Source organism: Spea bombifrons, chromosome 5, assembly GCF_027358695.1.
Source record: "Spea bombifrons isolate aSpeBom1 chromosome 5, aSpeBom1.2.pri, whole genome shotgun sequence".
Taxonomy (NCBI): domain Eukaryota; kingdom Metazoa; phylum Chordata; class Amphibia; order Anura; family Pelobatidae; genus Spea; species Spea bombifrons.
The window spans coordinates 19,393,711-19,655,926 of NC_071091.1; the positions used below are offsets into that span (position 1 = coordinate 19,393,711).

General features: G+C 37.1%; 1 protein-coding gene across 1 annotated transcript; it reads right to left on the minus strand.

The window, feature by feature from the left end:
• Positions 1 to 26,333: 26,333 nt before the first annotated feature.
• On the minus strand, positions 26,334 to 234,448 carry DGKB (diacylglycerol kinase beta). The gene is made up of 25 exons (XM_053466113.1): positions 233,915 to 234,448; positions 187,330 to 187,562; positions 179,066 to 179,142; positions 177,501 to 177,521; positions 176,496 to 176,649; positions 175,258 to 175,401; positions 172,493 to 172,542; positions 171,238 to 171,312; positions 170,868 to 170,987; positions 166,145 to 166,262; positions 163,946 to 164,034; positions 163,750 to 163,866; positions 159,471 to 159,569; positions 152,230 to 152,346; positions 144,383 to 144,456; positions 142,919 to 142,993; positions 142,043 to 142,128; positions 141,724 to 141,813; positions 140,667 to 140,827; positions 128,233 to 128,297; positions 90,196 to 90,286; positions 83,231 to 83,426; positions 45,201 to 45,321; positions 44,012 to 44,072; positions 26,334 to 26,459 (listed from the first exon to the last, which is right to left on the minus strand). The coding sequence occupies exons 2-25, from the start codon at positions 187,406 to 187,408 to the stop codon at positions 26,352 to 26,354; spliced, it is 2,388 nt and encodes a 795-aa protein (XP_053322088.1). The 5' UTR covers positions 187,409 to 187,562; positions 233,915 to 234,448; the 3' UTR covers positions 26,334 to 26,351.
• Positions 234,449 to 262,216: the final 27,768 nt, after the last annotated feature.

Below are 262,216 nucleotides of genomic sequence, written 5' to 3' on the forward strand. Positions count from 1 at the left end.
ATTTCTGATATTGGAGATTCATTCATCTGAGTTGACAGTTAATAGTGCCCCCCCCCTAGTGGTAGGGTTTAACAGTACCAGACTTATAACGCACAGGAAGGGTGGGAGAGCCTGTTTAAAAAGAAAACACATTTTATAAATGATAATAACTGTTTCTTTAAGTCCAGAGAAAGCAATTGTTTGATTTGTCCAGGAAGACCCCTTATGTTGTTCACACTAAAAATAATGTCTCTCGGCTTTGTAACAGAGCTTGTAATATCTTCCCCAACAAGCGCAAACGCATAAAGAGTAATATCAGGTTTCTTTCCGCTTTAACAATCAGTCATCAATCATAAACCATTAAATACCTGTGCAGATAGGGACACGCCACTGTCATAGTGCATGAATCACACACACTACCTGTGTCACATCGGGGTCTGTAACACAACGCTGATGCTGACATTGGAGGAAAATATTCTCTTTATTATATTAATTTTAAAATTACAATCACTGATTTCTTCTGATTTGGATGTTTACCCATGTTTTCTGATCTATTATTCTGTAAAATGCATAATATAAAAAGTAGTAGAGTATTTGGTGTGTTTATGTCCATGGCCACTCATCCGGGTTTTAATTTTAAGTAAAGAACTAACAAGAAAACTCCTGAACATTAGGTGCAAAGAGCCTAACAAAAAAACCTTTGCTTTTACCACCACATGTTTGCCTAACCCCCTTCATGGCCAGGAGTAATGGTTATCTTGTACCAGACCAGAACTTTTTGACCTTTTCATTAGGTATTTGTTCAACCATAATTTTGCCTCTTTCTTAGGAGGCTTCGGTGTTTTCATCATTGAAGGGAAATTGCTGGTGCTGTAAAACCATCCCTACCTGGGAACTCTCCGGGTTTGACCAGGAGATCTCTGGGTGAAGCACCGCTTCTCCGGGTAGCTGGAGTGAAGAAGTTCCCAGGTATGCCAGTATGCAGTACATGGCTGAGGCCTTGTCCCCTCTGGCTACAGTTTGCAGAGCCACCTCCAAGTCAATCTTATTTTTGATCCGGGGCTCCAAAATGGATAAGGTAAAACATACAGTGATGGACAAGGATTCTTCATGTCAGAGGCCTGTGCAGATATAGACGCTGCCCACGGTACATCGTGGAGACATCTCTTCATCTCTCATGTACTTTATCGAGAGAAAAATGTTTTGTACTGATGATGCTTTTGCTTCCATGCTGCATCACAGGACATTTCTTTTTTTTCTCACATTGTTTAGATGTTGATTTAAATAAATAGTCAATAAAAAATGTTTTGCCTCTTTCCAATTTACTTACCCATAATTACATACCCATACATATTATGTATGTATTCATTTCCACATTATGAGGCAAAACATTTATGTTTTTTTATGCACAATTAGCGATGTTGCTGTGGATTACTTGCGCAGGGTATGTGCAACAAACAATTTGGATTTAGAGAGGGAGAAAAAAAACAGAGTAAGAGAAAAGGGAAGCAGAGGCAGAAGAAAGATGGTGAGAGAGAAGAAAGAAAGGGGAGAGATAAGAAAAGAAGAGGCAAAGAGACAGAGACTGAAGATAGAAATTGAGGGGGGGGGGTCTTATTTCTACAAACAGACTGTTAGAGAAGACATTGCCTCTCTTCATCATCATCAACAAGACAGGGATAAAACCAGATTGATAGACAAAGCTTATAAGGCATTGGTTATAACGGTGACCGCATGACATAAATGATTTGCCCAAAGTGGCTACATTTTGAAATCTTTGTTTTGCAAATTCCTATACATTTATCGTCCTAATTAGCCTAGTATGCCATGTACCTCACTGACATACTCGGTCACATGTTTGTTAAATTGTATCCCTCCAAAGCCTTTCCTTTACCTTTGCATGGTGGCCTTTCGATTATCATTGTATGCAGAATAACACTAAAGAAATGCCCTTGTGCGCACATTTTTAGATTTTAAAAACCTTCACTTGAATTCCATAGTATATTTCTGGTATTTTTCTCTTTCGTCATATAAACATTTTCTTTCTAGAGTAGTACATTTGAAATTCTTTTCCTTTCATAGCACACACAATCATACCCACACAGCCAGAAGTTCTTGGTTTCTCCCTTGTTCTTCTATAACGAAATCAAGCGATCAAAAGGACAGATGCCCCAGCATGCCGTGAAAGAGAAATAGTTACGTGAGCACTTAATTATATTTATTTCATCCCATCTGTGGGCAGGCAACTACATTTTCTTCTTCATGATTGCTTGTTAAAAGCCACAGAAGGGAAACCAGGGAAGCTTCGTTGTAATTAATATGCATATTAACAGTGTTAATGCAGTAAATAGGGCTGTTAACCATTTCATAGATCAAGAAAAAGAATGGCTACGTTTTTAGATAATTGAGATTGGATTTTTTTTTTTAACTCAGACGTGAAGAAAAAAATGGCAGGTCAAGAATAATAGAAAACCGGCTTTCAGTCGCTAAATAGGTCATCTTGATCTGGGTTTGATTTTTATTTATTTAGAATTCAGATTGTATTCTGCTTTTCTAGAACAATTAAACCCCCAGTCTTTGAAGACATAATAAATGTATTCATTTTTCATATTGTTTAGGATACCACAGGGGAGCTAAACGAGTTCATGCAGCTCTTTGCTGAAGTTCTCAAAATGTTGCCTTATGATTAAGTGTTTCGCATTTACCCTCTTCTGACATGTTCTTAATACAATCTGTTAATTCTTTGTCTCCGTATTTTACCCCTCAGAGCCAGATATTAATATTCTGGTTTTGCTTAGACAGAGTAGCAAATCAGGCCTTCCCATGCTTGTATACTTAGAGTTAACTAACCATATTATTATTATTATACTTTATTTATTAAGCGCCGACAGATTCCGCAGCGCTGTACACAGAAAATGATACAGATAACGAGAAGTAAAACACAGCAGTTGACATAGAGATACAAGAGGAATGAAGGGCCCTGTTCCCGCAGGAACTTACAATTTAGGTATGGGGAATATGATCAGCATACGTAACCCTGTAACACTTGCTGTTATACCCCGGAAGCACCTCTACTTGGCATAAGGCCCTAGGCAGAAGCCTGATTTGCCTTTTAAAATATATTCTGTGTTTGTTCATCTGTCTTGCATTGTCTCCCAGTATCCCTCTCTTATGTCCCAGGCATCAGCCAGATTATCCAGAGTGCAGGCTGATCTGTATATTCAGTGCTCAGGGTTTACTTTTTCACACTATCAAACACATATTAATATGCTATTTAATTATTTTAATAAGGTGGTAATTAAGAGATTTTGCAAGAGGTGTGTAATTCTTCTTTACTATCTCAAATCTAATAGCAACAAAGAAAAATACATACATGATTTTTTGAAACATAATAGTTAATAACAATACATCAGAAGTGACCCTCTTAACCACCAATTAGGTAGCCCATTAAGTAACCAATGTATCGCTTCTCTGCCTTTTTGGCTAAGATCAAATAAGTAGCTGTGAAAGAGGCAGGAGGCTCCTATTAAGCTATTTTAAAGCTAAGATAATTTTAAGGCTTAGCATAATAACACAAACATGTCTACATAGAGGGTCCCCCATGAGCTGAAAATCAGTTGGAAAAATAATTTATGGCATTTTGAGTCACTAGAGTTGTTTAGATGTCTAGTATTCCAGTCTGCTACTGCGTTGGAAAGACCAGTAATACATTCTGCTGGAGTATATTAATAATAATATTAATGAAAATAAAATAATACTGCAAAAAAATCTTTCTCTAAGTCTGCCTGAACTTATCTGATCTTATGCCGCCTCCTGAAATGCTGTACATCCTTTGAACAATTTCCAGGCATCTTGTACTTCAATACGAATGGGCAAAAAAATCCATTTGACATGCGAGTCTGATCCTGCTCGCAAGGGCAGTCCAGAACTGAAATGCGGGGCAAATTCCCTCCGCACAAGGGAATTAACAACCCAAGACATACATTTTGGCCTTCATTGGCCTCATCAGTAAGGTGCAGGGATATGAAACTTGGGACGCACCTTAGGCCAGGCTATTAATCGTCCTCAGTTGAGTTGTTCTCAAATTTTCTTGTATGTGATCTTACCCTTTGGGAATCTCTTGGGGTTCATCCCAAGTGTAAAAGTGAGTCCAGATGTGGACCTCCTTGCTCACATCTGATTGGATACTATCTGCACCCTACCGACAGACTAACATGTTGATGGAGTTTTTCCCCTCTATAATGTAAGTGAGCTAAGACTCGAGATGGGGATCCACTGTAGGGCAGGCTATTAAATGACTGTTTTGAAACTTTTTTGTATGGGATTCATTAATTGTGTTAAACTGAATTAATAGATAAAGCCAGTAAAATAAATTAATAAAATGAACACAGTAAATGCAGTCAGACGAGACAAAGGGTGCATTGGTTGTAAAGCTGTCACATGTGAAAGAAGCAAACAAAGCAGGCTGTTACTGGGGAACATGTAACGTATTACCCAGTGTGCTACCTGATTGGTACATTAAGCTAGATCACTTGCTGTATTAAATATAAAATCAGGCAATGGCGGACATCTATACTTTATGGGTCTACGAAGACTTGACTTTGTACAAATTAAGGGTAAAGTAAAACGACCAAGATTTTACGTCCATTTTTATTCCAATAAATAATACATCTAGTGATTGGCAGATAAAGTGAATAATCAGTTAGTTTCAGTTTAAACAGACCAACTTTAATTCACAATGCATTCTTTAAATGGGAGAATACAGTCATTTCTGTAATAGAAGTACAATATCAAATGTCTACAGTGAGACATTGCATTGATAATATCTTCTTGAAATAATGAAACACTGCAGCTGTATTGGCCAGGTAATTAAGTTCAATATAGTGCAGTATATTTTAGCTATATATGTGTAATTGAAAAAGCTCACAGACTTCAACCAGAACTGCAATTCATGAAATACATCAATAATATTTTTTTTACAAGTGGAAAGATGAGTCCAGACGTGGACCTCCTTGCTTTCTTTTGTGTAGAGGGATACCAACTGGATCCTGCTGAGGAGGCCCATGAAGGCTGAAATGTATGTTTGGGGTTGTTTGTCTGCTACCCTTGCACAGTAGAACTTTGCCTTGCATTCCAGTTCTAGATTGCCCTTGTAGCAAGATTAAACTGACGTGCTGATAAAGATTTTTTCACTATAATGACACAGAGCTGAAACTTGAGGTGCTCCTGTAGGATAGGCTACTAAGCAACTGTCCATCCTCGTGAGTTAATCTCCAAATTTTTTTGTATAGGATTCTATGTACTCTTACCAGTTTTTTTTTTTTTAATTCTAGGATATCCATAAATGTTGGCTTGTATTGCAGCTCTCAGGGACACTGTTTCTTCTTTAGTTGATCTTCACATACTAACCAGTACAAGGATATCTAATATTGGGTGACAATTATGCGGAGAAGATCTGTGAGAGTGGGAGGGTAAAAAGAAGGAAAAAGAAAGACCAAAAGAAAAACAGTTGGGGTTCACCTAATATATAAAAAAGCAAATGATGACACACCCCAAGTGTTGCGGTGTCTTGTTGCTCCCAATCAGATCAGTTGTGTAAGCAAAAAGATCCTCTAGTTATGTGTGACTAATAATGAGAAAATATCATGGTTTGGGGTTTTTAAGCCATGGAGTCCAAACAAAAACATTGATAGACAATAGGTTTCTAGATAATAAGAATGTGTGAAATGCCCCATGGATGTGAAAGTGTCTGGGGGAGTCTGCATCTTTCATGTCTATGTAAGTACCATCAAATAGAAGCACACATATGCAGCGATGTATCCTGGCCTAGATCAACAGATCCCCCTCCCCAAAAAGATCCTACAAGACATTGACTACTTTTAAGAACATATGGTAATGGTAATATAAACACAAATGGTGTTAAGCAAAGTCCTTTAGGAGACCAAGTATGTTAATTAATTTCTAGTGGCAAACTTATTAAGATAAACACTGCATAGTAATATTTCTAATCTATTCACACCTACTGTAATTAACTTATGTATTCCTTGTGCATCTTGTATGACTAAAATTGTGTTACCATATTTCATATTTATCTATTTTCCTGCCATCTGTGTTTGATGATTCACCAATTATACCTCTGTAATTAGATTTATTGCATGTGAATGTCTTATTTTCAATCAGCCTTAATTATGAAACATTAGTAAAGCATCAAACCTGATCTGCGGATTAACTTAACCTCTTATTGGAAGTACTTTCCCTTTTTTTGTTCTTAGTGCAAAGGCATTTTGTTGTGAAGAAGAAAAATATTTAAACCTAAACATACAGAAACATCAGTGCCACCCCTCCTATGTCTTGTGCAGCCATGTAAAGACGTAGGTGCGTTCTTCTTCCCTGGTATTGTTCGGTTGTTTGGTTCCACATGCATCCGGTACTTAATATGTATGTACAAGTCATGAAAGAATTGCACTGTGGATAGAAGCTTCAGATACTACAGTATCGCATGTAATGTTGTCTGCTTCCACCCATGCTTAAAATAGGATTTCTTGAACCAGACATAGAGGTGGTTGACAGTATAGACTTTTTTGGATGTACATATCAGGGTAATATCAGGAACAGCACTGTAAGTGGTCCATGTAGGACTTAATCAAAGGAAAAGTAAATGACATGTAAGACTAATGAGTCAGTGGGTAGTCAAGCATAGCACCTTGTTACCCCTCGCTGTGTAGATTAAAACTAATTCCCACTTTATCTTCCTACTTTAATACAGTTTATCTCTTATAGGAAATTGACTAACAGCACACAATTAAACATGTGCACTCAGACAAAATGGGGCCTGTGTAGAACAGTCCTCTTCTCTCTCTTTGGCCCCTAGGAGCTTTTCAGAATGTATTCAATTAACTTGAATTGTCCTTGATTTGCTTCATTATTTCTGCTCTTTTGTATGCACACAGGTTTGATTTTTTTGTTATTTTGTCATAGTTTTTGTAAAACAAGCTGATATCTCCTTAGTAAATTTAGCTGTATGCTACTTTTTGTGAACATTGACACAAGCTGCATAGATGGAGAAACAAACGTCATTACCATTGCCATAAAGAATCAGCTTGGTGTGTTGTTTAGGCAAGGAAGGTAACCAACAATATCACTCCTGACAACAATGGCAGTTGACAGGTTTGAAAGCTTATTAAAGCAACATGAGATAAAATATGTCTTGTAAAACTAACCCACAATTGTCTTTTCATACCCTGACCAGTTCTGCTCGAGTCTGGTGACAGGTGGCATCATCTAGAGGCTTGTCAGGAGGACAGGAGAGCTAGCAAGAGGAATGCCAGCTGATATGTCTCCCCCTTTTGTGTTTGGGTTGACACATACCTCATTGGAGGATGGCCCTGGACTCTGACAATTAACTATATTGCGTTGTTTTAACTTATTTTTCAATTGTCTGAAAGCTACGTATCATAGATCCCTTAAAGCACATAATATATATGGTAAGGAAAACCAATGTAAGCATCTAGAGATAGTATTTTCCAGGAGCTACAGTACACAAAGCCCTGGAATTCTTTTTTGGCTCTAGAGTATATGCACTGATGTCATGTTCTTGGACAGGTGACAGCTCAGAGGGTGGAGAAGATATCCTCTCTTCTGTGTCTGAGGAAATTTGATGCATGTGGAAGTGTGATTTTTCTGAGCTGCAGAATTGGTAAGGTGGTTCAATTTGAGGTTATTAACACTAAATGATCATAAGTGCGTTCATTTTTCATTCTTTGTTATCCACAGCCCAAGCTTTCTCTGCCAACATTGTAAGATAAAAGTATCCATGAATGACAGAACTCGACTAGTAATATTCTCAATAGATTCTGTACAGTGGGTCCTAACATGTGTTAATTTTATATCAAATTCAAACGGCCTTTGTTAAATACTTTGCTCTAATAAATCTTATAGAAATGTAAGTACTTTTGTGTGCATATTTAAGCATTTTGAACATTTCCTCTCCATTTTTACAATATTTACCCTATTTTTCTCACGTTTGTCAGTTGTTTTAATTATGTTTCATAAATAAAATATGTTCTGGGAAAACATAAAAGGAAAACATAGAATAAACATACGTGAACCTACAGAAATACAAGTTGACCAGGTGAATGAGAAGTGATAAAAAATGCCCGATGAAGGACCCATTCTTGTAGGCTCTTCTCCATGAAAGGCGTCTTGGACTTGTATAAAACATAGTTAAATAACTTATTTTTGTAAAATGTTTTTTTTTTAAGTCAGGAGGCCGACTTGGCTATCTTGATTGGGTTGGTCGTTCGTAATGTATGAAGTGAGATGGAATCTGCAAACCCAGGTTAGTTAATAAGACATACACACATTTCTAGTCATTGTTGGAAATGTACTTTTGAAATGATATCACCAGTCCTTCTATTTAAGAGAATCACATTCAAATAAAAGTAGTTAAAAAAACTGCTAACTTGATTTTTAGTTGTATTACGTAAACTATATAAAAATTATTTATCTTTCCTAAGGTATGTGAAAGGCATATATCAATTTTAAAATGGGGTCTATTAAAAAACACAGCAATTTATTCTCCCTGATACCCAGTATTAAAGTACTCAAAGTACTAAAGTAAAAAAAAACCTCGCTAGAAGTCACAGCCCCGAAGCAGCCCATCAGTTGGATCAAAGGGTTTCCATTCAATTCAATGGAAGCTGTTGCCACGCATGCAAATGTTGGGGGGGGGGTCTGAACAGACATATATTTCTGAAATAGTTATTGAGACATTTTATTTAATAAGTACCACTTATGATATTACACTTGACTCAATGCTAAAGTTTTATTTTTGCTGTTGAAATATTTTCGAGTACACATTATGCTAAGCAGAAATTTTCCATTTGGTTGGATTGCTCAACCCTTTTTTTTTTTTTTTTTTTAAACTCATTACACGACAAAATAATGGAAACTTTGTGGTACGCATGCTGTTCCTCTGCCCGGATTTTCTGAGCAGCTGTTGCAGAATCTTTATTATTACGCAATCACACCGTTACTATTGCTCTGAGCAACATGCATTCAAAAATTATGCATTGCTTTATATTTATATATGTAAAATGGTATTTTTTTAACAAAGTAAACTTTAAATTGTAACACTAGTTACAAATTAGTTGTACAGGTTGTTTTTTGAATCAGGCGTAGGTATTTGTAACTATTTATACTATTTAAGACGTTTTTCGCCACTGGTGACTTGTGAAAATGATGTATGGCTAAAAAGCACTATGTTTCTGATTTGTAGTGGATTATGGAATATATAAGTAAATTGTATTAAATCCCTAAATACCATTACGAGATCTGCAGTTTTTTTTTTTTTTAATATTACTACTTAAATAGGATACACTTGAAAATATTATATATATTTTATTATGTTTTATATATTTTCCCCAAAAATATCCTTTGCATTTTCTCCAAAGGGGGTTGAAGGCAATAACCGGGGCCGTCATGACTGAAGCAGTGGCCTGTTTGCATTGTAAACCTACTTTCCCACATATTGTTAATCTGTGGTTGATCATTATCAACTTGCTAAAGGCAATTACTATTGTTCCTCATATCTTTCAGATCTTCTCCAGATAAACACTGCTCTTGTTTATTTATCCCCATGTCACTGGCCATTGATTAAAAGCCATATATAACCTACAATTACAACTCATGAGATTCAATAACGTATACACGATCTGTGTTATTATAATTTATTCTAACTTGAGCCAAGGTACCAAGTTAAGAAAAATAAACCCATAGGCAAGAACACTAAATATGAATACATGTGTCTCCTTATTAAATAGATATAGGAAACTTAATATTATATGTTGTCTATTAACAAAGTGTTGTTTAGTAGACAGCAATAACTGATTCACAACTATTTGAACAGATGAGAGTGAAATATTGCGCAAGTTTTCCACCCACCTTGGGAAGTCCCTGATAGAAAATCTCTCTTTTCCAAAATAATACATTCAATATTCTATAGAGCATTACAAAAATAATATAAAATATATAAAAATAATATAAAATACAATTTTAAGATAGTTTTCCACTTCCAATAAGATTTTTCATTTTCTATAGCAACAACCTATCCATGTCTGCGTCAAATGACAATTAAGATGTGGTATAGGATACTATGTAGATTTAAAACCTTTGGTTGACACAATGGATTGTATTTGCACATACGTATTAATTAGAATGCGGTGGTGTGGCACATGCTAATTATGTGAAAAACTACTTTTTACAGCCTCAAGCTGTTTGCATTTCCTGTACATAAACACATGCAATGCCTATGTCTAGACACAAAGGTCTTAAAACAAAGCATCTATGTATGCAAATCCATTATAAGGAAGACAAAGGGACATTTTGTGTATATATATATATATATATATATATGTATCTGTGTTAAATATTAAGTCAATGATGACCATTTATATATCAGATAGTTCAAAGGGTAGATCTTTATATGCTTCTGAGTTTCATGCATTTAGTATTTAAATTGTCAAAGACAACTTAAAAAAATAACTTTACTTTACTTTGTTATACTTTACTGTATAGAAGACAACCCAGGTATTTCACAAGTATTTGGTAATTCCCCAGGATTTGTTTTTTTTTCACATACATTGCTATGTTTGTTTGTATTCAGCAACATCCACTGAAGATAGCAAGTACTTTGTGGGGTGTTTTGTTGAAGCTAGAAGGCCAAAACTGGAACGTCCACATTTACGTTTTCAAATATGGAGTTTTCAGAGATCGATTTACTGAGCCCATTTGGGAGAGTTTTACAGACCCTCGTATGAAATTACACCCATTAAAGTATAAGCTCCTAAAAAGAAGACAATTCAGGGTATTCAACTAGGGTCATTTTGACACGTTTCATACAGTCAGTTCGTCAGTAATCTGTCCCAATGTGGCCACATTGCTGTTTGCACGCATACATTGCATAGGAAACTACAGACAAAACGCTCTTTTGTTATGTTCAGCAATATGCCCCGAGTACAGAAATGGTAATGTAGAGTTTATGGTGCCATCTGAGTGCCAGATCTGAGTGCCAGAATTTGCTTTCTTGAAACCTCCTAAATCATTCCGTGTTTATGGTTTTTCAAATGCATTTTTTGTGTGTTTTGGAAATGAGTTGTGCATTTGCGTTAGTCTGTTCATCCTAAAAACATGTTTGTGTCTTGCAGGTTTATACTATAACTTAACCGAATAAGGAACCTGACTGTTACCTGAGACTAGTAAACCAAAAACTTTATCTTTAAGAATCAGTTTTATTACAAATGGTCTCAATGGCCATTGAGCAACAATCTAAAGCACTTTCATGAGCAAGACATTGGAAACCTGACATAGAGAACAGTAAAGCGTCATCAGCCACATTAAACCACTAAAATGCTTTTTCCCCCCCAGAAAAAATAAACTCACTTATTTCAGTTTCCAAGCATCGTCGAAGGCCTGTGAATCACTGGACTATTTACTGTCATAGGTTATTAATCATCACATTTTACTTAAATGCGAAGGCTGCATTGATCAAGGACACATTATTCAGAACATCACCAACAGGGAAGATTTTTTTTAAAATATTATTTATCAAGGATAAGTGAAGGGCCACTGGGTCTACAATGCATGATGTATCACAGGATACACACGCATACAAAAACTTTGTCATTCTTCTGTAGCGGCAGGGTTTAGAAAACTTGCTGGGACTCATCTTCATCAATTCAGAGGAGGCTCCTGTATAAAAGTGATAGGTTGAGATAAGTGATAGGTTGAGAAGCTAAAGTACAAAGGGGCAATCTACAAAATCCAAACACAAGATGAAGGTCTGGGTCAAGGGCAACACCAGCAAAATACAAGGAACCAGCCAAAGTTATATAAGCTGAAGAACCATCCACCACATCAAAAGCAGCGAAGTAAGCACCATGTAACTTCTTTCAGTGGCCTTTATTAGGAAAGTGTGGTGCCATTCAAATGTGCGCATATCACGTCAACCTGTATCATGCTGCATACTACTTCACCAATAGCAACACTTTATTAGGTCCATAGTTTTAGTGATCCATAGTTTTAGAAATTGCATATCAATCTCCTCTAGAAGTTGGCAAAGCAAATAATCTTTGTATTGCCTTGTTTCTCTATAGAGAAACAAAACCAGAATTTTTTTACATGTCTTTTTAAAAGCCAATGTTTATCCAGTGACTTGAAAAGTCCATACGGCATAATTACATGCTTAAAAATGATTATAGTAGGTAAGAAAGGCTGTTTCTCATTCATTACCCTTCCACACACAAACCAAATTGTATGTCCTCTCCTCAAGTGTAATTTAATAAGTAATTTACCTGTATGAAGTTGCTCCAAAAACTCAGAGATTAAAGGAAGTTGATACTTATTTTGTTATAAGTAACACCCTTCAAATACATAAGGCCATGGTTGTACAAAAATGTTTGCCAGTTTCTCATCAATAGACTTCTACAGGACTTTTTATTCAGGTCTATATATATATATATATAATCAATGGAGGATCCTTAAACCTGGTAGCGAGTCTGTAGGATAGTCATAAATTCTATAATTCTATGAGCTACATGAATTCTTAAATACATCAACACATTTGCTACAGGACATTGGTACTTGTGGTGTTTGTGTCTCTGGATATTTCCCCTTGGAATATTGTAAAAAAGAAGCAAAGCAATGGATCAAGCAAAATCAGAGGCAAATGATAAGGAAGAGGTGGTCCAATTTATTCTGGAGTATGTACCATATACTGTATATATATATACTGGACACATATGGCTGTATTGTTTTGTTTGCAGTACCGACTCTACACAGAGCTGTACATGGACACTGGCTGCAAATTTGTGTTACTTTTAAAGTTTGTAACTGCATGACGTTAATGCTCATAATATAATTGAAGACATATTTCCTGATATGATTTCTCTTTTTGTTTTTTTTTTCCTCGTTACTGGGAGTTGGATGTCCAGCCTTGAAGCCCCTAAAATATTTGCAAACATGATTTGTATAAGCTGTCCTTTAATAAAAAAAGGTTACCCTTAAAGGTGTAAATCACCCAATAAACTTTTAATTTAAATTAGAAATTTTATTTTACCACTCCATTTCTGGACCCTAAGAGAGAAGTTACAGAAATGGATTGGCAAAATAAAATTTCAAATTTAAATGAAAAGTCTATTGGATCTTCCTACTCACCATTCCTTGTTTTTTAATGTTTTTGAATTTATTATAGTTGCTGATTTGGGTGGGATCTATGCACAATGTCGATGGAGCATAATGATCGTAATGCTGCCGTTAAATGTGAGTGAAGAATCTCATAGCATCGTAGCAAGCTTATAATTTGCATTATTCAAAACAACACTTACAACATGCCAGACATTATAAGAAAATATTTTAATTTAAAACATTACAAAATGTATAGTGATACATGTACGTATTTTGTGTTTAGGCACATCTATCTGTACAAATATTATTAGGTGATGAATAACACAGCTTCAAGGCAACTCTTCACCCAAAAAGGTTGCAGTCTAAATGGCTGTAGACCATATAAGTGTAGACGATATCACCATATATTACATATTGGAAAGTTGCAGTCAGCTTTTTTATGTGCTAATACATGTTCAGTGCCTTAGAGAGCAATAGCCTTACCTAGATGTTTTTATTGTCAACCTCATCCTGAAACCACATGGTGGAAGAAGAGCCATTACTAAAATTTGAATTATGAATAATTGGTCTGTCTGTACGTTCCTCAGCATTATTTTTTTTCTAGTCTCTCTATGCTATTGCACATTCCAAATCTTAAGAGACTTACTTTTTGGATTGATGAAGCCATTGAAAGCCAAAACATACCACAAGGACAGGAAATGTAATATGTGGTCACTTTCTAGAACCTTTTATGAAACAACATTGCTTGGCATTTTTTTTGTGTTATTGATGTGAAATACAAAACCTCAGACTAACAAACAAAAGCATTTTTATGGATCCTCTGAACAGTAATGATGACACCACTGTTTCATCATTATCTACTGGTAAGTATGAAACCTGCAATGTTTTCTGGCTTTGGCGTACTAGACACTTTCTAATTAATTACTTTTAACAATGATTTATGCATTTTATGCATAAGAGTGCATAATATTTTAGGTGTATATACACACACTCACGAATACATCATTTTGACATTATATTTTTATAAATTAATTATATACTGTAGAAATCAAACCTTTATATTAAAGGTTTGTTAAACCAGTGTTAGGATGTCTAACTCATTCCTTCTCCTCGTGACATGGCTAGGTCCAGTTTGATTTCAAGGGGCAGGCAGTAGGCACAGAATAGGTTGGAGTGTGTGTGGAAACTGCGGGTTAAACCTGGTATCTTCTCAAGTATGGAGATCTCCCAAGCATTTTACTCAGATTTACTCGGTGTTTACTTGCTAAGTGTTATTTATGTATTTGTCTGCATTGCACAGCATGAATTACCCATGTTTCTGGGTAATGTGGGAGACCAGATGAGGGCCGACATCTTCTGCAAAGACGGTCTCCATGATTTCAGAGTGAGCTACCTACTTCCGGCCATGTTACAGAATCTGACAGTGAGAAGCTCCTTTTCCGGTCACATACTGTAGTAAGAGTGGAAGATGCATGGCTCTCTGCTTGAAAGGAAAAATAAAGTTAGAATCCCCAAGGCAGGAAGCTGCAGCAACAGGAAAAGAGATACTGTGCAGGTAGGCGCTTGGGTCCATGTTTATAAAAGTCAGCGTGTATTCATGTATGTACATTATGCTTTTGTATCTGATGTGTTATATTCAGTTTTATGGGCTGCACGCCAACCATTCACCCTACGAATCCAATGGCAAGCCCGCCTTTACATGACTGGGCGGGCGACCAGGACTCGCGGCACCTCCTTCAATCGCCCGAAAATCGCATCAGACAAAGTCCAAGTCTCACACTAAAAGATACGTGATTTATAATATAATTTATTGTAGTCAATAAAGTTCTGATGAATCAAGCGGGTACAGGAAGAAAACAAACTAAACAGCTATTTTTCTTTCTGTACCCTGCACTTAATCAACTACAATAAATTATATTATACATCACTTACCTTGGCGTGCAAGACTTGGACTTTGTCTGATGAATATTCAGGTAGCTGGCTAAGCTTCATGCAGTTTTGTGGGAACAAAACCTTGCTTTGCATGATGCCCCACCCGGCTTTGTCTGTGGCTTCCTTCCTGTTCCCTTAAATATAATTCCTGGCCATGACACTGTCTGGAGTTTTCCAACCCCAAGTTGAATTGTGTTGTAAATGAATTTGGTAAATAAAAAACATACCAAAGGGAAACAAGTAGAAAGTACATGTAGAACAGAAAAGCATTGTCTTGCATTGTGAGTGAGTGTATTTATTCCTTGTTACAGTGTTACCCCAGGTTCCCAACTGACCTTGATCCACCCCAATAGTCAGGTCTTCTGCATATTCATGTGGTTCTTACAAGCACTCCCCTCTTCCACTAAATGTCGGTGCCAATATTATCCTACTAGACTGGCATGCCATTAAAGTAATGGGGCTGAACGTCTTGCAGGGCACTTCAGATAGAAATGTTCTGCAGAACATGGGTCTGCACAATTCATTTCTTTTTTTTTTGTGAAATAAATATTTTGTATCTTAAAGATGAAGATTCTCGGGCCATGTTGAAGATGGAAGCATTTTTAACACTTTACATCTTTGTTCAACTTTATTTCCTATATCTCTATAGCCAAGCAAGTGATATATTGTTTTTCAGTAGGGATTTCATTTAAATAGCTTGTGCAAAGCGAAAAATATATAAATACGTTTAAGATAAAAATGTAATATTCTAGTATTTGAACGTCTTTTATGCCTACTATTTTAACCTTGGTAATTACAAGCAAATGAAAGGAAAAATGTGCGTCTCTGTTTCCAAAACATAGTTATGAGTTATTTCATACAGATCATTCTTCTGCTTTTCATGCAGCCATTTCCTCAGCAACCTCTTACAAACTATGTGGCAAAAAATAAAACTGCATTTTTCACATGGCCGCTGCAATTTATCTTAGAATTTCTCCCACAGGAAAAGTACAGCTCTGAAAAGAAAAAGAATTTAAGTAACATCCACGAGTAGAGTAATACCCCACATCAGGGGTGTAGTATGATGAATTGGCCCGGGTGAGGTAAGTGTGGCAAATGGGGCATCATTGGCCAGCTGCCCTCCAGACAAAGGTATGTGAAATGGCCTATCTGGGCCTTCCCCACATACATGTTTTAAAGAATAAATCTTATAGGTGTACCTGGGAACTTTATGGAGCCCCCCTCGCGGTATGTGGGCAGGCAGTCCTCCTGACGTCAGTGGGAGGTCCCTTTGATGTTGCAGGTGGTCCTGCCGACATCGCGGGACACACGGCTGTTAAAGGGGGAAATGGGCAGGGGTGGGGTGTGTCAGAACGCTGATTTTGTGATGTATATAGGCGTCACTTGTCCTTAAGGTATTAAACAGGTCTTCCACTTTCCCAAAGCCCTATATTTTACAGACTTTTTCCCTTAAGCCATTTTCACCATTTTAATTCTGGTAAATTACACTGACTTGTGTTAAATCTAAAGTGTCATTATTTAATATCTTAAAAAAAATAAACGTGGTTGGGATACATAACAAAAAAGGCAATACCAATTAATGTTTGAGCGCTTACAGTAGGTAGCAAAAACAGGCAGACTGGATTGGCCTTTAAGTTTTAGATTTCTATGTCTATTTCTTATTTTATAACTATTTCCCATCGTTTGGAGACTGTCTGCATTTGGGAATGTTCTTTGGGTTTAGCTAGGGTTTTTACATGGACAAAGATTTGGTGTCCTAGACATTATAATCTCCAAATCTTAATCCAACTGAGCATTTGTGGTTTGACCTCAATAAAGTGGTTAACAAATGCATTCTAAAATTTAATTTTTTTTCCAAAACATGATATTGTTCTGTGTATCTGTATAAAAAAAGCCTGTTTTAATTTTATATGCACAAAATGAGTATTTCATGTTTTCTTCATTTTATTGTTAACTATTATTGTTAGAAATACCAGGAATTCTCTGTATCCCAATCTTAAAACGAGAAGGTTTAGTAATTTTTAATTGAGATGCCTGTGCCTAGGCTGAGATATCCAAAACCTGTGGCCTGGAGTTCTACACCACTACTTCAGTGGTAAGGTTGCAATAAGGGGCAGCTATGACAAATGGCTCCTTAGGTAAGCAAGTTGTATCCTTATGGTAATGGCAAACTATGTTTAACATATCTTTAATCTCCTGTATTTTAGCAGTGATTTCAACTACTATCCTACAAAGTAACATCAACATTCTCTGGTTCTATAATCCCTTCTGGTGGGGCCGCATATTCATATTTTCAAAAAATAAGATTTTGACCCTGAAGCTCATGAGTTTGCAGATCTGACATTTTTTTTATATAAACCTACATTGTTCTAGACAGCAGAAGGGTAGCATCTTCTAGCCCTGGGGGGCATGTAAAGCCAAGTGAGCCCCACCTCCCACATAGCTAACACAGACAATACCACTATGGTTTCCACCCATGCTGGTTTCACTGGGACAGTCCTGGAATAAAGAGGTATGTCAGTCCTGGCCTTACCTCTTTATGTCTGTAAAACCATTGGGATGATGACAAGTGGTATCCTATTCTAGACAGAAGTTCACCAAGGTCACACAACATGACGTGACCCTGACGTAGTAGTAGTTGAAGGTAGACTGAGGCTTTCGCTTAGCGCAAGTGAGTTCCATGAGGGTGTGAGTTTCTGAGTGTGTTAGTGTGTGTGTGACTGTATGTGTATCTTAGTATAAGTGTCTATGTGTATTTTAGTGTGAGTGTCTGGGTGTGTTTGTGTGTCCGGGTATGCTAGTGTGTGTTTTTGGGTGTGTTGGTGTGTATGCGTGTTAGTGTGAGTGTCTGGGTGTGTTAGTGTGAGTGTCTGGTATGTTGATGTGTCCTGATATGTTAGTGTGTATGTGTCTGGGTGTGTGCTAGTGTAAGTGTCTGAGTGTGTTTCTGTGTATAGGTATGTAAGTGCGCACTCTATCAGAAAAATATATAAACCTAATATCCCAGAGGAATGAAGTCAAACACCACAGATCTCCACAGGATGGTAGAAACAGATGGAAGATAATGCTACCGACAGACAAGTATCCAGTGAATAAAGCAATTTTGCAGGGAAATGTAAAAGACTCCTCCTCCAAACACACATGCATAACGTATCTTACACGTTTCATCCTTCTGGACTAAGCAATGGCATATACCTTTTATAGAGTGCCAAGTTAGCCCCCCATGGGTTATTAGCCCAAATATAACTTTATTTGGGCTAATAACCCATGGGGGCTAACTTGGCACTCTATAAGAGTTCCCAAACTCCCAAAAAAGTGGTTTAAGAGGGGGGCAAACTGTCATTCTCCTTTTTCCCTTATCTCCTTCTTTTCTCTTGTTCCTCTGCTTTTCTTTCTCTCTTCTCTCCTTCCCCTTTATCTCCTCTTCTTTCTTTTACCTTACCTTACCGAAAAATATTATATGTATATGTAAAGTGTAAGCTGTGTATAGGATTTTCACCTAAATATAACTATTACTTAACTCTGAAAAGTACTGACAGGCTGACAGTAGATAAATATGTATAAAATATTATTTTAAATGAGAGAAATAATTTTCCGGAAACAGAAATAATTGTTTTGTTTTGTAATAATGAAGCATTTTATTGTAACATAAGTGAATGGTGGTAATTTGCACTAAAAGCAAAATTGTCATTTAAAAAAAAAAGTAGGTAATTATTTATTAATTAATTAATTTTCATAACTTTTCTAAAGAAAGCCCTACTTGTCCTCAACAAAACAACATAGGTTTAGGGTATGGAAAAACCGCCGTTCCTGATGGGCTTAATACTTGTGCTTGCATAGGTCGTATCTAGGGAAAGAGCCATTGTCAACCCATAGTTCTGGTATTGCCTTGAGTTAGAAATAACCCTACTAGCATTTTAACCAAGAGTATCCCTTATTGGAGACTTTCTGAAGCAAACATGTTTTCCTTCACTAGGGCTCGAAGATGATAAGTTTCAGGCTCAGCTGGAACTCATTAGCTGTCAATTCAGTGTTAACTGCTTCCTCACAAGCTGTTTTTAATGAGTTTGCTGTTTGAATGAATACATCACTTTGCTTACAGGGCATTTGGGAATATTTAATAGAGTCAAAGTTTTAAAAATGTAACTACTTTCTTTAAAATTGCCTTCTCTTGGAAACAATGAAATTAACAGGCAAATGCAAAACACTCAAATTAAACATTTACCGTTTTAAAAGATATTTGACCATAAATGCATATATATATATATATATATATATATATATATATATATATATATATATATAACAGAGTTTTTTCTAGAAAAAATGAAAAATTTTGACAATTTAATGGGTAACTCCAACAATGTGTAATATATCATAGCCTGACTACACTAGTATTTATGCACGTTTTTTAAATACAAATATATACCCACAATAGTTAGATACTAAAAAAGAATCACATTTCCATGTAAATAATTTACAATATGAAAGGTTAAAAGGGAACGTATTATTTAAGCAAGTTCCGTAAAGTTGACCTCTCATTTGCGTTTCTAAAAGTATCATTGAATATGTCATTTTTTTCTTGGTTGCTCTAATTATTTAGAGAGGAAAGCTAATAAGGGAGACAGGGGTGGCCAGACCCTCTGGGTTAGTCTGATTTAAACATTTTGGGCTACTACCTGAAGCTTTTTTGAGTGTTTTAGAGTTATCCTACACATAGTTACCTGGAATTAGTGTTTAGCGCATGAATGGATGGTACGCATGGAGCATGTTTATAATAATCATGGCTATAATAGCATAAAGAGGCACTTTTTTTTCATGCAGCTGTATGTTAACAATTTTTATGTGTTCTAGTTCTGTTATACTATATAAACACTTTGACTCCGAAACACTACGACTAATGAAACTGAGAAATTATGGAGAAACAGACTTCATTAGCTTTACTTTGTGAATCCCTTTGTGCATTCACATGCAAAACAAAAAAAAAACATTAGTTATAAGGAAACATTCAACATTAAAATGCATGTAATGGCTGGAGTGTACCTTTAACCGCAAATCTAACCAATCCTTAGGTCACAGAGTTTGGTTGTTAAAATTAAGATATCTAATGCAATTAGTGACATTAGCTCTGCACAGTATCCAAAGCAGAGCCAGTTCCAGATGATTCCGATTATTTACTTGATACTGAAGTATGTATGGACTGTTTTTTTCATTTTCTGGAGTCATTTCCTGAAATTTATACATAAAATGATAAAGTGTGTGAAATAAATTGAGTTGTCAAAAGACCAAAACAGAGACCTTTCTTAAGCAGATGTTGAATAAATGAGAATTTCATGTCCTTTCTATCACAGGACACCAAAGTATACTATACTAATAATAATAATGTGTGAAATAAAGTTCTATATACAGAATTGTATTATATGTAAAAATGATGATATATTTTATATATATTTTATAGTACTATTTCAGTCTGATTTGTAAATGGAATATGGAAAATTTTCCAAATATCGATAAACTACTACTAGGGTCGTCATTGACTTTCACAGACATACTAAGCAGCATTTTTTCTAAATAAAATAAGTCAACTTCATTTATATCAGTTAAATTTTAAAGGAAAACATGTAGCATGTCACACAGTGTGTTACATGCGGAAGTTACTCTCTTAAATGCTGATTTTCTGATCTGGAATCCTTGCAGGAATGTGTTTTGTCTTAGAAAAGGGAATTTGTCTGACCTCTCTCATTGACCCCGTTCCTGAAAACACTCCAAAGTACTGTTAAGTGCTAGCATTAGCTAAAACTGTAGCTATTTTGACCCTGCCACCACAGACGCAGCTATATTGGGACTCTGAATGATAATTTTTCTTAAAAAATACTCCAGAGAAATGTAGGAAAATGTTAAAATGTAATCAGTATTGTGATATTTTTTGTAAAATTTAAGACTTTTGAATATCACTGATTTTTGTTTAATTTGATATGGATATAATTACTGTTAAATCTACTTAAGAGACAGAAGCTTTGCCCGGCAACACAGCGGTGTGATAATACCTGGGAACTCTCTAGGTGTTTGGCCATGCCCTCATCCCACCTTCTTCCTTCTGTTTTTGTGGATAAGGAAGAGCTCTGGAAAGCCTGCAGTGGAAAAGACTCCCAGGAATAAGTGTGATGGTCAAGAAATATAATTGGTTTATATGGATAAACCTCACAGAGACTTAATTTACATTGGCCCATCCATGAGTGAAACATGCTGATACTTAGCAAAAGTTTCTTAGGATTTCTTAGTCTGTAGAATAAAGGTGTCCAACTTGATACTAGAGAACACCTGTTAGAGTTTTAGGACCTCATTGATTAAATAGTATTTTATCAATAACATGTTTATAAACATTGTGCATCACAACCCAGATTGCTTTGCCGAGACCATGGAGCTCTGGAATATAATGAATTCTAGCTGACATCACCTAGATGCCCCAAACATTTTAAAAGCAAATACTTCAGTCGATGACACCATTTATCAAAGCTAGTAGGATATGTAAATAAAAGGTTGACAAAACATGAACACGTTTTCTAGAGTACTTCATCAAAAGGGATAAAGGGAAATCCCATAATAACTTATTGAAAACTGATTAAATCATTTGTTTGATAAAAGTTTCTGGAGAGGGGATTGGAGTACCAAAGCATCAAACTCAATTAAGTTTGGAAACAAGTTATAATAGTTCAAACAAATTATATTTCCTTCACTTGTTACAAAGGGTATTCAATAGACATATTCCACGGGGACAGTCTGCCCCTTTGCGGTAGTGCTCAGAGAGGCCTGGCCCCAGGAGAAGCAGGCAAAGAAAGAAGACATGGGGAGAAGCTGAAGACAGAAGAACAAGAAGAGGCAAGTGAAGTGAAGCTGCAGGAAAAGAGACAGGGACATGGAAGCGGTCTCTGGAGAAGGTACAGAGACATTGAAAGAGAGAATTTTCAGGAGACCTTGGACCTCTGTGTGCAAGTGTGGCACCCCTAAGTATGCAACTGGTGCCAAAGTGGGCAAGCATACACATGATTGATATCACTTATTTTCTGTGTATAATTGCCATTTATTTGCTCTTTACTATAACTGACATTTAGCTATTGAGTTTGAGAACAAGGGTAGGAGAGGGCTTTCAAAGAGGCCCAACATCATGTGTTACTCCACTGATGGGAATGGCACAAGGCTATACTAACCAAGACAAGACCTAAGACCAAGTAAGGATTGAGGCTCGGGTGAACAATGCTAGTCATCAATGGCCTCAAATGGTTTTCAGATATGCTAACTTGACCATTGCAATTAAAAGTTCATCAAAGGACTGGAGTTGTGCATCCCTGGTTTTTGGTCTTTCAACAGGCAAAAAATATGTGCAGTCCAAATGGGTCTTATAACTTATCAAATTCCATTTCTAGTACAGGAAAAACCACAAGTGCACAAATAAGAAATTTATTTCGTTTATCATTTTCACTTTCAGTTCTTAAACAATCACATGTACTAATTACACAGAAAACTCTTGTTTTCTAAGCATAGATATATTGCATATTAAAAAGACAAGGCATAACAAACATTACATACACCTACGTTAAGATGTACATTAGAAATGAGACCATTACAATAACACATAGCTTATTACAGAACACAGCAAAATAATAGGTAAAAAAGCTCTCAATGTGTTAAATAATCTGCTTTGTAAGCACTAAATTTAAAACATATTTATATAACATTAAAAAGGTAACAATGTTGTTTGTGACTCATGAAGTCAGTTACTTTAAGTGGACCCATCATAGAAACAATATACACATATTGCACATTAATCAATCTATAACCATATACTTTTTGGAGTTATGTATTTAAGTATATTTTAACTGGTTTTAATTTTTTTTGTAATCAATTTAAACTTAATTGCTCTGTCGCTAACCCTTCTCGGTAATTCTTCAAGTATAATTTAAGCAAATATGTTTGGCTAATCACCATGGGAGCATGATTTACATAAAAACCTGTTGGTTGCACTGAACTTGAAAGATGATCTAAGCTGACTTCTTCTCTAGGGCAGGCAAGTAGGCTGGCACCTTCTGGCCCAGGGCAGGTAATCGGCCCCTTATGCCCATCTACCCGGTAACTCATGTACACACCGGTACACTTATTTATACACTTACATTAACACGCACACTTACACTAACACACAATTACACATACTCACTAACACACACTCCCTCTTACACACTTAAACATACACGTTTATGCTAACATACACTTATACATAAACATTCATGCCAACACACATTCATGCTCCCAAACACAAAAACACTTACACATACGCATTCATGCTAACACACAAACACACATTCATGCTCCCACTTACACATACACATTCATGCTAACACACATACATAGACATGCTAACACACACACTTATACATTCAAACTCACTCTACCTTATATACACACATACTCTCTTCTTATCTGCTTACTTCACACACAGCCTTGCTTATCTTTCTGGCTCCTTGCACAAGCAGCCTTGCTTTTACTGCTGTGCTCCTGCCACTCTAGGCCACTCTAGTTTTTTATAAGCCCACCACTGCAAGTAGAAACAAATTTTTATAGCTTAGTATTAAGCACTGTTTAGGAGTGAGATCCATTTTAACGTATCCAAAGAGTCCACCAACATATTTAAAGTATATAAAAATTTTAAAATAGTTTTGTTGACATGTTTTGACATGTTTTAATGTGTAATTTGTCAGATGTTTCTAATATAAATGTTTAGCCTATCTGCTGTAAACCTTAGTTTTCTTTGGGCATATTTGTACATATGTCATTATTTTCTCCAGCACTAGAAACATAAGCATGAGTTAACAACAGATAAGACCCATTTGACCCATGTGATCTGCCCATTTTTCGTGTTGCGAGGACTGAAACCTTAATCAGTCTTTGGTTTTGTGTTAGATTCCTATTCCATACATTTTTAAACTCCCTCACTGTACCGCCCTCAATGTACCATTTCTGCTGGGAGACTGTTCCGCTTATCTACCAATCTCACAGTAAAGTAAAATACCAGATATAAAACATGTTTCAAAGCTATGAAAAAGTGAACTGCATAATTAAGATTAAGAAGAGTTGTGACCTCAAAAATGACTCTTATTCTTTACGCCATGTGTTTGAAAATTAAAATACTATGCTACACAGATAACAAGCTTTGCGGCAAACTAAGCAACAATATTTAAATTTAAATCATTCATGTATATTTCTAGAAGTAGATTCTCTTAAGTAAGTTTCATATTTATAACAAGAGGAGCCATTCTTACAAAAAAGTGCAGTATTTTTTCCGTTTAGCAATATTATATTTAATATTCAGTGTGTTAAAAGAATAAATGATAAGCATAGATTTCAAAAAATAGTAGCGTCAATGTAACATTACACGGATAAATGGAGAACTGATATATCGACTTGCACAGTTAACAGATCAGACATTTTTAAAAACAGATTTTTGGGTATTTTCTTTAAAGGCCTATACAGTAATGATCCAGGTAACTTCTTACCAGCAATAGCATTTTAATGTACGCAATTTATCTTGATAGAATCTACTGACTGTTTACCGTACTCGGTATACAAATTAAATATTTATATATTTTAAATTTCATGAATTGTATTTTGGACAATTTACAACTTTTCATGGTCATAATGATACATGCACACACACTCTTCCACAAGGAGGTTGTGCATCCTTGTGATAATTTGACAACACACACTCATTATTGTGTTTTTTGTTTTGTTTTCTATGGTCTTATGCATATACTGTGATGCCTTTGATGTGTTAGCCAGCAACACTGCCAACGTTAAGTAAGAGTTTTGTTTGCCTAATGCACTAGTTTCTAATCTCAGCACTTGGCAAGGTAATCCAATGTGCTGTAAATTTTCAGCTGTGAATTTCATTCAGTGTCCTTGATTAATTATGCATTAACCCATTACTTTAAAGCCTTACTCAGTAAATCTTTGGCGGGAAACGGTTTATTAGGCAAGTGGTTTATAATGATCAGTTTGGTTATTTGTGCACCTGTATAGATTTACAGGAATAATTAATGTTTAAGATCCTTTAATAGAGGAAATAAAGCAAAATAAAAAAAAAATAATAAAAAAAAAATCTCCCAGTGAGTACAACATAATATAGCCCAGGTAAATGTAGTTTATCTGCAGCCAAATGAGATGTAATCAATGTTAACCATTAATTGAATGTAATTATTGGACTATTTACATGAGTCCAGATCAGTTAAAATATATGGCAGTCCAATTAAAGTGAACCTGTCACGGACAAAGTTTTAAAATCATTAAATGTATTAAATAACACCACCTTGTGCTTTTTTGTAGGTGTGAATGGTTTACAGATTTCATTTTGTCTTAGTGGTATTTTGCCTTGTAGAGATGCACATGGGGGAAAAAATGATAACTATGACAGCCAATCACCTTAGGCTAAAGGGAAAGAGTAAATTATAAGAAGCTGCAGCTCTGGAGCACCACCCCTCTGGATTTTCTTGCCATTCTTGACTTGTTATAGCAGCCAATCAGTGGCAAGAAAGGATTCCCATTGAAATTTGCTTTCCGTGCATGTGTGTTGGTGTTCTCGTTAGGCACCCTGGAACTCATAAGCCAGCTCTAGATTTGTCTGACAATGAGTATACTACTGAAAAATAAATCTCCTGTAAGCCAAAGAGCCGAGGTAGGGGAAAAGGAAAATGAATAGGGGGTATTCTGTTGAATCCCTGCATTCATTTGCAAGGGGAAGAAGTTATAATATAAAGGGGGCACACAGCTAGCATATGCACTAAAGCGCATACAATGGCTTGGAACGTCCCTTTCAGCATCCTGAAGCAGGAACTGTAAGAGTTAAAAAATGACAGGTCCACTTTAAGTGTTGTTAAGAATTCCTTTTGTCCATCTATTGGATGCCATGATCGTTAAATCTGGTGCTAAAGACAGGGTTTGCAAACATCGGATATGATTTTAGTTCCCTTGTATGTTAAGTACTAAATAAAATGCATGCAAGTAATATTTGTTGACATGTCATGTTGCCATATATAAATAAATACTGACATGCAAAGTAACTTAGAAAACCTATTACAATAAATTAACCAAAATTATATTACAATAAACTTCAAAAACTGTAAATCTCATTATTCAAAGTGCTGCTATTAAACAAATCCATAAACATGTAATAAAGACCAATTCTGTTTCAGTTTGTGATCTTGAGACACTTATTCCTTGTTTCTGTTTTTTGTTCCTTTGATGAGAGACGTAAAGAGGCCATTTTTTGGAGGAGGTCCAAGCAGCATGGGCGCTTGGTTCTTGTGAGTAATCTTGATCTAGGAAAGAGAGAGAAGGAAAGAAAGCATAAATAAACCAAGTAAATACATTTCATTATGTTAGGATTGAATAAATACCTTTAAATGATTTGCATTCACATCCCAAATTATAATATAGTATTTCATTGAGTAAATTGTTTTTTCTTCACACTTGTTTTTTCATGACTTTTCATGATATTACCCTAACAGTTTGAATTTATATGTATGAATAGTTTCGATTAGGATGCAGTGGGTACCAACAAGTTAAGTAATTATTTTACATTACATTATATGTTTTCAATATTTAATTAATTACTCATTATCTTGATACTCTAATTTGCTTTATAACAGTGACATCATTTTAGGGAAGACCACGATTAAGAGCTGGAGAAACAACACTCACAAGTGCCCTGATTTAAAATATTTTCTAAAACTGATGAACCAAATTAGGAGATTTTTTTAAAAAAAGTCTGAGAAATCCATAGACATAGGAGTTAAAAAATAATGATATGTGATACTTTTGTCTTTTATTGTTTTATTTTTTGAGAATGAACCATTTTAATTATGGCTTAAATGAAGGATATTAACAATGCTATATCCAAGGTCAATATAAGGGCATGCTCTTCATTGGAATCATAGGAATATTTATAATTCTTTAAAAAAATGAATGTAAAATGTTATTATTCATTAATGTCCGGAGTCTTCTGGGAAGGGGGAGGTGGATTAAAAAAAATGGAAAAACCATATTGGATAAATCTAATCTAGTCTGCCTATTTTTCCTGATGTAAAGTCTCAGTCCTTGGTATTTTCGTAGATTCAAGACAGGCTAATCCCTATCCAAAGCATGTTTAAATTCACTCACTGTATTCACTGTATTAGCCTTTACCAGTTCCAATGGGAGGCGATTCCATTTATCTACAACCTTCACTTCATATACTTCTCTTTATATAGACATCCTACTTAAAATGCACTTAAATGTCCCAAATAAAGAAAACTATCAAACTATAGCCTTTGCCTAGACTGCTCACTAAATACTAACCCAGATTTCAGGAGACACACAATATATTTCTATATACACCCACTGAAATGGAAAAAAAAAAGTATCAATATCTATTGAGAATATTTTTCCTTGAGAAGCCGCATTACATTTACAACTTCCTAATGTGTAGCTGACATATGCACAGAAATGTGATCCATATTTATTATATACTTTACTCAACCTGTTTGCACAAAGTAAATAGTCATAAGGGACTAGGTATTATTTTCTTTGGACAGCTAGGATTACATAGTTGAGTAATAAACCTCGTTGTCTAGTAAAGTATAAAGAAAAACAGAACAGTTGTTTTTTTGTCATTGGGTCAGTTGGCTATAATATGAAACGTGATAGAATATTAGTTTCATGTATACTGTATTCATGCACAAGTTTTCTGTCTTGGATTTAAATTACCTTTTGTCTCAAAAGAATGTTTCCCTCTCAAACAAATGTTGCCTTTTCAATATCAGGATTACATTATACTTTGATGTACTCTAATCAGGTGTCAACTTCTTCTATTCTTGCCATAATCATTTTTAACTGGTATGACATTATTTAGCTTATATTAATAGTGTATACTATATTATTATATTAATAGTAGGGAAAATGCCCAGTGAGCCAGTGCCCAAAGATGCCACCCATTCACCAACAAAGACTGAAACATTGGGCTTGTCCAGGAGATTGACTTAAATAAGATAACTAGAACTATTATGTTGCTGTTCAAATCATATTATGTGAAAATAGAAAACAATACAGTCTATTTAAAAGTATGTTTTTAATGTACAGATTTACTTTGGTACCTGATTCATAGTAACTGTGTGTAACGTGTTATATACTCAGTGGTCAATTTATTAGATACACATGCTCATTAACACAAAATAGCCAAACAGTGAATCACGTGGCTACCATTACATATAAAAAGCATGCAGACATTGTCCAGAGGTTTAGTTGTTCTTTGACCAAACATAACAACACGGGCGTCCAACCTGCGGCCCTCCAGCTACATCTCCCATAATGCTCTTTCAGCTAAGGGACTGGCTGAGGAGGATGGGAGATGTAGTCCTGCAGCAGCTGGAGGGCCGCCGTTGGACGCCCCTGCATTACAACATCAAGTTGGTGGAAATTTTGTTGGTGGAAATACCATACAGAAGAGAATGTTTAATCTGACAGGTCACACATCCTCAAATAACCACTCCTTGTGCCCATGGGCCATACGTGAATGCACAATCCAGCAAACTATAAAGCGGATGGCCTAAAGCAGAAGAGGACCGCTTTTTAAAATGTCAACTGAGTATATTCAGCAGGTTACATATCGATATTATAAGAATGAAAAGAGTTTTAAAACTGTTAAACCCTCACAATATAATAAAATACAAGCACTTCTCCTTTACTCTATTGGGAATCAGCTGGGGCAGTGCTCTTCATTTTATAACAGAGATGCTTGATAAGATGTCCCAACAGCCATAATTTTATTATTCTTCAACAATAATTCAGCATAATTTCTTTATTTGGCCATATAACTATTAAGCATAAAGACTGAGAACTAAAGTTCAACATCGGCAAAGGCCATCAAGCATGAAGTAATATTCTATTTTGCTAACGAGCAGGCAATAAAATCTGAAAGTCATTGTATGGATTAGCACAATTATACTATTTTTGATTTATTTCAACACAAACTACCTTAATTTATACATACTCTAGATGATTAAGTCTACGTTGTTTCCTAATTCAAAATTAAAGAAGGAAGGCATTTTATGAGTGCATGGTTCGCTCAGAGCTAATTGAAAGCGATTATGAAACTGGCATTTTCCCTATGACTTTAAGATACATTGTTGCAAGATAACAGATATCCCTAATTATGTAATAAAAAGGTTACAGCTTGCCTTCGGGCCAGTGATAGTAAAAGTTTTTCAAAAGTACTTAGACACATTTTTCTTGGGAAATCTAGTGCTAATATGAGGTTCATCATTTATTAAATATCAGTTGTCACCTTCAGATTGGCCGTATCAGAAAAAAGTATTTCTCCAGTGAAAAAAAAGCACCACTTCATTAAAACCTGCTAAATATATTTCTTTTAAAGTACATACCTGACATTTGCAGGCAAAATGAATATCTTTTTTTGCCATATATTCACAGTATTGAATAAGAAACTTTGTCATGCATAGCATAGTCATTAATGTGTAAAATTGGGCATTTTTTACGTTTGCAATTTTCTTGACAAGAAGATTAAAACAAAGAATGTCAAGTCTTTCATGTTCTGTTCAGCACTAACATTTCTAATGTTTTGGATCTTGTGTTACACATACCATAGATTTCTTTCAATAGATCATCATAACACTATATATTAAAATAACTATATATTAAAATATTTTTTAACATTTACTTCTTAATTAACTGCATTATAAATAAATAATATATTAACAATAGAAAGTATTGTTTTTCAGCTATTTTTTCTTCTGAAGTCCCCATGTTCAGTGCCTCAATGTGAAGAAAAAAGGAGAACTATCCCAAAGTGTCTATTTAAGGGCCACGAAGGGCACCAGATCCCCCAATGTTCTTCTTCTAAGGTCACACTCCTGGAAGGAATATGCAACCCCTTCCTTGCCTCCATGGCACAAAGGAGATCTTCTTGGTCCTTCTCCACAGAGAAGGACCACTGGAGTTGTTTGAGAAAGGGGGCCTCCATAAGGGGTACCTTGCCTCCCTCATCATAATAGCTGAATCTTTCAAATAAAAGGGTCCTGAGTTGCATAGTACACTTACCAGCAGCGTCAAAACCAAAAAGCACACTAATTAAACAACTGAATCCACCTGTTTTACTTAAAAAATAACAGATCACACCACAATTCTGTATTCCGTGCTTCCCTTTTATGATACTAGGTTGTGATTATATTGCTTTTAATTTTACATAATCTACTTGTAATTAGGTGATAATAAGTTATCCATATCTATGCAATTTTAATAATTAGTGAAATAAAAAATCTTTACATTACCTGAATCAATTAATTAAGGCGAGTATGACTGTATGTGTGGTACTTAATTAGGGACATGATTTGTGCAGACATTAATCGAAAAATGCACCTATAATTCCCACAAAACTTATCACCAATATTGGTGTTGTGATATAGATACTTTATCTACTCTTGTCCTAAGCATGCCCTGCGTTCCTAGGCATAAGTAGCTTAGGTACGCCACACAAGTTTAAAAACATAAAACTAAATTTGTAGGTAGAACATCGGCAGAATAGGGTGAAGCATTACAAAAGGGTCGCAGTAAGGTGAAAAACTAGAAATTGGTGAAATTTGCATGATTCACTCTACTTCATTCATGGTAACTCCAACGGGAATCCAGACATCCGAGGACTCTATTAACTTTTTGAAACATGGCATTTATCTTGACATAAACTACTCAATATAAATATCACGAGCCATGTGCAAATGCAGACGAAAACTTTAGTTGGGAACACAACTCTTTCTGCTGATGAAAGTTCTGGTTTACTCCTAGAATATGTTCACTAAACTCTATGCACCTGCTATGTGATATACTTACTGCCAACCGCGGATGGGGGTCTAACAAAACCCTGACATGCATGTCCCGAAACGCTTCCAATTGGTTTTAATAGGACAGTTTTCAGGTCACTGATTGGTGAGAATCCCTGGACCACATAGAGGCTGGGAATCTGCAGCTTCTCCATAAGGCAAATATATATATTTTTTCAACTTTGAACAATGCATATGAATGTGTTTACAAAGTACTTTTATATGCATTGCTTGTTTAGCCCCCCAAAAACACTGGAAAGTCCCTATAAGTAAGTCATTTGCATTGAGAAGCTAAGTATAGAATATAACATGCTGAGATTTTTTCCATGTTGGTCATCTATGATATAAGATTTACATTATTAAGCGTCGGCTCACATGCTCTCACTGGTAAGCTGGAAAGATGCTGAATCATAAAATCCTTACTTGACACATAATGTATACTTCTTTTAAGCACAGAGTAAGAACTTGTAAGGATTCCCAAACTGACAATAAACAGAATCCAGCCTTTACCTCTAATAACCAGGGGCATAGCAATAACATAGGAACGCCAATTTCATCCAGCGCAAGGCCCTAGTTTATATGCTGTGCCTGATTATGATTTAATAGAATACATTAATTAAAAGAGAATGTCATCTGACTAAGCCCTAGATTAATCGACTGTGATCCTGTGCCTCGTATGGAAATTGAGAAAAATCTCCCATTGACATCAAAGGATGTTATCACGTCACATTTCTATAATTCATAACATCATAATTAGACCTATTGGTAAATTCATTAATAGTCATTTTACCACCTACTATATACTAAAAAGACTATTAATTTGGTAATCTCTTAAGTGGCAATTGCTTGATTCATTTTGTGATGAACACCTGCAATGAAGTATAAAAAGTTAATCCACGAGGCTTGTTCCTCAATCAACATATTCATTTTTTGAGCAGGCAACATAGTACTTTTGACACTTATGCTATTGCAGTGGTATTCCGAATAAGCGTAGTATACCGTAATAAAATCTGGTTTGGAAAAAGCAAAATAATGAATAGCGCCTTTAAGAAACACATATGCAGACATTCGAAAAGTTAAGGAACCTGAGTTCATTTTATTGGCTATTTAACAAAATATATGCCTGTGTGATGATGTTTTCTCAGAATATTAAGGGGTTCTTTAATTTTTTTTTATGCATACATTTTGGGATTTTGACAAAAATAGCATTTTCTTTCTAAACAAAATTTAATGAGAAGAAATTCAAGTGTGAAAGGTTATTTTGGCAGTTCTCCTGGGTACCAACACCTCTAAACGGTTGTGCAAATGTGGTTATGGATAGATTTGGTATTTGGTATTGCAGAATATTATTTTATATACATGCTCATATAATATATAATATATGTAGCTTTACTTTGCTAAAATATATTTTTTACTCCGAAGAGCGATTTTATACCAAAAATGTTGTTTTTTTTTTAGGGTAGTGTTTTCTATAATCAGTATTTCAAATAATTGTATACAAAATGTATTATATAATATATAATGTATGTGTGTATCTATCGCTTACTATATCCAATCTCATCCAATAGACTATCACTTCTGGCAAAGAATATTATCTCCTGGCATATCCATAGCTTTGTTGGGTTTGGAAAATTATTTTTTAGGTGCTGTAAGACCTCCATCCTATCTGCATCTCCATCATATCTGCCCTGAGATTATTCCATGGGTTCATAAACTTTTTTTGTTTTAATATATAGAAAGCTTCTCTCTTTAACACAATTTCACAAATCTAACATTTCTTTCCCCGGATCATATTTCCCACTTAAAGGGGATACACATTTAATTTTATGTGAATGTTTCTATCGTTTTACCTTTCTTTTTCTTAAACTTTTTGTAAAGTTATTTCATTATCTAGTTAGATGTTGGTTCAAACTAATGAAGATCTGAAAACTTTTAACATGTAAAAGGATCAGTAAAAAAAGTGTCCTGTTTCCGCTCCATCACACTCCTTTGTTATTCCATCTTTCCTTGAAGATGCAAGCTCAGAAGAGTGGCATCATTATGCCCAAACAAAAAGTGAAGGTGGCAGAACTGGAAATTTTATGTAAATGATTAATAGTATTTTTTTTGCAATTTGTTCTAATAGGTATCACTGAGCCCTTACATTAATAAAGCTGTCAGGCTGTAGTCTGTTACAGCTCAGTGTCAAACTAGAATGGAAATAATATATTCCACAGATACCAAAGAATGACAGTTTAGATTATTTTAAGCTTAATTAATATGTGCAATTTTTTTTCCTTAATTAGCCCACATTAATTAGAAATTACTCACAGGTAATCTTGGCTCCTACCAGTAACAGATTTAAAGACTTAACGCATTATATTTTAGTTGCACAATTTACAGCACAGAAAGCATGCATGCAGTAAATTGCATTGTCAGAAAAAAATATTGACGCTTGTAAAATCAGATAGAATTATGCATAAGTAAACACATATAATTAATGTTTGAAAAGGGGGCTGATCTCCAAATAATCAATTATGTTTTAACTCCTGAAATACTAAATACTCTAATGCTTAAAATTTTAGAATATTTTAATATAATATGAATATATATATAGATATCTATCTATCTATCTATATATATATATATATATATATATATATATATATAGATAGATAGATAGATAGATAGATAGATAGATAGATAGATATGTGTATATATATCTATATATCTATATATATATATATATATATATATATATATATGTGTGTGTGTGTGTGTGTATATATCTCTACATCTATCTATCTATCTATCTATCTATCTATCTATCTATCTATCTATCTAGATAGATAGATATTGATAGATATATAGTGTTCTTCTTTTGTCAATATAGTTATAATGTTGTCAGATGATTGATTACCCAAATGCTTGAGGTTATATACTCAAATACTCGAATAGCTGAAAACCCAGGAAGGACATTTTTTTGAATAATCATTTCTCTTAGTATTTTACTAATGAAAGAAATGTACACATCTGTGAGTGTAACACAATTAGTGCTAACTCCTGTTCCAAAAAAGTATAATATTAACCCCATCCTTATATTATCCTTTTATTATTTTTATATTTTATTTATATAGCAACAACAATGTATTGATAATAAATAAATACATTCAATGGGAATGTCAAAACTAGATTGACAGAATAAGACAAATCAATACACTAGTTAAAGAGGGCCTGATCGCAAGCTTATGATCTAGAGGATGTGGCATTCTTTTAGCAAATGCTATTTTAAATACATTGGAACGTTAAACTGGTGAATCCTTTTTTAAGTATGTCCTTACATAGTTAAGGTTTGAAGTCAGAAGTTTACCAGGTTTAGATGAGATACTTTGAAGATTCATTACTATTAATATCCTGCTTGGATATCAGGTGAGACCATAAATATCTTTCATGTCAGTACACATCTCTGGATGAAATGTGAAAGAATTCCCTCTACAACTAATTAATATGATCCTGATCCTATTAAACAGAAGTCTATCTCCAATGATGAAAAAGGGTATAAAGGAAAAACTACATCTCTGTGCATTTATATGAATAAAATAAAATCATTTAGTTTAGCTGAATTTCAGGATATTTTGTGAAAACCTTTTTATAGAACCCCTGTTTGGGTAGAGAGCAAATAATGGCCATACAATGTGATCTAGAAGGGCAGAGCTTGTACCAAAACTGTTGGCTATAAACATTAAATACAATTCCTACTATATGAAGACTGCATGACCTACTATATGAAATTATTGCATGTGGTCTTTTTCAGTTATTCAGAGATTGTTTACAAATGATTTGAAATTTCATTTTTATTACAATACCAATAAAACAGGGTCCAATGTCCATCCATCTTTAATGTGGGCAAATTGTATTCTATACATTTATGTTAGTGATATCACAACTGTAATTTTGTGCAAGAGCACACCAAGTCCCTCTTAGCATTTGTCTGCCCAAATATAATTATAGCTTGGTGATACACATAGATCTCTGCATAGATTACCTGACTGCACTCAAACCCTATGATTGTGTATACATGGTAGATAACTTGTATCTTGGTAAATTAGTACAGAAACAATGTAATATTAAGTCCAGAGCAGCCAACTGGTGGCTCTCCAGCTGTTCTGGAATTATCATCCGCTCTCCTAGAAGAGAATGTTCATATTGATGGCTGACTGGGCATTCCGGTTCCACAACAGCTTGATAGCTACTATCTAGTAGGGTACTTTATTTGGTCATATGTAACTTATATATGTTTCTTATATTATTGCACACAGAACTGAAATTATTTAAGAAGAACAAATTTGAGAAAAAAAAGAATGAAAGGATACTTTTACAAATTGTAATATAATGCTAGCTACAATGTCCCTTTAAGGCACATAAATGATCCCTTCAAGTCCTACGGGTTGGAAAACATATAGCTTTTCAATGTTTTGCACATGCACACGACGCAGGAAAACCAATGATTAATATTTACTATTTCTTGCTTGGTAGCCCCATCAGTTTCTAAGCCTGGCTTCAACTTTCAAGAAACCAGTTGTAAAAAGCATGTTTTAAAAACCAGACAGTTCAATTTAATTACAAGCAGTTCTTAGCAGCGAACCTGTAATGAAATTGCTGTGTTTGGTGATTAAAATCTTTTGCTTTCTCAAGAAGTGCTGCATTAAAAATGACTCAATGCCCATTTATGTTTCTAGAGTAAGCAGTGCTATGTGGTTCCCCCAACCTAAAGGCACAAATAAACATCTATACTGCACACCACAAAGTCATATCTGCAGCTGGCATTGTACAGATGACATTTTGTGTAATACATATTGTTGTATTTATGATACAACACTCATCTTCATCAAATAGCAGCAGAATGAAGGGGTGACACATTGCCAGTCATGTGTATAAACAAAGAATTAGCAGAAGGGCGATAGGGTATTAAAAGAGCGTACATTTAGTGATACTGTTTTGTAAAGTCATGTCCTTTATTATGACTTTGGTAATAAATTTGGTAATAAATTACTTATCTTAACTACATAGGAACATTGCCATAAGTATACAGGACTTAGCTACAGTCAAAAACCAAATCACTTTTATGGCCCCATAGCCGCCTCTAGACCACTGACTTTTTGGACAGATAACCCTGCAAGGAACATCGAGTAATTATGGTCCTAGTTCTTTTTACATGGTTAAACTAGGGTGTTATCTGGCTAAATGCTTTGAATTTTATTTTCTGGGGACTCTCATTTAAGTACAAGAAACAGGGGAAAAGGTTATAAATTCTATGATACATGCTGCTGCCAAGACAGAGTGAACTTCGCCAATGAATGGGTTACCTTGATGCTGGTTGATCTAATGTGTTTTTTGGCTAAAACCCCAACTTACATGAAGAGTGAAAAGGGAAATAAATTATGTGAGTGGTATGAATACATTGCATTTAAATGCACCAGAAGGCACTCATAGCAGTTTAGAAATGAATGCAGATGTACTTATGATGCATATAGAATACATTCAGGGACAACAACATCGCTAAACACAGGAGTATATTGAAATGGAGAAGAACGTCCTAAAGTGTCCTTAATAAATGAAAGAACGGTGCACATTAAAATGAATCTATCATTAAACAAACTATTTTTATCTTATATATGCCTGTACACTTTGTGTCCTCTCCTATCCCTTTACATCACTTTTAAAACATATTCCCAAAAAAATGTCAGTTTCCAGAGCCACCAGTTAAGTGATTTCAAGCTATTTTTACGACTGGCAACTGCCAAGACAAACAAAACACTAAATGTTTAAATAAAGAACAAGGTGTATAGGTAGAAGATTAGCATTCCTCCAATTCCCCCTGAAAATACGTACAACAAAAAAACAAAGTTCCATGGATGCTGCATTCCTTAAAATAAAGTGATTGCTTTTTGTAACATTTTTCCACTGTAGGTAAGGAGTGCTGCATACATGTAGTTTTATATTACACAAGAAAAGGGGAGTCTGATTGTTAGCAATGGCATCTAATACTTTAAAACCTTTAAAGCCAATTGTTTATATCCTGTGGAAACATACTCTTAGTTTCTACACACCTGATTTAATGCAATTTTGCTATAGTATGTGTCCCTCCAACCCCTATGTTATCTATACCTGATAAGTTTTGTTCTGCTGCAGGTTGTCCCAGCCATTGTCTCGAAAGGCTACCACTGTGGCTACAACTTTGGGCACTACCACAAGCCTGTGCATTATAAGTGGGGATTACCAATATAAACATGCCAAAATCACTGTATATTGATTACAGAACGTTTTCTGTTCCAAAACAACTGCGACAGTGTTGGCAAATCTCACTATATTGTTACAGTATTATAGGGTTCTCAAAATTGAAATTGCTTGGTCTTTTATAGGTTTGCATTTTAGGGAATGGTCAAATGTGGTAAATCAAATTTAATTAATACACACTTTGCTTGAGTGTTTTTATCTCTAAATATTCTATAACTAACTACACAACCATTACATCATAATAAACTGCACCAAGCTCTGGTGTGGAAGACAGAGGCAGCGAGAGAGAGAGGTGGAAGAAGGCTGCAATGGTTGAGAGCTTTCGGAAGACTTATGCATGCGATCTGTCATGTCTTACACATTTTCACACATACAACTCACACTACATTCACATCAATTACATCCACACACTACTCTACATGTACTGGATATTTTTTTTAACTAAGTGTAACAGATTGTTAGAGGTTTGCCATTGGGAATCAGTGTTATTAAGTTAGCATCAGAATGTAATTAATTATGGTGGTACCATGACGGTTAGGTCATGGCAGGGAGATAGCTGAGTAATGGGATAAGGGTGGCAGGGGAAGTGGGCCAGACAGGATCGAGGGGAGCAGTGTGATCCCGTTTTGATATACCAGCCAAGATGGAGACCCAAAGGGCATTTTCTTCTTTCTGCAAGATGGAACCTAAAGTGATAAACACTCTTTTTACCCACTGTATTCATGGGATTTCATCTCATATTATTATTTGTACATTGTGATTAAGTCTCCCCTAAGTCACCACCTCTCAATCCAATTTAGTGAAATGCTACTATTAGCTAAAATCTTCCATTTTCTATTATTAATTTTGTAGCACATCTTTGTACTCTTTCCAATTCAATCACATATTTCTTAATGAATTGGTGCTTGAAATTGAAAAACATATTCCAAATGTAGCCTAACTAGTGTTATATAGAAAGGCATAATTACATTTTCAGATGTTTCTTTGATACCCTCTTTAATGCATGCTAGAGATTTATGAGCCTTAGCATCTTATCATTACTTATTGTTACTGAGTTTGGAGTCCACTAGTAGCCCAAATATTGTGATGATTTTTCCTATCCCCTTTTAGTTTATAATTAGCATGTGTATTGTTACTACCTAAATGTATTACTTAACATTAATCAATATTGAATCTCATCTAACATTTCTCTTAGCATTTTCTCAATTTAACATCATTGGCTAAATTTACACTGATCAGTCATAACATTATGACCACCTGCCTAATTTTGCCACCAACAGCCCTGACTCATTGAGGCATGGACTCCACTAGACCTCTGAAAGTGTGCTGTGGTATCATACTTGTTTGTCCAGCACTTCACATAGATGCTGTATTGGATTGAGATCTGGGGATTTGGAAGCAAAGTCAACACCTTGAACTTGTTGTGTTCCTCAAACCATTCCTGAACCATTTTTGCTTTCTGGCAGGAGGCATTATCCTGCTGAAAGAGGCCAATGCCATCACGGAACACCGTGTCCATGAAACGGTTGTACATGGTCTGCAACAATGTTTAGGTAGATGGTACGTGTCACAGTAACACTCACATGAATGGCAGGACTAAAGTTTCCCAGCAGAACATTGCCCAAAGCATCACACTGCTTCCCATAGTGCATCCTAGTGCCATGTATTTTCATGGTACACGCACCCAGCCATCCACGTGATGTAAAAGAAAACGTGATTCATCAAACCTGGCAAAATTCTTCATTTTGTCCGCTGTCCAGTTCTTATGCTTATGTGCCAATTGTAAGTGCTTCTGGCGTCTGTGGCTACACAACCCCATTTGCAACAAACTGCGATGCACTGTGTGTTCTGACAACTTTCTATCGGAACCAGCATTAACTTTTTCAGCAATTTGAGCTACAGTAGCTTGTTTGTTAGAGTTGGCCACACTGGTTATCCTTCGACCCCACATGCATCAATGGGCCGTGGCACCAATTACCCTGTCGCCGGTTCACCGCTTTTCCTTCCTTGGACCACTTTTGATAGGTACTGACCACTGCAGACCTGGAACACCCCACAAGAGCTCCCTTTTTGGAGATGCTCTGATCTAGTCATCTAGCCGTCACAATTGTCAGATCCTTACGCTTGCCCATTTCTAACACATTAACATTGAGGACAAAATGTTCAGTTGCTGCCTAATATATTCTGCCCACTCACAGGGGTTACCAAGATTATCAGTGTTATTCACTTCACCTGTCAGTGGTCATAATGTTATGGCTGTGTACAACCCTATGTACAACCCTACTTAATTCAATGTCATCTGCAAAATATTTTACTATTTTACTGAGCTGATCAGCAGTCATCTTCCTCCTCCCTTCTTTAAATAGAAACCCCCTGTGGTTGCAGTTAAATAGAGAGGTGCCCTCTAAAAGTGGAAAGAATGCTGCATGTGGATTATGAGATGGATGAGTAGCTTTCCTGTATAAAAAAATGAATAGTAATCAAAGAACCATCCAACTGCTGTAGATATTGATTGCTTACTATCTTGACAGGTAGGTAGTTGTGGCTTGTATTCTATTTTATTAAATGTCATTGCTCTATATGTGAGGAGAAGCATGCAATCCTGTATTTATCCTACCTGAGGGCGTCACCAGCAGTTACTCTTAGTGCCTCCATCTGTCTTCTGAGCACCAGGAAATGAGGTGGCACAGCCCTCTAGTGGTAAAGGTTTGGGAGATCAGTGATCTCCTGTTTACCTGGCTTAATGAGCAGTGGCACTCCAGGCAACCTAATCGACAGTATGCCAATAGGCAAAGCACGGCATAAAGTAGAAGGTGCAGCTGGTACACACTGAGTCCAGAAAAAGTTGACTCAAAAGGGTGAGAAGAAGAGTAGAGTCAGATGGCCAGGGCCAGGATCAGTAACAGACCAACTAGTCGGTACACAAGTAGCAGTCCAAAAGAGTAGTACAAGGTAAGCCAGAAGTCAGCAATGGTAAACACACAGGCAGAAGAACTCTTGTCCAAAAGGCAAACCAGAGGTCAGCAAAGGATGACACCCAGATTTGAGGGGTAGGAGGGGTAGGGAGGGAAACAGGAGATAGAGCAAGACTCTGGGAGCACAGGTAAAACCGCTAAATAGCAGAATCAGAGTCAGTAACAACAACAAAGCATCATATCAAAGGTTAGAGAGGTTTAAATAGTTTGTAGGCATCATGGCACATGTTTGCAGTTTATTGGGTGCAGGGGCGTACCTGGAGTATTTGGTAAACTTTTGCTAGTGGTTTTGATTCTGGTCCATTCCTTTTCAGACAATGAATTTAATTTCCTGCTCTTTTGGTATGCACAAACATCAGAATGCATTTTACATTCAGATCTGAAATTTGTTGTCACCCTTGTTCACTCTTCTTATGGTCTTTCACACTCTCACTCACACTCTCTCACACTCATACTCTCAGTCACCTTCTCTTACACTTTCATTTACTCTCTCTGAATGTCTCGCATCAAGCGCTTCAGTGTATCTGTCTCCTTGCTGCGCAGCTCCTTTTCTTCTCTTGTGAATTCAGATATGTAGGAATTTACATTTCTTCAAGTATTTGCCTCCCTGGTCTGGTCTAAAATTGTTCACAAAGGGCTGGTCTGACCTAGACCAGTCCCCAAGTACACCACTAATTGCGTGTAGAGACTATAAGATGGCTTCAAACCTAATAGTCTGACCTAAACCAGGATCTAACTCCGCATGATGGCAAAACCTTGATAGGTGCGGGGGAAGGAGGAACATAGCTTGACGGGGACGCTAAATTGTTCATTTAAGACCCCTGCTACTTTGGGCTGCTATTGGTTTAGATTGCCTTTTAAGGGTGTGGTGAGGAGATAGCAGAGGTCCACCATACAAGATACTAATTGTTATGTTAGTTCTGCCACAGATTTCATTGTAACCGAATCCAGACAAAATACCTTACAATAAACCACACATTTGTTAAAAGCTGTGAAGGTGACAGTTTCATTTTAAGCAATTTGCAAGTTAGCATTGAATTTTGGTGCTTTATTTTCAGTTAACTATGCGATACAAAATTGTGCTTTTGTATTGAGTCAACAACAGCAATTACAATAAAGTATTATTGTTGCTCATAGTCGTCCTTTAACAGGCATAGATAAATGCATCCCAAAGGAGTAAGCTAAATGATGGTAATATTCTACATAACTATTTCCCATTAATGACTGTTTGCTACCTGTTCCATTAGCAGATCAACTCAATATAAAATTCCCGGTATCAAGATCAGTCCATGCGCTGCCAACAACATATTAAAAATCTTTAATGTTGACCTTGTTTTCCTATTTTAACAATAAACAAACTGATTTTTATCTAAACTAATAGCAGATACTAAGTGGTGTATTATTTCATGGGATGACTATGCCTAGGGAGGTGGTTCCAGGGTGGCAGCAGCCCCACTTAACTGGGGTCAAATCACCCTATCCCTTTCCAGTTGGAGAGATCTGATATCTACTAGTAACCGGTTCACATACACTAGCACAGCCTCCATAGCAAATGTACTCAGTGCTGTGCATGTTTAAAATGCAGCTATTCTATCATATCCCTGAGCTTAACATAAAATATGGCAGCTGCGGTGGTTAGTGGTTGGTGGCCTGTCCTGGGCCAGGTCTAGAGCAGTGCCCAGTTAAATATGCCACTGCAGATACTCATCCTCTCTTCTGAGGACCAGCATATGACATCATATCCCAGGTCCAACCTCATAAGGGTGTGCAGTGCTAGATAAGATTACTATGGAGACTGTGCCAGTTAGGTACAGACCTCTAGCAGCTGGATCCAGCCCATTCTTTCTCTCATGTTTACACCTCACATTTCACCTTTTCCTCTCCGTTTTCACATTCTATTCTCCTTTTTATCCAATCACCCTCTCCTTTTTAACCCATTCTTCTTTTAATACCCCTTTTAATACCCTTTGAACTTTATATCCTTTTTGTAAACGGATGAGCGGGACATCTTTTTAACCCATTTAAACCATCTTCTTTTTCTAATCCATCATTTTTTTTCTACCCTTTCCCATTTTGGGCACCAGGAAAATGCTTTAATTGGGTTACTTAATTAGCTTTAACCTCCATCAGTGCCAGTTCTTCTAAAGCTCAATGTGTTATTGGTTGATCATCTGTAAGGGTTAAAGATACTGCTCTCCCTGACGAATCATGGGCTGAAACCAGGTTCTCCAGTTCCCTGCTTAATTTTTCAAGTGTTTAAGTCTGGGGTGTTAATTAGAATCGGACCTATCTATTTTTCGTTTTGTTCCCAGATCTTTCTGCCCATGTGGCTGTACTGTATGTGGCTGTATATGACTGTTTTGCTGACAGTGAGCTCCCTCGGCTTATCACTGCGGTTTCATACCACCTCATTGCTGTTTGTGCAGGAATAGGAAGATAGAAATACGGTATGGCTATAATTTATAGTTTTGCTATCTAACTCTGTCTTGGAATTAGCCTCTGCTGGAAGTTAAGTGGTAGAGAATAGAGAAGTGACTATGACATACTGTAATTATCGAATCACCGTTCAGTAATGAAAGACAGGGAATACAGCTGGATCTGGTTTAGAGTTTAAGATTCTCTAGATTGATAATAGAAAAAAATAACACTTGTCAATTATCTAAGAAAATAGCCCAAAATCCTTTGTAAATTGCAAAATGAATATTCCACTGGAGATTTGTAATAATTAGCTCTTAAGCTTTTAGAAATGTGTATCTTATATTTTCATATAGAGAAAAGTTGACCTGGCAACTTCCTGAGTAGGCCTGAAAATGTATACACCACAATGAAAATGTGGTGCAACAAGGAGACCACTGCAAGCTCTGTAACGGGTTTATTATAGGAAGAGAAAGAAGGTTCTGTCTCTAAAAAAGTTTTAAAAAAATGCTCTATGAACACTGCGCACTTTACTGGCTGAGAAAACCTCACAAGGTTTTCCCCTTTTTCAAAGAATACTGGGGTCTAAAATACTGCACATGGGATCTCTAATAAAAAAAATATTAAAAACATAATCACCTATATTACCTCAAATCCAAAGTATCATTACAAAGTTAATTTTACCGCTAACATTGGATGTGATTGGATGCACAAAATGTGATTGGCGGGAATGCCCCCGAAATCAGCGGGAATGCCCCCAACATCAGCAGGAACTCCCATTAACGTCAGCGGGAAAAAACAATATATCGTTTGTGCACTGAGAAAGAGGGAAATTACTACAGACCAGGCACATTGAAACAGGAAATATTGAAAATGCCTTCTTCAAGAAGGGGTTCAGCAAATAAACGTTGACTCTAGATGTATTCCTTCTTTTGAAGGGTTAATCGAATACAAAAAAATCTCACACAAATGTTGCCTTTCCAGTTTGAACAACCTATATTAACTATATAAATGAGATATTAAGATTGAGACAAGATTTCACATGATTATCTGGGAATGTTTTGGGCATGCTGGTGTAACGGGGATGGTGTTTATATTGCTGGCTTGACTTGCTAAAGCGATGTAATATAAAGAAGGTTTTTTTAAATGTAAAGTGCTAGGATGGTTCTTCTCCTACACTGTATGTAAAGTGTAAACCCAAATATATTCTTATATAACACAGACGCTATAATTAGCCATACATGCTCACTTTAACCTTCTTTTATATGTAGCCCGTTTGTAAATATAGCCAATAAATTAATTTTGAGGACATGGATAGTTTCAAACTATACTTACAGTACATGGAGTTTGCATCCATGGTTCTCCATCAATCTGCATTGGCAGTGACTTGCTGGTCCTGTTAAATATATTTTTTAAATAAATAAAATGGTTGTAGCATACAGGATTTCACATGCAGATTATAAATGTGCGTTATCAGATGCATTATAATTATGATCAGATATCAGATAATGTACATTAAAGTTTCATTTTCTGTGTGCCAGCAATCAGATATGGGCTGGCCTGGGGGTAGGGGGGCTGTTCCAAAAAACAGACTGGTCCAACTTAGATGAAGATCCTCAGACAGTATGCGCACGCACCTAGAAAGAAGACTAAGAGAGTAATGGGATAATAAGGTAAGGGAGTGATGGAGGCAGGGAGTCAGAGGGTGAGAGGGTAAGGGAGTTAGGGAGGGTGTGTATATATGTGTTTGCAGTAGCACAAGTATACGTAAGTCTGTGTTAGCATGAATGTTAATTTGTACGTGTGTATTAGAGAGAGTGTGCATTAGCATAAGTGTGTATGTTAGCATGAGTGTGTAAGTGTGGTTAGAGTGTGTGTTAGTTTGAGTGCGTATGTGTGTGTGTAAATATGTTTGCCAGTGCCAGTTATCGAGGGAGCAAGGTATCTCCCCTGCCAGCAATATATACCATATGTCCAAAAGTATGAGGACACCTGACCATCACCTACATGAGCTTGTTGGAATCCCATTCCAAAACCATAGGAACTAATATGGAGTTGTCCTCCCTCTTCTGTGGCTATAACAGCACCTGCTCATCTGGGAAGGCTTTTCACAAGAATTTATATGTGCAGCATTCAGCAGCTCCACTCTGTGAGTGTGCCAGGTCTATCACTTCATGGCTGACGGTTCCAATTCAAATGGCAAAGGTGGCATCCTATGATAGTGCCCATTTAAAGACACTTCAGCACAACTCATTCTACTGTCAATGTTTGTCTATGGAGATTACATGTCTATGTGCTTGAGTTTATATTAGCAATGGTTGTGGCAAAAAAGACAGAGCAAAAATACAGATGAAACAAGATGATGAAGTATATGACTCTCTGTTGTGGTCTTAAGTGTCTGGTTAGACAAGGTGCATGCAACTTATGTTGGAAGTCACCCCACAAGAACATGTAGTAATCTTTGGGAATGTTTTCTCCAATATGCCATTGTCCATATTCCTTCTACATGATAATATGTAATTACCTTATCACAACAGATGAGCATTGTGCAAGACGTCTCCCAGCACTCTTAAGACCTGTGTAAATCTGCCCCATTTCCATGGCTCCTTCAAGTCCAACCACTTCCATTAGCTGGTCACTTATATCTGAAAAAAGTAATACAAATCCATTTTCAATGAAAATCATAGCATTATCAATACACTGAATACCAATAAATTCAATTAACGTAGTTTGAATAATATACAAAAGATGTACAGGCTTTGGTGATGTCATTTACATTTTTTGTTACTAAATATTATTAAATATAAAATGTTCTTAGTAGTGATGCCACATATATTCTGATATTTAGGTTATATGTTGAATTCAATAGTGTTATCATTAATGCCTAATATTCCAATATTAGAATAAGGACTATAACAAGTGACCGACCACCCTTGACAGCCTATTATGCTGAAAGATTGGGGATCTCATGTGTGCTGCCACTCCCCTGCCACCATTTTTTGTGACTGAGCATACTTGTAAGTGCTTCTTTTGCTTTTTAATACTATGCTGATATACCCATCTACAATGTTTATGTATATGTATTGTATTAATAAAAGTATTTCTTTTGTCTTATAATTTGTATATTCTTGCATTTTCTTGTGTGCGTTTCCTATATATTGATTATTGTTTGTTTGCACCTATTTCAATATATTTGCATTTATATTTATATTTGCATTTTTTTGCTTTTATTTCTTTGGTGTGCCATCTTTCACATTTTTATTATAATCCAGATCTTGCAAACAGGAAGTGGTATATACACAAGATTGGTTACTAATACATATGTACTTTTCTTTTTCTAAGGCACTATTCCTCTCATCTATTTTTTATCGTACCATTTTGTACCATAAATTTATTAGATCAAAAGATCTATTATTTGCCTGAAGTGACACAATTGATAATAAATACCAGTTTACTTGTCACAATGAGCGATTTAATCAATGGGGAAGCAATATTTTACAGGTAGGATGAATCAAATCCTAATTTTATGTGGTTTCCATTGGCACCTGTAAGCCAAAGATGATCAGAAAACATACTCTCCTACTGAAAACAAAGTTTGCATCTGCAAATCTCACTACTTGCAGTCTTTTATGTTCACAGAAGGACATTTATCAAATAAGAAATATAATTCAGTTAGCCAATAAACAAAATTTACACCGCATCAAATTGTTCCTAATTTTTCTATAGGGTTTTCCGACAGTATATTTGCTTTACCCACTTTAATCACATTTACCATGTGGATTGGAAAAAGGACACCTCAGTCAGTGATGATCATCTGTATTTTGTCTGAGACAACATGTAATGTGCAAAAGCTTTTCATGTAAAAGTCAAACTAAACATTTGCCTGAACCTCTCTATCAAAAGCTTAATTCCACAGGACCCGCAAAACCAACAAAATATATAATACAGTATGTTGTACAAAAGGATCCTTTGCTAGTAAATCTCTGTTAATGTTTTCGTGTGATCAAATACCATTCTGATTTTCTTTTAAAGACCACACTTGTTACTGTTCTGTTGCAGCAGCGCTTGACTGAATGTAAAAATGTACATATTTATTCCCAGGGCTAAATGTACAATGTTGCAGGGATGCACCAAGGACGCTTGTTAAATGTTATTAAATGTCAGTTAACGCCTGATAGGAGAGTGATGCAAGTCGACCTTAGCTATTAGTGAATCAATGTCTAAATCTTAACTATTTGCCAGCACTTAATATATGACTAATTACAGTTAAATACATATACCCTAGCTCATATCCTACAGAATATTGTGGCCCTTCATAAATTTGTAAAAAATAGTAATAGGTGCAGATAAGACAGACATTGGCAGGACACTCCCTACAACTGGGTTTATGTCCTACCTGTCCTGGTAAATCTCACCATTATTGACATGAAGTGGCAGATACTGGCTGGACTGGAAATTAAAAGCAGCCCTGAAAATAGTTGAGTACCAGCCCGGTATTTCATGGTGCCATTTTTTTATAACACTGCAGATGTCAGTTCTGGCCCCAATATTTTTGGTTTGGAACACATAGTTCCTAGTTTTACTGTTGCCAATGACATCATATAATGGGATGGGACTGAGAAAGCACCAGTATAATGGTGTATATGTGTTAGTGGCTATGTGTATGTATGGATAAGTGCATGGTGCTGGAGGGGCTGTGTGTGTATGTTTGACGTTAGAGTGATGTGTGTATGTATATTTAAGTGTATGGTGTTAGCTATTAGTGTGAATGTGTCTGTAATGAGTGTTTGTATCCACGTATGTGTAAAGTGTTAGCGGGTACATGTATATGTATGTATGTTTATGGTGTTAGAGTGGCTGTATGTATTTGTTAGTGTAGAGATGCCCCGGACCATCATCATACCCCTAACATCCTAGTTCATTCCAAAACTCAACCACAATCATTATCCCCCACCACCATTTTCATACCCCCATTATCAAATTGCTTCCCATCATCATTTCCATCCTGTAAAATTATCACCCCATATTGCATCACAATCATCCCCTGCCTCTTAATATCCTTGCCTAAGCATGCCCCCTTCATTTTCATACATTTTTCAACAATAATTGTCACACTTGTACATGGGACACTTGTAATTACATGGCAGCCTACTGGAAACTCTGAGGCCTGTCCTGCCCTGTGAAGTGGCCGATGTTGGTGATAATTCATGACTGCAGTTGCCTACTTATTACCTAAATTGAACAGAACAAAAACATGATTCACGTGTCTATAGGAATTAGGATTGGGGATAATCTGAATTATTTTTTCTACGGTCTAAGAACTTCTTCAACATTCACTTTTTTTTAAAGCAGTGTCTGGTTAATTTACATGTTTATATTAATATTAAACATTTAACACAAGAGTAACAAACTTTCAAATGTATCTCTACCAACACATAAAAAGGTTTACAACACACTGTAACTAAACCCCTTTTTAAAAAAACTGAATGTAATGTGAGATCAGTAAAGGAGACAGAAGTAGGCTTTGTGAGCCTCCGTTTACAGACTATTTTTTTAAGTAAACGCTTTGTGGAGTTTTGTGAATGATGGTTTTGCCTGTTTTCACAGTCAATGAGTGGTGACACTGTGTGGGAATGTTTTCACAGTACAGTGTCTCTTCTGCCCTCTTCCATAAACGAAGCAACTTCACGTGTCTCCTCCTATTAGCAGTATCTGTAAACAAAGCTCGCTCTCATGAATGAGTACTGATGTCAGCAGATTGTGAATGGCATACATTGAACATCTGACCTTGTGCACTCATTCTTGATGGTCGGATAAAATTCACTAGGGAGATGGCCAACCCACTTCCTCCTATCACTTCAGCTGCTCATGCAGTTAAAGCGGCTGCTCCTGCATTTTTTTTCTTCGGCTATTATGTACAATTTGCAACAGGGGTTGAATAAAACAAAAATTATATATATATATATATATATATATATATATATATATACTGTATATACGGTGTATTGCATGCAGTTTCCATACATGATATTGATTCTTAATAGAATACAACAAATGATTCCATCCAGTCAGCTGTGATACACTGATTTTCGATTAAGAAGAGAATTATGGATGGGTAACTAATTAGAGATCTTTGGATAGACTTAAAATATAGAAAAAAACCTTGGTGTAATGTAGTAAACAATGAATATTATAACAATTTCTAAGTGAACAATCCAAACCCAATTTGATATAATACAAATATGTGACGTTCTACTCATACATTCACATAGGCACATCTGTCAAGTACAATGCATGCGTATTCCCAGCTGGACAGTTTCATAATGAAATGAGTCAATTTGTCTAAATTTTATGCAGATTAAAGTATCTGAAGTGGAGGCTTGCATAAATATTTTTTTTCTGTATGCAACTGTACAAATCTTGCTCTACTTACAATTTACATGCAAATTAAGATTGTGCTGGACTGTATGAAAGTAATAAGAACCCAACAAAGTTGCAAACTATAAAATATCTTAAGACAATCCTTAACTTGGAAACAAGTATCTTGATGGAATGCTAAATTTACTGATCCATGAAATGCAAAACCTTTGTGTATTAGCTACCACTGTACAACTGTGATACTGTCTGTCAGGCTCTATCATAGCCCTAGTGTTTCAGATGCCCAAGGTCATTGGTTGCATGATTATAGGCAACTGGGGCAGGCGACGCTGGAGGCAGAAACATGTACCCGCCTTACCATTTTATGACATTAAAACAGAACATTGGGATATGACATAATATGATTGTGATTGAGGTCTGTGCTGAAAAAGCTTGTTGAGTTGGTAGGGGCAAATGTCTCTAACTGGCCCATAATCCCCACTGCCTGCAAAGAAAGGAGAGTGGGTTAGGATGACAAGACCGTGCTAAAAATCGGGACTGTCCTACTTAAATTGGGATGGTTAGGAAGTATGCTTTATTGTGGAGTCTTGTTCAGTTCCATGTAACCATAATATGTTTGGTTCTCCATAACAACAAGTTGGTTTTGAGGGGTATTTAAAAAGTTACAGAAGCAAAATGACCTTCAATATAATAGGCTCTACTTCCAAATGTCACTCTGCTCTATTTTTCCAGAAATTGTATTCTAGTAAGAGTAATGTACATGTGAGAACTACAAAGTTTGCCTGGCTCAAATCCCTGAAGTCAACATATTCTTAAATATTGCCACATCTTGTCATTTGTTTTTAAATTATGATAATCACGCTAAACACAGATTCCAAACTTCCATACATTTTTCTCAGGAGTTTTCAGCATTCCCATTCTCTGAAAAAATTGTCTACAGTGTGTTCTCTTGTTTCTCTCTCTCTGCCATTGTCTATTTGAATACAAACCTCTCTAATGTATTGACTAGAAATATGGCACTCAAATGCAAATCATGATTTATATTTCAATACTTGTCACAATATCCAGTCATTAAAACCAGGTAAGGTATTTGCAAAATTCCTGACCCTACTTGGAATTGAATAACGGACAATAAACTAGTGTGTTAAATGTCTGTCATGATATGTATGTAAATATACTCTTTATTAGTTGTACATAATTTTTGATGGGTATGCATGCATTGCATTGCTCTACAGAGCTAAAAATCATTTTATTTCATAGCGCTATTACAATAATTGGACAGTTACTACTCAGAATATACAAATGGAGAATAAAACAAAAAATAGTAAGGCTGGGTCTTGCTGAGGGGTAATTAGACATAAGGTGAGGGGCTTCTGTGATGGTGATGATTTAATTGTGGTGAGGGCCATAGTAACAGGGCTACTAGCTGCAGCACGGTTAAATCCTAGGTATAACAAAGTTAAATTAATGAGCTTCTACAGCTCATTAACCAACTATAACTAGCAGGAGACTATGGTGGTGTAAGGGCTATGATGTGTGCTAGCTATACTTTTTGTTTATCAACCTGGCTCCCAGTCTTCAGCTCTGGCGAGATCCCTTACAGTCATGTGGAGAATGTAGTAAGGAGATCTCAAAGTTCGGGAGAAAAGATGGTGAGAAATAGGAGAGTTAATGAGGAGTAGAAAGAAGGGGACAGATAAAGAGAAGTGGAGAAGACAGAGAGAAGGGGGAATGAGAAAAAGGAGAGATGGTGAATAGGGAGTGATAAAGAAAAATAAGATAGGTGGCAAGAACAGGGAGAGATAATGAGAAAGATAAGGGATTGGGAAAAGGTGGAGAGATAAATAAGTGAAGATATATGAAGAAATGAGAGAGATAATGAAAACGATGAAAGATGAGAAGAAAGAGGAGAGGTATAGAAAAAAAGAGGTAAGGATAAAGTGGAGTAGAGATAGAAAAGGAGAAAGACGAGGAGAAAGGAGAGAGATTGGGAAAGTTAATGAGAAGTAGGACAGCTAATGAGAAAAGGGGGAGACAATGAGAGATGGGGGACAGGGTGAAAGGGGACAGATAAAGTGAAATAGGAGAAGAGATAAAGAGAATGGGAAAGATAAGATAAAGAAAAAGAAGATAAATAATGAGAAATGTGTATCAAAGAAAAGGGGAGAGATAAAAGATAAAAAGAGATAAAAAGTAAGGGGAGGAGAGCTAGAGAGAAAGAGGAGGGGAGATATAGAGAAATTGGAGAGATAGGGAAAAATGGTGAGGTAAAGAGAAAGAGGGGGGAGATAAAAAGAGAGAGAGAGCAGAAAAAGGAGCTATAGAAAGAGAGGAGGAGGATAGATAAAGCGAAAGGGACAAAATGGTGAGTTCAAGAGAAAGTGGAGAGAGAAAGAGGAGAGATAAAGAAAAAAGATGGGAAGATAAAAATAACAAAGAGAGCTAAAAAGAAATATGAGTGATACAAATAAAATGGAAAGATAGAAAGAAGAAATAAAGAAAAAAAGAGGAGAGATAATGAGAAGAGGGTTAAAGAGAAAAGGGAGAGAAAGTGGAGACAGAGACATGGGAGAGATAATGAGAAAGGGAAGGATAAAAGAGAAGGGGGAAGGGGTTAGGAGAATGGGAAGACATGGGCAGAAAGGGGGAAATAAAGAGAGGAGAGCTAAGATAAGATAAAAGAGGAGGTAGAGAGAAGGGGGAGATGTAGAGATAAAAAGAAGAAATAAAGTGCAATAGCAGGAGAGATAATGTGAAATGGGAGAGATGAGATACAAAAAAAGAGGCAAGATCATGAGAAAGGGGTCAAAGAAAAAGGGTGAGGTAAAAATGAAGAGGATGAGAGATTAACAGAAAAGCGAGAAAACGGAGAGATAAGGAGAAAATGAAGAGATAGAAAGGCAAGATAATGAGAAGGGGTTTAAAGAGAAGGAGAGAGATGAAGATAAACAGGTGAGATAGAGAAAAGGGAGGATCAAATAGAAGGGGAGAGATTAATAGAAAGGGTAGAGAAAATGAGAAAAAGAAGAGATAACGAGATAGAGGAGAAATTATGTTTATGTTTATCCTTGATGTCCCCAACTGGCCTATTTACAGTATGGATGCTGTGCTAGCTCAGTATAGCCTCCACAGACTTCATTAAAAAGAGCTGCATGCCTTTAAGAACACTCTAGTTCTTAAAGGTGAGTAGAACCTGACCTTGGAAGTAGAAGATGCTGACCTTGGAGATGGAGAGGACTAGGGGCACTACCCTAGGTAAATACAGAACTGATGGGGAGCCAGTTGAGTTACTATAATAGCACAATGTGTGTTTCTAAAAACAAATATCCCTTAGGTTGTTTCAAATGTAGGAAGGTATGCAGGAGACAGCACACCTGGAAAGTTCTCAATAGCAGGTCTTGAGAGCTTTAAAACTATTTGACATGAATCATTGAAAGGTCCCAGACCTGCTGTCACCAGATTTAGGTCTATGAATCCCTGAACATGAAGTAAGACGATATTAAATATTTTGAATTTTATGTAAAGTTCTGCTGAATCTTCCTGGTTCCCATACAGAAGCAACAAATGAAAGCTGTCTCTATGAGCATAGTACTTTTGTCTCTTGAAAGAACTGCGTGATTTACCATGCTGACTACAAACACATATACTTGGGCATGTAATGCTCCTAATGTCTGAATATTTTGTTTGTGAACACATCACATTCACCTCATAATTCTTAATTATGTATAATTCATTATGTGGTGACAAGTCTCATAACATTAACCATGAGACCAAACAAAATTCTTTTACATGGCTTTATTTTTACTGTGAGTTTTAAATGTACATAAAATGGTGCTGTAAAAACATTTCTTGCATGTGTTAATAGTATGTCATCATATATTTGGGAAAGAACTGTAAGAGTGATTCCACTGTGGGTTTTTTTCCAGGACAAATGCTTGATTAATTATCAGGACAGACAAAATGGCTTTGGTTTTCATCACCCGTACAGAGATCAGGAAACACTTATTGTATATCAACTTTAAGACTTCCATCCATAAAAAATAATGTACGGTTCTCATGTTCCATTTTACTTCTTGTAGTAACATGTATATAAGAAATGCAATATTTTAGATTTTTCCTAAAATCATAGCCTTAAGCCCTAAAAAAGTCTGTTTATTCTTTTCTTTAAAATATGTTTCATTTAAGTTGACTTTTGTGATCACATATTTATTGAAGAAAAGCTGTCCTGTAAGAGAAAAAGTTAAACTTTGACAAACCAGGAAAAACAGAAATATAAGTTCTTCTCTGTTTTATCAAATTTGATTGCCACAGCTGTTCCCAGTTTCTGTTTTGTTTTTTTTGGTTTTTTTTACAAATAGCCTTATTCAGTGACTTATTGGCTTAAGGCCAGTCCACCACTAGAACATGATGTACGAAAAACCTATATTCAGTTACTGATACTGAAATATGTTTCATAGTCTTCTACAACTACAATTATATGAAATGCTTGGAGATAATTTAGAATACACATACACCCTTTACACATGTACTTCTATACCGAAAGTAGTAACAACCAACAAGTTGAATTAATTGAGCACTGCTACTGGATGGTTAATGTTAATGGCAGGTTGAATTGAGACAGTTGGAAGAGGTGGCTTCATAAATTAAATTTCAGAAGGGCAAACTTTGATGGCCTAAGGTCAACTATGAAATGTATAGACTGGGATGGATTGTTCTCTGAACTAAACACAGGAAAAATGGAATACCTTTAAGCACACATTGCAAAATTACACATCTATATATATATATATATATATATATATATATATATATATATATATATATATATATCAATATATACCTACGGGAAACAAATACAAAAGAAACAAATCAAAACCGATGTGGCTTACCTGGGAAGTAAAATAAGAAATAAACAAATGGCGAGGGATCAGTAGTATCATTTATTGCATACAAAGATGCCAACACAACTTGCAAAAATGCGATTAAATGGCTAAATTGGAAAATGAGGAACTAATTGCCAAGGGAGAAAGGGGAGGAGAGTAAAACTAATCCCAAGAAATGTTTTAAGTATGTAAATGGAAAAAAGTTAAAGGTAGACAATGTTGGTCCTTTATTATCTGAAACCAGAAACTTGGTTAGTGAGGACAGAGAGAAAGCCGACATCTTAAATACTTTTTTTCTCCTGTTTATACCAAGGAAGAACCAATGACGGAGCCCCAGATGGCTAATTTAAAGGAACCATTACAGCAAACATGGGATTGGCTCAAGTAATTAAATAAATTTAAGGTAGACAAGGCCCCTGGACCAGATAGTATACACCCAAGGATACTTAAGGAGCTAAGCCTAATTTCTGGCCCAACCATTATTACTGATCTTTAGGGATTGCTTCAGTTCAGGCATAGTTCCATTAGATGTTGTGCCCATATTTAAAAAGGAATCAAGATCTCAACCCGGCAATTACAGGCCAGTAAACTTAACATCGGTAGTGGGGAAATTATTTGAAGGGTTGCTAAAGGTATACATTCAAGAACATATCTTAATCCAGAATCCAATTAGTAGAAGTCAACGTGGATTTGTAAAAGACAGATCTTGTCAAACCAACCTACTGGCATTCTATGAAGAAGTAAGTACAAATATAGATCTGGGTGTGGCTGTAGATGTGATTTATCTGGATTTTGCGAAGATATTTGATACGGTTCCACATAAGAGGATAGGAATAAGGGTTGAAGGAAGAGTAGGAAGGTTAGGTAGAAGGGTTGAACTTGATGGACTTAGATCTTTTTTCAACCTTATGTACTATATAACTATGTAAAAAGTATCCCAATCAAAGCCGCCTTTAATATTGATTGGACCCTGGGTAATTGCTTGACCTCCATGTGGTGCACCCCTCCCCCGATATCACCCCCAGAGTCTTTTGAATCCCCCCATCACTGTGTCACTATGCCAAACCTCTCTTTTCCTCTTGTATATAGTTCAAAGATAGATCAAATAAACAACACGTGGAAATACAGCATTGCAGGTATAGATCAACTGAATAAGACATAGAAACCCTCTATTTGCAGGTATTAATAAATAAGACATGAAACATAGCGTTGCAGGTACAGAGCAACTAAATAACACAAAAACACAGGTTTGATGGTATAGATCAACAGAAAATCACATGCAAACTCAGCATTAGAGGTATAGATCAAATAAAAAATGCATTGAAACCCTAAATTGCAGACATAGATCACAGGTCACACACCCCAGCACTGGCACCCATTCCCCAAACTGTATACTTGTGTTTTTTTGTTCATGTTCAACTTTTCTTTGCCTTATTTCTTGATCTAAAGTACAGCACAAAAAAAAAAAAAACGCTCCTTACTAAAGGCAAAGAAATATATAGATATAATGTAATACCTTGGTTCTTTACAGGTACATTTTCACTTCTCTCATTATTTCCTTCATTTGTAATAAAATGTATCTTCACTCACAAAAATAGGCTAGCTCAGATAGTCAAAACCAAATGTCTCTTTTTATAAATTATAATTAGAAATCACTTGAGCCATCACCTCTAGAAATAGGTATATGAAAGTACGAGAGGCTTTTCATATTTACCATTCCTTGGCAACTATCACAAAGGAAGCCTATTTCAAAGGAGGAGAAATGTTAGAACAAGAAGTTATAATCCAAAATTGGCGAATCAGAGGCTTACATGTAATATAAGTATGTTTTCATTTACTGAGAGGGTGGTATATAAGTAGAACTGCCTCGCAGCGGTTAGTGGTAAAGGCTAATATATTGAGGGAACTTAAACATACATGGGATAGGCATATGCCTATCCTTAATCTAAGATGAGACTGAAGACAGGTTAAAGTCTTTATATCAGGAAAAAGGACGGACTAGATGAGCTAAATAGTCCTTATCCGCAATCAAATTCTATGTTTCAATGTCTTTTTATTATTGCATATAAAATGATTCCAGTTCTGCACTTCTCATCTATGACTCATGTTTTATGTTTTTATTTCAGAACATGTATGCCAACAGAGTATGGGATGACAGTCTTTATTCATATCTACAATATCTAGAAGGCACACCAAAACACCTGTGATAAAATATTCAAGGCTTTCTTAATTTTTCGGGTACTGATGGTATGCTACAGGGGAAATATAAGATGGTTAAAGCAAGGGGGAAATATTTTGTGAAATTAAGGAAAGTACATTCAGTAACACAGAATTGGAATTTAGAATTTTGTATACAGAGACAGAGACTAGCAGATATGTGTCCATGTTCACTTTGGGTCTGAGCAAAAGGCTCCTTATTTTGTAAGGTAGAAAACACAAAAAGTATGACTGAAAAAAGGGAGCTCTGAACAGAGAAGTTTTTTCATCAGTTGATAATTTTAGGCTAATCTATAAAAGTTTTTCTTCTTATTTCAATTTGGAAAACAATGATTAATTAAGATATCCAGGAAACAATAAAAGTTAAATGCACAGAGTACTTAAAGCTGTTGAAGCATTTAGCCAGCAGTAAAATAAAAAGAAAATGCAAAAAAAAAAGAAAATATTGATAACAGGAAATTTCACTTTATTCAAACGAAGTGTCAAAATGTTTAATCCAAACAATAATCCTATTCAGGATGTCGACGAATGGACAATTGATAAAATGTTTCAGTATTCTATTCTAGGAACGCACTGTTCAGTGTCCAATATATCTTGAAGTTTGGCTTGATTCTTATATAGCTCTTGACAACATTATAAAACGCACTGTTTTATTTAGCAATTTTAGGACATGGGCTAAATTAACAATACTTCTTGTACTTATTTGTATATATTTATGAAAATAGTTTTAAATAGGGTTTTATTATAGCCCATCACAAAATTCTAAATCAACATCTTGGCCTAGATGCTAATTGTATTGAAAACCAAGAAAAAGGGATACATACACCCAAGCCAAGAAACTAGTGCTAATAATATCCATTGCTCGAAACATTGCTTTATAAATAGTGGACAATAAGCAAGCAATAACTTGTGCAACGACAATATCTCCATAAGCAAATGGGCCAAAGTTGGAAAAGTATTTATTAATCTTAATCTTGAAACGCATACTGAATTGTTTAAGAATTTATTAAGCCAAAAAAGGTATTTTTAGCTGGTTATGACACCGTGATAGCACTGTGCCACAAGCAGGCCCGTACCTCTCAACCATCCCATTTTCCACTTGAAAATCCTTATTTTCAGGCACAGATCTCCTGCTGCACAGTGGTTCTTTGGGTAAGGTAGACAAGTAGACCCACCTCTGATACCCCTTCCCCCTACTGTGATATCCAGGTTTGGACACTTGAAATGTTGGGGTATATGTAGGACCATTTACATGTATTTATTTGGGTGATACCAATCGATACAAATAAAATAATCAAATATATAGTTTGCTTTCAAAAGTGTTATAATACAATATGAGATGGACAAGAACCATTCGTGAACATACTGTAATATCAGATGGTGCTAGCTTTATGGAAACGACATGCATGTGTAATGTTAAGTGCTTTAACAACATATGGACCTAATAATTAGAAGAATAATTGTAACTAAAACATAATTTCATTACATAAGCCAATGGATTCACTTAAAAAAATGAATAGTAGCTAAATTATGTTATTAGAACTCTTATCCTATGTTTATCTTCAAAAGCTAATAAAATGCATTTAACGTGGGTGGGGAGAGCAAACCATTATGATTTTTCCAAGGAAACTATTTCGGACGTTTGAAAAGTATCTGATTCCAGCTGCAGGATATTGCATTTGACAACAAATGTGGATTAGAGGTTATTTATGTGTACAAGAATCACATTATTTGTATAGTACCATTAGTGTGTATAGTGCTTTGCAGAATAATCAAACACAACCACATATAAATAAAGGAAACACTTTCCTTATACAAGTACATAGATATTGGCTTGAGAATCCAAATCACCCAACATTTAAAATGGCCAAACAGGGACACAATTGTTTTAGTGGGTATGGTTAGAGGAATTAGTAGGGGGGCGGGTTTTATAAATTCATTCTTTTTGGTGCAATTGTGAATAATTGATGACTGTTATGTTGCATTTCTAAGAAGATGCCTTTCTTACTTATATAGTTTAATACATAGACACATTTTTTTTGTACATAGTGTGTGTGCATGTGGCCAGAAATCTATTTGCCTCTTTCTCTCTCTCTCTCTCTCTCCACCTTTTTCTTTCTCTGTTCTTTCACTCTTTTACTCCTCCCTCTCCTTCTCTTTCCCCTGCTGGTCTCTCTTTCTTCCTTTCATATTTCTCTTTCCTTTTTTCTCTCTTCCCCCTCTTGCCCTTTCCCCTTGTTCTCTTCTTTCCCTTTCTCTTCTCCTTTTCTGTCTTCCTCCCATCTTTCTTCTCTTCTTCACACCTTTCATAATACACAATTGGTTGGTGATTTGAAACTGCAACTTGCCTGCAAACATCCAGTAAAGCAAATACACCCCTCTAGGTAATTCTGAATATGAAGTAATAGGAAACTTCTACCTATGGGATGCATGACAAACAAATTTTAAACATACTGTAGAGGTATGACTGCTATTGTATATGGCAATTAAAAAACTGGGGCTGTCATACATAAGACCTATTTTAGTTTTATATGTGTTTAGGCTTGAAATTTTTGTGCTCAGTACACATTGTTGCATAACTCTTGTGTCTCTGGGGTCTATTCAATAACCAGGCAAGTGGTCAGCTGACCTAAGAACTTTTCTGACCATACTAACACTCACAAAACAACTCACAGATTCAATAAAATGGTTGCTGGGCATGTGAGGGGCCACAACTTTTAAGTGTTGCAAGTTTCAGGTGGGAGCATGCAAGGTGGATTTTTAAATTTTTTGAATTTCATTCACAAAAATTAGGATGTAGTGCTGAATTAGACAGCAGGCTACCCACCTGGGAGAAGAGATTTGTTCTCTTATGTCACTGCTCAAAAGGGAGTACCAATCTGAATTACCTTCACTACCCAAACATGAGTTTACAAATATTTAGGAGAGATTTCATGCTGCTGACCAATTAAACATGTAGCATGAAATGCAAATATATACCGTATTGGCCCGAATATAGGCCGCACTTCCCCCCCCACTTTAAGTCTTTAAAGTGGGGGTGCGGCCTATATTCGGGGTCTAGCGCCCGACGACAGGGACATGCAGTCCCGGGTGCCGGGCAGGCAGCGGGGTTAGGATACAGATCCCCCGCAACGTTGCAGGGGACCTGTATCCTACTGTCTGATACGCTCAGACAGCCTCCCCTGCCAGCACTTTCCACGGGGGGAGTGCCGGCACGGGAGGTTGTCTAAGCGCATCGTCCGAACATCCGAACGTCCGCACGATGCATTTTACACACCCCCCCCCCGACTTACCAGAGCAGACTCCCGGGTGTCTTGCAGGGCCGGCGGAAGACATCTACGCAATACGCGTATACAACTTCCGGTGCCGGCACTTCCGCTGAGTGCCGGCACCGGGAGTTGTATACACAATGTGCATAGATGTCCCCCTCCAGCCCCGCAAGACACCCGGGAGTCTGCTCTGGTAAGTCGGGGGGGGGACAGAGTGGCAGCATATCTCGGGGGGGGGACAGAGTGGCAGCATATCTCGGGGGGGGGAGAGGACAGAGTGGCAGCATATCTCGGGGGGGAGAGGACAGAGTGGCAGCATATCTCGGGGGGGAGAGGACAGAGTGGCAGCATATCTCGGGGGGGGACAGAGTGGCAGCATGTTTTTTGGTGCTTTTTTAAAGAAAAAAACTTTTTCTTTAAAAAAGCACCAAACTTTTAGGGTGCGGCCTATATACGGGGCGGCCTATATCCGAGCCAATACGGTAATTATACCTACAATATGCAAAGCCATTTTACTAGATATATCTTTATAAGTCAATACATATTCAACCATAGACCATAGATATATTTCAGATAAAAGCCAGTGATAAGTTTTACCCCAGGTTACAGAATTTATTAGGTGGACAGGGAAATGGATAATGACCATGATGAAGGTCACCTTTGTTTGTCAAGTACTAATACAATAGCATTTCACATGTATCTTTACTCTTTTCAACAGTTTCCATGGGCTTACATATCCTGAAATACAAATAATGCATGCCAGTAATACCATAACGCAAATAACAAAAATGTGGAGTTCCTGTTAAATACAGGTGCACTAATAAAGTGTAAGATTTGGATTATAGCACTCATGCGCCGTATGGCAAGTTTTAAACAGCAAAGTAGATGCTACACTTACATAAAATATACAAGAACATCTGTGTTTTGGAATGAACTGGCATAGCTAACACCTCCAGTGCCAGGTGCAAAGGAAATATCTGTAGAGTCTAAGTAACTCTGACTGCTACCATCTGCTCCCAGAAGCATATCTCATATGTTCTGTGGTATTCGTTGCCCATTAGAATATTTGTGAAACACTTCTGGATGTGGAAAGCTGAGACACATTACACTTCATTACTAGTTCTATACTGTTATCTTCAATATCAGTCTCTCGGCACCAACACCAATATTTCATTTTACTCAACAATTTTTTTTTAATCAGGTGAAAAGAACCTTGTTGTTAAATATTTTCTAAAATTACATGAAAATGTGTAATTTATGCAGAAGCACAAACTTTTCTGCAAAATACAGACAAAAAAAACTGTTGATTTATCTGATCATCCTATTTCCCGTTCAAAAAATAAAAAAAAAAAATACGTAAGTGTCCCAGCCTAACTGGAATGCAGAGAAAGAAATCTCTTCGGTCTTGACAGTGTCATAAACATTATAGTAAAACATTAATTAATACGGGATTAATAATAAAACTAATTAACCATCTATCATAATAATAACAATAAAAAGAAGAAAAACAACAAGAAAAAGCTAATTATATTAAAAGGTGGAGCAAGGCAAGATTTCAACTCAGTTGATAAGGAATTGGCCGAAATGTATGTTTCATTTTTGCCGGATTCGTTTTTGGGAAACAAATTAAATTTTCTGATCAGTATGCACAAAATTGGGGTGCATTTTTAATTCAGAAACTACATTTGTGGGCATTCCCAAAGGGGGAGGTCCCTGACACCTTTTGGTCTCACCTTTCACCTACAGCAGCATCATCTCAATTTCTTACAAAAGCTACCTTTGCTCTGGCCTTGTCACCAGCTTCCTTTTTCAAAAGGAGCAAATAAGAATTTAGTATTAATATTTAATTTGCAAATTATGAATTATTGATTAATCACAATAATATATATGTATTTTATTATAAAAATTAATAATAGCAAAAATAAACTACCTGGAGCAAAGACTATGTGGCATTGCTCCCCCTAGTGTCATTTGTCATACCGCACAGGGTAAGCGGATGTCACCGGCTCCAGTGTTCCAGCCAATTAGATGTTTCTTCTGGAGCTGATTAATAAAGCCCAAACCCTAATCTGAAATGGAAGTATGTGCAATTCTCCAGGTCATATCCTCCAAAAGTCCTCTTTCAAACGTGAGACGATGAAATAATAATTTGCTTCTTTGTCCAGAAAGTTAAATTTGCAAGAAAAAATACATACCTTTTCTTCATCCGTATGTCTTATAAAAATAAGCTTTTGACCATTCTGTCCATATAGTCTGCCCATTATTCCTACCGTAAGACCTCAACAATATCCCTATCCCACGCAGGTTTAAATTCACCTTACTTTATTAATAGCCTGATGGTTTTATTCACCAGCATCCCTGACACAGAGCACCCATAGGATGACAAAGACATTTCCATTTACTATTATAAACTATGGCTTGGGCTTTTTGTTTTTAAAAACAATGTAATTGTTTAGGAGGTAACACTTTCTACCAAACAAGAGCAATAACATAATGGGTAGGAATACTTATGCAATTATTGCATATATATATATATATATATATATATATATATATATATATATTGGGACAAGCCAAGGGTCAAAGTTAAATCATAATATAATTAATTAAAATATTGATAAAGTGTATGAAAGTAAAGTTATGAAAGTGGAGAACAAGTTTGGTTTCAATTTGTTTTGCTTTTAAAATGATTTTTATGAGTTTGTTATATCTCTTGAGAATTGTAAATGTTAACAATTTCTTACCAACCACTAAAAGGAAAAAAATGCAAGAAAAAAACCCTAAGTAAATTGATTTTACCACAATGAAATCTAAATTGTATGAACAACATAGTGTGGATTTAACAAGGTAACATAATGTTACCAATAAAGTATGCATCATAAAAATAAAACAGATTTTGCACATGATAAACTCAATTTAATGTGAAATATAAAATCGGAGGTTTAGAAAGGTAGGTGAGCAGACATAACAAATAGGAAAAGTGTTTCTAAATAAAAGTAGCCACTTTACATTAGGTTCGGTATCTACTTTTCAAATCAAATCATGATTTTAGTGTCACATACATTTTGAGTGATGTATAGAAATACTATATACCTGAAATAGATATGTACAGACATACATGAACATTATCAGATATAGTATACCTTTGTTAAACATGCTTGTCAAGAAAACTTGATGCTAATAAACTTTAAGGGGAAATGTATTAATTTATTATCAGTATCAGGTAAAAAAAAATTCTAAAATATTGTGTTTTTTTGTTTTAAACAGTTCTAGTTTTATACTTTAATGCTTTTGGCTGTTGCGTATTAGCCCTGTGTAAGCGTTCTATCACCCTTTCATTGTCATAAAGAATCAGCTTGGTGTGGTATTTCAGTAGGGAAAGTTACCCAACATATCACATGACAAAAATGTCAGCCTCCAGGTGTACAGATAAAAAAAGTTGTTGGAGCAAAATGAAATAATACTAGATAACCTATATTACTCTATACAGCACTGTATTTTATGTTCAAGGAGAAAAGTATTTTTTTTGTTCATGGGGCTTTCTCTTTAACATTATAAGCTTGTATGCTGGGTAATATTTTTAGCATACCATGTGTACGTTTCTAAGATATTTGTAATAAAATTAATAATGTGTTGTAGAAGTCTTCATTCTTTTGGGTATTTACAGCTTCTCCTAATTCAAGTTTTTGTACTAATTCTAAAGCACGCCACAAAATCTTAACCAGTCTCTAAATGAAGATCACATTGGGAAGGGAAGTTAGCTGAATGCTGGGGTATGTCATCTGCTAACTCATCCAAGCAGGTAATACCACCCCAGGATTTATTGCCCATGCCTAAACAATGCTGTGCATGTGCCCACTGCATCACGCTCAAGTGGCAAGGTTCAAGATTGAACAATGGCACACTAGCCTGTATACAGTATACGAAAGCTTAGACACATAGAGATATCAATGAATAAGATGTAGTTATCAAAAATATAGTATCATGTGGTAACAGCTGTTTTTAAAGTGATTGTAGGAATAGAAAACAGAAATTTATACACCGATTTCCTTTTAAGAAAATATGATAGGATGTCTGACATCTTTGTAAAAGCTGATGACTGACTCTTTTCACAAACAGTCTCGCCGATAGGCTTGAAAAATACATTTAACAAAACTTTATATGAAGTGTCATCACAGTGAAATTTGTGCAAGGTTTTCTTTTGTGCTGTTCTTGAAAGAAACTGGCTGGCTAACTGCCAATACAATGGGCCAGCTGCAGCTGGTGGTATTGATCACGTCCTTATTTTAAAGGAAGTAAAGCAAGAAAGTAACAACTCTCAATGATAAATGCTACAAGACTGTTATAGATTAATAATAATCACTGTTATATGGAAATAATTAACTTGTAGCTTATCATAATTTAACATATCATTCTAAATATTATTTTAAGAGATCTTATATGACTTTCTGATTTTATTCGACGAGAAGTTTTTTTTTTTTAATGCATGGGTGAAAAATCTTGACATGAAGCAATAAACAGTTGAGGTAGAGAATCCAAAGTTAACCTGGATAATGAACTTGACACCCTGATGTGCTGCTTTCTTGAAAGCTGAAGCAAGATGTCAGAATGCATTAAGGGAACATGTTAACATGTAGGTGAAATAAGGACTAATCTGAACTAATTCAACAGATAAAAACATTCCTAAATGAAAACTGTCACCTTTCAGCACAACTAACTTAATTAATTAAAACTACCTGAAGCTTGCTCCTTTTATTTGCTGATCACTGTAATTATTTTTTATTAAGTATTTATTATTATAAAGTAGCAGACAGGTGCTGCTAATCAAATGCCCTTGGATAACTGATCATCAGCAAATGTGGCCACCTCTATAAAAGCCGAAGTCTTAGCAGTTTGCTGGTCTGGAGCATCCAGGTGTGTGTTAACACAATGCCAAGGAGGAAAGACATCAGCAATGATTTTAGAGAAGCAATTGTTGTTGCTCATCAATTTGGAAAGGGTTATAAGGCCATTTCCAAACAATTTAAAGTCCATCATTCTACAGTGAGAAATATTATTCAAAAGTGGAAAACATTCAAGACAGTTGCCAATCTTATAAGGAGTGGACATCCAAACAAATTCACCCCAAGGTCAGAGAAATTGCAAAAAATCACCCCAACATCTCAGACTACAGGCCATAGTTAGCATGTTAAATGTTAAAGTTGATGACAGTGCAATGAATAAAATACTGAACAAGTGTGGTTTATTTGGAAGGGTTGCCAGGAGAAAGCATCTTCTCTCTAAAAAGAACATGGCAACAGGGCTTAGGTTTGCAAAGTTGCACCTGAACAAACCACAAGACTTCTTGAACAATGTCCTTGGGACAAAAGAGACCAAAGTGGAGATCTTTGGCCATAATCCACAGTGCCACGTTTGGCAAAAACCAAACACTGCACAAATACCTCATACCAACTGTCAACCACAGTGGTGGAGGGGTGATGAATGGGAACCTTGCAGTCATTAAGTCGGCCATGAACCTCTTCTGTATACCAAAGTTTTCTAGTGTCATACAAGAGGCCATCTGTCCAACAGCTAAAGCTTTGTTGAAATTGGGTCATGCAACAGGACAATGATCCCAAGCAAACCAGCAAATCTACAACAGAATTGCTGAAAAAGAAAATAATTAAGGTATTGCAATGGCCTAGTCCAAGTCCAGACCTCAACCCAAAGTGAAATGCTGAGGTGGGACCTTAAGTGGGCTGGGCATAAACATATGCCCGCGAACCTCAATGAACTGAAGCAATGTTATAAGAAGAGTGGGCCAAAATTCCTCCACAACGATGTGAGAGACTGATAAAGTCACACAGAAAATGATTACTTAATGCTGCTAAAGTTGGTTCTACAAGCTATTGAATCCTAAGGTGTACTTATTATTTTTTCTACACAGCTTCTCCATTTTGGCTTTATTTTGGCTCAATAAATCTTGACACAGTGTAACATGTCATGTGTTGTTGTTCATCTGAGGTTGTATTCACTAATTTTTTGACCTGTTAAGGAACAGATGATTGTTATTATGTCCTGATATGTAAAACCATACAAAGAGGGCGTACTTTCTTTTTCACACAACTGTAACTGGCAAATAATCATGCAGAACCAGAGAACAGGTACTTGAGAGCTCATTCCCCTTGATATACATGCTGTTGTGTGAAAAACTATTTGACCTATATCTACATAGTTGCATGTTTGTAGCAATGTATTAGTCCAAATGATTCTTGTTTAGCTCCCACATTTGCTGTTAGTCAAGTAATATACTATATAAAATTCTGACGCCTTACTGTAGGTGCTCAGTTGGTTGTGAAATTTAGCAGTTTGTGTATCCAGTTCCCTTCTCTAACCTTGTCTTAATCCCTGTAGCTGACTCCTTGCCTGTCTTACTCTGATCATGATTCCTACGTGATGATTTCACTATGTTACTGATTCCTAGGTGCTGACTTCTGATTGTGCCTGACCCTGATTATAGATCCCAATTTTGCTATGTTGCTGATTCCTGGTTATCTGTCCCTGATTACGGTTTCTAAATTCTACTACATTGCTGATCATCTGTCTAATCTGATTATGGACCTTTCTTCTGTAGAGCTGTAATGCAGGAGGGACCCAAAATGCAGGAACCAGGTAAGTGGAGCATTCTTTTAGGTCTGTAAAACCCTTGCGTAAAAGGCTTAGTCCTTCCTGGTCCTGGGAACACAAGTGAAACAAAGGAAACAGGGTTCTCAGGTATAATCCTCAGGCCACTGAGTTGTGCCTAACCAGACCATAAATGATAGGCAGTAAAAACCGGGGGATCCAGAATTTGATGGGTCAAGGGTTGGATGAGACTTGAATACTGGTGGTGAACAAATCAGAAGTCAGAGCACCCAGGAAGGACAGCAACAAGCTGGAGACAGTCAGATGGTCATAAACGAGCCAAGATCTAAACCAGAAGAGCAAAAGAGCAAAAGAGCCCCTAGCACAAGCTCCCCCAACCCTTCTGACATACTGCTAGGCCAACGATGGGGGCTGCACTTCCTCAGGCCCAACATACTGAGTCTGGAAGGCAGAATATGATGTAATTTCCTGTCGCTCAGACATAGCATGTGAGGACCTTGAAGGAACAGAAGAGCTGGCACTGGCCTACCCTCTCCTGAGCCAACAAAGGTAGGTTATGCAAAGTGTAATTAACTATGTATGTTGCTGTATGTGAGTATGTTAGTATGTGTGTGTATAAGTAAGGATGTTAGTCTGTGTACGTATGTTACTGTATGTGAGTGTATGTTAGTGTATGTTAGCATATGTGTGTAAGTATGTTAGTGTGTGCAAGTATGTTACTGTGTGTGTGTTAGTATGTTACTGTGTGTGTAGGTATGCTACTGTATGTGTGTAGATATGTTAGTATGTGTGTATGAATGTCAGTATGTTACTGTTACTGGTACTGTTAGTAACTGTCAATATGTTACTATGTTATCTTCAAACCTGGCATATAAAAGGGTAGCTGCTGAGACAGTAGAGCTTGAATTGACTTCCTAAAAATGCAAGATCACAGATTAAGTAGATCATCTGCACATTCATAAACAATATGCAAAAAAATAGAAACTATACTGGTGATGAGGAATTCAACAACTAGAATGTCAAGCATAGCTTTGTAAATAAAAAGAAAACAATTTATATATGTGGATATATATATGGGCACCACATATTGGAATGCTGGACATGGCAGTTTCATAGTGATAGAAAACTTTACTCTCTAAAATTTCTAAACTACCGGCCCTGCTGGTACTGATTTTTCAACTCTAAAAACATGTTTCAAGAGTTAAAAAATGAAGCATATTTCTTTTCATGAGGAAACTAAAAGTAATATATAAGTATGGTGGAAAATTGGATAGTCTGTGTGTCTCTTTGCCACATCAACTTCTGAAAATATATTCCTCCTCGTGTACCTATTGATATTAAGTTTCCTGTTGCTAAATAGTCTGCTCTAAAACGCTATAAAATTTTATGATAGCAAACAAAGTAGAGATGTATGTACATTACAGACAAACATCATCAAAGTGCTTAATAGATGAATTATAATTTAAATGTACTTAGTGCTATGAAAGTTTGCAAAGAGGTTAATTTGGACACAAAACAATGTGACAAGATAATTAAGTTTAATATATTCTAAATTATGCTTTATTATAGTCTGTATTTATGCTGTTTTATACATAGTTTCCAGTTATGAAGCTGAGCTTGTGAAACTGCGTTTGAAAGCTAATCAATTTAAGGAATATACTTGATTAAAAACATACATTTAAATCACTATAAACAATGTAAATATTGCTTGCGATATACAAGCCATTAAAAACCAAATGTACTTTTGATGCTTTTACATTTTGCAGCCTTGAGAGCTAACTTTTTTGTCTTGACTTACTCGATACCACAAAAACTCTGAGTCTCCCAAGTGGAAACATATTTCACAGGCGATGAATGATTTAAAGCGACAATACACTGTTTTACTATTGGTAATATACTCAATAAGTGAGTTTTCAACAGCATATGTATGTACACTATAACTCAGATAAGGCAACATGTAAGCTTGGATGTAAGCTTGGATGAAAAACGTTATGGTGTGCAGGGCCCTATGCCAGTTTCTATACTTTAGGATCTCCCGAACTATGGTTGCTCCAAAGACTCATCTCCTCCCCACTTTCAAGATGGGTGATGAGGAATCAAGATAAGGTCCTTTTATAAGTGAACTGCCAAACTGGCAAAGTTTCTATATTTTTTGCTGAAACTTTTTGGAGTTGGCAGTCGAAACGTCATCAGTCAAGTCAAATTGGACTACGGTTGAGTTGGCTTCAAGTTTTTAAGTGAGTGAATGAATGAGATGTTCAGTTTTGGCCAATTGAGTGCAGTTGGCCTGAGCAACTAGACTAAAATACCAATTGAATACAATTTACAGGATTGTGAATATAATTCAGATTTAATATTAGTCCACTAACAAAAAACCCTTAAGGAAGAAAATGATACTTCCTGTTTTCTTTTTATTCTCCAGCTGTCTGTGTTCTGTTGATTTGTCACTTTCTACTCATTGAACCACTGGCTCTGTACAGTGTAATTAAAGAAGTGGCAACACGTGATTGTTGAAAAACATTACTTTCTACTTACTAGATTTTAAGATTTAGGATTATATCTATTAAATGGCAAGGACGCTTTGCACATATTTAAGGAAAGAATTAACGAAGCACTAATTATAAAATTACACATTTCAATGTAAAACTATATATATTGTATGTGTAAAACTTTAAATTAGATTCACAATTTAGACTCCATTCGAATGGATACTTTGTCACTATGATCAGCTGCAGGGTGGTCAATGAGATAAGTCGCTATGATAACCCTACTTTGCAATTTATGGAGGAGAGATGTTAATACTGACAAAAGCACGGCCATGTCATGATAAAGCGATCACATGCAGGAAAGTTACAGGTATTGGCTGCTGCCTGGCACTCCCGGCAGCCTGTAGCAGCTGATCTCCCTGCGAATGGCAAGCACAAGTATACTCGTTGCATAAAGCTTTTATTTAATGCCCAATGAGGAATTTATGAGTACGCTTATCATTCACTGTAAAAGTGTTAAGCTTAATTATCCCATAGTGTTGAGGTCAACTTAATCTGATTACCTATTTTATTACCTCGAAGAGTGCAGGCACATGTGTAGAATTCCATGCTAAAAGTTTATTATCTAAAGGTAATACCTTTCCCTATTCAGCTAAAAGTACCCAGTAACAACAACAAAAGAAAAAAACTCAATATAACAATTTTAATCAATGATGCAATCTATCAATTTGCTTTATGTCATGTTAGGTATGTTTTTGCTGCTATTGTTTTAGCATTAACTCTACAAGTCGATGTTACCTTAAAATACTTAGGTTTAATGCTTTGAATTTCTTGTATTAATGATTACTTGGCAGGATCTATTGCTATAAAAGTCAGATATAAAGGTATCTATAAAAGCACCATCCTTTCTACTAGCCAACGCCAAAAGATCCATTAGTCAACATTTTAAATACTAAGTGTAGTTTTATTAAAGAAAAGAATGAAAGTAATTAAAAAGGAAATTATTTTGCTAGTCGAATAATTATGTTAAGTATTTATAATCAATTATTAATAGAAAGATAGATAGATAGATAGATAGATAGATAGATAGGTAGCTTTCACTATTTTTATATCACAATAAATAAATGCTTTATTTTTCATTAGGGCCGGTACATGTAACCATTCCAGTGCAAGAAAAAAATAACGAGTGCCCCAAAAAGGGCAATCATTGCTAATTTGGAATTTGGACAGAAAACGGAAAGTGTCCCGTCGTCTCCACTGATATAGAGATTGTGGGTTAATTTTTTATACTTTTATTTTTTTTTTTTATTCTACTTACAGCCACCTAGATGTCTAGGGAAATATGAACCGGATATGGTCCGTGACTGGATATGTTTTTTGTTGCTTTTTTTTTAATGGAATTTACATGCATTTCCTTTTTGGGAAGAGGTGTTGGACAGACTGGATGGTTTCTATAGAGCATTGTGTCTGGCACTTTTATTGCATGGCTATTTATTTTGGCTTGTTCATCAGGCCATAAGGAGCCCAGCCTGCGCTGGTCATTTCTTGAACAAGCAAAATTATGATTTAGCATGTATTTATTGCCAGATTGTATTTTATTCCTTACAGGTTTAACAACTAAGTGCAAAAAAACATTTGACTCTTAAAGGACAAAAAGGGCTTTGTTTGTAGAGATCAAACATTGATCATTTGCCTACCTAGCTAGTGTAAAAAATAGATCAACCAGTATTATAAACTGATAGTGATATCATGAAACTTATCTGCAAGAATTCTTGCCGCATTATTAAAAGTGTTTCTCTGGAATAACAAAATATTTGACATGCTTTAAGCTGTTTAACGTTCCCACAAGTATCTGTATATCAATTTCTGAGATTGTTACACCGATTCAAGTATTGCAGTGATGCGCTGAATGGATGATTAGTGATATTTTATTCTTATTTAACAGTTCATTTGCACATCGATATGCTTAGACAGAGAACAGATTATTGGTAATCTTGAGAAATTCAAAGTTAAACATAAACTGATTAAACTATATATAGGGAAAGAAATATGTATAGGAAAGACCATCATGAGGAAGCATTTACAGCAATCATGAAATGGCATGAACTGGTATTGCAGCACATTTTTCCAAATAAATAACTGATTCATATGTAGGCATGAAAGTCTCTTTAATATACACAGGTTTCAGGGTTGACAACAACTTCATGGGTGTATTTATAACACTTGTTTTGCATTCTAGTAGAAAAGATACAGTGCATATAGGTATATTATCCTTTAGTTAATTTGCAATTTGTTTTACAGCATATTACATTAATAATCGTTATTAAAATGTCACTTTTCGAAAATTGTACATTTTATAGATTTGTCCATTAAATAAACCTATGCATTGGGGTTTACAGATTAAGGTAACCAGTGCATATATTTGTATATAGGTATATATATTGTTAAGTTGCTAATAATTGTTGATTGGTTTTGATAGCCTTGATAATGATGGGTAACAGGGCCGGCCCAAGGCAAAATGCCGCCTGGGGCGAATTTTAAAATGCCCCCCCCCCATTATCTACCCTTCCTCTCCCTGCCCCCCCCATTATCTACCCCCCCTTGTACTTACCTTTCAGCAGTCCTGCGGCGAGTCTCCCTGTTCGGTCTCGGTGCCGGCTTGTAATGCTGAGTGCCGGAAATCTTCCGGCACTCAGCATTACAAGCCGGCACCGAGACCGAACGGGGAGACTCGCCGCAGAGGAGAGAGAGAGGGGCGCCGAGCGGGTACTGACCACTCGGCGCCCCTTTCTCTCTCTTTCGATTTAACATTTTTTTAAAAAAGGGCTTGGGGCGGCAAAGTGCCGCCCCTTCAAAAGTGCCGCCTGGAGCGGTTGCCCCACTCGGCTCCATTGTCGGGCAGGCCCTGATGGGTAAGGTGAAAACGGGAAGCTGATTAAATGCGGTAGTTGTGCTACACTAAGATAACTTTAATGTTATAATTGCATCTCAGATCTTTAATGTCAAAATGAAATAGTACATATGCAAAAGAAGCATAAAATGTCAGCAAATAGGATATCCCTTTTTTTGGTTGGCCCACTTTCACTGATGAGTTGTCTTTGGGGTTGATCAGCTCTGGCTCGACTCTTATTGCACGGTGACTGATCCCAAACCTCTTGCTATCAATGTCATCTCACTGCCATGTTGCAAAACACAAGCTCACATCAGAAGCTCGCACAATGCTGTAAATTTACATTTCACTATAAAAATAAAAGTAATAATTTCAAGGATGTCATAGCTTGTGGCAGTTTGGACCACAAAGTGTTGCGCACCCATGGAATGGTATTCCAGTAGAAATGGTATGGACAAGCACAATAAATGAATTTACAAATTCCTATTGAATGCAGAAAGCAATCCCGAAAGGCAGATGTACATGAACAGTAGACAAGAGATTGGTCCAACTTAACGGACTGACTGCTTCTCATTTATTATTAAAATCTGCAGTGTTATTCTTTGCTTTAAGTAAGAACATTCAATTAACAGACTTGTGCAGTGGGCACAATCCTATAATAATAAATTGAAATATGCATATAAGTCTGATGATAGGGTAAAACGTAATGTTAACTTATAGTTCGCAAGATATAGGCCGCACAAAGCTAAACATTCCACAGGCATAGCAATTTAACTCCATTCTTCAAATGTCTGTATGTGACACAATAGTACCAAATGGCAGGATTGTAGGGAGAATCAAACATAATTAAAGTTGCTTTTGAATAGCAAATGAAAGTTGTTCTATACTAGCGAGGTCACTTTGAAAATGTTTCTTTGTTTTTTTCACTAAAGTAATTCTTAGTTCGACTAGAACATATCATAATGTAGAAATGCTTATTTAGCTACTCTGATGACTTCCAGAAATGTAAAATTCACTCAACAAATATCTTTTTCTTTGATAAAGTGACAGTGTTTTCAGATTGTCAAGCCAATGAATCTTTGGTTTTGGTGTTTCTTTTCAAAGACAGTTTATAATAGCCATGTAAAATGACACCTCTTTACATGTTATGTTTATTTATCATATGCACAATGGTACAAAGTAGGTAAATGTGAAGTGCTTGGTAAACCAGACCGTAAGCTTCTTTGAGCAGGGCCTTCCTTACCTTTAGTTTCTGTATTGTTTCCATTACTTGTTATGCCCTGTTTACCCATTGTACATAGCTGCATGATATAATGGCACTATATAAATCGATAAATAATCATAGAAATAATTAAAGAAAATATTTGGCAATTGTTACCATTATCTAGATTTGCCATTACCCTTCAGCCAAGGTAATAGTTTTATATGTAATGGTTTTACTGTGATGTGTTTCATATATTGTACCACCAGTTAAGTCTTTTCAGATAGAATAGATGAAAAGAAAAATTGCATGTCATCAGAAAACACATGATTTTTTTCTTTTTGCTATAACACTGGATTGTGCGCTAAATCTTGTTATCCTTGAAGCAGAGAAACATTAGCGGCCTCCATAGACAAAAATGTGTGGCGTTTACAGTTTTCTGTTTCTTTCTATTTTTAGACGTCAAGGAGGGGTAAATCCATTGAGATCAATACAAAACAGTACATAACAGCAAGACTACAAGTTTCTCTTTTTTATTATAAAAAAGTATAAATTAATCCTAACACTAATGGGACAAGTACAACCATTTATCTCTCAAATGTATCCATTTACATGTCCTGAACCAGATTGCTCGTATTACCAAATTTCTGCATTTCAATGAGTACAGACCTATCATCAAAACAATTCAAATAAATACATAAGTGAATAAACATAAGCAGTGGATACAGTGATGCTATCTAAAAGCTTTGAAGGTTACTGATTCCATGAAGGCCAGTGTTCATGAGTATTAATTCAAGTATATCACTCTTTTTCTATAAGCATGGTGCCCAACACATCAAGTGGGCCACATGACGCTGCCATCTAAAGCTCTACTGACCTGGTACTTTTTGAATTTCGAAAAACATCACTCTGGAAAAGGTTCTAATTTGCCCTGAGGAACCTTAACATAAGTGCCTGAAACTGACCTTTCAAAAAAAATAATGCCCATTATATGACAATATCCAATGTGTTTGCAGACTGTTATTTCACGTACCTATATTCCTCTTAGTCAAGCAAATACTGCACCAATCAGTCACTTTTGACAAAAATACACATCAGTTATAAATTTTGGTCTGAATCAATAGTAGAATAGCAGGCAAGATGGAAAACCAAGACAGTTAATCCGTTATATGACAGACACAGCTCATACAAAGTAATGAAATACAAGAATGGGTACATTCGTAACACAGTGGGTAAAGTAAGTTAGAAAATACAAACTAGCCGCCAAAGTATGAACAGAGCAATTAGATGAACATTAGATTAAGTCAGGTGAAGGGCAATACAATGTCAGTGTACAGATGATTAGCTGTCTTGAATCATTTTGATGATGTGATGACTGGCCACACAAAGCTTTTATACCTTTTCAGGAAAGCAATAAAAAAAACAAAGACCTAATGATAAAAATACACTTGGCTTTATGACAGGTTGCGTATCTTTTGCCTTTGATCTGGACTCAGTTAAGGAAGTCAGTTTTAGAAAGAGTCTTATCTTTTCCTCCTTGCTTGAGCCATTATCAAGATTTTCATTGCTGTGCTTTTTCGCATCATCACATATTTTATAGTGATTCATATTTTAATATATATATATAAACAATATGAAATGTAAAAAGATAGATTGGTTTGAATGCTACCATTTGTCTTATTAAATTCTTATCAACCCAAGAACTAAGTTGTAGCACACTTCCTGTTCTCTATGTACCCTAAAATGGGACAGTGTACAAAAAAGTGTAACAAATCTAAAATTCTTTAAAACATATCTGGATTTCCCAAAAAGCACATGGTCTGCCTTTCAGGCACACTGCGGGAGCTGAAAGGGTTGATGCTTTCAGCCGGTCCATGTTCTACCCATTTTGTAACAAGATCCACTTGTGGTCATGCTTCACATAAAATGTTACACCTACAGTTTAATTGATTTGGTTAATTTTTTGGTCAGTTTGGGATTCTGTCTGATTTCCTTTCCTGAAGTTACATCATTTCTCCTCACCCTTACCCTTACAAAGGCTGGGTTTCTTTTCAAAATAATTATCATCTTAACAGTGGGGATGAAAAATTATACAGATCTTGAGAAAATGAAGATGTATAGTATATTAACTTGTAAACAATGGAATATATCTGTAAATACATATATAACAAACGGATGTGTATATGTGACACCAGGGAATGCACGTGTGAACAGAATTATCATTGAGAGAAAACTGATATTAGAATCGATTTTGTGATTCGAGTAACAGTTACAGTGGCGTAATTGCGACTACTTGTCCACTCTCTCCCTGCATACCGATCTTAGGAGCAGCCTCACTTTTACTGCATTTGTGCTTTTCTGGTGCTGGTCTGACCTGGAACCCCTGGGGGGCCGGCACAGGGAGGCAGGAACGCAGTGGGGTCACATCACGTTACCTGACCCCGATGTTAAAGTGCTTGCATAGTGTGCGAGCTCCAAAGAGGTAAGCTGCAGGTGAGGTAAGGGGGTGCCAGAGGGAGTATGTATGTATGTATGTATGAATTACTGCACGTATTTATGTGTGTAAGTGTTTATGCTGGCATTGATGTGTATGTTTTTAGGGGGCAAAGATGGCACAAGCTGGCTGTTTTGGGACAACGATGGAACAGGCAAACTGTTTTGTGGCAGCAAAAAGTAGAGTGGGCTCTACGACAAATATGGATGGCACAAACAGGCTATTTGGGGGCAAAGATGGCACAAACAAGCTGTTTGGGGATACTGACAAACTGTTCGGTGGCAAAGTTGACTCTGACATGCTTTCTTGGGGCGAAGATGGCACAAAAAAACTGTTTGCGGCTGAGGTGGCACTGTGGTTTCTAGTTATGCTTCTGAACAGCTACAAAGAAAAATAAAATGAATTGAAATTGAAACCTTACATTGTTAAATTTAATTGATGTTCTAATAAAGCAGGTCACTGATTTTATTATGCATGTTTCTTTGCCAGCATACAGAAAATTCACTCAGATGAGTACTTGTTTTGCAAATGCATTATAGGCTTAAGAGTTTATTTAGTTATTTTTAGCGTAATCATGTTATCACAAACTAGAGTATAGACACAATTTTAAAATTCATTAGAAGCTCCTTAAGTTGAGGCGTGTATAAAATAAGATCCCCCTATGCATGCTCTCAGATAAAAAAAGGGAAAATAAAAATTCTCCACCAATATAAATAATTCATGTTTGGATGGGCTGAATTCTAGTGTTTTAGAAGGTGCCAACAGATGGTTTACATTTATAGAAAGCGCATGCTGACTTCCAAAGAGAAATTAAAATGCATAAAGTATATCATTAGTAGATTCAAAGCTCAAATATGTTTATGATGTGAATTTAGATCTTCCCAGGTGAATAATTTTCAAACAGAGATTTGCTAATTAAAGAGTACAATAAATAGCCCTCTATTTAATAGTATAGAGATTCACAAACAATGTGTACCAACCATAATTGACATTATATGTAAATTTTGCATGAAAAAAAGGTCAATGTGCCAACAGCACATGGGGAATGACTACATGGTGGTTGGCCTTTAAATTAACAGCAATTTATTATTTGTAGTAATGTATTGAAGGTGGTCTGACCCAACGTTATTGTTTAAGAGGCTGCGATTTATAAATAATTGGTGAGAGATTTAAAATTTTGGGCACTCACTTCGACTTATTCAGGTCACTGGAGCCTCATAACTCAGCAGTGTCATCAAAGGTCCTTTATTATGCTCACTTGTTTTGTGAATTTTGACTTATCATCACAAAATCAGTAGTGGCCTACACACAAAGACGCATAAAGGAGCCTCTCAACAATGCTGGTATATATTTATCAGGGACTTATTTTCCAATTCTTCAACAGTAAGTTATCTATGATCTAACTTACTATGGCTAACTTTTTTCTGTCGTCCTTCCCAGCTCTTCAGAACCACACTCCGCAGAACCAGACCCAAGCATCTTAAAGTATATAGGGATGTTGAAGTGCATAGATTTTACTACACATTGTTGAACTTTGCATCTGAAGCTTTGACAAAGTCATCAAAAGGCTAACCAATAGCCTTTAAACACAGCACAGGTTGGAAATTCATGGGCCTACGTGCTTTACCTACACCTTTTTCAAACTTTATAAATCTCTTCAGCACAGGACAGGAACACCTCTAGCTCATGTAAATGAACCTAGGAACGGCGTCTCGCCAATGACTCCATATGCTCATTATGGGTCATAAATAAAAATCCTCCACTGTATAGAATCTCTTGACCCTAAAATCATTAAACACATAGAACGTCAAATTCATTCAACATTACCTAAAGAAGCAACTTTTTTCACATTTTACCAACGTTGCACATATTTTTTTTTAGCAGGCTGTTTTACTTATACTCACTTGGTGTTTTAAACAAATACCGATTTTTTTTCTATTTATAATTTCACTTCCGATTAAATGAAGCATTAAATAATGCTGAGAACAGCTGGCAGAAAAGCTATTTTTATGGTATTCCTGACAGAACATTCACAGAAAATGTAAATATTGATACATGAAAAAGAGATTTTAGCTATGCATCTCCAAATGAGACCAACCTAAGAATTTACCATCTGCGTAGTTTGCCAGACTGAGTACAACCGTGAGTGTTATCGAACAAACTACTGTAATTTGGGTTGCCATCACCTACTGCGTTTTCTACCCTTCTGGAAGCAGAGGAGGGATAGCATATAATCTACCAGCAGAAAATAACAAATGTCAATGAGTTTTGTAAGGGGAGTAATTATATTTTACAGAGTTAAAATATACCATAGGAGGCCATTGTGGAAGATGTATGCAGCTGTGGACATTTAGCCTACCTCTGCTTAACAACAGGTAAAAATGCATCACACTAATGCTAACTCTCCTATACAACATGGATGGTCAGCAAGTTATAATTTCTTTCTTCATTTTTTAATGTTCTCTAGCTGTGGCCAACTCTGACAGCACTGGATGTTTTGGGCAGAGCTGTAACTAGAAACCACAGGGCTCTGGTGCTAAAATTGTCCCTGACCCAGCATTTCCTCAAGCCACATGTCCCACAGTGCCACTGTTTCCCCCATAAATCTTGTCTGTGACATTCTTGTCCCCAAGCAGCTTGTTAGTGTCCCCAAACAGCTTATCTGTGCCATATGTGTCCTGAAACAGCTTGTCAGTACCTCCAAATAGCTTGTCCGTGCCGTATTTTTTCCCAAACAGCTTGTCAGTGTCCCCAGCTTGTTGCACCATCTTTGTCCCAAACAACTGGGTAGTGCCCCAAACAGCTTGTTATTGCTGTATTTGCAACTAAACAGCCTGTCTGTGCCCCTGCCCATACCATTAACCTGCAGAAGTGGTGTGTCTCTCTTCCTTTGTGTTGTGTGCAGACTGATCCAGGAAGGGCTGAAACCTTTTGGTCTGGATTAATGGCAAGCAAAGGCAAGTGGCCCTATTGGCCACCTCGATAAAATACACAATGGCACACCTTATACACACATACATACACAACTATTCTACATGCTAATACACATACTAATATACAACCACTTTAACACACACATATACACACCCATGCTAACATGCACCTTTAACATGCTTTACCTTGGAATCAATGTTAGTGACTTTTCTATATACTGGGGAATAGTACTTTGAAAGTCTAGTGACTAAAAAGCAATTAAGGTTGCCTCATTACACTGTCCAATGCATTCAAGAAGTCCATAATGTACCAGTAGCTTTTGTCTTACTAGGATCCATCCCTCAACTTTGAGGGCAAAAACGTTAACTATATATATCCTATAGGCTGGCATATCCTCTAGAGATGACAAAATTGTTAAGCTCCCAATGAGGAAATGAGCTTAAGAGTATTTACATTAGGTAGATTAATAATAACCTCTGCAAGATTTCACTGATGACTGACGACTACTAAATCCATAATGTATTTGGTGTTTCTAATATTATAACTGTTGAAATCCATGGCCTCAAAGATAAAAGGGAAATAAGTTTATACTAAATTGCTACCGGTAATTGGAAAGCGCATAGATTTCAACATTTGTACATTTTAGCTCCAGACCACAATTTACAAACACAGGGCACAAGAGTCTCAACACAGAACAACGTTACTGACATTACTAATTTATCAAGTGCTAAAAGCAACTAAACTGAGGATCTAAGGCAGACAATGGAAGCTGTTGATGGAAAAGAGACTCTTGACATTTAAAGAAACCATAGTGAAGTGATCATCCCAATTACAGATTATAGAAAACATAAGTTCAAGTATGCAGATGGCTATTGGAATGCATATAGACAGCTAAAAATAATCAAAGCTATGCAGAGTCCTGATATAGCATTTTAGCTGTGGTGATATAAAGGCCATAGTGACTTTTACCAAAGTTAAGGTCTTCTGACCAATCCTCAATGGTGTCACCTTTGGGGGGGGAATCCTTGAGAATTGTCATCGTTGCTCGGTGATCATGGTTTCCTCTTATTGCTCATGCCAAAATGTATGTGAAACTGTTACTGTGAAATTGTCACATTTACACTGTATATGTACCTTGCTGTAAGTCTGTTTCATTCCTTTGTCTCACAGCCTTTCATTTAACTGTAATTACAAGGTAGACTAATGCCGTTTTTGTGAAGCGTGATCAGTGGTTCACGGTCAAGAGAGCGTCATGGATTCCTGTACACAGGAAGAATGAATACCAAATTATCACACCTGCTTTTTGCTCCAATCTCAGGGTCACACCGTCTGGAGCTGCCTCATTCATACTCTACTTTGATCTGATGATACCTAAGACTCCTAATGAGTGCTTTTGCTATCAGTATGTCATGGTATGATATCCCTGTTTGAATGGATGTGACTCAATTAAGTGTATTTTTATATAATGACAAGATTTCCATGATGACAGGTATTATTGCCATTTGGTTAACACATTTCATGAGTCGCTACATAGAATCTGCATAATAGGCCATTAAACAGTTAATATTTTTAAAATGGCATGGCCTTGATGTGTAATTCTAAAAATATCCTCATCATTTTCATTTCATTTTTCCTGTTTAATGGGTTCATTCATTTCAAATAAACAGAGACGAACCAGTACAAGGGAAAGTGAAATGTGACACCACAACCCAACCTTAATATACTGTAAATTAATATGTATATGTTGGTCGCCCAATAAGAGTTTATTCCCTTGAATACCCTGTATGGATAATTGGAACTAATAACGGGCCTTCCCCTCACCAATCCATTATGAAAACCTCTGTCTGGAAAGGATAGTGTTGGACTCTCATGGGTCATGGCCTGCACATGAGTGAGCAGTTTTGTTGTAACTAACCTGCAGATGCTTGATATAGTACATGAGATAAATATTGCTCCCGTTCCTTATCGATTATTTTTAAATCATTTCACAAACAGATTAGTTGAAACTGCTGTAGAGTTTCTAAAAGTCACAGCAGATGTCATCCCTTGTTATGTATTTTACTACACTATATATAATGACATACCACTTTTGTCTTCAATCCAGATGTCACTTATTGATGAGAACATTTGATCTGCAGGTGCATTAGTGTCTTTTATATGCCAAAACAAATTCAGCACAGAAAATAAGATTTGAGGAGGTAATGCTATTTTAGTCTTTTAAGGAAAGCATCTCAATTGTTGTCACACAGGTGACAACAAAATTTAAATCAATGACAATGTTTCAAAACTGGGACAATTTTCTTCAAGTGGCACTTATGTGAGCGCTATGGAATACTAGCTAGAAAATACCTGGTATACATTTATATAATAGGATAAGCACATAACACCATGGGTTCTACCAGTGTAAATGTTTAAATATAATGTATGTAGATACACTAACATTATAACAGCAGGATGAATTGCATTAGGTATTCGCTTTTAGGAAAGATTTAAACGTCTCTGTGACCAAAGATCTGCCAATATCACACAGCTTCTATGTCTTCTTTAATAGGTTAAATTGTTATACAAACATACATACATACAGCACCAATCGATGACAAATAATAGCAACAGGATGATGGAACCTGAATGCCGTAGGCTCTACTTCTTAAAACCATGGGAGAGACAGTAGAGCATCAAAGTGTAGGTAGGGGTGGAGGGTAGATGGTAAGATAGAGGTCTCCGTGTTTTTTGTACCCTTTTACAATATCAGCTATAGTGAAGTGATTACCTTCTATGGCAAAGATATATCAATAGATCTCATGTACCCACTACATGATACAAGAATTCCCAAGAGGCCCTCTTGTAGAAGTCATGTGGTTAAAACACATGTTCCTGTCTCATGTTTCGCTTAAACCTAATGTGAATACATATTTAGAATATATATTAGAATGAGAATATATATTAGAATTAGAATAAAGAAAGCATCGATTTCTTACAAAGTCCATTAAAAATAACAATAGAGCTAAAGGTACCATTATGTGAATTGAATTCACAATTGCCCTGAACTAGGTGTCTGCTGATGGCTTAACTTAAATTGGCTTGCCCACTGCTACAGTAATGAAAAATATTCCTAAAGAGCAGTTTTCATAAATTATTTTTTTTATTATTGTAACAAACCTCTGTATAAGGCATAACGTATACTTCTATAAGGTAGTGTTTCATCTGGAAAAATAATATAAAAGGAAAAGGTGCACACTATTGAACGTCTCTATAAAACAGAAAATCGAAGTATTGAGAGCTCTGTATTAAAGAAAATCATGGTACAACATGCTCAAATTGCTGTGATTATTTGAAGTGGTGTTGGAAAGACCAGCCTGAAATAGAAATATTTGGCAGATTCAGAGGCTGTTCCATCCTTCCAAAAGGCAATCAGATGCTGTTTTAGCCTATTTAAATATACATTTTAATGGAAACAATGTTATCATTTCCCAATTTACGAGCGTTATTGTGCAGAGAATAAATTCTTACGGCCTATAATCAAAAGTGTTTTTTTAGAACAATAAAGAGATAATTCTTGGCTAAATAATTTCACCTTTTGACCCTAATGAGAATCACAATACATGATTAAAAAAAAATCTGTTTTAATTTGCATTATAGCACAATGGTAAGCAAAATAGCCTATGCGTTGGGAAGAACTATGGAAAAATAAATATTTTTACATGGAGTATTTAATACAATGCTGCACATAGTGATGGAGTTTAACACTAAAAACATTTATTTTGTTTTGTTCCAATGAACAACCTTTATCTGCAGACCAGGACAGTGCCATTATTGTCAGTCATACGATGTTTGGGTTGACTTGGCCATCTCAAGCACCACACTGAGCTGTTTACGGAAATGCCGCCTTTTGCAACGAAATCCTTAACTCCATAGACTTCCATTAGTTAGGGTGTGTGTCTGGGTAACTGAGACGGAGCCACTTGATTGTTTACCACAAGGCAGTTTACATACCTGTGAAATCTCCAGGTATGACCCCTGGGGGGTGGGGGGGGGCTGGCTGAAAGTAAATCATATGAGATTGAGTAGCCAGAGATTATATTTTGGACTGTTTAGATTTACATGTTATGGTATGATTTGCAGAACTGCTCTTATGACATAGTATTCTTTTTTTATTTTATACATGTGGATACATAACCAATTATCTATAAATATGGGGTGGAAGATAATCATTTGCTAGGCGTTCAGAGAAGAATGGAGTTAGAAACTCAAAAACTTTACTTAGCACATGTGAGTAGTCACTTACATGGCTCTCTTTCAGCTCTTAGTATGTTGGAATAGGACCTAAACATATTCTCAAAAACATATCATCAAAGTCCATGTCTTCTAATACTTCATGAAGGTGTCTATGCAAAGTTTCTCATAAACATCTGTTGCTATCTTCAGGCATCAGAATCTCAACTGCATCTTTCATAACCAATCCAAAATGTTTAGTCATTCAAATCATGTGAAGCTCCAGGACATTTATTAAATAATTACATTTCCCTAAGCAGCAACAAATCCCGTGTTTGGTTTTCCCCGAAACAAGGCACCTTGTCCTAAAGAAAACAGACTTCATTTGAATGAAGTGTGTTATTAGAGTTTCTCATAAACAGAAAAATATTAGCTTTCAGGATGATCTCTCTACAATTTAGTTCTTCCCATAATTCCCATTTTTTCTTAATGAAACACACAAATATACTGATTCAGTTTTTTTAGGCTTCTTGGAATTGCTCATCTCATTCTATAAAGGAATTTACTGCACTGTTTATTATTAAGGCTACAGACCCAGAAGCAAATGGTTAGTTTCCTTTTGCCATCATTTATCATAACCCAAATATCTGTGAAACTATTGACATCTAACAGACCGTCCAACTGAAATATTAAAAGTTCATCTTAAATGCAGAGTCACAGACAGAGGCAATACTTGACCAGAGTAGCAGGTCAAGAGCATGGTAGCCTCTGTGCCACATTATCAGGGGCAGGTTGCCCTATTGGGCTCCCTGGTGGACTGAAGCTCAATGGGCAAGTAGGCAATGTAGTGATATAATGCCTGGCCACCTCTTCTTATGGGTACAAGATGTTTACATTTGGCTCAGACAAAATTTTATAGTCAAACAGTTAAACCAGCACATATGAGATATTCAAGAGTTACTGCACCTTGTACTGTAAATTTTAACTCTTTTGCATCTGTTACTGTTGTCCTCTTGTCTGAATTCTTCTTCCCAGCTCGGCGATTACTTCTTCTCTTCTTGGTTTCACCCCACAGATTGGACCCGCCATGCATGCTTGGGATGTTCAGGATAGCAATGCCCTCCAGAGAAATATTGCTAAGGTCCATCAGAAGTCCATCACACTATAAAAAATGACATTGGTTTAACACGCTTTTTAGCATACTGCTGAAAAGAACATTCTTTAAAAATCAAATAAGACTTTGAAATCAAATAAGAAGGATAGACTCTTGTTATAGATACATTTAAAGGGTTTGACAACACTAAAATTGATATACTAAGACAAAACAATAAACTGCAGTGTATACAAGATTTCTGGTCTTCCCATTCACTATTCATGCTACATTGTTGGATGGGTCCTTAATATTTGTTTCTAACTTATATTTTTTTCGTTAGGACAAAAATTAGACTGGGGGTTTGAGATCATTGCTGGTTTAGTCCTTATTTTTTTTTCTCCCTACAGATTGCACCCTGTGTGTGCCAATCTCATAGCACCCAAGGGATGGACTTCCAAAGATGCCCCCAAAGGGTCATTTATTGGAACTTGAATGAGGGGTGAGGCAAAGCTGGGGTCTTTGCCTCCCAAAGGGTTTTTTTTTAATACTAATTAATCCCATCCCCATGACCAGTGGGGCCTTATACCTCTGAGGCCTTTCATTCCTTATTTAATGTAGTGGGAGGGAAACTATATTGGAAGTTTCAAATATGCATGCTGGAGACTTACAAATGACGGAATCTACCAGTTGTTTTGTGTTAACATATGAGGGCATGCGACTGGAGTTGAGTCTTCACTTAACTGACCATTCCACTTCTTACTGAAAAGACCCAAATTTAATTTTCTATGATAGAAATTGAGCTCTCAGGGCACACATGATGTTAGTCCGCAGCTCTTTCGTGTTCCTACGCACACAGTATTTCTTTTCTACCACGAATGTGTGTTTGCTATACATGCTCAAGGTGTGGGTGTATATTTCTACAACAGTTTTCATCTGCTAATAAACATGGATGTCAAACAGTGTAAATAAGCCCAGATATGTTAGATTCAACCCCTTAAACAAGCATGCTAATGAGCTTTTAAATAGTCTTTACGTGACTTTTAGCTGTAACACTGCATTACCACGTTTAACACTCATTATAAGACCTATTATTATGTCCTGGGGCAATATCTACATGATATATATATATATATATATATATATATATATATACATTACATAGATTGTTATCATGTGCTTTTCAAGTAAAATATGATCTTTATATTACGTCTGCTCCTGTCAGGTAACCTGCATCTGCTAAATCTGAGTGTGGAAAAATGAAAAAGGATACAGAACAATGGAACAGTAGTGAAAATAATGGTTTCTGTTATGTCCAATGAATCGTCATATTAAATATCACTGATTCATGATAAATATCTACACACCTGATCAAACAGTAAGCAACTATATATAGACTGAACTACTACAGCAATCAGAACACCAGGAAGATTTTTAGCAGTTGCAAAGGCATTTAAGGAAATGGCCAACAAAATGTTCTTTTCGACACGGAAATAGCTTTACTTCCTGAATCTCCCGATACATTAGTATTGCTGGATATATTTCAGGACATCGCTATGGCCATTTTTTCATATTACAGGGAGCTTTATAGGCTATGAACATAAATAAACCATAAAGATGGAATAAGAAGATAATGTAAATTTTGCATTACGCTAATATGTTCTACAAGTAAAAATAAGTTCCAGTTGATATATGCTTGCCATCTTTCACTGCAAAATGTATGCGAGCAAGACAATAATTACATTAAAAAAATATATATATTTGGAAAGCAATGCTATAATACAAACTTTCTATTGAGGTTTAATGTTTTTTATAAAGTGATATAGAGTATAGGGTACATGCTCTTTAGCTCCAAGACCAAACAGTCTATGTTTATGTAAAGCATGTTGACAGTAGGTAACACAGTATATGAGTATGACTTTCCCTGATTTAAAGCTCTAGGAATTAGGCTGTGTCTATTATTATTATATTTGTACTCTGGGTTTGTGTTGTTTTGTTACAATCTGTGGGGCGGCAGCTTGCCAGGTATCCAGGGGGTTAATGTGGTGGTAAGTGAATTGTTGGTAATAACTGGTGGGAGGTTCTTGGCTGTCAGTGCTGGGAACCTCAGGTCAAGGTGGGGGCATCCGGGTATGTCCCTTCCTTAAGTGGTATTTGGTTATGGTACCTGGATTACTTGGCAAGCTTGGCGTGTTTATTGTGTTTATTGTATATATTTACATGTTTATGTTTTGGGTCATTGTTCTTGTTAACGCACCTACGTTTATTGTTTCAGGTTTTGGCGTGACAATGACTCTAATAAATAAAGTTGGCTTTGGCCTTTTCTTATCCATATTCAATGGTGTGTGGTGTCATTATTGGGGTTAATGGGGGGTTAAGCCTAGCCCAGAAAATCGAGACTACAACAGTCATCATCTTTCTCTCTAAAATAGAACTTCTCAGCAACATATGTTTGTAAAGATATTGGACCTGTTTGCTTTGGACCCAAACTCACATGGAACAACTGAACATAGAACGTGGCTAGTTTTGACTCCTGTCAGACTTTACCTCTATACCATGGGGCCCAATTTCTTAGCATACCTTTATTCCAGGGAACACATGTGCACTAAAACTATTATGTCTTCTAGGCTCTATGTTATGACTATGTTATGACTTTATTTTTCTCTCAACTTTTCTTAATCTTAATAAAACTGATACCCAGGAGACCTAATAGTCTTATTTTTAAAAGGCGTTAGGAATCATATTACGCAAACACACTGAGCTGTGACTTCACACCCATAAGGTAACTCTAAATCAGTCCCAGTGTTCACAGCTTTTAAGTAAACTCTGCCGGCAGAGAACTAGAAAAAAAGAGTCTACAGATATAAATGTATGGGAAGATATATTTTTTCAAGGCCTACGTCTAGGGAGGTTAAAATAGCTATAGACATAGTTGAACCTGCATTCTGCCTGTTTCCCTACCTGATGAGATTTCAGAGTGGGTACTCACATTTAAGCAGATTTACATTGGCATTTGTTAAATGTATATTTTCATTTAATTAAATATATTAATTTAGTAGCATTTCAGAGTTATTCCTATAAATTGCACCAAACTTTAACTTTTTAAGAAAATACAGAACCAAACTTAATCAGTGTGTCAAAATGATCTAAGCAAAGGAGCCAGAGCCCAAGAAAAGCATGGGTGCTTTTTAGGTCTAGTTTGTTTTCAGTAGTCTTTTGCTGTTGTAGATATCTGCATTCCCATGTGTGCAAACCATATAACACTGTTTACAGATCTGCTCCTCATCCCAAAAGACAGCACCAGAGCATATAATTAACTGTTAATAATTATATTCTTCTTTCCTGTAAATGTGTCCAAGAAGGAATAAATATATAATTATAATAAAAAGGAGAAATGATAAATACAAGTCTATAGTGCAATCTGCACAGCATTACTTCACTCCAGCCCTATAGGACCTCATTCAGCGCTACCTCAGGCACAACTACTCATTAGTTTATTCCCTTAAGTTCTAAATGGACCCGGGATGAGTTGAGCGGGGTGCCAGGCTTAGCTTTGGAAGCCCATGTATCATGTAAGCTTGCCTTCTAGACACACATACATCCATCTCACACCTGGAGAACTGAAAGACAGAGAGGGATGTGGTATTTTAACCATCTCAAGCTCCTTCGCCTCGGACGAGCCAGGCAGAACCAGATACGGGACTACAGCACATAGTGGCTTGCTAAACTCTGGCCCCAAATGAGTTGTAAATGTGCAGTATCCTGGGCCAATGTGGACCTGCTCACAAAAGAAACTCACATGTGTTTGGCTTTCTTAAGATATACCAAGTGCAATGAATTGAAATGCAACTCACCTACAACTAATTGTAGGTGAGGTATAGGGATAATTCCTACACACACACCTGGAGTTAGACATTACTGTACAACAATAACGCTTGGGCCCTTTTAAAAAAAAAAAAAAAAAAAAACACAACTCGCCTAATAAACTTTAACAAGATTAAACCACTTAACTGTTAAAGGTTGGTTTACTATTTAGCATATGTCACAAAATGGAGGCTATTTGATGAAATAAAATCCACTCATGCATGCACTCACTTCTATACATTTCAGATAAAAAGATATTAATTTCATAATTAAAAGTAATCTTGTGTAAATACCCTGCAGGTCTCAATGAATCAAGCACATACTGTGTGTCAGGCTTCCCACTGTCTTCAAGTGGAATGTACTGGCTGGATAATTAGATAGTACATATTTTTTAACCTTATTTGCATGCATATTATATTTTTTGCACACTGACAAGCAGCAGTAACAACAAAAGTCAGATTACCACAGGGAATTCCCACAAAGAAGTCTTCATTCCTTATAATTTACAGCCTAAATTAAAATAATTTGATCTTTGACAAGGATGAAATGTCAAGCAGAGGGGGGTACTCTACAAGCCACGGCCTGTGGCTTCTGAAATCTACCTAATTTATGTCAGTCACATCATAATACATATTTAAGTATTACACACAAAAAAAATGATAAATATGCAATCTGACACCTTTGGTATTTCCCTGCTGTTCATTTATAAAGGTCTGGAGTCCCCAAACCTACTGGAATTATTTAAATAGGAGGAGATATGTAGAGTAGGTTAGCATAGAATGGTGTCTAGATTTTCACTTAATACGGAGCACAGCGGGAAGTGCAATATGGAAATTATTTGGCTTTGACTCAAAGGCCCACTGTGACTAGTTAGTCTAGTTAGTTTCGCAATTAGTGAAAAGGCCTTCTAATTAACACCACGCACGTACGGAGATTAGTATGCACTTTTCCAGTTAATGGCTAACTAGTGACAAAAGTGGTAACACTGAATTATTTTAATATTTAATACAAACACAGTTCCTCTATTTTTAGAAACGGATAATACATGGTCCACAGACGTTAAATTAATTCTGTTCATTTTTTTTCCCCTCAAACTAGGATTTTATTACTTTAGTAAGACGTTATTTAAGCACATTTCTTAAATATTGTCTAATCAAATTAGAATTTGTTGGCATACTTTAACTCCATTACAGGTTTATTCTGGCAGACCTAATTTAATATATTAATTTAACAACTTAAGGCACCCATTTGCATGGTACATTAGAGGAACTATAATTCTGAAATACCTAGCAACTTGATAATTAACTGCTGTTAACAGTTTTGCCTTTCTGTGTGGTACATTTACAATCTGATGGTGAAATTATTTTAATGTTAAATTGTGTAAATGTCTGGGTTGATACGGAAATAAAAATCCATCTTGGAGTAGGCCGTAGAGGAAAAAAAGGTATTGAAGAAATAATTTTTTTCGAAGTTGGTATGCAGGTACGATTACTACGATGAAACCGCAATGTTGTACTTTCTAGAATACACTGCCTATAACGATGTACAGTATATTCTTACATTGTGGGTAAGAGCATCAATATCAAGTACTTATCATTTGTGGGTGGTAGGTTCCCTTTATTTTATTTTTCTTTCAAAAGTATACATTAAAACATATTGCACAAAGCCCATTGCACAGAAACGAGAACCCATTGGGCGAAGCATAAAGCGCATACAGCATGACACAAAACCCATTACACATATATTACACATATCGCATTGAGCGTATTGCACCAACCATATCATGCAAGACAAGTCATACAAATAATATCGCACGAAGCACACCGCACAAAGGATAGTGCACTTGCGGGATTGCTAGAGTGTATTGCACAAAAACCCCGCACCACTAATCTGCACAAAACATATCACACAATGTTGCTGAGAGGAGAAGGTAAACGTCCAATCCTAGCTTCAACTGTATCTTATTTTATAGACAGACAACTTTTAAATGGACCTCTTGGTTTGAGCTCGCTAAACAGACCTCAGTCTGATCTGAAAGTATGTTGTTGATTGTAACACAAACACTGTTTTATAGAAGGATTACACAAAAGCCAGTGCCCAATAGTTACGTGACCACATTATTAAACAGTTGTAGAAGAAATAAGGGATCTGCTCCACAATAAATCATTCATTTTCCTGGTACCCAAGTTTCTTCAACTGTTTGCCTTTAGGACAGTAAATATTTTGTAATATATATATATATATATATATATATATATATATATGCTACAAAAGGTGCTGTTCCGCCTAGGCAAGACCTGGGAAGGACATTGCAGATGTTAAGCAAAGAAACAGTTTCAATCTTGTCACAATAGTTGAAATGAATGTAAACGACGCATACATTTTTCTGTTGCTTTGGACACAAGCAATGGATTCTTCATTTGGCACATGATTGCAGACTAAATGTGCAAAATCTAATGTTAATAATTAATTAATGGATTCATTTTTGGCAGGGTTTGGGCATTTAGTCACATTACTCACAATTCTCATTTTAATCATACAAATGCTACATTCAAAAGGGTAGGTGTGATAGCAATTTCAAGAATTAACAAATATGACGTAAAATTTTTCAGGTTTAAGCAATTTTCTTAAGCTGTATGATTTAGAAGACGCATAATACCTGTGTAGCTACACAAAACATTTCAAAGATCTTATTAAACAACTTACCATTTGAACATGAGGATCTGTAATATTTGGCCTCAACTCATGTGCCTTATTATTTTTGTTCTCACAAATATGTGTCTATTTTAGTGTGAAACAACTATTGTTCCCCCACTTGTACAAAAGTGATTTTGTATATTTTTAAATACTATTTAAAAATATATATATATATAATTGGCAGTAGACTTAAACTTTTTGTAATACATATAAAGTAGAATATAATAGTGTGCACAAAGCTTACGTTATATATTGTACAATGTTTAAATACTTTACTTACTTCGATTTCAATTGCCTCATGCAATTTTTTGCAAGTTGCCGAAAATGTTTCAGAAGTGCCAAATTCAAAGTACCAAAACTTATTCTTCATTCTGAAAAAAATTTAAAACAATAACTTTTTGTATAATTCTACAAAAGTAAAAAAAACTGATTTTAACACGTTTGCTACATAAAATAATTAATTTAAATTGGAAACGTGATAGAAATCCAAATAGAATGTATAACAAATAATGTCATTTATTTCAAGAAAAACATAAAACACTCTAAAGTTAGGTTTTAAAATCCATCAACCATTTGTGAAATGTATGAGAACACTCTGAAAGTGATTATTGATGCCATACTATATGTGGACTAAATAAAAGGTATCATGCTGAGAAACCTTTGGCTTGTAAAAAAAAAAGTTATAAGACTTGACTATTTTGCCTCTAATAGCTGAATGTATTTCATGCATTTGAAACCAATGGTGAATTGTTTGCTTGGTGTTTTCAGTCAATAGTAACTAGGATTCAAATTACAGACCACTGTGGGAAGCAACAGAAAAGTATAACTCTTTCGAAGAATTGCTTGAGGAATGTATACACAATGCTAAAATGTATGGTCTGCATACTGTTTGAAAGCTTCCAAACTACACATTACGTCTGCCTGAAGCAACCGTCTAGCCCGGTAAACCGGATTCACTCTGGACTGTGTGCAGTCTCCATCTATCTGCCACCAGCACTTCACATGCTGCATTCTTCCAGCACTAGTTAATATCCATCCTGGTGCTTCTGGCCTGCTGTACTTGTGGTAACACACCTGCTGGTCATCCTCATTAGTACTAGCACCTGCTGCCTCTTTAAATAGTATATAAGACTGCGTGCTCCTACCTTTGACTTCGATTGACGTATTGACCTCACTTTTGCATTTTCCTTTTATTGCCTTGTCACAGGGATATTAACCCTGCACTCTGCATCCTGGACTCCATACCCAAACTCGAGCCTAACATAACAACTGAGCCCACTATGGGGCCTGCAGAGTTAACCAATGTTATTACACCTTGAACCTGAAAGCACAGGATCCTCAGACTGGACAAGCACTATTGCATAACCTGATCCAGACCATACAAGCTACACCCGAAGCCATACCACATGCCCGTGCTCCACCTACTCCACTTTCCCAGAAGGTGCAATGGTGATCGCCAAACATCAAGTAGCTATGCCTGATAACTTCTCTGGGGACCGTAGACACTATAAAGCTTCCAACATCGCTTGTCAGATTATGCTTGCATTGAAACCTCTCACATATGCAATAGATTATGTTAAAATGCACACCGTGATTTTGTTGCTTTGCCATGAGACGCAGACATGGGGCCATCACCTTCTCCATATTCAAAGTCCTTTACTAGACTCTTGGGGAAAGTTTTAGAGGGAAATGGCCCACCGCACAAGTATTGAAGCAGGGCTGGAGTACGGTAGAGGAATACATAGCCGACAGATGTTTGGCTATTGAAATCACATGGAAAGAAGCAACTCTGTTAGATCACTTCCTCTGGGGTCTATCTGACAACTTAAAGGACAAATTAGCAGGAGTAGGCTTGCAGCCTACTTTGGAGAACAGTTTTAACAAGGTCATCTGTATAGTCCACGTAGAAGGAGAACCCCATCACCTCCTACTCCTGTTTCAGTTTTCGCTCCCAAGCCTTCTGAGGAACCCATGCAAATTAGAATAGAATGGGACTCGCTCCCATGTGTTTGTCTTTTCTCCTCCACTACAAGAACATCAACCCAGAGACATATCAATTGCAAATTACTGCCCAATACAACATCCATCCAGTCTTTTACGTATCCCTACTCTAAGCTTGGTTCACTAACTCATTCCCTGGAAGGACATCTGCCCTGCTTCCTCCAGTCCAAGTCACTGATCAGGAAGAATACGAAGTCCAGTAGATTCTAGACTCACACAAAGGCATTCATGCCCCTGCACTGGTTTGTTCCATCCATATTAGGTATCCTGATTGACCAGGTGGAATAGGCACCTGACTGTTGCACATAAAGAAGGGGAACCTGTCAGGCCCAGTCTTGAATCGGGTTCATTCTGGACTGTGTGCAGTCTCCCTGTCTATCTGCCACCAGCACCTCACCTGCTGCAGCCATTATATACTTAAAATCTTTTTCATTCTTACCAAAGATATCTTATTTATATTTGACAAATCATTTCTAAGCTGAATATAATATATATTTATAAGATATAATGCATTCCATTCTAGTATTCTAACTCCATATCTACTTTTTAAGTTAATCGACATTCATCATTTTCCTAATAAATGATCTGCACTGATATTGAAAGTTCTACCTAGAGATAAAAAGTAGCAAATTTTGTATCTTTAATTTTATTCCATAGCCTTAAAACATCTTTAAATCAGATCTCAAAGCAAAAACAGGTAATATCAGACATGTATTGGGCAACAAACTAATTAAATATAGTATGAGGGGAAGATAAAAAGTGGGCAAAGCTCTAATTTGTTTGCTTAGATTATAAAAAACAATGATTTAGTTTGTTTTCTTTTACTGAAAACTAAATGTGAAAATATTAAAATTTTCCGGGATGACACCATTTGTCAATGACGAGACTATGGGAGTTCCAGGAGGGCAGTTAGCTTATGTTGCCATTTTAGATATTCTGTGTTATACATATAGCAAGATTGATGAGAGTAAAGTTTAAAGCTGGTAATAAAATACCAAAATAAACTCACAAAAAAAAAAGTTTGTGAATTTCAGGCAGGACATGCAAGTTCTCATTTAACTTGCATGCCCTTGTCTGACCTTGCAAAAATGTGCAAAATGTGAGTTATTTTGTGTTAGCTGAGTTAACCAAACTGATGATCAAGCTAGTAAATTTCAAAATTTTGAATATTCTAGGAACTTGATAAAACAGTTATAAGTATGGTGGTGAATCCTTTGCTCACTGTGCCTAGAAAAATATTAAACAATGAGACACTGACCTTAAAAGCCCAAATTATTTGGGCTGATTTGTTCTGTATTACAAACCGAATTCCCCTTACAGATTTTCCTCTGTAATGGAGCAAACTATTGCCCGTTCTCACTGTTATCACCTTAGTATAAAATATGTAATTACATGTCCTATTAAATCCACAAGGGCACCCACATCTTCAATGTTGACCAATAAAACTGAAACTCTTGTTTTTAATAATATGTTAAAAAGCCATTCTGGAGAACTGGACACATATTGCTTTAAAACTGCATTTGAATAAAGCAGCTTGGAGAGCTTGGAAAATTGAGCTCAGCACATGACGCTTATGAATGATGCCTTTATGTAATTTGCTTACTATGAGCAAGTTACAGCACGACAAAGTAAACACAGTTAAGGTTCACTGGAAGACTTAGATTTTTAAGGAACAAAGTTCCCTCTAGTTTCTATCAGAACAGGGTTTTTATTTAAACAGCTCTAGAGCCAGTTTATTGCCAACCACAGTAAATAGTGCGTTATATATATTAAATGTACACTGTAGTTTTCAATTCATTTGATTTATATAAATTTGTAGTTTTCTTACTCATCAAGTAATCTTTGTGTACATGAAAAAACCAAAAGACCCATAAATGATTTGGCTGGTTTCATAAAGTTGCAAGGTTTTATTAAATAATGTGGTTTAAAACCTCATTGACTCTTCTAGATGCTTTGGTCTTCAGATTATGCACTAATTTGGTTGGGTTGAATGCTGGAGATAAACCTGTCACAAGTAATTGTGAGATTAAAATGAATATTTTTCTTTAAAGACAGCGGGTGTGACATAAACTCTTATGATTGTAATGGGGAATTTTTGAAACAAAATGAGCAAAGGTAAAATAACAGGTCTTTTGCAAAATCTAAACCAAGTCCAGATCAAATAGAATAAAATGTCATTTTGTATGTAGATGATCTAATAAATACTTTGTATGTTAAGATTTACTGTATATGTTTCTTTTTTATATATATATAACACGCTAGAATACTTTATTGATTTAACAATGTTTAACCCCTTCATGACAAAACCCATACATGTACAGGCTTACAATGCATTGTTTTAATGGGTTTAAGGACAACCCATTGTCCTTAAAGGGTTAAGTGAAGGACAATGCAATGTGTGTTGTGACTGATGTGGCTTGTGGTTGTCACAGCTTTGGTGAGCTTTTGTAGGATTAAATAAATAGGAGATTTCTCTTTATAAACATAATCATGCTTTCAGCAGCTTTCTTTTGAAATTTTTGGATCTATGTAAGCCACAAGCACATTTATTAACATGCAGAGTGCTTCCTGTTATCTAATATACTCACCTAACAGACCTACTAATGGCTAATGAATGCAAGGCCTATAGGGTTGATTCACTAAAAAGTCTCATGCATTCACATGCTACAACTCACCGGGACACTTATATATACATTGCAAGGTCATCTGAGTGCACGTGACTTTGAAATGTGCGGGGTGCTGTCAAGTTCATGCAGGTTGGAAGGCAAAGTTGACGTCCCATAACACAATTAAAAAAAAAAGATTAAAATAAAAACAATAAGTAAACTAGAAAGTGCTTCAATGCTTTCCCTATATTAGGTAACTCTTATGGGAGGTATGTTCCCACTCATAACCCCTTTACTGCGCCCAGTGGGATGGGGAGAAATAGAATAAACATTAATTCTTTGGATCATCCAAACCTATGCGCATCTATCTACTACTCTGCAATGAAGATTACAACTAGTGAAGAAAAAAGTCCCCCCCCCCTAAAAAGATGTAGTGCTGGGATGTGATGTCATATCCGGATGCTCAGAGGAAGGCTTGAGAGGCGGAGGGGATGGCTGGTGGTCCTGTCCTGGGTTAGGCTTAGGACAGCACTGAAGAGTAATATGCCACTGATCAAATAAAGCACTAGTATAATGATAAAAGGCTAACAATTTTAATTCCAATTGAGCATCGCCACTTTAAGGTCTTGATTATTGTCAAATAAATTAATATTTGTTTGAGAATAAACAAAAGAACAGTTATGCTTCCTGTTCCACTTCACAATACAGAGGGTAAGGGAAAAACAAGAAATTTGCAAAGTGACATAAAAAATAAGTATGGCGTCAAGGGAACAAAATGTATAATAAACATGTGAACAATAATGACTTCATTTTTATTGAAAAATAACAGAAATGCCTTAAATAAAAAGCAAATTACTTGTTACCTTATTCCTAAGGCTTGCAATGTTACACTAAGCACAGTAAACATAAACACCATAATAAAGAATTACAGGTGTGCTCCATCTCTAATATATGGGCACATCACTTAGCAGTGTGTACAGAAGGATGAAACAACACTTTGCATGCCTTGCCTTCCTACAGGTAAACATTTAATTAGCCTGGCATGATAATTTAAAAACTATAAGGGAGTTTTACATTCAATGTTAAATAAGTGACTAGAAAGAATAAGCCTAAAGAAAACAGTGGATTAGTTATAACGGTGGGGATATATCTATCACAAGTTAACTGAGCAGCAATCATTGCTTTAATAACAATAGAAATGAATAAGATAAAAAAACAGGGTTATATTAGTCATCTCATGGTTTCCTGTTTATTGACTTATGTCCTCCTTTGAATCTAGCCCAGTGTTTTCCTAAATTCAAAACCAAAATAAAATCCATGATTTATTGTCAATCAAAGTGACACCAATAAGCATGGTTCAACTTCATAATGCACTTTAGTCCTCACAATGATCAAAAGCACAGGATAAACTTTTCTTTATACGGTCTCTCTAAGGAGTCTCTTATCATTTTAAAAAATCTATAGTGTTTAGTTTGGAGCTCTAGTAGCATTTTAGAGGGCTCTTGACATAATCCCCAGCTATTTTACCTCTTTAATGTAGATTTCATAAAATTAAGCATTTGTCTGTCTACTCCATTCAGATATTACTCTCATTTGCAACCCCAGGGTATGATCTTGTGATTACAGTGATGTATCCAAGTGCTTCAATGAATGTCTGGACAATTTATTTAATTTTTATATAGCAAACAGACAAATCATCAGAACATTCATATGATTGTTTGGGTGGGTTGAGCCATTCACGGCCACGTTGAGGGATTAAGCACAATGCAATTTAGATACTGGTTAGGCCACTGCCAATGTGCACTATGGGAAGCAATTTAAGATTATGTATATTCATTCATTGTCTAGCCTGAGAACGTACGAGGGATGTATCTAAGAACAGAGTCTCTTTAGTCTTATTTTGCAGCTGCATCTGCATGTTATGCATAAAGATCTCTAAAAGAACTAGAGGAAAAGAGATCCAAATGTAAGTTTATTCAACCCACTATAAATAGTCTTAGGCAGGATTCTTGCATACAGTAGCATAGTCTGGCCCATGCTAACTAGCATACCTGGCAACTCTCCCAGTGAAGTGCTGCTTCTCTGGTTCACGGGACAAGCATTTAGACAAGTCCTACTCCCCGATCATGGCCATTTCCCTCCCACCCCATTCAAATATAAAGCTGTTGGGACTAGCTCCACCCACAATATCACTAGCTCCACCCATCAATATTATTAATCCCACCCACTGACCTCATTGGCCTGGAGCCTGAAAAGTTCCCAGGTATGCTAACTAGTATGCTGCTCTTAAGGGTCCTTTGGGGAGGTCAAAGGCCTTATTGAAACCAAGCCATCAATTATGGAGACCTCTATAATATCTTCTCTACTAAAACCAATGCAGAGAGCCAAGATATGACCTCATATACCAGCAGGAAATGAAACCACCAGAACAAAAGAACTGTCCTGTGTCAGACCTAGGGCAACGACCCAAATAAATACACCACTTACATGTCTATATTAACATCTAATGTACATTTGTGCAGGTAAATAATTTGGTTTATACTTCTCCCCTTTAGGTTCCATAGTTACATAGGCTGAAAAATGATATTCGGCCATCAAGTTCAGCCTTTCCCATATCTGTCAATTGCTGTTGATCCAAAAGAAGGTTACATTCCTATCTAACATATTTTTGTATGGAGTGTCCTCTGATAATTTCACTCTTCATAGTTTCAAATCTTGTTTTACAACGTTGACATTCATAAGTACTGAGCCTTTTATTGGGATTCGCAGACCTCAATCGGTTAATCTCAATAAGCTTTAACAAACAGAAGCTTCAGATATTCAATCTGTATAACTAGCGAGGAAGTGGAAACAAGAGCATAATATAAAAATATTTTTTTTTGTTTTTTTTTTAAAGAAAACTAGTTTACTTTGTGTTATTCAAAATCTAAAAGCCTCGACAAAACCATGCATTTTTCATAACAGAGTTGGATTAAGATTTATTCATATTATTAATCCAGATGTTCTATGCAGAAATACACAGCTGTGTGCGAACATCGACCTTGCAGCTGCAGAAGCTCTGTTTTATTTAAAAAAATAATTACAAATCAGCTATATGTAAAGTACAGCAGATGTATAAACTGTGTTGTACAAAGTGTTCATGACACTGTATAATGACACAATCAGGTGTCTATAATACAAGCAAAATGAATTCCATTGACAAAAAATGAAACATATCCATCCCATGGTATAACAAATAATGGCAATAAAGTTTAGGAGTCAGGCAGTCGTATTTTACTAAAAGATCTTAATAGTCTTTTCAAGAATTTCTTTAAAAAAAATATTAATTTGTTGAGAAATTCTATAGAATGAAATCTGAGTGACTTTATTGTTTTTATAACTCAATTTTATTCTTCAGCTTCTACATATCTCAACTGCTTTTACCAAACACCGTGACAATTCATGCAAATTTTCTAACATTTCCCATGATTCCTAAATTGTCATTTAGATTGGATTGGATTTAGATTGGAATCCCATTGGTAGCCCAAGTTAATAAGTTGAAACTCTCTTCGCGGACTGCATTGTTTTGGCAGACGTTGCCTGCATCTCTAGCACCAGAAAGTGTTTAGGACCCTATAATTCCTTCAAATTATCACAAATATCTTTGGTTGAGAAGACTGCGACTTTCACTTATAGAATAAGGGAACAGATCTAACTTTTAGTTGCATGGTTCAGGAAAAGAATATATTTGCTATATTCTGAAATGTGACAAATCCCCTTTCAACGCATTTAATTTAGCTGTCTATTTTACATGTATAACAGAAAGTTGGTAGATGTAACTGCTTCAGAACAGTTGTTGCTGGTGAACAAAATTTACTTTTAAATTGGTCTTGTGGCTTTTGGCAAGGATCTGTTTTGATAATTGAAGAGTCCATCTTAAGCACCAGTGGAAAGCGGTGCGTAACAAGCTCTCCGTGGTTACTAACTGCTTTCTAATTGAAGAGCTTGAACAAAATGTTACAAACCTGATTTGTACTTTACACCCCAGCATGATACTATATGAGCTGAATAAATACTTGAATGCTAAATCATATTTTATATGACACTATGCATTCAAATACAATATACTGTAGTTGACTTAAATTAGATAAACCACTGGATATTACAAAGAAACCAATGCTGATGTAGAATCAAATCCAGTTCTTTCAAAGATATCTTATATTTATTTAATATTTTTTAAGTAAATTACAGCCATCAATAAAATAAATTCCTTAATGTTACAATAAATGCATTGGTGAATGTGCTTCATAACACATTTTCTTGCTTTGCATTGGCGTATATAACATAGAAAGTTGCATTTACTTTATCCCTGCATCTCAAGGCTTTGTTGGGAGGATGAATAAGGTCATTATTACTCGCTACTTATGCTTGGACTTTGTCATGAGCTACAGATTAGGGGTATTTTCCAGGGTGACTGCCGCTTGTCCACACACCCCAGGCACTAAGATCAGCTCAGTTTGCAGCAGACAGTAGATTCACCATAGAATCAAATCCTTGATAGATAGGGATAGAACTTTATGTTACATATACAATGTAATAAATTGTTTGTTCAACATACAACAAATTAATCCCATATTCTCATAGTTTAAGGTATACATTTGTTACATATAGCTGACAGATAAATCACCTTTAATTCCACTAACTGAAATTAATCAAAGTTCTGTAAAATGGACTGCTTTGGTCGATTCTGGCATAGAAGTAAAACGTGTTCAGCTTTTCTCCACCATTAAGACCTAAATGTCCTCAAAAGTAAATCAATACTTCTATTCAGTCTTCTGGCTATTGTTTAGGCAGTGGGTATGGATTTTCCCAAGTTAACTGCACTCCTTGGGGCTTACCTGAACTCTAAGAGGAATAATAATGCATTTTTATCTGGTTCAATTCCTCTGTTAACATTTAAATGGCATATATCCACAAGCAGCACTTTGTCTTCCATGGGCATAGAGAACTCGTTAATACTGGCCAATGGGTTGAAAATATTGTGAAATGGGATGTAAATAATATCTTAGAAGTAACTGTATCTGTACACATTATAACCTGTGATCAAATACATGCTAAAGTACGAAGGCATACTTGTGCACTTCACAGGGTAGGCCACTTCTCCGAATTGGCTTTGTGATGAGGCAGGGTGCAGGTGCACATAGCGGGCAAGGAGCCTCTCCCCTGCCTAGAACGAATAAACTCAAACTGAAGGCCACGGGGAACTCACTGGGTTCCCAGGTATGAATATGGGTATTCACAGACAGGGGGAGAGTGACATTTGCCTCCCACCTTGAAATGTGCCCAAATGAACGTGATTGGCAATCTGAATATGTAGGCAAGCAATCAGGGGTAATGGTAAGCAGAGACATTTAAGACATTGACTAATCCAAATTGAATTGAAAAATGTAGCAAATTAGGGTTTATTAACTAAAAATGGAGGCTGTCAGAAATTAAAGGGAGCTTGACAGCATATCTATAATATTGGAACAAACAGGTACTTTTAGTATTTATTCAACAAACTAGAAAAAAAGCTGGTGACATTTTGTGAGAAACCAAAGGATCTCAAGCCTAGAAATGGTAAGATAAAACCCATTGAGTTTGATGTTAATGCGGCATGTTTTTTCCATACTTAAACCAACTACTGGGATTAAAACACAATGTGAATTGCAGTAAATTGCAGCTGAAAATGCAGTGCTGTAACAATAACTGTGCTAATAACAAATTCCACAACAGAACCAAAATCCGCTCAGTGTGGAAATCACTTCACAGAGTTCAACCAATAATGAGATACTCATTACCTGGTGCTGGATCAAGAGCAATCCATACAAAAAAAATATTCATGTCAAACTTCAACAAAACAAGTGCTTTTGTCAGCTTGCATGATCATACATGTTACCCAAAATATCCAGCGCGTCTCACAATGCACACATTCAAAAGGTATGACAAAGCTAGGACAGGCTAAAACAAACCAACCAGTGAAGGAACTACCGGGGTCGCAGGGGTCGCGACTGCGACCGGGCCCCAGCGGCAGGGGGGCCCAAGCCAAGGGGCCGCCCGAAATCGGGCCCCGGCGGCAAGGGGGCCCAAGCCAAGGGGCCGCCCGAAATATTTTTTCCGTTTTTTTTTGTTGTTGTTTTGTTTTTTTAAATAAGGCAAGCCCGGCCACGGAGCTGGCGACGGCCACCTAGTCATTGATGCAGCGTGAGGGGCAAAAGCTCCGCCCCCTCATGCTCAGAGTGCAGGAGCACCGGATCGCATCAAGCATGAGCATGAGGGGTGAAAGCTCCGCCCCCTCACACAGACTGCAGGAGCAGTGGATCGTGCCACGAGAGCTGCATGAGGGGTGAAAGCTCCACCCCATCACACAGCTGGAGCTGTCCAGGGCCCCAAAGTGGAAGGAATAGGTAGGTCAGTACAATAATGTATTTAAAAAAAAAATTGTATGTGTGTATATGGCATTAAATTATTATTTAATTATTATTTAAATTATAAACATAAAAATAAATCTGTGTGTGTCTGTGGAGGGGGACAAAACGCATAAAATTTTTTGCTTGCGAGCTTACAGTGTAAAGGGGATGGGGTTTTGAGTTTTTTTCTTGAATATTGAGAGCGAGGGGAAAAGCGAATTCCAAAACAAAAGGCTGGGTTGTCACAATTGCTTTTAAGAGAAAACTCTACAACTCAAGTTGTCTATCCTGTTGTCTTGTATGAAAATAAATCAATACCTGTTGTGAGCTAGGTTTGGACACCGACTACCATGTAAAAGTGGGGAAAGTCACTTTTCCCCAAATGATAAATTGAACTTCCTTACATTTGTGGCAAAATCAAATTTGTGAAAATAAATGCTAATACTATTATTTACTTACTTATCTAATCGTCTAAAAGGTATCAATTAACAGACAAGGAGGCATGGTCTTATTGTATAGCATGTTCCTAAAGAAGAGAAACCACAAATTTCTACTCATGCCTGATACAAATTATTTCACTATTTTAAACATTTGAGCACCAGGGATCGGGCACATTTTTCCCTGTGGGAGGGCACATTTTAGCAATAGTTACATTTAGATGACAACCTTACAAACATCTTACACTTTAAAACTCCCACCACCTTTAGTAAACATAAGCAATATAAGTGTTTATTTGTACATCACGGTTACAATGGTAGCAAGTGGCCATGTTGTTTGCCTGCTCCATTGACCCAACAGTGTTATTTTTTTCACTCTTATTCTCACAGAAGGTGCTAACCAGTCACAAACTGATAAGCAGCTTATCTTCTGCCCAGACAGCATCTTTCTTTAATAGAAGTCTTGCATGTACCCTTAAATTTGAGACTTCGGACAGGTTAGGTAGGAGAAGGCTGTCTTTTAGGCTAGAAGCTGATAGGGAGCCCCACTGCACTACAGAAAAAATATGTCTCAGAACGCCCCCGAAACTGCAGCTACGCAGGTACCTGGTTGTCTGAGCATACTTTGCCAACTAGATACCTCCTATGTAGCTGGCACTCTAGGGGTTAACAACAGCATTATGGTCCTTTAATATAAAAACATAATATATACCGGTAGGTCCTAGAAAGTTTTGAACAAAGAGGTGACTTACACTGTAGGAATAGGCTATAAATTCTCAGAGGTAAAATATCATATAATATTTGAATATAAATCATTTGTTACAAACAATACCTTCCTTACACATTAAACAAACAAAATCCATAGACAGATGATAACGTATATATATCACAATCACCTTCATAAAGGCTTCAGCTATGAGATCCACATCTCCGCTAAGAGCCACATTCGCTATTAAAAAGTTGGCAAATTTTCCCATCAGACAACCTTGAATTAAGTATCAAAAACAAATTGTGGTGTAAAGAATCTACAAGAAAATCTATAATGATGGCTGAGTGAATGTTAGAGTTATTTACATAAGGCATGCAACGATTCCGTTTATAGCAGGCAGCGCTAGTAAAAGGTAACATTGACTTTCAACCTCTAGCATCATCGCAAAAGGAAAAAAAAAAATTACAAGGGATATGTACCAATATAATAACAAATGGACAGCTAATAAAAAAGCTATTGATCTTTTTTTTGGTTTTTATCAAGATGATTTAATATTTTAAAGCTTTGTGTGCTGGGAAACTGTCTATGATCAACTGCTCAAGAACCTGTATTATCAATGACTGACACAATCCGCATTAAAATAAATTGTTTAATCATATTTAAGCTGTCCATCCCATGGCATACAGGACCCCTCAACCCAGGGCCCTTCTGCCCCGTTCAGGAGTGAAGATGTGGGAGAACTAAACGCTCTCATTTAGTTAACAGCAACTTCTGGGTAATTTTTTAATTTATCATTTATATATAAACTCTGAAACAATGAATAGCTAAGAAAGTTGAGCCGCGTGAAGATGAATTTCTGATGAATCAGATACTTTTACTGTCTCCAAACAATGGATTCATTTACCCATGCGTTACCCTTGAACATGTGTAAATTTGTTGTGTTACATATATTTGGCGAAAGAAGTGTGTCCATAATAAAGAAATGTAAAAAAAGGCAAAAAACAAGTTAATCTTATCACATTCAGTATGACTGGTGTCATTTTAAGTTTGGTGATCAACAAAAAAAGTGAATTGACGAGCAAGGATTATTATTACAGCATTGAAAATGGTAAATAATACTATGTTTTATGGCATGTAATGTAAGAAAAAGTTAACTTTGTATATACTATTTATCTTTTGACCTAAAAGGGTGACAACCTGGGGATGAAGTCGGGGGACTGTATATGTAGTGTATATATATATATATATATATATATATATATATATATATATATATATATAAACACAAAGTATAGTTAGGGAAAAAGAATTATTGCAAAGGTTCTGACTGTTTTGTTTTCACATTAAAGAGATAGGTTCTCAAGTGCACTCAGTTTGAGGCCTGTTGTTCAGGAATCAGGATCCTCCTCTTCTGTAAAGTATTAACTGCCTAATTAGCCATCATCAGCCCCATGCTGAGTGAAGGTATGAAAAGAGAACCGTATCAAAAATAATCATTCTCATGATGCGTACCTCTGCTCTGCTTTTTTTTCTTTCTCCAAAATAAAGTTCTTCTTCCCCGTGACTTTATTAATGCGTTATTAATGCATATATCTGATTATGTCGCAATAACTGCAGACACAAGCAACCAGGGTATTTTTAGAATTCGCTGAACTTGTTTCTTACAGCAAGATCAAAGCGAATAACAACATGTCTTTCTTTTAGTACATTTGTAATAGAACAGTCATTTTAAATGGGCACATCAGCGGAGCAATCGCCACTTAGAGACAAATTATGTATCTTTTTTATATATGGCCAATATATGGAGCTGTAAGCGAGGCACTTTCCAAAAATATGTAATGGACAATATTTTTTCAAGATACTGCTAAATATTATTAATTTATTTACAATATACTAACCTTCCTTTTGTCTGTGACAAGATCAATATATCTCTATTTCTCTATTGTGGTGCGAATCTGTAATGGTTTTGGTAGCCATGACAATATGCATATTGGAGAAAAATGGAATATACCAATAATTCCTAACTGTAAGTCTATAGTGAAATCAGTTCTGGCATAATACAGATGAAATGTATTTTCTTACAAATATCTCAATTTTGTAGCTCACATTAACAAGAATCTAAAAAGCAATGCTTTGTGTTTAAGATACAATGTTATGTTATCATCAGAAATCTATGTTTATATGATGGATAATGCAAAGACCCCCTAGTTGGTTAATGTTTGCTTACAGATTTCAAATGCATTTATTCTTGAAGAGTGGATGGACATGAGAAAGGAGTTGGCATGTAAAGATGAGCCAACCTCTACTCTGAGACAGCGTGGCTATGATCATTCCCTTGGCTGAATCTCCAGGGATAGGAGACTCAGTGTTAAACACTATAAAGGTCCATTCATTGACATCCGTTATATTTTAACCACTGTAATTCACATACACTCAGTGGCCACTTTATTTGGTTCACCAGTGCATTAACACAAACAGCCAAAATAGTGTGTCATTTGGCTATAATAAAATATATAAGGTATGAGGCATATTTTTCTAGATTTAAAAAAAATGATGGGTGATATTCGACAATGGAATGATTGTTGGTGCTACAAGTGGTGCTTGCAACTCTTTAGAGACAGCCAACCTTGTGGGATCTGCACACACATACACAACTTTAGAGTTGAATGGTAAATGGTGAAGTAAACAAAGAACATCAGTGAGCACAGTTCTGAGGGACACAGGTGAGAGGAGAATAACACCTAAGCTCACAGAAAAGCCACAATACTTAAATAGCTGAACACACAACATCCGGAACCTCGAACTGAATGATTGATAGTATATAAATTGTAATGCACTCTAAATATGTATGTTGCTGATTTTTCAGCAATTTTCTTGTTTTTACTGTGTCTCTGTCCAACCGTAATGTCTGTATTTTAAAAAAAAAGTTAACTTTTTTTTTTTTTTTTTTTTTTTACTGTTCTGACATTTACATCCCTGGTCCTATCTGTCTGAGGGGAGACCAGGCTGTTATTTCAAAGTCTAACCACCCATTCAAAATGTCCATGACATAGGGGATTAGTCCTTGGTTCTCTAGGAGCGGATTTTTGTGACGTATCCCTTACGTCCTTGGCCAAAAATGGGTTAAATAGTAACACCACAGAGATCTTGATATTTGGCAATCAAAAATCTCAGAGAGGAATTAGTATTGTTTAACAGGCTGAACAGTGCTAAAATAATACAGTGTTCTGTCCTACATGTGTACTTTTTGGCAATCATTCAGCTCACTGTAGCTGAAAAATAGAGCCTTTTTGTACTATGGGCGCTTGTGTTAATTATTGTCATTGTCTCATCAGTGTTTTGTTTACAACAGATATGGGTGACAGGAACACTGGGAAGCTCTGTCACAGGCATCAGCAGATGAAAGTCTTATTGTCACATGATCTTTTTTTCTCAGCTAGAACATGTTACACCAAGTATTATCTCATTCGCTTGAAATGCGATGCACTACACTACACATTTTTTCTAGTCTTGGTAAATTACAATGTACTGGATACATCTACCAGCTTTTAAATTTGATTAATAATAATGATTATAATAGCCATATATTTAGTCCCAGTGTGTACACAAAGAAATGAAAAGGAATGTTTGCTCACAGAAAATGCCAGGTTCCTTCTTAGAATTCCGAAATATGTTTGAAAAGATAATTACACAAGTATTTAAGTCAACAAAATTTGTTTATTTGACTTCCGATTAAATTATGTTTTTTATGCTCAATTAGGATGTCTTGCTGCAGTAAGTTTTAGTATTAAAAGTTTGAGATTTGAATGTTGTATTTGATGCAATCATATGTTTACACTACAAATGTATAGTTTAATATAAAATGTTGCTGAAAATATAGAAAATTACCATTCAATGTAGAAGCATTCATCTTGAAAAAAATATTGATCGACAATGCCTGTTTAGTTTATTGTACCACTTAGCTGGAAGTTAATATGTCCTAAATGCTTCAGATCGGGGGTGAAAGAAGGCAGTTGCGCTTATCATAGATTATTGTAAAGTGTGCCACCCTTGCCACTATTATTTAACCACAAACTCCCGACTATTAACTATGATAAGGATTGCTCTCCTAGAACATATATCTCTGACCAATTATGGAGCAGAAAAACCCGTCCCTCAAAGAGAAGAACCCTTTAATACTTCTCAAACACCTCTTGATAGATGTTAAGAGGCCATAGTTCACTGTACCTCAAGCTATCTCCAGGCCTACTAGGGAACAAAAGAAAATACTCTATTCATGAGTCAGCTGAATCCTAGGGTTGTATCTAAAGGGGGTTATAAACCATTTCCATAACCTGAGGAATTTAGCAGTTCCTTTGGAACACAAAAAAGAGGTAGATCTGACTAAAATGGGGGAAAAGTCTAAAGTGTAAGTGTTTAAGGATTATTCATTAAAGCAGAAGCTTTAATGAAGAGTTGCAGTTTCAACTTCACTATACAATGGGGTCTATTCACTAAACTGCTAGTGCTTGCCAGTTGTTAAAAAAATGTGAATTTGCAAAATGAAAAATCAATAAAGCCATTAGGCACATTAGCACATGACAGTCATGTGCTAATAACTTGCATATACTTTCCTGCAAAATAGTCAGGTGGATGCAACTTGCTGCGAGTTGGAAAAAGTAAGCAACTTGCAGGTTCATTAACCTTTAATTTGCAAATGCGAGCTGGAACTAACTAGTGATCGATAATCACTAATACACTAAATAAGTTAAATAATCACATTTTACAAAATTACCCAATAGTCCCCCTATTAATAAAAGGGGTGCAACAGCCTTTGTGCATTGTCGAAGGTAGCTAATGAAATCAAGGAAGGCTTACATTGTATAGAAGTACCCTATGGTAGACACAGTCCCCATTCTGTGTCCCCCCTTACCCTCCATACTGTTCCTAGTGTGATTGGGGGATAAAACAATTAATATGTGAGTGTTAGCATGCTAGGTCATGTCTGGTCAGTCAAATTAAAGGTTTTTAAGGAATAGACAAAAATGAAGGACCCACCCCAATGAGTGTCTCTTGCAGGAAGATCTTTGTTGCTCCTGTATAATGTATAGTAAAAAAAAATGTAGCCTTACCGATTCATCTTTACACAAGCGCCATCTCAGCTCTTCTAAGAGGTCAAACTTGCCAGAGTTGTCACTTTATGATGCCAAGTACTGGTGAGTTGAAATCAAAATCCTCTTCTAGGTTTGCTCTTTATGAACCCCTTTTTCATATACACAGCACTAACTAAGCTAACATGGCTTCTGTTTTGAACCTGACTCTCCTACAGGTTATGCAAATCAAGTAGGTTATTTTTTGCATCCACATAAAGTTCGACTTCTGCATGTTTACTGCTGCAAACTTGCATTTCCTGCCAACTCGCTTGCTGTTTAGTAAATGGACCAAATCTAAAAATCCAAAAAGAACATTTCGAAAGTGATGTCTATATCTGAGTGTCCAAAATTGAGAGGGAATCCAAGGACAATTATTTTTTATGAAAACACACATTTAAAGTAAGAAAGTTTTTAAATAACACAATATCTGGACATCAACTTGGTGGTGGAAAATGTATTTGGTGTACGTCATCAAAAATAATAATAATACTTTTGACATTATTAGTGGTTTTCATGCTAGATGTACTCGAGCACCTGGACTATAAATCTTCTATGACTGAATCTTAAGAAACAGACATGACATCAGAAAATGCTAGACCACAGTTGGCACTTTCAAAATGAGAAGCCGTATACATAGCATCTGCTTCTGCCAAGTTTCACCTTTTTATTACAAGTGTTGTTCAGATGTAGTAGACTACAGTTATCTACAAATTTGTTGACCAATAGTCCGTGTTGGTAGTACAGAAAAACTGGCAATCTTAATTTTTCCAAGGAACTGCAGTCTAGAACTCATACCAGAGAGCTCTCTGATCATGGAGGAAGATCGAATCCACCACTCTGAGTGACCAAGTCAAGTTCCCAGTTGCCATTAAGAGTACCGAAAAATAAACTATAAGAAAGTCTACAAAAACTGAAGCAAAACATAAAAAAATCTATGTGATAAAAGTAATAAGTATTAAGTATAATCTTGGCCGCCTCGATTTTTGTATTGAGAAAATGCGAATGGCATTATGTTACTGACATTAATTGAATCTGATTGATTTTCTTTTTAACGATCTGATATTTTTAACAGATTTAAAAGGAATTGCTCCCGTACCATCAAATCAGACAATCTTCTTATCATTTTTTTTTCTTCTGGCAGCTGATCTTTCTCATACTAATTTGGATTATAATTACCTGGAGTCCTTGTTTATCATAAGATCAGCTTGATGAACACAATCAATACGTTTGTCTGAAAGGAACATTGTCTATATAATCAATTAATAGAGGGCCCAGTGTTGTCTTTTTTTACATTTATTGGAGTCTACTTAATATTGCATTATTCAATGTCTCCTATCAGGTAAAGAGGAGAATAAGTATTGCTAATATTGCCTTTTTTCAATTTACTGAGTATTTAAGTCTACTTAAAGGCCATGGGAGATATCATGTGGTAGCCTGTAAAATTTATCATGGATTACATTGTGAAGGGCTATTTAGATTTATGCATGTAGCTCATCGGACTAATTTGAGCTTATTCAGATTTGAAATAGATCTGGAGACTTAAAATATACTTTCCATGGAACTATTAGCAGTTTCCTTCCATGTTCTTCTGGTTACTAATTGTGTTTGTTGCCAGCTGATACTCAGGTTTAGTGCATGTGAACATCCGTATGTGCTTTTCTATTATAGATAAATGGCAGAGAAATACAGGGTGCTGGATAATTTCAACACAGAATCATATAAAATAGTTTTTGTGCAAATATTATAACTTACTCAACATTATTAACTATTTACCAAAATAATTGTTTGTAGTTGTAACTTTTTTGTTGTTGCAATGCTTAAAGGTTTATAATACACTGCAGTATTGCAGAGGATAAAAGACATGAAGGGATGGGCGCATTGAGCAGCATCACAGGTAAGCAAAAACACAAGAGGGCAGCAAAAACAGCATTGTGTAGGCTGTCATTTACAATACCATTAACAACATTGCTGATTCTATCTTGTAGGGCTACTGAATGTTTAAAGGGGGCTCCTGTGTTGGTGATGATAGCATAAAAAGGCTAATCTATGGGATTTGCTCCAAGAATATGGCGACGTCAGTCACTCACAGTATCTGCAAAGCAAGGGATCGTCCAGAAGCAGTTGACTTGGTAGCTGCTTACAGATAGGACAACTCTTCACTAAGCACAAATGAGGAGTCAATTGTATAATGGCTGGGTGAAAATAAACCCTGTGACTGACACTGGTGCTATAAGAACAAAATATGATGTTTTGAATGAAGGCAGCCAGCGAGAGGTACAACAGAACATTTGACTTTTTGCATAGCAAGCTTTTTAACCAGAAGCAAAGTTGCTGAGGGCTACATATTGGTTCCAGGCTACCAAACGGACGACAAATTTGGTAGTTAGGTATAATAAAAGAGTACCTTCATCAAACCAAAAAACACAGACAATCTCCTCACATTTGCAAACATTGCTTAATTTGCTTTATATATATGGCAGGTTTTGTCAGTGCCAGGGGCAAGTTAAGAAGGCTCCAGGACTATGGATCCCCCTAAATTAAAGGGGAAGGTGCAGCCAAGCCCCTCAGAAGAAAGCCCCTGAAAAGTGCACAGTGCTGTAGGTGAAGTCACAATACATAATTCTAAAGATTTCGAAAATATAGTTATTATTATCATTATTGACTGGCCAACATATTTGTTGCAATGAAATATTTATTATAATAGCTATTAGCAGAACTGGGGCTATTAACATGTTTGTTTAAATTGTTTTTTTTTAATATGAAACCCAACTGTTTAAATTAAATGCAGTATGTGTAGAAACAAATTTTACTCTATGGATTTAGCATCTTCATATCTTCGTTGTTGCTTGGAAAATGGGTTCCAGCAAATTACAATGTAAATAAAAAGATGAAACCAGAGGCACTTGACAGTTTATCAAATTGCAATTTGTTTAAATGCATCTAAAAATATATCTTGCTTAAAAAATAAGCTAATAATAAACTAAATATGACTTTAAAAGCATGTGCTACTTGGAGATACCGTTTGCAACAATCAATGGAAGATTAACATTTGCATATTTAGGTGGAAAAATGTACTACTTTTGGAAGAAAAAAAAAAGACAATCAGAAATATTAGGTATTCATGAATAAAAATGATAGTCTTAATCATGCACGGTTCTAAAAAATTTACAATTGTCTTGTTCCATAGTTTGAAAAGGACAAACATTATTTCAATCTGGAAATAGTCACACAATGTTGTCAAGCTCAAGTTCAAATCACAGTGGTTGCTCTGTGGGAATCCTATGTCAATGTTTATTACAAATTAGCTCATTGTCAAAGAAAATATTACATTTGATTGATAATCTTATTAAGAAAATGGGGCAACACTGATTAAATCCCTGACTGTGACATTGAAGTTCTGTATTTGCTAAAGGAACAATAAAGGATCTCAATAAACCAGTTATATGAACTATGCATTAAAGTTAAATTGTATCAACTAACATGCACCGGTACTGATGAGTACATTTGATATGTAGAAGGGCTATATACATCCGTCTACTCTACTGAAGTTTCAAAATCTTTTATCCTGTTGGTGTGAATGATGTAGGTGGCTGGCAGCTGTCACATAAAATGAATATACATTATTGCGGATGAACCGATGTAGGGCAGTTCATATGCATTTAATTGTATATGGTAGCTAAGCGCATCTTTAAAGTAACATAGAGAGATTCATCACAATCCTCTCTTTCCCCACCCCTAGCTATTTACAATGCAGAACAATGGTTTGGCCAAATTCATCTTCTCCGCAGTAGAACACTTTGTTGCAGAGTCGCAACCAGCCATCCGTAGCACTGGTTTGTGCAAGAGCTCCACGAGGTATAAACATGCCCATGTGCAGAAATATCTTATTACTTAAAATGCATTTAATGTTTGAAAAAGACATGCATTGATGCTCTCAGCGTGTCTGTCTAATCCAAACAGCTGAGACCAGAAGCGGTGAGAGGGACCCCCTCGTCCTGCAATGAATGATGCTTGTTTTAGAGGGGGGACAGCTAGTTAAGAATTTCTCTATTGATCTAGGTCAAAATTACTGTTGGGAGATTGAGTGACTGTTGATACTGTTGATCATTGCCCAATCAAAGCAGCTTTTCACATATAAATCTGATTACCCAAAATGTCAAGGGAGGTGGCAAATGATCATTTTAAACTTCATTCATCTATGCTAGTGGCTTGATTGGCACTTTCAGACCCTCTGAATATTAAGTTAGTCAGTAACAATTTATGGAACAGTAGATACCTGCGTACATACTAATAAAATATTTTTCGACTTAATTGCTTGATTACCATTTACTGTGTCTTGCACTGATCTATACTTAACCCCTTAATGACAAAGCCCGTACATGTACGGGCTCAAAATGCATTGTTTTCAGTGGGTTTAGGGACCGCCCATTGTCATTAAGGGGTTAAGTGAAGTTAAAAGGGCCCCACACTATTCTTATATTAAGAGTTATGCACATACTCACGTACTGTCTTTTCATTTCTTTACAATGTATACTGATGTACCAAGTAGAGTAAAAATATGGCAGCTGTTTCTGCATAATTGTATTATTTTCAGATATGAATTATTGAATGCTGCATCTACAGAGAGTCATGGTACTTCTAAATCGTTCAGCAGTTTCCTTCTTTATATAGATATATGCATTGAACCAGTCTTATTTTATACTCTAAAAATGCAAAAGATGTTGTAATCTAAGGCACAGGGCTTCCGGAGGTCAGACATTCTCAGATGAAGTCATAGACTAAAGTGATAATTAGCTTAATTACATTGTCTAGGTGAATTTAATTTAACCACTTGCTATAGTTAGAATACTATCATTTGTGATGTACGGGGCAATGAGCAGGCTTCCATAATTAAAGAACTATTATTTGGTGGTATTTTTTGAAATGGTGTAGCTACTGATTGTTTGCGTAAAAATCTGCCTTTTAGAAGTACTTCATGGAAATCCAATGTTTTAAAGTTTAGTAAACCTATGCAAAGTATATAAAGGAAGGTTCTCTTCTACAGGACTATTTGATGTTCTGGAGGTACCTGAGCAACTGGGAGGTTGTGTGTGTGTGGGGGGGTTGAGCTACTGAAACCATCCATTAATTTTTTTGTTATAAGCCTGCACTTTAGCAGGTAATTCATGTGAGTTACGTTAAAACTGACAACTTGGTTCTCATAAGCATCCTTATGCTTGTGTGTCTTGGTTGCAAATTGCTCAACAAGCCAAGTTTCAGATGGCTTAGTTCTGGCTCAACTTGCTTAGCACCATAAAGAATGAGTGGAACATGTCTAATGAATATTATCTAACTTTTAATTACACTTCCTTATAGATCTTAAATGAATTAAAGAGTGTGTCCTAAGTCTGTTTTTTATTAAACCTCAAATCATATTAATAGTATTGACAAAACATCAAAAATAATAAAATAAGGCCATGGATTCTACAATAACTGAAATATATATATAAATAAAATGACTGATTTATAATGAGATTGCGTAAATATTAATGTTTTCTTGTTCTCCTTATTAATCATAAAATAATTACGGGAGTTATGGATTTTTATCCACATGCGCTTAAATTAACAATGTGTTTGTCTTCTAAAGTTTTTAAACTGATCATCTGATGCTGTGTTCTTGAAACACTGATTTGAGCTATGAGACTGTTTTTTTTTCAGATTCAAGGAAACTAACATTGTTTTTACTTTATGCGTATGATAATCTAGTTTGGCTCAGTATTGTAGTAACTGTGTCTTTTCCACGTTGTCCAATAAAAAAGAACTAATATAAAGATTTCAATTTGTGAAGCATCCCATATAGACACCAATTATTCATAATCACATAGTATGTTTTTTTTGATACCATTAAAAGAAAAAAAGAGTATAAAAGGTGGGAGTGGTAAAAGTGACCAGAATAGTACAGGAAGGCAGATGGGGGACTATACCTCGCCAACATGGCCCTCATAGCACAAATTAAATAATATCTCAGCATCCAATATTGAGGACGACGGCCATGGAGGTAAGAGGTGAGGGCTGGCTGGTATGCTGCCCTGGTTATCACAAAGCTAATATATGTGACCAGGGTTATGCCCACATTTTATTTCCCTTCCTAGTATCCTTTTACATTGGTTTTACAATTTCTTTATTCCCTTTTTCTATGTGTCGCTCAAAACCTTGAAAACATTTCTTGTATGACAGTGGGATTTTTATACATGTATAAAATATGCGTATAGAGAATAAGAGAGAAAAAAGAATGTTCAAATGTAAAATATGTTTCATGGTTCTTTGATACAGCTAATGCATTTAAATATTAACATTTTTTTTCTTGATCTACAAAGTATGGTTTTTCTACAGAAAGTACATATTATGCTGAGGTTAGTAGTGTTTTAATTTAGATAACAGATCTATGAAAAGAAGCACAAAACATCCTGAAAACATATGGACTAAGTCAGTTTTAGCACTTATTTATATTCATAATGAAAACACCCTATCCGACTTTAAAAAAAAAACATTCTAATTATGCCTTAGACAAATATTCTGATTATAGTCATCATTAACCAAAATAGGAAAGATGTGAAAAAAATACAGGCTCCATGTTCTTGTCTTTCTTTCTCAGATATCAGCTGATAGAAGTTCTAAAACTTTTTACTTTACTTAAAAGACATCATTTGTGTTAAATGAATAAATCCATCTAAACATAAATTCTAGGCGTATAAAAAGAAAATCTTTTATTCTTTTTATCATACGCTCTACAACTAAGTATATGAACAGCCAAATCTATTTCATTAGAGGAAAGGTTTTAAGCAGCTGAGATTTTGCTTTTTACTTTGAGAACTAAAAGGCATGTTTTCGAGTTTTATTTATTGATTTAATCTACTGTGTGTATATTCAGTACTGAGGTTGCTTGTCAAGCTTTTCATTTGAGAACAAATGCAAAACAAGTAAAATTTAATGTGCGCTTGATTTGCCTTCTGATTATACTTGTCAGCGCACTGCTGTGATTGAGATTAATTTTGCATCTGCAAAGCAATACCTTGAATTCTGCTTTGTTTGTAGAATTCAGCTGTATTTTCCAGTCGTCTGTACTGGTACAGTAGGCTTAGATCTAAAAGTGACTGCATTTCAAAAGCAAAAGATTGTTATGTGAAAAGAACAATATTGAGAATTAACTTACCCTAACACAGGTAAATGAGAAATACATTATTAATGTTAAATGACGGTGTCAGTGTCTGGGTGTTCAGTACATCGTGTAGACTTTCCAAGCTAGCGTATACTTAAAAGTCATAAAGACCTTAAATATTGTAGCACAAGGTAAAGTCACAAAGCCTCTTCTTTAATAAGAACATATTAGCTACATTTTAACATCCTATATAAATGGTCACAGTTAATTATTAAGTATTTTTTTTTTCTCAGGATTGAACGTTTTACATTTTATTAGCAATGTGTCTCATACAGAACAATGCTTTACTGTATAAAATAGCTATGTGCCATAGCTGTCAAAGTAAAACCCAGTAAAAGATTTATTCACTTTTTGGGTAATAACTCAAATGTTAACATCTTGGCCCATGATTAGAACAGCTGATCCTTCTAAAAATAGCCTATTGTTCACCATGATCTATTATATCTCAATAGAGATCTGTACAATCCAAATGTATGTATATACCAATTTTATAGTAAACATTTCTTTATCCCGATAAGGACATTATCAACATATGTGGAATTATCATCTATAAAATGTTTCTCTTTGAGTGCCGGTGTGATTTATAACTACATTAATAGTGTTTTCAAAATCCCTTTTTTATCAACATTAAATACACATGGTTAACCAGCTTTTAACTCAACTATTATGAGTTCTAGACAAATAGTTAGGACTGGACTAACCAAGTGGCACATGGGGCAATTGCTTAATTTGTAGAAGTCTGAGCTGTTCCATTGCTGTCATAACCTGCTCTGCCTGTGAGCTCGGATTAATGCGAGGGACTGACGGACACTAGTGAAGAGGAACCAGCTCTACCGCAGGTATGCATATTACCAGATTGATCCAGTGCGGAGCCGGCTCCTCTCTCCCAGTGTCCAGGGAGGAAGAGTAGGAGGGCTTTGGGTCACGTAGTGTTCTCTGATTCAGTGGCTGTTCAATGTCTTTCTTCTTCTCATGCTTCTCTGCTCTCCATTTCCCTTCATGTTTTATCGGCTTGTGTCCCCAGTCACAGGCTGCACAGGAGCTTCTACTGGTGAGAGGACTGCAGCCCCCAGACCACAAGGATGTATTTCAAAGAGCAAAGGCTGACAGAAACTCTAGTTCAGTTTAGAGCCTTAAGTGCCTAGTGTTTTTGTGGTATATGTAATATGACCCTGTGCCTTACATTATATTTTTTACCTGATATGAATGGAACACTCTTGACCAGAAGTTATATAGAAATAGGAGACAGTTTAGGGTAAAAATAATTCACAATATCCTAAAAACCTCCAAATAATATGTATTTATCAAAATAACATACAGGTAGATGTTTCTGATGGATTATGGTAAATGTAGATACCTTCAAAAATATTTATTTCTTGACCCCTTACACCATGTGAATATATGAGAGTTTGTGGATGAGCAGGCATTCTCCCTCTGCACCAGCTTGTCTTAACGTCTGTTTATGTTATTGTCAGTTTTGCACATTGCCAATTTTAATGGTATCGGTAATTTGACGTTTTCCCTCTTTGTAACAGTGTTACGGAGTCTGCTGGTAATCTATAAAGAAAATGTAACGGGACAAATACAGACCCATTCTGGAGACAGATTGTTTGAGTATTAGAGAAATAATTCCAAAGAGATATCTCTATATCCCTGAGACCTAGCTCTTTGCTGCTTATTAAGATGATCCTTTATCTTTTTAAGTGACATTTGTATCATTTTCCTTCTTTATTTTTTTTTTATCTTTTGGGGTGTCCTAAGACACCTTTATTATTTCTACAGGATTTCTACAGTGGTATAATTAATATATTTGAATATCTATGTTCAGATGACATACTCATTTGCACATAATTGTAGCCTTTCACTTCAAACTCATTCTGACTGCACCCCAGATGTTCAATTACAACTTCAAGCCTTATTTTGTCATAAGCTGAACTTTGCATACACCCCAGTGAGTCTAACTTTATACCTGTTTTTAGATTTACACGATAGACTTAACAAGAACATAAAATGCCCTACAATATTGTGATACAGTATTACTCACATTTTTCTCTGACGAACCACTATGAAACTTGTATCTTTTGCTTAATAGAAGAATAATCTAAACAATAAAGTGGTTTTGGTAATGCCTACTATGTGGTAGCCTTTCAGTACATGGGAAATACTCTGTAGAGTAATGGGACCTAAGATGCATTTTAGAAAGCATCATTACATAATTGGGAGCAACCATCACAAATCATATTCAAGATAATCAAATATTGAATGTACTGAAGAGCGTTACGACACGATAATAGGTTTATTCCCACTGAATTGACCAGGCAGCATCAAAGGCCAACTGGGTCATTCTCTGAGGAAAAGCTTACTGAGATCTTTTGCATCTATAAGTCCTTTAACAAGACAAGACCAAAGACTGTTTAAGGTCTCGATGTTTATTTAAGGGAAAATGGGCAGACTAGATGAGCCAAATGGTCCTTTTTGGCCACCAAATTCGATGTTTTTGAAGTGCCATTAAAATCCTTGGAGATGCTTGTCCTGAGGCAAGTCTCAATGTGCTTTGACCCTTTTTTGGTTTTATAAAAAAAAGGTATTTGGTAAAATTTTGAAAGGACCCTACACATACCAAGATATATTATTGTGTGTGAAAACCCCATCGTATCTGAGTGCTTTGAATGTAAGATGTTTAAATAAATAATGCTTTATACTAGGGATATTAGCTGGTTGAATTAAAACTATTATAGTTCACTGCTAGAAACAAAAAACATCTAACTTTTCATTATACCTTTTTATTTTAGAATTTTTGCGTAATCTTGTCCTCCATGTTTAGCATGTATATGTTTAGCACGAGTCACTAGTCATATTTGTACCTACACATGTCAAATTTTAGACAAATCAAGCACACAAAGTACTTTTACTAATAATTCCCTTTATTTTTAATTTCCCAAGTGTCCCTGTCTTAATATAAAAAGGTGATACTGAGAGTAGGAGAGGGTAAAATATTGACAACTACATTTCCTGTGCCCTGTGAGAGTTTTTGCAGTCACAATAATCATAAAGGGGAAAAAAATGGGAATTCCCGCCCATTTTTATATAACACGTTCTATAAAGCACATTCTGACATATAAAAGCATGTGTTACAGTTTGTGAGATCACACTGTGCAGTTTGATCAAGCGATATTTTTTCATCCTTTTTTTTAAGGCAGGACTATTAAGACATATCAAGGATCGGGGCAATGCTGCAATACATAAGTGTGTGTTCCTACCATTTCCAAGCAAATAGACTAGAGGGTGACACAAAGTGTTTCATTTTTGTTCACAGAAATATTTTCCCTTTATGCTAATGATATAACACACATCAACATTAGTATTGACTTGCTTTTTGGACAATAATGCGCAACATTTATTGAGTTATTTCAGCTGTTCTTCTCTCTTTCTTCTTTTTCTATATTGTTAAAATTTTTATCAAATTATGCGTATAAAATATTTTTAATCAATAGAAAAAGTATATTTTCCCTACAATTAGAAGGTCCTTGAAGTTAGTATTCTAGATAGGTAGCAACGATAAATTGCATCGATATTATTACTATTTTTGTTATGTTATTTTTATTTTATTATTATATTGTATTTATATAGCACCATTTTATTTTATAACTTACACAGCGCTTCTTACAATACATATATTCAAGAGGTATAAAAAAAAACTAGAACTGACAGACTAAGAATAACCGATACATTAGATGAAGAGGACCCTGCTCGCTGGCTTATACCGTGGATAGATAGATAGACAGATAGATAGATAGATAGATAGATAGATAGATAGATAGATAGATAGATAGATAGATAGATAGATAGACAGACAGACAGACAGACAGACAGACAGATAGATAGATAGATAGATAGATAGATAGATAGATAGATAGATAGATAGACAGATAGACAGATAGATAGATAGATAGACAGACAGATTGATAGATAGATAGATAGATAGATAGATAGATAGATAGATAGATAGATAGATAAATTGACAGAGATACAAAAATATCTCTCATTTTGAATGCTCTGTTTCTATTTAATGCCTAGTAGGAGGTGATAGGGAGAGTGGTAAAAAAGGCTAAGGGTGAGAGGCAATTATTCTGTAGCTGACACAATCGATCAAGGTAAACACTTGCTCAATCAAAATTAACTACTAACTACCATTAAACTACTGTGTGGGGCATGCGATCAAGCAATCACTTTTCTCTATCAATAGATGGAATTAATAACTTATGATAATAGTGCAGGGCCTGATGAAACAAATCTACTACATTTTAATATTTAATATATATATCCTTGAAATGGGATATTAGCCAAAAATATTTTCCTTTATGTCGCGAAGCTTCAGTATTCTCCTTCATTATGTTAGTAGTTTGAGTGCTTTTTTTTTTTTTTTTTTTTAAAACACACTTTTTGTTACACCTTTTAAAACGCCATTACAAATCCAGGGTGTTAAATAACATGCATGGGATATTTATGTGTTATTTAAAAGAGATTAACTCTAGAATGGGTAATGACAGAGCACAAAATTAAATCAGGATATGAATGAAGACTGTTTATAGGAAAAACCTGCTGCTAATACATAAATTCATCTGTTTTAAATGTATCATTCGGTTTTTTTCTTTTAAGTTAACCTTCAGAATGGTTTAGTAACAGTTATATTATTTTTCAGGTTTTCATAAAAATAATAAAAATATATGTATTTTTTTTCAGATTAGGTTAATTATTTTGAAGCTTACAAGAAGAAGAAAAATATATTTTTAACAAGGAGGCACGCAAGTGGTCTGATTATATTCTAATCTGCAAACCTAATTATCACCTTCTTATAAAGTACAAGGAAAAGCTTTGGAAGCAAATTAATGTATCCTATCAGTGGGGCAGTTTGTTACTCTCATAAATGATCTTCTTTGCAATACATTTGGTATAAGCTTCAATTAAAAAGTATACACATAATCACTTGTGCAAATTCACTTCTCACATACTTAAGATATAATGGGAATTTTATACATGGAAAATTACAATTTGTAAAAAAAAAAAAAACAAATTTGGTTTTTTTGCTATTTTTATTCTGGTGGTTGGGAATTGTTTCGTTTGATAGAATTTCTGTTTTATGGAAAAGAATATCGAATAGATTATTGTATAGACCTATGTCAACCCCAAAGCCTGTGCACAACGCACATTTAAGATCAAACGCCTGGTAGTAATATAGAACTGGAAGGAATGGGAAAAGCAAATGAGTGAGAGAACAGTACGGTTTGGGGAAAATACAGGGATAGTGAAGCAAAATATCATTAAATGGAAATTGTTCTTGGTAACTTAGTAGTTATGTATTTCACCATTAAGATTTTATATAAAATGTTATTGTCATTAAACTTCACATGAGATCAGCCTGGTATCGTCTCTCAGGTATCTGTTCTTTGTGAATACCACTATAATGCATCAATATGAGTAATTCCTCATTATTCATTAAGAACCCAACAAATTATTTAGTTTTATATTATAATATAAATGTATACCTTTCTTCAGATCTGTGAGGACATTATCACCTACTGCATTAGATGGTGAACTTGAGCTATAGACCTTCCAATCTTATAACTATGGATGAACCTACCTCTCCAAATACAATATTTAATGTTGGATGTTGCATCGTTCATGTCGTTCTGTAGATATAAGATATGTATAATATTTTATGCCACTGGAATGTAGTATTTGATCATTTTTATTTTTGTCTTCCCTTTAAAAATCAACAGATATTAGACACAATGGCTTGCTGAAAACAACATCTTTCATGGATTCCTACCAAATACATAGATTTTTAAGAACAATGAATAATTTACTTGCGAGAAGACAAAACAGCAAGGTCATACCTAAAATGGGACTTAATAAAATCTTTCGGTCATCTAAGGTGAGAGGTACACAAGTGAAGCACTAGCACCATCTTGTGAAAGGAAATTTGTAGCTTGCAAATTAATTGAAAACAACTGTATGGAATACAACTGCAAAAATGAGAATGTTTCATTGGATAACAGGTACTTGCATCCAGTTGTAGAATTAGTTAAATATGTGTATTCTGTAAGTGTGTATAATTAAACACTTGATTTTGGATTAACATTGGAGAGTTTTTGGGGAACAAAGTGTTTTATATGAGCATAATGTATGATGCTGCTTTTGAAAAATAAAATGAAATTATATTGGTATTTGCTGATATCATTTGTAAAAGAGAACACGAGGTTAACTGTACCAAAAAGACCTTAAACGAAAACCCAGGAATTAAATGAAACGTAAAAAAAACAAACTTTTCAACCAGCAGTTCTACTGCCATATTTTAAAATATAATTCCCCAATACCCTGTGCCTTATACAAGTACATTTGGACATAACTATAGGTCTTGTTGTACGTTGGCATGAAAGTACTTAGCCCGGGTTACCTACTTCAGGGATAGAGAGGCCTATTTAAATTTTAGGAGACAGCTTGACTTTGTTATAAGCCAGGAAAATGTCAAGCAGCAGGTGTAAAAAATCTTAGGATCCCTATTATAGTTCTGCAAATACTACAATCTAATTAAAAACTAATGTACGATGTAACACTTTTGGTTTGTTACACATTTGGGAGGGCTTTTCCTATTCAGAAGCGAAATTTGTTGTCACATACTCTCTCACTCACTCTCACTCAATGTCTCTCTACCTCATCCGCCAACCACTTCCATGTCCCTGTCTCCTTTTGTCTTGTATCTTCTTACAGTATGTATTCTGTCTTCTTTCTTGGACTGCTTCTCCCCACTATCCGCTCTGTAAACATGGCCTTCCCGCTTCAGCAATCAGAGCAATGGGAGAGAGGCTGTCTCTGTGGGGTGCGTTTGTCTCCATGGGGTGCGCCATAGATCTGCTCTTTGCAGAAGTATTCCAAGAGGCCAGAATAATGCAGATGGATTTGCAGAGAAAGAGAGGATGCGCGCAGACAACCTCAGCTGTTGCCGGCGCTTCTGCCGGGGCTTCTATGACGGACCGCCGGCGTCACATGACCATCCAGTGCTCATTCATAGAAGCCCCCGCGGAAGTGTCGGCAGCAACGGAGGTTGTCTGTGTGCCGACCTTTACCAGCTGCCACCGCTAGACACCAAGGAACCTGAAGCACGGGGAAGCACTGGTAAGTCGGGGGAGGGTAGGAGTGGCATATGAGGGGTATAAGGGCTTTCTGGAGGCAGAGTGGCATATAGGTGTTAAAAAGAATATCAGGGAGGCAGTGGCAAATAAGGGGCTAAAAGGAATATCAGAGAGACAGCGTGGCATATGGGGGTATAAGGCATTTCTGGGGGGCAGAGTGGCATATAAGGGGGTATAAGGCATATCTGGGGGCAGATGTGCATAACTGGAGGCAGGTTGGCAAATAAAAGGAAATTAAAACAAAAAAATTATTTTTCTCAATCATGGTTTTTATTAAATATGAAAAAATAGTTTTCATGTGAATTAATAAAACACTTTATAACATTTTATTGCGTAGTGTTATATTCAGGCTTTTTCTTTTTTTCCTAAATTAATAATCAAATTTTGGGGGTTGTGTTATAATCAGGGTCATTTTATCATTTTATCATTTAATCGAGCGAATACGGTATGAAGTGAAAAATTCACATTTTGTACAGGTTTATTAGCCATAAATTAAATTGAGTATAAATTGGGAAAATAGAAAAGAAGATGTTAACATTTACAACTAGGATAATTATTTGTGTATTTAATGCATTCATCCAAAGGACTATATTTACTATAAAAGGACAATTCTGGTCCACTTCTAATCGAGCACTATGGCAATCAATGCCTAATTCACAGTACTGGGATGTTTTCTTTTAATAAACATTCTCTATAATACCATTATTATTATTATTATTACTTATTGTTTTATATAGCGCCATCAAATTCCGTAGCGCTGTACAACGGGTGGACAGGACAAAACAAGTAGTATGTAAAATAACAAATTGACTTACAGAGACAACAGGTGAGGAGGGCCCTGTCAAATGTCAAATGTCAAATGCCCAAGATGTAATCCATGACATCATGTTATGCATTCTTAAACAGGATTCAATATGAGATAATTATTACACAGAGGCTGGACATATGTATTGTTTCAAATGTTATTTAAATGTGAAACTATTTAAGTATCCAGGGGAGTATGATATGTATAATATGAGGCACACCTTCAGCTGTTGAATGAATTGATAACTTTTAATTGAAATATTTCTTTAATATCATTTAACATTCAGCATTCTGATAGATGCTAATCAGACACTTTTTTGTTAAGTTGTTCCATCTGATTTGGGGATCCCTTTATTGTTTTTTTTTTGCCTTTTATTATATGATGATCATCACTTGCTAAAACACTTTACTTCAAACAAGTATGCAAGGTCATCAATGATTTCGGATGAATGCATTTTGATTGTAAAGCATGTGATCATAATTAGGTGTCTATTATGCATTCATTCTATTCTGTGTTTATCTTACATACATTCATCATCTCATTGTGCATTTGCATGCTTGGTATTTTGCATATCTCGATACATTAAAAAGTGATTTTAAAGTTTAAAACTGAAAACTACAAAATAACCTTATGCCTTTTTCTCATTTATACAAAAAAACTATAATGTTAATAGACCGGACAACATAAAACTGTATATTTGGGCGTGAACAAAGATGGCCAGTTGAATACATCTGGAATGTATGAATGCTCGCTGACCTGCCATTAAGGACTCACCAGTTTTATTCCCAAAATGTGGGTCTACATGATATTTCTGGGAATTTAGCCTAACGTGACAGCACTGATCAGAACACATGACCAATATAGTGGGGGTTACTTACTAATTTATGAGTTTCAGAATCCCCTGGGTTCTTATGAAGACTTTCATCTTACTATTTGTGCATTACAAAAGAATGCACACAAACAAATCTTTCCTTCAAGGAAGGCTGAGCTGGTACTACATAATGCATAGTTAAGTACGACAAAATGTCACTACTTTCACTATTCATTTAATAGTTCATTATGGAGGGCTAGCAACAACTTGCTGGATATACCCACTGGTATGCCTACATAATGCATAGTCAGGGGCGTCCAACCTGCGGCCCTCCAGCTGCTGCAGGACTACATCTCCCATAATGCTCTTTCAGCTAAGGGGCTGGCTGAGGAAGATAGGACATGTAGTCCTGCAGCAGCTGGAGGGCCACAGGTCGGACGCCCCTGGCATAGCGAGTTAAACCTGCAGCTGTCCGGCAAACTGAACAAACCTGAAAGATGCCACAGGGAAAAGTATCTAAAGGAACTGGGTAGAGTATATTTTTATTTTTGCATGTACTATGTGCTATGCAAAAACTAATCAAAACATAAGACTAAATACTATTATGAAGCATCTGAAGATAAAAATTCTCCATCATTTGCATGGAAGTGATACATGGCCGAAAAAGCAAACACACTTTACCTATGCAAAATATAAAAACATTAAAGACTGATAATGAATACGAAAGGCATTTGCTTTGTTTCGATAAACAATGTTATTTACATCCTACAAGTTCAACCTTGAAACTTTACCAAAGTTGGTTGATGGTCAAATATTTACGTCAAAAAAGCATTACATTACACCGATATCATGCCTCACAGGGAGCTTATTCACCGTATATTTTTATTACAAAATTAAATCTTATGTTCGGGTGGGATTGGAAACAGGCATAGCATTTTTGGTATGTGTTTTCTCACATTTAGGTGCCCACCATGTGATTTTGTGGACATAGGTCAGAATTTGGGAGACCTCAGTGGAATGGATTCAGTCAGAGAAACAGGGCTTGGTCCTAATAAACCACAAAAGGGTTGCAGATGCCCTGGACTTCTGGTAATCGATTGTGATTCATGGAGCTTTACTGCCAAAGCTGGAGAGATCCCAGGTGTGTTTGTGTAATGATGTTTATTCATCCAACAAAAAGTTGGAAAGGGTTCTGACTTTCTCCATTCAAGAAGGGTTGAGCTGGTCCTGTGTCTCTTATCCCCTTAGTGAATAAAGTCCATTGAATTATGCGTGGGACCAAGATGCCCTCTTCTAAACTACAATGAGAAGTGCTTCAGGGCACTCATTAAATGAATACATGATGCGTATGGATAGATTTCCTGAATGCAAAGAACGTAGTGTGGAAAAACCTGACAATAATCGTAGGTTTAATTTTTATCACTTCATCTAATAGCTCTCATAGCCAAACAACATTAAATGATGTGATATTATTATACAGTTGCAATTAGCATTCAAAAGCCCAGCAAATCAATAACATTTATGAAACTTATATCGTAGGCTGCTTTAGGAGCCATAGCTGTCATTATGTTCATTGCCACAGGGTACCCATAATTAATATCTTTTCTTTGACAGGTAACTAGGAATGCTTATTTGGTGGAGCCAGGCATGTCTTTATTATAGTACTTACAACCTGTCTACACTTTACAGGAGCCTGCAGGAAAAGAAAAGGCCACATTGGATTTTTGACTTGCTGTTTGCGTTCAGTTAGCCTGAAAGGGATTATCTATTAGCTATGCATCTGATAAATTCATACAGCATGTACTTTTGTTAGTAATAAAAAAGAGGTAGGGTACATTTGGTATAAAATGGCCTAATATCTGGGGATAATTTTAATGTTTTATTGATATGATTCTAGGTTACAGGCAAGGCGGGGAGAATTATTGACTTACCTGGTGGAATGGAAATTAGATCTATGCAGACCAAAATAAAAAATAAAGAAGCAACAAAAAAAAACAGACATATGTTGTCCTAAATGTAAGCATAACAAAAAACTTTTATTAAGTGTCTTGTACAGGGTGCAAAGAGGAAATTGTCCTCAGGCTGCTTTTAATTCTTCAGAAAGGGCTGGCCCAAAATTGGGTTGGGCTGTCATGGAAGAAGGAGCTCAGTGGGGCCACTTAACATGATGCTGCATCACCCACATTAATAGCATGCTATTAACACAAGTTAAATGTGTAGGTGTATGTGTTAGAGAGGGGGAAAAGCTAAAATGTGTGTGCAAGTGTGTAACCATGTATTAGTGTGTGTTAGCGTGACGGTGCGTTAGTTATGGGGAGGGATAGGGTCCAAGATGGGGCACTCGGCTGTACTTCCCCACTGAGTCAGAGGATGCCAGCCCTCCCCCAAATGCGTTTCATACCACTGACATTATTTTTAAGGGTGGTATTCAAAAAAAATAAATCGGCTGGTTGGTAGATTTAAAAAAAAATATCAGAAATGACACTTACCTTTGGAGTCAAGTAGAGCTTCAGGAGCTAGTTCTGAGGACAAATAGAAACTGAGGACAGAGGTCTCCATTAGGAGAATTTCTATTGAAAATGGGGGCACGACTTAACCCTAATTTTAGGTGACTCATGACATTAACCTGTGCAATTATCTAATATAGGTCAGTGAAAATCATATTATATTAAAGCTGTGGATTATTGTCTGTGTTTTATTGGGAAAATTGGTTGAGGGATTCGGTTCCTTTACCTCTGTCCCCTCCCCCTTGCCAATACAGAGACTATGTGCCTGTCATGAAGTGCCTCTCATATGGGTACTCAGCAGAAATTATTATTATTTATATAATAATTTGCTAAGGCAGTTTCTTTAGCACAGCAAGCCAACACAATGACATGCTGTAGGCATGTTTTTTGGTGAATAGTTGATTCGCTTGGCCTTGTTTCCACATTGGTGGTATGGATTTTGGCTGCAAGCCTTCGATGAAGGCCATCTCTGACCAGACAGGGAGGAGTGTACCAGAGTCCCATTGTTTACTGTCAATGCTGAGCTGATGTTTTTCATCTCCTGCACTAAGGTTTGTCACCTAACAATGCATCTACTATCTTCAACATTGCCCGTTTCTTTGTACTTCTTCAAAAGAGCTTGGCAGAACATCTGTTAACCCCAGTTTGGCTTGGAATTTCTACCTGGGAGAGACCTTGCTGATGCAGTATAACTTCCCTGTGTCTTGTTGCTGTGCTCTGTCTTCAGCAACTTCACCTTGTTAGTGAGTTTGGCTATTCCTCACCCAGTTTTATTCCTCCTAAGTAGCTGTTTCTGTTTCAGTAGATGATTGTGTTTCACCTACATATTAAACTGATGATAATTAGCACTTGTTTGGTATAATTGTTTAATCAAATACCTAACTATATGCCTACACAATCTCTGAATTTGTGCAAAAAATAATTGATGCTGTTTTGAAGGGAATGGGTAGTCACACCATGGATTTGATTTAGATTTCTCTTCTGTTGCCTCATTTTGCATTTTGTTAAGTGATGAAAATATATCTGTATCTTACTTTACAATTTGCCTGCCTAAAACTTTTGCACAATACTGCACATACTGCTACTATAAAGAATAAAACACACAGCTTTTTATATTACCCATCACTATAACATTTGAATGTCCTAGATCATTATTTGTAAATGATGTGTACATACAGATATCATTTACTTAGGTTTACTTGAGAGTAATTTGCATTGTTAAAAAACTGCAGAACATTTCATTAAATAAATGTAAACTCACACAACAGATTCTGTAAAATGCCAGAAACACAAATCAGACAGATAAATGGTAGTCTTGCTGTTTTTTTCACATACCTAAAGTGCTGGGAAGTAATATATGGCTTCTGTATATTTTGCATCTTTCTAAAAAAAATCACAGGCTATGAACAATAAACCTTAATCTCTGGACTGTAACTCAGGAATCACAATTACCTTCTACCAAGCCACCTATAGTACCATAACTGAAGACAATCCTTTACCTCTTCTTTATGATATATTATATTATACAAAGGAATTTAGATACACATTTATTTCAAATGTTTAAATAACTTTTTGAATAACTTGCAGTGACCAATTGTTTACTGAAAATACTTCACGAGAATATGCAGCTCTCATAAAACAAACTGCAAAATTCAGTTTTAATTAAAATTGTTTTACCATACAGCCTGTTACCATAAGTAAAATGTGGAAAGTTTGTTTATTTAGTTGTTCTAAAGTTGTTTTAACACATGTGATATCATACCTCCTAACATTACAAACGGCCAAAGATCGACACTTTATGTCTTTAACCTTCAGGTTATTTATGTCACAGGGTAAGGAATTTAGAGGAAGAAGAATTTAGTTTATTTACAGAATTTACTTTATCAACACATTTATATACAAATTGTTCTAACTTTTAGGGCTGCAGAAAACTGGGATTTCCTCATGCCCAGCAAACATTTTGAGAAAAGAAGGGCACTAGAGGAGAAAATGGGGATGAAATGTGATGTGATATACCCAAAACAAAGTAAGTATTATTTTAGCAAACTTTTCAAACGTTTGGAAGTTTGACATGTAATTTGCAAACAAAAGTGCAATTACTTGATTGTACATAGACCATTAGGTACGCAATATATTTGAAGCTGATCTCATGAGATTCCAGGGCATGGTGAAATTAAAGGAAAATTACATATGTGAAATGAGCACACTTTTTCACTTTTGTGAAACCAATGGCTTCAACCAATAACAAACTAAGAAAAGAGATCTCATAATGTCAGAAAGACTCTTCTCACATTACTGTGAGGCAAATCCCTTATTTACTATTGTTTCATTATACAATTACATGCACATACAAACTGCTAAATAAGATGTCAAGCTATACACTTATAAAGGAGTATTGATCTTACATGTATGAAGTAGACTTTCAAAAGAAAATATTTGATCAAATTAAAGGTATTCCAATGTCTAAAGTTGACACGTAAATGTTCTTACCTGCTGTTGAACTTCTCTGGGTGTTTTTCTCTCATCATGTGAAATCTGTGGGCAATTGATGCATCCTATAAAGAAAATACATTAACATTTCAATCGTTTTGCATTTTACATTATAATTTCTCCTAAGCAAAGCAGGATAACGGTTTATTTGGGCACAGTTACGTTAAGCCATCAGCTCAAAAGTAATCTTATGACCTCTGATTCAGTTCTTGTGATTTCTTACTAAAACAAACCTATTTATCCCAATGTTATTGGTACATTTTTTTTTATTACATTTTATTCCACACAGTAGAAAAAAAACAGTTTTTTAAAAAAAGTAAAAAAACAGGCATAAAACATCTCACATTGTACCCTTCTAGCAGAACGTTATAATTTACAAATAAGCATTTGCTGCCAGTTGATGCAAACACATAAGCATCAGAGTCCTTATGAGGCCTCTCAACCAAGAGCCCTGCCTCTTCAGGACTGGGATGAGGAGTAGGATTGTGGAGGAAAGACTTCATCCTCCATGCTCCTCTCGGGGCTGGAAACACTTCAGGGAGGAAAGGACACATCAGCACTTGCAAAGCCACAGTGACAAGGATGACACGTCCACCTACTGCTACCTTTCATGCCCACTACAGCTTGCACACGCCCAGTGCCCTACTTACCATGACTGGTACTCTTTGATCTATAGGATTGGCATACGGCTATCCTGAATCTAAGGTTTGAGTCTTTACACAAGTAAAACTGGGAAGGCTAGTGGGACCAAATCTTCTAATCATCTCTCAAGCACAATGCTTCTGTGTTCTATTTTAATTCTGCCATCCTGACATGTTCCTCAACTTGTTGCAGTGCTCTATAATCAACCATCAGCTGCTGAATCCTGTCCCTTTACTAAGAGAAGCAGCAGTTGCCCTGACCCCAGTTACCACGTCATCTACGACGCAGGTAAGAGTGGAAAGATTAAAAAAAACTGCACGCACTTGCACTTTCTTTAATAGGATCCTGTCAAACGCACAGTTGAAGTGTTAGCCTCACTTCATGCAACCATTGATGGCAAAGTTCCACCCAACTAAGGTATTCAATCTGTGCCCACAGACTAAGGTATCCTATATGTGCCCAGAGTTATGCTGCTCTTCCTGTGGAGTACTCCCAACTATGGGTGTTCTTCATGTGTTAGTGCCTGGATTGCATTATTGTATACTTTTCAATGTATCTCTAGAAAACAGATTCTTGTGAAATAATACTCTTTGGTTACAGGACACACATTAAAATAAGCACAATTCACATATGCATGCATTAGATATAGTTAATATTTTTGCTTCATTATAAATAGGCAACAACAAAATAACAAGGTTAAGTTTGAATTAAAAAAAATCCTTATCCCTTCAGGTGTGATAATTGGATTTGTATTTTTAATAATAGAATAACAATATTAAAAACATTGCTCTATACTTCATTAATTATCTGTTCTGTTTCTCAGATACAAAAAAAAAATAATGCAGATATATTTTCTGTCAAGTTTATTCTGTCTCTCTAGTAGACTGGCCGCCTGGGACATGGAAATATGAAATGCAGAGCTGCGTGTACTGACTGCATGCGGCAAAATACATTTACCAACCATACCAGTTTGTGGAAGGTATCAAGCAAGTTTTATAATACCATTTAACACCAATGGCCCCTGAGCCATTTCAAACTTTTGGGTCATCATCAGAGGTTTTTTTGTCCATTTTGTGTGTGTTTTCTCTTACAGGTTTACCTAATAGCCTATGGGGAGTCTAGAGAAGCAAGTACCGTATATTTAACAGCCTTTATCCTGGATCCTTTCTGCTCTTTTTTTTTAAACGCAGTCCGTTTTGCTGCATCTCTAGTAGACAGAACTTGACCAAGTATACTGAGCATGTTTCCAGCCAAATAGTTCTTACTCTCCCATATTACATCTGGCTAGGCTTGGTCATTGTACACCAGTATCCATGCCAAGTTCCTTTGGTAGATGGAGGCAACTATTTTCACTAACGCTGTTTTTCTGTTCTAGGTACTTAATTCTTATATGGTTAGGCTAATGATTCAGAATTCCTGATCACCCGTTCACTATTTTGATCATTATTTGTTCATCTAATTGTATATGACATGAAATGTAAATCGAAGTACAGGCAGATACATCTGAGTCAAAATAAATAGTCCACATAACTTTGTTGAAGTAACATTATTATTTCTCTTATTTTTTTATTCTTTTCTATATCGATATGTGTTCCTGTGGTCTGTTGCTATTTGGTCATGCTGTGCATTGTGCCGTACATTTTGCAGCTGGTTATTTATATAAAAGTGCCACACAGACATGTGCAGCCATGCACGTGAATAAGCTGATGTTCATTGATTGAAACACATTCCACTAAACCATATAATTACAATGGAGTAATTATCAATATCTACTGGCGAGGGGAAACACTTATTCTAGACAAATAGCATGAAAATATTCATACAATACCATCAGCATCAATTGGAACTAAGAATCCATATCCCTATTCCCCACACAGTAATATCTTGCTAGACAAAGGAAGTTTTTCATTCATGCATTATTTGTTATTAATACACTGTCTCCGAAACAGGAAGCAGTTTGCGCTGGAGATTTGTGAGCAAATTACATGGATTATTAAGGATGACTAAAATGTGAATACAGCCTATACACTGTACAGTATTAATGACAACATTATTTGAAGATTAATCTCTCAAACTGAATAAGCTTATTATTCAAAGGAAAAGTTGCACTACTTCATTGAAAACTGAACCAAGATCCTATAGAGCAATATAATAAATTGTGCTTCTTTCTCATCAAATGTAGCTCTTACCCAAAATTAGCATTGTGGGTAGGTGGGGGAAAAAGTAATCTATATCTTAATAATGTGAGGAGTCTATATAAGATCATCAAATAAAGCGTCTCCTCCATGACACCAACACATGTTAGATTTGCAACAGATTGTTTTAATGCATTATATTGAAGCTAAAGACGTAAGGCGTAGCATAGAAAATAAATAAGCGCTCAGTAAATGAATGCATTTAAATACATGTTCGGTGATACACACTTGTTACATGTGCTGTTGGCACACATAAGGGATGCCACGCGTACAGGATGGGTGCCAGCTAGTTTGGCTCAAAACAACTATAGTCTGGGTCAGCACTAGATAAATGATACTAACTGACTGCTTTAGAACAAGTATTAGCAGACTTGAAAATAGACATAGCTATACAGTTATCAAACAAAACATTTTTAGATTAAATATCTTAACTGGAAACACCTGCCAAGTTGACTGAAATTATGTGCATTTCAATGAAAAAATATTAATGTTATGCAGCAATTATAAAAGTAATGTTAAATTAAATTATTAAATCTGAATAAGAAAGAGTAGAGGAGTTCAGTTCTCCTTATTTTATAAGGGAGTAAAGAAGGCATGGGGGGTGTGAGGTCTGGACTTTGACTGGGCCATTGTAACACTTTCTTTTCTTTTTCAGCCATTCTGTTGTAAATTTGCTAGTATCCTTGTGATCATTGCCCTATTGCATGAGCCAATTTCAGCCAAGCTTTAGCTGTTGGACAGATGGCTTCACATTTGACTCTAGAATACATTGGTAAACAGAGGAGTTCATCTTCGACTCAATGAGTGCAATGTTCCGAGGTTCCTGTTCCTGCAAAACAAGCCAAAATTATCACCCCTCCACTACTATACCAAACATTTCCACTTTGGTGGACATTGTTCCAGAAGTCTTGTTATTTGTTTAGATACAACTTTGCAAACCTAAGCTGTGCCGCCATGTTCTTTTTAAAGAGAATATGCTTTCTCCTGGCAACTATTCCAAACAAACCATACTTGTTCAGTCTTTTTCTAATTGTACTGTCACAAACTTAACATTTAACATGCTAACTGAGGCTTATAGAGTCTGAGCTGCAGACACAGAGCATTGCACAGTCTGAACTTGGGATGAATTTGCTGAAACATCAATTCCTGGAAAGATTAACAACTGTCTTGAATGTTTTCCACTTTTTAATAATCTTTCTCACTGTAGAATGATGGACTTTAAATTGTTTGTAAATCACCTTGTAACCCTTCCCAGATTGGTGGCAGCAACAATTGCTTCTGTAAGATAATTGCTGATGTCTTTCCTCCATAGCATAAAATATGTGTAATATGTCATGTCTTGTTGTTCACTATTTTTTGGACCTCCTAAAGAACAGATGATTGTTATTATGCCATGATATGTAAAAACTTATTTTTCACACAACTCTACATATGCCCCCTGCCGATAACCAGGCCATAAATAGGCCAGCTATTACCACTAGAACAACCATAGCTCCAATTTAAATACAGAAGGGTGTGTAAAGCTCTAGTACGTGCCTCCTATGCAAGTGTTAACTGCAGGAACCATGAGGGATTTAAAGAATGAACTCCATTGTATTTTTGGAGTGGGATGGTTCTCATGGATACAAATTACCATCTGGAGAAAAGATGAACACGTGTAAAGATAAATATTATGAAGGATGTTAACTATAAAAGTGAAATAATATGGATAACAATACATAGTGTTAGCTCCTTACACTTTTCAATGGTACACCTGGGTTGTAAGATACAGATTGATTTGTGTTATCGAAAAGCTGCACTGCCTGGTAAATACTGTGTTCTTTGTATACATTACAAACAAAGCATTAAAACAGGAAGACAAGGAGATGTAGCACCTGGGAGGCACAGGGGCTACTTGACTGAGGAGGTGAGCTTGTTGTTGGAGGCAGGAAGGGGTTAAGTTTGTAGGAAGGGGTGGTCCTGCAGGCGGTTGCGGAGTTAAATAGGGGATACTTAGGGGGTGAGGTCTCTGACATTTGGAGTGAGTTCAAGCAATTTTACACCTGCCCTTCATTCTTTACAGCATTGGTGGGTTCCAAGTGCTGTTCTAAGATTTTACTTGATGGTTTTACTTCCTTTGGGAAGTGAGGGGTGCACACCGGAGTTGGAGACTCTGAAGATGATGGTATGGTTATGCTTATTGGTGGGACCAGCCTCCAGTGGGTATCATTAACTCCTCTATTTTCTCCTCGTCCACCCACTGCACTCAAAGGCCTATGGGTCCCCGTAGAGGATTATGGGGAGAGCCAAACCCCTATTTGTATGCTTATAATAATGGGCACAATTGTATCAAGTAGATCAAGATGTATTAGTAGAAAGCTCACTATTTGAATAAGTCTTCTTAAAATACCATGATCACATTATTTTCTGTACAAAATCACAAGGATAATTAAATATGTTCTAACTTGATATGTTAAACAAAACAGATGGCACTGTTCTCTCTGTATAATGCACGCAAAAATATAAATAATTTCATTTAATTAGATAAACATGGTTTTGTATACTTAAGACTGTAGTAATAATTTCAGAATGGCACAGTTGTCAGATCAAAATCTAGCAAGCAAAATAGCTTTTTGCAAATTAAATGTATTCTTAAATTTAGAAAACAATTATTACATATTAAGAGATCCACTTACAAAATGCCTTTACAGAAGGAACCACTATCATATACGTTGAATGACCTTTTTCCTTCACTAATACAAAGATTTAACAGGATTTTTCACAAGCAGCATTCAAACACTTTGATGCTACTTATTCTGTAGAATGTGATAATAGAATTACAAGCACATACAATATATATAGTAGGACAAGGTTAGACCTTTTGATAACTACATGTAGTTATCAAAAGGTCTAACCTTGTCCTACTGTATCTTTCCTGCTCTATTTTTTCAATTACATATCATTATTAAATAACTTTGTGGCAGGGAAACTGCCCCTAATCTGACATATACACTATATGGACAAAAGTATTGGGGTACCTGACCATTACACAAAGAGGGCCTTTCATGCATTGTGCCAACTGTGCACAAAATCTGTGTAAATATGTATATGAATCGTATTTATTAATCATCTTACTTTAAAATATCCTTACATAACTATATACATGGATACAATGAGAGGACAGACAAGCTCATCACAGACAGTGAACAGAATGGCATACACTGAAACAGCGATGCTATTAATGATTTTCTATTAATCTTTAATAAAGCAGAGTGATTAAGACACTATCCTCACTTTATTCTTATACATTCTAACACTGCCTGAATAGTCGGAGTGCCTTATCCATGCTATATGTCATTATGAACAAATGTAAAATTTTAATTTTTTCATTTATATTAGATATGATAATAATTACACAAGATTGCAGTGAATTTCCTACCATTCACTTTTTCTTTTTCTGTATTTATCATGCTGGTGATATATTATAATATAATTGTATTGCTATTAAATATGATACATACATATGAGTCAAAATTGTTCAATTGCTCAGAGGATCATTAAAAAATATATAATAAAAATAAAAAGAATATTTCTTATGTTCTCTTTGATAAATGTGTGCATTCAATATTTGACAACTAATGCTAAGCAAAAAGGTTGGAGTGCGAATAAAGCTTTCCTAAAGAATGAATAAGTAAAAAGTGATTCAGATAAAACAACTACAAAACAACTACATATCGATGTCTATGTATTTAGAAAGCAATGTCATAACATTTCCTGTTGGTGTAATGATCAGGTGTCCCAATACTTTTGTCCACATAGTGTATCTGACAGAGATCATCCTCCATGTGCTCTATCCTGTCCAAAATACATTTACAGAAAGATAATGTATAGAAAGCCCCATAAAAAGACCCAGTTAGCATGGGAATATCAATTAAAGCCCTTCATACACTCGACATCCTGGTGGCTATATGTAGAGCTATTAGTAGATACGCGAAAAACATTCAGGTAGTGGCCCAAAATGTTTAAATCAGGTAGCAATTGACACCAATACCCGGATTCCAGGGAAAGGAATTTAAGATTGATGCTCCCACTGGGATAAGTACCGTACTTGCCGGCGTATAACACGCACCCTCCCCAGGACCGGAAGTGAGGGAGACGTCGCTGCAAATCGTGCAGCGCTAGGATTTATCGGCGTATAACACGCAGGTAGGGTTTCAGCTTCGTATTTAGGTTTAAAAAGTGCGTGTTATACGCCGATAAATACGGTAATACTATGTTATGTAGACTGTGAAGAAGTGGCAGATCTGTTTAATGGAATATATTGCTACAATGCAAGCTTTTCATCTGGTTTAGTGTTATTTGTAGGTGTGCTGCAGGACTTCTGTTTCTGTAACAGTTTAGTACAGATACTATATATACAGTAATGGGTTAAATAGCACAAGTGAGATGCAAGTAAAGATAAAAAAGGAATGCCATTTTCACCTTCTGAGGAATTTCCTATACAAAATGTTATCTTCCATTGTAATTGTATGTAACTGACTGCAATTAGCGTGCGGGCAATTTGTGCACATGTGCTGTCACATAATAACAGACATTGCTATGCATCCATGCATGTGCACATGGAAGCCAGGTGCATGCAGGGATTCACAAGGGTTTGCTGAGCAGAACTGTATCGCTAAGCTTCATAAGCTAGTACTTTATGACCTACACAGTATTCAGTTGTTCATCTTTTTAGGAATGAGGTATTTGTGCTTTCATATCACCAGGAGTCTGAATGTGGCTTGTTTGTCCACACCTAAGCTGCATTCTTACCTTGTCCCATGTTTTATTTATGGTAAAATAAGAGTATGTACTAGACATGTAAATATGCCAAAAATAATTTGGACACATTCCTTTTTGGGCAATTCCTTTTTGGGCAATTAATTTTGTTCCCTGCCCATTCAGTTTGCCCCAAAATTCGAGGGCATTTTTGATTTGAAAACAAATTCACTAACTCTCTCACATCATCCAATCAAGGGAGAGGATGTCACCATAAGCTACCTCATTTTGCCTTCACTTGAACTAAGGGCAATATAGTGGCACAAGCAGGGACGTCCTCTCCATGATCTTAATGTAGGCAGTATAGTCTTGATCCATGATCTCCAACAGGTAGCGTTAGGGCTGGACTAGGGATGATTAGGTGGCAATGACACTTTAAGGCCAGTGGTCAACAAATGATGTATGTGCAGTTACTGGCTTAGTATGTGTGACCACACAATTTTACTTGGGTAGCTTTTTTTTAAAATGTAACTTGATTAAATAGGTAGTCCAGCAAACATGTAAGCTTTTGTTTACACCTCAAGCATTTAATAATGTTCCTCCTAAATGTAAACATTTATATCAGGAATACAAGCAATAGAAGAATAGATGTGTTAGTGTATTCTAACAAAATAATAATAAAAAAAATACTGGGTAAAATAAGATATGCATTAGTGATCTACTTTCTAGGAAGAAATTAAGACAGGCTTACGTTTGTCTTATTGATTATCTTTAATGCTACAACATCAATCATTTATTTTACAGCAAATGTCAGTAAGTATGAAATTATATGCATGGCTATGGCTATAATAAATATTAGGAAGAACAAACGTACCCAACTCACAAAAAAGTTAACCGACATTTCTTTCAAGAGATTGGGAACAATGCAATACGCAGTGATGCATTATAAAATGAATTAAGGTGTAGAAGTATATGAGGAACACAGGATAGTGTTGTATGGGTCCCATTGAATAGAGATGCTAGGTGTCATAAACAGAAACACAAAATTTAATGAGACAGAAAACATTCAAATGGAATGGTGTGTGTGTTGAAATAGAAAGCAAACAAGGGGAGTCCAATGCACCTACTCTACCTTACATATTTAACTTTGTGATCCCTGGCATTGACCAATTGTGCAAGGTTGGAAGCAATGTGGAAGAGTACAGCTGTCAGAGTGATAAGGGATCCCTAGATGATCAAGACTTAGGAAAAAGTATCAAAAAGGAGGAAATGCACAAATAATAAGAATCAAACATGAAACAGAAATGTTAAGAGAATTTAGAAAGAAAAAAAGCACACATCTCTAAATCTCCAGAAATGCAATGATCACGTGTGTAAGTGGATAACAAGGCCTGCCAGCTGCCAACAAGGACCCTACAACATGTAGAGGTTGAGGCCAAATGCACTCAATTAACAGCCTAATGGAACAGTCTGTAGGTATCCACACTATGGATAAGAATCCAGGGGAGCTTCCATGGAAGAGCTATAAATCTGTCATTTAGTTCCAAATGGATACTTATAGAAAGCTTAAAGTATAACAAAAAGAACCAACTGACCAAAGCTACATCTGTATTACTGCAATACATTTTACTTATAGAGCTTCAGCAGATTCCATAGCAGTACAGGCAATTTATTTGTATTTAAAAAATATATAATAATTCTAGGCGATAATTATAATACTAATAATAATTATTATTATTACTACCACATTTTAAATATGTGAACAGAAATGTCACACCTTTGTGAAATATGGCATGCATAGTTATACTGTATATTTTTGCCACATTTGTGGCTGATAGCTATTATACTGTCTTTTTCTGTCTATTAAGTGATGCGTTCAAGTGTTTTTATGTCTAAAGTTCAAAGACAAGAGAGGAGAGAGAACATTAACTTTATTTTCCAGCGTGATTAGAAAGGGCACATTTGCATTGCATAGAGACATATGTGGTGGTGAGAGCTTTTGAAATAAAGTTATGGAGTTAAGAGTTTAACAATATGTTCCATAGTTACTTTGTGTCAACTCAAGAGTCCTTGGAGAATCTGCAGAAAATACCAAAGGACAGATCAATTATTAGTCAAAGGGCACGCAATGAAAAATGGATCCTTGTTATGTGTGCATTACTGATTGCATGTGTTCTGTAGCTGTAAACAGTACATGAATTATGGTTGAATTATAGTTGAGTACATCATTAGGGTGAACTGGACAGTTTGTAAATCCAAGATTTTACGACAGTAAGGAAAATAAAATAAACTTATGCAAATATAAACATGTCTTAAAACAAGTGGAGACACTAAGCTACGTAAAACTATAATACCGTATTTATCACTTTTATCACTTTTTTTAACTAAAATATGAAGCTGAAACCCTACCTGTGTGTTATACACTGATAAATCCTAGAGCTGCACAATCTTCCCCCGCACAGCTCTCTCGCGCGGCCTCTCTGATGCGGGGAGCTGGGTGATGAGGTCACTCCGGCCCCGGCATCAGCACAAAAAGTAAAACGCTGAAAGATAAAGAGGACCCATACCAGATCTCCCAAAACGTAGGTAGTCTGGATGGGCCTCTCAAATACTGGCAATATTGCCAATATATAAAATTAATGTGTGTGTATGTGTCTCTGAGTGTGTGTCTGAGTGTGTGTGTGTCTTACTCAAATTTCCTTGTTAAAATAAGGGTGCGTGTTATACACCAGTGCGTGTTATATGCCGATAAATATGGCAATATCATGGTGATTTAACCAGAGATTTGATTCCGTCTGTGGCCATTTAAATGCTTGTGAAATAGTTCACAGAATTCACATTATTATGTAATATTATCCTAAAGGGTTACATTGAAATATCATTGTGTACCTTGTGTTACAGCCTTACTCATACACATTATAGTTAGAATTCCAGCCATTTATTTATTTCACAAAACAACTGATATAGCTTACTACACAGTAGATATATCAATTGCTTGCCCTCTTATATTTGGTTAAATTAAAATATAATGTTAGTATTCACCCATTGCTATACAGCTTATTATGGATGAACAAGAGTCCATTGTTGTCCCATATAGTTCCACTTTCACAAAAGAGAGACAACAGGTAAATTCAGTTAGAAGAATTGCACAAATGCTTGCTTTGGTGTCCCTGAATCCAGCTCTGAAGTTTCTTTTAATACATATGAAATTGGCACATCTTGTCTTGAGTTAAGCACAAAGATAATATCTGAAATCTCCTTATTTTTGACGAATGCCCTCATGATTCTTTTGACCTTGGATCCCCTAAAATACTAAATCAAATTACAGAACAATAGAAGTATTTTGTTAAACTATTTATTCAATCTTCTTATTCCATTTTTTAAATAGGTTTTGGAGTATGAAATGTATATGCGGTGGCCTATTTTACAATTGGCTGTTAGCACAGACTTTCTCATAATAAGATACGAACAAAGGGAAGCCGTTCCAGTGTTTCCTAACCGAAATGTTTCAGTAAAATGTTAAGTAAGCTTTAAACTACAGGTTGTAATCTGCATAGCAAGACAAAATATCAAATGTGAAGATAAAAATATTTTTGGTATATAATTGGCATTTATCCTATGTCTATTAAGATGAAATATCACAATGATCTGAGCTTGGATTTGGGTCATATGTTTCACATTACTTTTGAAAATGTATTCTCTTGAGTAAATGAGACCTTAAGGTCTGCTTTTGCATTTAGCACTGTAATATGTGCTAAAGAAGATATTATTATATGTTTTTGGAACATATAAGAAACATTCTTTTGGAAACTTTGATTATTAGACTTTCTAGGTAAAATAATCTTTGCACTTTATTATTCTTACTGCAAATTTTATTTTTCAACTGCACATTGGTCGATGTAGAGCTATGGTGTATCACAAAATGATGCCTCCCAAATGAAGCAAGATTTTACATCTACATTTTACATGTGTTTGTTCTACCTCTCACAGGTTAATCCTGCACATATCATAATCACAAATAATGCATGTTCTTATAGATTAATGAAGACACATGCATAATGGGGATCCTGTTTTGGGCTGTGACTGTTCCAGGTATGAGTGATTATATTAGGGAACATAAACACAAGGTGCCAATCTTGCAATGATAAGGCAATGATGTGACAGCAATCTCTTTGCATATGCCAAGTGATTTGTAGCTACACAAGAAATCAGCATCAGAAGCCGATGTCACTGATAGCAGCTACAAAGGGCTCACATGTGCACGAAGAATCCTTGGGGAACCCCTGAGCTACAGAGACTACTGGCTGGAATTAATGATAGTAATCCTTTTGTTGTTAGGCCCCACCACAAAAAGCCACAACTAGCACTAGAATGAGTATATAAGATGACAGGGGGCGTATATTTTTTTTTAGAGGAGGGTGTAAAAAATGTGATTTTGCTGGTCTTGCATCAACAATGTATTTATCTCCTTAATAATATAAATGAGCCGGTCAAGTAGATCAGTGATCTCCCTCGTAACTAGCCCACGGAGTAGAGATGCACCAGTGAGCCTGTTCACCTAGTAGGGTGATCCACCCCAAATTTGGTAGTAAGGGGTTTGTCACCCCCTGGGCCTACCACCCTAGTTGGCCTAGGCCACAATATACCTCTGCCTTACATACCACACAATTTTCATAACATGGATATATTTATACACAACTGTTGCACGGTGACCATATGTGTGAAGGAAAACAAAATATATATTGGTTTGGTTTGTTTGAACAATATAAAAGACAATTAATCAAACCACAATAAAATATAATTATCAATCATAAAAGTAGCAAGAAGGTTTAAACTTTATTTAGAAATCTCACTACTCACCACTCCAATGGAAAAGTAATTGTTTACAATACTGTAAGGCACTGGGTCTCCTTTTTCATCTTTATCATTTGGAATAACTTCAATTTTCCATCTGTCAAGATGAACGACTGAGGCATTCTCAATATCTTTAAGAAACTTCATGAGATTCTCCCCTTCATAGCCTAAAAAATACATTACAATTTACCATACATGCAGAATATGTGGATTTACTAGCATGATTATTTTACATGTTGAATTCATTTTTTTGATATCCATAAGGTGTGAAAATATCTAATAATATCCTGAACATGTTTTGCTTAACACAATCCTACATATAAACAAAACACATTAGTTTAGAAACTGCTATAGACAGAAGAATTTCAAAGACCATACATAAATGGAAAAGATTCTGTTGTAATCCAATTAATTGCTGTGGTTTAGTTGTTGGCAAAACAATGCAAATAATAGAAAAGAATAGAAAATGATTTAAAGAAATTAATTAAAAAGAAAGGCATTTATTGGTTAAAAAAGGTCATGTGTGAAAACATCTATGTATACTGAAAATATTAATTTAGGAGGAAATGTCTGCATCACTAGTATGTCTGGCCTTTTGGTCATAATTAGAAACATGTTGGTGTTTCCCTAGGACTCCAAGTTTCTCTAGGCACAGAGCGGTGCTTAGGCGTGCTTACCTCCTGCTCTTGTTCTGCCTGCTTCCTGCCTACTACCACTTACTACCCACCCACACTTGCTAAAGTCTGAATGGGGATAGCCTTGTGGTACATGTTGTTAGCCCCATACAGAATGAGGCTATACCCCCCCTCGCAAAAAAAGGATGGGAGAGGGTCTGGGTAGCTTACCACGGGAAGTTCCTAGTTATGTTTATTGTCTTGACAGAACTTGGATCATGGTACAAGGATCAATACTTAGTCAAAAGGAATCTCAAATGTTATAATACTGGCATTTTTGTTGATTCTAAAGGATTTTCGAAGACATATAAACCTGAAACAATGGTATGGGGAGAAAGGGAGAAGATGTTCATACACAGCATTAATTTGTATTAAGATAAATATATTACCTCCTCCCCATTGCAGACATCTTGCCAAATCATTGCCTGTACCAAGAGGCAGGATAGCCACAGGAGGTTGTTTTGTTAGATTGGCCTTGTCTATGAAAAAAAAAGAAAATTAAGTTAAGAAATAACAATACTCAACTAGAAAAAATGCCCAAAAAGGTTTCTGATAAACACCCACACCAACACCAATTAATCCAAAATGAAAATTACACCAAGAACAATAATGTAACTAGAAAGTCAGGCCTAGTTTTACTTATTTAATTCTTTTTTTATTTGGTTGAAGACGAATAAAGTAAAATATGCAACAGCTGCAGTATCTTACCAATGCAATCTAGAATCCATCCGACTGTCCCATCGCCACCACATGCAAGAACCTTGAAATCTGGAACATCTCGAAAGAAATTTAATCTGTAAAAAAAAAATGAAAACATCCCTTAACTCAAAGACTACAAAGGGAAATGAATTTAAACTGTCACATCAACCACTTTTAAAATATATAACATAACAAAATATATAACATAACTACAGCAGTGATGATGGTTTTAATAAATGTTTTGACTCCAAAGGCAGTAAGGTTTTTGCTTGGATCAGCATTAGCTAAAGCTGTTTTTTAGAACCCTGAATCTCTGTGTTTTGATAGGAAAGCATCCAACCTTTTTGGAAAGTATTAACTAAATCTGGCAAAGCCAAAGTAGATTTCTACAAACGATATTTTCACTGCCCTGACTGTAAAAGAAAAACAAAACAAACAAAAAAACCCTCTTAAAAAGAAATGTATTTTAACTAACTCTTATAGGATAGGCCTGTGTTGTCTGTAAAGTTCTAATGAATAGGTCTCCTATATTGTTCTTTAATACACAGTATTAGTACACAGTAATACTATTATCATGTAGGCAAAGTAACATGTCCAGTTTGTAAATACCAATACCACATATCAAATAATTTACCAAAGATTGTATCAAAACGAGGCTATGTTTGAATGATCATTGAAATAATAATAATAATAATTCTAATTTTACAAATTAGAAACTGTTGTAGTTGGAGCTAGTGTCTTGCAATTTAGTAGAGTCACACAGAAATAGTAAGTGATTGATCTGATTTAAACAGAAATTGAGAGATTTTCCCAACAAAAAACTATCGTTTACAATAGAATACGTGAGCAAAAAGTTATGTAAATACAAATATATTTGTATCTTACCCTGGCATTGGCCCAATACCAGCAAGACTATAAACCTGTCTTGGATTTAAAAGGTACTGAAATTTTCTGTGTATCCTGCAGATAAAAAATAGCGAAATAAAAGTAATTACTAGTTCATTGGATGACAAAACAAACAGATTGGTCTTTTATTGAACAATAAAGACATAATCTTCACTTCACATGTATTTGTTAACCTCCGCTAATATACAATACTTTCTTCATAAATAATTCATTAATGTGATAGAAATTGGAAGAGTGAAAAATGATTTTCATAATCGTATCATAAAATAAAACTATGCGCTCCGTGTTGATCACATTCTGCGTCTATATATTAAATAATGTGTTGTAAAATTAAGTATATTGATAATAATTGTGGAAATGCACCAGCGTTTTTCTAAGCATTAAATCAGGAACAAATATCAAACAAGTGCTGTGAGAAGGGGGAAATGTTTCAAGGAACAAAATGCGAAACACTAAATTCCTATAAACTGTTGTAATAAATTGCTGTGCTTTAAGCCTCTTCAACACAATGAAACTTTCATTTCTTTTTTTTTTTTAAAAGATCCTTTATAATATTGTGTTGTACTTGGTGGCCCATTCACTAGATACCAACTTTTTAGAAGGTAACACTAGGTGGTATGCATTGACCTTTTTTTTGTTTCCAATTTGTAGCTATTTTTAAAGGTAAACCTCTTTTGAAAATAAAAAAGTCTTCACATTCCAAATCAAGCAACAACAAGCTTCCACTTGTGTAGCTGTCAATACTCTCCGCTGTGAGAGTTTATCTTTTGATGCAGAAGAACTCTAAAATGACAGAAAGATCCTTGAAATTCCAATTCTGTTAAAGAATTGACAAGTTGTGGAATGGATGATGCCCCAAACAGTCAGCTCGTATTAATGAGGAGCTCTCACAAAGCAGTTGGTTGAAATGTAGTTGTACTGCTCCTTTACGTTCCTCCTGTTACTCACTAGCTGAGATTAGTTGGGTTTTGGATATAACATTTATATGGAAGTGAATTGTGTATCCTTATGCAGTGTATTCCCATATTTCCTCTTACTTTTTATTTAAATTGTATGGTTGGTACTTGAAAATGTGTATATGAAAAATGTCCTTACTTCATGTATCATGTTACTTTTCATGTATGAATTTGTAGGTGTTAGAATGTTTTTTTTACATATTTTTGTCTCTATTAGTATGAAGTATTGAAGAAACGCACCCAACAGACTAACCAAGGTATTGAGGCATCCGCCGAGATCAGACAGGATATGAAGAAACTTTTTTCCAAAATCTAGCTACTGTAAAATGCTGTATATCAAAATCATTAGCCACATCATTAAACGATAGGTTAACCAAAACGACTTTTTTTATTTTTAAATAACAACCTGTCAACACTTCTTTCGGGTTAAGCCAACTATAGCGAACATGCAATAAGATTTGACATTATTTAATATCGAAAAACATACCGTTCACCTTGTTTCCCTCCACTCTTTGGGTTTACAAAAACCAGCAGTGGATGAGTGCCTGGAACTGGAGTAATCTGAAAAATACAAATACCAGTAATACAAATAAGCAACATCAGAACTACCAGCTGTCACTAAAAAAACTGAATTGTACCCTGTATCGGCCTACATCTCCCTAAACTATTGTCAATTTTAACCTAAACAGTTGCACATTTTTTCTGTTTTTGTCCAAGTAATTGATAATAAAAAATGTAATTCCAATTATCACAAGAACTATGCGTACAGTTTACACCAGATAATACAATGATCAAGACTGGGAGGACAATAGTATTATACTATTATTTATAATACAATTAATTTATTATTTGGCTTTTTGAGAAGTATTAAACAGATTATGACCCTTACATCAAATATGTTAAAAAAAATAATTAAAACAGGACACATGTACTCTGAAATGCTGTTATAAAGAGTATGGTATGTTTAGACTCCTTATTCGGGATAGATATAGTTGTATTTATGTGGGACAATTAAAATCCAAGGCTCACATAGAAAATGATGAAAGTTAAATTTGGCCCCTGTAAAACTGGAAACAGGTAATACATGGCCAGTTACAAATACTTTAACAAGTACGTAGCCAGAAGCTGTAAAATAATGTAAAAACTCCTATATAATCTCTACAAGGAAGATTGCAATCGGGGCAAATATGTTGATATATGTTAATACAAATAACTGAGACATTTCTTGATGTCAAAGAAATTTTACAATTATAGAACATTTAAAATTAAATACATCTTAGATAATATTGTCATTCAGTGTTCAATATTTAATATAACAGCAACAACCTGGGAATCTGAATGTGTATGCCTTAAATGCCATTTCTGTACAGGCATACTTTAATGACCGAAGGACTCTCAAAGGACTCTCGCCAGTAAGGACATAGTTACATACTACCATTCCCCTGTTTTTTTACACTCCCTTCAAGAGAATGGACACAGCAGGACACCAGCACGTCTGTTCATCTTTTGCGGTTCTTTTGAGCGTCTTTTGAAGACTCGACAAAATTGGGATTTTTTAACGTAGTGGAAGGCCAAGCAACATATGGCCATATGTGTGACAAAATCCCCAATATTTATTCCTATAGGTGTGGTTTAAAATGGTATTCACTGGGTATGCACTCATTTCTTGCTCTGTTTAGTTACTATAACATTAGTATTGGTTTTTTTTAACCTTTATTGCATTAACAAATTGTTGTCTGAGGCAAATACTAGGGAGATAAAACAGTAAATATAATCACCTACTGTGGGTTTTCAAACTTCATTATAATCAGTTTAAATAAATATAATACTCAACAATTCTTTTCATGCGAGAATACTGTATTTATAATAACATAAATGTAGACGTTTGTAACTGAATTTGTAAATATAATGCTTGTATATGCATTTCTTTTTACATTTGACCTGTATTCGGCATATTCATATGCAGTGTATTTCTAGTTTTTTAATGAAGTGGGTTTTTTGAAAAGTTATCTTTTTCAAAAGAAAATAATTTTAAGCAATGTAGTTGATTATGTATATAGTATAATGCAATACTTAAGAGTAATTTCAGTTTCCATAGAAATAACTGATAAATATAAAAATGCTATTTCAATACCTGGAATTACCTTGAAACTAATTACATGTCATTGATGTTATTTTTCACGCTAATAGTGCTTTGCAAATGTATATTATGCCTGTATTGATGGCTCCCACTTTTTCATATTTAATCAATTTTAGTTATTTATTTCAATTTCAATAAATGTAACATTTTCTATATGAGAGAAGTATAAACTAAGCTAAATATGACAAAGATAAAGTGCTTATCTACTTGTAGCTGAACTCCCTAAGGACTCGGGTTAATTAATGAGACTCATCCTAAGGTTATACATGATCTATTACTTCCTCTAATTAGAAATAATAATCATGATCATTATTCTGGTTAGCCAGAATGAAATAAGATGAATGTGCTTAAGTATGATTAATAGTAACAGAAAGGAGCTATTCCGATTATGGTAGAATAGGATCCAGCTTTAAGTACGACAGAGAGGCCGGTTTCTATTCAGATTTTTTCCATAGGTGAAATGAATCACCTGGAATTACAATATTTTTACATTTTAAAGAAAACTAATTAATTCATTTACATTATTGGTAACTAGATCAGAGAAATATGAGAGTTGTGCTATAAAAGGCATTTCATTTTACCTCTTAGCTTTGACCATGAAAATTGGCTAAATTGGCTAAAATTCTGGATTCCCAATCAAAGTGTCAGTTTCTTCAAACACTATAAATTTAACCTTTTTATAACCGAGAGTTCTTTTAAGCCTATATTTACCTTAAAAAAAAAGGCTAAAATTGAAAAAAAAATATTTTCTGCATTTTTGCACAGGATTTCAGAAAATAATTTTTTCCAATATTGTTTTTTACACTTTGTATTTTTTCCCTTTTTTTCAGGATTTTTTTAAAACTTTTTTAAAACTTTTTCCATTATTACCAAGGTCATGTTAGTGTCCATTTCGGATAATTTTTCAGGATGTAATAGCATGTTTTAGCATGTTAAGGGTTAACTAAATCAGTTTGTTTTTAAGTACCACAATACAATGTGTGAAAGCAGCTCAGGTTCAGATGTTTCTGACACCATGTTTATGTGCTGTAAATGATGACACTGTAACTAGCCATGTTAGAAAATACAAGACTATGAACACACACAGGAAGCCAGAATTAACACTATGGTAGCCAGTAGCAAAAAGGTCATAGCACCTGAACAGAATACTAATATATATATAATATATATAACGTAAACCAGTTCCAGTATGCACTTGTGTGAAGGGATGCTTGCTGATATTCCATTTCAATTCACAATATAACTAATTTTCATGGTTCACTAGTTATGAATTATATCGGTCTTAAATTGTGAAACCATCTTGTACTTTTCATTAAAACATTGAAGGAAATTTCTGGCAAACAGAAATCAATTATGGGTAAGGGAAAAAATAATCCTAAATCGCAATGCTGTCACCTCTTTAAAAGACATTTAAATAGGCTATTTAACGTGTTTTGCTTTAATGCCCGATTTGTGTTACATATTTAGAGGTCTATTGCTGAAATTATTAATATATTAATATTATATAAATATAAATATATAAGTATTATTGTTAGTATTATTGTTAGTAATTACCTATGCACTACATTAACTACCTCTCAAATGATGGTGTATATACAATATTGTAAAAAAGTTTTAGGCAGGTTGAAAAAAAGCTGTAATGTAATAATGCGCTCAAAACAGACATGCTAATAGTTTATTTTTAACAAACTGCAAAGTAAATTTAAAGAAGAGAATTATAAATCAAATCAATATTTGGTGTGACCACCCTTTGTGTTCAAAACAGCACCAATTCTTCTTGGTACACCTGCACAAAGAGAGGGATTTTGTAAACATATAGTTAGGTGGATGAGTATACTATTATACCAAATGGGCAATAATGATCATTAATGTAATACATACCATACATAGCTATCAGAAACACAATCATACAGAAACACAATCATTAACACACAGATGTGCAGGACGAATAAAATTGGGTGAGGAAAAGCCAAACTCAATAAAAAGGTGAGGTTCCTGAAAACAGTTTAATGTCAAAAGTCATACACTAGGGCGAGACTGAGCACAGAAGCAAGACACAAGCTAGTTATACTGCATCAGAAAAGTCTGTCCCAGGCAGACATTTCAAAGCAGGCAAGGGTTTCCAAATTTTCTGTCTAAGCTCTTTTGAAGTAACACAAAGAAAATGGTAATGTTGAGTAGTAGACCCAGTGATCAGCCAAGGAAACTTAGTGTTTGCTTCCCTTTGGAACCAGAAGATGTTCAGCAATGCCATCTGCTCAGTATTGGCAGAAAAAAAGTGGGACCCTGGTACACTCATCTACTGTCCAGAGAAGTCTGGTCAAAAGCGCGACTAAAAAGCCATACCTCTGACATGGAAACAAAGCCAACGACTCAACTAATTATGAAAACACAGGGATTGGAGTGCAGAGAAATGGCAGCAGGTGTTCCAGACTGATGAGTCAAATTTGAAATATTTGGCTGTAGCAGAAAGCAGTTTGTTCACCAAAAGGGTGGAGAGCGGTACCAGAATGAGTGTTTACAGGCAACAGTAAAGCATGGTATAGGTTCCTTGCAAGTTTGGGGTTCCATTTCTGGAAATGGAGTTGAGAATTTGGTCAGAAGTAATGTCTCCTGAATACTGAGAAGTACAGGCAGATGATTATCCATCATGCAATACAATAAAGGTGACATCTGATTGGCCGCAAAAATGTATTCTGCATCATGAGAACGACCCCAAACATACGGCTAAAGTCATTAAGAACTATCTTCAGCGTAAAGAAGGAGTCCTGGAAGTAATGGTTTGGTCCCCACAGAACAACCTACCTACCAAGTTCCTTAAAATACTGCGAGCAAATGTACCTAGCAGAATTGATGCTGTTTTGAAGGCACATGGTAGTCACACTAAATATTGATTTGATTTACATTTTTAGATTCTTCTTAAATGATCCAAATAAACTATTAACATGCCTATTTGTGAAAGCATTTCTACAGCATTTTTTCACATCTGCCCAAAACCTTTGCACAATATAGTACCCCCTCCACACACGCAACATTTGTTATTGGTTTCAACTTATAACAGAATATTAAAGAGCAGAAGAGATATTTATTGCCTGAACCTCTATAGTCAATGAAGGTTGTATGTTATTGCCAAATAACGACCAGAGAAACATTGCCAAGCCATCCGATTTTATTGCCTTATAATTACAGCTTAATAGTGTAGACAGAACCATAGGTTTTATAATAATGTCTGTTTTATATTTAGAACATTCAATATGTCAACCTTCAGGTTTTACCTCCTTCACTCACATATATTTTGGCTATTTTATATATAAAAACTGCTATAACTTATCCTTTTTTTCAGTCTTCGTAATTGGTTTAAACATATTTCAGCTCTTATCCGTCTTTCAGTTTATTTTGCAATTGTCTGTATATTTTCCTATATCTATATAGTTTGTCTATTACAGGTGGTCTTCCATTATGTAACTACTTTTCTCAAATCAAGCTTAGTCGCTATAGTGAGGCATAAAAAGGACCTACAAAAAATGAAATGATCCCCTATATGACAGGAGAAGCCCTTGAAAGAGTGTAATCCCAGGAAGAGCAGAATGACCGGGGCTGGATAGGAACAAAGTTCAAAAGGAGTCAAAAGCTTAAGGGGCTGCTCAGCAGAATTATGGGCTGGGTCTACTAAATGGCGGGAACATTATCTGTGAGCGGGATCAGTTACTGCCCTTTCTTGTCAAAATTATATGATCAAACTTTGCCTCTCTCTATTTATGTCATTAGACTGGTGGTTTCAGTTAGGAGTTTTTGCCCTGGTATAGTGCAGTAGCAGGTGATCTTGGGTATGGCCTTACTTGAGGTGCATGAGCCTTCGGGTCCACGTGCAGGACACTTCCTGGGCCCAGTGCCCCGGTAAAAGCAGTTCATAGCCAGCGCCCTAGTGGAGTCTGCCAGTAGATTTAGTGTGGAACGTGCGGCAGAAGTACACCTATGCCAGGGTTGGTTATCATATGTTCAGGTTAGTATCTCCCTTTACTAGAGTATTAACTGTTTGTAGTCAAACACATTTTGACTCGAGGTATATTTGCTGCTTAACTCAACAATCTGCAAATTTTTGATGCCAAAACTAGTATAGTACCATGGTGCCAGTAACAACACATCTAGTCCTGTGAATAAGCTATTTAAAGGGTGAGGATCAATTAGGTGTAAGTAACGGGTTATTAGGAAATTAACACGTTCATTTCCTAGATTAATGACATTGCTAAAGTAATTGTTCTCTTTTAACACTATCTGTTTTTTAAGAAGTACAGTCGAAACAGGATAAAGTAGCACTGCAAGTGGAGGAAAAAACATAGATTATGTAACACAATGAGAGCTTTAAGTGAGAGGCATGTCAAGTGTTAGTGAGATGAAATGAATCATTTTCAATGACAAAATAGCTACTGCTACTCTAACAAACAAAGCGGGTTTAGCATGTATTTACAGGGGAGCATCAGAAGTAGTACATGGAATTCTTGTACAGTTCTGTTGAGTTTTATTTATATATGCCAGTGATATGCGACAAAAACTTGTTTAATGGTGCAGAACATACTTGTTAAAGTTGGCGTCTTGCCTTTAATGTTTGTGCTAATTAGGGATCCCTGTCCTTGAAATTTTATAATTTATTTTGAAATGTTTATTACTAGTGTTCAGAAAAAAACAAATGTCAGTGAAAACCAAAGCTAACCATTCCCAACCAATAATTAATCAATGACTTTTACTTGAAGTGGACCTTATCATTCAGTCAGCACCAACACTTTTATATATGGGAAAATGGTCATTTACTGAATCCAGAAGAAAATGGATTCTTAGAGCGTGTTGATATTTCTTAAGGAGCCTTTGAGAAACATACCACCGTATAGTTTTGCTTTAGGCAATGTTATACGCAAAGTCACAAAGCCTTTAAACACACAGTGATAATTAATGAGCATACATACATTATATATCACACATATATAGCATACATGATATATCACACAATGTTAAAATGGAACATGGACATGGTTTATTAGATGTTATTTCCTGGTCTGCTGTTACACAACCACATAACACACATTACATTCTTCCTACATATACCATGGAATAGTTTAAAGAGACCCCATTTGTGCACTCCTCCAAACAATACACACCATATCTTGTTTATAAGAAATCAAGAACTTAGAATAGAAAGGTTGCCTAATACCTATCACAAATTACAACTTTCAACGCCTATGTGCTATATAAGCAGGCAGACAGCCTCCTTTGAATTTGCAGGCAGAGCATGTCTTGAGAGCTTTAGAACAAGGCTACCAAGCAGAAATATCAGGAAGAACTCTAGCTTCTACTACCCTAACTGTCTCTCTTTTTATGCTATTGCACATGTCCTGTACAACACACTTATAACAACATTGCAGGTTGTATGAAATATTTGTGGGTTTTTTTTATATTTTGTTTTGTCAATTTGAAGAGAATGGTGGTGAGTGACAGGAGACAATTAATTAGTTAATGGAGAATACTCAAAAGAAAGTCTTTTTACTAGTGGGGATCGGTACAAATTTATCACAAAAGGTTTAGAGGAGGAGGCATGTCTTCTTGCAATAGGCTGCAACAGGGTAGACATTCCTAGTGGAATAAGCCACATGGCTAATGACTTAATTAAGTTACACATTTGGATTAGAGTGTGCAATTTAATGTTGATAAATGGGAAAAATACATTCTCATGCTATTATTCTATCATTTACTACAGAGTTACAGGAAATAATCAACTCACTTAATGGCAAACCAATTTGGTTACACATTTTGTATGAGAGGTAATATATATATATATATATATATATATATATATATATATATATACATACTCTGTCCAAGTTAGTCTTTAAAATACATTTTTCTGATGTTGTTTATGTTAATCAAGATAAACTATTCAATATTTGTTTTTTAACTTTTAAGGGTTTCTTACCCACTACAGATATACTCATTCTTTCTTACACAAGAAGCACACTAGGGTTTCTTATATTCTGCTTCTCTGATTATTTCCTCTTTTGTTTTCTTTTCTCTTGGCACATTCCTATACAGAGTTCCTCAGATTCCTTATATATATATATAAGCTTTTAAGGAAGAAAACTATCCTAGATGAACATTTTAACAACAAGTATGCAAGCTATTATTTAATAGTTTTTTTTTCAAACCTGTAGACCTTGTCCATCAACGGTCACTGAGTTTGCTCTCTGCATTTTTGTCCTTTCTCCCGATTTGTTCCCTTGCTGAGAACAGTTCTTCTCCCTCTTCACGGTTGATTGTCTCTCCTTTAAGAAAGTGTTTGAAAAAGGGTTATGGAGAGTAATATTACAACAGTGCTTAAATTAATGTTATGGGTAACATGAGTGCACAATAATGCTACAGGTGACTTGAGCTAAAAATCATGTTCACTTATCCCTATCCCAATATACAAGTGTTTCGAACTTGAAGTGTTTGTATAATATATAAATGTTTTCTTATCATTTTCTATCAGATTCCATTTACCTATATATTTATGTATATTAATTGGTTTTGTGATTTAACGGACCCTAAAGGGTTCTGTTTTTCAAAGTGTTTGAGGTCTATGAATCTAGGGAATTAATTAGGGAAAATGTGTTTTGCATAAAAAATGAAAGCAGTTCAATGTGCTAAAATCAGAGCTGTAGATGCTCCTTTTGAGACTCTAAATGTTTTAAGGCTATTCCTACCTCTGCTTGGATATTTACAATACAAATGTTGTGTGAAAAAACACAGATTCAAAAAATGGGGACAGTAATTGTAAAGAAAAAATCATGTGACGGTCAAGATACATTTGTCTTTAAAAAATGTCTTCAATTATGAACACTTACTGAACACAAGTCTGCAACCAATGCCTAGGCATGCTCCAAAATTCCAAAGAGGTGGAAAGGTGTTAAATGTGTACTACTGGTGATCTATAAGGTCTTGTTTGAGAAACAATGCTCAAGCAAATAGAAAATATTCTTTTTTTATAATTTCCACAATAAAAAGGGTTACTTGTGTGTACTTGTTTATATATTTTCTTAAATAACTGATTACGATAGAGTATGAGTTAGCAAATAACCAGACAAACGACATTCAAGTGCAGAGTCATGATTAGACGTCATTTGTTTCTCAACAAATCTCTTGACAATAAGTATTGCTGCTCGTAAAGTGTAGCATGCTTGTCTTGTACTAGGATTCAACACCTATAAGGATTTCTAAATTGACTGACAGTCAACCTGTTCATGAACTTTTATTATGTTCATGTAATTCTTAATTGGGTCCAATGAACAATAGCTTCCCTGAGTTATAGACTCTTTTTCTCACCATATAATTAGGATATAATTACCCACAGGATATCAGTGTGATGTAAAACCTTTTCCACTAAACGTGCCCTCATTAAGAAACTAGTCTAAATGTACATTTATTCAATCAGTATGAATTAATTAAAATGTTACTGGAATAAAAGAGACAGCAATAAACTCTAGCTGACATCTATTAAGAAATCTGATAGTTCATCTATGGCCTCTACCTTCATGTGTTCCGTCAGATCCTTAAATGTGAAACAGAATGAACAACAGAATGCAATCCCTGCCATGTATTCTAAAAAAAATCTTTCAAGATTTTGCTTCATTTTATACTAAGCTCACGACTAGAATGGGGCAAAAAACACCAGTGAGAAAAATGCTCCCACAGCTCAGTTTCCATCAACATATAAGTCAATAGCAATAGGTCAGAAGAGTCTTCTTTAGATCAGTTCATTATAAAACCTGACTAGGAGAAAACTGCACCATAATTATTATTATTTATTGTTTTATATAGCGCCATTAAGTTCCGTAGCGCTGATAATGTGAGATATAGGGTAAATATTTCAATATGTCTACTGTAAACAAAACATCAGAATGGTTTTAATAAATACCGCCTTTAGAGAGTATTATGACATTGTTTATATATTTCATTCGAGTCAGCAAAGCTGCCTGGCAGCAATGCCCCTACGCCATCTTCCTCTTCCAGAAGTGGATGCGACGTCAGCACGGCTGTGACCAACAACCCAGGTGCCATCCACCCTAGTCACAGCTCTGAAGGTCAGGTTATACTAACTTCACATACACAGGAAGACAATATACAATGGATAGGGAAGGTTATTACTATGTATTTGTTGTGTTTTTATATAGGTTCTAATGAATTTGGATTCTTAGGACAATCCATGTGGAATGTTTCTATTTGTGGTACTTCTATGCATTGTTAGATAATCATGTTACTTCCTTTTAGGAGATACCATCCTTTAAACAGCTAGCAAATACTGGGTAAAACGGATTTTCCTTACTTTCAAGACTGGAGATGAGATAAATTCCTGGCGAAACCTTCCCTTCCATAACGCTCCCTCATAAACTACATACATTTCCCTCAAAAGCAATCATCTAAAAAAATTAAAATAAAGGTCAAACATTTTTTTGACTATTGACCAATTGACTATTATTTGTGCCTAGAGGCATCTTAAATGGAAATCCACTGGACTTTATTATCACCTTGTAGTGATTATTCCCATTGTAGTATTATTAGCATATATAGCAAACTTTTCCATGCAATGGCAAATTAATATCCAGATATGCGGTAAAAATACCTTAAGCCTGTGTTTTAAATTAATGGTCGACAAACAAATAACAAGCAGGGTTTTTAGGAAGCTCTTCTTAACATTTACTTCCCCAATTAAGCTAATTAAAGAGACAACCTACCTAGGTTTGTGTTTCCTTGACAGCTGAACACGGTTGCTCTTGACAGTTGGACTTGGGGATTACCTGACTTTCTGAGAACATTTGTGTTTGCTTGAGTTCATTATTTATGTTATAACTAAAACATTCAATGATACAATCTGATGGCACACGGGTCTTCAGCTAGTCACGCAAGTCCCAAACTCATCGCTGGTTTACAGTAATATTTTATATACTACGGGTTTAAGTAAATTTAAAAAAGGGAATTAGAACAAATGTGTTGTATGCCACGTTATTACAGGCTTTGGGCACACAAGCTCTACATCATTTCCAACATTTTCTAAATATGTATGAATTTATTCACTTTACATTTTCTTTTTATTTGCAAAAAGGATTAAATATGTCAAGCGCTAAAAGACTGTAATGTTTACAGCTGAGTAATCATGAAGATAATAAAATAATTGAAGTCATAGAATAATTTATGTCCACAAACCATCTAGGCATCACCAACTTATTTAAATTGGTCTCTGCCTTCTGATCTCCAAAACAAAATTGCCTTGTACTTCACCATACCCAACAACTTAATTCATTAAAGCTGAGTAGCATTGTACATTAATGTAACTTCATAGGAATTCTGAAGAAGGCATCTAAATTGTCTTGAAAGCTTAAACCTTAATGAAATTCACTTAGACGTTAGTTTTAACGTGCATAAGAAACACCTGATCTATTTAGGGTTTAACTTTATTATAATATGTTGTTGAATTCCATTCTATTTAGTTTTTAAGGGTCCAAATTTGATTTACTAATGTGAATATGAATAAAGGGGGTTAAAAATTTCTTATCTGATACTTGTTTAGCAATAATTTCAATATGCAAAACAACCACTCTAAACGTACTTAATTGTGCTCTAGCACATTTGACATTGTGTTGTAACTTGTAAATGAAAGTAATATTATGTTTACAATGCTTATTTTTTTTTTGTATTCATGTTGTTTTTTTTCATTGTGTTTGAGTCCTGCTTTGTGCTTTTTAAATTGATCTAGGGGTTATTTTGACTGGCAAAAAGGAATTAAATTTTCACCTTGGGCATGTGCTTAAAAAGTTCATTAAATAAATAAATGCAAAGATTGAAGCAGCCATTGTAATGTTATTTTCTCTTCTGTGTTGCTGTTGTTTCAAGAGGTCTTTTTGTAGGGGTGAGGAGAAGGGATATAACTTCGAGGTAGGACATCGATTATATAATGTTAGTTTTGCCACCATTTGCCAGAAATATTGAATGAAAAAAACCCTTTAAATACTATATAGTTTTTTTGTAATTCCACCCCTGTGTAACAAACAAAGTAACAAGCCTTAGTTATTAAGTACCCGATTGTATCATGTCCTTAGAGTCCATCTTCCTACATCTACTTGTAATTTCACCCCCTATGTAACAAGCAAAGGCTTAACATTACTTACTGCGGCATGGAAATATAGAATAGAAATGAAATGGAAGTACGTTTGTAAGATATGTTAAAGAGTTACAGGGCCTTAGTTAGATGGTGATTTGATACAAATCATTTAAACTTTTTTCTTACATTAGCAATAAACAAGGAGAGTGCATTAACTACCAATGATTTGGCAATTGCAACTTGTACTTGTAGCACAAATGACAAAATAATTATTCGATAACCACCCTTTAGAAAAGAAGCTGTCTGTATTTCAAGGCATAGATTTCAATTTATTAAAATAAATATTTAAAGCAATAGCAGATTATAACTGGATATAGAGAAAGATTCGAGGATTTCAGACATCAAATTTTAAATACAAGGATTCGGCTCCCTCTGGTGTTTCATATAAAGATTACAACTAGAAATTACCACTATCTACTAGACCAAGGTTGAGCAGCCAGCCATGATTCCATAGGTGAGTTGTGATGAGTTGAAACATTTCATCTTATTCACCCAACTATGCATCATTAAAGTCAAACCCCTAAAATTGTAATCTGCATTAGATATAATTACAACGAGATGCAAGAGGTTTTTCCAATTTAATTATGCTTTACGGGGCATTTTTGTGTAGGGTTGAATCCATCAAAATACATACCAACTTTAGTAAACCTAAGAGGTACTGAAAGTTTTTCTTTACTAAAGATTACCAAATACCTGGGACCTACACTGGAGCTTCAGTAGGTGTTGGGCCGCAGCACCATACAACGCCATGAAAATGGGTTAAACTTTAAGACGTTCCCCACTCTCTCCTCCTGAACACTTTCTTTTACAATATAGCAAATGTTGCCTTCAATATTTAACTGTGTTATATATATAAGTTAACTGTTTTGTGGGAAGCATGTTTTTACATTTTCCATAAACCAAAATAGGCACAAAATAGACATTTATTCCAGAGAACCTGTATTCTTCCAGATTACATATTAAGAAACTAAATGATTGACAATGCCATGTTAATTATTCCATAACAGAGTCACATAATGTCTGTTGTTGGTTATGAAAAAAATCTAGTAAACTAATAAGATTAGTAATCAAAATTACTTCCTCCACCAGCAATGTTTTTCTTTTTCAATAAAGCACAATGAAGTCCAGATATTCTAAAAGCCGTGTGTCACGTAAGTATTTATTTAATCAGTGACCCAATGACTTCACTCATGGTTGTAAGGGTATATGCCACATTTCTGTGATGAGACAATGAACTGACACATAGTGGTGGCCAACTACATCTCTACAGATGTTCTTTGACATTAATATTTGCAGCTCTTATAAATGTACCAACGGCGGGCCCTTTGTAATGGGTTTGTAAATAAATATAGAAACAGAATTAAGTAAAAACAGAGCTTTATGAAGTGATTAGAGAACTGTCCACAGACATACATAAATTTGATAAAGTAATCAGTGCCAGATCTTAAAAGGACCATGTAACATTATGATTAATATATACAAAATGCACTTGTTTATTAAAAAAATACTTTTTCTTTAACAAAAGTAAGCATGGGCATGTTTTTTTTAATAAATATCATTATGTATTTCTGTCTGGAAAAATAGATGTTTCATCCGTTGGTAAAAGAGAGCTGAGCCAAGTAAAGGAGGGGGACGAAGGCAAAAGAGATAAAGAAATAATGTCCTCAAAACAGAATTGTAAAAAAGGTTCACAGAAAGTAATAGGGATGGAGTATAGGAAGGAGACATAGAAACCGAGTCATAGAAAGAGATCTACTCAAAGCCTCTTTGATATCAAGACCGCTATGCTGAGAAAAATAATAAGGGCAGAAGCAAATAAAGCTATACTTTCATCAAAAAAGAGAAACTGGCATCTTGGAAGGCACTTGGGTTACTTGGGATGGAGGTGCCATCAAAGTTCTTTCATGTTACCAAGCAAGCTCATTTCCTCAAGGTGCTAGAAGCCCTACAGCTGGCCAATGCAGGGGTCACAGGGGCTGCTGTTGTAAGTGGTGGCGAATCCCTAGAATACTCAACTACCCTCTCAACTGTGTGGCCTATATAACGACCTAATGGTCCTACGGGCTATGTCTCTCTAGGTAGCAGGGAAAAGAGATCTGTGTAAAAGAGGTACAGATTTCCTGCCTCACAGCTAGAAGGTCAGGGACACTAGGCTTGAAACTGCACTAGGTTGAAACAGTATGGGACCAAGAAACAGATGGATGCACGAGACATGTGGCTTGTTATGAGTTTGAGAAGTATTAAGGCCTAGGCCCTTTGAAGGAAAAATAAAATAGGTGGATAGATATCATATTGTCACAACACACATGATCCTAGAAATGTCCTGGTAAGCTGCCAGCCATTGGACCAGTCTGGAATCCAGCCACCCAAAGAAATGTATGGCTGATCTAATATCACATGACCCTCATAAAAAAGAAGCTTGAAGAGATATATATAGATAGATGATAGATAGATAGATAGATAGATAGATAGATAGATAGATAGATAGATAGATAGATAGATACATGCAAACACACCTGGGAACTATCCAGGTTTGACCTGGAGGCACCAGGTTAAATCCTGTTTCCTTGGGGCCACCCCCACCCACTAATGGCTATATGGGGCTAGCTTTGCCCCACATAGATGCTTCCCAGAAGAGTGGGAGCTCTGGATTGCCTACACTGGAAAGACAGTATACATACATGCAACCATACATTCATTGTAATATACTACAAAATGTCACAGTAAAAGACTCAAATCAGTGGAAAAAAAGCTGATTTATTAATATAGAAATCATTTCAAACAGAAGCATCTTGCATTTACACTGCTAATATGAAATGCAGTGGGTAACATTATGAAACACAAAATGCTGCACGGACAGTGTCATTATTCAAAGTAACCTCTGGATGAAAGATCTCTGCATTGCAGATATGCAATATGCATCCAAAGCAAGAACTGACCATAAGAATACCTTCATCTTTCTGGGAAGTTGGATCTTTAAAAGATGTAAAAAGCAAAAGTGACCTGCTACACAGTTTCTGGTAAGTACTACATAAGTAATAAAATCTGACTCAGCCTCCATTATAGCCAAATCCCAATGAAATTTCCTTGTCATTAGAACGGAAACGCTGTATATTACATAAAAATAATTTAAAAATGACTCGGTTTTATCCTAACTAGCATGACAGTTGAGAATTATTGTATCATGTTTTAATTAGCTGCAAAAAAATGTTAATCAGTGTAGATACCATCCAATTACAAACAGAAACGTACCAGAACAACAGGACAGATAGCTGTGGGAGGTAAAATGTGATCCTTCAGAGGTCCACAGTCACATTCGGGTTTAAGATGAGAGGCACATTTATTGTGAAGCTGTAGGAGACAAAATGATATTGCATTGATATAGTTGTTAACTGTTTATCCGTATGCTGAAATGGTTCTGGTATTTCCATAGTTATAGTAAGAAAAACATGTTTACTAAGGAGTTGGGAGAAGGAATATTCAGATCCATTAGTTGAAACCACCCAGAGCAAACATTCATTTCTCTTGTTACATTTCAGAGGACACAACTGTGCATTGACTTGAGAGAAATATTAAGGACTGAATGTTCTTGTTTGTCGTTTCTGGTATTGTTGCTTGCATGCTAGAAAAGGACATCATGGCAGCCATGTTGGAGCTGCATGATTTTCCTAAAAGCTAAATAATGACATGTTTTATAGTCATAGCATGTAGCGTGAGACACGAAGTGAACAAAGCAACTCTGCTTATAACAGTGAGTCTAATCTGGTTAGGTGCTCATAAATAAAAGGAAAAACAGCAGATAACTATGGCTTCTTTAGGAGTTTGTAAAAGGCATAGCACTACATTAAAACATCCAGCAGTCAATGCTGGAAGTGAAAACGAGGAGGTGCTCTGTTTGGGAATCTATCAAAAAATATATCATATGGTAAATAAAAAGAACACTAAAATGTTTTATATTTATATATTTAGGATATTTTATATATTTATATGGGGTTATTCTGTTGTGAAACGGATTTACCCTTGGTGCAGGAGACACCTTTGAAACTCTTGCTTCCCTATACTTTGTTTGGGGATCGTCATTATGTCTGGGGGCTGGGTATCAAAAACTCATCATCTTCTCCCCATTTCCATTTATGTTACAATTTGTCGTTTTTTTTAAAATGTTAATCTTTACAATTCAGAGAAGGCAAGAACTAAATACCTCAGATAAAATGTACTTAAAGCAAGAATGTCACCCTAAACAATCTTTCTTTCACGCAAACGTTGATATACCTACATACTGTTGTACTTAAGACTGAAGGGACAGACCGCATTACTGGCTATATGCACTCATCATGCATTTACACCACACACCCGGCTTCAGCATTATAAACAGTGGTTCCACATCTATGCTAATGGCACGTTAGCCTGCAAGACAGGCAAGGGTGATGAAAAGTGCAAGAAAAGTGCAAGAAAAGTGGAGGGGCCTAGTTTAAAATCACAGTTTTTCCTCAAACACTGAAGTCTATTGCAGTGAAAAATAGAGGGGGGGGGTCAATATTATTCAGTTAAAGCAATGCAGATATTGTCCAGGAAGAATATTACAACTTCCTACTTCTTGATATTAGGGTACAAGATATGCACTGAGTTTGCCTTTGATAGAGGAAGATGTGATGTGAGAGGGTCTAAAATCTGCAGTATGTCCCATGCACTTATCCTATAACTACAGCCAGTTTTCCTGCATGTGGGGCCCTTCGTGAATGTCAGGGAGAACACCCACGGGCGTCAGCAGGACCATCTACCGGCATCCCGAAAATGGAGGGCGCCGGTTAGCTGGAGCCTGGATGTTCCTAGGTATGCATTTGTCAACGAAGTGCAATGTAGATGTTTGTGCTTAAATTGCCTTGATATTTGAACAATGATTGATGTGCAAGGCCATAATTAGGGTAGGATCTATTCTGTGTTAAATATTGCTGTCATACATGTATATGTTATGTCATTTATATGTAGCTTGTACTGAAGGTCTAATTTGTGCTGGTATGTACTCCATAGTATGGAGTACGTGGCGCTGTGCCATATCTCGGTGCTCAGCAGTGACTTGGAGATGCACCCCTGGGTCAGGTCTAGGGCAGTGCCCAATGCAAATACATAAAATGTTGGTTTTAAGGTAGGCGTAAATAACATTCAATATATTTTTAAACACAAAACATATAATTGTGTTTTTAATTTCCATTCCCCAGGTGTGTGTGTATGTATGTATGTATATATATATACCGGTATATATATATATATATATATATATATATATATATATATATATATATATATATATATATATATATATATATATATGGGCTGTATATGAAATTAAATCATGTAGATTGTACAGTAGCATTGCAGGTTTAATTTTTCAATTAGATCACTGTCTTTGAGACAAACACAATTAAACACTGTGCAAATAGGTGTAATATTTATACTTAAAAGTGTATATTTTGATTTTCTGTAGAAAATATCTGATTTATAATGTCGAATAAGTCCATGGGTACATTTAGATGTGAAAGAAGTGTTTAGTCAGTGAAAACCTTAATGGTCAGTTGGCACTGTCTGAAAACAAACACTTGATTTAGAGCTGACAAGCCATGCTTTCCCTTAATATATTATTATATAAATTCCAACAGACGTGAGCCGAACTGCCATTCGAGTTAATTGTAAATCAACCAATAAAAGAGTAACCTTAACTTCACTTTTCCATTAATTTATTTATTTGTCCTTAGTCTACATTTCACTTGTGAATTATATCCAAGCTGACCAAATATTTTTAGCAGCAGCTGTATTTTCTGCTTTCATTTCTTTCAGTGAACACTTCAGATTTGACTTGATGGACCTAGGTCGGACATATTATTACTTGTAAGGGCGGTAGTGATCTCCAGGGAAAGAAAGGTGAAATTAGCTCCATCTACGTCACACTAAGTTCTGCTTTCTTCTATCAGATTCCCCACGTGCATCAGTCATTCTATCTAACATTTAAAGCCCACTATCTGCCAGCCTTACAGATAAAAGAAGAAAACTTTCAGGGCTGTGGGGCTGACTGGGTGGAATGATACTTATTTACCATCACATTATGTTTTTTTCTGTTTTATATCTACAGCTCAAACAATCAAAAGTACCTGCTTTTTAATTAAAATTGATCAATATATTAATAAATCATGGCATAGACATCAACCAACCTTTCAGATGCTGGGTGGATGTGGTTGCTGCTAGCTTAACAAATTTGTTATTTTTAATTCATTTTTTTAATTACACTAAAAATGTCAATATTTAGGAGATACAATAATGTCCTATTGATTCTGGACGGACGGACGAGCAAGCGAACAAAAGAAATAAAAGAAGATCATCCCTCCATATTGGTACTATACTAACCCTTCCAGAAGTGGTCAACAACATGTGTTTTATGATAACTGTTTAATGCCATGATACAGAATTGCTCCAGTGTGACTTATTGTGCCGCCGCATTGTATATATGAAGATTTCCTTTCTGTACTTCTCAAAGAGCAGAGTGATTCCCTAATGCTGCAAATACACTCTTGTCTTTTTAACTGTCCCGTAGGAAGTAGAAGATAGTAATATGTTTTTATTAAGCCATTGCTTTAAAGCATTTTACTTTTGTAAAGGTGCTTATATCTGGGATGTTTAGTGTCTGCTAAAGAATGTCTTATAGGTTATGAAAATATGTTTGGAAGGAAAGAATGCATATGATCATGTCACATGATCTTCTATTAAAAAAGCTAATTATAAAAAAGGGTTGACAGGCAATTACATTTTATAGTGTATTAAAGGAATTCTAAAAAAAACCTTTTTCTAAGTAGTGTAAGAGAAGAAATTGCCATAAGATCATAATAAAACTATTGATAAAGGGGGCATTTTTAATATTTTCCCATATGTTCCAGACAGTGCCAAACCAGCAGCTTCAGTTACTTCGAAGTAAAGAAATATTACTAATTTTATACACAGAAAATGTGTTTTTATTTCTAGATTGCTTCCTAAAAATTAAGATGTCATAAGACCTTTCCAGTAAAAAAAAACCCTCTAGATTTTGATATGGTATTTACATATTTAAAGGTAAAAACTACTTTAGGTCTTATGTATCATTACACAACTTTACATCGTACATATAACCAAGTTCTCTGTAGGGTTTTAAACATGTTGCATGCAACAAACCAAAATATTGGCAACTATATATTTTGTGACCTGGAAAAAATGTTAAACACTATTTGTTTGATGTATAGTGGCTTATAGTATTATTACCTGTGTAGGATACATGGCCTCTTTCAAAGTGTTGTACAATGATTAAACATTCTAGAGTATTCTATCAAAGATTCTACTGTATTTAGTTGTGATGTTGACTTACCAATGGCAAAGGCATAGAAAACATTAAAGAAAACATTTAACATTACAATGTCCCCCCCTCTTGCTAATTTGATCTAATGCATAGATATGAAACTGAGGCTGTTTTGAAGAAGACCAAGAAGAGAAGTTAGGTGGAAATACTCACTGTAATTTGACACCATACACAATGAAGTCCAGTGAGGCCTTGGTAACATTTGATTGCTTTATGACATTTATCACATTTCGTTGGGCAATTCCCTTCCACCCAGAAATGAAGCATTACCTGCGTAAATATAGAATGTTTTAACAAATCCAATCTCCGTTTCCAGTTGTTAAATAACCAGTGATTATGGCGTACTTACATTTGTGTCTTTTTTTGACTTAACGTAGGTTTTGATGCAAGAGGGAGGAGCTCGAGACACACAGCGTTCATGAACTGTATACTTGCAGACTGAAAAAAAGAAAAAAAAAAAAAGAATATATGATTGTGGTAGAACAGTACTCAGTTTAGTTTTTGATTCCAAACAGAACAAACACAACACCATTTCCAAGCAAAACGGTGAAGTTGCACCAATAAATCTCAACGTGGGCTGTTGTTTCAGAAGGTCAATAATTACAGGAAGCATTATGCGGTTAAAAAAAAGCATGAAAACTGTATCACAGCATGGCAGGAAATGCCTAATTAAATTTGTCCTAGCTAAAAATTAAAAAAAAAATGAACCCCAAATGATGTGCACTTTGAAGACAAATTGATGGCTGCCAAATGGACTGGTGTCATTTGTTAATAAAATATCTACATTTTCCAAAATATATGCCTATGAGCAGCTGGCAAGCACGAAAGTAAAAACCATATGAGTTTGTGCTATTCCGTATATTGGTTTATCCAATCCTTAAATGGCTGATTAGTCCATTTCCAGAGAGCAAGTGTTGTCATAGATGCCATGTACTCAGTAAAAGTTCATTTGTAACCTACCACAACAACACTATGTCTTCATTGCGTAAATTCATTGCTTTCCGGAACACACCATCTGCTTCTAACATTTGATTTTTCCAGGCTCATTAGGCAAAATATTGTATTATTGTATCAACGTTATTAAAAGTACATACAAAAAAATGAATCTTTTAATGTCATTTTATTTCTTAAGAAATAAAAAATAGAGAGATATTTCCCAGTATAATATTAGAATACAGAATGGTAGATTATGGTTAACACTGCAAGGATGCCACTAATTAATAACTATTAGACACCATCAGAAAAACACTGAACAAAACCAAACAGTTTTTAGGTAGGAGAAAGATACACTCAAAAACACTCAATATATAGTTTGTAACACAAATAAAATATGGAGGAATTTGTATGTAATGCACATCAAATGTGTTCCGTATTGCCAGGCTCAGTTTTTGAACATTTGGTGAGAACAGAAGTTCTTTTCACAAAGACTTTCAGCAATGTCCCTCTTTTGGCTTTATAAATCCTGTACTCTTTCTATCAGATTTTCTCAACAGACCCTTTCCATATTGTTGGGTGCAAATTTATGTGTGTTGAACATGAGCAGTCATGTACATTATGTTGATAAAGTATATTAAACTTGTGAAAATGGACCAAAATTGTTCATTTTGCTTTTGGTCCATTCTCTTTTAGACAATTTTGATTTTGTTTCTTTTTTGGTTTTGTTGTCACCCTCACTCACACTATCACTCTCACACTCCTTGGACTGATTCCTTGTCCTGTTTCCCTTTTTGCGGCTCCGCTTCTTCTCTTGACTCTCCTTGTACTTCTCACTTCTTCCTTGGTTCACTTTTCCACTGTATCAGCTCTGTTAACCAGGCCTCCCGTAGCTTTTCTGCAAAAGGGCGGAGCCTCTGGACATACCTTCTCTCCAGATTGGTGCATTGTGGAGAGGCTGTCCCATTGGTGCGCGCTGTGGCCCCGCCCTTTTGCGAAAATACTCCAAGAAGCCAGGAAAATGCAGACAGATATGTGGAGAAAGAGAAGCAGTTCTGCACCTCGATTTCACTATTAATCTCTCTGCATTATTCTGGACTCTTTGAGTACGTCCGCTAATGGGGGCAGCCTCTCACGGGGGCAGCCTCTCACCCGTTCTCACCCGTTCCTCCAATTGGAGGAGAGGGTGTGCACAGAGGCTCTGCCCCTTTGGTGGAAGTGCTGATACCAGGAAGAAGCGAACAAAGAAAGAAGACAGAAGAAAAAAAAAGAAAGAAAGAAGAATCAAGAGAAGAATCGGAACAGAGGAAAAGGAGACAGGGATACAGAACCAGTCAGCCGAGAAGGGAGAGAGACACTGAGAGAGAGTGTGAGATAGAGCGAGTGTGAGAGAGTGTAAAAGAGCATGATAGTCCAAGAGAGCATAAGTGAGAATGTGAAAGAGTGTAATTGGAAAAAATGTTGCATCTACTTAGACTATTGGGTAATCTGGAACATTTTTTGAATGAATGAATGAATAAGAAAAGCACTCGTCTGTAGAATGGTTATTTTGTAACAATATATAAAATTTTAAATACTTAAAAAAAAAAGCACTGGATACATATTAGATACTTACATGAGCAACATAATCCTTGTTTCCCTAGTCCTATCAGCATATTCAAGCAAAGATTGCAGTAGGCAGGTTTGTTAAAGTGCTTCAGCCTCCACACATGCTGACCATCATCCTTCACATTCTGCAAAAAACATATCAACACTAAATGTATTTTATACACAGAATAGGATTAGCATAAATATGCTTCTGTTAAAACAGTAAAACTGGAATACAACTAGGGTGTTCGAGTTAGATATGTTTACCATCTATAAAGTGTTTTCCACCTGAAAAGGTGTCAGCAGCTAGGGACAGGATCTTACCTTTAGTTAAGGAATCTGTCAAAGAACATAGGGAGTGTTCACTAACAACGATGTTGGTCGAACTAATGAGGAGAAGGGCATTTTTCTTTTGGCTAAAGCATGTTTCAGGTATATAAATATATATATATATATATATATATATATATATATATATATATATATATATATATATATATATATATATATATATACTTATTATACATTATTATGATATATATATATATATATATATATACTTATTATACATTATTATGTAGTGCCTCCATTGAAGATTTGTACAATGCATTGTACAATGGGCAATCAGGGCATAACAATTTGAGATTACAATTTATTATAATTATAACATTCATATTCACAGTTCTATTCAGTTAATAAGATGCTTCTATATTTATGTTAGCAAATATTTTACAATGTTGAATTTAGATCACAACCCCTGTCGAAGGCCATAATTCGAAATTACTAATACTACTTTCTTTAGGCAAATATACACAGATTTTTTGTCTGTATGCAGTCCTTGAGGACTGGATTTCCCAACCCCTGATTTAGATGACTGTAGTATTTTTTCACAAATTTCTAACTGATCTCTTTTTCATAGAATATGGCTAGGTGTAATAATAATTGTTGAACACTAGATGGCGCTCACTCTATAATGCTTAAATTTCAGACATTTATAGTACCATAATTACCAATTTGCTCGATTATAAGACGACCCCCCAAAATCTGAATATTAATTTATGAAAAAAAGAAAAAGCCTGAATATAAGACGACCCTATAGGAAATTTTTTTTACCAGTAAATGTTAATTCATGTAAACTATGTGAACAATTTTTTTTTAATAAAAGCTATGAATGAGAAAAATATTTTGTTTGTATTTCCTTTTTTTTTCAACCTGCCCCCCCAGTTATGCACATGTGCCCCCTGGCTTGCCACTCTGCCCCAGAAATGTCTTATACCCCCTATATGCCACTGTGCCCCATGATATGCCTTTTAACCCTCTAAATGTCACTGTGCCCCATGATATGCCTTTTGACCCCCTATGTGCCACTCTGCCTCCAGAATTGATTTATACCCCTATATGCCACTCTGGCATTTAGGGGGTTAAAGGCATATTATGGGTCAGAGTGGCATATAGGGAGGTATAAGGCATTTCAGGAGGCAGAGTGACATTAAGGGGGTTAAAAGGCATTTCACAGAGCACTCTGCCTCCAGAAATGCCTTATGCCCCCCCATTTAACACTCCCTCCCCCTCCCTCCTCCAAACTTACCGGAGCTTCTGAGTCCCCGGTGCGTAGTCCGGGCAGTGTGTAGAGCTCTACGCGATCCGCGTACACAACTTCCGCTGCAGCCGGGAGGAGGTGTGGTTAGCAGTGGGGGTTGTCTGCGTCCATCGCGCAGACCTTCTCCGGCCGCCCCGGTGCGGGGAACTCTGATCTCTGACAGTCGGGGAAGGTCTGCACGATGGACGCAGACAACCCCCGCTGCTAACCACACCTCCTCCCGGCTGCAGCGGAAGTTGTGTACGCGAATCGCGTGCTTAGTGCGGGCAGCATGCAGAGCTCTACGCGAATTGAGTAGAGCTCTACACGCTGCCCGCACTAAGGACCGGGGACTCAGAAGTACCGGTAAGTTGGGGGGGGGGACAGGAGGATTCAGGTCGGTCAGACCTAGTTGCAGTCTGATTATAAGACGACCCCGATTATAAGACGAGGGGTATTTTTCAGAGCATTTGCTCTGGAAAAAACCTTGTCTTATAATCGAGCAGATACGGTATATCACAAGACAAGAGGCTTTATATCATCCTATATATTCCTTTAATTGTTTCCCAACAGCAGCAAAGAAAAAACTAGGCAACAACTGAATTTTTGGCAATTATAGAATCTCCAATAATTTTACAACAGAGTATATATATAAAGTCTCCCAAACATCAATAAATCCTCTTTCTTTGCTGCTTCCAGAACGATAAATATTATTATTACATTTTTGTTATATTTGGATGTATATACACTTTACTTTCTGTTATAGTGTATATTTATGTTTATTTGTCGTGTTTCTGCCATTTTTTTTACCATTCTATGCATTAGACTTGTGCATTCGTATTCAGGGGGAACATGAAAACGAACACGAAGGGTGCATTTTTGTTGTTCAGCCTGAATACAAAACATACAAACATAGCGGTGGCAAAACGCATACGAAGATGAAGACGAAGACGAAGTATTTGTCTTCTTCTCCATTTACCAATCTCCCTGGTCCCTTCCCCGTCTAGCCTACCTTATCTACGCAGCATCGCAGGGGCTAACAGGAGCGGAAATCTGTAGGTTAGCCATCAGGAGTTAAAGACCTTTAACTCTTGGAGCGGAGAGACAGGCCAAGTTCCCCGTCAGGAGTTAAAGGGCCGTGCAAGCGACTCTATTGGTCACCTGCAGGGGCCTCCTCGGGCATCAATCAATTGGTTGATGCCAGAGGAGGCCCCTGCAGGCAACCAATAGAGTCGCTTGCATGGCCCTTTAACTCATGACGGCGGAAGTTGGCCTGGGGAGACTGTATTGGTCGTTCGTACGGACCTTTAACTTTTGGAGCCAAGTTGCGGCACCAGGATTTTAAAAGTCTGTAGGAGCGACTCTGTCACCGGATTGGGGGCTCGTCTGCCATCAACCACTATACCACTATGTTGGCAAAATCACTCAATTTTAACTGCAATTAATGGATTCCCTAATAGCTGTATTAGTCAACAACCAGCGATTTTAGTACACTGAATTCAACATCAATATGTCTACTCCCTTTAATCCCTCCCTGCACTTGATGTATCCAAACATAACAAAATATTTTGAGATTATTTGAATTCTATTTCTCTATTTACTTTATTAATTTATTTTCTTCTCTGGTTTGCTAACATATCTCAGTTTAATATCTATTAAACCTAATATTTTTCATATATTTCTCTCAAATACACATTTAATTCTCACTTTATGAACTTCCTTTCTAAAAAAACCTCTCTGCTCTACCCTTCCATTTGCCTTCAAACATCGGCATCACATTATTTTTTTTTTGTTGTATCCATAATAATTGCTGTTATTTTCCTAATACGCTAATTTTGGTTAAGATAATACCTTTGGTATGCCAAAATAATGTGAGAATTCAGATTTTTTAAGGAGCTGGAATGTCAACCTAGCACAGCTTGTTTAGTGCCACAGCTGGTACATCCACCTCTCAGTAAAAATTAGCAACTTAAATTGTTTAATTTAATTAAGGAAAAATGGAGGAAAAACTGAATATAACTTCTTCAGGCACTTAATGCAAGTGATAAATTGACCCAAAAATAACTTATTTAGAGTATGATGACTGATTTTGGACCTCTCTGGTATAAAGTTGAAATTAGGTAAATTTAGCAAAGAACATTCAAACTTCTATAAACATATGACATATGTTTGCCTGTTTTATAAGTTTTGTTTATACATTTTGTTCTCTTGATTATCCGAATATCTAGTTGTCAGCGCTAGTTATTATAAAAAATAACAAAAGTTTAATGTGGAATTATCAGGTTCCTCAGTCGAAAGTTGCCATCTAGTGGCCAGATAAAGTGATACAATCATTATGTAATGTGTCTACAAATTCCATTATAACCACCTTTTTCAAGCAAAAAAAACAAACTGGATTGTTCTTAAACCCACTGTAACGCTTGATTATTTGTACTAGTTCTTTATATATGTTCATTATATTTTATTGCTTTTATCCCCTTCAAGATAAATTAACATTTTTGGTATGTTACATACAGCAGCTACCTGTACCAGAGGAGTGTGTTAAGAAGCGTGGCTGGAGTGGCGGTAGGGCATTTCAAGACTTTTTATGTAATTGAACTAAGCATTTAGAAGAAGAACAACAATGTATTTTACTTTCCCAAATTCCCTTCTTAAACAAATTTACTGTTCCTCTACACGTTATTGTGATTTTGGGGCACATGAGCTGCAGAGAACATTGGTTCAAAGAATAGATGCCACCTCCTCACTGCCACAAGTGGTTTATCCCATGAGCACTTCCTGTCGTAGGGTGAGCAGGTTGTGCTTCCTGTGCTAAGGTGTCTGCCTTTGAGTCAGAGTAGAGTCTGCCTGCTCTGTGTAATGCCCCTTATTTTATGTTAATATGCAGATGAGTGAGAACAGTATACTTATAATTAATGCAGCTAGTGTTGTAGAATATAGGATATATATATATATATATATATGTATATATATATATATATACATACATACATACACATACATATAGTAACTTAATATGTAGAAATCGATGTGATTTTAATAATTGGTGTAAGTGTGGGGTATTAATTATGCAGGCACCTGCACACACAGCTACCTATGGGTTGTGTTTAGACCATTACCGTGATATTTACTGTTTTGAGATATAGTGTCTGAATAATTACAAAACACTTACGTTTTCTAGGCCAAGTAAAACAAGTAATGGGATTGTTGTCATTCCTCCCTGAATCCATTCTTCTAGTGACACAGTGCCATCGTGGTCATAATCGATTTCTTCCATCATCTCCCGTAGTATCTACAAATATTAAGAGATAAAGCACTTGTTATCATCATAATCTTTATCCAATATGAAAGAATACCTTCCTATATTATGAATTAAATGTTAAATTATTATTGCATATATATATATATATATATATATATATATATATATATATATATATATATATATATATACATATATATATTATTGCTGTAATTAAAGGAAGTAGCACAACTCTTTATCAGCATATTACCCCAATGTATGCACAGAAGATTAAACTCACAGGACACAACTCGGTGACATCCCATTCTAAATATTCAGCAACGTGCATCATCTGTGTGATGATACATTCTAGTTCCTGGAAGAAAAACAACAATTATCAGATGTTGTCTTGGTAACTGTATATATTACACTGCATAGTGATGATGTATCACAGCCAGAGATTATGCTACTTTACAAGCAACAATTTAATAAACACCAAAACCTATTGCAAGGAGAGCACGTAAGGAAAAAAGGTATATACAAAGTAAATCTTTATTGCTGCTACTATATTACACAATATGATTTAAATACATATAAAAAAAATATATAACATAAAAGCATCTCGGCACCAAGACACATATAGGAAGGTACCTATGAACAGAGGCACAAGACTACAGGAACTAGGATGGAAATACGTATGTATATGAAGGCACAAACGTACCAACCCCAACGAAGCTCATTGCAGCGAAACGTACGTTGGGGTTGGTACGTTTGGACTTGGCACCATTCATCACCAGGCTTTTTGCTGTTTTCAGCCTTGTTTCTAGGTTTGGTTAGTAACTTTTGAGCACCGATGTACCATTGCTGTCAGGGCCGGCCCAAGGCAAAATGCCACCTGGGGAGAATTTTAAAATGCCGCCCCCCCCCTTATCTACCCTTCCTATCCCTCCGTCCCTGCCCCCCCATTATCTACCCCCCCCCCCCCCTTGTACTTACCTTTCAGCAGTCCTGCGGCGAGTCTCCCTGTTCGGTCTCGGTGCCGGCTTGTAATGCTGAGCGCCGGAAATCTCGCCGGCACCGAGACCGAACAGGGAGACTCGCCGCAGAGGAGAGAGGGGCGCCGAGCGGGTACTGACCACTCGGCGCTCCTTTCTCTCTCTTTCGCTTTAAAAAAAATTAAAATAAAAAGGGCTTGGGGCGGCGAAGTGCCGTCCCTTCAAAAGTGCCGCCTGGAGCGGTTGCCCCACTCGGCTCCATTGTCGGGCCGGCCCTGATTGCTGTATGTTATTTCATTTGTTCCTTTTTACTTTATCGCTGTGGTCATCCTTGTGTTTCTTATTTATGCCTTTATATACATACGTATTTCCATCCTAGTTCCTGTAGTCCTGTGCCTCTGTTCATATGTACCTTCCTATATGTGTCTTGGTGCCGAGATGCTTTTATATTATATTTTTTTTTATATGTATTTAAATCATATTGTTTAATAAAGATTTACTTAGTATATACCTTTTTTCCTTACGTGCTCTGAGATATAGAATACTATTAATGAGAATTACCGTGCTGTCCAAATATCCGTTTCCATCTGTGTCATAGAGTCGAAACATAACTGAAACAAAGCAAATCATTACTTGTAACAGTAATCATTTTAAATGATTATTACAGTATTACATTTTGGACATGCAGTCATAACTAAACTGGAAAAATATGCAAAATTACTTCAGCGGAATCACAAAGCATTCCCAGGAGTGACTTTGTAAAAAACAAAAGGTAGCGGGTTCAGCATGTGATTCAGAGCCATTGATCGTGATTGCGTGTGCTTAGAATACCTGCATGTCTACATGTGTCTTACATGAACGGTTGTGTAATATCATCACGACACCCCCCCCCCCGTGCCTATATCCCGGAAAATATACATTGCTTAACTTTATTTGGACATCCATTGAAGAGGAAGGAGCAGAGAAGTGACAGGTTCATGCACAATGTATTAACTACTCATTCTACAGGGTGGATAAAAAGAAATCAACGGTCTTTTGCTTCTCTATTGTGAAGCTGTACACTGGCTCTCTATCATCTCAAGGCTAATGACGCTTTACTGAAAGGGTGGTAGATAAATGGATCAGATGTTTTCCTAATCCTTATACTAATATGCAAAGATCTCCACAATACTGCTTCCCCATACATTTTGGCCCTCATAACAAAATACTCCCATACTTGATCTATACACTCTTTTTCATATATCCCTTTTTCACGCCTACAAGACTTAAGTTGTGCTGACCCAGTACTCTGGAACTCACTTCCACCTAATCTCCAGCTTTCAATCTCCCTCTCAATATTCAAGAAAAAACTCACTTTTTCAGTTAAGTGTACTATCTATTCAAGTAGAATCTATCTCTCACTCATACAACTACCTCATTCATCTAAGATACTATAGCTTGCTTTTTCTCTATATGTTTTCCTACACCCCATTCCCTTTGGATTGTAAATTTACAAAAAGGGCCCACTTTATGTAATGCAACAGTTCATCTTAGTCTTATCATCTTAATATTAATAATGAGAATTCCCTACTGGGGGTAACAGGAATAAGAAGAAGGAAGGGCATATAAAAAATCATAAAGGTTTTGCCTCAATATTTCTACAATTGCTTCCCTGCACAAAAATGGTTTGTCAATATAATTATAAAAATGCAAATCTCACCTTCCCCATTTTAATGCTCGACACTTTAGTTCATTGAGTGCAAATAAATTCATTATACAAAAAACCATCTTAGCACTTTAAGACATGCTTAATCAAGTAGTTTCCCAAAGTAGCAAGCTGGATATTAATGAACTAATTAAGCTACTTTGGGGTAATTGAGGATTCCAGTTTTAACATCACAGACATCTTATTTCAGTATTTCAGTAAAAAGGTTCATGCAATTTCAATATAAATAGTTTATAATAATTCATTGAATATATTAGAATAATTTACAATCAAGTTTAAAAATAAGAAACTAAAAGTAGCACTAAACCTGTCTCTGCTCTGTATCCAATCAGCATGTACATTATTTTGGCTGCTCAGGGGAAAAAGACCTTTTAAAACTTTGCACTAGAATGTATATTATAAATAAACCCCAAAGTCTCTTATTTTGCGTTATGGGGTTTCAAGAATAATTGGTGAGCATTTATTCCTTTTAATTGTTCTGGGAGGATGAAATGCTTCTTATGATTGTTGACTGCATTAAGTTGAATGTCTTCTGACAGTTATGTATTTTATTGAAAAGAAGCTAGTAATGACTCACTGATCTATATGTGTTGGAAAGAATGACATCAATTGATCTGGAGTCACTTGCGCAAATATTTAATAATAAGCCGTGACCTATGAACGTCTAAACAAAAACTTCCATTATAAAGAATTGATGTGATTACTTAAGCCATGCAGCCGATAGCATTTTGATTCAATAAAAAATATCTGAGAAGTATGCTTTGGAAACATGATTGTGCTGAATTGTTTTTATATAAAAATTAATATACAGAAAGGTCTGTGCCCAGCCTCAAATTTCACTTTGGCCATCTAGATTGCATGTCATTAGAGTATGACACAAATATTTAAACAAGTTGTCATTTTGTTCTGGTAAACCAGGTTTTCAGGCTGCAAGTCTGTATGAATCCACAAGCAAAGGTTAATTATAAATGTTTTATGCCATTAATGCCAGGGGTCCACTGGTATAGATTTAACATGAACTATATCCTTTAAATCTGTGGCAATGTTATGTAAATGTTAACATAATTTTATGTCATGAGAAATATTATACAGTTTTGTTACTTAAAATGCAACTAGATGTTACAAATTCCAAAATGTATACCACCACCCCACCAAGTACTACACAAATGCTACCTAAAGCAGGAGTGTGGAACTCATGCCGTTATATGAAAACACTTTCTTGAACATCAGTGCTTTAATCTAGTTAAACCTATTTAACCGCAGCTCAAGATTGAGCTGGACTATCCAAAAAACCTGGCCTGTTGGTAGCCTCCAGGTCAACAAGTTTTACATCCCTATATAATATTTCATAGTTACACGTAAGTAACAGCAGGTGGCAGCAGAATGCAACCGGAGACCTGCAGGCTGAATATTCTTCCTACTATCCTATACGACATGTATCGACTATCCTATACGACATGTACCTTGCATGGGGTGGAAATAAATACGAGATTATTCATCTTTTCATACAGAACATCAGAAAACAATAAAAATGGTAGTCATGGGTTCATCACAACTGCCTATCCCATAAAAATAACACGGTACATATCGTTTGTTAGTATTATTAACATTATATGCATACATTCAAGTTTATCTTCTGGCCTTCCTCTTTCAAGTAGAGATAAATAGCAAACAATATCTTTAAGCTGAATTACTTCTGGAGGTCTCAGAGACACAGGAGAAGATGATCTTGACGAACTATTACTTCTGTAATTCATTCTAAGACCTAGAGGAAACAAAAGCAATTTTATTATTATGAAAAACAGTATATTTTTGATAAATTTGTGTATTTGTGAGTGTGTAAGTATGAGCATGTCTTCTAGCATGAGTGTGTAAGTGTGTGTAAACACCTTTCACATACACACACATACAGCCACACTACCATCAGATACTTACACATACATACAAATCCACAAACCAACCCACACACTCTAATACCATACACTTACACATACATACATACTCTCGCTGATCATCCATGCAGTTCACGTACTTCCCAATCTCTCTTTTACATTTTTAGCTCTAAGATTTGTTAAGGAGAGCTACAGGTTTATTTGAGCTGTGGTATATATACATATATACATATATAGGGGGCAAAATACAAGTTAGACAGAGGATGAAACATGTAAAAGACAGAGAAGAAAATAAAAGAAAAAGAGGAAAGAAGATAAAAAACAAGAAAAGCATGTCAGCAAGTGAGGTTAAAAAAAGAGATAGGAGAAAAGAACTTGACAAAGAGTGAGGAATAATTAGAACAGAAAAAAGAGTGCAAGAGGCAGGAAGCAGAGACGAATTGGGAAAAAGAGCTTGCTCCTCTATATAAATTTAGGACCCAAAGCTTCTTTTGTATTATATGAAGCACTTTTTAAAATTTAGGCACATGTTAGATGATTTATGGAGGATTGTATAGTATGTTAGAAGAGAAGATGGGTAGCCATTGCATTACACAATAAATCATGACCCTTGTGTAAACCGTGGACAGTAAAGGACACACTGATGTATTACAAAATGACTGGCTTTTGTACTGGAGCCTGATATCATGCAGAAATCATATGAATATATGCATGTGTGTCAAAAACCGTAATATATAAATAAAATGAAATATTTTTTTACAATACAGACACATTACGTTGAATTGAAATAGTTGTCAATAATGTAAGCTAACTTATAAATGTAGACATGCAGTCTTATAAATACATCTAGCAAAGATGAAGCTGTTCTTCAGAGAAATATATTTCTTCTTTAAGTAAAAACTGAAGAAGGTGTACGAGAAAAATGCTCAGGTTCTGTCTTATAATTTTAAATACCGGTTTTACTTACCTCCAGAGAGCAGCTGGGTTCTACTCTGGAGTGATGGGCTGGGATTTTGGAATCTGTTACTGAAAGACATAAACAGATGTCTGCAGAAATCATCTGGTAACTCGGCCTCCAGAAAAGTTTTCATAAATAGCTGGAAACCTTCGAAGTCAATTGTCTGAGTTAAACAAAAAAAAAATGTTAGGATTAGTAAAGCAAAATGAATATTTACTGCAATTCTATGTGGTAAATGTTCTCATTAATGGGATAAAAACATGGATGCACCATAGAATTTTAGAGCCTCACGGGATAGTTTTATAATCATTAGGTATGTTTCCTATGCATCTTTCTTTGGTCCCATTAAGCAGTTTTATATTTCATGCAAAACAATATTTTGTAGAGATTTGCAAAGTCTCTTGAGAGTCAAAAGTTATTTACAAAATATAAAATCCAACATAATTTTCCGGTGTCATATTCTTTGTGTCATACGTTGGGTTAGCTTTAAAACACTGTGTTTAGGTCAGAATGAATACTATTAAAATATACAAGTTTAGTTTCTTCTTATTATTTATTTAATGCCATCAGATTCTGCAGCATGGCTTTTCCCTATCAGAAAACTACTTCTTTTCTGTATGAAATCTATGTCCCATGCTTTTTTGTCTTTTTTTTTATGAAACATGTGTATTGTTAATGTTAGCACCAAAAGTAACAGCACTCCTTCATCATTAGTCCATGATTACATTGTTTTGGGAATTAACAAAATGGTGGTCAGGTTAATGCTGAACTGCATATACATTTCCTTATAGTTAATTAAAGACCAGAAGAAATTGAAATGCCCTATTAATAAATAGTTTTAATTGGTTGATCAGCGCAATCTCCAAAATGTTCAAATTTTAACAGCTGTGAGAGAAAAAATACAAAAGCTTCACAGAATAAGATTATAACCACACAATGGTAATTGACATGCATTTTAACAAAAGGTCACAAGTGAATACAAATATCTATATATACATATATTGGAATACATACTTGCTTTAGAATGTCTTGCTTCTGATTACCACAAAAGAAAAAAAAAGAGAAACAGTTAATTGGAGTTGCCAAATTTCTCGATACAAAATTATTAACATGGAGGCTTTTAGATGTACATTATGCATTATGCATTATGTACATTGTGTGCTTATGTTATATGTCTATACCCCATTCTTTATGACCCCAACAACAGAAACAAGCAGCCATAAAAGGACAAACAAAGAGTAGAACAGCAGTTCCTCCCAACATTTCAGATGTTCAACCAGTCACTCAATCTATTGGAGGGCCTCTGAGAGCTCAGATAAGAGTTATACACAAAAAAAGTATTTTGGGTAAAGAAAGAAGAATTCTAAGTGTGTAACATGCACCATATTTAATGTCCTACTTATCGAGGTAACAGTATGAGGGCAACATAACCACATGTCCTGCAAATAATCACAAAAAACAACAGACAATACTAAAATACAGCTAAAAAATAACAAATCTAAAGAAACAGGGAAGAAGGAATTTCAACACCTACCCTAACTTTTCAGCTGTCTCTGAATACATGACTCTTTCCTACCCACATTAAGAGTATTCTTTTAGTTCAGTCAATTATTCAGTTAATTAAGTCTTTAAATGCACTTAATTTATATATACTGCACTTAAGCGTAGATGCTTTTGATGTATAGACAGGAATAAGGCACAATTCCTTGTGAGAACTGTGAGATTATTAGATATCAAAACATATAATTGAGGTTGTTTCGGTCAATCGCACAAAGAGACCTCCGTCTGGCATAGTCATCTTTGATTGTGTTACTACTTCGAGCATTTCTGCAAAAGGCCGATGTACAATAATATAAAAACCTAGATCTAGGGATGTGGCTTGTGCTCCAAGTATGACAGCGCCTTTGATATGAGAAAATGAAAAAAGTGCTAAACTAATATTTTTATTTTTAGTTTTATGTGTGTGTTTGATCACGGGAAGTAGGAGAAAAGCTGTCAACAACTACATGAAAGCAGTGTCATGGTGCTTGGAGTGAAGAAAGCCTGCAGATATAATAAAGATTACAAGAAAAGGGAAAATTGCACAGCTCGGTGCAGCTAAAACAGATTACTTGACAACAACACTGCAATGCAATTTCTTTCATTAAAGCACAGTAAGGTTTATTTTATAGAAAGCGCTGAATATCTTTATGTTGTTTCTTTGTTAAAATGTATTGCTGCTATTTTGTAATCGTTAAACCTAAAGTTAATAGATTCTGTCATTATTAAAGGTTTAATATTTCTATTTTATATAAAATTAGCCTACATATCACAAAGGCTCCACACGTCCTTAATAGGAGGACTACCGGAATATGACATCATAACCCAGCAGTATGGATGGCGGCTGTGCAAGGGGCTGGGGATGCTGCCCTGGATCCGCATTATCCCAGCAACACTATTTTTGTTACCTGGAAGGAAAACCTGACTATTAAAGACTATTAAAAAAAAATATTTAACAGAAAACATACACTACAACTACAACTTATTTCTCTGCTGTTTAATGAATTCATGTCTCCTGTATTTTAAGTACAAAAACATACCTCTTCAGGATTATACTTTGCCAGAACCCCATTGCCATGGAACTCCTCCAAGACATCTTTAACCTTTTTGGTTGAATCTTGAATTAAAACAAATACAGGTTTAAGCACATTTGAATATATTTACCAAAAAAACACCAAACACTACTAAGAACAGTGACACAAACATAACACACACTGCATACGTTATGGCAATAAATCTAAAATATCTCAAGACACCGATATCATACAAAAAGGAATACCACAGCTTATGGATTTTTAACATTAAATACACATTTATTTTTCTTTTAAACACAGCATATGCCTGAAATTACAAATACACTTTTAATTAGCGCTTCCAGCTATTTTTTTAAAGTAAATTTACTTCTGAGTATTAGGAGTTACATGTTAAAGCACTATAAAAAGCATCAAATGCATGTCTTACACACACATACAACACAATATTTAAGGTATTTGAACTGGGACATGGGTGTGATTATAGGCAGGCAGGGGTGGTTGTATAACCAGGGTCCGGATCATCTACCTTAGCCATCACCAGCCAAACACTGACATATGACATCGTATCCTGGCTTGACTACATCATGATTTGCGAGGAGGCCACATAAGAGCTGTGATTAAAGTTTGTGCAGCAGCAATACCAATTGCCAAAAAAATCCAACCTAGAGCCATTTGTTGATACAGTTTCGATGTAAATAAGAACCCAACTTCTCAGTGGCTTGAAAAATGCTTGCAAAACTATGTCTACCATGGACATATCCAATAAAAAAAAGAAATATAATAATAAAAAATAACTAGACGGCAAATGGAACATTTGCAGACTTTATATAAACATTTGATATAATGATTTTTTTTACTGGATTTACTAAAGCGATCCATCAACTTTTCTATTTCATTATCTGCTGGGACTTTCAGAAGAGATTAGTTTAGCCATTTTAATCAGATTTTAGTCATTTGGGACTTTGCATGAAGATCTGGAAATAGAACCTGCTTTAGTAACATGGACACTTTAAGTGGTGTATGTCTGATATCACCGTTATAATCTGGGGATTTTATTTGTGGTAATTGTGCTACGCTGAGGATTTCCCAAATACAGACTGTGATGTTATTCAGACTCAATATCCTTTCCTGAGAGTTTCTGAAAACCACAGATTTCAACAAATAATCCGGGCTGAATGATTTATTACTGAATGAATCAGAGCATTCTCAAATATTTATGAGGTTTCATGTTGGAAGGAGTTTGGAAGTTGTTTGTCTTTTCTTTCCATGGCCACGTAAACTATAGGACAAGTTAGAATAGCACTCTTGCCAACTTGAGGATTGTATTAAACTGCATATCAGTATCCTTTATTAAAGTAATAAGGATAAGGGTTGTAACTGAGTACAGCTAAGAGGAATTCCAGATTAATTTGTGTTTATAAAATGTATTTTGCACTAAACAAGAGAACATATAATATCATAGTATTATAAAACATCATGTAATATAACGGCATAGAACCACACGTCTTCTATGAGATGCTATATTTCTAAACCCAATAAGTAATCATATATGTGCAAATTTCAGAAATCAATATACTTTTAAAAAACTGATTATGGTTTCTAACCCAGAAATGATCAAGTATTGCTTACCCTCAAACAAACTTTCAAGTTGTTACTCAAGCTAAATTTGAACTGTAAAACTCAGCACAACTCACATGTCACATCTTGAAGAACAACTATCAATATTCACTATAGGATAAAAGTCTAGAAAATGGCAGGTAGACATTTTAATGCATTGTATTTGTTTACTCTTGAAAAGTAGGGGATGAGTAAAACTGGGCAGAATTGGGAATGTACGGCGTTCCACTGAAGTGCTCCTAAATGTATAGTAATTGGGGGAAAAATGGCATAGAAAATAGGTTTGTTGTCTCAAAATAATTTACCGATAAAAATGTATCACTGTTTTTAGCTCTTTTTTTCCAAGATTAAATCTAACCCAATATGATTTAAAACACAGATTTCCACTAGAGGGCAGTATTCCCTTTTTTTGAAAACATGAACCCTATAAACCTGAGCCATGCATTCATATCTAACCTGCTATTTAATAAAATATTGCACTACATTATGGATGAGTCAGGAAGCACACATTTTATTTTTAGTTTTTAATTTGGTCCATTTTTAGTGGTCTAACATGCTATAAGAGCAAAAACTAACATGATTAACACTTAATGGAAACAGGTAAACTACTGGCGTAGGAAATTTAGTTCTGTTTTTTCTTTAAACATACATGCATTCATAGTTCCCATCATTTAAAAAAAAATCCAGGGAAACTTTTGCAACACAGCTAGCAATTACTTACTTGAAAGGTTACCAAACCAACTGTCCCAAAGCTCCACCTACTTTAATCAACCCAAAATGTAGCATTTGGATTATATTACCAAATTGCATATCCTTGGTATGTGATAGATACATTTGCAGCACAACATCTGGAAGGACACAATTTTTTTTATTTAAACATTATACAAAATAGTATCCCTGGGTTAAATGTGTGTTAGAGTGAATCATTCTAATCCCTTTAGGCCTAAAACAGTAATAGTATGGATATAGACTGTAAAAATACACATACATACACTGTCCTTACAAATGAGAAAATGCCCATACACACATACATACACTTTCACGCTTGCACTTACACACAAACATACACGCTCACACTTGCCCTTTCAGCTACATACTTATTGGCCCTTACGTACACTTACTTAGCCTAACAGTTTCAAAATACAAACACTCTCCACTTTCTCATTACCCTTCCCCTATTTCTTTACCCCTCTTCTTTCTCTTTGTCTGTCCAGTGCTTTATCTATCTCTCTTACTATCTACCCCTTTTCTCCTCATCTCTTTTTTTCTCTTCCATTTCTCACTGTCTCTCTCCTTTCTCTTTATCTCTCCCCTTCTATTTGGCAGCTTCAACTGCATTTTACCCATTCATATTAATAATGATGTTCCATGCCGTCATGGTTTTTTGAGTGTCACCAGAATCAGGAATCTGCACTCACTCCCCACAGGAACTCAGGTGCTTAGCTGTGCCAGGAAGGGCCAGCTCTCCAGTAAATCAAAATAGAAAAAGGTTCCAGGCACTCAAGGTTCCATCAGGCAGATTTATTGAAAGAGACGAACAACAACGTTTCGACCTCACGATGAGGTCAACTTGATAAAGACCTCATCGTGAGGTCGAAACGTTGTTGTTCGTCTCTTTCAATAAATCTGCCTGATGGAACCCTTGAGTGCCTGGAGCCTTTTTCTGTCATGGTTTTTTGAGTCACATTTAAGGAGAAATTAAAATTAAAGGGAATATTTTTTTTAATATTTTTTGTTTTGGAGTGATGTATACAATGTTTGTATCTCACTTTATTCCAATAAACTTCATTTATCTGCAGACCTGGAGGCTGCCATTGTTGGCAGTTGTCGGATAATTAGGGTGAATTTCCCTGCTTAGACACCACAATGAACTGATACTTTATGGCAGTGAATAAACTTTCATTAGTCAGAGTGTCATGTTTGGGTGATTAAGATTGAACTTGCTTACCACAGACAGCATGACAAAGAGTGTTTATCTAATAGATTGGGCAAAGATAACAGAGACAGAACACGTACAAATGACATACAGCATACAGCTGTCTATTAACGCGAAATCAAGAACTGGTTTAATAAAGAATTTCAATGCTGGGGTAGTTGTCCCACTGGCCAAAATCACAATGTCGATGATGATTTGACCTCTGTGATGAACGAATCACAGAGGTCAGTGTTCCAGTGGCAATGAGATTTGTCTGCTGTTTCTCTCTCTTCCTGCATCATTGTGACCTTGAGTCAGAGACAGCCAGAGAGATCCATTTGTTTTCTTTATTGTTTTATTTTATTTTTAGATTGAGGATACAGTAGGGTTAATTGTTAGGGGGGAAACATGGAAACTAAACTCCACCTCATATTATATCTCACTGTTTAGAATTTTCTTTGTTTTGGGATTGTAGGGGAATTCATTGATTGTATGTTATCAGCCTTGCTAGGTGTGCATAATTTATTATAGGGAAACAAAAGTGAATAAGCAAACAAAAAATTAATACATGTCTGAACCCCTACATATGAATGGTTTAAAAACTACCTTTTGTTTAAATACTGACAATACATATTACTAATAATAATAATAGCCAGATAATAAATAAATATGGCTTTTGTCTTTTTGGCCAAATCTAATCTAATGATTTAAATAGATATATTATAAGCGGTAAGAGTACTAAAAAAGTACTATTTTACTTTTTACTACATCTGCAATGTTCACTTAGAGAACAAATTAAATATAATATATAAAGTGCTACTATATAAAAAAATCTAAGGATGAAGGCTACCAGGACAGATGTAACTCCAGTTTATGTTTAAAAACATAATACAAAAGCAAAAACAAATAGAGGTCGTTCTTATAGCATGACACATACACTATTTATAACCCAACATGCATACCTGGGGACTCACTGGAATTTGTCGAGAGGCTCAAAAATAGATAGGTAATTACTGGCCCTCTGGGTCATTTTAATCTCCAGATGGGAGCTATGTTGGACTATGTCCCTTCCCTTTACTGCCCATTTCAGGCCATTTGAATTTTCTTGGGGGGTTGTCCCTTTGTGAGTCGAATCCTGGCACCTTACTCAAACACACTCTCTTTATGAATCTCTTTTGAGGCCAAGTCCTGGGTCATTCCCAGATATTCTGAGAAGTCCCTTGCAAAAATTGCGGAGAATAAAAGTAGAAGAGGAAAGAGATTGTTGGCACAAGAAGCATGATATTAAACCAATTACAAGCCTTTCAAGATGAAAATAAACAAAAGACGTTTAAAATATTTTAATTCTATTAATTGACCTTGTATTGCTTACTAGAAAGACGTTATCTGGTTTATAGATCATAACATATTTCATATTGAGGGCATAATTAGAGCCCTTTGTTTTGTTTGTGATATTATTAAAATTAGTTCTCTAGCTGGACAGGAAGGAGCTGATGGCTCCTGAGCCACTAGTTGAATAATTAAAATGTTTTTTTTAATGTTCTTTACTGCCAGTGTTTGCAAGGTTTCATATCTGAACGTTTCTAACAATCATACTTATATAATCCCAGTTGCTATGGTAATTTGTTGTTGCAGGTTTGCATGTATACAGAAGTGGCACCTTTTGTATGTTGTCTCATATGTAGAGTCACTGACATTTGGTTTATGTACGCAATGTCTCTAAAATATGCTTCCTTATGGAATTTATGCATCAAATGCATAATTAAAACAATGGTAGTTCACAATATAAACTGGCTTCAAAGGCTTACTACATTAAGTGAGGTAATGTCTACAGAAAGATCAAATATTAATAAGCGAAAGATCATCTATTTTGTGTAGCATTTCTTACAATGTGATACACAAAAAAAAGAGCCCTATTTTTTCAGGAGCAGATGACTTCAATAGACTTCAGGGACTTCACTAGACCTCTGAAGGTGTGCTGTGGTATCTGGCACCAAGATGATAACAGCAGATCATTTAGGTCTTGTAAGTTGTGAGGTGGGGCCTTCATGGGTCCATCCTGGTGCCATGTGTTCTCCAGGTAACCGATGCACACATATATAGTCCTTCCTTGGACAACTTTTGGCACTGTGCACTGCAGACCAGGAACACCCCACAAGAGATGCAGTTTTGGAGATGCAGTTGTCTACCCATCACATTTTGGCCCTTGTCAGAGTCACTCAACTCAACTTTCTAATGCTGATTCTGAGACTCTATCCCCCTGTCCCAGGAAGCAGTGATTTTGTCCAGTGAGCTGGGGGTAGCAGTCCTGTCATTTGTCACTCCCAGTCTCACCAACTGTACTGTGGGTTGAGAGGTGACCCTCGCCGCCTGGCACACAGTACAGGGGCCAGAGAAGCCTGAAAGCATTAGTGAGGAACATGCAATGAGAGGAGGTAATCAGAAGAGAAGTGTGCCTTCTCTTGCGTTGTAGGGAGAGGGGGCAAAATTATATATTCCCTGTAACATTACCAAAGTGGGGCATTGGGAGAGGGGGTTCCTGCAGCTTGACTGTGGAGGTGAGAGGTTCCTGCTTTGTAAATATTAAATATTGGTGGGGTATGTTTATAGGTTTAAATTTCCATATAAATCACTCATGTTTCTTTTGCTACCTTTAACAACATTTAATCACCCATACCTGGGAACTCTCTAGGTTCCCAAGGGTCCCCAAGGGAATTTCCCTTGGTCTAAATGTCCGTGGTATGTGGCCATACAAACCCATTGCCCCTATAATGCCCAATCCATGCCTTTTTTTCTTACTTCACACTTAGTTTTTTAACACTAAAGACTTGCTGGGACTATGCCGGCGTTGCTTGCCATGTCTCTACAGAAAGGTAACTCCCAATGACAAAGAGAGCTCCAGGTAGCCTACTCTGGGAACTTCCTCGGTTAGGTTATCCCAGTTTTGCTGTTATCTGTTTATCGATAAATCTTAATTCGTATTATTGGATTATGCAGGATGAACTTCGAGCCATAAACATTCTAAAATTTTTAAAGCTTCATTTTTATTTTAAAATACTTCAAACACTTGAGGATTATGCCTAACAATTTTACAAGATCTCTTGTGATTTACAGTTTAGTTTTGAGATAATGTGAAGTCTTTTGATTTAAATTATTGTGACTCATTTATAATATATCTTGTCATAAAAAAGTATTACTCATCATTGCAGTTCATAACTCATCTTGGTTTCTCCTTGCATGGCTTTATTTCCTTTCAACAGAGTAAACATGAAAAGCAGGGCAAGCTGGCACCTCTTTGTACCTAATTTATTTGCACTACAGAGTTTCTTTATTTATTCTAATTTTCAAATGGGTCACTCTAGGTAACAAACTGGTTAATTTTAGGGGCATTCATTTATTTCCCTAACCAGTTAAGATATTCTTCTGTACTTTACAACATTAGGCTGACCATGTGTTCTGGATCCCCCTGGATGTAGTGTCCCTGAATGAGCTCTGTCAGTCTGCAGACTAAAGTGCACACATGGAGCTGTGCCAAGGTGAGAACACTGTGCGCTTTGAATAGCAGGGGCACATCGGGCAGGGAGAGCAAAACGAGTCTGCTGGCTAAGTCTCGTGGACCATGGCAGATATCTTAGGGCAGAAGTTGACTTGTGGTAACGGTGGCATTCTATGACAGCATTACGGTTAAAGTCACTGAGCTCTTCGCAGGGCCGGCCCTGCCATGGAGAAGAGGGGGGCAATTGCCCCAGGCGGCACTTTTGAAGAGGCACTTTGCCGCCCCAAGCGCTTTTTTTTAAGCGGAGGCTCTGCGAGCCCTCTAGCTCAGTCTTGGTGCACAGGCGGCACTATGTCTTGGGCCGGCCCTGGCTCTTCGGTACGATCCGTTCTACTGCCAATGTTTGTCTATGGATGTGGCATGCCTACATGCTTAATTGTATACACCCGTTAGCAATGGTTGTGGCTGAAACATATTTACGATAGTGATGCCACTATAAAGACCCCAAAGGGATCTTCAACGAAACAAAAGTTTACATGAAAAAAAGTGAAATAACTTAAAATATGTAAACAGTGAAAAAAGTTAACCAAACATATCATACCACTCTAACTATAAATATAAAATAAAAATCCCCTTTGCTGTTCCAACTCAAATATTTTAAAATGAATGCAAAAAAATGTATGCAGCAAGCCTGTAAACAGTAACACCTGTAAAACAGATGTATGTACAAATTCTTCACAAGACACCAGAATTTAGATCCTGGCAAAAATCTGACCCAGTTAATGTTCAACTCCGCAAATAACCTCTTCTCACCTTTTTTCATTTAGGTCTAGCTTGCCTTTTACACTCACTATTTCTTTACTCTCCATAAACATTTCTACACTTTCTCTTTCCTTCAATCCTTATCCCTTCCCTCTTCTTGTCAACCTTCATCTTCTTTCATGCTTTAAAACATATGCTTTCTCCCCCTGCCCCATTCACTCCCCTTTCCTCACTGGCGAGTTAACTTTCTTCTCTTTAACACTGATTTTAACCACTTCCATACTGTCTTGGTACTACCTATCCCTAAAAAGTATGTACACAATATATATATGTATATATATCATGTTATTTTATATACATATTGCATCTTGTGATATGTATATAACGCATTGCAATACACCCTAAAGGTAGTGTGTTTAATCATTTAAACACTGGAAATTAAGTATGAAGATTAAAATGTTCAAAGTAAATTATACTTACATTCTGCATACTTTTGAAGCTGAGAAAATTCTGCAGGGCTAAGATTGACCCATTTTTCTTGGTTAGTCATTATGGTCATAGAGATTCCAGTTACAGAGAGGACAAATGTGACACTTTGAAGACAGTAATAATTAAAATTATTTCCTTTCAATTCCCAAGAGTCTTCAGTCCAAAATGAAGGGATAATTAACGGAGATGAAATCCTCTATGAAGTCATTGTGTGTTTTAACATTCTGTAACAGATAGAAAATATAATGAAATATTTACAATCAGTCTGTCACAATGTAAGTCTCATTTACAATGCATTTCCTTTCAAACAGATTAGATTTAAGATATGCAGCTTTAGCTACAATAACCTCCAAAAAAACATTTATCTTTTTGGGCATACATTATATATTTGCCCATTTTAAAAATATAAAATGTGTTTCAAAACAAATATAATATCAATACATTCCATACAATCCATTCGTTAATGTGGATGAAATATAGTACACACTCAGTGAAAGACCACTATTAATTGTATTGAAAAATGTTTACTGCTTCATCAAGAAACTCCTTCACCTAGGGTAGGCAGTTAATCTGAAACTTACATATTTTTAAAAGCAAAGATATACAGTTATAAAAGGCATGTCTAGCTCTGTATTCCAGAGATTTGTATTCCCTCTACCTATGCTCATTAGCTGGCGAGGGTGCCATGCCAACATTCATTGTGGTTTTTCAGTTTATAACACCAAAACCTGGAGCACAAAATCACCAAGCATACAGCCTGTCTGGGAACAGGAGAAAAAAGAGATGTATATACTAGACAGGTGCAATTGGCCAAACACTTTTCAGACACATTTTTCAGTTTGTTTATGGCTCTTTCATGGCCAGGTGCACCCATTCACTCTCATTCACTTTCACTCGAATGATGGATGGAAATGTAAAGGTTTTTTGCTGAATTTACCAAAATTCAGTACATTTGCAATTTGTAAAAATCTGAATGCACAAGTCTAATATACAGTCTTGTGAAAAGGAAAGTAAATCCTCTTTGAATTTCTTAGTTTTACATATCAGGGCATACTAACAATCATCTGTTCCTTAGCAGGTCTAAAAATTAGGTAAATACAACCTCAGATGAACAACATATGACATTACACCGTGTCATATTTTGTAAATTAAAAATAAAGCCAACATGGAGAAGACATGCATGAAAAACTAAGTACAGGCTTACTGCTTCCATAAGAATTAAGATCCTAAGTAGCAGACAGGCGCTGCTAATCATTTGGCCTTAATTAATTGGTCATCAGCAAGTGTGACTCCCTCCTATAAAAGCCAACGTCTGAAACATTTAGGTGTGTGTATTAACACAATGCCAAGGAGGTAAGATTGGCAATGATCTTAGAGAAATGGCCCAGTCAAAGTCCAGACCTAAACTCGATTAAAATGCTGTGGCGAGACCTTGAGAGCTGTGTATAAACAAATTCCTGCAAACCTCAAAGAACTGAAGCAAAGTTGTAAAGAAGAGTGGGACAAACTCCCCCACAACAAAGTGAAAGACTGATAAAGTCATACAGAAAATGGTTATTGCTGCTAAAGGTGGTTCTACAAGCTATTAAATCTCAGTGTGTACTTAGTTTTTCACACATGGCTTCTCCATTTTGGCTTTATTTTTGTTGACTGAATCATTACTTGGTGTAATATGGCATGTGTTGTTGTTCATCTGATGTTGTATTTAACTAATTTTTAAACAGATGATATTTATTATGTCCTCATATGTAAAACCATGGAATTCAAAGAGGGTGCACTTTCGTTTTCACATAATATACTCAAGATAACTTAGTTTTGAACAGAACTGTTACTGCCTGGAGGCTGTTACTAAATTTTTGGCAATGGACAGGGGTCAGCATGGGCACCCTGACTGGTCTGCGCTACGTGTCAGATAGAAAGGTGTCAGAACTGTGTGTTCTGAAACCTTTCTATCAGAACTAGCATTAACGTTTCAGTTGTTGGATTTGTCAACACTGTCCAGCCCCACGTGCATCAATGAGCCATGGCCACCCCTGACCCTGCTCACTTTTGATAGGTACTGACCAGTGCTAGACTGAGAGCACCCACTGCAGTTTTGGAGATGCTCTGACCCAGTCGTCTAGCCGTTGTCAAAGTCACTCAGATCTTTGCGCTTGCCTATACACATCAACTTTGAGGACAAAATGTTCACTTGCTACCTTATCCCATCCACTGGGAGGTACCATGATAACAAGATTATCAGTGTTATTCACTACACCGGGGTATATCTTTGTGACACTGGTCTGATAAAAAATGCAAGTTTGTAGCAGTACACCGAACAAAAATAGTATGAGATGCTCACCAAGAAGAGACAGCCACTAGCCTGTGTCCCCACTTGGGAGCATCTCAAATTTTAGCTCTCTTGTGCCATTACAGAGGAAAAATCTCCATCTTCATATCAGTCTGATTCCGTACAAAAGGGCAGTCCAGAACTGAAATGTGAGGCAAATTTCCTCTGCACGAGGAAACCAACAATCTCTGACATATATTTATGTCTTCATTGTCCTCATCAGTGGGGTACTGTTGGTATTCCTCTAAGCACACAAGAGGTCATCTGGATTCACCTTTACACTTGGCACCAACACGAGACATATGTTGTAGCCTTCATAGTCATCATCTGTGCGGTCTGTACTCACCTGTACACTTGGAGTGGATCCCAAGTGCCCAAGTGATCCCTGAAGGGTGAAATAACACTCAGGAAGACATGAGATCAACCAAAAACAGACAGTTGTTAAAAAGACTGACCCAGTGTGTCCTTGCTCGGGATTGTTTTAAGTTTTGGCTCCTTTGTTCAATTACAAGAATAAATCTCTATCAGCATTCTGATCTGGTCTAAAACTGGTCTAGTCAAAGGCTTAAAGGTAATGTAACTTGACTGAGAGGGTAGTAGATAAATGGAACAGTCAACCACCAGAAGTGTTGGAGGATATACATAGATCTATCATCACAATGGGAACTAGACTTGTGCATTCGTCTTCGGGCGAACAAGAAAACGAGCACGAAGAGGCCGTTTTTTTGTTCGTTCCGAAGGAACGTAGAACAGAATACAGTGCCGGCAAACCGTAGGCGAAGACGAAGACTCACAATCACGAAGAATCGAAGATTCTTCGTGATCGTCTTCGTTTTTGCCGCGCAACCGCCAAAATTTCAAACAGGAGTGAGCTGATCCTCGTCTGTCCAATCAGCTCACTCTTGTGACGTAACGCTAAGGGTCTCGTCCAATGCCTGTGCTGCTGTTTTTTGAATTCTGAAGGCGCCTTTATAAGACCAGAGCTTGCCTGAGAGATCCATTCATTTTTCGCTGTGACTGCTTTGGCAACACTGCTGTGCTGCATCCGAGCGTTACAGAGAGAGATTGTTCTGTTCTGTGTGAGACTGGTAAGCCTTAGCCTGCCATTTCTCACTGTGTACTTCATCCTCACTTCAGTGCTACTTAATTAATATATTTAATAATAATTTGATTAATTTAATTTTTTTAAAATTAATTTGTCATCAACTTTAGTGTAAGTGCTGTTGAGTTGACAGTGCACCCAGTGCCTCAGTGGCACTGGGGTGCCCTTGCCCTGGGCTGGCACTAGTGCCTATTGCCTGTCCTGCTTAAATAAATTAAATAGAATTTATAAATTACAATTTAATAGAATCTATAATTTAATAGTTCATTATAATATTATATATATATATATATATTTGTCAGTCATATATATATATATACTATAGTATACTAGTGTAGAGTGTACTGTAGACATTCATCTACTAGTGTCTAATTTAAAATCAGTAATATTAATTAATATAATTAATAATTGAATTCATTATAAAATATATATATTTGTCAGTTATAGTTAGTAATAGTATACTAGTGTAGAGTGTACTGTAGACATTCAGAACATCTACTAGTGTCTAATCTAAAATCAGTAATATCAATAATTCTCTAATTCTTTCTTATCTTAATAGTTAATTAAATTAGCTATAAATAAAAGTAATAATATTAATTAATTACTACTAGCGTATAGTTCAGCTAATCTTATTAGTACTGGTGCTGCAGCTCTATAGTTTGTGCTTTGTTTTAGCAACAGTAAGAGACCAAGTCAATTTTTCTTAATTAATCTTTCATTTTATTTCATTTGTTTTGCTCACCTCAGTCCATCAGTGAAGTGAACTTGTTGGGCTAGTGAGTGCAGCCGCATAAGTGCTGTGTTTTTTTTTGATCAGCAAGCAGTGACGTTAACTGTTTTGCAAAGATTTTCTCATTTATTTTACATTTTATTTCAATTTTATTAAAAGTACCCTTAGTGTTTTGCTCACCTCAGTCCATCAGTGAAGTGAACTTGTTGGGCTAGTGAGTGCAGCAAGCAGTGAAGATAACTGTTTTGCTGTGACATTTTATTTTATTTCTAATTCTTTTCAAGAAAAATTGACTGTGACGAGCTGTACTAAGCAAAGCTTCAAGCTACTAGCTGTAGTACTAAAATAATTCTAATCTTCTTTAATCTTAATCTATAATATATTATAAATAATAATATTCTAATTCATAATCTATAATATAAGTAATTCTAATTCTAAATTCTAATTCATAATCTATATTCTTCTATCTATAATACATAATACCGTATTGGCTCGAATATAGGCCGCACTTTTTTCCCCCACTTTAAGTTTTTAAAGTGGGGGTGCGGCCTATATTCGGGGTCTAGCGCCCGACGCCCGGGACATGCAGTCCCGGGCGCCGGGCAGGCAGCGGGGTTAAGATACAGATCCCCCGCAGCGGTGCAGGGGACCTGCATCCTTCTCCCCGATACGCTCAGACAGCCTCCCCTGCCAGCACTTCCCACGGGGGGGGGGGGGTGCCGGCACGGGAGGTTATCTAAGCGTTTTACCTCTGCCCACCCCCGACTTACCGGAGCAGACTCCCGGGTGTCTTGCGGGGCCGGCGGGAGACATTTACGCAATACGCAAATGCAACTTCCGGTAACGGTACCGGAAGTTGCATACGCGTATTGCGTAGATGTCCCTCGCCGGCCCTGAAGACACCCGGGAGTCTGCTCCGGTAAGTCGAGGAGGGGGGGCAGAGGAGGACAGCGGCAGCGTATCGCGGGGAGGGAGGACAGCGGCAGCGTATCGCGGGGAGGGAGGGCAGCGTATCGCGGGGAGGGAGGGCAGCGGCAGCGTATCTCGGGGAGGGAGGACAGCGGCAGCGTATCGCGGGGAGGGAGGACAGCGGCAGCGTATCGCGGGGAGGGAGGACAGCGGCAGCGTATCTCGGGGAGGGAGGACAGCGGCAGCGTATCTCGGGGAGGGAGGACAGCGGCAGCGTATCGCGGGGAGGGAGGACAGCGGCAGCATATCTCGGGGAGGGAGGACAGTGGTAGCATATCTCGGGGAGGGAGGACAGTGGCAGTATATCTCGGGGGGGAGGACAGTGGTAGCATATATCGGGGAGGGAGGACAGTGGCAGCATGTTTTTTTTGGTGCTTTTTTAAAGAAAAAAAACTTTTTCTTTAAAAAAGCACCAAACTTTTAGGGTGCGGCCTATATACGGGGGCGGCCTATATCCGAGCCAATACGGTATATAAGTAAATTAGTTCTAATCTATTAATATTATATAACTTAATATTAATTAATAAATCATATACTGAATCTGATTTAACCTCACTTTAGCTTAGTGGGTTTGAGAGCGTCTGCCTAGAGGTAGACTTATAGTAAGGAAATATAGCTTTAGGCTAGCATAGTAGTAGGCTAAGCTCTTAGGCCCGTGTAAATTCAAATTAAAAATAAAATACTGCTAGTTATTAACCCCTTAACGACAATCCACGTACATGTACGGGGTTGCCGTGCAAGGGGTTAACGACAATGCCCGTACATGTACGGGCTGCCGTTAAATAGCTGCATCGCCGCGATCGCGGCGTTTTCGCCGCGATCGGCGGCTTTGCAGCATCCACGGAAGCCTCCCAAGTGAGGCTGACCGTGGATCCGGGGAGGGCAGCCCTCGGCAGCCCTCCCCGGAAGAAAAATGGCCGCCGCCGCACCGATCATGAAAGATCGCGGCGGCGCCCGGCTAAAACAGCTTAGGAAGCGATCGGAATCGCTTCCTAAGCATAAATGGTGTTACTGACATGCCTCGATATCGAGGCATATCAGCAACACTAGCCCCCGACCCCCGATCGCCTTGTGATTGCTCCGAAGAGCAACCACAAGTGCCATCCTGTAAATGACGTTACCGTCATTCACAGGATGGCATCAACAATAGATCTGAGTTCATAGAGGGTCTATCCAGACCCTCTTGTGAACTCTCGAGCTCCTCCTGCAGGTTGAATGCAGGTACTGCATCCAACCATGCAAGGTCAATGGAGCCCAGCTCACTAATGAGTGATTAGTAAAAAAAAAAAAAATGTTTAAAAAAATAAAAATAATATGGTAACATATAAAAATCCCCACTGTCACCAAAAAAAAAAAAAAAATTAATAAGCAAGTCCTAAAATTCTTTATCTTTACAAAAATTCCAGCATGGAAAGAGTTAAAATATTGGCATTACAAATGCCCATAGGGTGTCTCGTATTAAAAAATGCATGAGTGGATGGGGTAAATTGAATTGGCCGGGTTCAAAGGTGTCCCAAATATGGGACATGGGGGCAGTAGGATCAGATGTCTAAATGGCCAAAAAATACACACCTCACAAAGGCGGCCTTTTACCTCCCAAATAACCCAACAAACCCATGCATGTGGGGTATCACTGCGCTCAGGAGATGTTACTGAACACATATTGGGGTGTTGTTTGACAGGGACATATACCAGGAGTGATAAATTTATACCTGAAGTACAACGTGTGTGAAAAAAATACAAAAAAATTTACTACCATAAAGTTTCACAAAGGCTGGTGGTAAAATTAGTGCATGGAAAGGGTTAAATTACCAGCATGTGAAATACCTTGGGGTGTCTAGTTTTTAAAAATATATGACTTGATGGGGTAAATTGCATTGGCCGGCTTCAAAGATACCCGAAATGGCACATGGGGGGAAGAATTACCAGATTTGGAAAAAAAGGTTTTGAAATAGCAAAACGCTACCTGTACTTATTGCCCCATAACGTGCAGAAAAAAGCAAAAAAACATAAAAACATTGGGTATTTCTAAACTCAGGACAAATAGTAGAATCTATTTAGCAGGTTTTTTCATTCGTTTTTGCAGATGAGTAAAAGTTTTTTGTTTAAAAAGTGAGAAAAAGTAATTTTTTAACAAAAAATCCCCATATTTTATCATTTTTTTTATAGTAAATTAGATGATATGATAAAATTAATGGTATCTAAAGAAAGCCCTGTTTGTCCTGAAAAAAACAATATATAATATGTGTGGGAGCATGAAATGAGAAAGAAGAAAATCACAGCTAAACAGTAACACCGAAAAATGTTAAAATAGCCATTGTCCCACAATATACTACGAGTAATAACCCCTATTGTCCTTAAGGGGTTAAATAGTTAATCTTGAGTTAATAATTTAAATAACTTTAGGATTTTGGCAGATTGCACACAGCACAGTGCAGTAGTGCATAGTTTTACTTTTTAAGCAGTAGCACTGAAGAGAACTTCCTCTAATTTTTTTGTCTTTAATTCGTTTTTCCTTTTTTTTATTTTTATTTTTTTATTTTTTTTTTATAGTTTTTTAAACACTACACTACACTACACTACACTACACTACACTACACACACAACACAAAATTTGAAATGGATCCTCCTTTTGGGACTAAGGAGGGACAAGCTCCATCTACCACCACCACCACCAGCACCACCACCAGCACCACCACCAGTTCTAAGATGCAGCCTTTGCGTCAGTCTAGTCGGCCAAGTAGGCCAAGCTCTCGCTTATCATTTGGGGAAGCATTGCTTGAAGGATCATCAAGTAAAGGAAAGGCACCAAAAGCAGGCAGTAGTAGTGCGGCTAGGCCCACAAGCTCTATGGTTTTTTACGGAAAGCCTAAAGCACCAGAAGCACGTTCAAAGTTAAAGGGTAGCACAAGTAGTACCAGCCCAGTGACTAAAAAGAAGTGCCTTTTGCCCCAAGCAGCATCTTCCCCATCCACCAGCAGCATGCAAGGTACCAAGCAGAGCCAAATTAGCAGCAAGACTCAGAGGGGTCCCAAACCAAAGCGATCTCATTCCTTTGTAGGGAAAACCACCACCACCACCCCCACCTCTACCGCCTCTACCACCACTAGTGCTGCGCCTACTGTTCCCACTGGTACCGCCACGCCATGTCCTCCTAGTACCTCTAGCAAGCCACCAAGTCCTTACAAAATTTTTGTAAAGACAGTTAGAGAGAGGGCTACACATAGTGGAACTCCACCTAGCGAGGTAGCAGAGGAGCCTGAGACTGAGAGGCCAAGTGCAGAGTCTATTCTTCCTGCTCGCACTACTACTAGTCACGAGTCTCACGACGATATCAGTCTTAGCTCCAGCCTAGCAGGAATTCCATTCGATCTGGCTAATGAAGAGCTAGACTATGAGCCAGAGGAAGTAGAGGAGATGAGTGGTCAGGAATCAGATTCCTCAGGGAGCAGTGTCCAAATGACTAGTGCACAATTTTCCCCTGAGCCTCCACCTTCTCCGCTACGATCATCACCATCACCACCACCAGCAGCAGCAGCAAAACCTAGCAAATCTAAAGCAATTAGCAGTCCCACTATGGCCAGTACTGTTACCACCAGTCCCACCACCACTAGTTCTGCCTCTGTTCATCCACCCCGAGCAGTAAGAGCAGCACCCAAGGCACACTCCAAGGCTATGCGCGCCCCAATTTGGGAGCACTTTGAAAATGTTGAAGAAGGGCGCTATGGAAAGTGCAAACATTGTGGGAAGCTAATAAGCAGAGGGAAAGTGTCTGGCCATTTTACCAGTGCTAGCATGAAGCATCACCTCAGCACTCAACACAACGCTGTGCTATTGGGGAAAGATGCAGAGGTAAAACTTAGTGCAGGCAGCATAGCTGGTGGCCGTGGAAAAACCCCAACAGCTTCTTCTTCTGAGCCAATAGCAGCAGCAGCAGCAGCAGCAACTAGTGCTGGCAGCCAGAGACCAAGGCAGGTTGGAGCACTGCATGCCCAGCCCACCCTGGAAGAATTTGGGGCATTCCACTCCAAGAGAACGATGCCCAAACAGCAGGCCAATAAAGTAACGCGACTTATTGGTCAGTTCATTGCTGTTGGAGGGGCATCCTTCTCCATGATTGAAGGGGAGCCTTTCAAACAATTGATGGCGGCTGTGGCTCCACAATACACAGTTCCGTCACGTTCCACTTTCAGCAGGAACATTGTCCCCTCGCTGTATCGGTCCTGTGTTGCAGCAGTGAAAGAGGAGCTTTCCAAGGCTGCTGGTCAGTGTGTTCATTTCACTACAGATTTGTGGAGTGCACCTAGCGCCCAGCATGCCTTTCTTTCTTTGACAGCACACTGGTGGCAGCCCGGTGTGTCTAAGGAAGTTGCTGCAGCAGGCTACCGATCATTCCTTCTCCATGCAGAAGTGATGGATGAAAAGCACACTTCCCAAAATATTCTGCATGCGATTAGGAAAATGTTTAGCCTTTGGGTGGGAGCAGAGGCGGGCACCAATGTTGAAGTTGGTTTTGTGGTAACTGACGGAGGTGCCAATATGGTGAAAGCGCTGCGAGATGGTCATATTGTTGGTGTGCGCTGTGCAGCCCACATCATCCATCTTGTAGTGAAGGCAGCAATGTCAGAAGGAACTAATGTGGCAGCAGTAGTTCTGTCCCGCTGCAGAAAGATCGCTGGGCACTTTCACCATAGTGTTAAGGCTAGCCAACTTTTGAGGGAAGAGCAAGAGAGGTCAGGTCTTCCCGTACACTGCCTACGTCAGGATGTCAGTACACGGTGGAACTCCACGTTAGACATGCTAGAGAGGATTTTGGAGCAGCAGAGGGCAATCCATAATCTTGCCTCAGAGCACAATATAGGGATTACCTCTCCATTGAATAGGGAGGATTGGACAGTGATCGCCCAGCTAGTGGCAGTCCTTAAACCATTCAGGGATGCCACAGAAAATTTAAGCTCAAACACTGCCAGTCTGGCCCAGGTAATCCCAGTGTTCTCCCATCTAGGCAGCAAGATGGATGTGTTCCTTGGAAACCGTGAGGCTGTTCAAGGTGGCACTCTACATCCTGACGTAGCAGCCATAGTCAGGAAGCTGAAGGATCTGCTAAAAGTACACCTTCGCAAGCGAATGGAAGAGAGTCCCGAAATGATGCTAGCGTGCCTTTGTGATCCAAGAATTAAGGGAAAGCTAGCTTTGAAATTCAATGTTCTCAGTAGCTACCGGGAGCAATTGGTCAACAAGGTGCGTGACTGGCAGCGTAAAATGGGAATGCTGTCCGAGGAGGGTGAGGTGCAGGAGGAGGAAGAGATGATGTGGTCTGCTACCCCTAGCAGCAGCATCAGCAGCAGTGCCACAAGCAGCACAACACAGCTGAGTGGAGCAGCTGCGTTTTGGGAAGAGGCACTTGGCAGTATAGTTGGACCATCTGACAGAGCTAGCAGCAGAAAGGAGAGTAGTGCTGCTGAAATGGTCAAACTTTACCTCTGTGAAGTTCCTTCTGCTCCTAATGTTGATCCTCTTAGCTACTGGGATGAAAAGAAGAGTGTGTGGCCTGCACTCTCATGGGTTGCGCAGCAGCTTCTATCATGTCCGCCAACCACTGTTCAAAGTGAGCGCGTGTTTTCTATGACTGGAAACATACTGAGTCCACAGCGCTCACACATGGCACCTCATCTGATGGAGCAGATTGCCTTTCTTAAATTCAATCTGCCCAAATTGGGTTACCCAGCTCTTAGCTTGGAAAGTTAAATTTTTTCTCTCTAATGTTTAAGGTAGTTTCTCCCCCTGGTTGCACTTGCTGCGGTGTGGCAATGCCTGCTACCTCCGCTGGTGTAGCCAATTTACGCTAGGGCCTAGTGTCTGAGCTCTGTAAGTCCGCTCCCAAACGCCTAGGACTGACAGTCTTTGGATGCTTTGCCCTGGGGTGAAACAGGTGAGTGGGTCGTCAATTGCCCACTCATTCACCTTTTTCCGTTTCCAACGCTGCTGCTGGTGGTGGTGCCAGTATCTTTTGCCAGTTCGCTTCCTGGCTGAAATCATGCCTCAGATGTCCCTAATGGAAAGGGTAGTTTCTCCCCCCTGGTTGCACTTGCTGCGGTGTGGCAACGCCTGCTACCTCCGCCGGTGTAGCTAGCTTATGCTAGGGCCTTGTGTCTGAGTTCTGTAGGTCTGCTCCCAAACGCCAAGGACTGACAGTGCTTGGATGCTTTGCCCTGGGGTGAAACAGGTGAGCGGGTCGTCAATTGCCCACTCATTCGCCTTTCCCAATTCTGCTGCTGCTGGTGGTGGTGCCAGTGTCTCTCTTCAATGCCAGTTCGCTTCCTGGCTAGTGTCATGCCTCGAATGTCCCTGATGGTAAGGGTAGTTTCTCCCCCCTGGTTGCACTTGCTGCGGTGTGGCAACGCCTGCTACCTCCGCCGGTGTAGCCAGCTTACGCTAGGGCCTTGTGTCTGAGTTCTGTAGGTCTGGTCCCAAACGCCAAGGACTGACAGTGCTTGGATGCTTTGCCCTGGGGTGAAACAGGTGAGCGGGTCGTCAATTGCCCACTCATTCGCCTTTCCCAATTCTGCTGCTGCTGGTGGTGGTGCCAGTGTCTCTCTTCAATGCCAGTTCGCTTCCTGGCTAGTGTCATGCCTCGAATGTCCCTGATGGTGAGGGTAGTTTCTCCCCCCTGGTTGCACTTGCTGCGGTGTGGCAACGCCTGCTACCTCCGCCAATGTAGCCAGCTTACGCTAGGGCCTTGTGTCTGAGCTCTGGAAGTCCGCTCCCAAACGCCAAGGACTGACAGTGTTTGGATGCTTTGCCCTGGGGTGAAACAGGTGAGTGGGTCGCCAATTGCCCACTCATTCGCCTTTTCAATGCTGCTGCTGGTGGTGGTGCCAGCATCTCTTCTCTGCCAGTTCGCTTCCTGGCTAGAGTCATGCCCAAAATGTCCCTAGTGGTAAGGGCAGTTTCTCCCCTCTGGCTGCGTCTGTCTGCGGTGTGGCAACGCCTGCTACCTCCGCCGGAGTGGCCAGCTTACGCTAGGGCCTAGTGTCTGAGCTCTGGAAGTCTGCTGCCAAACGTCTAAGACTGACAGTGTTTGGGTGCTTTGCCCTGGGGTGAAACAGGTGAGTGGGTCGCCAATTGCCCACTCATTCGCCTTTCCCAATTCTGCTGCTGCTGCTGCTGCTGGTGGTGCCAGTGTCTCTTCTCTGCCAGTTCGCTTCCTGGCTAGTGTCATGAATCAAATGTCCCTAATGGTAAGGGCAGTTTCTCCCCCCTGGCTGCCTCTGTCTGCGGTGTGGCAACGCCTGCTACCTCCGCCGGAGTGGCCAGCTTACGCTAGGGCCTAGTGTCTGAGCTCTGGAAGTCTGCTGCCAAACGTCTAAGACTGACAGTGTTTGGGTGCTTTGCCCTGGGGTGAAACAGGTGAGTGGGTCGCCAATTGCCCACTCATTCGCCTTTCCCAATTCTGCTGCTGCTGCTGCTGCTGGTGGTGCCAGTGTCTCTTCGATGCCAGTTCGCTTCCTGGCTAGTGTCATGAATCAAATGTCCCTAATGGTAAGGGCAGTTTCTCCCCCCTGGCTGCCTCTGTCTGCGGTGTGGCAACGCCTGCTACCTCCGCCGGAGTGGCCAGCTTACGCTAGGGCCTAGTGTCTGAGCTCTGGAAGTCTGCTGCCAAACGTCTAAGACTGACAGTGTTTGGGTGCTTTGCCCTGGGGTGAAACAGGTGAGTGGGTCGCCAATTGCCCACTCATTCGCCTTTCCCAATTCTGCTGCTGCTGCTGCTGGTGGTGCCAGTGTCTCTTCGATGCCAGTTCGCTTCCTGGCTAGTGTCATGAATCAAATGTCCCTAATGGTAAGGGCAGTTTCTCCCCCCTGGCTGCCTCTGTCTGCGGTGTGGCAACGCCTGCTACCTCCGCCGGAGTGGCCAGCTTACGCTAGGGCCTAGTGTCTGAGCTCTGGAAGTCTGCTGCCAAACGTCTAAGACTGACAGTGTTTGGGTGCTTTGCCCTGGGGTGAAACAGGTGAGTGGGTCGCCAATTGCCCACTCATTCGCCTTTCCAATTTTTCAATGCTGCTGGTGGTGGTGGTGGTGGTGGTGGTGCCAGCATCTCTTCTCTGCCAGTTCGCTTCCTGGCTAGAGTCATGTCCAAAATGTCCCTAATTGTAAGGGCAGTTTCTCCCCCCTGGCTGCCTCTGTCTGCGGTGTGGCAACGCCTGCTACCTCCGCCGGAGTGGCCAGCTTACGCTAGGGCCTTGTGTCTGAGCTCTGGAAGTCTGCTGCCAAACGTCTAAGACTGACAGTGTTTGGGTGCTTTGCCCTGGGGTGAAACAGGTGAGTGGGTCGCCAATTGCCCACTCATTCGCCTTTCCCAATTCTGCTGCTGCTGCTGCTGCTGGTGGTGCCAGTGTCTCTTCGATGCCAGTTCGCTTCCTGGCTAGTGTCATGAATCAAATGTCCCTAATGGTAAGGGCAGTTTCTCCCCCCTGGCTGCCTCTGTCTGCGGTGTGGCAACGCCTGCTACCTCCGCCGGAGTGGCCAGCTTACGCTAGGGCCTTGTGTCTGAGCTCTGGAAGTCTGCTGCCAAACGTTTAAGACTGACAGTGTTTGGGTGCTTTGCCCTGGGGTGAAACAGGTGAGTGGGTCGCCAATTGCCCACTCATTCGCCTTTCCCAATTCTGCTGCTGCTGCTGCTGCTGGTGGTGCCAGTGTCTCTTCGATGCCAGTTCGCTTCCTGGCTAGTGTCATGAATCAAATGTCCCTAATGGTAAGGGCAGTTTCTCCCCCCTGGCTGCCTCTGTCTGCGGTGTGGCAACGCCTGCTACCTCCGCCGGAGTGGCCAGCTTACGCTAGGGCCTTGTGTCTGAGCTCTGGAAGTCTGCTGCCAAACGTCTAAGACTGACAGTGTTTGGGTGTTTGGCCTTGGGGTGAAACAGGTGAGTGGGTCGCCAATTGCCCACTCATTCGCCTTTTCAATGCTGCTGCTGGTGGTGGTGCCAGCATCTCTTCTCTGCCAGTTCGCTTCCTGGCTAGAGTCATGCCCAAAATGTCCCTAATGGTAAGGGCAGTTTCTCCCCCCTGGCTGCCTCTGTTTGCGGTGTGGCAACGCCTGCTACCTCCGCCGGAGTGGCCAGCTTACGCTAGGGCCTTGTGTCTGAGCTCTGGAAGTCTGCTGCCAAACGTCTAAGACTGACAGTGTTTGGGTGCTTTGCCCTGGGGTGAAACAGGTGAGCGGGTCGCCAATTGCCCACTCATTTGCCTTTCCCATTTCCTTTTCCATTTCATTATTTTCCTTCTGATACACAACCAACCAAACATAACACACACAATAACACATATAACACATATAACACACAGTGACATCACACATAACACACATACACACACACTTACAATGCACAAAACACAAGGACGTTTTCCTTGTTATTTGCCCTGGCCTTCACTCACTAATAGCATTACATTAACACTATAACTCACACTTCACCCTATAACATTTTTCCATCCACATACCTGCCAACAGACCCAACTTTTTCAGGGACAGTCCTGCTTTTTTCCAGTCCTGTCCCATCTAATTTAGCTAAACTAGGTATGCAAAATGCAAATACACATAGGTAGTTATAGCTTGGTAGGTAACGCTACTATAAACATTTAATAAATATAATCAAGTACTAAATAATAAATCTAACTTTAAAATACATTTAAATAAACCCCTATTTTTTTTTTAAAAAAAAACATTAAAATTAAATTATTATTATTTAGACATAATCCATCTTTAACCAAACCAGTGCACTGCTACTAATCTTAAACATAACCGTACATTAACCCTAAGCTATTTTTTAGTTCTTGTCCAACATTTTTCCATCAGCATACCTGCCAACACACCCAAGATTTTGGTGGACAGTCCTGCTATTTTCCAGTCCTGTCCAATAAGTAAGTTGGGTTGTTGCAAAGTATGCCATTGTAAATAGGTAGCAAATGTTAGGCATGTAAAGTGGTCCAAAATCAATTTAAAAATGTAAAATATTCCCTATTCTTTTATTAAACATCTATGGACAGTACACCTCGGTATGTGTGTGCAACTCTATTGGTCGTTTCGGCAGGGGGCTCGCCTGCCATCAACGAATGAAGTGCATTCTGCAGTTCTGCAATTCACTCGTTGATGCCAGACCAGCCCCCTGCCGAAACGACCAATAGAGCTGCACACACGTACCTTCACGGCAGCTGCTGCTGCTGTGATGTGTTATTAACCCCGTATTAACCCCTGCTAGGCAACCAGGAGGAAAACGAAGATTAAACGAGCACGAAGAATGTCCGCGAATATTCGCCCGAAGAGAAGACAGGAACGGGCGAATATTCGCGGAATACGAAGATTTTTTTTTCCCCGAAGACGAGCACGAAGACGAACACGAAGAGCCCCCTGGTGCCCAAGTCTAATGGGAACAGACCAAGGACTGATAGGGTTTATCTGCAGTCAAATCCTATGTTTCTATGTTAAGCTGCATATCTACAACCATCATTTCACTTACATTAAAGATTTATGGAGGGGATGAATAAAACCAGGGGCGTAACTAGAAGCCTCAGGGCCCCGGTGCGAGAATCTCTCGGCATCCCTTGGGCCCCCCTGACTGGCAGAACTCCAGGGCCCGGTCGCAGTCACGACCCCTGTGACCCCGGTAGTTCCGCCACTGAACAAAACATCACTTTACGAAATGTCGCTCATCTTTTTGTCAGCTAAACAGTTTTCTATTAAAAAAGACGGCTTTGTCATGACATATGTTGAACACAAAGGTGAATGTCCCAACCTGACTTCTGAATTACACATCCTATCCATTATTATTATACACTCAATTTATTTCACGCAATTGCTCTTTCCTCACATGTTCTACAGTTAAAATTGTGTTATAACAGTTAATAGACAATAAGGTTATTAATTTAAAAAGGCAAATGCTTCTTTATAGATTTGTACCTAGCTGTATTGTCTGTCCTAATAAGAAAATATTACCATATTAGCCTGAGAGAAAATGTAGTTCTTAGTCAAAGTGGACACTTCTTATTTGGTCAACACAAAAAATGATTGAACAAAGTTAATGAGTGAAATAAATCATGTTAAAACATAACTTTTAATTTAATTGTGTTAAATAGATTTTCTGACTGTTCAGTTACCCACCAAGGGGAAATATACAATAGCTATTGATTATCCCTTTCAACTACACCCAATTAGTTTGATAAATAAGGCTATAATTTAACACACATTATTTATTAAGTTATGGGTGTATCCTATGAGGAACCAGAAAAAAAATGTTTATTACAAACAGGTCGCTAAATTTAAGTCCCAAATCCAAATGAAGGAAAAGATGAAAATATAACGTTGGTATGCACACTAAAATAGGGGGATTGTGTGTGCCGAGATCAAATTAGAGGTATCGGTGAAACTTAAAAAAAAAAAAACAGAAAAAGAAACAAAGCTCTAAATGCCTGATGCGCATTTCATCAAAATACAGTTGGCTTCGCCAGGTGCCAGCATCAACACTGAATCACGCGCAGCAGTAATACATTCGTTTAGGGTAATCCCAGTATTGAGTAATTAGAGGATTCATTTGCAGAATTTGCAGCACAAAAAAATGATTGCATGCCAAGTGACGTGCAAGTGGTCAAGTCAACTGGTAAAAGTGACTTGACTCACACATTTCATGTTGCATACCCGGAAGTAGGTTCTAGCTAGAAATATTACTTAACGTTTATTGATAAACATACTAATTAATTATTAATAAGACCCCCCCCAATTAAACGTCTTTAAAAGCAAAGGAAAAAAAGGGAGTTGAATCGCAGTATACCTGCAGAGTGCAGGTACACTCATGAATGTGGTCACATGCAATTTTGGCATATTAAAATCTCCCTTCCAATGCTTTGATCCATCAGGGGGCATCCTTTTGAACGATTCCAAGAAGGCCAGCCAGATCATTATAGTCTGCTGTATTACATGCCATCCTTATGATCAGGTGCAGGAGGAGCCCATGTGACTGTCAGGAACCACAAACCAGATGGAGACAGAAATGCAGTGCAATCACCCTTATTCAAAATACAAAAAATAATATAAAGTGCAGAAAATATAATGTCCATAAAACGTAGTCAAAAATCCAAGCCAGGGGTCGGGAGCCAAATCAGGAAGTCAAAGAAGCCGAGGTCAGGATACCAGAGGTCAAACGGAGTCAGGGATGAAAGCAGGATTCGGGAACTGTAGAGGAAATCAGCCAAGCCAGGAGTCATACACAGGAAACTGCAGGAACACTGGAGAATGCACTTGGAGAGTCTGAGAGCAAACATTGAATCTAAACACAAAACTTGGATATGTCCAGCAGACACCCTGGAGCAGGCATGAAACATAACGGAACATAGAAATAGGCAAGGAAACCAAAGATGAGCAGCTCCGCAGCCTGGATGGGGCCTGACTTAGAGCGGCCCTTACAGTGACCCGATACATGAAGGGATCCAACGGATTAAGGGAGTCATGTACAGGCAAATTTGAAAGCCTTACGGTTCAGTGTAAATCTAGTATAGCATGACGTTGTTTTACCTTTGCAATTTCCATATTAATTTCCATAATTTACACATATGTTTAGAATGAACATATGATGCTCTTATTCCTTAAACGTTCTGTGGTGTATCATTGAATCCCTGATCCTTGCTATCCTTTTATGTATATTTCTTCCTGATGACTCCAACCAACGTTATGGTGCGTGAAGACATAAGAAAAATCTTTATGCAGTGCTATATGACCCGATCATATATTACTCATTAACTCTACGGCATGGTCAAATCCGGAATTAACACTGCATCATGGAAAATGGATGAAACGTGTGACAACCAGTGGTAAGCGAACGTTGATATCATGTGCATAAATGTAAATGCACATTGGCCACATGTGATGTTTCGGTTGCGGTCATCTATAGAGTGTACCAATATACGAGAGAGCAAATGTTACTACAAATAAGTATTGTTCCTGATATTGAAAATGTGTGTCGCTGTGTAATAGTTTAATACATGTATATTTAAGTCATACATTTAACACACTGCCAAATACCAATGCTGTGACCTTCTCCATGCAGAATGTTATGTGCTGCAGGAAAAATGTTCTTGATACAGTTGCTTATTAGGCCTTGCAAAAAGAAAGTTTCAGAAACATTCAATTTTATCAGTAAGCTCATTAATCTGTATGTCGGTAGAACGCCTGTCTGTAACGATTGCAGTTTTGCATTCAAGCCACAAAGGATCTCAGCAAAGCCCAAATGATCTGATCGATTTCTGAAATATCAGTTGAGCTGAAATCAACTTACTAAATGTACTTGGGCTTTGGCACAAAGAACGTTTTCCTCATCAGCCAACATCCTAGGAGGCAAAACATATGATCGAGACATTCTTTAGCCACAGGTGCCTCGGGTGGATCTGGGATAAGGGCTGGCTTTACACCCTAATCCTCATCTTCTGTCATGTAGTAATTGGATAAAAGAGAAAAGACACAATAGTGGCTCAGCAAACGGACCTATTATGACATCTAAACTCTATATATTTCCTAGTTTACTAAAAATAAGAAAGTGATTACACTTCTTAGCGCTTGAAACTCTTACACTGCATTATGTTTAACTAAAACCACCAACAAAAACTCTTATCGTGTATGTTCAGTGTGAACAAGAACTTATCAAGTTACGAGCACCTGCATGAACATTTGGAAGTTCTTGAATGGCCACTCAGAAGCTCTCACATAGTAATGTGTAGGTACTTGCGAGATTCATACAATCAATTGCAAGTCTTTAGTTACAAAAAATGTCTCTGTGATTTTAGGACTTGCCATGCAAGTGTGGTTTTGCAAATCCTTGCAACTTCAGTCACATTAGTTGGTGAAGCTTCTTTGTGAATTGATTGATATAAAATCTCAGTGCTAACAGACCCATTTTAAAGACAGGCAAGGGCAGTTACGATACAATGGAGATATTGCAGTAGTTTCTACTGTTTGTGTTGTTGTGTTGTTGAGGCATGATGCAAGTTCATCAGTAGTCTTTTGTACATTTATCGATGTGTGCTATATAAGAATGTAACATTTAACTGTAATTAACTATTGTGCTGGAAGCAATGATGAGTTAAAGAATGCATTTGCATAAAAAGTACCAAATGTAGAGGAATTCCTTTTAAGTTTTCTTTACCATGGAAAAATACAGTAAAAAATTGAATAAGATACACTCTAGCATTCCATTTTTTAAGACACAGCTATTTTTACCTTTTTGTTGCTAGTTAAATTTTTACATTCATATGAGAATATGATTTATCTTCCCAAAGCTCAGCACTTTAGCTAACCTTCCAATCCATAACTATCAATTGTGTGTCATAGTTCCTGATAACATGCTATGGGACTTTTATAATGACTTTTGTGTTCAGATTCGTATGAATTAAAATTTTCACAAAATTTGGCGATTTAGTCAATTAGTACAAATCTCTGAAAATAAGGAGGGACCCCAAACAAAACTAAAGAAAATGAATCAAAGAGTTCTGAATTTTTGTTTGCATGCCGTTGCTTTTTTCACTCCCGCTCTTCAAACGCTGTCTCATACACTCACTCTCTCACTCTCATTCACATTCTCTCATACTCTCATGAATGCCTCTCTACTTTCTCTGCTGACTGTTCCCATGTCCATGTTTCCTTGCCCTGCAGCTCAGATTCTTCTCTTGAATCATCTTGTTCTTCTATCCTTTTTCTTAATTTGCTGCTCCTCATGTCTTCTGTCTTTGTCAGCATCTGAACTTGGTCTCTGATAAACTTTGGCAAAAGGGCTTACCCTCCATACACACCCCCTCTCCCGATTGGGGAGGTGGTCCCTAGGAGAGGTGGTCCCTGCGGCTCTGCCATTTTCTGTAAGTGCACAGAGAAGCCAGAATTTGCAGAGGAAGAGAGGTGCATCTTTTTCCATGAATTTTTCCTGTTTTAATTATTCTAGCCTCATCTCTTGAGGGGAGGGTGTACCCAGGGGCTCTGCCCTTTTGTTGAAGCTTCTTTAAGCATAAGTACAGTAGCTATCATGGTTAGAAACTCATATTTTGGGCCCTGACTGCAATAAATTAATTGATGGAGGTGTCTGTAGAAAGACATTTATTGTGAGTTGACTAAGTGTCTAAGTTAGTGTCTGAGTTAGACAATTAGTCTGAATTGACTAAGGAACCTCTGAATGTGTAGGTCTTCAGCCTAAAGCAGTCATTTGTTGACCCTCCAGGTTCTGTGACCACATAACTCAAGTGCAAACACATCTCCTGCAAACCTGGAAGTCTAGTGGCAGGGAAATAAGCAAATGCATAGGAGGGTATTCTGCTGAACCCACCATTTACAAGGGGGTGATGATAATTTTATGGAGACACTGAACTTTCAGATTCCTGAAAGTTCAGTGTCTCCTGAAGACAAATGCAAATGACGGCTGGAGTGACCCTTTAAGCAAAGGAGGTTCTTTACAAGGGAATTAAAAACTTGCCTATATATGATCATCATAATCATATGTAGCAAGTGTCTATACCAGAAACTGAAAACCTGATGAATACCAACAGAGACTGGTAGGAGAGAAATGCAATGGTGAGTGACTGATGTTACCTTTCCAATAGGTATCAACCAGCTACCATTATCATCAATAAAATTTCACTAAGGTGTAATAAAAGGATAACGTTCACCCAAGGAAGAAACACACTTTAGAGAAGAATACAGAATTATACTGGATAAGACAACTGGAAACTCTTAGTAGCTTACACAAGTCACAAGATCCCAATATTTTCTGGTATACAGAGGAGATTTAGGGTGTTCCACATAGAAGCACAAGTAGGCAGAAGGGGTGTTAATTAAAAAAAACATTGTTTGACAGAGTATTCCTTTAACCGGAAATGAGAAAGTAGCTTGAAGTTATAGAAAGGAGAACTTTTTCTGTTTTTTTTTTTTTAAATTGCAGTTGTATGGAATTAGTAATGACATTCAGACATGATCTAAATTAAACTGGAAAGGGCAACAAGATGTATAACTAATTTCAATGTCTGTCTGATAAAGGCTAAAAGAACTGCAGAAAAATGACAAGTGTATTTGTATTCAAAATGACAGACTGACAAAGGTCATTAAAGGGCCATTAGACTGATATAATACTATTAGGCTCTGCCAGCTAATTATGTACTGTTAAGAAATGTGGCATTCCGCAAGTGTTCTACACAATTTTTAACTTTCACTTGTAAATTATTTCAAGGCTTGTTCTGCTTGTTCTGGCCAAGTTAAGAATTGATGGGAGTGAGAAGAACCTGCCTCACTAATTACAAATAATTACAATTCCATCCTCAATTAACAGACTTCATGCACTTTAATAAATGACAAATTTACAGACAAGACCTAAAACATCCTTATACCAGAGCCCATATTTCTATGATTTGACGAGGATAAGTTTTTTAAGGATGCTGAGACATCAAAAAGTCACCCGCTTCCAAATGTTCTTTTTCTTTTTTTATTATTTTGATTTATTGCATTCAGTTCTGGCTTCTGCTTTCTCTCCTAACTGTCACGTACAAGTAGTTTGGAGACACCGTGGTCAGGTAGGACTCCTGGACAGAACAGTTCAGACAAGCCGAGGTCAGGATTCCAGAGAACAGGATAGCCGGTATACGTAGCCGAGGTCAGGATTAAGGAGATCAGGATAAACGATAAACAAGCCGGGGTCAGGATACAGGATAACAACGAAGTCAGGCAAGCCGAGGTCAAACACAGGAATCAAGCAGGTAAACGCTATCTGGGTGCTAGCACAAGGCATAGACGACCATCAGAAGGCAAGGTGAAACTGGTCTGAGGGGTTTAAATGGAGAACCGCGGAGGAAGTCAGAATCTCCCATCAGCCCCTCATGACATCACTTCCGGTGTCTGTGACTCGCGGCCATCTTGTGGATGGCGTAGTCTCCCTTCATAAATTCCCGCAGTATGCGAGTTCGCCACTAGAGGTCGCGCCTGCGCAGCAGCAGGATGCCGTGTACCAGGAGGTCTGCCTCTCCTGCGCGGTACTTCAGAGGAAGGCAGTGGAAGCGGCCTTGCGGTGGAGGGGGGTCTCCCTCTCCCTCGTGGCGGCTGCTGCGGAGGTGGCTGTGCAGTGGAGGGGGGTCTCCCTCTCCTTCGTGGTGGCTGCTGCGGAGGTGACAGTGCGGTGGAGGAGGGTCTCCCTCTCCCACGTGTCGGCTGCTGCGGAGGTGGCCGTGCGGTGGAGGGAGGTCTCCCTCTTCCTCGTGGAGGCTGCTGCGGAGGTGGCCGTGCGGTGGAGGGGGGTCTCCCTCTCCTTCGTGGGGGCTGCTGCGGAGGTGGCCGTGCGGTGGAGGGGGGTCTCCCTCTCCTGCGTGGCGGCTGCTGCGGCAACATGGGGGCCGAGGGCAGGTGAGTAACAGTACCCCCTCTCAAAAGGGCGCCCTCAGGGCGACCACCAGGGCGAGAAGGGCGTCTAGCGTGAAATGCGCGTATCAAACGCGGAACGGAGAGTCGTGCCGCTGGTATCTAGGAACGCTCCTCAGGACCGAGACCTCTCCATTGCACCAAATACTGTAGGCTGCCTTGCTGCCGCCGGGAATCGAGGATGACCTGAGGAGTTCGCCCCTCCGAAGCCCTCCTGGCAGTCTCAGCCGTGGAACGTGCACCTCGGGTAAACTGGTTGCAGACCAGAGGTTTCAATAGCGAGGCGTGAAATACCCGAGGAATGCGAAGCGTTCTGGGTAGCGAGTGCTCGTAAGCCACTGGATTAATCCGACGTAAAACCGGAAATGGCCCAATAAACCGTGGAGCCAGCTTCATGGAAGGGACCCGGAGTCTCAGGAACCGCGTAGACAGCCAAACCCTATCGCCAGGTCGATACGAGGGGTTGGGAGAACGTTTCTTGTTGGCCTGACGTTGCTGGAGCTGAGCGGTGCGTTCCAGTGCAGAGTGAACCGAAGCCCAGGTAGCACGGATGGAAGCAAGCCTCTCTTCCAGATCCGGAACAGGAGAAACTGGCAACGTCTCTGGGAGAGACTGTGGATGGAGACCATAAAGGCAAAAAAACGGAGAGATCCTGGTAGACTCCTGGAGCGCGTTATTCCGTGCGAATTCTGCGAATGGCAGCAGATTGACCCAATTATCCTGATGGTCATTGATGAAGAGACGCAGGTACTGCTCCAGATGTTGATTCGCTCTCTCCACTAGACCGTTCGTCTGAGGGTGATAAGCCGAAGAGAAGGCCAAGGTGATTCCCAAGGACTTAGTAAATTCGCGCCAGAACCTTGCTACGAATTGGGTGCCTCTGTCCGACACGATTTCAGATGGCACTCCGTGGAGCCGAACAATCTCTCGGATGAAGATATCAGCCAAGGTGGAGGCGTTGGGTAACTTCCGTAGTGGAATGAAGTGCGCCATCTTCGAGAAACGGTCCACCACCACGAGGATCACAGTATGTCCCCTGGACGGAGGCAACTCAACAATAAAGTCCATGGCCACATGAGTCCAGGGAACCGAGGGACAAGGAAGAGGTCGAAGGAGACCAGCAGGACGAGTACGAGAGGACTTGTTGGCTGCGCACCTAGTACAGGACTGGACGAAAGCTGTAACGTCCCTGCCCCAGTGAGGCCACCAAAAGGTCCGAGAAAGTAAGTCCTTGGTGCGTGCCACTCCCGCATGTCCCGAGGTTCTGGCCCCATGAAGCGTGCGTAGGATAGGGAGCCGCAAACTGGGAGGAACATACAATCTCCCTGGAGGCAAGGAATCCGGAGCTTGACCTTGAGAGCGGGTGATGCGATCCAGCAGGGGAGCATAACCCCGCAACCGAATGACGGCAACGACCTTGGTAGAGGGGACAATGGGTTCAGGCGCTCTATTCTCCTCGTCTGGTCGTGTATACATGCGGGATAGCGCGTCCGCTTTAGCGTTCTTTGAACCGGGACGGTAAGTCAGCACAAAGAGAAAGCGGGAGAGGAAGAGAGCCCACCTGGCCTGACGAGGGTTGAGACACTTGGCCGACTCCATATATTGGAGATTCTTATGATCCGTCAGGATCAACGTTGGTACAGAAGCCCCCTCCAGCAGGTGACGCCACTCCTCCAAGGCCAGGATAACCGCCAACAGTTCCTTGTTCCCGACATCGTAATTCCGTTCAGCTGCGGAAAAGTGCCTGGAGAAGTAGCCACACGGATGCAGTGGTCCGCTGTAGGAAGCCCGTTGGGAGAGTATAGCTCCAACTCCCGACTCAGAAGCATCCACCTCCAGAACAAACGGCAGAAGAGGATTGGGATGCCGTAACACCGGGGCTGTCGTAAACTTCTCTTTGAGAAGAGCAAACGCAGAGATGGCTTCGGAGGACCACTCTGAGACATTGGCCCCTTTCTTGGTCAAGTCTGTGAGAGGTGCAACAATCCTTGAGTAATTACGGATGAAGCGTCTGTAGTAGTTGGCGAAACCAAGGAAGCGCTGAAGTGCCTTGAGGCCTATAGGCCGTGGCCAGTCCTTAATCGCCAGTACCTTAGATGGGTCCATATCGAACCCCTCAGGAGTGATAACGTATCCCAGGAAAGTCACTTTGCGGGTCTCAAAGACGCACTTGTCCAATTTGGCAAACAGGCCGTGATGTCGCAGACGACTCAATACTTGACGCACCTGTTCGCGATGGGTGGGTAAGTCCGCAGAGTAAATGAGGATGTCGTCCAGATAAACAACGACAAATTGTTGAAGGAAGTCCCGAAGACAGTCGTTGATAAACTCCTGAAACACTGCCGGAGCATTGCACAGACCGAACGGCATGACTAGGTACTCGTAGTGTCCGGAACGTGTATTGAATGCTGTTCTCCATTCATGGCCGGCACGGATACGAACCAAGTTATAGGCCCCACGAAGATCCAACTTGGTAAAGATCTGGGCCCCACGTAACCTATCGAAGAGTTCGGAGATGAGGGGTATAGGATACGAATTGCGTCTCGTAATCCTATTCAGGCCCCTATAGTCGATACATGGCCTCAGCTCCCCGTTCTTCTTCTTGACAAAAAAAAATCCAGCGCCCGCCGGGGAGGTTGACCGACGGATGAAACCCCGCTTCAGATTCTCCTCGATGTATGTCTCCATGGCCTTAGTCTCAGGAACAGACAAGGGGTAGACTCGGCCTCTGGGTGGCATGGTACCCGGAAGGAGATCAATGGGACAATCGTAAGGTCTGTGCGGGGGCAACTTTTCAGCCTCCTTCTTGTCAAACACATCCGCAAAGTCTCGGTATTGACTGGGAAGGGCTGTCGCGACAATCTCCGGAGTAGTAGACACCATGGCCAGTCTAATGGGTTCGGTGCAGTGCTCCCCACAGGTTCGACTCCATGAAGTGATCTCTCCAGCTGACCAATCGATGGTAGGGTTGTGCGTCTGCAACCACGGAAAACCCAAAATGACTGGAGTAGAGGGAGAGCAGATAACTAAGAACTGAAGTCTCTCGTTATGAAGCATGCCAACGGAGAGCGTCACCGGAATAGTAGTCTGTGTCACCTGGGCAGGATGAAGTGGTCTGCCGTCAATGGCCTCAAGTCTTACAGGCATCTCCTTAGGCATAGTGGGAATAAGCTGCTGTTCACAAAAACGGGCATCGATAAAGTTCTCTGCAGCTCCTGAATCCAAAAAAGCCTCTGTGCAAACGGAACCCTCAGACCATGATACCTGAATCGGAACAGTCATCCGAGTATTGCTGGAAACAGAGGACAGACCCAGCACACCCAAAGCAGGTCCTCTCTCACGTGCCTTCAGACTGTCCCGTTGCGCCTGACGCTCGCGGAGACGAAGATCAATCTGTGTCACGTATGAAATTACAGAGTCTAGGTCGGAGGGAAGATCTCGAGCAGCCAACTCGTCTTTCAAAGTCTCTGATAATCCATTCAAAAAGGCTGCAATCAGTGCCTCGCCAGTCCAGTTCACCTCCGCCATAAGGGTGCGACATTCAATAGCATAGTCCATCAGAGAACGAACCCCTTGACGAATGTTAAAGAGAGAGCATGAAGCGGTTGCCCTCCTGCCTGGAACGTCGAATACGGAGCGTAGTGCAGACACAAATTCTGAGTAGGAACGAACTCCTGGAGTGTTCCTCTCCCATAAAGGAGATGCCCATGCCAGAGCCTTGTCGGTGAGGAGCGAAATTATGTAGCCAACCTTAGCCCGGTCAGAAGCAAAGGCGTAAGGAGAAAGTTCGAAATGTATCTCACACTGATTGAGAAACCCCCGACATGAAGCAGGATCTCCTCCGTAACGTTGTGGCGGTGGAAGATTCATCGGAGCATGAAACACAGGAACTGAAGCCGGAGACGGAACTGGTGGGGGTGCTACTGCTGGAGGAGGCACCTGTAGTCCGGGATCAGTGCGCTGTAGAAGAGTCTGGAACGCCTGGGCAAACTGATCCAGACGGTGATCCATCTCATCCAGACGATCCTCACAGGAACCTTGAAGTCCCACCGAAGCGGGTCTCATGATGGCCTTCTGATTCTGTCACGTACAAGTAGTTTGGAGACACCGTGGTCAGGTAGGACTCCTGGACAGAACAGTTCAGACAAGCCGAGGTCAGGATTCCAGAGAACAGGATAGCCGGTATACGTAGCCGAGGTCAGGATTAAGGAGATCAGGATAAACGATAAACAAGCCGGGGTCAGGATACAGGATAACAACGAAGTCAGGCAAGCCGAGGTCAAACACAGGAATCAAGCAGGTAAACGCTATCTGGGTGCTAGCACAAGGCATAAACGACCATCAGAAGGCAAGGTGAAACTGGTCTGAGGGGTTTAAATGGAGAACCGCGGAGGAAGTCAGAATCTCCCATCAGCCCCTCATGACATCACTTCCGGTGTCTGTGACTCGCGGCCATCTTGTGGATGGCGTAGTCTCCCTTCATAAATTCCCGCAGTATGCGAGTTCGCCACTAGAGGTCGCGCCTGCGCAGCAGCAGGATGCCGTGTACCAGGAGGTCTGCCTCTCCTGCGCGGTACTTCAGAGGAAGGCAGTGGAAGCGGCCTTGCGGTGGAGGGGGGTCTCCCTCTCCCTCGTGGCGGCTGCTGCGGAGGTGGCTGTGCAGTGGAGGGGGGTCTCCCTCTCCTTCGTGGTGGCTGCTGCGGAGGTGACAGTGCGGTGGAGGAGGGTCTCCCTCTCCCACGTGTCGGCTGCTGCGGAGGTGGCCGTGCGGTGGAGGGAGGTCTCCCTCTTCCTCGTGGAGGCTGCTGCGGAGGTGGCCGTGCGGTGGAGGGGGGTCTCCCTCTCCTTCGTGGGGGCTGCTGCGGAGGTGGCCGTGCGGTGGAGGGGGGTCTCCCTCTCCTGCGTGGCGGCTGCTGCGGCAACATGGGGGCCGAGGGCAGGTGAGTAACACTAACCTGCTTAAATGTCTAAAGAAAAATAATATATCCCCACTTACACAAATAAATATATTCACATATAGGAATTTTTTATGTCTTGATTAGCAAATACATTAATTTAAAAAAAAACCGATAAGATACAAATTGTTAAAAATGCAGTCTTTTAAAACAGAAGCATTATTTTTATTATTAAGTGACACGGGCATTATGTATTTTTATTTTTCTAATATGTTTTTTTATATTTGGTTGGTTGGAAAGACCATCTAATGCCAGTTATAGGTAATTTTTGTTATTGTGCAATTTCCTCGAATAAGCCAGTTTTATTACTTTATTATTACTTTATTATGGAGTGATATATTTTTCCAAAGATAACTGGTAGAAGTTAATGAAGAAAGGGATGAACATACATGTTACAGTGTAATTTCCCGATACATGTAAAGCTAATGGTGAGAACATTAAAGCTAAAGATGGCAAACTATTATTATAGATAAAACATTATATTTTGCAAATAAGGAAAGTAAATTGAACAGATATAGGAAACTGCACATCTTAAAAGAAAATATACAACTTGTGTGATAGTTTTCTCTTAACCTTAAAAAAAGCCAATAGTTATGAATGATTTGCTTTTGTTATGCAGCGGATCAATACAAGTCACTATTGTACCACTTGGCTGAATTCCCAGAAAAATGTTGAAACAACAGTAAAATATGGCTGACATTAAAAAGCAGTGGAAAACATTTACATGTGATCTCCCGGTATATAACATTCTATCAACAGTTTCTCCTCGTTGTGACAGAAAATAAATTTTACACGACACATCATTAAAACCATAGGCCCTAAGGGGTGTGGGCAGCACAAAGCTTTCTCCATTTTGACATATCACAAGTGCTACATTTGAGGTCAGTAGACAAGTAAGAAGCCTGTAAGTGTCCAAAATAATATGCGCATAAACTTCCCTAATAATAATAGGAGGAAGATTTCCTGGAGCTAACAGCAGTTAGCGGTACACCAAGAGGAAAGCATCTGGAATCGTCATTCTGTGTACTAGTTATACAAAATTCTGCAGCAGCACTGGGACCTCACACAGTTTTTATGCAGAAATTTATTTTAGTACCTATTATACTAATATAGCTTTCTGGTCTTTGGGTCTAAGCATTTTCAAGACCTCCCCATATATGATGAGGCTTGCTATATGAAACACTTGCTATTTGACAATGCGCACCATGCTTGTATCATAGATCCAGCCGTAAGCCTCATAAATGGATGGAGAAAGGGCAAAGTGTAAGTTCAGAGGTGTTTTCCCCCTGAATTCAGCAGCTGATTATAAAAAGCCCAGAATCATTATTATCGATCTCAATTTCTTCCATGTTGTGATCAATAACTGTTAACAAAGCTCAATACCCACTATCGTTGAAGCAGGATATAATCAATGAGATTCCCACAAAGCAAAAAAAATGCTAAATTATCAACAACCTGAGTGGAATCATGACCGTTCATAACCATAATGACAATGCGCGAAAAGGCAACAAAAGCTAAACTTCTTTTTAGTTAAATTAACAAAAAAAGACTCATTAATTTAGAGAATAGGCCAAAGAGGGCTCCAATCAAAAGCTAGGCTTTTATTTAATTATTTTTGTGCACTTGTAAATGAAAGCAAGAGTTTGAAGAAATAAGTTGTTTCTAAGCCCTTTTGTTCTGGAACTCCATCCAAAATGTGACTTTATTGTCAACTTATATCTATCTATCTATCTATCTATCTATCTATCTATCTATCTATCTATCTATCTATCTATCTATCTATCGTGTAGTCTATAGTATATAGTGTATATATACTAGAGAGTGAAAAAAACAATGGAATGCAAACAGAATTGGAGCTCTCTGCTTCCTTTTTGGGGTCATTCCTTGTTTTTGGACCTTTTGGGGTCACTTAGAAATGTCCTTGTTTTTGAAGAAAAAGCAATTTTTGCCATTAACATCAAATGTAGACATTGTTAATGTTGTAAATGATTAATGGAATATCTTCCTAGATGTACAGAGGTCCTTTATCAGCAACCATCACTCCTCTGTTCTAATGGCATGTTGTGTTTGCCAATCCAAGTTTAAGTTTCAAAGGCTAATTGATCATTAGAAAACCCTTCTTGCAATTATGTAAGCACAACTAGGAATTTGCTTGTTTTCCATGAAAACAGCTAAGTGAGCACAAACGTTTGATACGTTGTGTATATATGATCACACACACGGACGAGATGTTCAGTTAGTTCTCTTATTCAGTATCATTTGGATATCGCTGTTTTCATTTCTTATCTTAAGAAACAAACATGAATAGGGGTTTTGTTCAAATTGATCTAGGTACACCCTAGATATGTATTGAATTTCTATGTGAAGTGAACATTCTGCTGTTATTGTATCTGAATTCTTGAACAAAAAACAGTAGTGGGAGTAATCAACCATCCAAATGTCATTCATCTGTGTGGGAGATTTATAACAGTGGGATGTTGTCTGGCTTCTAAAAAGTGTAGGACCTGATTTATTAAAACCTCAGTGCACATTTTAGCTTAAGAACTGCCAACGCTCATGACAAATTTTAATCCTTGACATAGTTCTCTGTCATTTATTACCTCCTGGTGTGGCTTAACCAATGAAATCGTATTAGTCATGATACTGAACACCTGCTCGATTACTGTTCCTTCACACTTTGCACACCACAATGCAGGAGTCCATTATACCCATAATGTCAGACCTCCAGTGGCATGCTCTAGAAAAGGTCACAGGGTGGATCTGGACTAACACAACTACTGCAACAGGAATTTATTAATTCCAGATTGTTCTTGCTCTATATGGAAGGAAGGAAGCAAGCATTGTGTTAGCACAGGGTTCGTCAGCTTCTTACTGTAATTCAGCTTATTGTAGGTAGAATATGCTGTATATAATATGTGGATTGCTCTTATTCTTCGGGAACGTGGCTATGTGACCTCCAACTGTGCTTCAGAAATGGTTTATGTAACTTTTTAACAAGAGTGGTTGACAGGTCTCAAGCAAGCAACTGTGCACCACAATTATTTATCAAGCTATATTATTACTGCATAAATATTCCAGATTCAATCTGGTTGAGATATTGTGGAATGAAAAAAATCATGGGATATTTGTTCATTTATGCATTTTCTTTGAATATTTACTACTGTGTTTTACTTTACAGAATGGGTAACTCACAGGAACAGTTTTTTTCTCTTGTCTGATGACATATTATTTTTTTAATTCATTAAATTCATTACAATTTCTGGTTTAAGTAGGTTATATTATAATGGTTTTGTGATCTTTTGTAAACTTTCCTCTCCTATTATAATACATCCTTGATTCCAAATATTGGTAAAGGTATCAGATTGCTTGAGCCATGGACATAGCCATAGTCTTGAGTTTATTATGTGCAAGACTGGACAACAGGCGTGCCTTCACATGACAGGAGCCAATCACACAGTTATATACATCCAATGTATCACTATTGACCAACATCAAGATGTATAAAAAAATATGAACAAAAATAATCCATGTCAGATACAAATGTCATTGAGATTAGATACTTTTTATTCCCTGTAATCCAGTGCAAAATATGCTCCCAATATCCATGTAGTCCCATACCAGACCAATCAGAGAATACTCAGCCAATGAGAAGCCACTAGTTAACCTTGAGGTAAGTAAACAGTTGGAATTGACAGCCTTCCTTTACGAAGTAAGCAATACATTGAAGGTATTGGGGATGGTGGCCAATTCACTGTATGAATGAGGAAAGCAAAAGTCACTCTTGGTGCTAAAAAAACTGAGTGCTAAGTAAGGTTTAAATGTTTGGATGCTAACATTTGCAGTTGCTAATTTGTATATTCTCTGTTACAAAAGTTCTTTGTGGCTTGCAGACAATGGCATGCAAACTATTCTCAGTTCCAAAACATACCCAAATGCTTATACCCTGAAGCTTATTTTATTACTATACATAAGGTGGGGGGAAGGCAAAGTGAGCATGCTTACACAGTGTGCAAGCACCAGAGAAAGCTGCAGGTGAGGTAAGGGACTACAAGAGGGTGGGAGCTAGTAAGTAGGAGGGTAATAGAAGCTGTTTAGGGGGACTGACAAGCTATTTGGAGGCAAAGATGGAACAGGCATTCTGTTTGGTGGCATGACAAGTGGCAAATATGGCACTGACAAGCTGTTTAGGGGCTAAGATGACACAGAAAAGCTATTTGGGGCAAAGATGGCACAGATAAGCTGTTTAGGGACACTAACAAACTGTTGGCAAAAGATGGTACAAGCAGGCTGTGTGAGGGCAAATATGGCACAGGGAGGCTATTTGGGGCACTCACAAACTGGTGGAAAAGGTGGCACAGAAAAGCTGTTTAGGAGCAGAGATAGCACTGACATGCTGTTTGGGGGCAAAATGGCACAGACAAACTGTTTCGGTGGTATTGTGATGCGGATATGCTGGTTTTGGTGCAGATTTGGCACTCACAAGCTGTTTGGGGCAAAGGTGGCACTGCAGACATATTGCTTGTAATTTTCTCGCCAGGGCCCAGTGGTTTCTAGTTATGCCTCTGCTTTGAATGGTAGTAATATACTGGTTCTCATGTATAATTGTGAGTGCAGGTTTAATAACAACGATTAGTGTTGCCTATGACTATTGTTGTGTATAACAGGAGAGTTCCCCCAACGTGGGCTTTGGGCAGAATTAACATGAGTATGTATGTAGGTATGAAAATACAAAATCTAAAATTAAATAGTAAGGTAATAACCCAAACATATTTGTATGCCTACTTTGATACTTAAAATTATTTTCCAAAACATTCAAACGAGTTGCGTGATAAATGCTGGGGCCATATCTGCCAATATGATATACTGTTTACTGCTTATATGGGTTTTGATGACCTACCCCATTTTGCCCAAGGCACCTACTATTTGTCTATACTACATGGGAGTATAAATGATAAACAGACCAAGTATATAAGATATTAGCTTTATTCTCTTCCTTCTAGGATGAAGACTGGCTGTAATGTTATGTGGGGTGACTAGTTGTTCACAACATGCTTTCAGAATGATAGAACTGTATACAGAATTCATACTAACTGGATAGATAGATGAAGAAACTAGAGGAGGCCAGTATAATGTATAATGCTTGCACAATAATAATTGAGTATAATTTATTATGCTTGCACAACTTAATGACATTGCAGATCACCTCACCATGTAGAAGTAATTAACATCCTCAGGATTCCCCACCTTTCTAACTTGGGGAATTACATTTGCAAACATAGTGATTATTATAATATGTTTAATATCTGTTTAGTGACATAAAATATCACAACAAACAAAGGCTTCCACATAGCTACCATGTGACTTCACATAAATGTAACTTGTACATTTGGATAAGTAAATTCGAATTATTAGCGAATTGGACTATAACGAAAGGTTCACCAATATTTTCCTTACTAGTACGATGAAGACAGTAACATGCCATAAATTCTACCATTGAGTATTAGGACTGATACAGAATAACAATAATAAATCGGTTGTATCACTATCTCAGCTAAGCCACAATCTTGACTAAAGCCTGGCCAACACTGCTCTGTAGTTTCACAATGTGACAGAAGCACCACCTGGCACCATCTAGTGCTGGGCAGTAGTAGTATCATGAATCTCGGTCCTTTCTCAGTCTCCTTTGTCCATCTAAACTGCTTTGCATCTTTCTTGAAAAAGGACACACATTAAGTACCACCGTGCCTTTGCATTTTTTGATATTAAACAAGCATATATATCTAGTCTAAAGGCAAATAACTGTTCTGCTTACACAATATACACTCAAATACATTTAGATGAGAAAGCCTTATAACTTAAAATAGTCTTTTGTCTTAATAATTCTGTTTAGTGTTACAATTTTTATGGTCCAGTTGCTTAATGGATTTAAACTTTATTATATATTATGACAATGGCTATGGTATTTTTAGAAAATCAAATTAAGTTACTATGCTACCATGACTTAAAAAAAAAAACATTTACCGTAAAATTATGTTTGCTTTATATTACTGTATTATTAGACATTTAAAGATGCATAATCTATTATGACTATACTAAAGGGATGACTAAAAAAAATATAAATTAGAAATATGGTAAAGTAGTCAACCAAATGTCCTAGAAATACATATCCACCAGAAAAAAGACACAGCACATCTCTTGAATGGAAATGTTAATTAATTTCAACAAAACATTTTAGTCCTCATGAACCTTTATCAAGCCATAAATGTGTTTCCAATAAAACATATATATGTTTCTTGTAAACAAGCTTGTTTCTTTTTTTGGCCAAATGTTGGTATTTAGTACCTTCTGGAATCTACACTCCACTGTCCTGGTCCCCTCCCCCTCTGGCCTCCTACAAGCCACAACTTTGCACCTTTTAACTACAAGAACTTTCTCTTATTTTACCTATCTTTCCTCTCCTGTAGCCTTTCCGTAACATCACAAGCCATGTGCTAGCCACCTTCTGAAACCAAAACGCTAAGCCACCCACCCTTCTGTTTTATTTTATTTTAAAATCCTGTTCTGCATCCTGAAATTACCTAGCCCTAATTTCACCCCTAATTGCACCCCTCCTTTTGTTTCAATTACCCATACTAATCCCTTAGATTGTAAACTCAAGAGCAGGGCCCTCAAAACCCACACACTGATCATGTGACTATACAAATCAATTGTATAAATTAACCTATGTGTAAAAAAAAAAACTTGAATACCTCAACAATAAAAACAGTATAGATATCATTACATGCTCAATATATTGCAGTATGGTACATTATTAATAGTTACATGGAAATGTTATTTCAAGTCCCCTTCGTAACAGAAACAGAATCATATTATATATCAGAAGAGACCAAAAGGTTTGCTAAACATTTGCATATTAAAGTATTTAAACCAAAATTGGACACATAATTAAAAATGAATGTGAACAGGGAGTGTACCCACACACCCTTATTCAATATTCCTCACATCAACTCATAGCAGTTACATGAGTATCAAGGAACAAACCACACGTGGAATCGCCTCACTTTTACCTAACTTTCCCTGCAAATTCTGTGCATCTGGTAACACTCATGTACATAGGGGTCTGGCTGCCCACTCTAATACTGTTGTGAAAGAATCAACTTTGAATGGAACCCCCTGATAAAATGGACTTTTAAGATGCCTCTATAATCAATATTAGCAAGACGTCTGGGGAATTGCTAGTGCTGGCCCTACATTATGAACAGTTGAAAGCGTTTAAACCACAACTCTACTGGCAACTGTTCATTTTGTGAATAAACCCCATTTATTGCATTATATTATATTTTACTGCTGTATATATTTCTGTTATCATGAAAATGTGTTAAAAAATTATATGAACAAAATTATATTATTAGTGATACATTGCAATTATTCCTAAATGAGTCTCTTCTAATTAAAATAGAGCCCGAAGCAGTATCTTAACTTCCAATTATGCATTTGCACTTGTGAACTTCAAAAGACCTACAAATGATTTCAGATATTTCTTTACAACCCATTAATATCATCAGACAGCATGTTTGTGGGGTTGTACGAAGAGCATGGAAACAACTACATTATTTCTTAGCGTGTATGCTGGATAAGTATGGCCAGTCTCCTACAATACTGAACCTCAAGTGGTCTAAAATGTATGGGTTCAAAAATGTCTTACTATTTACTAAGCAAATTATTGCATCAAAGCAACAAACCTAAAAAATAGCTTAATAAACAACAATTTCATGTTAATGTAACTATATACATCTAAAGCTTCCTGCATCATGTTTGGCATGACACCAACAGTTTGGACAGAGGTCAAATGTTCCTTTTTCCCTGTTTACTTGAATACTGAGAACCTTTTAGCCTCCTTGTGCTTAGCATGTGAAATAATATGACCCTTTTCACTTGAGGAAGCATCAGTCAACTCAACATGGTAGTGTGCCATTGACACAGAAGGGCCATGGCAGGATTCAATCCTGACCGCGTTTGAAAAAAAAATGAAATCAGATATAATTACCATACATTAAACCTTCAAGCCTTTTTAAGCCTTTCTATGCCCTGAAAAATCCTCAGGCCCTCCTGAGGAACCTAGAGTGCATCCACCGCGGAGGACTGAATTCTGTTACGACAGCTGGGTATCATGTTTTTGTAATTATAAAATACTGCTTAAATTATTTGTAATATTCACAAATATGTCCTCATCATTTTAGTATTAGATTTTATGTGCACAATGTGTTACAATGTTTGTTGCATGTGTGCTCTGAAACCTCTCTATTCTTTATTAGCATGTTGCAGGGAGGTTCTTGGGAAGTCAAAACCCACTTGACCAGTATATTTGTATTTTGGGGGGGGGGTTGTATTTTTTTGTACATTTTCGGTAGCCCAAAGCATAGAAACAATAGTTGAAAACCTCCAGGTAAAATACTTTTTAACCTGTACAAACCTACCAAAACAAACAGAATGGGTGAAAAATCTGAAAGCTACTGTTATAGTATATAATATGTATATGTTATATTAAGTTATATTATAAAAGTTATGATATTTTAAAAACTACAACAAATGTAAAAATCGGCAGAAACAGAATGTGTAAATCATGAAAGTTCCAATAACATTTCACAGTCAAAGGCGAAAACACAATGTGTATTTTTACAACATAAATACGACATAAATACAAAGTCCAGTGGCTGAAACATTCACGGTGTGTGTAACACACACACACACACAAAAATTATATATATATATATATATATATATATACACACACACACACACACACTATAAACATTGGTCAACCACTGGCTGATTTATCTCCAGTGGAAAGGTCAGCTTACATTCAGCACCTAGTTATAATTATTTTAGGACCTACTATGATCAGCAATGTCAGAAGTATAGTACGTTTGCAGTTAGGTTGTCTGGAGTGCCTCAAATCTTCATGAGTCACTTAGTAAAATTTTTAGAGTGCCGAATGTCTTATATCAAATTCTTCAATGTGTCTTTCAGTGACACTTTGTATTCAGGTTTTAAGAGCATGTTCTTGCTAGAATTCTTGTTTAACAATTATGTTCCTTTTCCAAAGACTTCATATGCCTGTTTCTCCGGACCAGGTTTTTAAGATATCTGCATATGAGAAGAAGTGAATTGAGGAAACATGCCCTGTTGATGTATCCTGGTTCAAGTTGTAAATTCAGTACCTTAGATCTGGATACACCAAGATAAAATGTATAATAATCTAAATGAATATACATACCTCAATATACCTAATTATTTATTAGCAATGTAAGGAAGCAATACACAGTTCTCCCTTAAGTAGTGCTAAGGACTTGATGCTGACAGTCTAATACCTCTCGTAGTGTGAAATGGACCAAAAGGGTGTGCTCTGGCTACCAAGACATTTTATTTGACCTCGAGATCTATTTGCAGCGGTTTATGTTCTAACATAACAGTCTAATATCTAACATTAGGCAGAATTAAGTATTCTATTGTGTTTATATAACACATTGATCTGTGCGTACATGCTATTGTGACTTTTGGGTTGTGGAGCACTGTGATGCACGCACTCCCAAATACTCTGAGTTTCTAGAATGAAGGCACATCAGGGCAGGACAGAAGGACAGGGGGGTCATCGTCCCTCCCAAAGTTACTTGGAATGTATGCATCCCCAGTAGTAATTTTAAGTCAGTTGAAATAGCCATTTCACATAGATGACGGCTCATACAGACTAGAAACAGGCTCTGCTGTATAATGAATATTTTGTTCCACCATCTACATAGCAACGCTGTGGAATTATTGAGGTACAAACTTTGACATTGCTATGCATATAGTGGAACAGGCAATCAATTGTTAAGTGCCACTGCATAGTACGTGACCAAGCCCAGAATATACAGTGCCTTGGAGATGATTCTAAGCCAATTAACCAACTACATCTTAAAACAAAAAGGCACTGAATTTGCACACCGAATACATCACTCTTTTTTGAGAGTGTTCTTATGTAGACATGACATTTTGAACATCCTATTTTTTGAACAGGACTGTCTTTACCACAGAACAAAAAGGAAACCTTTTTTGAAGTGTGTTGTTGAAAGTGTTTTACCCCCATGTCTATATTCCTTACATAGGAGTATAGCAAAAAATCAAAACATGGTTAATCAATCCTGTAGGGCACCAACGAACTTAATTTTCAAATACATTTTTGCAAAGCCTTTCCCATTCACGATTGGAAAATGCTGATTAAATGATCAGTTCTTAAACATTTTAATTAACCCAAACAAGAAATAGAAAAAGGTTTTTCATTTGCAATTAAAATGCATATTAAGTATTTAATAAACCTGTAGAAATGTTTAAAAATGTTTGTTCCTGGACACTTTACTGTACTTTGAATGGGGGTCAGCACACATTTTTCCCAGTGGGAGTCCTGGCAATTTTTAGTAGTTTTGCTATAGTTTTAGATTTAGGTAACATTCACATAAGCAGTTTATACTTTGCCTAGGGGCAAATATATACAATATGTTAAGCTACATATAGATACCTAGTTTAAGGGAAACCGTGTATAAAATCACATGTAAAAATATTGGTTCATATTATTTCCCCATATATGTATGCAAAACCAAATAGTAAATGTCACTAAAACGAAATCATTTCTTGCATGTTAGAAAGGATTAGTATTTTTTTTCTATCCAGCATGCTGGCCAGCTGATCTGCCAAAAGATCAGCTGGCGGCATCCGGTTTCACTTTGTTTTCCCACCATATTTGTCTAGCTCAATTGGTCTATGAAGAATTTTACTATGTATCTCTCCAAAGGAAGTCTCTGCATGACTTTCGGTTAAAGAGAAAAGCTTTATGTCTGCAGTCAAACGTGCCCGGCTTCTGCTGTAGATAGAGGGCATGGCTGCTGATTGGCATCTTAGCCCCAATACACTACATGAAGGTTTTTTCCCCATTCACATTAAACACTAGTGGACAGGACACCTTATGGTACCACCACCTATGAGATACTGTACATGGTTGGCATCCTGGGTCTAGTTTCATAACCATGTGACATCATTGGTTGACACTTAAAAGGGATAAAACATCCAAAAACTCGTATGAAGTTTGATTTTACTATGTGCTTCCTGGAGGATTCAACAGAAAACAGAAAAGATGTATGTATGCCCCTGCCACTACCCTAGCTGTTTATATGCCAACGCTCCCATACAACATGTTTATAATAGTAAATGATTGGTCTGCAATGTGTTAACAGCTACTGGTTTGAAGTGTTTCTGTTTTATATCATGGTCATAAAACATATTTAGATACTGTATCCAGTTCAAAACAATCAGCTACAGCATACGTTGAGATTCTCAAGTACTACCTCTTGGCAAAAAAGAAATATTTGGATGTTATTTTTCTATTGTTGAACACTGGTCATTGGAAAGAACATATGTGTTTATTAACGCTGTCACACATTGTAATCAGACTTTGATTAGTCACATTGCACTTGATATTAATAGTAAGTGTATTTTGTGAAGCCAAAGGTACTCCTAGGAGAGATTTCTCTAAACTGTTTTTATACTATGTATTTATACGTTGTTCTTCTGACAGTTCTTAAATGTTTCACTAGTGTGATGATCATACGCACAATGGTTCCTTCTGAGACTTTTGATTGTTCATTTTCAACTTTCCATGTTTATTTTCATAAGTTACCACATGTACCACAAGTGTAAAGTCTAAAACTATATCTCTTCTGCGCAAAGATAAAACAAACCAGTATTTGTTTGTAGAGCAAAAACCAATACATGAATACAAAAAAATAATAACTGTAAAGCAAACACAAAAAAATATTTTAAAAAAAAATCACTACAGGAATGTTCAAAAGCATTCTCAAAAGTTCTTAATAAGTAAGTATATTTTAAACATGCAAATAAGGGCACAGAAAAGATTATTTTTGATCCCTTAACTGCGCTTCCAAGGATTCCATTGCCTGCATATGCAGCTACTTGGGCAAGGCAGAACACCCCGGCCGTTGGTCTTGTTAGATCTCAACAGTGTGCCTGCAAAATAGACATTACATGGTTCTGTCTTCAGCGCTCACCTTGTTGCATGCAGAGATCAGTCTTCTGTTGCATGCATGCACGCACATCTTTATAAACCACTGCTACTCATTCACAGGTACAATGTAACAGTAAGTCCTATTTATCCTGCATTTTCTGCAGCCTTCATCCCATTTCATGCATCTTTGTAGCTTTCTGGGTAGCCCTGTAGACCAGTGGTGCTTTCCTAACCAGGCTCCTTATACTTGTAGTAATCCACCACTGGTTGTGTGAGACACAATTAACACTTTTAGCATCTGTTCACTCTGACCTGATGAGACATTTCTGAATAACAGGGTTGAAATCCATGGAAATATTGAGCAGTGCGGTACTGACAATAATCATGAGCACACACAAGGGAATCATAATCAACAAAACATCAGGGGAAAACCGCAGGACTGGCAATGACAAAGTGGCTCTGGCACGTTAAGACCACCAGAGGCCGTCGGCTTTATATATACGGAGCGGAACGCCGCGCTCGCGTTGCGCGTTGCGCGTGGCAGAGCATTTCTAGCTGCTGCCCGCACGATGCATTTGCCTGGTGTCCCAGATGGCCAGCCCAAGCCTAGGAGACCGAGAAATTAAGGGCACAACGAGACTGTTATTTCACAGGTTCATTCTTTTTTAAACCAGTCATACACTGTGGACTGTACACCATCACTAATCATGGATTGTTAAATGACTAATAATTCAGGCCTAAACATAAATAGGGTAACTATAGCTGTAAATAAAGATGCTGATTCATGAAGCAAATCTGCTGCGACTATCAAAATGTGGGCAACTCTGTATATATATATATATATATATATTTACCACTAAATTATGCAATACAAAGATATTCAATTTAAAACAAAATGTAAAAATATCCCAACTTGAATTGGTCATAAACTATAAAGATGAAAGATAATATAATTTCACTTCAATTTCTCTCTGCTCGCCTCAACCTTCTCATATTTCCCACAAGACGTTTTCTAAACTTTCTCACAAATTTATTGAGGTCTTTCTCACTAATTTATTGAATTTATTTAACCCCTTAAGGACCGGGCTCATTTTTCGTTTTGTACCCTGTGGGACCGCAGCTGTTTTGACACTTTTGTGGTGCTTGTGTTCAGCTGTAATTTTCTCCTCACCCATTTAGTGTACCCACATAAGTTATATATTGTTTTTTTCAGGACAAGATGGGCTTTCTTCGGATACCATTATTTTGATCGTATCATCTTATTTACTATAAAAAAAAATAAAAAAAACATGGTGAAAAATTGAAAAAAAACACATTTTATGACTTTTATTTGAAAAATCTTTCACTCACCTAAAAAAGCAAGTAAAAAACTAGCTAAATAGATTCTACTACTTGTCCTGAGTTTAGAAATACCCAATGTTTTTAAGTTTTTTTGCTGTTTTTTGTAAGTTATAGGGCAATAAGTACAAGCAGCGTTTTTATGATTTCCAAATGTTTTTTAACAAATCTGGTCATTCTGCCTCCATCTCCTCTTTGGAAGATCTTTGAAGCCAGTTAACTCAATTTAACCCCCTCAAACCATATATTTTTGAAAACTAGACACCCCAGGGTATTCCAAATGCTGTTATTTTAACCCTTTCCATGCACCAATTATAGAACTACACTTTGTCAAACTTTGTAATAGTCATTTTTTTATTTTTTTTTTTCACACAAATTGTACTTTAGTTATAGATATACAGGTCCTGATATATGTCACTATCAAACAACACCCCAATGTGTGTTCAGGAACATCTCCTGAGTACAGCGATACCCCACATGCATGGGTTTGTCAGATAGTTTGGCTGGTAAAAGGCTACTTTTGGGGCATGCGTAATCCAGGTGGTCATTTGGTCATTCTGCCTCCATCTCCATTTTGGAATATCTTTGAAGCGGGTTAACTCAATTTAACCCATTCAAACCATATATTTTTGAAAACTCGACACCCCAGGGTATTCCATATGCTGTTATTTTAACCCTTTCCATGCACCAATTATAGAACTACACTTTGTCAAACTTTGTAATAGTATTTTTTTTCCACACAAATTGTACTTTAGTTATAGATATACAGGTTCTGGTATATGCCACTGTCAAACAACACCCCAATATGTGTTCAGGAACATCTCCTGAGTGCAGTGATACCCGACATGCATGGGTTTGTCGGGTTGTTTGAGATTTAAAATGCCACATTTGGGAAGTACGCTTTTTTCTCCATTTTGGCACATTTTTTTTTATTTTTTTTCCATTTTTAATTTTTTTTTTTGAATATTTTACTAATCACATAGTGATTAGAAAGCTGGGCTCCATTGACTTGCATGGTTGAATGCAGTACCTGTATTCAACCAGCAAGTGGAGCCAGAGTTCTCTAGAGGGTCTGGAGACCGTCTAGCTAACTCTATCATCTTTATTGTTTATTTTCCCGGGCCGCCGCCATCGTCGATCGCCTCCTAAACGCTTTTAAAACGGGCGTCCGCCGCCATACAATGTATGGCGGCTGTTGACGCCCCGGGGAGGGGCCAGACATGGCCCCCGATGCCGATCTCGGCGTTACTGAATGCCTCGACATCGAGGCATTACAGTAACGCCGTTTAAGCGAAGAAAGTGATCGTTGATCACTTTCTAAGCTTATTTTATTTTATGACGGTTCAGGACCGTCAAAGGTCATTTAGCGACCTTCATGTCATGACGGTCAAAGGTCGCGAAGGGGTTAAAACCGACTATGGCGTAAACATGCATGTTCTCATTGGAAGCACCAATGCACAGCTCGAGTACCGCAAAGCAAAGATTCCTTTTTTTCCATGTACCCGATTCTTGTATGTATAGCACATGGTGGAACTGCACCAGCCACAGCGTTCCGCCTATAGATACCTGTTCCAGCTTTGTTACATGTCATTGGTGCAGGACATCCTTGGAAACTTTGCAATATTTTTTCACTAGAAGCTTACAGAATAAATTAATTAATATGAGGTGAAAATTGTTTTATGATAAAGCCATGAAAAAAGGATTAGGCATGCATTTATAATCTAGACATGCATAATTATGAAATAGCAAGTAGGTACATCTGTATGATTTTATACTCTTTCCTCAGAGCCTAAAATACTTGCTCAGTTATTACTTTGTAACTATGTTGGTCTGTAAAATATGTTTATAAATTAAAATGTGCAAATAAACTAGATCATTTGCTCATAAACATAAATAGCTACCAGGAAGTGACAGTCACTTGAAAGTGTGGAATACCTAAACTACATCCCATAAAACAAAAGTGTCCCCCTTTGGCCAGTTGAAACCGTGGTGGGGTACACTGGTCCTGGTTCAGCTTGTGCCATGCCACCCGTTGGCTTACTCACCAGTGTTTCATTAATGAACTGCATCCCTAAAATTGTTTTTATATGAGAGGAAAATGAAGATCTTGCATTTTCCAAAAATACTCTTCAAAACCCAAGTTGCTGACGTTGAGTCAGCGAGCGTAATAACTCAAGATATATTTTCAAAACAAATTGCTGGCTTTTATTGAATTACAATACTAAGCCAGCAGTGTAATAGTTATGATCGCGGATCATCAGAGCTGTAGCCAGGGCTATTGGTGCCTGGGACAGAGTCAGAGGAACCTCTCCACACTGACCTCACACCCATGTCTGGATACAGGGGCATTTCTGCAGGTGGGTCAGGAGTGCCTCTCACCTTGCAGCACCTGGAGCAGTTGTCTCTCTTGCTCTATGTAAGTTATAGTCCTAGCATGAAAACACCACCCTTGTTAGTTGCTTGACCTGTTTAAATGATAGCACAACGTCCAAACTGTATGGTGAAACATGGACTTACAGGCACTAGTTTTAGTATTAGCAGAAGTAGTAGTTAGGTAGAAGTGAAACTTCAAACATAAAGCTGATGTCACCTTTGTTAGGGCTTCGGACATTACAGTATCTTTTTTTAAAGACAGCTCTTTCTGCAATCAGCTTTCTGAAGACGTTACATTGAAAGTGAGATTGGAATTGTGGCCTGTTGAAGTTTGATTTTTTTTTTTATTATTTCATTTTCAGTTGTAATAAGCTTCTTGACATAAAATGATACTGAAAACTAAGTATTTAAATGCTGAACATTTGAACAGAAGTGTTTCATAAAGTCTGCTTGATATATTGCCCAGTCTCCCAGGTTGAAGTCTCTTGTAATGGCTTGATGATTATTATAAAAACATTGAAGCTTCAGAGGTACTGATATTGTTAGATATAAACCATATAATTGACAATATAATTAAAAGAATGATTTTTTCACATAAACAGAAGAAAAGACAGAGATTACATAGGGTGACTTCTTTTACTTTTACTCTCACAATTCATGGAAATCTTTGTGTTTGTTAATAAAAAGAAGTCATGGAGTAATTGAAGAAATGTCCTCTACAATATCCTGTTAAAGGTTGCTGATTAGCTACTTAAAAATGTTGGTACTATAAAAATGATACTTGAGACATCAATCAATGATCTTCAACATTTTATGTGTGAATAATAAGAAGTGGAATAGCACTTTGATCAAAATACCAATTTGTTGGTTGCTAATTAGTTATAATTTGTTGTACCAAGAGGCTTGGAAAGGAATCCATAAATACAGATCATGCCTGGTAGCAGACCTAGGTTTTTGACACCAGTTTGAGGTGGCTTATACTTGGTCTACAAACCCAAAATACAGGGTAGGCTTCTGAGAGCTAATGCAGATCGAAAGGCCAATATCAGAATTTTTGTTAGCATTGAACATTCCCTCCAAAGCTGAACACCTTTTCAGTTAGACAACAATGGAATACATTATTTAATTTATTCCACAATAGTGATGTAACCTATGAATCAAGTCCTTCATTTCCATCAGGGAGATGCGTCATGCGAGAGTAGTGCCATCTATACTTTCAATAACCCCAGGAAGGTGGACACTACAATGCCAACTAAATAATCAAAGTGAACCTTTGAACAGGGGTTTTAATGTGAATCAGCATGTTGTAGATAGATAGATAGATAGATAGATAGATAGATAGATAGATAGATAGATAGATAGATAGATAGATAGATAGATAGATAGATAGATGTACATACATATTAAGTAGTGGGAAATCTGATGCATACAGTATGTTGTTTTGTGTGAAAAGCTTAATTAATATCAGCAGTACATTAGATAAGCCTATGAAAAGACATATTTATATTAATTCCAAATGCTCTTTAAACTGTATATTTCTATGATAAAAAAGGTATAAACACAGCACAAGAACAATGATCCATGTGCTTTTTTATGGAGATCATCTACCACTTCTTCACATGGTGACCAAACAAGACTTGCATATTTCAGCATAGAATTTCATCATAAACTCAAAACAAACATACAAATACAAGTAACAAAAAGTTGTTGCATCTACGAACACAGAATATATTTTGAGCATGAAAATAAGACTTTTCAGTTTTGTTTGGGTCCCAAATATCCGATCGGTCTCATTATTGTCACCAACTAGATGTTCTGTAGTTGCTGCACAGTTTATATAATAACATTATACAAAACAGCACACGACATACAGAAGAGCTCTTAGCATATCATACCACTGTACACTATTTGCTATGACAACTCCTTTTTTAAACAGTTTGCACTTGAGATATATAGCAAGATGACTACTCGGCTTTACTAATGACCATAAGCACCACAGAGATGGAAAAATCAAAAGAAGGAACAGTGTTAATGGTATAGCCCTTTTAATCACTCCATGGTGTAGACTCCATTGGAGTAAAACACCTTAATAAGGTTTGTTCCCTTAAACTGCAGGTTCTTCTACTGCCCATATATGCACATTTCAAGGTAACAAACCAGCCACAATGCCTTAGCTGGAGATATCTGCGGTCAGATCTAATGACTTCTACAGTAAGTTAAACAGTGGATTGTCGTTCCATGTACAAATATTGTTAAACAGTGCTTGTGTGAAGAGCTAAGGCAAAAGATGATCTGTCACACAACATCTTAGTTAACTTGCAGACCCTTTTCATGTGAAGTATGCCAGAGAAAACTACAATTAATCAATCAAAGTAGCCTAGCCAAATCCCAAGTACTGTGTGTTTTCTGGTAGCCATGGAGGTATAGAAAGGTGTGATTCTGTGTGTATCTTATGATCAGTGTTAGAAACACTTGTTTTTTTCATTTATAAACTCAGTCATCAACAGCATTAGGTCTGTTTACCCTTTCAAAGCCAGATGAGCAAGATATCCCAAACACTTCTGATATAGCCATGCTCTTGCAACTCAATTCCACCCAACTGGCACTCAGAGTGTTAAGTTTCTGTTTTATACTAATGCAGACAGTGACCAGTATTAATCCAATGCTAACCGATACTCTAGCATACAGCAGAGTCAATCACTGCAATTATACTCTAAATTGTTCAATCAGTATTAACCCAGACACATTATCAACATATAAAAAATAACTCTCTCTCTCTCTCTCTCTCTCTCTCTCTATATATATATATTGCATCTGACTTTTGATAGGCTGTTTTTTTATTAACCCTATAAATGTCACAGGGGTGTTTTCCAATGCGTTCTACATTGGCTCATACCTATAAAGAATACATTTTAACCCCATTCTTACCAATACACAATCATGACATGTACTCACAGGGTGCATACCTGGATTGCAGTTCATCCAGCTGCAAAGATCAGCAGCATCTTGACTGCACAGCTGCAGTCCCCACCACCATGCATGTGATGAGCGATACAGTATGCAGTACTACAATGAATGTACTTCCCTTGGAGTAAAACTGTGTCTGTCAGCCAAAGAGATGCTATGCTGTAGGAGACTTAGCAACAGTGACACAATGCTCAAAAGAGAAAAAAAAATAACAATCAACATCCCACCCAGTGTAAGAAAGCACAGTGTGCATTCAAGATGTGCTTCATTATGTGCTATCAGTGTCTTAACCCTTCCCTTCTCCCAATAAGCCGAAGATCCACTGCTCTTACCTGTAGATGAGGGTCCATATGCGGTGGGCATCACATAGCACTTGCCTTGGGGCTGCCTGGATTGATCTGCATTTATCCTAAGCTGTCAGATGACAGCTTTCATTGAGATGTCAGGATTTCGCAGCAGGCAGAGGGGGTAGTGCAGTCCCCACACACAGTTTTCACCCCTTGCTGCTTTCTGTCCTGCTAATTACAGAATTCAGACAAGACAATCTTTTTTTTTTTTGTTCTGCCTTGAAACACTAATAAAATATAAGAGAATTAGAGCTTGCTCCATCTAGTGGACTCAGTAGACGATTCATTACAATTGATTGTCTTGTTTGTTTCTACCCTCCTCTCCTTTCCATCTCTTGCATGTTTTCTGTATGGAGTGAATTGGTGGTCCAGAGGAGGCGGTTACCACACTTATCCAGCATCACCCCCCCTTCCCCCCCCTCCATCCCTTGGTTCCTGCAGTCATTCTCACATTCAGCATCACCAAAGTGATGTCACAGTAACCCAGCTCAGTGAGCTTTTAACCTCCAGGGATTCCCTCCAGCTTGAGCCTTTTTGAATTAAAACCAATCCCTGTGTGACATCTAGAAGGGCACTCCATGTTTCATTTAATCTGGCTGCATTACTGTTTGTTTCATTAAAAACTACATCCTTATCATTCAAATGTGGGCATTTCTAATGGCTTTTCAGTAGACTGTAGATCACAGGGTAATAAATATAAAGTGACTGGCTTAAGCTCAGGCTTGGATGGTTATATAATCACCACAGTAACAGGGGATAGTTTATTTCTCAGCCAGCTGCAATCCCATTGAGTAAAGAACGCATCAGATAAAGCTTACAATATTATTGAGGTATTCTTGCTTTTACCATTTGGACCACATTTGCAAATATTATTTAAATAAAATATACAAAATAAACTACAACTAAACCAAAATAATAAAATTAAACACATGTATTGCATATTATGTTTTTCATTATTTTTTGATCTTTCTGATCAATATACAACATTTCCCAGAATCTGGATTTTCATAGCGTCTGTTAAAATATAATTCTGATTATCCTTAGTTTTGGCCCCGGTACCGGCCCATTACATGGATGGACCCTGGCAATTGCGCTGGTCCTTGTGTGTAAAATGGCCTTATATTGCTGCAAGTAAAGCAAAATTATCAGGTCATTCATTGAGATAAATGGGTCAACACCAATGAGTGCGAGTTGCTGATGAGAGGGTGGACAGCCTAGTCACCATGATTTAGATGTTTGTTTAAAGAGTTAATATTGCGAGTATATTAAAAGGAGTAGAAGGATTGCCACACATCCCTGAGGGTAATAAGTGTGTGTATTTCCAGGTCTATTGAATGCATTCACTTTTGTTAGCTCTGATTAGCTCTGGAGACAGGTTGGGTTAACCTGTGCAATCCAATCATTCTCAGTTGCATCATCAACCTTAAATTGTCTGCTGAATTTAATAGTTTTATAATTACATTAAGCATTAGAAACACCATTCCTAGTACTGTTGGATGTTTTATTAATCGTGTAACATGTTTCCTCGTTCATAATTTAAACAGGGAATGCTTAATTAATGCATGACATGCATGTTGCAGGCAGCACACTCAATAAAGCAATGTTATACTAACAAAACTCAAAATCAACAAAAAGACACACGCTTCTTGTAGTAAGTAAAACACAAAATAACATAAACAACAATCATCACATTTAGAGATAAAGCATAGATTCCCTAGTTAATTTAGTTTATCTTTCAATAAAGGAAACCTCAACAATATAAAATTTATTGGGACACTTCTCAGCATGATCATCTGTCAACAGACAAACCCAATTTTGTGCTTACCCTTGGGCGCCCAACGCTACATGACAGCCAGTTACCTCTAGCCCTACCTTACTCACTCTATGCTTTTGCCCAGCACCAGAAATTAAATATTCAGAAACTGAACATGCGGGTTCCACTTTGAGTTCCGCTACCCAAAGTATGCTTCAGGTTGTTGTTTTTATGTGATTCATATTAATGAGGAACAAATAAAATTAAAGATATCCTAAATGAATTTGCCCAGCATACCAGAGAGCTCAACTAATGCTTTGCATAATGAAACAGAACGTTTCAGGAAGTGATGTCCATAGTTGTGGCAGCTTGTCTTTTATAGACAATCCAATTACTTTTAGTTAACCTAAGATTTAGCTAATCTGAATAAGTTTGGCCATAAATAATTCTAAAGCCTATTTTGTTACAGTATCTGTTACTTTTGTGTGATCCTTTGTATTTCACATGGGGATTTCTACATACTGTATTGTAATCCCTGTATATGATATGACTGTACATAAAACAGAAATATCAGGTTCCTGTTAGATGAAAACCACCCTCTAAATATCCTTCTACTTTACCAGCAGATCAGTTAAATGGTGTCATCCTCCTGACACAACTCTCAGTTACTTTGAAATTAGTAGGAGAGATGGGTACAGTTGTCTCAAACTTTGTTCTCCATTGGTTGGGCCATAGTTACTTAATGATCATATCACAAATTGCCACCAACACCAATACGAGCTACAAGAACTTCAAAAAGTTGAAGGTTAATACAATAACAATAATAACAATTGACACCTCAATTCCAGTTTATAGAGGCATTGGCTGGTATGTTGATTGTTTGGAGAATAGAGTAGGTCGAATAATTTCAAATTTGTGTCTCTTCTGGAAACTGTCCAATCTTTACCGCTTTTCTCTACCTAGCAATACTGGCATCCCAAGTTCAGCCAACTGACAGACACTTTGCCAACCAAATAGATAAAGCACATAGCTAGGGCCCAAAATGTCAATGCTAGACCACATCCAGTTATTATGAAGTTGCTTAATTGCAAAGCACAGGTCTTGACAGCATGCATGAAATTGCAGTCGATCCAGTTTGACAACTGATAGCTGCACCAGAAAGGAGTTCACATTGCAAGCATCTAGTTGACATTGGCTTATCTGGTAAAGCTGCACATTAGACTTCCCTGAGGCAGCTTATACTTTCCTAAAAGACAACTCGCCCTGATGCGTATGGAGAGAAAGAGCATAAGGACTTGATCCTTAATGTAGCCACAGTAGAAGGTTTCATTTCAGTATAAACTCTTAATTATTATATTAGTGTCTCATGTTTTATTGTAATTATTAGACTTGGGCTCCGGGCAACTCTTCGTGTTCGTCTTCGTGTTCATCTTCATGGGGGAAAAAATCTTTGTATTCCGCAAATATTTGCCCTTTTCTACTTTCTTTGTGTTCAGTTTTTTTCTTCGTTTTTTGCCATTTTTTGTAGAAGGGGTTAATACAGGGTTAACGCGGTATGCACTATGCACAGCTTTGGAGCCAGGATTTTAAAGGCCCGTACAAGCAACTCTATCGGTCGCCGGCAGGGGCCTCCTCTGCCATCAACCAATGAAGTGCAATTAATTGGTTTTATTAATTGAACCCTCAGAGTAATGAAGGTGATATGGCAACAGCATCAGTAGTAGCAGGTCACATATCCAAATCCATTGTACAGGATATTAATTTTCACCCCAAATTATAAAAGGCAAAAAGGACTTTTTTAGCAAGCACTTTCTGAACCATTTCTGTGCTACATTGTTTACTGTAGGAGGACACTGGCTTTCACTCATCATTGAAAAGGTTATTTTTTTCACATAAATGTGTTTTTTTTTAATTTAATTTAATGTAATCAGTTTGTTAAAAGAAGAAAGCAATAAACATTCACATCCCTCAGGCATTCAAAAGGCTATCGTTCACTTAGGTGCAAAATGTTTTGTTGTATCTGCACTTGAGAACTAGGTAGTCTTCAGATTAAGCTGACCCTTCGGGCAGAATTTCGGGCATCTGGCACTATACACATTAGTAATCTGGTTAAATGTCTAGTCAATAACTGAAGCACTTCTGTAAATGTTGCAGTGAGGCTTTCCTGTTAGGAATACACGGATATCTCATATGCATCGAGTATGAAAATGGCCCTTCTCTTATATATGCATCCAGTAAGCATTAAGTAAGGATAACTCATTGTAGTATTTAATGTGTTCTCAACATAGCATGAAGAACATCCCCTACTAGAGAGACTGGAAATTATCAACCCACCCCTCAACCTGTTAATGGAAGGTCCATAGGATCCCCTTAAAAGGAAATGTATGGAATTTATGGAATTCTTTAAGGTCTCGTATTTTTGTTTATGTAAATTTGTGGTCATATCCTCTCCCAGCATATGTGGCATCTTGACTACTGTCACCATTTCTACATGTAGCTTGTCAAGGCCAATCAGAGCCTGCAAAATTAAACAAAGTTTTAACAGTGACCAATTACCTCCTTAGGATCAGTTCCTCTCATACCGAAAATCCTAAGGTGTCTGGTTTCTTCAGTGGTATCCTATGAGTGAAGTCCTTGAAAACCCATACAATATGGGTTGGCGGAATAGTCTGAGTGTCTAAATAAGTGTGCACAAAGCTGATGAGCAAAGCAAAATACATTCATGTCAATATGAGCATGTACAAAAATGCTATTCTGAATAAAAAACATGCAAGGTTAATGTAAAAAGTTATTTTCATCCAATTTATATTTCATGTTGAAACTTAAGTTTATAGTGAAAGTTCACTAGAGAGAGTTATGATATATACAGTACATAAATGAATGTACATAACTTTCCCACTGCCACAATATTTAGTCCCATTTAGGCAAACACATTTTTGGACACCAAAGAGAAACTTATGCTTTCCATTAATTTTAGACATTCTCTCTATGAAGTCTATATAGGTGTTCCAAAGTATAGAGACAACTGACACCCACCTCACAACATTAAAACAATATGCGCCATTGGAAGACAACGGGTAGGCCAACAATTGGATGTGAGTAGGGCAAAGTACAAATTAGCAGGGTATATATGAGAATGGACAGAACCATCATCAAGCCCTTCCAGGACCGTCTTTAATGTGTGGCAAATGGGGCAATGCAACAACCGCGGTCGCAGGGTGTCGCAAATGCGACTGGTCCTGTGACCACTTCTGCACGGGCACTCAGCTTATCTTTGTGTAGCTCTCATACTGTACGAGCAACCTCTCTTTCACCGCCCAAGGGAAGCAGGAACGCACTTCCGTATAAAAACACTTGCACTGCTTCTCCACTTGGTTCTACAGGTTTAGTGGTTTAAGTTGCCTTTGCAACTGAGAAGCAGCAAAACCAGAAATGCACTCACATTATTGCTTGCAAGGCCACCAACATCACAAAGTAAAAAACATGTAGAATTTATAAAATAGCCATACTACCTAAGTGAGAAGCCTGTTTGTTTTTTGTTTTCTTTCTTCTTGGACAACAAGTATCTCTGTGTATTTTTTCATTTCTTTTTTGTTCTTGTTTGACATTAGTCCTAAAGAGAATGTGCTGCTCATCTCACAAAAGAACATTATGTGAAAATACATGGGTAAAAGCTAAGGCTTTTGACCCAGAATCATCGAATTACAAGATTTCAGGTGGCCATTTCTTTTGACTTTTTTGTAAGTCATGTTTACCTACTAGTTCTGTGAACGTGAAAAAATTGTATGTAGTGAATTACACATGTTTGCATTACGTGAGCATATTCTTTATCAAACCATCCTGTAGTATTTATATATAAATGTAGAAGTTGACTCTTGTGGATATTTGAGTAAGACATATGTTTAACTTGTGTTTTTGCTATTGCTGTCCTCTGGATGCAATATGCAGTTTAGTTCATCCATATGGGGCCGCTGGTGAACAGGAGTATATGTATGTATATATATATATATATATATATATATATATATATATATATATATATATATATAATGAAGATTAATAGCTTTATTGGGCATTGGTATATAGAACAAAAATGGTAAGCAAATGTATTGGGTTATAGCCTTGGAGTGGATAATGATTGTCACTGTCAAGCCTCCTGGCAGTATGCTGAAGCCCAAAGAATGGTGAAGAGCCACATCAAGAATGACTATGTGGATGGTTACTATGTGGATGGTTACTTGATTAATTAAACCTAATAGATTATGAGCTACACCAGTATGTCTTAATATGTGTTAATGTTTTAGTCAATTTTGAATATTGTCATTTTTATTTACAACTTCATTGTTGACCTGTTCACTTTCACACTTCCTTGCTGCATTAAAACGACAGATTCATCTGACACTCTATAAAAATAATGTAATTGTTATGTGGCACAAAAGCAGGCACTAATTTTTTCATAGAAACAGATTTTATGTTATTATTAAACCTTTGTTGAAAAAAACTGTGATAGATCTACCGAGGTTTTTTGTTTTGAAGAGAATCGAGTATACCCAGCATTGGGTCAGCAAACAGAACCTTGGTTGATTGACCTTAGTTCAATAAATCATGTTGTTGAAATTTGGCCTGCAAGTGATACTTGTTGAAAGATGTAGTATCTAAGGATGGTGGGGACATTTCCAAGTCCATAGCAACTGGTTAACATCTAGTAAAATAGTTGAACAATAAAGAGAACATAAATTATGTGGAAAACTGTAAAACATTTACAAGCGACAAGAGGTGCATAGATGCAGATGTAGGACAGAAATAGATGCTTGGTGTTGAAACATAAGAATGAATCATTAAGAGGCATTCATGCCACAGTGGGCAATGCTGAGAGACACGAGCCTCTCAAGAGAACATCTTGCTTTGGATAATATAAAATATTTAAATATGTGCAGTAGCAGAAGTATTTGTGATTATGTTTAAATAAAAAATGCAATACAACAAACTCAATTTACTTAAGTAAAAAGCCCTGGAAAATGTCCCCTTTGTTATTCCGCTATTTGAATTGTAAATACAACCTGGTCTAAAATAGATTTAATGACCTTTGTTTGAAAGATGTGTAAGTGTTACCAGACTTAAAAAATATTGAGCTATGACATCATGTTCGATGCAGAGTAGGTCAGCTGATGCATTGTTTGTCTGGAGAAGAACTCTCATTCTCTTTCGCTAATGAGGCTGCAAATAACCCTCTAATTTAAAGTGGCTTTAGTTACTTCTACATACAGGATGTTCCCAGGAGTTAATATAATTGAAAAGAAAATAGAATTTAAAGGGAGTTATATAAGGAAGTTTAATGTGCTATGATGGGAGCTGGTCCCAAGAGGTATAAGTACAAAAAGAAAAAGGAAAATAAAATAGTGTTGAAGATGTGGTGATAAACAAGCCAAAGTTAATCATACTTAGAAAATGATATAGGAAAGTATTATGATTCCCTCAGAAGGAGACAGGAGTAATTTGGAAAAATAATTGCAAAGGAGCTTGTACAGGATGGGAAGAGTGTCAGAATAATAGACTTGTAAGTGCTGAAGGAAAATATAGTTCTGTGGCTTTAGATAGATGCTTTTAAATAGTATTTGCTGGTGGTACGCTGATTTCTTGTTCTGTTGCATGCAATGTTCGCTCTAATTTCTTGTGCTTGGTTTGTGCAGAAATCTTATGTTATGCATTTTTTTACTTACAAAAGCATGTTCGCACTTAATGCTTGTGCAACTGTAAACCTTGTTTCAAGCTAATTTTGGCTCAGTCTGCCTCTCATAGCTATGACAATAAAACTGTATTGCCATGGTTTAATATAATAGAAGACAAATATAATTGCAATCTAGAAAGTTATGTATTTTGTTAAGATTTTATTCTATGCTTTGAGGTTTGATCCACTTTGTTTGTTGTTCAATTAAACAAAACATCAAAGAAGGTTCCCCCAATACCCATCAACATATATGTATGTGTAAGACATTACAGTATGTGTGTGTAGGTATGTAAATGTATGTATGTAAGTGTATGATGTTAGAGTTGGTGTATGTATCTATGTATGTATGGGAAGTGGTATGATGTTAGAGTGGCTGAGTATGTATGTGTAAGGTGCTAGAGTGAGAATATGTGTGTATATGTATGTATGTATGTATGTATGTATAACTGTAGAGCTTCCCCTGATCATCATCATATCCCCACATCATAATTCATTCACAGTTCCCAATAGAATAGAATAGGGCAGCCAACAGTGTTTGGACCACAAAATCTGTGAGCAGGTTTTCCCCTCTCTCTCTCTTTCTCATCTCTTCTTCCTACTATTTTGCTATAATCTCCTCTCTCATCTTCCTTTGTTTTTTCATTCTCTCCTCTTTCTCATCTGTATTTTCTTTTTCTTTTCTCCAAATTTTTCCTCTTCTGTTTTCTGTCACCTCATTCCTCTGTTTGTCCTCACCCTTCACCTTTCTGTCTTATCTCTTCTTTAACCCCCTCTCATTTATCTTGCCTTTTGTCCCTCCTGTTGTTCTTTTGTTTCATGTCTCCTCCTTTTTTTATCTTTTATTTCTCTCTTATAGTCTAGTAAACTAAACATTTAGATAACACTCAACTCTATGTATACCACAGTTTTAGAATGAATACAATTTCCTTTCGTTACCTAGGATCATGACTTACTTATATTGACCGAGTGCTGATTTTGCAATATTGATCGCTGACCTTTACAAACAAGGACTAATGTGCCTCTGGTTCCAGTAAACTAAGCACTGTGAATCAGGGATTGACATGTTTGTCCTTTTTCAATACTCCTTGTTTAATTGGGAAAAGGGAAACTTTAAAATATTTTTTCCTAACAACAGAATTTGATGGCAGTTAAAAATCAGCCAATCAGCCAATCTAGTCTGCCATTTATTACTCCTGGGTGCCTACTGGAGGGGCACAGTTAAAGCTGTGGCCCTCAGTGTCACTAATTGTTCTCCTATTTCTATGTCCAGTTATTCAGAGGTAGCTGCAACTGAGAGGGGTTTTCCAATTAGGTCAAATATAGTATAACACTGAGGACTTTAAATGTGAAATATCTCCATTGCAGCTTTTACAATATTTTTTTTTTTCATAAAAAAGTTGTAGCTTGTTCTTTTTGCAAGATTTGATTTAATTGTTTTAAAGATGTTTAGATACAAAATTACCTTAGTGATCTGTGTGATCTTTAAGCAATGGTAAGGATAGTTGGACCATGGAGGAACAGGGCTTCTGTGTCAGCTAGGCACTTTATTTTCTTTTTTCTTTTTGGAAGAATGCATATTAAGATACAGAGTACTTTAGTATGAATTCTTCTTTATAGGGTCAGAGACATTAAACTGTCCCTTTAAGGACTAAATCACTGATTAATAATGTGGTATTCTTCAATATACTACTACTGGCAGAGGCATCACACAGTTATTGGCACAACTTATCTTTATTACACTGGCACACACATACCTTCCATAGCCTCATATATTGCAGATGACTACCCCTAGTGGAAAAATACAGTTACTACAACACAGGCACACCCAAACCCTCCACATCTTGGTATACTGCCCCTGGAGGAAGAATACGTTACTGCAACACAAACAGTACGTTAGAATCATTACATCTCTTTCTTTAAGAAAAATATTTTAATTAATAAATATTTTAAAGTAAAGGGTTATAAACAAGCACAGAGACATTTATATATAGATATATATATATAAATCTTTTGATACACAAATATAATGTCACAAGAATACAGTACATCATTCATGTAGTGACATGTAGTGACATAATCAGTCAAATCTTTTGTCTTGAATCTATGTCGACATCTGGAGAACTGAGCTGGACCTGTATCTTGTTACGATTCTGACGTTTCATGCAGGACCCCTTGAAAACTCTACACAGAACATTCTGGTTCTTGTGCTATAACTGATATTTTCTCTTCTTGAGCATTCGTTTGGCAGCCTATGTTTTCTCTCTCATGAGGTTTGCGTACTCTTTTCAACTTGTAGATTTAGAGAATAGGCTATTTTAGAAACTACTGCAGGTAGGTACTGCAGATGGCCAACTCATTAGCAGTTGTGCTGGTGATGAGAATCCATCTATTGGAGTGCTGCTGTAGTTTAGCAAGCAAAGAAAGAGATCTTGATTGGCTTATTTCAATGCTTTTTTGTGATTTGAACAAATGCTCTGCAATTGTGTTTGCTTGAGGATAATTAGGGCTACACAATGTGTGGTTGAAATTACATTGAAGTTATAAATTACATTGAAGAATATATGGGCCATTTTCTAAGATTAGCTCATCATATATCCCATGCCTTGCTAGGATCAAAATGGCTTTTGTATCTCTTAGTTGAATAATTCCAAAACATCAACTGTAGAAATTAACAACCAAGAGAAAGATGGTTTGATTCCATGTAAATAGGTCTGAAGCAATTATTTGCCATGTCCTTTCTTATGGTTCTCTGCTTACCATTGGCTCTTTCTAGTTTGCCTTTTGATTCTCTTGGCAAACTTCACAATTATTCACTATGTATTTGATCTGTGAGCTCATTCTAGGCCAATATAGAAGATGACAAGCACACCTCTTACACAAAGCTATTACAAAATATATTTTACCTGGTGTTTTTTTCTGAGCGCTGATTGAATTACAATGTCCTCGTCTTTCAACACAATTCCTTCCAACACTGATGCACATTCCAACAAGGCTTAAAGTTTGCTTTTAGTACTTATTTTGCTTTTTGTGTGTTGCCATCCTTGCCTGTTAAATGTTTCAGAACAGAATGTACATGTTCTTCCAAATCCCTTTCTTCCATTTCATCTTGGCCTGGCTCGAATGTCCTGGAGAGCATATCAGCCATTGGTATTTCTTTTATAGGCACATATACAGCCTTCTAATCATATTTTTGCAGTCTGAATAGTATTCTATTGTAGTGGTGGTGGAGCAGCAGCTAGTGGTTTTTTCCATTATAATCACAAGTGGTTTATGATCAGTCTCAATTGTTGAATGTCTTCCATAGATGTATTTATGGAACTTGTCACTATGACAAATATTGTAATCCTGCTTCAAAGGCATGAACAATTAGGTATTTAACATGTTTCAAGACTTTACTTAATGATTTGTCGAAAGTGTATCTTAGTTCAGCAGTTCCCATAATAGAGCAGTGGCATTTGGTAGGCCAGGTACAAGTTGTTCTACATAGTTAAATAGTTAAACATGCCCAAAATGGTTTTAAAATCTTTTTAGAATTGAAGGTGTCCGCTGCTGCATTGCTGATATTTTCTTTTGATTGGCTTTTAATCCATTGTGCGTCAGTTTATCACCCACATTTTCAACTCCTGTAAGGCCAAATTGCATTTTGTCAGGGTGTGTTTCTTTCACAGCAACGCTCCAAATGTGCACATAGATTATGGTCATGCTCTGCACATATAAAGATGGAGGTCATCTATGACCATATCTATACCATGTAATACTAATGGCTTTGTGAGCCTATTTTGGAAACATTTCCTGTGCTGAGACAATGTCAAGCCGTCGCCTTGTCTCGCTGAGAAATCTCGCACAGGTTATCGGCCTCCTGTCATTGTCCAGTCAGGACCTATCATCTTTGCACGTCGGGCTCCTATGACCAACTCATTGCGCTCTCTCCGACGAGGCAAGGCTAGAGCTCCACTGGTGGCTGGTGCACATGGAAGCCTGGAACGGACACTCCATTTTCGGGATTTCGTCCTGGATTTAGACGCCTGCCTGTATGGCTGGGGAGTGGCTTGTGGGATGTCCGCTACTGGGGGTCTGTGGACTAATCAACCGCCTAGAGTTGATTGCAGGGTCTTTCGCGGTGCACAGCTTTACAAAAAACTTGTTACTTGGTCCTTCGCATGGACAACGTGTCCGCTGTTCGGTGATCAACCGTTTGAGATGCTTGTGCTCGTGCTCGCTCCTTCTTACCGAGCTTACCAAGGACCTCTACCAGTATTGTCTAGACAATCAATTGTCCAGCCGGGTAGAATATCTACCCGGGAAGGAGAATCTGGTGGCGGACTGGTTTTCGCTCCATTGGAGGGATGCCAGCGATTCGCGTCTCCTTCCAAGTGATTTTTGCGCTTGATCGATCTGCGTCGGGTTCCATCTGGACCTTTTTTCGTCCCGGACCAACCGTCAGTCTCCTGCGTTCTTCAGTTGGCTGTCGGATCTGCTCTCTTTGGCCGTGGACGCGTTTCTTCAGACGTGGCCTCCCAGGGGCACTTATGCCTTTCCCCCGTTCTCCATGATTTTTCGCGCTCTTCACACCTTAACCAGTCAGGGAGTATCGATCATCCTGGTAACCCCTCTTTAGAGAGCTCAGCCGTGGTTTCCTCTGCTCCTGGAGATGTTGTGTACGGATCCCCTCTACAGCTCATGTTCCCGTGGCGGGCCATGGGGTCGGTAAGGACCCTTCGGTTTGTCATCTCTTGCAGGGCATTCGGTCTTCCAGACCTCCTTCTGCGCGGTACGCCGCCTTCTGGGACGTCTCCGCACATCCGGATTTTCTCGAACAATGGCCAGATTGATTATCTTTTCGTCAGTCATCTGCCAAGCTTGTTCTTCTGTGCCTTGTTTCCTTCCGTCATGTTTCGGATGTTCGTCCATTTGATGTCGATTCATTCTCCTTTTCCCCCCGAGTGTGTTTCTGTTTCTATCTCGCGCACGACCAAGTCTCACTCGGACTCTGTCTCCTACCTCTATTTCCCTGACAGGCCTAAGTTATGTGTGGCGCTTGCGTTAAATCTTACCCTATCTTATCTGACTGATATCGTTCTTCTCCCGGGCCTCTCTTTATTTCGTAAGTTTGGGTCCCACGTTGGCCAGGTGGATCAGATGGATTCTTCAGCTGGCAGATATTTCGGGGGTCACTCGGTTAGGGTTGTGGCTGCTAAATTTTATTAAAGACAGGAGGCGAGTATTTTTCCTCCCTGTGCTACCCTTCTCCTGGGGTTTATGGTTCAGCCTCTCTGGTGCCGACAGGTGTGTTTCCTGTCTTCAGGATGTCTGGTTCTACTCTCACGTTATGTCTTCTGCTTTCAGGTTGGTCCTCTGCTGTCTACAGGAGTTCATTATTGGATATTGCCGTGGCTGGTTTTTCTTCATTTGGCTGCTGAAGTGGTCTCTGTTTGCTGATTTGTTCCTGTTCTGCTTCTTCATGCAAAGAAAGAGGAGGAGACTCTGGATTTAATATAGGGTCTTGGGCCCTATTCTCATTGGTTATTGTTAACTGTTTTTCTGCTGGAGGTTATTCAGTAAAGAAAGTAATGCAAAATACTCGCCTCCCGTCTTTAATAAAATTTAGATTAATTCTACACCAAGGCTAGATTAAATCCTAATTGTTGTATGTTTACTTAACATTAAAAACTTGTATTAGTATGTGTAGAAATATAATAAAACAGCAACATATAGAGAAAAATATGCGTAGCACCGGTTCTTAATCGAAAACAATCCACAAGTGCTCCCTTGCTAGTTTCAGTAGTCAATGACAACAGATGCTATAAGAGCTCTTATCCACATTTCTTAGAATTGTTTTGTATCGTTATATAACATACTGTAAATGCAACAACGCAACTGGGGACCCTTGTAGAAGTTGTTTATTTTATCATGTCATGCTACAGGCGTTGTTGTTTTTTTAAAAAAAATCAGAAGTCTACAGTCTTAGTAAAAAATTCTTGATTAATTGCCAGAAACATAGCTATATTTTTTTTTTACATCAATTATTTTGGCTATAAAATTTTAATTGACAATTTGCTTTCATTCCTTTTATTTAATTTTTATCTATATTACATATCTCACAGCACTCTGCAGGGGCTATACATATGACATATTTAAACAGATAGAATGTATAAAGGGGCTTGCGTGCTAACGCTTACAGTTTACATATCATTTACTTCCATAAATTTCAGCTTTGTGATTTTTAAAAAAATGACTTGATTATTAACTGGATCTTCCACTACCCTGCTGATGTTTTTAAAAAAGCATGATGTATGTAAGTAATACATATGTCAGGCTTTACTTATGTTTCTATTTAACACGATTACTTACCTTCCCATTATCCACTGAGACTCTTCTGCCTACTGGAGGCTGCAGCGATGATGTCCTTGCACGAATACGGAGGCTTCAGACAGAGTCAGGTTCCTCTTGCGTATATTCAATAATATGCGTATTTATTTTATAGACTGCATGTCTCCTACAGAACCTGCTACAAGGGGGATTTACCACAAGCCAGCTTTTCTGCCTTTATTTTGTTAAGAGGCAGCAGCAGGGAAAAAAACTCACCACAGCTATATGAAAGCTATATGAAACCCCTTGAAGTTAATTATACCGGGCTGTCCATAATGCGAAGCGATTACAGGTTGCTCCCTCTCACACCCAGGAATATGTGTCCCTACAGGAGGAATGGAAGTTGAGCTGAACCTTGGGCACCAGCTCAAGAGCCTGCCAGAATGCTAACCCCTCAGATGCATCTTGGTGCCATGTGTTCTCCTGGAAAGTGAAGCTCTGCAGTCCAGTTCTTATCCTAACGTTTCCATTGTAGGCACTTTCTGCAGTGGACAGAGGTCAGCATGGGCACCCTGACTGGTTTGCATCTACACAACCCCATACACAACAAACTGCGATGTACTGTGTGTTCTGATGTCTTTCTATCAGAACAAGAATTAACTTTTCAGCAATTTGAGCTACAGTAGCTTCTTTTCTTTTCTATTTCGCTTGTCTGTTGGATTTGACCACACGGTAAAGCCTTGGTCCCCCCATGCTTTTCCTTCCTTGGACAACTTTTGATAGGTACTGACCACTGCAGACCAGGAACACCTAGTCGTCTAGCTGTCACAATTTGGCACTTGTCAAAGTAGCTCAGATCCTTACGCTTGTCCATTTTCCCTGCTTCTAACACATCAACTTTGAGGACAAAATGTTCACTTGCCGCCTCATATATCCCATCAACTGACAGGTGCCATGATAACAATATTGTTAGTGTTATTCACTAACGAGCACCAGAAGACAGCTGTCACCAGCTGGTGGATTGTAACTCCTGAACCAAGAAAGGTAGAGGTGTCTGGTTATATGTTTTTAGTGTGTGTGTGTGTGTGTGTAAGCATGTTAGTGTGCTTCTGTGTGCAAATATGCTAGAATGTTTGTATATGTGGCATACGACAGGGGCAAAGGAATTGACAGGAGGCTGGGGCCATGGGAATACGACATGTGGGAGATGTAATGACGATGTGTAAAATATAGGCACAATATAATTGTAAGGGGCAAAACACAAGGAAGATGTGATGGTAAGGTGTAAAACATTTGGGGATGCAATGGCGGGGATTAAACCAAGACAAGAGAGAGAGGAGTAGTTTAATAAATAAAAATGATAAGTGAAGCATAGGGGGGTGATAAAGGGGAATGATAGGCGAAGAAGGGGAATAATAAAAAAGACAAAATGGAGTAGTAAGAGTAAGAGAAATAAAAAAAATAGGGAAAAGTAAATTGGGAGCGGAAAAAGACAAGGGAGAAGGAGAGGATTAATAAAAAAAGATATGGGGAGACATCAAGGAATGGGTTCATAAATACTTACACTGTGAAAAGTGTAAGCCCTGAATTACTAATAACTTAATCTTGCTTAATATATTTTGGAGCCCCTGCTTGTAGCCCGGTCAAACCAGGAATAACTCAGACAACAGAACCCTGAATTACTTATAACTTAAGGCGGCTTAATGTATTTTCAAGATCTTTTTAAATAAAAATCAATAAGAAGTGACTCTAATTTGAAACTTGAATCTATGATCCTGAATTTATATGTGTTTCCCTCTAGCTAAAATGGTTATATTTCTAAAACAGGAAGGGCTGATCAAATCATCTGCATGCTTATGTTGAACTGTATACACTTGGCTACAGAAAAAGGCCATAATGTTTAAATGGCTGAAACATTACATAAATATAGCAAAGTTAGATAATATGTTTGTATTATTCAGTTTATAATCATGTTTATTTTTTATTTTACTTATTTCTTTGGGAAAGGCATACTGTCAATGTTTTAAAAAGTGTAAAATAAGCATATATATATATGCAAATTTTCGTTAATTCGTATGAATCTCTGAAAACGAGGCCAGACCTCCCACAAAAACAAAGCAAAAAGCTCTGAATTTTACACTGAAATTTGAGGGCTCTTTCACTCCCACTCTCTCATACTTGTCCACATTCACACTCTCTCACACTCTCTGAATGTCTACCTACCTTCTTCTTCTTTTTACTTTCTTCACTCTTCGCCCGCATCTCTGCGGACATGACCTATCTGCGAACTTCTGCCAAAATGGCGGAGCTTCCGGTTATGTCTTCTCCCCCAGTTGGAGGGTCTGGGTAGAGGATGTCACTGGAAACCCTGTCATTTGGCCCTAAGATAACCCTGGGGTTGGTGGAGCTTTCGGTGGCTGCATCTCCCCCTGAAGCTCCACCATTTTGATGGAAGTTCGTTGGGAGGTTATGTCTGCTGGCGAAGAAAGAGAGGAAAACAAGAAGAAATAAACATTATTATGCATAGCTCATCTCATGTTCTTCAATGCCTATCACAAAATTAATTCACTAGTTTTCCAGTCGCACCAACCTATGTAATTCTCCCTCAAAATGTATGCAATCTATATATACAACATATTTAAAATAAATATTGTGGAACTATGAAATAATCAAGGATTTTTTATTGAACATATTTTTTGTCCAAATTGGAAAAATATTCTTAATTATGGCTGTGTGATGGATGTTTCCCATTTTTGAAAATCAAATTGACCAGCTATGAAGTCAACAAACAAGTATGTTGTTTTGATAAAGTTGTCCATCTCTTCTATTTTAAGTGTTAAAGATAAAAACATGGTTATTTTTGGTTGTTTTTCTTTTGGTTGCCAATTCATTTGCCATCTGTGCCTAATACTCGTTCCAATTATTAAAAAAACATTTGCATTTAAGGTGAAGAATTGCATAAATTCCAGGTGATCTTTGTATTGTATCAGTAAAATAGATAACTAAAAAACTATTATAAAATAATCATTAGTGTTAACTGTAACACTAGATACAATGTTTTCTTATATTTATCCTAATGAATGGGTTCTCATATGAATCCACTTTATGATCACACCTGGGAACTCTAAGGGTCTGGCCCTGAGTGTCAGGAATTTTGCTCTAATATTAGAGACTGAGGGTAAAGGGGCAGATTTTCAGCTCATTAATACTATGATCTGATCATACATAAGACTCCCAATTAATGACTTTGCTGTATCATGGTTTCTATTAGATTTGTATATTCCGATTCATGCAATTTGCATTTCAATTTTAAGTAAAGAGCTCTGAATATTCATTTGAGTTTCTTTGTTATTTCTTGCTCTCACTCACTCTTACTCATGCCCTCTCTCACTGTCTCATACTCTTTCTACCTTCTCCGCCAACTACTTCCTTGTCCCTGCCTCCATTCCTGTTGCTCTGCTTCTTCTCTTGACTCGTCTTGTTCTTCTGTCTTTGTCCACTCCTCCCCGTGTCTTCTCTGTGAACCTGGCATCCTGGTGAAATTCAGCAGAAAGGTGGAGACTCCCAGCACACCCTCTCTCCTGATTGGAGGAACAGGGGAGGCTGTCCCTTTATTTGCCTTTTTGTGGAAGTGTCCCGCGAGGTCAGAATAATGCAGATAGTTTTCTCTGTATATTTGTCTTCATAAATTTTGCCTTCCGGTGCACTTGCACAAAATGCAGAGCTTCTGGCATACCTTCCCAACAAACTGGAGGAACAGGTGAGAGGGTGTGCCTGGGGAGGCTAAAATAAAAAGATGTGTGTGTGTGACAAAAGGGTGTCTTCTCTAACGAGTCAAGTGGTCAGTGGATTCACTTATCCGTGAGTTGTTTGTAAGGGCACTGTTTCTGGTAAGGAACAGTAAGTTCATTGAGACCTTGCATGTCCTTGTCTGAACCTGTTAAAAATGAAACTTCCATGCATGGTGGTGTGAGGAGTTATAAACAAGGGGTATATTGCAGTGTATACACCTTCACTTCCACCAGTCAGGGGGGAAAAGCATTATCGAGGCATGTATGGAGGTCAAGATAAAGATTTGCACTTTGGAGGGCATCCTTGGCCCGTAACCCCCCCCCACCCCAGCACATTAGGGTGATGGTGTTAAATGCCTACGTGCACATTTGAAGAGGCACAGACCCCATCCAATGCTTCCCCTCCATCCCTGTCCTGTGAGATGAAAGGGGTTATATTACAAAGGAAAACTAAATCAAATACTCTGCCTAACCCATCTTACCCCTAAGCCCCCTTATGGAGGGGATGAGATCTATCCAAGCTATCCAGGGAGAGACCCTCACTTGGTTACAGGTGGGATTTCCTCACTTCTCAGTATAACATAAGGATACAGGTTCTATCCAACTCAAACAATTGCCAGAGAAAACAAAAAAATGAAGAAGTCTGCAGTTAATTGTCATGCAAAGAAAGGTATAAAGATCAGCACAAGAGGCACTGTATTATCTAATTTTAAATTATAGCCATATTTTGTCTTATATTTGTTCGCAAGCATCTGTCACACATATTAGAGAGAGAGAGATTTGTTTTGGGCACCACATTGTAAGGGTGGGCATATAGCTAGCGTAAATGTGTATAAAATATGTGTGTTTACATGTATCGCATATTAAATGAAATAACCATGACAAAAATACGTATACCCAAATAGATGAGCAAATCCTATGGTCTCATAGCATTGGAATTTAAGTGTTCATTGTCCCAAGTGTAGTGGCTAGAAGAAAGAGAAAAATAGGTTATATTATGTCTAAATATTGATGAGAGATAAAATTGTTCTGTGTTTTTGAATATTACTTTTTTCTGAGTGAGTAGACTTTGCACATTGAAGCTCTTTTGCCAAGTTTGACTTAATACAAAGTCCCCTGACTAATCTGAACCAGATTTAAATATCAGCTTTAATAAGCTTCTTACAGTAAATGTCTCAGTTTGCAGGAGAATGTTGCCTTTCTTAAAAAGTTATTTTATTTTTAATTTTAGGAAGGTTTCTAAAGTATTTAGAATGAAAATGTTTGCCACTAGCAAGTCTCATACAGAATATAGTGATAGGTTACCAGCATTCAAGTGAATGAATAGGCTGTAAAGTATTCAACAAATGTCCACATCAATATAGGATTTTTATACGTTCAAACACGTAATTAGTAATGTTGTAGAGCAGATGGGTGTGTCCATGTTCCCCACGCCGGAAGATCAGGCAAGACTTCCATTATGAATGAACGTGATGCTCCATTCATGTAAAATGAGTGCTGCCTCAGTAAAGTATACAAAAAATATATAACTTTTAAAAAGAAAATAATAAAAATAGAAAAAAAGAAAATAATAATTATGTAGAGGCAGGCTGGATCCCTGTGATTGGTGGTTCCCAGTATAGGGGACTGTCATTAACCTTCCTAGTGCCAGAAGTCACAAGAGACTTCCTGTATGAATGGATGCATTATGCATCAACAAACAAAATCTTCCATCCTCCATGTAAAGTGAGTGCTCCTGACCGTCAGAGAAAAATTAATGTTTAAAATAGTGTTAACAGGTTGCCAGCTGATCTATATTTCGATCACAAATAATAAGGGTGACGGGAGTTGTGTCCCACAACAGCAGGTGCACAAGAAAAGTAAAAGGCTGGGATACTTTGTTGGTATAGTTTTTTTAACATTTAACCCTTTACTACATGACTGCCCACACACGCTGCCTTTACACACACCTACCCAAAAACACACATATACACATACACTGCCCTTACACACACACTGCCTGTACACACACACCTGCCCATAAATACACATATACACATACACTGCTCTTTCACACACCTGCCCATACACGCTTCCTTTACGCACACCTGTCCATTAACACGCACATTCACAAACACTGCCCTTACACATGACTGCCCATACACTGCCTTTACACACACCTGCCCATAAACACGCATAAACATACACTGCCCTTACACACGACTGCCCATACATATTGCCTTTATACATACCTGCCCATTAACACACATATGCACATACACACACCTGTCCATACACACTGCCTTTACACACACCTGCCCATAAACACACATATACATATACAATACATACACTCTCCGTACATACACCTGCCCATACACACACACAAGCTTACAAACATATATATATATATATATATATATATATATATATATATATATATATATATATTGGGAGTGCAAGGTTTGTCACTCCAGGCCTCTGGTTTAGTGCTCCCTCATCACTATGTGCTGGCTATTGATGCAGAATGCAGGGATGACGTCATATCCCAGCGCTCGGCATCATTTGCTGGGGCGTAGTGATTAGGGAGCACGGAAGCCGAGGTCTGAAGTGATGGACCTCATGCTCCCTAATGTTGGGCCGGTTAGAGCGAGATTGCGAGTGTGCGACCCCTCGTAGCTGCGCCCGAGGCGAGTGCCTTTCTCGCCTCACCCTTCCTACGGCCCTAAGGTAACCCTTAAAAAACCTATGCATGTGGGTTATTTCTTAAATCTGGAGATACAGTTAAATACATTTTGCTGGGTATCTCTACAGTTACATCTAATCTCCGCAAACAATCCTAAAAAACATGGAATGTTTTGGGGGGGAAAGAATTGAAAACTGCCAAATTTCAAGTTTGGATGTTAGGTTTTTTCAAATTCAAGACACTTATATTAAAATATTTTGTGGTATTGTGGTCAACGGAACTGGTTTGGGGACCATTTTCATAGTAAAATATTAGATTTTCATTATTTAAATGTATTACTCATACTAAATGCTGGACTATACATAAAAAAATGATATCAACAAATTATATTTGTGTAAAAAGATATAATTTGTGTGGGTGCACAAAAAATGTAATATATTTAAGTATATGAAAGGCTAACTTAGTTGTACTTAGTTGTACATTCCAGGTCAAATAAAATAAACACTCTATCATTAAAGCCTGAAATAATAAAATAATGCTCTACACAGAGAAACATTGTCATCATATTGGATCCTATAGCCAAGAGAGGAAAATTCATCCATATTAACCATATTAAGAAAAGTAATCATAAACACCTGACAAACACATAAACAGATACATTACAGAATATTCCCGTAGCACCTATTATATTTAACATATAGTTGAAGTAATATATTCTGACCTCTTTAGTTCATAACATACTCTAATGAGACAAAACTGGTGGTGGATGCTAGTTTTAGGCACGTGGTACTCTGGTAAACTTCCTTTCATTTGGGTAAAAGAGTACACTGATTATTTGGGCAGGAAGACCTCTTATAGATTATTTTTAGTTAAAATGATATATATTCTCCCTGAACTCAGTGGGTATGAGATTTATTTAGCAGCCCTTGTTAAAAATATACAGACTACATTAATACCAAATGTAGTTTATCCTATGCATAGTGTGTAAATAGCCACTAGATGTCACTATTACGACACTTAAAAAAAAAAGAAAAGCCACAAAAAGTAAAATAGAAAGTCAGGATAAAGGTGTTTTCAATTATATGCACTTTTTTAAAACATTGTTTGTTTGACATTATTGGTGAACGTGGTTTTGTATGGGCTACTTACTGTAAATATTCCATTATTTTGTTTTGTTTTAATGTGTGCAGGAAGCAAACATACCATTATATAAACTAAACTTTTTTAATACTCATTTTTAAATACCAAGAAAAAAAAAAAGTTTAGAAACAGTAAATAAACTAAAGTACTGCGTCTAGATATTTTAGGAGGGGTTCTCTCACATGGTGTTTCATGACCATCTGTGGCACCAAGGGCATTCAGGAGATTGTTTTGTAAATCAAAAATATTAAAACGGTTTCATTGCAAACGGCCTGAAACATGCCATTAGCAGTAATTTAGAAAATGGCTTTGAGGTAGCAAGTGAGTAAATCCTGGCTGAGGCATCATTTTGATGCCTCTTTCTTTAATGGAGTAACAGTGACAGCTAAATCCCACTGCACTAAAATGTAAACTGCCTGTCAGTGCTTTGAGCCTCTGTCTACGTGTATGTATTTGTAAATGTGTGTCACAATTTTATCTTTCAGTGTTTCTGTATCTTTTTTCTTCTATTTCTGCCTTTGGTGTCCATTCAATAAACAGTGAGCTGATGTGAGAAGGAACATTTCATCTTACCAATTAACTCATTATTTATTTCCGCCCCAATGCATATGTAATGAGGTGAATTGATATTTTACCTCACCACAACTCAGTCACAACTACCCACCTGCCTTAAATTCTCTTTTAGTCCACAGGACTAATAAAATAATGCGTGTTAGCATGAAAACCAAATATGTGTGATTTTGAACAAAGACAAGAGAGATGATATATATGACATAAAATACATACAAGGGTTGAACAAAAATATGACAAAGGTATTGTCAAGGACTCCAGGTATCAACCCTCATCCAACATTCACCTTTTATCCTGGAATCTACCCTCTTACTCAAGGAAACATACAGACAACAGTTTAAAGAATGGCAACTCTTTCACATGGGCAAGTAAGCAACTTCCAGATTGTCCTTAGGAACCATTCATATCTATTTAACATTCTAAACCACCTTCCATTCACCACAACTCACTAGCTCAGTTGGTAATCTTGATATTAGTGCCACCACATTCCCCATTAATGCAATACGTGAGGAGTATCCTGTTACGCAGCCATCCTTGGATTCGGCCAAAGAGCCTATATTCATCCATCCAACAAATATCTAATGAACACCCAAAGCCCATTCTCTGCCGGCCACCAATTACACACCTACCAGAAATGGTGGGTAGGTGGAAGAGTTATTTCATGTTCCTTGACCTTATTCAACTCAATGGAAGATGCAATGCATCCTTCAACCACTTGTTACATGCTCCGGCAAAACAAGCGGCCATTTTTTAATCTTATGGTATGAGACGCATAAACAATTTCTTTTTTTGGCCTCTTTCCCTTTTGTGTCTGCCTTCTTTTTTTGGGGGGAGGATGGAGTACTTGGTGCTAAAGATGAGGTTGTAAAGGCATTGTGTGACAGTGCTGGATAAGCTCTGAAAATTGAATTAAAATATTTTTCCCCCCACCGGTTTTGCGCCCCTTTGAGTGGTACAGTCAAGTATATATGATTTGGCATCAACTAGGGTTGATTCTTGTCAGTGTATCATTGTGAAGAGAAAACTGAGAGAGAGGTGGTGATTACAGCAACAACACAAGTTAGAATTAAGCAGAAATTGCGCCTTCTGAGCACGTATAGTGTAGCTTAATAAAAGATACAAAAATATCTTGTTATTTGATATAGAAGACAGCATCACATTAAGGGTTTTTTTTTACTATTATTACTACTATTTAATTATTTGACTCAGTGTTAAAAATCCCACAGGAAATGGATTAAATTATATAAAATTGCTTGCCCGCTCATTATAATATAACTTTCTTGTAGATTAAAATAAAATCAATTTCCTAGTACCATAAGATCTACTTGACAGTTCTTAAGTCTACATACTTAGAAAAATCTAGTCCCAGGTTATCAAAGACTGCCATAATGAACAGGATTCGTTATTTTTAAGATCCAGTTTACCAAAAGTTTTGGGTTTGATATAAATGTGAATACACCATTGCCCATTCAATAATATCATATCAAAGACATCATATGACTTTCTAATATACAATTGTTCATTATATCTAAATATATAAATGTATAAATTGCCCACTTTTGTTGCTAAAAAAAAAAGAATCCTTGCTTTCTGAGCATAATTATTATTTTCAAATTCTGTATTATCATCATCTGAAGTGATTTTAAGGTTAATAAGATAATATCTTAAAATTAAAACATTCATATTTCAGTTTATTTTTATTTTTATATGAATTGTATATCAATAAATAAATGATAATTGCATACTGGCCAGAGTGTTCCTCATCATTGTTTGGAGTCCTCCAAGGTCATATTTCAGAACTAGCTAACAGTTCATCCAAATTCACCACTCCCTGTGTCAGAGGTCTATTCCCGGTGCTGCCGTACTATGCATGGAAAGGCAGAGGTGTTGCAAGAAAAATATTGTACATAAACAAGAGCAATGGCTAATATTAATAAAGTGATAAAATGCCAAGTGTATTTATGCGCCATACTAACCTTGTTACTAACGCTAATTAAAACTGTGAATATACAGGCTAGTTTGCTTGAGTTAAGCAGTCCACTCAAGTTGTGCATGGTACCCTAGCTCAAAGTTTATTTAAATGTACTTTTTTATATTCTTGGCTATTTGAATATTTAGTAGTACATACATTTCTGTTCCTACGTGTTTTTTTGCTATGTAAACCCTGGCATCAAGTGGTTACAGAAACTTTCACTGAATTATTTGCAAAACATTTTATACAAAGAGAATATTCCCTCCTGGTTTGGTTTGAGGGTTACAAGCCTGTTCTCACACAGCTTTGCACTCAATGACTCGTCTTTGTCACAAAGTATGCCATTTAAAGATTTCTTTGGTAAATAATTCTCAATCTAGGCATCGGGCAGACATTTTTCTTTGGAGAAAAGTGGAATAATTTGAAATAGTCTCTCCCATCAGCTATATGATTTGAAAAGAAGAAGTTTCAGATGCTGTTTGAATTTCAAAGTTAAAAAAAAATTCATAAATGAATCCTTACGATCCCCCCACTATCCTCATGCATCCCACAAAATAATTATTTATTTTTCTGCCAAATTCATAGTCCTAGCTGCCACCACTGCTATATAAAGAAAAACTGTGTTGTTCCCCGTGGTCTGTGTGGGAATATCATGTTTATGTATTTCCTAATATTGATTTTTTATATAGGTTTAGAACAGAGATCATGGTTTGGGGATATTGTATTTATATCATACATATTTTGTTTCTTGTTGTGTATATATAATATAATACTAGGTTTGCCCCCTTTATTTATTTTTTTCTGGCCAAAATGTGAATCTGGGTCCTATTCATGTCTAACTTCTACCAATACTTAGAAGGCGGTGAAGTTGAGGACCAATCTCCCTTGGAAAAGTCTGTCTATCTATATCCATTTTACGGAAACACTCTAATGACCACATGTGGACTATTGAAACCTGGCTGAACCATTGTGCCAGTGCTGCTGTCATGATCTAAATAAACCTGCACCTAATTATGGTACTTGGGTTTATGTTTAATTGGTGAATCGTGTCAGCATTAAAGAGTGTGGTAACCGAAACTACATCTGTACATAAAGTGCAATAATGCATGAACGGAATGCAGACACTTGGAATTTATGTGGGTATGAGTTAGTTTCCTTTCAATTCTCCTCCTATAAAATGACTATTTAACTCTCTGTATAACACCATATTACGCTTAAAAATTAATTGTTTTATTGTTTTATGAATTTGCCTGCTCTAGTTGTGTGCCCTACTAAAAAGGTTGGTGTTAGGGTAAAAAAAAAAGCTAAAATAGACCCAGGGACTAATTGATGGAAAAAACAAATACTAATTATACCTTAAATAATTTTGCTGGATTAAAATAGCACCAGGGAGGGTGAAAACACTATTGTAATTTTCACTCAGTTCTCTATTACTTTTAAAAATGTAATTCATAATTTTTCAGGGAATGTTATGTGGAATGTTATCTACTATTGTAGATTAATCAGTAAATGTTTCGCATATATGAAACGGCAGCTCTAATCAGTGGAGTGACAACCCGGGTGCTGGGGGTGTGGACCGCATCCGGTGATACCTTACAGGGGGTGACAGTGACACCATACCAGGCAGGGAACTCTATGAGAGTGTAATCCGCCTGGGATCACCCTAACATAGCGCGGCCGCGACGGTGCAACCGGAGACCTGGCACTGGGAGATCATCACTGGACGGTGGAGGAGGAATTACGTAACCACTCACGTCGCCGCCACGCATTTTACCCACTAAGAGGGGGTGACACCATGTGTCATCGCACCAGGTGACACCAACCCTAGTGACGCCACTGCCTCTAATGTATGCTTTACCACACATTTGGTCACCCATTGAATGGAAAGCCATGAAGAATTAAGTATAAATTATGAAATCAGATTATACGCACATTTTCATGTTTGTTGATGCATAGTTTTGCTGATTGGAGTGTGTATTGTAATAATATGGGAGTCATTGGGGTCTATTCACTAAAAGACGTTGAATGTTTAATTGAGTTAAGGGCTAACTTGACTGACTAGACTTGACTCAAGACGCATGTCCCCATATGCTAACAACAAATCACAAAACAACTTATTAAAATGGAAATTTTGTGATCCGAGGGCATACTGGTTAAATGAAAACTTGCATGCACTCACCCGAAACTTGTAAAATGTTATGCAAACATCAACCACCCAACAATAAAGTTTTAAAATAAATAAAATAATAAATATCCATGGCCCCTATTCCCCAAAGGTAGGGAATGATTGCCACTCCTCTTTCCCACCCCATGCAAGGCTGGACAGTGGGTAATTAAATTAACCTAGGGCAGGGGTAGGCAATCTTCGGCTCTCCTGATGTTGTGGACTACATCTCCCATAATGCTCTTACAGTCATAATGCTGGCAAAGCATCAAGGGAAATTTAGTTCACAACATCTGGAGAGCCGAAGATTGCCTACCCTTGACCTAGGGGTAGGTATAATACCCAAATAATATATAAATATACCCCTGCTTAAGGGATGTGGGTGTTAAGATGCATAAAAGGGACCTACAGAAAGCACAAATCCCAAACCATACCCACTGGCATTAGGGGGTTAAAAAGACTTAACAACAACATTACATTTAAAGGATTTTACTTAATTTAATGTATTACAATGTTTTTTTTTTATCTTTCACAAAAAATGTATGTGCCCCTCAACCGCATAATGATCGCTTTAGATCTATGCTTTTTATGTTTGTTATAGCACCCCCTCTGGTTACTATATGAATGTCTATTTAATAAATTAGCCCTTTTGCTAGAAATGGATTCTGCTTCTGTGTTATAATTGCTTTGGCTGAGGCTGTTCCACTTTCTTGAAAAAAATGTATGGAAATAGAACTTTCCACAGCCGTTTTCTTCCAAGAACAGTTTACGGTAGTTAACGATATGACCTAATGATATATATTACTCTGGCATTTCCAACTAAACAGCTAAAAATGCAATTCTTATTGTTAAAGGGTTATCACAAAACCCTGTTAACTTTCTTTTATATATCATGCATATGACATAGGAGGTAATTTAAATAGAAAGATGGCAAATCTATTTTAGGCATCTCCCTAACAAAGAAAAACCTTGCAGTATATACAAGAAAAAAATCCATAATGTTCCGCAGATTAAATGGTTTAATATTGTCATGACACTATTTAACACAGCAATGTCCCCAGACTCATTATTTGATTGATTGTTTTCTATTGCTGTATATAGCTGTATATTTTAAGAGACAGGTAAGTAAAGTGTACACCTGTAGCCCCGGTGGTGTAAGGGGCCCCATAGTTTATGGGGACCCCAAGGTTTCTTGGATGCAACTATTTTGGTTCAAAAACAGGGCACATAGATTGGGAGGGGGCCCCAGAGTTTTTTGTTATGCCACCCAGAAGGGGTAGAATTGAAGTCGACTGTGGATACTCTACTACCAATGTTAAGTGTTGTTTGAAACTTTGATTACAGTAGTGTAAAGCTCTCTTTAGCCACTAATGCATTTTCCCTCAGATTATACCTCTTGGTCAGTCACCTTATTCTGCTATTCCTCTTGAATGGTAGACAGGTTCATAATAGAGATAGTCAAAAGATTTCCACTTCTGCGTGGTATATGTACATGGACTGGACACAGGGTCTAAGGAGCACCAAAGGTAAAATAAGTTCCCGAGTAGCTACTAGAACTGCTTGTATGGTTGGCTTAAATCAGAAACTCTAATGAAAAACAATATCTTACATTTAGTTATAATAATGAAATAAGATTACAACCAGTTCAATGGAAATAGTTATTTTCAGTTGCAAAGTGTAATAACACAGTTTACCATTTTTAAACATTTCATGCACTGAATTACAATAGCTGCTTGGCAGAGGCTTCAATGGCAATCAAAGTCGGATATTGTGTTATTGTGTACTCAAACAAACAAAATATTGAATATAGTGTATATCTTAGTGCAGATCTCTGCCAAAGGTGACTCAAAGTAACCATTACTTTAGTTAAGTCAATACATTTGGAGGAATAAAAGCCTGTAAAAGTGATACTTAGATTTTAATGACTTGATGGAACAAAAATAGCTCCCAAAGAAGTTCTCATTGCATGATGTCCATCAAATCAGTTTCAGCTGTAATGTAATAAGTCTGCTACCTGCACATAAAAAATGAACTCCAGCAGTATGTAATAAATATATTATCTGTTTTATATTCTTTCCACAAGATAGTTTAATAATGTTTACAAAATAAAAACGTAGGCACTTGTGCAAAGTAACTTTCATTTGGGGTGTTCTTTTTGCTTACTTATTGATTTTATGGTGTTCAGTATGAGCTGC

Excerpts from the sequence above, each read along its gene's own strand:
- DGKB (XM_053466113.1), bottom strand. The coding sequence starts at position 187,408 with ATGACCATAATGACTAACCAAGAAAAATGGGTCAATCTTAGCCCTGCA. Across the intron at positions 166,263-170,867 it reads TTTTACTTGGCCTAGAAAAC|AATGTGAAGGATGATGGTCA; the intron begins GTAAGTGTTTTG and ends TGTTTTTTGCAG. Across the intron at positions 83,427-90,195 it reads ATGAGGCAATTGAAATCGAA|TGTGATGGACTTCTGATGGA; the intron begins GTAAGTAAAGTA and ends CATTTTTTATAG.